Source organism: Kogia breviceps, chromosome 3 (assembly GCF_026419965.1).
Source record: "Kogia breviceps isolate mKogBre1 chromosome 3, mKogBre1 haplotype 1, whole genome shotgun sequence".
NCBI classification, from domain to species: domain Eukaryota; kingdom Metazoa; phylum Chordata; class Mammalia; order Artiodactyla; family Physeteridae; genus Kogia; species Kogia breviceps.
The window spans coordinates 64,912,072-65,185,881 of record NC_081312.1 but is presented as its reverse complement, the minus strand read 5'-3'; the positions used below and the strand labels follow the sequence as shown (position 1 = coordinate 65,185,881).

General features: G+C 41.7%; 1 long non-coding RNA gene and 1 pseudogene across 1 annotated transcript; both read right to left on the bottom strand.

Annotated features, from left to right (window-relative positions):
- Positions 1–72,177: 72,177 nt before the first annotated feature.
- LOC136793797 (uncharacterized) lies at positions 72,178–254,352 on the bottom strand. Its single transcript, XR_010839579.1, has 4 exons — positions 254,309–254,352; positions 195,039–195,137; positions 154,336–154,435; positions 72,178–72,242 (listed from the first exon to the last, which is right to left on the bottom strand). It is a non-coding gene; the product is annotated as an uncharacterized lncRNA (long non-coding RNA).
- On the bottom strand, positions 164,058–164,632 carry LOC131752304 (WW domain binding protein VOPP1-like; annotated as a pseudogene).
- Positions 254,353–273,810: the final 19,458 nt, after the last annotated feature.

Genomic DNA, 273,810 nt, shown 5'->3' with positions numbered 1-273,810 from the left:
GTCCAGCCATCCTACTCCTTTCCAAGTCTAAGGGGATGGCAAAGAATGTGACTTGATTGGTTCTTAATTATTTCTAAGCATATGAACAAGTTTAAGCCTTTCTCAATTGCTCTTTGATAATTCTGCTGTGTGCAGGTTCTAGGAAGTGTGACATACCAGGAATATTCATTATTATTTTCCAATTCAACTTTTGTTTAAGCTGAAAACGTCTAAAAAGCATTCTCTCTGGCTAAAAGCATGGCACCGATCATAAAAATACAGCAGTGTCAAATTTATATTAATATGGAATATTTTAAAGAACTTTTTTTGCTTAATTTTATAAAGCTTTTTCCAAAGGTGTTTTCATTCATTAGAATTTCACATCTCAATGTGCTGTATTTAAAGTAACCTTATTTTAGAATAGTTTTAGATTTATAGGAAAGTTGTGAAGATTTATACATAGTCTCCACATGCCGCATACCCAGTTTCCCCTATTGACATCAGATATTATTAGTATGGTTACATTTGTCACAATTTATGAACCAATATTGTGACATTATTGTTAACTAAAGTCGTTATCGTGTTCAGATTTCTTTTGTTTTTACTGAATGGCCTTCCCCCCGCCCCCAACGATCCTGTTGAAATTGTACAGTAGTTGAAATTAGTTCAAAGGGTTTTCAGGAAAGTATATACCAGGCCTGTCTTTTCAGCCCTTTAGCACCTACAGAAACTTCCAGGTTCCCCAGGGTAGGAAAGAATGGATACCTACAGCACGTGCTTTCTTCCATCTTAGCTTGGCCCACTGCTAAGCCTGCTGCTGTGGCTGAGGCTTGGTGGCACAGTTGGGAGGCCTCTCTGTACAGCTAGGGGTCCTGGGGTTCACCGTTCTAACAGACCTCGATTTTGTTCTCGTATTTATCTCCTCCCAAGCTCCAGAGAGGAGCCTGATTGATCTCAGGCCGTGGGTCTCAAACATTAGTATCCATCAGAATCACATGGCAAGCTTGTTAAAACACAAACTTCCGGGTCCCACCCCTGGAGTTTCTGAGTCCATAGTCCTGGGTGAGGCCCGAGAATCTGCATCTCTGACAGGGTCCTGGGAGCTGTTTCTGCTGGTCGAGACCGGGGCCGGGGGCGGGGGGGCTGTGTGTCACACTTGGAGGTCCACTTTTCTAAGCCAATCAGTTCATGGCATTACACTGGTGACTGTTAGTCTAGGGGTGGGCAGGTGACCTAAACCACCCTAAACCAGTGGTTCTCTGCCCTGGCTGTACATGAGAATCAGCTGGGAGCTTCTAAAAATGACCTCCAGCTGGGCCCTACCCCAGAATAATATTTCTAGAGAAAAGGCCTAGGTATTGCAGTTAAAAAAATAAAATGGCAAATAAAATATCATCATCATCAATTAATAAATAATAAAGTACAAGTGAAATAATCACAATAAATAAAGAAATGATATAGTACTCCTGGTGATTTTAATGTGCAGCAGTACTGGGAACCACTGGTCTGCTTGAAAAGAATTTGTATTGAAGGGAAGGATCTAATTTTCTTGCTGAACATGGAGAAGGGCAGGCAGCTCTGTGGCCTCTGGCAGCCATCTAGTCACCATGAAGGGAGGCAGTCTCAGGAGGAAGGCAGAACAGAGTGTGGCAAGAACTTGGGACCTTGGTGACATCACTGAGCAGCTCATCTTACTATTCTGGTAGCCTGTCCTACCTCTGGACTTCCAGTTATGAGATAATGCATTTCCTCATTTTTAAAGCCAATTTAAGTCACGGTTTTCTGCTACTAGCTGTCAAAAGGATTGTAACAGATAACACCAGAGAAATGGTCACCCTGTAGCCATAATAATTAGCACCCACCCTTAAAGCCACCTTGTCTCCGTGTCACCCCTTCTGCACACTTCAGAGGACCAGCTTCCTCAAGAAGTCTGACCATAGAGACCAGGCAGATGTGCAGCAGGAGAGTTCTAGTGTATTCTGTAGCTAAAGCTCCTCTCCATCTCCAGCTCTGAAATTCTACTGTGTTTTCTTCTTCCCCAAAAAGGAAATGAACAGGATAAAGAAAGACCTGACATTCTACCTTATATTTAAAAGAATTAGTGTTCTCTTTCTACCTAAGCAAATAATCTCCTAATACTCAAATTAGAGTTTACTACTGTATACTTCATGAACTGTTTTCTTAAACTACAAATGTGTCTTCAGGCAATAATTCCTTTTTTACATTTATAATTGGAAAACGTTTATAGAACATAAATATTCAACCCTGAGAGCTAGTTGTAACGAAGTAAATGTCCAGCAAATGTTTGACTGCAAAAATTTAGTGCAGTGGGTTACAAAACTGAATGTAGAGTTAGAGTCCCTTTTTGAGAGAGATTGAGATCAAGATGTTATTAATGATTGTTTTTGGGTAGGTAGGAATATGGAAGTTTTTACGTTCTATTGTTTTCCTTATTTATTTATTTATTTATTTAATGGTTGCACTGGGTCTTCACTCTGTGTGTGGTCTTTAGTTGCAGAGAGTGGGGGTTACTCTTCATTGCGGTGTGTGGGCTTCTCATTGCAGTGGCTTCTCTTGTTGCAGAGCACAGGCTCTAGGCACGTGCGCTTCAGTAGTTGTGGCACATGGGCTCAGTAGTTGTGGCTCACAGGCTCTACAGTGCAGGCTTAGTATTTGCGCCACACGGGCTTAGTTTCTCCGCGGCATATGGGATCTTCCCAGACCAGGGCTCGAACCCATGTCCCCTGCAGTGGCAGGTGGATTCTTAAGCACTGCACCATCAGGGAAGTCCCTCCTGTATTTTCTAATGGGTACATATTGCTTTCGTTAAAAAAAAAAAGATATAGGGCTTCCCTGGTGGCGCAGTGGTTGAGAATCCGCCTGCCGATGCAGGGGACACGGGTTCGTGCCCCAGTCTGGGAAGATCCCACATGCCTCGGAGCGGCTGGGCCCGTGAGCCATGGCCGCTGAGCCTGCGCGTCTGGAGTCTGTGCTCCGCAATGGGAGAGGCCACAACAGTGAGAGGCCCGTGTACCACACACACACACACACACACAAAAAAAAAAAAAAAAAAAAAGATATAATATATATTTTTTATAAAATATAGATTGTCTTTGCTACTTAAAACAAACCTTTAGTTCTTCCATGTGCTGGCCATTGGCTTGCTCATGCTAAGTACAGGCCCTGCCATTCTGTGCGCTGTTCTGTTAGCGGTGGCTGAGATCCTGTGAACTGCATCTCCCAGACTCCCTTGCCACCCGGCCGAGTTACATGCTGCCAGTGGGAAGCACTGGTGGGAAACTGGATAAAATGAGGGAGGGAGAGACACCCCCCTTTAAAAACAAGCTTCTGACAGTGGTTTTGGCAGTGGCCTTCAGCAGCTCCAGCAACAGCATCCATGGTTGGGGCAGTGGCCAGTGCCAACATCACTGGCAGCCTCCCGTGGTGTCAGATGCCAGGTACTCCTGGGCTCTGAAAACACCAGCACTTCTCTATTTTATCTCCAGCCTTAGGAGTGGTCCAAGACTTCTTGAAGATACTTATCTCTAGGTCACTGCATCCTCCCCGTTTGGTTCCTCCAACCTTTCCCACACTTTTGTAACTGATTCCTTAGGTTAAATTCCCTCCACTTGAAATACCTGGAATGATTTCTGTTCTCCCAACTGGACACTGACTGACATGCCTACTCTCGGTTCCTACGTTGGACTCACCAACAGCGCCTCTCAATTCAACCGCCGAGCTGTACCTCCAACTTCTCCTCCTTCCCAGTCTCACTGCCACAACCATTCCAGATTGCCATCACCTGCAACAGCCTTCTCTCGGGGCTCCCCACTTATACACTTGCCCCACATCAATCTGTTCTCTACCTGGAAGCCAGAGCAATCTTCCTTAGACTTAAATAAGCTGGCATCACTGTGCTTTGTGAAACCAATGCACTTAAAATCCAAACTCATTACCGTGGCCCGGGAAGCCCCAGTGGCCAGTTCATTGTGCCTCATCTTCCTTACCTACCGTGATCCAGTCGCACCCCTTTTTGTTGTTGTTCTTGAAATAAGCCAAGCTCTCTTTCCTACCTTAGTAATGCTGCATAATGTGGTATCGTCACCTTGCAATACACTTTTCCCTACCCTCCATAAAGGCAGCTTCTCATCATTTCCTCCATGTTACTTCTTCCGTAAGGTCTTCCTCATCACCCGAACAAGAGGAGGCATCGCCCATCTTAGCTCCCTGTTTATTTCCTTTTTAGTGCCTATCAAAACTTGACTTTTTTTTGGTTTGAATCTGTTTTACATCTATTCCTCCCAGGAGTCTGAAGGCAGAATGGGTTCATCACAGCAACCCTAGTGCCCAAAACAATGCCTGACACAAGTCAGATGTTCACCATACACTCAATATTTAACTGTTATATATGCACTGCATATTTAACTGTTTCTATATTCATGCACAGAACTCAAGGAAATCTGATTTTCTCAATAAAATTTTTACTGTTGGATGTTTAAATTATGTCTCCCTAGTGAATAAGCCAAAATTTCATTAAAATCTAAGAAGTAGGAAGTAAAAAGCAAACATTTTGGAAAAACAGACCAAATGGATAAAAGATAAAGAACTGAAAAATCTTCCCATGATATAGTAGCAAAATGTTCTACCAAATCTCATTTGGTCCAAATTCTTCTGTTGACAAATTGGCTTTTGCCTAGATTGATTTAAGTCCATTAGCTAAAGCTGATTCGGTTATCCAAGCTGGGTCCCAAGTCACATTTAAGGTTCTATGATGCACAAGCAGAGAATTTCACCTAGGATCAGACCTCATACGTAAAACGCTTTGAGCTCTTTCATTCAGTCACTGAGTCAGTCAACAAATATTTTCTTGCATGCCTTCCACGTGCCAGACACTGTACTAGGTGCAGGATGCAGAGTAAACAAGGCAGACAGGATTCCTGGGCTTCTGAGGCCCACATGGGAAAGGGAAACAGACAGTCAAAAAGGAAGCACATAAAAAAGCACAATAGGGGCTTCCCTGGTGGCGCAGTGGTTGGGAATCCGCCTGCCAATGCAGGGGACACGGGTTCAAGCCCTAGTCTGGGAAGATCCCACAGGCCACGGAGCACCTAAGCCCATGTGCCACAACTACTGAGCCTGTGCTCTAAAGCCCACAAGCCACAACTACTGAGCCTGCGCTCTAAAGCCCACAAGCCACAACTACTGAGCCCGTGCTCCTAGAGCTCGTGCTTCACAAGAAGAGAAGCCATCATAGTGAGAAGCCCGCACACCACAGCAAGGAGTGGCCCCCGCTCTCCACAATCAGAGAAAAGCCTGTGTGCAGCAGCAAAGACCCAACACAGGTAAAAACAATAAATAAATAAAATAAAATTAATTAATTAAAGGAAAAAAAGCACAATAATTGCAGTGAGTGATTATGTGATGTGAGAAAACACAACAGCAGAATGTAATAGGTAGTGAAGGGGCACCAGCAAGTCACTGGTTGGAGAAAACTTCCCTGAGAAGGCAACACTTGACCTGAGGCCACAGTGACCAAAAGGAGCCAGCAGGGGCACACTGAGACTTTAGAGGCTTTAAACATGACAAGATTAGGGTGGCCTCCCTCCTTCCCAGCCCCCGCCCTCCCCCAGGCAACTAAAAATATAAAAAGCCAATCAAGGCTTAAAGTAAGTGCAAAGAATGTCAATGAAGTTCTGCTTCCCTCACCCCTATAAGAGCTACTTGAATACTTTGGGGGAAATATCTAAAATCAAATTCATTCCAAAATATTTTCTCACTTTTAGAGCTCTTTCTTCACTGATTTTCCAAATATACACTTAATCTGTTTACTGAGTCAGCTAGCACTTGGAGCCATCTAGGCAAAAATCTGAGAAAGGATTCCAGGAAGAGGATGAGCAAATGCAGACTCTGACCTGAGAACTTGCAGCCTGGGGGCCAAATATGGTTTTCATGGAACATGGCCATGCCAGTTCTTTATGTGATTCTGTGGCTGCTTTCACAGCCTTGAGAGTGACCATCTCCTTTAACTTTGTTTCACTGGATAACTGGCTTGCTTCACTCTAGTGCAGCCCATCGTTTGGGGGACAACAGCACAGCAGACACCATACTGGACAAAGCCTGAAATACTTACTATGTGGTCCATTCCAGAACATCTTTGCTGATCCCTGGGCTTTGTTTATTCATTTATGTTCATAAAATGATATCAAGTGCTGCTAGAGAATTCTCAGCTGTGGAGGGAGCATGGTTTCATTTTCCTTTTCATTTGAGGATTCTGGGCTTTCACTGCTGTGGCCAGGGTTCAGTCCCTGGTCGGGGGAACTGAGATCCCACAAGCCTTGAAGTACAGCCAAAAAACAAAAGATGGCTTTGGCAGTTGTGTGGAGAATGTGAGGGGAGGGCGGGCACGGGAGAGACCAGGTAGAGGCTTTGGAGATCGTTGTGGGGAGACACTGGGGCTTGGACTTGAGAGGGAGCGGTAAGCATCACGTCTCCTAAAGGGCCAACCCTTCAGCAAATACAACAACATGAGCCTATTTTTCTCTTGAAAGGACTCTCATCCTTCAGTAGAGTGTCCACCACTTTTCAGTAGAAAAAGAGGCCTTTTGAGACTTCCTGTCCAATCGATCGTCTTGAGAGGCCTTTGATGTACTTCTGCCCAGTTGCAGGTCTTCACAGGAACGTCTGGAACACTGGTGTCCCATTTTGTTCCCAGACATCAGGAAAGTGCCCCAGGGCCTCTACTAGCTGTCCGGGCCATGAGGAATGCACTGCGGAGGCTGCTGTCTTTTGCCAGTTTCTCCAGGTGACAAGCTGGTGAGCTCCCTAGGAGGCTAAAGACAGAATTCTGGTGCCGGGTCCCCTCTGTGGTCCTCAACACAGGCCCAGAATCTTTGGGGGCTTTGCTGATACACCTACCTGGCTTCCTTGCTCAAGAGCTGAGACTTTACCCAAAGCAGACCTGCGTCTCTCCCGTGTGATCCACGCAGCAGGGCCCCTCTTCTCTTCTCTCACCTGAAAGTTCTGAGTCAGCTGCAGGTCTACATCTGCTTTCTTCTGTGTGTTGGCTCCTACCAAGAAGGGAAGTGGAGTGGGTTATGGAGGGTGACGGAGGGTGGAGTTTCTGACAAAACTTCCTTGGTTGATGGAGAGTAGATGGCTTCTTCCATATCTCTGTTGTTCACTTTCAATACAACTGTATTCAAGGTTCAATTCAATTTTTTAAAAAATAAATTGCTTTCCTCAAATCATTGTAGATTTGAATTAGAATCTTCCGTGTGGGGACTGCCCAGAGTGCCTTCATTTTATAAGGCTGAAGGCAAATCAGGTGAAGATAGAGGCTGAGATACACCTCATAATCATATTAATAATGAAAAGGCTTTACAGAATGTTTTTAGCTGTTTTTAGTCATTAGAAGGATGGATGGAAGGAGAGGGGAGGGAGGAAGAGAGGGGGAGGGGAGGGGAGGAGGACATTTAGGAAAGTGAAAGGAATCATGTCCTACTAAACAGAGTGGAGCTATTTCTGAGTCTGCCCTCTATTTTTCAGAGTTCTCTGCCTCCTTCACTTTAAAAAACAACTATAGTTATCTATATATAACCACACATATATATGTATATATAACTACACATATATATGTATATACTTCACTGCTTGATTTATGTAACTGGAATCTTTCCTGCCAGCCTGGTTTACTCTCTACCTTCCTCAAAATTTCTCCAAACTTCCCGAGCAGCAGCACGTGTTTCTCTGACAACTGGCAAAAAGGAGACAAACAGAAAGTGCATAGCCAGGTGATTTTTTAGAAGATAAGAACTGTTTAGAGGCATCTTGTCTCTAGAACTGACAGACTTTGAGGATGATCTGGGAATTTTGGGTGATATGTTGCCATCTTATCGTTAAACACGAGGTGAATAGTAGCTGTGTTTCAAATCAGAGGTCAGAAGAGCCTGGGAAAGGAAGCCGCTCTGGAGTTAGGATGGCTGGTCCCAGCATCCTAGGGTCACCTCCAGGACTGAGGGAATTAGGCTGACGAAGGCAGGGAGGTCGATGAGATGGATGGAGGCCACCTGAACGTTAGCTGCATAGGTCAGTCTTCATCTGACAGTGCAAGTGGCTCTGAAGCCTTAAGGAGAAGTTAGGGGGACTTCCCTGGCGGTCCAGTGGTTAAGACTCCGCACTTCTGGGCTTCTCTGGTGGCACAGTGGTTAAGAATCCGCCTGCCAATGCAGGGGACACAGGTTTGAGCCCTGGTCCGGGAAGATCTCACATGCCACGGAGCAACTAAGCCCATGCACCACAACTACTGAGCCTGTGTTCTAGAGCCCGCGAGCCACAACCACTGAGCCCGCATGCCACAACTACCGAAGCCCACGTGCCTAGAGCTCATGCTCTGAAGCAAGAGAAGTCCCTGCAATGAGAAGCCTGTGCACTGCGACAAAGAGTAGCCCCCGCTCGCCGCAACTAGAGAAAGCCCGCAAGCAGCAACGATGACCCAATGCAGCCAAAAATAAATAAATAAAATAGATTAAAAAAAAAAAAAAAAAGACTGTGCTTCCAATGCAGGGGGCACGGGTTCGATCCCTGGTCAGGGAACTAAGATCCTGCATGCCACATGGCTCAGCCAAAAACCAAAACTTTTTTTTTTAATTTTAAAAAATTAAAAGGAGAAGTTAGGGCATGGGAAGGGCTGTACAACACTGGGGACTTGCGGCTGAACACAGAGTAGGAGTGAATCTCAAAGGGGTGGAGCATAACAGAATCACCTGGGGAAGTTTTTTTTTCATTGAAGTATAGTTGATTTACAACGTTGTGTTAGTTTTAGGTGTACGGCAAAGTGATTCAGATACATATATATATATATATATTCTTTTTCAGATTCTTTGCATTATATGTTATTATAAGATATTGAATATTGTTCCCTGTGCTATCCAGTAGATCCTTGTTGTTTATCTTTTTTATATATAGTAGACACCTGTGGAACTTTTTCACACTCTGATCCATCCCCACCCACCCCTATATCCCTCTATATCCTCCTCCCCCTCCCATCACTGTGGAGCAAACCTCTGTCATTGACAGGAATGTGTCTGTCTCCCCACTGTGTTGCAGGGGTATATCCAGGTTTTGTTGGGCCTGAAGCTGATACAATTTTAGGGGCTCTCTTTAAAAAAAAAACAAAACAAAATAGCAAATAAAAAATGCCTGCAAGCCAATACAAAATATACTCAATGCACCCCAGTGCCACACATCTGCCTTATTCTTGTTAATAACTGCATACTATTTTACTGTATGAGTGCACTGTAATTTACTTATCCATTCCCCAGTTGATTGATCCACGTATTGTTTCCAGCCTCTTCCTATTACATGCAACACTGCCATGAGTACCTTTGTACCCATATCAATTTCCACACTCAGGAGCATATCTGTAGGGCAAATTTCTGGGAGTAAAAATCACTGGATGAAAGGGTTTGTGCATTTGTAACTTAGATAAATATTATCAAATCACCCTCTATAAAAATTGTTCCAGTTTACACTCTTACCAGCAGGATATGAGGGTTACTGTTGCCATAACCTTGCTGATACAATATTATTATTATCTTTGCCAATCTGATAGATAAAAAAGTATCTCTCTCTCTTTTCTTTTTTTTACCATAGGTGAGTTTGAGTACTTTTACACGTTTGAGCAGCATATGTGGGTTGTTTGTTTCGTGACCTGTTCATATCCTTTGCCCTTTTTTTCCACATTAGACCAGTAGCCCAACTGGTCTTTATCTTACTGAACTGTAGAAAGCTTTTCTATTTTAAAGGCCATGTAATAACAAATTAGCCATGTAATACCTAATATGCATATATTTTCCCAGATTTTGTGTGTGTGTGTGTGTGTGTGTGTGTGTGTGTGTGTGTGTGTGTGTTACACGGGCCTCTCACTGTTGTGGCCTCTCCCGTTGCAGAGCACAGGCTCCGGACGCGCAGGCTCAGCGGCCATGGCTCACGGGCCCAGCCGCTCCGTGGCATATGAGATCTTCCCGGACCGGGGCACGAACCCATGTCCCCTGTATCGGCAGGCGGACTCTCAACCACTGCGCCACCAGGGAAGCCCTTTCCCAGATTTTTTTTATTGGCTTTTGACTTAGCTTATAGGTGCTTTGTCATCAGGGTTTTGGGTTTTTTTTTTTAATGTCATCAAATTTAGCCTCCCAGAGGGGGCTATTTTAGCTATGCTGGTAAGGAAGGCTCCTCTAGAGAGGTGGCACTTGAGCTGAAGCCTAAATTTCATGCAGAGAGCAGGAGACAGAGCTCTGGTCAGAAGGCTGTCAGGCAGGAACGCGCTTGGTGTGTTAGAAATGAAAGGAGCCCCAGCAAACATAGCGCCGAAGAAGGAAACAGCACACAATAAAGTGGGAGAACTAGACGGGGCCCCGATGGTGAAGGCTGTGAAGCCCAGGGAAGGAAGTGTGGCTTGGCTTTAGGAGCAAGTGGGGAACCAAAACCAATGAAAAAAGTGATAGGAAGGCAATTTTAGGCTCTACATTATTAGATGGACATTCTAATAATGATCACTGTCCACTGTGGAATGGGCTCCAAGGTATTTATGGGTGATTTTCCTGTCCCTGAAATTTTTCAGGCAGAAGTGTAACACACCTGGGTGCAAACACTGTAGAGGAAACTCAGCATTATATGGGAGTTCGACTAGGAGACATTCATTGTACAGACCCCTGCTTTTCACTTTTCTCATGGTTTCTCTCCTTTTCTGTTCTTAAATCCTTCCTTTCCTTTCCTTTTCTTTCCCGCCCTCCCTCCCCTCCTTCCTTTCTTCCTTTCTCCTTTCCTTCTTTCCTTCCTTTCTTTTCCTTTCTCTTTCTTTTCCTTCCTTCCTTCCTCTTTTCTTTCTTTCCATTATCTTCTCCCATGTGATAGTACTGCCAATGGTTTATTCTTGGCTCCACTGATAGCATTAAAGGCCACAGTGACACAGTGTTTACATGGAAATAACTTTCTATTTCCAGTGGTACCTGTTTATAGCTATGCTGTGCACGTACTTGGCACTGGAACCCTCTTTGACCCAGGAGTCTTTGAGGACAAGAACCACATCTTTTCCCTCCTGTGTTGTATTCTGGTGCAGAGACATGGACCCACTAGGTGCTCAATAAACAGGTGATGTTAATATGCCTTCACAGGCTGCATCTGCAAAATGACTAAGTGCAGATGGTAGAGTTTCCTCTTTTTTTTTTTTTTAACATCTTTATTGGAGTATAATTGCTTTACAAGGGTGTGTCAGTTTCTGCTGTATAACAAAGTGAATCAGCTATATGTATACATATATCCCCATATCCCCTCCCTCTTACATCTCACTCCCACCCTCCCTCTAGGTGATCACAAAGCACGGAGCTGATCTCCCTGTGCTATGCTTGAGATCTAGGAACAGGGAGGGCAGAGCCTGGCCTGAGGAGTTGGGGCATGAAATGGATTTGAGAGCCTTCCCTATAGATGAGGTAAAGCCACAAATATGGATGGGATCACTGAGTCAGAATGTTGGGGAGCAGGTATAGAGGGACAAGGAAAGAGAGAAGACACCCCTGAGATTTTCAGCCTAGGAACATCTCCAAAGCTGGAGGCAGACAATGTCACGTGACACCGGATTTGGAGAGGGGCCAGGGTAGGAGGTGACACTGAGATGAGAAGGAAAAAAAAAGAAAAGGAGAGTGAATTAGGCTGTTCTCAGAACATGGCACCAGAACTGAAGCAACCCAGTGGGGGACTTGGGGGGAAGAGGGGTTACAGGCGTTTATACTGAGCCAGTGCCTTCGCTAGGAAGGCCAGAAACGTCTAAGGCCTGTACATATTTTGCTTCATTTAATTTCATGGCAGCTCTGCAAATTACAAATTATCATCCTTGTTTTACAGCTGTGGAAACTGAGGCTCAGAAAAGTGACTTCCCCAAAGTCACATGGTTGGTGAGTGATGGCGTAGGGATTTATACCCAGTCTGATTCCAAGGCCTCACTCCTTCCACACCATCAATAAAGAAGTGATAGGCTTCCCTGGTGGCGCAGTGGTTGGGAGTCCGCCTGCCGATGCAGGAGACACGGGTTCGTGCCACGGTCTGGGAGGATCCCACGTGCCGCGGAGCAGCTGGGCCCGTGAGCCATGGCCACTGAGCCTGCGTGTCCGGAGCCTGTGCTCCGCAACGGGAGGGGCCACAACAGTGAGAGGCCCGCGTACCATGAAAAAAAAAAAAAAAAAAGAAGTGAGTGTCCCTGCTACTGCAAGACATTGGCTGGGCAGCCCAAGAAGAGACCAGGAGGTCTCCAGGTGAGGGTAGGATGTGCCCTCAGCCAGGTGTTCACCTGTTGGGCTGGCAGATATGCTCTGCTCTTGGCAGAAGGAAAAGAAAAACGCACCTACTACCGTGTTCTCAGCTTCTCTCTATAGCCAGGTCAACAGCATGTTTGTTCTAGAGCCATGTTTTACCCAAATGACATCTTAGTGTTTCCTCAAAGGAAGACATCAATGTCCTTAGTTTAGAGGCACTGATTTCTTTCCAATTTCTTATTTCCCTGGGGACACATTCTCTGAACACATCTCTCATCCACACAGAGCAACCAGGCAAATTTGGAATTGGGATCCTACACAGAGGAAAAACACCCAATAGGAAAATAAACACTAAAATCCTTTTTTTTTTTACCCACCATGGATTTAGTTGGAGATGGGGGTTGTCCTGCTTTAAATACATTGCAGAACAATTAGATACACAAGCATAAAGCATCCTAAATTTTTAATAATTTGCTCACTTTACATTATAAAATCTAGTCTAGCCTGGTTATAAGACAATCATCTCACATATAATATTACCTAGAATTTAGTTCATGTTTTGAGTTGGCCCAATATTTTTTAGTTCTCCATTATTATTATTTGTCCTTTGACACTGATTATAATAATAGATGGTAAATTGTTCACTGAACCCAGGTTTGTGTAACCTTGGTGCTGCAGGTCCTTTCTATGAGACTTGATACTTGGTTAGGAAATGTGTGATCTCATACAAGCAGGTTTCCTCAAGACAAACCACTCTTGAAAACAAGATAGAAGTTCTTGTCTTTAATTCCTGTTTTAGACATGTTATAAACATGCAAATTTATTTCCCAGTTGATTCAATCTGCCATCTCTAAATCTTTAGGGAGAATTACAGAAATGGAGATAAAATCTTGGTAATTTATTCAATTTTATCACTTCTACTGATCCCATAAAAAGACTCCATCTGTCAAATTATCCTTTCTTTAAAAAAAAAATCCTTTTATAATTTTCTTTATATGGGTATGTTGAAAACGAGTAGTTTAAGTATCTGTGTCATGAAAACTATTGACGTTCCAATAAAATCTGTTCTTTCTAAATTATCTGTTCTTTAGCCTCTTTTGAGAGGAAGCTTCATCTTCTATCATTTGTTTATAATTTGCTTGTGCAGCTTGGGATTTATTTCTTTGGGTGAATATATTATGGCATGTTTGGGAAGCATAGAATAAAATATTCTTATGTTAATATATTCTGTGATTTGGATGCCAATCTATAATCAGCACATCTTTCTTTTTAAAATTTCTGCTGCCTTGGTTTTACTGAAAGCACAAATAGTGGGCATAAAAAGAAGAGAAAGCTAGCTGAATCCCATCTTTTATCATATACTTTATACCTCGTTTTTGTAATCATAGGCTGTATGAATACCAATGTACCCGAGCGTCGGAGCTCCGTTAGAGAAACACCTCAACCACCACCAGGAGGTTTCTGATTTCTAATCTCAATTAAGCCCTCCTTGTACTAATCTTTAGTCAGCTCGCTCATCCTCTCAATGACGATTCCACAGCTTCACTTTTCTTTTAAGGCCCCACCTAGGACTGTGAGACAAAATACAGAATGCCCAGTTAAATTGGAATTTTAGATAAACAATGAATAAAATTTAGGGTATGTCCCATGCAATATTTAACACGTCCTCTATTTTTATTTACTAAATCTGACGACCCTACCCCTAACCTCTCTTGCTCTCTCTCATAGCCAACTGACTTTGTCTCACAGTAAAATCTGAAGTCAGTAGAAGGAACTCCCCCAACTGTCTGTCATCTCCTCTTCAGATTTACCTACCTTAAGACACATCCTCACCTGGCTCTCTCCCACCCCAGTGACTAGCCTGTTCAAGACCAACCCCCTTCCCCAGCTATCTCCTGTGTCAGAGGTCCCGACGCCAAAGAGCTGAGCCAGTGGCTGTCCTGCAGGATAAAGGCATGCTACAGAGCCCAGCACTGGATGCCTGTGTTTAGTGGAGGAGAAGCAGGACTGAAATGTTTGGAGCCAGAAGCTGGGCTGGCTGAATTTTACAGCTCATATAGGAAAGAAACCTGATGGTTTTCCTAGATCTGACAACAATCTTAAACACTTACATGGCATCATCAATAATTTCTGTGATGCTGAAAAAAAACCTTTTTGAACTATCAATTTTTGAAAGTTTATACAACTATACTAAAGGAAAGATTGAGTTACCTTTCTATGTACTCTATGGAAAATGATTATTACAAAATCATTGTCGTATGAAGGGGTGATTAAAATCTATGAAGTCAGAAAATGAAGGGAAAGTGTTCTAGACGTATTTAAAGGAATTAATTTTTTAAATTATGTGACTTTATAGATTTTGTGATTTTTGTAGTATTTAACTTTCAAAAATTTGTAATTACTGTCATTTCTTGTCTCATTCCAAATAAATATTTACCTTGTAACTTATTTTGTATTTATAATTTCATATGTTATACAAAATTTATAATTTTGTAAAAATGTTCCCCACTATCGTGTGGACTTCAAGATCCCATCCAAACCTGGATCTGTCCCTGTGTGGGGGAGCCCCGGACTAGATAACCGAGTCATCATTAGTCAAGGCGAAAAATTCACGGAGCCCACAGGTGGGAAGGGGAGCAGACAGAGGATCTGGAAAATCCCTTGAGAGAAACAAGCAGCAAACCTGATCAATTCCAGAAAGGAAGAGCAAGCAGCAAGTGCCTCTGGCAGTTCTTGACACATCCCTGGAGTTCTCCTCTCTAACAAGTCTGGGTTGGTTTGGGAGAAAAGGCTCCTCTTCCTTGGCTCAGCCCTCATGTCATATTCTTCAGGATTCCTTCCCTCCTTACGCCACCCAGCTAAAACTTCATTGCCCAGTCTCGTCTATTCCCGTGTTTCTAATCGACACCTAGAATCTAACGGCTGTCAACTCTCTAAGACTCTCCTCTCCTAAGCTTCATACTCACAGGGAACTCTTCTGAGAATGTTCCCAGCTCACAGTGGCCCCTTGAGCTGTCCGTTGGGTCAGGGCAGTCGCCTGGGCCAGTCAGCATCTCCTTTTCTATCAATTTGGAACTGGGAGAGAGATGGCAAAAGAGCCATTGTCTTTCCTTCTTCCGAAAGCTGGATTGTAAAGGGTGTGGTTGAGCTTTGGGGCAATCCTCTCCCACAGCAGGGTCAGGAAAGACCAGCGTGCAGGGAAAGAGAGAATGAGCTGATATTTAAGGAGAAGCAGAGAGCATACCCAGTGCGAGTGGTCGCCCAGCTTTCCAGGTCTTTGTGTCAGAACCTCCCGAGACCCCATTGACAAGACACCTCTGTATTCCCATAACAAATTTCCCATTTTAGCTTCAGGGTGTGACTGATTTCCGATACTTGGAACCAGAAAGCTATTTCTTTTTTGCTTTTTTTTTTTTTTTGGCTGCACTGCACGGCTTGTGGGATCTTAGTTCCCCGACCAGGGATCGAACTTGCGCCCTTGGCAGTGAAAGCACCGACTGCTAACCACTGGACCACCAGGGAACTCCCCAGAAAGCTACTTCTAACTGTTATATGTAGCCTCTGGGTCATACCACAAACTCAGATTAATCAACCCAAATGCATTAACAAAGAGAATTCTCTTTTCCAAACAGAGGAAATCCTGCTATTAGAACTCATTTGAGGACATTTGAGAATTTTTTTCTAGGTAGAATTTTTGGAGCTCACTTCAATTTTTTTTTTTTTTTTTTTTTTTTTTTGCAGTACGCGGGCCTCTCACTGCTGTGGCCTCTCCTGTTGCGGAGCACAGGCTCCGGACACGCAGACTCAGCGGCCATGGCTCACGGGCCCAGCCGCTCCGCGGCATGTGGGATCTTCCCGGACCGGGGCACGAACCCATGTCCCCTGCATCGGCAGGCGGACACTCAACCACTGCGCCACCAGGGAAGCCCACTGCGCCACCAGGGAAGCCCGGCTCACTTCAATTTGATTAGAGAAAACTTTATTGTTAAATATCATATTGGCTTCATTACAGTCATTTGGATCACAGTCCAGCTGGGTTTTTTTTTTTTTTTTTTTTTTTTTTTTTTTTTTTTTGCTGCGTTGGGTCTTCGTTGCTGTGCACAGCTTTCTCTAGTTGCGGCGAGCAGGGGCTACTCTTCATTGCGGTGCACGGGCTTCTCTTGCTGCGGAGCACAGGCTCTAGGCACGCGGGCTTCAGTAGTTGTGGCTCGCAGGCTCTAGAGTACAGGCTCAGTAGTTGTGGCACACAGGCTTAGTTGCTCTGCGGCATGCGGGCTCTTCCCGGACCAGGGCTTGAACCCATGTCCCCTGCATTGGCAGGCGGATTCTTAACCACTGCAACACCAGGGAAGCCCCTCCAGCTGTTTTCTTAAGGACACATAACTTCGTGTAAATTGGATTTCCCTATAGAGATTGAGCTTATTCCAACTTTTCCTAGAGTGGCAAAATGAGCTGCAAACTGATAAAAATTACCCTTATGAGGCTTACCAACAATAATTATAGGGAATATTTTTAACATGGCATAATATATTTGAGTATATGCAAAAAAGCCTTTATTTGAATTTTTAAAGAGCTGCCATTACCTCACGATGCAACAACATGCTATTGTTTTGATAATTATCATTTTCTAAAATGACTGCACAGTGCATCTTAAAGAACTTAAGAATGTGCAGCAAAATAGATTCCCATAAGTGTAAAACGTGTGGTAAAGTGGTTAATTTCAAAAATTTTCAGGAAAGAGAAACATTCAAACATTCAACATTCAAATAACAAAACTTTTGTTACAAGATATCCGTGCTAGAATACTTACTGCAGCGTTGTCTAAAAATTGGGAACAACCTCAATATCCAGCAATAGGATGTTGGTTAGGTAAGTTACATGATTCTATGTAGCTATTAAAAATGATGATGAGGGCTTCCCTGGTGGCGCAGTGGTTGAGAGTCCGCCTGCCGATGCAGGGGACACGGGTTCGTGCCCCGGTCCGGGAAGATCCCACATGCCGCGGAGCAGCTGGGCCTGTGAGCCATGGCCGCTGAGCCTGCGCGTCCGGAGCCTGTGCTCCGCAACGGGAGAGGCCACAATAGTGAGAGGCCCACGTACCGCAAAAAAAAAAAAAAAAAATGATGATGTAGGTTTATAATTGTAATAGAAGGGACAGATGCCAGTTAGATGGTACCACATCTCTGGTGTAAATGTCTCAGCCTGGAGGTCTCACTGTACCAAGTTTATTAACTGGCTGAAGATCCTTTCAGATGTTCCAGATTTTCCTGGATCTTTGGTTCTCGGGCATCTGCCCCAATTACTGTTTGTGTCAGCTTTCTGTCTATGTGGGAATGCTCCAAAGTTTAAATGCATTTTTTTGACTCTTGGCCAAAATTTAGAAGATGCTGTGAATATCATTTTGAACTTGCGTAAATATATGAAACAGAAAAAGAAAAGGATTTTTTTTTCCAATCCCATTTTTTAAAAATTGAAGTATAGTTGATTTACAATGTTGTGTTAGTTCCTGGTGTAAAGCAAACTGTCAATCCCATTTTTGTAACATAACTATGAAAATAAATTCTGTGTGAATCTGAAACTTCAAATAAGGTACGCCAAAATATAAACAGCAGTGCTTTTCTTTGGGTGATGGAATTATGGGTAAACTATTTTAATTTCTCTATTTTTGTATTATGTCATTTTGGGTTTTTTTTGCTTTTGTTTTTTAACATCTTTATTGGAGTATAATTGCTTTATAATGGTGTGTTAGTTTCTGCTGTATAATAAAGTGAACCACTATACATATACATATATCCCCATATCCACTCCATCTTGCGTCTCTCTCCCATCCTCCCTATCCCACCCCTCTAGGTGGTCACAAAGCACCGAGCTGATCTCCCTGTGCTATGCAGCTGCTTCCCACTAGCTATCTATTATACATTTGGTAGTGTATATATGTCCATGGCACTCTCTCACTTTGTCCGAGCTTACTGTTCCCCCTCCCCACGTCCTCAAGTCCATTCTCTACATCTCTGTCTTTATTCCTGTCTTGCCCCTAGGTTCTTCAAAACCATTTTTTTTTTTTTTTTTTAGATTCCATATATATGTGTTAGCATACGGTATTTATTTTTTCTCTTTCTGACTTACTTCACTCTGTATGACAGACTCTAGGTCCATCTACCTCAGTACAAAAAACTCAATTTCATTTCTTTTTATGGCTGAGTAATAATATTCCATTGTATATATGTGCCACATCTTCTTTACCTATTCCTCTGTCAATGGACACTTAGGTTGCTTCCATGTTCTGGCTATTGTAAATAGAGCTGCAAAGAACATTGTGGTACATGACTCTTTTTGAAATATGGTTTTCTCAGGGTATATGCCCAGGAGTGGGATTGCTAGGTTGTATGGTAGTTCTATTTTTAGTTTTTGAAGGAACACCCGTACTGTTCTCCACAGTGGCTGTATCAATTTACATTCCCAACAACAGGGCAAGAAGGTTCCCTTTTCTCCACACCCTCTCCAGCATTTATTGTTTGTAGATTTTTTGATGATGGCCATTCTGACTGGTGTGAGGTGATACCTCATTGTGGTTTTGAATTGCATTTCTCTAATGATTAGTGATGTTGAGCATCCTTTCATGTGCTTGCTGGCAATCTGTATGTCTTCTTTGGAGAAATGTCTATTTAGGTCTTCTGCCCATTTTTGGATTGGGTTGTTTGGTTTTTTTTTTTTTTTTGATATTGAGCTGCATGAGCTGCTTGTATATTTTTGAGATTAATCCTTTGTCAGTTGCTTCACTTGCAAATATTTTCTTGCATTCTGAGGGTTGTCTTTTTGTCTTGTTTATGGTTTCCTTTGCTGTGCAAAAGCTTTTAAGTTTCATTAGGTCCCATTTGTTTATTTTTGTTTTTATTTCCATTTCTCTAGGAGGTGGGTCATAAAGAATCTTGCTGTGATTTATGTCATAGAGTGTTCTGCCTATGTTTTCCTCTAAGAATTTGAAAGTGTCTGGCCTTACATTTAGGTCTTTAATCCATTTTGAGTTTATTTTTGTGTATGGTGTTAGGGAGTGTTCTAATTTCATTCTTTTACATGTAGCTGTCCGGTTTTCCCAGCACCACTTATTGAAGAGGCTGTCTTTTCTCCACTGTATATTCTTGCCTCCTTTATCAAAGATAGGGTGACCATATGTGCGTGGGTTCATCTCTGGGCTTTCTATCCTGTTCCATTGATCTATATTTCTGTTCTTGTGCCAGTACCACACTGTCTTGATTACTGTAGCTTTGTAGCATAGTCGGAAGGCAGAGAGCCTGATTCCTCCAGCTCCATTTTCTTTCTCAAGATTGTTTTGGCGGGCTTCCGTGGTGGCACAGTGGTTGGGAGTTCACCTGCTGATGCAGGGGACATGGGTTCGTGCCCCGGTCTGGGAGGATCCCACATGCTGTGGAGCGGCTGGGCCCGTGGGCCGTGGCCATTGAGCCTGTGCGTCTGGAGCCTGTGCTCCGCAACGGGAGAGGCCACAACAGTGAGAGGCCTGTGTACCGCAAAAAAAAAAAAAAAAAAAAAAAAGATTGTTTTGGCTATTCGGGATCTTTTGTGTCTCCATACAAATTGTGAAATTTTTTGTTCTAGTTCTGTGAAAAATCCCATTGGTAGTTTGATAGGGATTGCATATTGAATCTGTAGATTGCTTTGGGTAGTATAGTCATTTTCAAAATGTTGATTCTTCCAATTCAAGAACATGGTATATCTCTCCTTCTGTTTGTATCATCTTTAATTTTTTCCTCAGTGTCTTATAATTTTCTGCATACAGGTCTTTTGTCTCCTTAGGTAGGTTAATTCCTAGGTATTTTATTCTTTTTGTTGCAGTGGTAAATGGGAGTGTTTCCTTAATTTCTCTTTCAGATTTTTCATCATTAGTGTATGGGAATGCAACAGATTTCTGTGCATTAATTTTATATCCTGCTACTTTACCAAATTCATTGATTAGCTCTAGTAGTTTTCTGGTAGCATCTTAAGGATTCTCTACGCATAGTATCATGTCATCTGCAAACGGTAACAGTTTTACTTCTTTTGCAACTTGGACTCCTTTTATTTCTTTTTCTTCTCTGATTGCTGTGGCTAAAACTTCTAAAACTATGTTGAATAATAGTGGTGAGAGGGGGCAGCCTTGTCGTGTTCCTGATCTTAGAGGAAATGGTTTCAGTTTTTCACCATTGAGAACAATGTTTGCTGTGGGTTTGTCATATATGGCCTTTATTATGTTGAGGTAAGTTCCCTTTATGCCACTTTCTGGAGGGTTTTTATCATAAATGGGTGTTGAATTTTGTCAAAAGCTTTTTCTGCATCTATTGAGATTATCATATAGTTTTTATCCTTCAGTTTGTTAATATGGTGTATCATGTTGATTGATTTGTGTATATTGAAGAATCCTTGCATCCCTGGGATAAACCCTACTTGATCATGTGTGTGATCCTTTTAATGTGCTGTTGGATTCTGTTTGCTAGTATTCTGTTGAGGATTTTTGCATCTATGTTCATCAGTGATATTGGCCTGTAGTTTTCTCAGTGATATTGGCCTGTAGTTTTCTTTCTTTGTGACATCTTTGTCTGGTTTTGGTATCAGGGTGATGGTGGCCTTGTAGAATGAGTTTGGGAGTGTTCCTCTCTCTGCTATATTTTGTAAGAGTTTGAGGAGGATAGGTGTTAGCTCTCTCTAAATGTTTGATAGAATTCGCCTGTGAAGCCATCTGGTCCTGGGCTTTTGTTTGTTGGAAGATTTTTAATCACAGTTTCAATTTCAGTGCTTGTGCCTGGCTGTCCATATTTTCTATTTCTTCCTGGTTCATTCTCGAAAGATTGTGCTTTTCTAAGAATTTGTCCATTTCTTCCAGTTTGTCCATTTTATTGGTATAATGCTGCTTGTAGTAAACTCTCATGATCCTTTGTATTTCTGCAGTGTCAGTTGTTACTTCTCCTTTTTTATTTCTAATTCTGTTGATTTGATTCTTCTCCCTTTTTTTCTTGATGTGTCTGGCTAATGTTTTATCAATTTTATTTATCTTCTCAAAGAACCAGCTTTTAGTTTTATTGATCTTTGCTATTGTTTCCTTCATTTCTTTTTCATTTATTTCTGATCTGATCTTTATCATTTCTTTCCTTCTGCTAATTGGGTATTTTCTGTTCTTCTTTCTCTAATTGCTTTAGATGAAAGGTTAGGTTGTATATTTGAGCTGTTTCTTGTTTCTTGAGGTAGGATTGTATTGCTATAAACTTCCCTCTTAGAACTGCTTTTGCTGCATCCCATAGGTTTTGGGTCGTCGTGTTTTCATTGTCATTTGTTTCTAGGTATTTTTTTATTTCCTCAGTGATATCTTGGTTATTCAGTAGTGTATTGTTTAGCCTCCATGTGTTTGTATTTTTTACAGTTTTTTTCCTTTAATTGACATCCAGTCTCATAGCATTGTTGTCAGAAAAGATACCTGATACGATTTCAATTTTCTCAAATTCACCAAGCTTTGGTTTGTGACCGAAGATATGATCTCTCCTGGAGAATGTTCAATAAGCAGTTGAGAAGAAAGTGTATTCTGTTGTTTTTGGATGGAATGTCCTATAAATATCAATTAAGTCCATCTTGTTTAATGTGTCATTTAAAGCTTGTGTTTCCTTATTTATTTTCATTTTGGATGATCTGTCCATTGGTGAAAGTGGGATGGTAAAGTCCCCTAGTATGATTGTTACTGTCAATTTCCCCTTTTATGGCTGTTAGCATTTGCCTTATGTATTGAGGTGCTCCTATGTTGGGTGCATAAATATTTACAATTGTTATATCTTCTTCTTGGATTGATCCCTTGATCATTATGTAGTATCCTTCTTTGTCTCTTGTAATAGTCTTTATTGTGCCCTGCCACACCCTTCTGGCTTGCAGAGTTTCTGCTGAACAATCAACTATTAACCTCAAGGGGATTCCCTGTATGTTATTTGTTGCTTTTAATATTTTTTCTTTGTATTTAATTTTTGGTAGTTTGATTAATATGTGTCTAGGTGTGTTTCTCCTTGGATTTATCCTGTGTGGGATTCTCTGCACTTCCTGGACTTGATTGACTATTTCCTTTCCCATATTAGGGAAGTTTTCAACTATAATCTCTTCAAATATTTTCTCAGTCCCTTTCTTTTTCTCTTCTTCTTCTGGGACCCCTATAATTCGAATGTTGGTTCATTTATTGCTGTCCCAGAGGTCTCTGAGACTGTCCTCAACTCTTTTTACTCTTTTTTCTTTATCCTGCTCCGTGGTAGTTATTTCCACTATTTTATCTTCCAGGTCACTTATCCGTTCTTCTGCCTCAGTTATTCTGCTGTTGATTCCTTCTAGACAATTTTTAATTTCTTTTATTCTGTTGTTCATCATTGTTTGTTGGCTCTTTAGTTCTTCTAGGTCCTTGTTAAACATTTCTTGTATTTTCTCCATTCTATTTCCAAGATTTTGGATCATCTTTGCTATCATTACTCTGAATTCTTTTTCAGGTAGACTACCTATTTCAACTGCATTTGTTTGGTCTGGTGGGTTTTTACCTTGCTCCTTCATCTGCTGCGTATTTCTCTGTCTTTTCATTTTGCGTAACTTACTGTGTTTGGGGTCTCCTTTGCTTAGGCTGCAGGTTGATAGTTCCTGTTGTTTTTGGTGTCTGCCCCCAGTGGGTAAGGCTGGTTCAGTGGGTTGTGTAGGCTTCCTCATGGAGGGGACTGTTGCCTGTGTTCTGGAGGATGAGGCTGGATCTTGTCTTTCTGGTGGGCAGGACTGCATCCAGTGGTATGTTTTGGGGTGTCTGTGATCTTATTATGATTTTAGGCAGCCCCTCTGCTAATGGGTGGGGTTGTTTTCCTGTCTTGCTAGTTGTTTGGCATGGGGTGTTCAGTACTGGAGCTTCCTGGTCGCTGAGTGGAGCTGGGTCTTAGCATTGAGATGGAGATCTCTGGGAGAGCTCTTGCCGATTGGTATTATGTGGAGCCTGGAGGTCTCCGGTGGACCAATGTCCTGAACTCGGCTCTCCCACCTCAGAGGCACAGACCTGACACCCGGCCAGAGCACCAAGACCCTGTTAGCCACACGGCAGCTGTGTGGCCTTTAGCAAGTCATTCTGTTGAGAACAAAGCAGGGTCAAAGAAAATTCTGAGTCCTTATTTTTCCTCTTTTGTAAAATGGCATTAATTCTCTATCCACCTCAAGATACATTTGGAAGGTTGAGAACTTCCGTGGCCTCTAGATATGTGGTCAAACGTGAAGCCTGCCCCTCAGGCCGAAGTTCCAGGACAAGCAACCCAGCCTCCAGTATAGAAAGACCGGGGGTGTGATTCAGTCCATTGTCCATGCAGTGCCCTGGGGGTGGCAGCCAGCCAGGAGCTATTTCTGACTTTTACAGTCTGTGGGATCCAGGAGCACAACACCCCTTGGCCATCAGAGCCAGGCCATCAAGGGGTGTCCCCTGGGCGGCAGCTGTAGAGACCGCAGCACCACACGCCTCCAAAAGCTCCCCGCTGGGAGGTCCTGGTGCTCTGGAGACAGCGCCCACCTTCCAGGATCTCCAGACACGGTGACACTCATCTCTGAGATGTGTGTTTAATTATAAGCCTGCCCCTCAGGCTACAGCTCTAATGATTAGCTTAGAGGCTGCTTTCACTAGGCCTGTGTCCCTCTGGCTGTGCCCTGGAGGTGGCAGCCCTTTAAGAACACTTTTTCTGTTGGTGATAGTTCTGTGGGACCCAGAAGCGAAAGCCCCACTGGCCACCAGAGTCAGGAGATGTCTAGGTGTCTCAGGACGGCAGCTACGTGTAAGGCCCACCCCACTGCACACGGGAGCTTTGGTGGAGAGAGCCCCGCGGAGGGACTGTCATTTTATTTTGGGTTTTTCACAATGTACATATGTCACCTTCAGAGTTAGAACAAACAGTAGTAGTATTTTCATTTTGAAAAATATCTTTACTTCTGAAGGGTAGAATCAAACAATTTTGATGTAGAAAGGACAGTAGAACCTTCCCCAGTACCCCTTCCTACCACCAGTGCTGGGATCCTTTCTGGAAGTTTCTATCAGCTGGTCACCCATTCCCTCTGTTTAGGAAGCGAATAGGATTTAGAGAAAGATGGACCCCTTTGGGTCACTAGGGTATGGTGAGACTCCAAGAGCATGGATGTATCCCCATGATAAAGTGCTCTCTATGAGGCAGGGAGAATAACATGTGTTCTTCCTAAAAGGAGTGGAGAGAAGTTTGCAGAGAAAAGTGAGGGGAGAGCGCACTTGAAAGGATGGAGAGGAGAGGCTGGGATCACTGCAGCCATCTCTGAGAGGGACTGGCGGGAGGTCCTTCTACCTAGTGCACCATGGGACCATTTTGGGGGTTACTCTCCTGTGATGTTAACAGCTCCTTCCTTGTCTCCTCTGCTTTTCTGTATCTCACTCTAATTTGTTTGTGAAAATCAAAGTTGCAATGAGTTTTATATCTGGATTGACATGCTGCAAAACAGATATAGCACAACTGAAAGCAAGCACCTAGAGTCAGCAGTAACCACGAGAAAAGAATTCACCAAACTCTTGGGCCCAGCTTGCGAGTTTCACCTGATGGAAACGGAGCACTGAGGGCAAGTCAACCTTACTTCCACTTCCACAGGCAGAGGCCCTGTGACATCTGGGTCATAGGAGGCATGATTTCACAGCTCTCTTTCTGCCTCATAGCAACTCAAAATCTGCTCCTGCATGTCACATTCCCTTGGGCCTACTCTGTACCAATACAGAGTCAGTTTGATCCCTGTTCCAAGTGAAAGATAAAGGAAAGATGATACCCTTGAAATATTAAACCAAAAATAATTTTCATTCCTCATAAGTGATGTTGTCCTATAACCCCCTCACTCATTGAATCAATGGGCTTGACTACTTCGGGGAAGGTTGAATACCCAACTAGAACAAAGTCATTACTCAGCTTAGAGTGTCAAACTAAATTTCTTAAGTGCACAGCAAGATAATTCCAGGCTTTGTTAAGAGGAAAAAAGATTTTGCCTAAATTCTAAAACTTTCCTTTTTCAACACTGTAAGAGCAAAGCTGGGGGCCTGAGCACAGAGCATTACTGGAAAGCTGTGGTCTTCACATTGGCCTGCGTGCACCCCTGGGGTGCAGAGGTGTGGGCGTGGGGTGGGGGGAGCATGGAGACTCTCTATGCAGTGCTTGGTCCCTGGGAGCTTTAAGGGAACAGTTTTTGAAACTGTCAACTTCCACGTGTACTCTTTCCTAAAATGCACCTGCCTTTAGAACTGGCAGATTAACCTGCCTTTTCAAATTGTTCTCCTCTTTTACAAAAGAAAATCATATCTCTCACCATCTAGAATCCTAAAATAATTCATTGCCCCAGGGTGCAAAACTCTCTGGGTCACTGAATGACTGGACAGTTGGAGAACACATGCCCCCGAGGGAGAGTTCTTTGAGAGCAGCACCAGGTGAGTTCACAAGAAAATACTGAGGGTCACAGAGTCTTATTTCATCCAGGCTGTAGAGACATGCACAGCTCATTGACTCATTTATTTGTTTCTATGTATTAGAATTCAGAAGTGATATGGTTGCCATGAGGACTTACATTGAAACACTGACTTAAACTGAGAAATAAAATCAAGACTTGTTCTGACAGAAAGTATGGCTGATTGGCTAGACAACGAAAACTGACTTTGCCAGTTAGGTTCTGTGTAAATGTTTTCTACATATTGAATGAGCAAAATCTAATGTACTGAGGTTTTAACAAAAATTTAGAGCATATATATGAAATACACCAGAGATTACATCTTTTGCTATTATTAAACTTATGATAAAAAATTTAAATACCAAGCTAAAAATGGGCAAGTTTTTCAGAATTCTTTTCAGGGTATGAGAGGAGAAAGTTTGCTAAAAGCCAGTGTAGAGAGGCAGGAGAGGATGGACAGCCATTTTGGACAAAAAGGTGAAGGAAGGAGAGGAGTAGTAAAGGGTAAGAGGTCAGATGTGAATTTGGAAGCTCCTCTCTACTCTGACCCCAGGCCAGACTTAAAGATCCAAGAGCCAATGGGGATAAGAAGTACTTGGAATGAGCAGATAAATTTGGGAGAACCCAGTGCTCAAGGACTTGTTTCTTGCTCTCCAGAAAAGAGTAGGTCAGGAAATTTTCAAGCATCTTAACCCCAGAGCAACATGAAATAACCACAGGGCAGTGAAAATGGTGGCAAAATACTGGTGGTTGAGAAAGCTCTGAGAGATCACCAAGCTGGACTCCCTACAGTGGTCACATGGTGTAGAAGAAACACCCACAGTCCACATGACCCATGAGGGATATACAAGGACTGGGAGTTAGGAATGGCCTGGTCTTCAGGGGAAGATGGCTGAAGTCCCCAGGTGCAGTCCTCCTCCCTTCCTCCAACCTCTTCCTGGGTCCTGATGTCATCCCGGGAGAAAAGAGGAGCCCCACACTGGAGGAAACCCTGCAGGAGGTCATTTTAAACCAGTCACAAGATGCCCATCCTGAATCTGTGAGTCAATAATTCAGACATGCAATAGCTTTCTCATCAGAGTAATATACAGAGTCATTGAGCCTAGAGCTTGACGGAACTTAAAAGATTGTTTGCTCCTCTGCTCTCATTGGACAACAGGAAATTTGCAGCCCAGGGTGATGAAGAAGCTCACATCAGAAGTGGTGGTTCCCAAAGGCTCACCTTAAGACTGGGGCTTAGGTGGTGCTTTTTGGTACTAGCCTTCTAAGACTTTTCAGAACACAAATTCTCCCCACTTGGTTTGGGTATGATGCAATGTGCTCAGAATACCTTTAGGTTGACCCCCCTCCGGGGTATCGAGGAACAGCTGATCTTTTATACTGGTAAACCATATATGAAGAGAACAACAGTGAAATAAACTTCAGAAGCATTCGTGTCAGGACTGAAATTGGTGAAAACACTTCACAGCAGGGCTGCCCAATGGAACCTTCCGCAACATTGGAAATGTTCTATAACGGCACCGCCCAGTACTGTGGCCACTGGTTCTTGAGGCTACTGAGCACCAGAATGTGGCTAGTATGACCGAGGGACTGTATTTTAAATTGTATTTCATTTTAATTACTTTTAATTTATATTTAAATAATTGTATGTGGCTAGTGGATACAGTACTAGACAGTGTAGCTCTATAACATTCATAAAAATGTTATGAATTTTCTTTTTCATCACAATTATCAGGAAATTGGTTGAAACTAGTCATTTTTGGCCTGCATACCAATGTTTTCCTCAGATCTTTTCTCCCCCAATTCATGAGGAGACAGTCCTTTACACTGTGCCAAAACAGTAGTCATTCTCTGGAAGACCAAACATGGTTCTCTGAATGCTGAAGGGTGAGAATTAATCTTAGTCTCTGGACCGAGACTTATTGGTATTGTTTATTTCTTTAGTTTCTTATTTACTTTGTGCATCTGACAGTCATTGAATAATTTCAAACTATCAAAGTTAAATTCAGTTTCATAGACACACTGTCAACTTTAATAGCTTTAACTTCTAAGTAATTTGCCCCTAATTTCCCTCCCTTTCCAAATGATGTTGGGTCTTTAGTACTACTGTATTCATTATCTATTGCTGTGGAACAAATTATCCCCAAACTTAGTGACTTAAAACATCAACATTTTTATTATCACACAGTTCCTGGGGGTTAAGAACCAGAGCACAGCTTAGAGGGGTCCCCTGGCTCAGAGTGTCCCATGAAGATACAATCAAGGTATCAGCTAGGACCTCAGTCATCTCAAGGCTCAAATGGGGAAGGATCTGCTTCCAAGCTCTCTCCTATGGTTAACTAGAGGCATCAGTTCCTTGCTATGTAGTCCTCTTTATGGGGCCACTCACAACCTGGCATCTGCCTGGTGGCTGCCATCAGTTCCTTGCCACATGGACATCTCCACAGAGCAGCTCCCAACATGGCATCTTGCTTCATCAGAGAGAAAGCAAGAAAAGCCAGAGAGAGAATGCGAACAAAGAACAAGTCTTTTGTAATCTAAGCTAAGAAGTGACATCCCTTCACTTTTGCTGCATTTTTTTGTTACAAGCAAATCCTTAGGTGTGGCCTGCACTCAAAGGGAGGGGATTAGACAAGGGGGTGCATACTAGAAGGCAGGGATCATTGAGAATCATTTGAGAACCTGCTCTCCATAGCTACTTTAAAGAGGGCTCTTTTCCTGGCTGGTCTAGTATACCTTGAATCTTATCTTCAAGGTCAGTCCTACCCAGAGTAAGAATGGGAGTGACTCCAATGTCCCCCAACTAGAGGGTGGAAGAACCAGAACTAGAATCCAAGTCTCCTAAACTCCTGATTAGTCCTCTGTTTTTCTTTGTATGTGATACTTAGTTAGGACCCTAGCACAGGCACACAGATGCCAAACAAAAGCATTTTGACCTCAGAAAACAGGTACTAAGGTTTTTAAGCAGGAGATTGCTATGACAGAGGTGATTTTAAAGAAAGATTAGTGTCAAAAGCCAAAACAATCTTGAAAAAAGAACAACAAAACTGGAGGTATCACACTGCCTGATTTCAAGCTAACTACAAAGCTATAGTAAGCAAAACAGCATGGTACTAGCACAATGACAGACACACAGGTCAATGAAATAGAACTGAGAGTCCAGAAATTAACCGCCTCACATATGTACAATTAATCTATGACAAAGGAGCAAAGAACATACAATGGAGAAAGAACAGTCTCTCCAATAAATGGTGTTGGGGAAACTGGACAGCTACATGTAGAAGAATGAAACTAGACTGCTATCTTACACCATACACAAAAATTAACTCACAATGGATTAAAATTTGAATGTAAGACCTGAAACCATAAAATTCCTAGAAGAAAACATAGGCAGTAAGAAAACATCAGTCTTACTGACATTTTTGTGGAACTGATTCAAAGGCAAGGGAAACAAAAGCAAAAATAAACAAATGGAATTACATCAAACTAAAAAGGCTCTGTACAGTGAAGGAAGCCATCATCAAAAGGAAAAGGCAACCTACTGAATGGGAGAAGATATTGCAAATCATATATTCATTAAAGGATTAATATCCAAAATATATGAAGAACTCATACAACTCAACAACAAAAAACAAACAGCTCAATTAAAAAATGGGCAGAGACTCTGAATAAACACTTTTCCAGAGAAGAAATACAGATGGCCAACAGACACATGGAAGGATGCTCAACATCACTGATCATCAGGGAAATGCAAATCAAACCACAATGAGACATCACTTCACACTTGTCAGAATGGCTATTATTAAAAAGACAACAAATAAGAAGTGTTGGAATGGATGTGCATTGTTGGTGGGAATGTAAATTGGAACAGCCACCATGGAAAACAGTATGGAGGTTCCTCAAAAAATTAAAAACAGAACTACCATTTGATCCAGCAATTCTACTCCTGGGTATTTATCTGAAGAAAAGGAAAACACTAATTTGAAAAGATATATGCACCCTGATGTTCACTGCAGCATTATTTACAATAGCCAAGATATTGAAGAAACCTAAATGTCCAATGATAAATGAATGGATAAAGAAGATAGAATAGAATAGAGTAGAATAGAATAGAATAGAATAACTGTTTGCAGATGACATGATACTATACACAGAGACTCCTAAAGATGCTACCAGAAAACTACTAGAGCTAATCAATGAATTTGGTAAAGTAGCAGGATACAAAATTAATGCACAGAAATCTCTTGCATTCCTATACACTAATGATGAAAAAATCTAAAAGTGAAATTAAGGAAATGCTCCCATTTACCACTGCAACAAAAATAATAAAATACCTAGGAATAAGCCTATCTAAGGAGACAAAAGACCTGTATGGAGAAAACTATAAGACACTGATGAAAGAAATTAGAGATGATACAAACAGATAGAGAGGTACACCATGTTCTTGGATTGGAAGAATCAACATTGATTCTTGAATCAGTGAAAATGACTATACTACCCAAAGCAATCTACAGATTCAATGCAATCCCTATCAAACTACCAATGGGATTTTTCACAGAACTAGAACAAAACATTTCACAATTTGTATGGAAACACAAAAGACCCCGAATAGCCAAAGCAATCTTGAGAAAGAAAAATGGAGCTGGATGAATCAGGCTCCCTGACTTCAGACTATGCTACAAAGCTACAGTAATCAAGACAGTATGGTACTGGTACAAAAAGAGAAATATAGGTCAATAGAACAGGATAGAAAGCCCAGAGGTGAACCCACACACATATGGTCACCCTATCTTTGATAAAGGAGGCAAGAATATACAGTGGAGAAAAGACAGCCTCTTCAATAAGTGGTGCTGGGAAAACCGGACAGCTACATGTAAAAGAATGAAATTAGAACACTCCCTAACACCATACACAAAAATAAACTCAAAATGGATTAAAGACCTAAATGTAAGGCCAGACACTATCAAACTCTTAGAGAAAAACATAGGCAGAACACTCTATGACATAAATCACAGCAAGATCCTTTTTGACCCACCTCCTAGAGAAATGGAAATAAAAACAAAAACAAACAAATGGGACCTAATGAAACTTAAAAGCTTTTGCACAGCAAAGGAAACCATAAACAAGACAAAAAGACAACCCCCACCCAGAATGCAAGAAAATATTTGCAAATGAAGCAACTGACAATGGATTAATTTCCAAAATTTACAAGCAGCTCATGCAGCTCAATATCAAAAAAACAAACAACCTAATCCAATAATGGGCAGAAGACCTAAATAGACATTTCTCCAGAGAAGATATACAGATTTCCAACAAACACATGAAAGGATGCTCAACATCATTAATCATTAGAGAAATGCAAATCAAAACTACAATGAGATATCACCTCATACCAGTCAGAATGGCCAACATCAAAAAATCTACAAACAATAAATGCTGTAGAGGGTGTGGAGAAAAGGGAACCCTCTTGCACTGTTGGTGGGAATGTAAATTGATACAGCCACTGTGGAGAACAGTATGGATGTTCCTTCAAAAACTACAGATAGAACTACCATACAACCCAGCAATCCCACTACTGGGCATATATACTGAGAAGACCATAATTCAAAAAGAGTCATGTACCATTGCAGCTCTATTTACAATAGTCAGGACATGGAAGCAACCTAAGTGTCCATCGACAGATGAATGAATAAAGAAGATGTGGCATATATATATAATGGAATATTACTCAGCCATAAAAAGAAATGAAATTGAGTTACTTGTAGTGAGGTGGATGGACCTAGAGTGTGTCATACAGAGTGAAGTAAGTTAGAAAGAGAAAAACAAATACCGTATGCTAACACATATATATGGAATCTAAAAAAAAAAAAAAAAAAAGGCCATGAAGAACCTAGGGGCAGGATGGGAATAAAGACACAGACCTACTAGAGAATGGACTTGAGGACATGGGGAGTGGGGAGGGTAAGCTGGGACAAAGTGAGAGAGTGGCATGGACATACAGACACTACCAAATGTAAAACCATAGCTAGTGGGAAGCAGCCACATAGCACAGGGAGATCAGCTTGGTGCTTTGTGACCACCTAGAGGGGTGGGATAGGGATGGCGGGAGGGAGATGCAAGAGGGAGGAGATATGGGGATATGTGTATATGTATAGCTGAATCACTTTGTTATACAGCAGAAGCTAACACACCATTATAAAGCAATCATGCTCCAATAAAGATGTTAAAAAAAAAAAAGCAACAACAAGGTCTTACTGTATAGCACAGAGAACTATATTCAATATCTTATGATAAACCATAATGGAAAAGAATATAAAAAAGAAAGTATATATATGTATAACTGAATCACTTTACTGTACAGCAGAAATTAACACAACATTGTATATCAACTATACTTCAATAAAAAATTTTGAAAAAAAAAGAACAGAATAGAATAGAATATTACTCAGCCATAAAAAAGAATGAAATCTTGCCACTTGTGAAAACATAGATGGATTTTGAGGGTATTATGGTAAGTGAATAAGTCAGACAGGGAAAGACAAATACTGTATGAGTTCAATTATATGTGGAATTTAAACAATAAAGCAAATGAACAAACATAACGAAACAGAAATAGAGTTATAGATATAGAGAGCAAACAGGTGGTTGCCAGAGGGCGGGGTTGGGGGCAGGAGGGAAATAGGTGAGGGAGATTAAGAGATAAAAACTTTCAGTTATAAGATAAATCACGGGGATATATTATATAGCTTAAGGAATATTGTCAATAATACTGTAATAACTTTTTATGGGGACAGATGGTGACCAGACAATGTGGTGATCATTTCATACTGTATTTAAATGTGGAATCACTGAAACTGTACACCTGAAACTAATATTGTATGTCAGGTATTTTTCAGTAAAGATGAAAGATTAGTGTGATGACTGTAAAACGGACTGCAGAAGGAAAGACTGGAAATAACATTAATTTCTATTTATTTACAATTAGCATGTTTATGGTCTACAGTTTTGTGCTTTACTATTGTAAAGGCATCCCATGTGTTTTCACAAGTCTTAAAATGGTCTTTGAAGGAATTATTTTGGCCAAAAATATATCAAATAAAATACATTAGAAAGTCTATCACCAAATTTTTTTAAAGTTAAATTCCTATTTATTTTTTATTTATTTATTTAATTTATTTATTTTTGGCTGCATTGGGTCTTTGTTGCAAGCATGGGATTCTCATTGCAGTGGCTTCTCTTGTGCAGCATGGGCTCTAGGTGCGTGGGCTTCAGTAGTTGTGGCACGTGGGCTCAGTAGTTGTGGCTCATGGATTCCAGAGCGCAGGCTCAGTAGTTGTGGCACATGGGCTTAGTTGCTCCACTGCATGTGGGATTTTCCTGGATCAGGGCTTGAACCCGTGTTCCCTGCATTGGCAGGTGGATTCTTAACCACTGCACCACCGGGGAAGCCCTCTATTACCAAATTTTATAACAAACAATATTTTCACATGTGTACACTGAATTAAACTCTAAAAGCTATTTCCAGTGAATTTCCAGAGATGATAATTTTTTACTAAGATAGGAAACTCCTGGGAGAGTCAGAACGTGAACACTCTGAGAAGAAACTGTAGTCAGTAAAACGTATTGCCCTGTTAAGCTTCCACCTCCAACCATGACAGCACACAAACTTGCATTTAACGGGTAGTATGAGGTGGCAAAGTCTTCTAGTTATCCATCAATATTCACCCTGCCTTCTTCTTTCAGTAGTAAATTTTGTGCTGGGCACATAGCCAAGTTAAGACTACATTTCCCAGCCTCTTTAACAATTAAGTGCACCATTAACACTAAGTTCTGCCCAATGGGGTATGAGTGGAAGTGACATAAGTCATTCCTAGTTGTGTCCTTAATGGGAAAGGTATGTGCCCCCTGTACTCCTCCCCTTCTGACTGGTTGGTATGCAGATGTGATGGCAGGAGCCAGGAGTAGTCAGAGATGAAAGCTCCCATAACAGCACTGGACCGTCTACCTCTGGAAATTTCCATGATCAAGTTCTTTCTTGCATAAGCCACTGAGCTTGGAAGTCCCTGTATTAGAACAGTTTATACCACAACTTAACTACTGCAATAACATACCCACCTTTCCTTTACCTTGGTTCTCTCCCCAAATAAATAATAGACAAGTGCCTAGGCATCAGTGATAAGGAAAAGGGATGTTATCAGCCCATATTAAATTCTTTTTATCATCTCCTATTTACCTATGAAACTGCCAGAATCCTAATGATGGCAGCAAACCCTTAAATTTTTTTTGCTATGTGACTTTACTCCCCCTCCTTATTTGCCAGGAGTTAAAGAAGCAATAGTATCATAAGCTCAGATTTGCTAATGAACCAAAGGTGATTTTAAGTTTCCCTCTCTCAGGTTTGACCAGGGTCAGGGACTAGAGATCCACTCAGTTTTGTGCTGATAAACTCAACCACTGACTCTCTAGGGGAAAACAAGTCCCGATTAGTAGGGTTTGCTGATTTCCATGGTGTAAATACTCCCACCATGGCCGATTTCAAGCTAGCAATAAGATGTCACTAAACATAAAGTCCAGAAGAAATGTTGACCATTGCACCTTGCAAGCTAATACTAGCCGGTTCCAGAACACTGGAGTCTATCCATTACCCCAGTGTGCGACTGCTTCTGATTTCCTTTCTTGGTTACACTCCAGAGGAGGATGTTACATTTATAGTGAGATGTGCAGCAGGAACAGCAAAAACAATGTTGGGAGTATAGCTCTGACGATCTTTGAAGTGCAGCTGGGGCCCTGCCTTCATCTGATCTATGATGCTCCTGCAGTAACATTTCATCCGTTTGGTTCAAGGAAGTGGTTGGTAAACATAAGTGCATACTTGGTCACAGGGGAGTTTTAGAAACTAGCAATGCCTGGGTTCCAGTCCCAGAGATTCTGATTCAGTTGATCTGGGCTGGGGGTGTTAAAAGCAGGTGATCCTAATGTGCAGCCAAGGTTGAGAACCACTGGTCTAAAGCAAGAGATCTCTTATGTATGTGATAGAGGGTTGGTATAATTATATTTGCTTTTCACATAAAGAGGGAAAAGTCAACCTACATGACCTGGCAAAAAGGGAAGAAGTCAGTGGTGAGGCCAGGACTGTTTCCTTAGTGAAGGGAAGGTTGAGGAGAAGAGGTCTGTGCTCTGACTCCTAGTGGGTCCTGGAAAGAACCTTAAATACTACTTTTCTGAACCCTTAAAAAAAAACATTAAAAACAAACAAACAGGGACTTCCCTGGCGGCACAGTGGGTAAGACTCCATGCTCCCAGTGCAGGGGGCCTGGGTTCGATCCCTGGACAGGGAACTAGAGCCCACATGCATGCTGCAGTCAAGAGTTCGCATGCCACAACTAAGGAGCCTGTGAGCCACAACTAAGGAGTCCACCTGCTGCAACTAAAAGAGACCACATGCCACAGCTAAGGAAATGGCAAGCCACAACTAAGGAGCCCTGGAGGCACAACTAAGGAGCCCACCTGCCTCAACTAAGACCCAGTGCAACCAAATAAATAAAATAAACAAATAAGTATTTAACAAAACAAAACAAAAAAACACAAGTGGGCCTTTCTTTTTAGCTGGGAATTTAAGTAAGCACAGGAATTGCTGAAATCGTAGGAAACTGTCATATAATCAGCTCTGCTATGTTTTGAATCCATGCTAACTGGTATTAGTCATTGTGAAATCAGATTCAATTTCTTTCCATCTATTTTAGATTTGCATTTATTCTTAGAAGCATATGAGAACTTTATTCAAAAATCAGCAATTAGGTCATGTATTTTTTGACCATTAAGTTAACCTCTGAAGCTGTGATTAGAATTTTACAGATTGATAAAATTGCCAGTTTACTAGTGAATCATTTTCATGCAGTACTATTTCAATTAATAATCCATACAAGTCTATATGTAAACACACAGATGATATAATCGAGACAATAAAGATGTGTTGATTCCAGCATATGCTCAGTGCAGGGGCAGCGTGAGATGGAGGATGAACCTAGGAGCAGGAAGCCTGGGTTCTAAGCTTGATGTGATGTAAGTCTGATGCAATTTCCTGATCCACAAAAATGAGGACAGAGTGAATTTGGCTCTTCACCTTTAATATTTTGATAAGGTGTCCTGAGACTGAAACCATCAGTGGTGTCAGTGAACCAAATAGGTTTGAAGAACCAAGTGGGTTTTCCCCCCACATTTCACAGACATTAATAAACTCTGAGAATGAATGTATATGTCCAGATTCCTTTTTTGTGAGTTTACATTCCTTCTAAATAAGACGTTGCAAATACACTTTGTCTCCAGGTCCAGTCCCATTTGACCAGTAGTGGCCTCCCAAAACACTGTGTTCAGGTTTCTGAAGCCAAGTCCAAGCCTGGTGGGAGTTAAGAGTGTCGTGATTGATAAATGATTGTCTTGGGTTTGAAAAGGGGGAAACGGCAATACATGTGCCCCATGTCCCATCCCTGTTTCTGGTCTTTTCATTAACACCAGTGTTTCCTTCATCTCCCATTAAGTACTTCTGAAGTGAAATGACTGCTGGGACTCTATATTCCCCCACTTTCCACCAGGAAAATTTAGTCCATTGTTAAAGTGGTAATAAATCTTAAGGTAATTCAACCAAAACATTTAGCTACTGAGTCTCTGATAAGCAGCTTCAATTTAGGCTACATCTTTTTTTTTTTTAATTGAAGTATAGTTGATTTATAATGTTTCAGGTATAAAGCAAAGTGATTCAGTTATACATATATATATATATATATTTTTTTTTCTTTTTCAGGTTATTTTCCATTATAGTTTATTACAAGATAGTCAATATAGTTCCCTGTGCTATACAGTAGATCCTTATTGTTTATTTTATATATAATAGTGTGTATCTGTTAATCCCAAATCTTTATAATGATGAAACAACCATCAGTTGACTCACTTAAACAACTAATCTATTTAAAGGGAAAAAAACCCTTGTATTTAATGTTGTTTTGGCTAAAACAAAAATGCTTTTTGATTCTTTTGCTTTTATGCCAGTTCCATTAGACACAGTCTAAAAGATAAAAGAAATCGTGACCTTTCTTCTCTTCCACCTCCTTAGGTCTGGATGGCTGTGGTTTTCTCTTTAGGCCCTGTGACACCACAGCATGATCTGAAAAGTAATTAACAACTTTAGAAGTTAATCCAGCATATACTTTGAAGCAGAAGCGATTCCATCCCTAATAGTTGCCTGGCAGACTGATTCTTCCTTCTGGCTCTTGAAACTCTATGTAGTAATTGCCCCAGAATTTAAAAATTATCCGGAGAATTCCTTGTTCCACATTTAGGGTACAAAAAGCTAATGACTTTGATATTCTGTAATGTGTGTCTGTGTGTGGGGGGGTGGGGAGGGGTAGAGAGCAGTGTCTTGAGAATTACTGTATGGATAAGAAAGCTGTCTCTTCTCACTGTAAAGACCTGAAAAACCCTTATTTGACCAGACTGTAGAGCTGAATTTCAAAATTAGTAAACTGATAATGTGTCTGAATGTGTGTCTGCCAAGAGGCATCTCTACAGGATACATCTTTTCAGAGTGAACGCTCTTACACTCAGGAGCTCCAGGTACAGATTTGCCTACTTCCGTGTTGGTTTTGGTAGTGCTGTTATTGTTTGTAAAACAGTGTTCTGACAACCCTCTTCAGAGCAACAACTTGGCTTATAAATTATCTACCTATTTTCTTGATCAAAAGAGTGTCCTTTTACACTGTTCTACTATGCCTTCCTTCAATTGCTGTTATCTTGATTTGATCATTAGACCATGTTTTGCACACCACCCTTCCTAAACTTGCTAAATTCCCTGAGATTGAAGGGGTGGGTCAGGTCCTCTTTCAATTTCTTCCATCTTCTCCAACTTTATAGTCTTGCACTGCACTTGACACACAAAGAAGCCCTCACTGAATAGTCTATGAGTTATCATGATGGTCATGCATAGTTTGTGTTGGTTATTTATACTGAGTCCCTCTTCAGAAACTGGGGATGGTTCAGTTCAACTATCACCAGTTATCTATCAATATAAATCCTAGAATTAGATCCTAAAATTCAATATAAATGCTTGGATCCAAGCAGAATTCAATAACTTAATGGTCTGAAATAACTGAAAGTAAGTGAACTAAGAAATTATTCCCAAACCAGAGATATGTCTCCAGTTTGGGGATAATTAAAGGAATCAGTAAAGAAAAGACTTTATTATTTACTTATGGAAAGAAGAAAACATGACTTAGGCCTTGCTCTCGTTGGTTGCAGTTTGTTTGGAGGAGACGAGAGTAATGTGAGAGGGTGAACACATGCACGCGAGGCGTTTAGTTGCTAAGTCCTCACATGCTCTGTAAGTTAGAGGATCGTGATCCCTGAGGGTTGGTTATGAGTGAAGGTATCGGGTACGAGGCGAATTAAGTCAGGTGTTAAAGGAGAACACGTTTTGGAAAGGCAGGAGGGGGCAGGCTTTCCGGGCAAGGCATTGATGGGGGCAAACGCACGAAAAGAGTAACCAGCGTGGTCCATGAGGCAGACGCCTGTCTACAACAGGAGACTGGACAACTGTAGGAATTACATAAACTTGAGGGGGGAGGGGCTCCACTTAAGGCAGGCCTTTAAAGCTCTGTTGAGAGGCTTGTGGTTAATATGACAGAAAGTAATGAGCCACTGAAGGATTTTGACCTGGAGAGTGACATTATATCATGATGTTTTCACACTCTATTTCTGGCAGTGACATATAGGATGAAGTAAGACTAGGAACAAGGCAGCTGAATTAGCTCGGAAGGTAAAAACGGGACATTCTGGCTACGGTGGGGACTGTGGGAACAGAGGCCAGAGATATTTCAAAAGAAAATCCAACCTGTCTTGGCGTCTGGCTAGATGTGGGAAAAGGATGGAGGAAGTCAAGGGTAAATCTGAAGGTGGGTGAATGAGAGGGGAGGGAACTCTGAGACAGAACCAGGGGAGTTGGAGGAGGAATTGTCTTTGAACAACGCGTGGCATTTGAAATGACAGTGAGTAGGGTAGGCGGTAACACTGTAGGAGGCTGATTGGAGGAAGTGAGGAAGCCTTGTTTCAAAACCTGAATCCAAGTCATTTAACTTCACTAACAAGGAGAATAGTCCCTGACTCACGCGGCCCTGGAGCTGATTAACTGGTAAGAATGTGAAAGTGTTCTGTAAAGCACTATCCAATGTATGCCTTCCGCATATTCCTATGTGTGCGTCTCCTCCCCAGCTGCATGTGATGCTGAAGAGGATGTAAAATTTCTGCTCATAAACTTCACTCGGGTATGTTTTGAGATATATCGCTTCTGGTGGAAGGGAGACTGGTTGGGAGGCCTAAGCAGTGAAACAGGTGAGAGACTGTGATGAGGATCTGGTGCGGGGTAGTGATGGCACAAGATGAGCCAAGTAGACTTATAGGCTTTTTAGAAGGAAGGAATGACTGATTGGATGTGGGAAGTGAGTAAGAGGGAGGATTATACGATGATGTCTAGGCTTACCGTAGAGGCAACTGATAGACTGTGGTTTAAATCACTGAGATGGAAAAGATGGGAGGAGGAGCAAATCTGACCAGGGAGGAATATGAATTTAGTTTTGGACATTGTTGTAGGCAGAATAATGTCCTCCCAAAGATGTTCACATCCTAACTCCCTGTGAATGTGTTACCTTCCACGCAAAAGGGACTTTGCAAATGTGATTAAATTAAAGTTTTTGAGATGAGATTATCCTGGACTGTCTGGGTGGGTCCAATGTAATCACAAATCTCCTTTTAAGTGAAAGATGGAGGCAGGAAAGTGAGAGTGACAGTAATGTGATGTGAGAAAGATGGGACATTGCTGGCTTTAAAGATGGAAGAGGCTACAAGCCAAGGAATGTGGTTGGTCTCCACAAGCTGGAAAAGGCAAAAAATGGATTCTCCCCTAGAGCTTCCAGAATGAACACAGCCTCCTGAAACATTGATTTTAGCCTAGTGAAACCTGTGTTGGACCCCTGACCTCCGGACTGTAAAATAATACATTTCTGTTGTTCTAAGCCACTAAGTTTGTGGAAATGTTTTACAGTAGCAATGGGAAACCAATAGAGACACATTTGAATCTGAGGTACATAGGAATCATCCAAGTAGAGATCTGAGACAGTTTTATAGAGGGGTCTGGGATGGAATTATAGATTTGGGAGTCATTAGTGCATATATATATATATATATATATATATATATACACACATATATATATGTATGGCATGTATACTATACATATATATAGTATTCTAACATCTCTGGAATCAGGGTATTTCTTATTTATTTTTTTATTTTTTATTTTTTTTATTTTTATTTTTGGCTGTGTTGGGTCTTCGTTGCTGTTTCATGGACTTTCTCTAGTTTTTGGTGAGTGGGGACTACTCTTTGTTGCAGTGCACGGGCTTCTCATTGTTGTGCCTTGTTGTGGAGCATGGGCTTTAGGTGCGTGGGCTGCAGTAGTTGTGGCATGTGGGCTCAGTAGTTGTGGCTAGCAGGCTCTAGAGCACAGGCTCAGTAGTTGTGGAGCACGGGCTTAGTTGCTCTGCAGCATGTGGGATCTTCCTGGGCCAGGGATCGAACCCCTGTCCCCTGCACCGGCAGGCAGATTCTTAACCTCTGTGCCACCAGGGAAGCCAGGGTATTTCTTATAATTGATCATATAATTGTATTGTCAGGCAACATGCCTATGCATGTCTACGTGGCCAGACTGGACAAATGTGACCCCTGAATATTTTAGTCAACAAAACACAAGGAGGGACTTCCCTGGTAGTCCAGTGGGCAAGACTCTGCGCTCCAAATGCAGGGGGTCCGGGTTCCATCCCTGGTCAGGGAACTAGATCCTGCATGCCTGCTGCAACTAAGAGCCCACAGGCCGCAACTAAGAAGTCCCCATGCCACAACTAAAAGATCCCGTATGCTGCAACTAAAGATCCCACATGCCGCAAATGAGACCCAGTGGAGCCAAAAATAAATAATAAAAATTTTTAAAGTTATTTAAAAACCCCACAAAACACAAGTACTATTTGAGAAAGGTATGAGCCCTAGTTGTTGTCTGAAGGCTTTCTGTTAACATGTTTTAATAAGATCAAGAAAGGGCCAACATCAAAACTTTCAGAATGGGTGTCAATGACTTTGAACAAAATCTTAGAGACATTAGTAAAGAATTCTCTTAAGTAATGCTGATTTATCAATACTCTTGATGGAACGAGGGACAGCATTGTGATGGAAAACAAAGCTAAAGATGAATCTGAGTAAAAAAGTAGCTCTGAAAGAACTGGACTCTGAAAAATCTTAAGTAATACATTAAGTAATACATTGTGCTTGTATTTCCTTTTAATACATGCACAAAGGTCTAAGAGAGCTTTTTCAAAAGTTACAAAACAAAAATTTTAAGTGATAAGAAAGCATCATGTCAACCTAATTAACATGTTGTACTTCCACCATTCATAAAATAACAGTGAACCTTACAATTGAATGGTGTCTTAAACTTGACAGTCTTTATAACCATGGAGATGGGTGAGATGATAGATGATTCAGAGACAGAATATAGAACAAGAAGAGAAGATCCAGGGAAAATTTATCAGAAATATTAGTACTAAGTGGCATTATATATCTGGAGCCATAAAAATATTTATATTCCTTAATCCCATTTGGGGTAATTCCTCCCAAGAAAGTCATCTAAAGGAAGAAAAAATAATTATACTCAGTAGTGGGAGTTTAATTCCATGAGGAAGTGAGATTGGGCTGGACTACAGTCTCAGAAGCTGGACTGTGACCCTGAGTCCCAGCCCTCTGACACTGGCAAGTTCCCCACGTTTCATGCTAAATGAGAAACACAGTTTATCATTATTCGGAAAATAGTAGTAGCTTTGGTGAGCCGATGACTTTTGTGTCCGGGAACTCTTTTTCCCCTCTCCAAAAGGGTATACAGGCCATCCTGACTTCTCTGTATAATCTCACACTTAGACTTATTGAGAGAGAGGAGATAATAAAATCAGTTTGACCCCATCCAACATGGTGCCCTGCTATTGGGCAGAGTCTCTTGCAGAGCAATTTCATGGTCCTTTCTGACATGATATGACTGCCTTTTGGCCCATGTACAGACCCCTGGCCCATTATTATCTATTGGGATGGCAAAGTAACCTGGCATAGAGTGTGACAACTGAATGAAGAAAGAGTTGTCTGTGGCTACTTTCTTCACAGGCATGCCATGGCCACACAGGCACGGAGATTTCATGGACTATCCAGATCTACACAATTTGGAAAGGGAGGAAGGGATGTACCTTTTATTACAGAAAAGATAGATAGCTATATAAATATCAAAAAAAAATTGAAATGGTTATTTCATTATTTTAGTATATTCACTCAATATAATTTTATTCACACTTAGAGATGCTGATTATGAATGACAAGAATCACAAGTAGCAATATGGAAAAGAGGGAATACAACACTGAACATTAACTACCAGTGAAACTTCATAAAACATATATATTTATATGGAAAATAATCATAGCTGTTTATGGAATGGGATTATAAGTGACCATTTTCTCTGTAATTTGAATTTTGTGAGGCATTATTATTTTACAACCAGAGTAGAAGAAAACATTATTTGAACGACTACAGCTTATGAAATAAAGCCACCAATCCAACTTCATAAAAGAAACACAATTTAGAGTTGCAAACTACTAAAAAATGAAATAATTAATAGAAATTATATGAGGAGTGACCAATAAAGATCTGATCCAAGTAAATAATGCTTTGAAATGGACGCATATAAAAGACCTCAAAACAGAATGATCCCTTTACCTTCCTGTTTCTTTCATCAGAAGTAAATTTGTTACCAATACAATGGCTGTTGCAAAGACCAAGATAGATTTTTATGTAACTTCTACTTAGTAACATTTTGACTTCTTCAAAGTTCTCAAAGGATTTTCACATATAATAATCTTTTCTACCCTGATGATAGGATAGTAATTATCAGTCCCAATTTATGGAGGAGGAATTGGTGAAGACATGTCCAAGATAACCCACGGCTCAAATATTCAAGTGAAAAATATAGTTAGCTTTTGGGCTACTTAATTGATTATATCAAATACCCAGCATTCTGTGCTCATCTGGCATTGCTGAATGATATTTTTCCAGCTAACTGAAGCCTGTGTCTTTAGATATCAAGGACCCCCACTCCTACATTTAGGATTATTCACTTTCATCAGTGCATTAAAATTTTCTCTGCCTTCTTAAACAGGATATATTGAACATAATTTAGCCTTTTAAAATCAAGGATTCTGGTTATTAAAATGAATATCAATAATTATACACTTTTTTGTAGTGATGACTTTTTGGGTTATTTAAATGTATAATATTTTTTATGGAAAAATGGCCCCAGATATAGTTTTACCTTTTGCATTCCTGAATATTTGTATGTGTACACACACACACACACACACACACACACACACACACACACACACTTTCATACCTGCCTATTTTCTCACTGCCTATTCCTGATTTCCACTTCTAATTTGTCTTGGACATAGAAACTAGTAAGCAAGTCTATTTAAAATGTGTATAAAATAAGAGCTAAAAATTTTTGAGTTTTATATATGTAAAATTATAAGCTATGGTATATGGTTAATAAGAGAGTCTTTTATGGAGACATGAGATTGTTGGGTAAAGAAGCCCCAAATTAGGGGCAGGTTGCAAAATAACTATGTGCCAGGGACCTTGTGTTTTATGCCTTACTCCTTGATTTCTGGAAAATTCCCACATTTTACCTGGAAGTACCTGCCCCTCCATCCATGTGGTTTTAATGGGAAAAGCCATGGTTAGACATTCTTATCCCCTCCCCACTTAGGGCCTAAATGTTTGGCACAGCGGTGGGCACATGACTGAAGTCTGGCCATTCTACAGCTTAGTTCAGTTCCTTCCCTTGACATTTGAACTTAGAAGGAAAGGAGGGAGAGAGGGAGAAAGATCAGTCTCTCTTCAAGTGTCCAGACCCACAAATGAAAATTCTGAGAGCTGTTAAAGGTCATATATCTGACACATGAACCTGAAAGCCAAGAAGGCAGTAAGAAAGGATGGGGGGAGGCACAGATGAGACGTGGTGGGAAAAGCCTAACAGCTTCCAAGAGCCTGGGTCTAGTGCCTTCCTGAGGCCCAGCTAAACCTCGGTGCTTGGGTTTCGTGAGGCACCCATGTGTTCTAGGGGTGACCTTCAAAATATTTAACGATGGCACAGGAAAACAAAAATCAGGACAGGGACAGCCAGTCTGCTGTCATTGCAGGCATTACCTGCTTTGTTACAGAGCACAAAGTCCTGAGAAATCCCCAGGGGACAAGCTAGGGTGGCTGAGGCAGTGAGGAGGTACGTTGGGGTCTCAAGGCAACAGGAACAGAAGTATTTTACAATGTGAACAACCAACATCTCCATACAAGTACAACAAGCTGACTATCAGCCCTGTCTGTATCCTTATAAGAAATGTTGCTGTTTCAGTTCAGCTGCTTTAAGTGGTTTCTGTCACTCACAATTTTAACTCCTAGAAAGTATGATTTGTGCTGTGTCATGATTTGCCACCTATTTTGCTGACCAAACTTGATAACTTCAGGAAGTCTTAGAGGCTGGAACAAACTTTTCCATTTGTTTCGTTTTTCGAAATTTCGAAATTTCCGTTTCCCACCTAAATTTACTTTTCATCCAAATAATTTAGCACAAGTAGAAAAAAAATCTGTGCCTTTCAACTGAAAAAAAAGTACAAGAAATATAACCCAAGAATTAAATTTTTATATTGCAATGTAATAGCTGTTCACTATAGAAAAAAATTTTTAATCTAGATTTAAAAAGGCAAAAAATGGAACCTATCCAATCATTAATTTTTAAAAAAATCACTGTTAACACTTTTATTTGTATATATCCTGATTTTATGCATTTAAAGAATTCCTAGTTTTTGCAAGACTAGTTTTACCTGGAAATCATCTTTTACTTAATACAGTATGCTCCTTCTTTCCACAAAACCCAGATTTTTTTCATTGCTAGTCCTGTGTTTCACTCCCTGGGTATGTAGGCATTGGGGGAAGGGAGGAGGGCAGAGCTTCGTAGTTCTTGGAGGTACAGGTTTATGTAGCTCTTTGCTCTCAGTGCAGCTCTCAGGAGAACAAGGTTGACCTTATTTCCAGGCAGAATTATTCATGTCACCACTTTTACTTTAGAAGCTGCTTAGTGAGTCATGTCTGACTGTATGAGAAAGGATGAATTTACACGTTCAGTAGCAGGTACACCAAAGTCAACGAACTCCATTATTTAATCTCCGATAATAGCTCCCAAGTTGCAAAATAGGAGGAAGACAAATGAGTTCTAGAACCTCATTTATCATTGAGCTTCCTGACTTTCATCCATTGGGAAGTCAAGTCTTTTCAAGTAGGAAAAGCTGTTTGCATTTAATCACTTAGACTTATAACGAGAGTATTTTTAAGGTGATGCAAATTGTTGGTGTTAAAGAGGATCTGCCAGACAGAGGGAAGGGGCTGGCCACTGCGTGGAGACAAACCATCCACAGCTGAGTTGAAATGGAGATACCTGAGAATCCAAATGGAGAGGCCACAAAGGAATAGCCAGAGATGTTGGAAATAAAGAACAGAAGTTAAGCCATGTAAGGCTGGACAGTTCTGTGCTCCTAGAAGCCCAATTAAAGACCATGAAAAGAAAAACTATTGCGATTTTGGTCTGCATGTATAAAAGTGCAATGTTCAAAAATACATAACGGTTCACCTGAACTCCACATTCCTCAATCTCTGTTTGGATCAGTTGCTCAGTTCTGGGAACCTTATTTGAAGAGAGAGATTGGCAAATGAGGGAGTGTCCAACAGCAAAACAAGCCAGAGGCAAAAGGGTACATGAGGAGGTTTTAAGGTAACAGGTATGGGTCATCTGGAGAAAAGAGAGGATTTACCCTCCTTAAAATTTGAAAGCACCTAAATGTCTGTCAAAAGGAAAATATTTAGGAGTTTGGGATTAACATATACACACTACTACACATAAAATAGATAACCAACAAGGACCTACTGTGTAGCACAGGGAACTATATTCAATATTTAATACCTATAATGGAAAAGAATCTGAAAAAGAATATGTGTGTGTGTATGTGTATAACTGAATCACTTTGCTGTACACCTGAAACTAACACAACGTTGTCAATTAACTATACTTCAATTTTTTTAAATGGTTAATAAATAAATAAGGTATGTCTGTATTATGGAATACTGTACAGCCATCAAAAATCTCACATTCAGAGAACAAATAATGTGACAAAGTGAGAGCTGAAACAAGATTGCTTAAAAACACAATTTTTCTAATTTAATGTTTATGAATTTTTTGACTATAAACACATTACTTCTGTAATCATATTAAAACCCCAAAAATATATAGACAGAAGAAAGAGGAAACAAAAGTCCAGATGATGGGAGTGTGTGTGTGTGTGTGTGTGTGTGTGTGTGTGTGTGTGTGTGTATTTACATACAGAGAGATTAGTGTTTTTTTCTCTTTTCATTTTTAAACTATAAAAGCAATACATGAACACTTATGACAAATAATTCAGATACAATTTCAATCATCCAACAAATATTCATTGAATACCTATTGTGTACTTTTATTCTTCATGGTTCTAAAGGACAGAGCAAGTCACAGTGGGTGGAAGGAGCATGGAAGCAGAAGGCGGCTCAGTATAAAAGGATAATATCAGAACCACCAACAACAGAGTGGGTGGCTTTATACAGGCAAGAGCCTCCATGTCATTGGAAGTATTCAATCACGTATGTGACTGTGGAAATTCTTAAACTGAACGACAGACACATGACTTCCAAGACCACTTCTGATTCAGAGAATCTATTACTTTCTAAATTCACATTAAGGATCAGGAGATAAGTCCTCACCACTCATCCACCATATAATATTGGGAAACTCAATTCTCTTCTGATACCCCTTTCTAAAATAGGAGAAATAACATTGACTTAAACCAATGTAAACTTGACAGATGATATTTAGAGAATGTTTCTGAAGTCCTTAGATTATATCTAGTAGATAAATGAAGGCATTTGGTGTAAATTATCTAATGCAATCCTCAGGGCTACAGCATCATCTACAATATTAAAATCCTTAATGAACGTATGAAACTCAAGCCAGAATTGAAAATACTACTTTAAAAAACGCTGGTTCTACACATGGGGCTCATTGCTCACCTATTATTTCCACACTTTCACAACACAGTTATGTCACAATATGATTTTCTTTACACTGGCATTGCTCATACCACAATGATTCAGAAATAATTGTAGAGATTTGGGCTTTTTTTTTTTTTAAGTAAGAGAAAAAAGAGAATTATAAAAGCAAATCACTGCCACCATAATATACCACTTTATACCCCCTAAGATGACTATAATCAAAAAGACATGAAAAGAAATGTTGGTGAGGATGTGGAGAAACTGGACCCCTCAGGCACTGCTGGTGGGAATGTACAATGACGCAACCATTGGATCAGATATCACATGATCCAACAATTCCACTTGTAGGTACATACTCAAGAGAAAAGAAAACTTATGTCCACATAAAAACTTGTCCATGAACATTCATAGCAGCATAATTCATATAGCCAAGTATTAGAAATAATTCAAATACCCATCAACAGATAAATAAAAATGTGGTATTCATACAGTGGAATATTGTTCAGCAACAAAAAGGAATGAAGTATTGACATGTGCTACAATGTAGATGAAATTTGAAAACATAATTCTAAGTGAAAGAAGTCAATCACAAGAGAGTACATGTTGCATGATTCCATTTATGTGATGTGCTCAGAAGAGGCAAATTTATAGAAACGGAAAGTAGATTAATGGTTGCCTAGGGCTGGGAGTCTGTGGGAGGGAACATGAGAGTGATTGCTAGTGGGAACACGGCTTCTTTCGGGGATTGTGCAATGTTCTAAAATTAATTGCGGTGATGGTTACACAACTCTGAACATACTAAAATCCACTGCACTGTACACTTTAAATGGGTGAGTTATATGTTATATAAATTATATTTCAATAACACTGTTTTTAAAAAAGAAAGTTAAACTTTCACAACTCCATTTCCACTTCCTGAATTTCTCTGGCTGAAATCTAGCATGTTGTAATATTTCCTAGATATAGCTTCATAACCAAGATACCACTACAGAAATAGTGTGTGGTCTTCCAGTCCAATGTTCAGCTGTGCATCACAGCTTTAAAACAAAGGCCAGAAGGTGGAACAAACTAGCAAACCAAATTTAGACCTTGTGAAAAAATACTGCAAAAGTGAAACATTAGCTTTAGGGCCTCATGAACTATTGGGACCCAGTTAAATTCACTGTAGATCAGAGCTTTGTGGCATAGGCCAAAATCTAACCCGAAAACAAAGCAGATGTTCCAATGTTTCAAGGTGTGCACAGATGAAAAGCCTCTCCAATTTGAGTCAAAGTCTTCTAAAGATCAGAAGGGGATGCAAGAGTAAATAAGTCACCAAGTAACTAAGAAAGAAACAAGCAAAAACCACAAATTAAGATGTTCACCATGGGACTTTCCTGGTGGCACAGTGGTTAAGAATCCTCCTGCTAATGCAGGGGACACGGGTTGGATCCCTGGTCTGGAAAGATCCCACATGCCACGGAGCAGCTAAGCCCGTGTGCCACAACTACTGAGCCCGCCCTCTAGAGCCTACGAGCCATAACTACTGAGCCCGCGTGCCACAACTACTGAGCCCGTGAGCCACAACTACTGAAGCCCACGTGCCTAGAGCCCATGCTCCGCAACAAGAGAGGCCACCGCAATGAGAAGCCCACGCACTGCAACAAAGAGTAGCTCCCGCTCGCCACAACTAGAGAAAGCCCGTGTGCAGCAATGAAGACCCAACACAGCCCTAAATAAATAAATAAATGTATATAGATATTTTAAAAAGATGTTCACCAGAGAAAAAGGTGTAGTGACCGAAATACATTTTTTCCTTTTTTTCCCCTGCTTGCCTTGTCTTCCTAACAGGATTGAAAACTCCCAAGGGCAGGGTCCATATGCCCTCCTTTTGAGTGTCTCCATGGCGCTTACACAGGGTTCTGCCAGAGGGAATTCCAGTGACGTAAGGCCCCATGTTACCCAGCTTCTGGCCACGCTCAGCCCCCTGTTTCCCACACCCGGCTCCCTCCATTTCTCCTATTTGCCAGGCTCCCTCCCATCTTATAGTCTGGGACCTTATAGTCTGGGACCTGCTGGTCCTTCTCTGAATGCTCTTTCATGCTCTTTTCATAACCTTCTTTCATCCTTCAGGTCTCAGCTAAAATGTTACCTCCTCAAAGAGGTCCTCCCTCACCACCCCATATTAATTAAGTGGGTTCCAGTCAGAGTCTGTCATCTCATCCAAGTTGTTTACTTCATAGTAGAAACCACTCCAAAGATATGTATTCAGTCCCTAGTTATGTACCAGGCACTGCTTTAGGTGCTGGGGATATAGCAATGTACAAAACAAATAGTAACTCAATTCATATTCGTTGTTTTTTGCACATTCTTTGTAAGCAAACTGTAACCTCTTTGTTAGCAGGGACTGGACAAAAGAGAGGCAGTATGATGTGGTGATCAAGAACATAACTCCAGAGCCTGAGAACTAGGATAGAATCCTGGCTCTTCCACTTGACCAAATTACTTAATTGCTCTGAACCTCAGTTACCCCATCTGTAAAATAGGCATAATAATAGTACCTTCTTTGGGGTGTTGTTACAAGAACTGAATACATAGTAGAATTTAGTTACTTTGGTAACTGTTGGAAAAATACTTGACCCATACTAAGCTCTATACAAATGTTTATCAAAGTAATGTTTTTTAATTACTGGGCCAATACTGTACATGACAACTCGGTGGTTTTAGTTAAATGAACTAATAAATTGTGGTGCCTGTGGTTAACTTAAACTTATGTCTGTAGTTGGGCCAAAACGTAAAGAGACAACAAAATGCTCCCTTTCACGCTTGAACTCTCTGTTGAAAGAAATTCTTTGATCTCAGATAGAATGTGACATTCTTGGTCAATTACAAGCCAGTGGAAGCATTCTCTTTTAAATCTGCTAGAAATATTGTGGTTGGTTTCTACCGGGGGAGGTTCTGGGACTTTCCAGGAAGGAAGGGCTATCAGCATCCGGCTTTGTCCACAATCTGGCTTCCAGGGTCACATGAAACAAACCACCTGTCTCCAGGAGCTGGTGACGGGATCACAGAGATACCTCTGTATTTGTCATCTGCTTCTCCTATCCTATTCTCCTTACATATAGCCACAATTTCTAATTTGATGTTTCCATCCATATAAAACCAAAACAAAGTTGTGAAGAGGCTAACTACTAACCATTCTGGATGGCATTCCCAATAACTCCTTCCAGTAAACATTAGCCAACAAATGTATAAATGCAGTGCATCAGCTCTGAGTATTCCATATGTACATACTTCCAGGAAAGAAATTTTAAAAATGGAAGAAGGTGGACTAAAGTAATCAAAGCAATTGGGAGCTGCTGGCAGGTATTTACCATGATCCTGCTAAGTTCTGGCACTTTTCAAGATGCTTATGGGGATGACCCAAAATACAGAAAAGCAAAGTAGTTTGTCACAGATTTGCCTTCAAGCAGCCCACAGTCTATTTAGATCAATATCTCCATACATCAAAACAGGAAAACCTTTATAAAGGAATACAATATATGGTAGGCAGAATAATGAGCCCCACCCCCAAAGATGTCCACATCCTAATTCCAGGACCTGTGAATGTACTAGGTTACATGGCAAAGGGGAATTAAAGTCGCAGACATAATTGAAATTGCTCATCTTCTGACCTTCAAATAGGGAGAGTATCCTAGATTATCCAGGTGGGTCCAATGTAATCACAAGGGTACTTAAAAGTGGAAGAGGGAAGCAAAAGGGTGTTGGAGAAAGATACATGGTGACGAAAGTAGGGTCAGAGAGACGCTGTGTTGCTGGCTTTGAAAATGAAGGCAAGGGAACATGAACCAAGGAATGCAGGCAGCTGCTAGACGCTGGGAGAAGTAAGGAAACAGATTCTCCTTGATAGAAGAAATTTTCACATATTGAGGTGTGGGGAAGTCATTCTGGCTTACACATGATTTGACTTGAACTTTGTGCTAACTAGAACAACTTGTCTTATGGACTGTCAAACATGCATCATACATCTGTTTTAACCATTAAAGAAAAGAATGCATTTAAAAATCAGAATGAAGTTAACTGTGATTCAGGCTTCAAAACGGGGGGAGCCATTGTGGATGTGGCTTCAGACATGTTCCTGCATCACTGAGAAACTGAATTTTCTGAACTGTATCAGACTCGAGGACAGACTCAAAACCACATCTGCTAGTAGCATCCAGCATCTTCTGGTCTTGAGGTCTCCCCTTGTAACTATGCAACCATTTTGGACGCCAACCAATCCTTGCTTAACAAGCACTCTTACTTCTTGCCAGCTTCAACTCTAATTCTTGACAAACAACTTATGTAACTTTGTGGTTTTTGCCTATATAAGCCTCCCCCTACTTTGTAGTCCAGCAGAACACAATTTATGTGCTTCTTGAATCTGTGTCTCCTGGGCTATAGTCCTCAGTTTGGCTCAAATAAAACTCTGTTCTATTCCTATTAATAGATTGTTTATTATTTCCATCGACATCCTCTAGAGCTTTTGGGAGGAATGAAGCCCTGCCAACGTCTCAATTTTAGCCCAGTGAGACCCTGTTGTACGTCTAACCTACAGAACGGCAAGATACTAAATGTGTGTTGTTTTAAGCCACTAAGTTGGTGGTAATTCATTACAGCAGCAATAGGAAACTAATACAACACATAATAAAATTCTAAATTACTATTATCAGAAAATAAAATAGAAAGGGGAGAGAGAGGAATGCTGACTAAAGTTATTAGGAAAAATGACTTTGAGTGAGTGGGATTTGAGAATGCTCTTTTCAGAGTTTATAGGATGAATGTAAAACACAAAAGCTGAGAAGGGATCTATGTCACATCTATAAAAGCCAAAAAGGAGCATTGATTTGTTTATCAAATCTCAGATTACCAGAACCAGAAAGCAACTTGAAACCTGAAAGAGGTAGCTTTAGGATGGAAGGATTGATGGACAGATAGATAGACAGATGGATAGATGGAGACAGAGAGAAAGAGACAGAAACAGAAAGAGAAACTGCTGCTTTATGCAATATGAGACTCATTCTTAGAGGAAACAGGGGCTGAAAATATAAAAAGCTTTAAAATTTTCAAATAAAACGAGGTCAGAGAAACCAAGATGTTGGGGTGAAATTCAAGCCTTTGTCATATAGATAATTTGCTTTCCCCAGGCCGGAATTACCAAATCCTGCCAGAGATAGTCTCAGCTTCCAGACACTCTGAGCTCACACAGTATGGCAATTTCTGTTCTTATCCCTGGTGAGGATTCCCAGGAAAATAACAAAGTTGGCTTAAGTGTTCCTCTCCCTTCACACTATTCCTTAAGTGTTCCTCTCCCTAACACACTAAAATATTGTCTGTTTTTCTGGTCTAAAAACAACAAAAAAGAAGGGTCCTCATGTGCTCTTTCAGACAAACTTGAAAGTTTAGGCCTCGAGCATCTGGAAGCATCGTTTCTAACTATGGGGGCATACACAGTTGTCTTCTTGACAGACACACAATCACTCTCCTCCTACAGGAATTCTCCCCTTTTCAGATTCTATTCGCTATTTCCTACTGGAAGGCATTTCTCTGAGCTACTGAATAGCACTCCACTCCTCCGGCGAGCTACCAGACAATGGGGAGTGAAGTAACACAAGTGAAATCTGCCAGGTCTAGCTGGCTCTTGCATCCTCCAGAACTACAGCCCACATTTGCATGGACGGGGTACACTGGATCCATGGGGACCCGCTGCAGGAGGAAACTGACCCTACCAGCCATGAGGCCTGACACTGGGGCATTGAGGAAGACAGGCTTGGTGAAGGCATCACTTCATCTGCTCTTACACTTAAGGGATGAGACTCAGAGACCAGATGCTGAGCATTCCTCACCAGTTCAGACTGCTGGGCGGACATGTGTTCATCTGCTAAAAGCCTGCAAATTCACTTAGGTCTTTTAACCAGTAAGATTTGGGAACTGGATATGGTGGATGCCTTCTGATCTGGAGTCCATCGAGACTCAAAGAGAGCTTAAGCCACCAACCTCATCCATTTGCCTTCCTGTAGAAACTGTCAGAGGGACTCCAAAACAGTTGTAACTCATTTCAAACCCAGACATGTACCTGTCATGCTTCGTTTCAAGGAATGACAGACTTAGAAATGTTTTAGGTTCCCAGCAGTTGTTCAAAAGCAGATAAGGAATACAAATCAACACACATGGCACTGAAATAAAACCATTTGACCTTCACATGACTGTCTTATAAGGCAGGTGTGCCTTTTTCCCTCAAAGATGTCACTGGGGGCTTCCCTGGTGGTGCACTGGTTAAGAATCCACCTGCCAATGCAGGGGACACGGGTTCGATCCCTGGTCCGGGAAGATCCCACATGCCATGGAGCAGCTAAGTCCGTGCGCCACAACTACTGAGCCTGCGCTCCAGAGCCTGTGCCACAACTCCTGAAGCCAGGGCGCCTAGAGCCCGTGCTCTGCAACAAGAGAAGCCACCGCAGTGAGAAGCCCACACACCACAATGAAGAGTAGCCCCCCCTCACCGCAATTAGAGAAAGCCCATGCGCAGCAACAAAGACCCAACACAGCCAAAAATAAATAAAATAAATAAATATTTTAATAATACCTTAAAGAAAAAAGATGTCACTGGACATTTATAAAATTGGCAAGTGGGGTGGGTGGAGGGCTTCTCTGCCCAACATGATGGGCTGTCACTCTTTCAGGAGGTAGACCTTATCAGCACCAGAGGAAAATCTTGGAGCTAATTCAGGAGACGTTTTAAGTGGACTATTTTACCAACTGAAGGCCAAAAGGGAAATAGGAAACAAATGATCATAAAATGAATTTTCTGCTGCTGGAATACAAAAGTTCCCTGGAAATGAACAACTCTGCCCTGCTGTTCCACTAGTTGGGATTTCCAGTGGTATTCAAAGAACTTTGCTCTTCTATCTCTGTCACACCTCTTATTCTTTCCAATGTTTACTTCTATTATCATACACCAATACACAAAGCAATTTTGCACATAAGGCCTTTCCTAAAGCTTGGCTCAGTTCTATTAACCCTTATGCAGTAATTTATAGTTAAGGTCTAAATGGCACTGGCACATGTAAATAGTGTCTGTGGGCCCTGCCATCATGAGGAGAGTATCATGCTTAAGTGGCTCCAACACATTTGCTCACAACATTACGGAAGGAACTGCTGAGATCTTTGCAGGAAATTACTTAGTGAAATTCTACAGAAGATTAACATTGCTTTGTAACAGGCTTTTCACTGTGTTAAGCCTAGAATTATTCAAGGAAATCTGTGGAATCCAAGGCTTTGTCTTTCTTTAACATCAGTTTCTAAGCTGCTCATCTAGAAAGAAAAATGTCTGGAAGCCAGAAATCTCAGAGACTTTCCAATTTCCTTGTAAGAACTCTCATCAAGGATGAGTGGATTTGAGAACTCTCTCTACATCTCAGGAATGAGTGCAAAGAACGGAGAGACACCCTTGACCAAGTTGATGCCATGCAACAAACTTCTCAAATTTCTCTACAACTTTCCTTTCACCTTCTCTCATTCGAAAGCAGTCTGTCTATCTCTGATCATTCTCCAGGATACCCCTCCAGATTCACAGGAGCCCCTAGAGTATCCAATTGGCCCAGCCAATCTGCTGCTAAAGCCCCCCAGAAACTTGAAGAGTTGCCTATCTGTTTCCATCCATCCACCCATCTACTCATTAACATTCTATTGATCGCCTGTGTTTGTGAGGCCCTCCTAGATTCTGGGATGTAACTGTGGGCAAGATGACTACAGCTCTTTTCCTCATAGGGTTTTATTTTTTTAAAATATATTTACTTTATTTATTTATTTTTGGCTGTGTTTGGTCTTCATTGCTGTGCGTGGGCTTTCTCTAGTTGCAGCGAGCGGGGGCTACTCTTCGTTGTGGTGCCCGGGCTTCTCATTGATCTGGCTTCTCTTTGTTGGGGAGCACGGGCTCTAGGCGCACGGGCTTCAGTAGTTGTGGCACATGGGCTCAGTAGTTGTGGCTTGTGGGCTCTAGAGCACAGGCTCAGTAGTGGTGGCACATGGGCTTAGTTGCTCCACGGCATGTGGGATCTTCCCTGACCAGGGCTCGAACCTGTGTCCCCTGCATTGGCAGGCGGATTCTTAACCACTGTGACACCAGGGAAGTCCCCTCATAGGGTTTTAAATCCAGAATAGAAAGAGACACATTCAAAAGGTAATTCCACAAATAATTATTTAATTGCAACTGGATAACGGCTTTAGAAGAAAAGTACGGTACAATGAGAGACTTTAACAGAGGTTTCTGGCCTAGTCTGGATGTGGAGATGGGGGAGGCCAAGAAAGCTTCTCTGAGGCAGTAACATTTGTGCCGATTCTTAAAGGATGAGCAGGAATTCATCGAGCAAAAGGTGTGTGGGGGAACGTGGGCAGGAGGGGGGTGTGGGGGGGAAATCTAGGCAGCCAGATAAGCAAATAGGAGGGCCCTGATGTATGAAGGCCCTCAGTGAGGCCCTACAGTGAGCAGGTTGCTGTGTTTGGAGCATGGCCAGCAGGGGAAGGGGAGCAGATCAGGCCAGATTCTACCTTTGGAAGAGCTTAGGAAGAAATAGTTGTCATCTTAGCTCGTCCTCAGAGCAGTCAAAGTTCTGAACTCACGCCTTCTTGGGGTTCTCAAGTTGGGTGTGCCCTAAACTCATCAGACCAGCATCCCTGAGGCCAGGCTAACTGACACTGGGCCAAAGGCACGAGTGATGAACAGCCAGCCAAGGGCATAAACATCAAACACAGTGTGTGGACCTGGTTTGAATTCTGATTCAACTAAATCAACTGTAAATAGACATTTGGGGACATTGAGGAAATATACAGTTGACCCTTGAATAACATGGGTTGGAACTGTGCAGGTCCACTTATATGCAGATTTTTTCAATAAATATACAAAAATACACATGTAGAGCATCGTGCGCAAGACTTGTATTGAAGTGGATAGCCTATCCTTACATAGGCATAAGATGAGTGATATTTAATATAAAATTAATAATGTGTTAGTTTTTTAAAATGTTTTATAACTTTGCTTCTAAAGAATTACATTACCATACAGTACGCCGCTCCCCACACCTCTCTCTCCCTCTCCCTCCCTCTCTCTCTTTTCCTCCCTCCCTCCCTCCTTCCCTCCCTCCCTGTCTCTCTCTCTCCTTATTGGAGAAACTGTGTATCAGCCTATCATTACAGGTAAGTATTTTTTTTCAGTAACAATGTTTCCAATACTGTATTACAAGTATGACTGTAGTATTGTAGTCATAAAAATTTTATAATGATTCATTCTTAGCTTATAGGCTAGGCTATAGTGAAACAATTGTATCAATTATACTAGTTTACCATAAAGCAATCATTTTGTAATCAATGTATGTAATAATACCTGTAAATAAATATGAATTTCTTGTTCACATTATCTTTTCATTTTTAATGTCTAGTGTTAGTAATACATATAACATCTACAGTGTTTTGTATCATACAAGACAATGTTGATGTAGGTACTGTCAGATGATTCATCTTGTAAACAGACTATGTAAACTTATGGTATCAATAAATACAGTACAATACTATAAATGTATTTCCTATTCCTTTTCTTAATAACGTTTTCTTTTCTCTAGCTTACTATATTGTGAGAATACAGTATATAATACATATAACATACAAAATATCTGTTAATCAACTATTTATGTCATCAGTAAGCCTCCCAGTTAACAGTAGGCTATAAGTAGTTAAGTTTCAGGGGAGTCAAAAGTTATACTTGGATTTTCCACTGCATGGGATGGGGGTGAGGGTTGGTGCCCCTAACCCCTGCATTGTTGAAGGGTCAACTATAGTGCAGATTAATTATTAGATGACATAAAGGAATTATTGTTAATTTGAAGGTACAAAAATGGTATTGTGGTTGAGTAAGAAAATGTCCCCTTTTTCTTAGCATATTTAAGAGTGAAATATCATGATGTCTATGATTTAAATTAAATTACTTCAGCGAAATTTTCAGGAGGTATATATGGCAAAATATTAGTAGTTACTCTGCCGGGTGATGCATATATGGGAGTCAGTTATAGTATTCTCTTTTAGTTTGCTTGAAAATGTTCATAATAAAAAGTTAAAAACATGAAAAGGAAAAAAAGGTACCATTGGTCATCAAGCTGGATCAGTCATATTGTCCTGGGGAAAAGTAAGCCGAGAACTAACCATCTTGCCAAAGGCAAAGGACGTGAATAAAGAACATGCATTTTCCTTTTAAATTTCTTTTTTATGTCTCTTGTTTATTGGTCTGTGAAAATTCAGTTTATACTAATAAAGCTCTTGAAAGTGAGAATAAGTGCTTATTTATTCAACCACATAATTGAGCACCTACCACACATCTGTGATGACCCCTTTCCTTGCACAACCTGCTTGTGCTGGGTGAGGGTTCATTACCTAGAGACTCTATTCAGCACAGAGAATTTAAAAGTTGACTTGCGCCAATTATTAGACAAATTCAAATCAAAACTACAATGAGGTACCACCTCACACTGGTCAGAATGGCCATCATCAAAAAGCCTACAAATAACAAATGCTGGAAAGGGTGTGGAGAAAAGGGAACCCTCCTACACTGTTAGTGGGAATGTAAATTAGTGCAACCACTATGGAAAACAGTGTTGAGGTTCCTCAAAAAACTAAAAATAGAGTTGCCATATGATCCAGCAATCCCACTCCTGGGCATATATCCAGACAAAATTACAATTCAAAAAGATACACGCACCTATATTCATAGCAGCACTATTCACAATAGCCAAGACATGGAAGCAACCTAAATGTCCTGACAGATGAATGGATAAAGAAGATGGGGTAAATATATACAATGGAATACTACTCAGCCATAAAAAAGAATGAAATAATGCCATTTGCAGCAACATGGATGGACCTAGAGATTATTATACTAAGTAAAGTAAGTCAGAAAGAGAAAGACAAATACCGTGTGATATCACTTATCTGTGGAATCGAAAATATGACACAAATGAATCTATCTACAAAACAGAAACAGACTCGCAGATGTGTAGAGAACAGACTTGTGGTTGCCAGGGGGGTGGGGGTAGGGGAGGGAAGGATTGGGAGTTTGGAGTTAGCAGATGCAAACCAGTATGTACAGAATGGATAAACAACAAGGTCCCACTGTATAGCACAGGGAACTATATTCAATATCTTGTGATAAACCATAAGAGAAAAGAATCTAAGAAAGAATATATATCCGAATCACTTTGCGGTGCAGCAGAAATTAACACAACATTGTAAATAAACTATATTTCAATAAAATAAATAAATAAAAATAAAAAGTTGATTGGTTTCCACCCTTGAAAACTAGTATTTGTATTGACTCTCCATATTAGTAATTGTATCAATTTTACTGGGGCATTCCCATACCTCAGAGAACTAAAGCCAGGGGAGAGGATATTTGATTTGTACTCTCTGGTGATCTTGATGTCAACTGATTCTTTATTCCAAGACTGGCAAACAATTCACTCACAGTGGAAGAGGCTTGGATGGGGCAGAACAGTAACCAAGCACGAAGCGCCCACAAGCTCTAAAGATGAGGTCACTGTTCTGCAAACACAGACAGGGGAGCCTGAGAGCCCCAGAGCATTCAGGCCACAGGAATGGGGCTGTCAGATAAAACACATGATGCCCAGGTACATTTGAACTTCAGATAAACAAAGAATAATTTTTTAGCGTTAAGTATGCCTCATGCAATATTTAGGACATACTTAAACTAAAAAAATGGTTGTTTATCTGAAATTCAAATTTACCTGGGCATCCCATAAAGGATGCCCAGGGCTTCCTTCCTTCCTCCCCTCCCTCCCGCCCTTTCCTTCCTTCTTTCCTTCCTTCCTCCCTTGCTCCCTCCCTTCTTCCCTTTCTTTTCTTCCTTTCTTTTTCTTTTTTTCTTTCCTTCCTCTCTCCTCTCTTTCTCCCCAACCCCCTGCTCTCGCTCTCTCTCTCTTTCCCCCTCTTTCCCTCTCTCTCTGTTTTCTCAACCTAACAATGCTACACAGGAATGAATGAAAGACAAATGGACAGATGGGAAAAGCCAGATCGCAGGAAAGGAGAAAACAGTGCACTCAAATTACTCATTCCCCAAATGTCTCTGACCCAAGAGGCAGGACACTGGGTTAACAAATTTGACGAGAGCCTTTGGGCCACGGAGGAATGACTGAGGATTTGTGACCAAAGAAGTAAGTACGTGAGATTGTTATCTGAGGACAGTCCTCAATGGAGAAGCTTTCCCTTATCACTTTCTGCCTGAACCCCTGGCTTCTCTTCATTAATTTTTTAAGCATTAGTCAGAACCCACTGAGTGTGGGTCCCTATGGGAGATACAAAGATGACTTGCCCTGCATGTCATCTGCCCCACAGGTATCCAAGGACCACCAAAAGTGAGCAAGAGAGAAGCACGGATGTTGGGAGAGGATTATGCCGCTGTGTATGTTACAGAGGAGCCTGGAGGCTGGGGACTTGATATAATAAAGAATGTCTGTGTTCAAAGCCAGTATCAGACATTGTGAGCAAAAAGGTCCCTGCCCTCATGGAGGCTGCAGTCTAGCAGAGGACCAAGATGTTATATAAGTAACCACACAAGAGTTAAAAAGGAAAAGTACAGGGTTTTCTGACAGCTCGTAGGGATCCTAAGGTAGTGGAGGGGTGAGAACACGGACGTGAAGGGTGGATATCCAGCTGAGATGTACAGATGCACAGGAATCGGCCAAGCCGGGGTGCAGGAGAGAAGAGCTTGCCAGGCAGAGAAGCAGGACAAGCAGGGCTCTGAGAGGAGAGGGAAGGGCCCTCCAGACCTTCCGGAGAAGGCCAATGGAGGCAGAGCGCTGCAGGGGGGTGGGAAATGGAGCTCGAAATAAGGAGCGTTAGGCAGGGTCAAGTCACCCCGCAACTAGGCCACAACTGGCTGAGTCAGAAACCAACATCTGACCAAAAGAAAGCCTCTGCCAGGCCCTCTAGCCCCCTATGAGGTGGCCTGGAGTGAGGTCAGACATCAAGTACCTGAGTCAATTAGAGCTCCTCTCTGGCAGAGTTTGAACTTGGGAGGGAGAGAGAGAGAAAGACCCAGAAAGAGAGAAAAGCTGACTGAGAGATAAATAGAATGCAGTTAAGTGGCAGCACAGAAACAAAGACATGGGCCAGGTAGACCTTATTAAGGACCATGGTCTTCATCTTTAGAACAAACACTGGTGAGGAGTGACAGGAGCCTGACCTAGGACTGTGAAGAAGAGATGAATTGGGGCGGGGTGGGGTGGGGGTGGAGGCGGAGCTTTAGAAATATGTCCACAAATCCTTTGGCATTTCTCGCTCAATTCCCTTCCTGATGGGTGTGGGCCGTACTTAGTGATTTGCTTCTAACACATAGAATATGGCAAAACTAAGAGTGTACGACTTCCCAGATCGGGTTATAAAGAGACTTCAGCTTCCATCCTGACTCTCCCCTCTCCCTCTTTCTCTCTTCTTCTCTTCCCCCTCCCCTCTTCCCTCTCCCTTTCCCCCACCTACACCCTCCCCCATCCCTCTCTCTGCCTTTGGAGAGAAGTAAGCTGTTGTTGTCAGCAACCCTATGAAAAGACCTACAGGATGAGGAACTGAAGACTTCAGCCCACAGCCAGCAAGGAATGGAGACTGGCTAAGCACCACATGAGTGCTACTAGATGTGGATTCTGCAGCCCTCATCAAGCCTTCCGATGACTGCAGCCCTGGTCCACAGCTGCCAGCAACCTCAGGAGAGACCAGCTTATCTAGGCCACCTAACCCTCAGAAACTGTGTGAAGTAATAAATGGGTTGTTTTCTTTGCCCCAACCAGGGTTTGAACCCAGGCCGCAGCAATAAAAGCGCCGAGTCCTAACCACTAGACCGCCGGGGAATTTATTTATTTTTAAAATTTTTATTTATTTATTTATTTATTCAATTTATTTTTGGCGGTGTTGGGTCTTCGTTGCTGCACGCGGGCTTTTACTAGTTGTGGCGAGCAGGGGCTACTCTTCGTTACGCTGTGCAGGCGTCTCATTGTGGTGGCTTCTCTTGTTGTGGAGCACGGGCTCTAGGCTCATGGCCTCAGTAGTTGTGGCTCGCAGGCTCAGTAGTTGTGGCACACAGGCTTAGTTGCTCTGCGGCATGTGGGATCTTCCTGGACCAGGGCTCGAACCCGTATCCCCTGCATTGGCAGGAGGGTTCTTAACCACTGTACCACCAGGGAAGCCCTTTTTTTTTTTTTTTTTTTTAAGTAAATTTATTTATTTACTTTTGGCTGCTTTGGCTCTTCGTTGCTGTGCACGGCTTTCTCTAATTGCAGCAAGCTGGGGCTACTTTCGTTGCGGTGCGAACTGTTAGGACTTTTAGGACTTTGCAATGATAGCTGTTGGGCATCAGGGAAGAAAAGAAGTAAAAGGGATTCTGAGCTTTGGGCCTGGCTCACTGAAGTTCCATTTTAGAGAAGGGGAAGGAACATGGGAGGAAGAATTTTGAAGGGAAAAGAAAATAATTTCCATTTTGAACTCAGTGAATTTGAGATGCTGGTGAGATTTCCAGGTGCCAGAGTCCCACAGAGATGTGGAAATATGGGAAGGTGGTTGAGTGGTGAGGGCTCCATTGATGGAAGTCATCTGGGCAGAGGAGGGCCTTGGCAGTGGAAGGCATTTCCATGGAGGGCAAGGAGAGACAATAAAGACGGATGAAAGGCAAACCACAGGAAGCGTATACATTTACGGACCCAAAAGAGGAAAAAGAGAAGTAATGCCCAGGGTAAAAGCTGAAGACACCAAAGAGAGATTTGATAAGGAGAAGACATTCAACAGTGCCAAAGACCAGAAAAATCGATCCCAATCCCTGGAAATTCTAACTCACATTGTAAATCTGCTCATTGGATTACCCAAATCCTAGGTGGCATAAGTCAACACTGGCTGCACAGACAAAATTAAACGTCTAGATCTACAGTATGGAAAACAAGACCTTGTGTTGTTTACATGGCAAAGCACCTTCCACCATGTAAAGTTCTCCCCCAGGCATCTATTATCTCTCTCAAGCTGCAGCAGAAGAATGTTCATGATGATTACATCCAAACCTACTCTTTTTACAAATGGGAATTTTTCAAGTTGCAAAATACGGAGGCCTCCTCCTTTGCAGAAGAACGTTCATGATGATTACATCCAAACCTACTCTTTTTACAAATGGGAATTTTTCAAGTTTGCAAAATATAGAGGCCCCCTCCTCTCAGGGTAAGAGTTTCCACTGCAAGGATACTTGGGAGGGTTGAGGAAGCAAGAGGAGATGGTTTCCAGAACACATATCAGGCCTCCTGGAGAACTAGAACATGGCTCGGAATGAAACAGCAGTTTCTCCAGCAGCCTTTTATTTCGGAAGCATCTCCTGCATGCTCTGCCTTTCTCTACTTGCTGCTTCTTGTTAATCCACTAACTGATGGCTTTCTATGCCTTCTTTCACAGCCTCTATTTACTAAAGTTGTCTATTGTCTCATAGTTTCTGCTTACTGCCTTCTCTTTCCACATCTCTAGCTTTCTGTGCTGACACTGGGCTACCTTGTTTGTTCATCAGTCTCTTTTCTCTCTTTTCTTTCTGGGTCTCTCTCTCCGCTTGTCTCAAGTTCAGACTTTCCAAGAGAGAGGCTTTGATTGGTTCAGTCACAATCCAGTGCCACTTCAGGCCACCTCACTGGGGCTGGAGAGCCTAAAGCAGGCTGTCTTTTGTTCAGGTGTTGGCTCCTGGTTCAACCAGCTGTGGCCAAGGTAGTGGGGGAGATGGGCACTAAGGCTAGAGAATTCCCTGTGGTCTCTTTTTCCCAAAAGGAGGCAGTGGACCCAGAAGCTTACTTTGAGTCTTAATGACCTTTGGAGTGCAAATCTCCCAAAGAGTTAATGATAAAAATGGTTCAGTAAATGCACTACTACTTAGAGAACAGTTTTGCACAGGGTACCTTCTCCCATGACTGATATTGTGTTAAATATTTGAACTTTATTCAGATTTTATAAGGAATTTCTCAATCAGAAAGTTACTTAAACAGTTGTTCTATTAATAAACATTGGATTTTTAAGGAGCACTTTTCAAATAAAATCTTTATATTTAGAGTTTAAAAAATGATAAAAATGGTTCAAAAACTTCCTCTTCCAAGTATGGATTTGTTCCAAACAGGTTTTTATCTTTACTATTAGTTCAATTTAGCAGCAACTACCTGTAGTACCCAACCTCAAAGTAGCACCTACTGGCTGCTTACAGATGAAAAACCCAAGGTAGAGATGTAAAATTCAAGCAAGAAAGCCTTTGATAGACTGCAAAGGCCTAAATTACTTCAATAGCCTCTGCTTAACCTTAGCCAGTTAGTTCCTGCTCTTCGTTCTTATTCATTCTTCAGCACCACTACCCAGTAGGCATTTTCCTAGTCTGATAAGGTTATAAAGATGGTTACGACAGAAACTCTACCCTCAAGGAGCTGCCTCTTTCTTCTCATCTCTCCTTGGTCTAGTTCATGCTCTCTTTCCTCCCTTCCCCTTTACTTTGTGCATCTTTGGGAAGCAGGCTCGTTGACACTCAGTTCCTTCTTTCTCCGTATTTCTGTACTGCCTTTGCCAAGGCTTCACAGAAACCCTAATGGACTCTGGCTCTATGAACAGGTAAAAACTGAATGTGGCTGGAAGGAATGGGACTGGGGGAAGGAGCATGTGTTTTCATTTATATGCCTTAACATTGTTCAAATTGTTATAAGCTTTTATTATAAATTGCTTTTTATAATAGAAAAATAAATCAAAGAAGTTCAAAAAGAAGTTTTTACATATAAAGAAGGAGAAGAAATGAGAAGAGATGGGCAACTGTGAACAAATGGAGTTGGTAAAATTTTCCATGACCCTACTGGCAAGAATATTTTGTTTCCATTATTTTTTTTTTAAAAAGCCATCTCAAAGGAAGCATTGTGGAGTGAAGGAGGAACACACTATAGTCTGCAAATGACTGGAAAAAAAATCTCTTTTGTCCTTTAGATTTGGTTGATTCATGTAGCTTGCTTTCTTATTCTTGAAATTCAAGTGACTTGTTCCTCCTTCACTATAGAAAAGTAATTGACGTGATAAAATAAGCAAGCCTTCGGGAAGCTGAGAGTTTAGAGGCAGAGAATGGAAAATTTGGTGGTGAGGGGCCATCAGGGCATGGTCTCTTAGATGTGTGAGCTTCCTGTAATGTGGAATGCGTACGTGTAAAATCACCAGTCACTACATTTGCAATAACTTAATAACATGATTGTTCCTCCACCCCATCCTCTTTCCCCACACCAAGTTCTAGTTTCACTCTGGGTTACTTACTGTGAAGCTTTACAAAGAAAGAAGGAAGTAAACCAACCAAGAAGGCAGCAACATTCTTAACCTGATGAAAGTTTCTTTTATCATATTTATTAGTAATGCTACATGGTTCAGAGTGGATGGTCCAAATCTTATATCTAATCATCTCTCTGTGCCCTGGACCTTCCAAAGTTATTAATAATTATTTTAAATCTCATTGGGGTAGGGTTAACAGACAAAAATGACCCTGGCCAGGGCCAGCTTCATTCTGCCCCAAGATTGCACCTGCTCCCTCACCTGAACTAAAAGGGAAGTAAAATAGGTGATATTTAAGTGGCCAGGTCCTTTCGTCTGATGTCAGGAAAGCAATGAGAGCTCCTGCTTCTGCACTGCTGTTCCTGCGAGAGGGTCTCCATGTGTATAACAGTTAGTGGAATCAGTTCCCTGCTTCCTAAAAGCAAACAGAGCTGCAGGGGAGAGGCAGCAGCTGGCCAGTGGGACTCACTAATCCCCAGCAGAACACCAGGGGCTAACAGGGGAGATGACTGTGTTTGAGGAGACTGATAGGATCTAGAGAGAAACCGAAGCTTAATACCTTGTCTGTTGTTCCTCTGAAAAATTAGGAAACAGCAGAAGTAAGCAAATTGCTGCTTGAGTAGTGACTAAGGAAAAAAAGAAACTTGGGGCCTACTGCGTTGTTCTAAGGCAGCCCTTGGATCCCAAGCTGGGCTTGGTACCAAGCCAGACAGAGGCAGATAGGTCTGTGGAAATGGCTAATTTAGTAATAATTCAGAATAATGTTACACCCTTAGACAGATTCAAAGTGGCATTTTAAATACCTATTCAGTTAGCAGAGCCTGCCAGCTGACAAACGTAACCCTAAGAGAAGGCAGACCATAACCATGTAAATATTTTAATTAAAGTTGAATATGGAACTCTGTGTTTAATATTGAATTTGGGACTACTATCACCCACTGCTTTAATCTTAAGCTATGACACTGGTAAACACGAGCAGCTAGTGAGAATGTGATGGTTTGCTTTAAAACAAAAAAGAAGCATTTTTGAAATCACCTGAGGCTAAGATTATTAACAATTCTAAGAGCAGTAACAAAAGTTATGAATGTTGGTTCACAATTCTAGAAAAATATTGTTTGTATGTCCTTTGATATATTTTTTTTTTTTGTCCTTTGATTTTATGAGACAAATTTGAAAAGCATCAATCAAAGACCTGCACTGAATCTCCAGGTGTGAAAACAGGTATGACGGGAAATCCAGATGGTCAAACCATCGGCTGAGTTTTATATTTGTGATTGGTAGAGAGAAAGAGGCCTGTGTTTGAAGTACAACAGATGGGAAATGCCAACTTCATCACTTAAAGTATTATCCTCACTCCCACCCCACAATCTGGAAGAGTGATGATGTTGCTGTTTAAAGACAGCAGTCCTTTTCTAGATGAGGGGCGACTTAACAGACCCCTTTAATTATCCTTACACACCTCTCTGGGTTAAGATGTAACCATCACTATCTCCATTAGTTAATAAGAGGAGTGACTGCCAATCATTAAAAAATAGCAATCTTATTAGAAATTTGAAAAATTATGTACACATTTGACAATTCTGAAAGGCAAAATGGAGAAAATATTTTTCAATGATGAGTGATCAGGCAACACAACGTTTGTGCAAACTAACAGACGTGAGTGAGTGCGTGCACACCTGGCGTATTTACATTTTTAGTAGCAGGAAAAAATTGATACTTTGAAATGATTAAGCACCTTAATTTTGGAAAATACTGCATGCTTAAGCCATCTCATTGGTGGCTAGATCATCCCCGCCCACCCCCTTGCCTCAGGCAGGTAGAGGCAAAGACGAGGGTTATTTAAGGTCATGCAGCCAATTAGGGAGAGAGAGAGGAACACAATATCATCAAACATCTTCAATTCTCTTTAAGAATCCAGTCCAGGGCTTCCATGGTGGCGCAGTGGTTGAGAGTCCGCCTGCCAATGCAGGGAACATGGGTTCGTGCCCCGGTCTGGGAGGATCCCACATGCCGCCAAGCGGCTGGGCCCGTGAGCCATGGCCGCTGGGCCTGCGTGTCCGGAGCACAGTGTCCGGAGCCTGTGCTCCGCAATGGGAGAGGCCACAGCAGTGAGAGGCCCGCGAACCACACACACACACACACACACAAAGAATCCAGTCCAAGACATCAGCCAATCTTAGAAGTTCCTTTTGTCTATCCTGAAGTTCTGACCCATGTTTGTCCCCACTTAGATTACTCCTAAAATAGAGAAAAAAACTACCCCACCCATGAAGCAGCTGAATTAAAAGAAAACATAAATTGACCTTTAAAAATACTTCGAATTAAAATTCTTTGGAAATGGATGATATAAATATAAGATTGGCTAATGCTCAAAATTGTTTATAATTTTTCTTTGCTTCACTTCAAATAATAATTTATGTATCTCAAAATGAAACCACAGTTATTTGTAAAGATGATGCTTTCTGGCTCTTGATTTGGGAGTACTCGCCAGAAAACAACTGAGGTATATACACTAAGTTAACAAACCCATCCACATACCCGGTGAATGTAGTCAGGAGTAGGCTGTGTCTCTACAATGGATTTCAGCTAAACTGCTCTTTTTCTAAGGAAAAACCTGCACCACTTTCATTTCAGTAGAGTTTGTTTTTTTAACTTAAATCAAAGGATGACAAAGAATTAATAGCCTCATTAGATTGTTTGAAAAATCTTACAAAATAACAAAATGATAAACAATATATGAAAAATGATTTTAAATTATAAATAAGTGATTTTTAAATGACCAATAGTTATACAAAAGAATGTTTAACTTCATTTAGAACCTAAGGAGTCAAAATTACAAGTATAAGATAACATTTTTCACTTGTCAAACAGGAAAAAAATTTAAATAATATCTAATGTTGGGGAATGTATATAAAAATAAGTACAATGGCATACACTGCTAGTATAAATTGATTCAACTTTTCTGAAGGAATATATGTGTACGTGTGGGCTTTAAAGCCTTAAAAGAGTACGTTTTCTTAGAGCAACTAGATATCTAGAAATTTATCTAAGAAATCATCATAGATGTGCCCAAAGATATAGCTACAAGGATGTTCATTACGGAGCTACACACACTGTCAAAAACTTGGATTCAGGGGCTTCCCTGGTGGCACAGTGGTTGAGAGTCCGCCTGCCAATGCAGGGGACACGGGTTCGTGTCCCGGTCTGGGAAGATCCCACATGCCGTGGAGCGGCTGGGCCCGTGAGCCATGGCCGCTGAGCCTGCGCGTCCGGAGCCTGTGCTCCACAACAGGAGAGGCCACAGCAGTGAGAGGCCCGTGTACTGCAAATAATTTTTAAAAAATTTTTTAAAAACCCAAAAACAAAACAACTTGGATTCAGCCCAGATGTCCGACAATAGAGAACTGCTTCTAATTTTATAAAACAGTCAAATGACAGAACAGTGTGCAGAGAGAGAAGAATATTTAATGTTCATAACACATTAAAAGATTTCAACATTACTTATTACACTATTTCACAGTTTTGTCTTCACATACCAAAAATAATAGAAAACATATCATGCTCTCTGTGGTTATCTCTGGGAACTGGAATTATTGGTATTTTTATTTTATTCTCATTGTTTACCTGTCTCTTCTATAACGTTCTTGTTACTACTTTTTAAAAACAGTTGTTTGAGATATAATTCACATATCATACAAATATGATTTTACTTCTATAATTAAGAAAAAAGCCATAAAATTATTCTTACCAACTGAGTTAAAGCTTTGGCAGGCAAATATTTCATTAATATTCCATCTCAATTATTTCGACATTGAGTTCCTGTCCCACATTTGTACAGCACATTGTATCTTAGTGCATCTTTACCTTCACACAGGGTCTTCTGGCCAAGTGGACCTCACTACAGATCGACAGCTAATAACCCATTCCTGTCACAGTGCAAGTAATTAAATCTTGTTGGGGTCTTTGCTCCCTCTTACGAGAAATTACACTGTGAATAAGACAGCAGAAACAGCCTTATTCTGAAGCCCTAGATATACGTCATGTCACTCTTTCTGACATGCTGTGGGTCTTCATAGAATGCCCAGCATGACTTGTACCAAGAGAGACAGAATACAACATCCATTGTCCTCCATTACTCTTCTCATTACCATCAAGGATTAACAACCACGCAAGAGATGCAAAACTCGGGCAGCCACGGACACATGTGAATAATGTGATTTCTAATGTTTATTTCATCTTCCATTAACACACAAAACTACCTTTGCAAATGTAAATAAAATCTGCATTCACAGACACCTAAGATATTGGTCAATTCCTCACTGAAAGGACCTAAGTGATGCTGGGAACATTGAAGAGGGGAGTTTGGGGCAGTTTGCAAGCTTTTGGTTGCCAGGGGACACTTACCATCTGTGGGTCAAGGACATTGCATGCTCCCGGATGGACCACAGAAGAAGCCAAAGTGCTGAAAAACAAAGGTCAGTACAAGGGTTAAATGAAAGTGAACTCACGCTGACCCAGAAATGTAAATCAATGTGCTTTAGGTCTCTCTAGAACTCGTGGTGCCAGAACACCCTATTCTTCCTTCAGATTACCTAGAGTCCCAAGAGAGGCTGCAGCGATTTAGAGAAAAGAGATGAAATGCGGAGGGAAGCAGCAGGCAGCGGTGGAATCTAATTTTATTTGAGAAGCATCTCCACAATTTATAGTGGACTTCTCACAGGAAAAAAAAAAGGCCAGTTTTGAAGTTTATTTCCCTTTCTTTATATTGTTTTTACTACCTTTAGTAGTTTAGATTCAAAGCTCAAAATCAGAGGTGATTTTAAAATTGAACCTTAACCAATCATAAAAGTAAGAGGACACCGGCTTACACATTTACAATTCTCAACTGCATTGTGTTCTACCAAGTTGCAAAGTGTGCAAGAAGCATCTGGCTGCTGGTAGAAAGCTTTCCGAAATATAAATTTCAGGTAAATAACGTCGTGGTTCTCATATCTAATGGAATTAGGAGGGAGAGAGGAAGGGAAGGTGGAGGAATGGAGAAAAGAAGTCGGGGAAGAGAAGAGATATGGATGATAAGTTAAAGAAGAAATAAGTGCAGATTTACAAGAAAAAGAACAGAAACCAAGAGCAGAGAGGGACTCACAGTGAGGGGGAAAACATGGAACAAGGTAAGGCAAGGACAGATAGCAAAGGGGTTACAAACATGGGTCGATAGCCAAATGGCCTAGGCTTGAACCTAGACTCCATACTTGATTTCTGGGTGACTTGGCAAGTTACTTAACCTCCTGAAGGCTTGTTGAGAGAGATTAATTTCGGGAATGTACGCAAAGTACCTGGTATGGGGCTGGAGCTCAGGGAATCCTCAGTGACCACAAGCTCAATCGACAGCCCCTTCCTGTCCCAGAGGGAGGAGTGAGCCGGACTCCCAACTTCGACCTTCCTCCGTCCCCACACCTGAGGTCATTCAGTCATCACCATTTGGGGCTCTGGCCACACCCTAAACACAGGAGATACTGAACTATTTTTTTTCTTTTTTTCTTTTTGGCTGTGCCAGGCAGCATGCGGGAACGTAGTTCCCCAACCAGGGATCGAACCAGTGCCCCCTGCAGTGGAAGCATGGAGTCTTAACCACTGGATCGCCAGGGAAGTCCCGGGGGACACTGAACTTTTAAGTTCAAATCTCCCTTCTGTCACTTGCCAGTGGTTAGTGCATTTATGCAACAAGTATTTGTTTATGCAACAAATACTCATCAACTGTTTGCTCCTTCAGGTTCTGGACTAAGATCTGGTGAATGAAAACAGACATGGTCCCTGCCCTCATGCAGCTTACGGACTCATGAGAGAGCCAGACAGTAATCCAATAATAAAGCAAGTAAGTATAAAAAATAAACACTATGAAGGAGAAGCACATGATGCCAAAAAAGTACATAGAAGTCCCTTGAGGAAGACACTGTTGAGCTGAGCTCCGTCAGCTGAGTGGGCATCAACCTAGACTCTGAAAGGGACAGAAAGAACATTCCAGGCTGAGGGACCAGCTGATTGGGTGGAGGCCCAGGAAATGAGAGACTGGGCGGTCACACGGGCCAGGCCAGGAGGGCACGGTGAGCCTGGCTAAGGACTCTGGTCTCTAAGAGTGAACAGAAAAATCGCTGGAGGATTTTTTTTTTTTTTTTTTTTTTTTTTTTTTTGCGGTATGCGGGCCTCTCACTGTTGTGGCCTCTCCCATTGTGGAGCACAGGCTCCGGACGCACAGGCCCAGCGGCCATGGCTCACGGGCTTAGTTGCTCCGCGGCATGTGGGATCTTCCCGGACCAGGGCACGAACCCGTGTCTCCTGCATCGGCAGGCGGATTCTCAACCACTGCGCCACCAGGGAAGCCCCGCTGGAGGATTTTTAATCAGGAAAATCATGTGGCCATATGTGACTTTTGAGAAGACCACTTAAGCTTAGTATTGGGACTAGATTTGAGGAGGGCAAGGGAGACTACTGCAGAGGCTACTGTGCTGTCCACGGAAGGCAGATGGCAGCTGGGCTGGAACGGAAGCCGGGCAGGGAGTCTACAGATGGCTGGATGCTACCTCTGCAGGACTCAGAAGTTGGATATAGAAGGAGGATTTCTTGCTGGAGGAAGTGGATGCTAAAATTTTCACTCACCAAGACAGGGAGTGCTGGGAGAACGCCAACTTGGGGGAGGTTTGCTCATAGGTTTGGCTTCCGACATGTTTACCTGTGGGGCTTTGGGGAAGCCATTTAACTCCTGTAAGCCTCGGAATCCTTGTGAGGATTAAATGAGATCATATGCTTGAATGCCTGGCACAGGGCAGATGCTCAGGAAATGGTAGCTAGTGTGTAACTGGGACTTCAGATGAGAAATACTGAAGCAGCTCTGCCTCAGCCCTTCCACAGAGGGAAGGCCTTTCACTTCACAGTTCAGATGGCATCTTTCTTGAGACAATATATGATCCACACATACAAGATCTTAAAGCAAAGTGTCTCATTTGAGCACAAAGTAAATCAGGATCCTTGGATCACGCTGGGGAGGAATTCACATTTATTTAAAAGGAGATTCCTTTATCTGCCCTTTAAAAAAAAAGTTATTGGGCTTCCCTGGTGACGCAGTGGTTGAGAGTCCGCCTGCCGATGCAGGAGACACGGGTTCGTGCCCTGGTCCGGGAAGATCCCACATGCCGCGGAGCAACTAAGCCCGTGAGCCATGGCCGCTAGGCCTGTGCGTCCGGAGCCTGTGCTCCACAACGGGAGAGGCCACAACAGTGAGAGGTCCGCATACCGAAAAAAAAAAAAAAAAAAAAAAGTTATTAAGAGAAGTCAAGTTCTGACACTTGTATACGTGGTACTTTCTCTTTTTCACCTCTTGTCCAGGGAAACCTGCATCTGATGGTCCAATTTATGAACTTTTAGGATAAATGTATAATATATGTTTAACAAATTATTTATTAAGCACCACCTTTATGTAATAAGTTATGGAATATAAAGACAAATGAAACCCATTCCTTTTTCTTAAGGAGTTTGAGGTTTGGTAGGAGTCACACGTACCCACTGCAATGCCAAGGGGAAGTGTATGATTTGTACAGCCAGGGAAGTGATGGATATCATGTCACATGGTTGACACCCATGGTTTTTCCTTGTAAAAGGAACTTGAAAAAACTCCACAAAATTCTGCCCAGCACTAGGTCTGCTACCCACCTTCCAGTGTCAGCTCTCTAAAGAACAGCAAACTCCAGCAGCCAGCTTACCTGATATGTTCATGCACTTTGTAAAATGTCTTCTGAAATTTACATCAAAACTCGTTCTTCAGTAGCAATCTTTCTTTTCACCTGTACAGTAATTTAAACATGTCATTTATTTTCTGTCTGCCATGAAATTGGGAAACTAGGCATCATTAAACATAAAGCAAAGCTAACTCCAGGAGTTTCCAAAATCAACACTATCCCTAGAACATCTTAACAATAGGAAACTTGAGAGTAAGTTCTAGAGAGTCCACTTTCCAGATGGTCTCATCCTCCAGTAACTGAATTAAAGCCTGAACATTCACTGAATTGCTGGACATCAGAGTCTAGCCTTTAGCTAATAGGTTTGGTCAGCTAGTCTTCTGAGTTAATCCAAAATAAGTTATTGGTTTATACTTCCCCTTCTAGCAGGCTGGTTGCCATTAAGCAGAAAAAGTAATTCCATTAATGGAAAAATCAGTGTCCAGCACATTGTCTAACACCTGACTCAAATGTCACCTCCATCACTACCTCCCTGGTCTTTATACACGGCTTGTTTGGAGTCTCCGTCACATTGGATGAAAAATTTTTTCTAGTGCCCATCTGCTCTTCAACGTGAGGAGATTTCCTCAAGGGGAAGGACAGGGGCATACATGTTTTTTTAAAAATTTTTCTTTATTTATTTTTATTATTTATTTTTGGCTGTGTTGGGTCTTTGTTGCTGCATGTGGCTTTCTCTCTAGTTGCAGCAAGCGGGGGCTACTCTTTGTTGCGATGCGTGGGCTTCTCATTGCGGTGGCTTCTCCTGTTGTGGAGCAGGGGCTCTAGGCGCACGGGCTTCGGTAGTTGTGGCACGCGGGCTCAGTAGTTGTGGCTCACGGGCTCTAGAGCACAGGCTCAGTAGTTGTGGCGCACAGGCTTAGTTGCTCCGTGGCATGTCGGATCTTCCTGGACCAGGGCTTGGACGCATGTCCCCGGCATTGGCAGGCAGACTCTTAACCACTGAGCCACCAGGGAAGTCCTGGGGCATATGCATTTTTGTGACATAATGCCTGGCACATAGTAGTCATAGTCAAACAGGGAGAAAAACTCGAAAATACATTCAGAGAGACAAGTGGCCCAGAGAAATAATGAAATCACACCCTCCCTGGTCATACACAGAGAGGTAATGAAAGCCACTGGAGTTATGGTGTCACGTCCTGGAGGCTGTGGGAGAAGCTGGGTGCCAACCAAGGACCCAGGCATGAGAGCCTGTCCTTGCTGCCCACAGCCCGTCGCCTCTCCTTGAAGGGGATTCTGCCTTTCTATTTCCCCTTGGGTCTGGCTCACTGATCAAGAGGATGGAACAATTCCAGAAGCTTGGTGTGTTGTCTGAGGCAAGCCCTGGGCTCCCACCCAAGTAATACCTACATGGCTGGGGCTTGAGGACATTGCTGTTGGTTTTTGTTTGTTGAGTTTTAATGGAGAGTGGAAGGGAAGGGTCTTAACGGCAAAGGCGCCTGTGAATGAACAATTCAGTCTCTGCGCGGGCCACATGTTCAGCAGTAAATCTAGTTGCACAACCCCCTGGAGATACACCATGAAGCCGCACCACCCCCATTAGAAAAGCCTTTATCAAAGTGGGAAGGGGGGGCTGTAAATTCTATACTCAAACAGGAGTTCCGATGAAAATCTTATATCTTTCAACTTAGAGGCTTTTCAAAGGAAATGTGCATCTTTGTAAACTCTCCTGAGAGTTGTTTTTATAAACATGATTTTTAAAGCAATCTTTTAGATTAGGCATGGATAAATAGCACCAGAAATGTTACATACAATGTTTTGATGTCCAACTTTAGTCTTCATGTTAGTAAACTTAAATTCTTAATTCTATGAGCAGATACTCTTGAGACACTTTTCTTCATTTTTAAAATCAGGAATCATCGAATTTTAGAGCTCAAAGGGACCTCATCAGTCATGTGGTCCAATATACACACCTGGACTCTCAGTCTGCTATGGAAGAGCAGAAAGAATCACATTTTACCCTGTCAAGAGCCATCTTTTGTGCTGACACGAATCCAATAAACAGGATTAGGTTACAGATTACTAAAGACAGTATTCCCCAAACGTGTTTCATATAAAATTAGAGACTTCTGAGATAATTTTAAAAAAAGATTCTGTGATCAAATAAGTTTTACAAGTACAGGGCTAAACACAGTTTTAAAAGTTCTTTTTGTTTTGATTCTAAACTGTCAGACTTCTCAGAGCCTTTAAGATACCAATACATACATCATGAATTTCCAAGAAGGAGGTAAGGTATGCAATGTGAACGACCCCAAAACTCCTCTTCCTCCCAGGAAATATGCATAGTGTCAGAGGATGCCAGTGATCAGTAGAACACAGCTTAGAAAAACTGCCTACAAAGTTTTCAGCTGTAATGAACATCTGTAATTTGTAGTAGCTATTGGCTTTTACTCACAGAGATAGAATGTAAATTTGTTCTTGAGCTTCCTAGTGGCCAATGCAAAAAGCATTGATCACAGGATCAATGATCACATAAAAAGTTCAGGGCATTCATCAGATGAAAACAATTGTCTCGTAAGCACCAGCTATTCCCAGTACTTAGAACTGAAAGATACGGCCCCTCAAGTGTCCTCATAAAAAGGATCAGGATGACATCCTCAGCAACACCCCCTTCAGTGCATAAAAGAAGTTTTACAAGCAATCTTACAACATCCTTTTCTGGAGACTGATGGCATATTGCCACAGCACAGTTCAGTAGAAGCAGCTTTATAAGAAGTCATACCATGTTCATTTATTGACTAATTTAACCCAAGAGTCTAGACCCACTCTGTCACTAACCAACTATGCCTGTCTCCAAGGGTGAATCATTTGCCTACTCTGGGCTTGAACTTGATGGCCCCTCCAGTCCAGCTTTAAAGTTCTGGAAGTCTATAGAGTTTATTACTGCATCTTTCAGAAAAGCATCAAGCTTTCAGTCTCCTCTGAAAGCATGAATTCATCCTTGTAGGTATTTGTACCTTAAGTAGCTTACACTCATAGGGGATATGTTTAACACATCTCTAAAACCTTAAACCATGATAATGGTTTAAGTCAGGCAGACATGCTGCCTGACTGCAAGGTGGCATCGCTCTAGCTATGTCCTGGATAGTAGACAGAGCTTCTTCCTCTCAAAATAAGACTTCGTTGAAGAAAAGATGATCGAAGAAAAGCAGATCCATAAATGCGGAGAATAATAAAGGTTTTAATGACTGACGATTGTTAACCAGATATCAATACAACAGAAAACAATGCTGTAATTCTCCTGAAAATCAGAAGGTGGTTTCCACTGGGACAAGACAGTGATCATTAAATCCTTTGGGAAAACTTGACCAAACAGACCACCCTAAAAAGCAACAGAGTTCAGATTGCAAGGGGGAGTGGAGGGTGGGGGCAAACTCCCCTGGGGAAGGAAGGCAGGCCCTGGTCCCACTCAGACATGCAGCTTCAGCGCAGACCCCAGGTCCCCAGGCTGTCTCCCTCCCGGTTAATATGAAATACTGCGGGCTTTGCCTGACACCTCCGCTTCCTGCCAGCCCTGCCCTCCCCGCACCCATTTTCCTGTTTGGCGGAGATGGAGGAGAGGAGTGCATTCTACATAGTCTAGCGCCACTCCAAAAGATAATCACAGGCTGTCATCACACATCCAGGGCTCACATCTCTGACTTCTAATTACCTTTCATCAGAGGATCTCAAAGCACTTTTCAAATAGTAATGAATCATCTCTTCTTATGTATTTTCCCCCTAAGAGCTGAAAGTAGAAACAACAATTCTGTCTTACTCTGTAAACTACCACCACCATTTCTCTTGAAACTCTTCACACACACACACACACACACACACACGCACATGCAAATGCAGCAAGAGAGACATTTTTAAATGGTGACAAAACCGTGGAATTCTTCACATCCTGCCCTGTGCTCAGAGCAGGGCAGGGCCCATTTTATCTGTATACTATAAGCGTTAATAATGACGTCAAGTTTTCCTGCACATCATTAATCAAAGGAGAGTCCATTTCTTTCTGTGAAGTTGCCTGTCTCCTTTTATTAACCTATCTCCTCTGAGACACGCCATATCCTGACTTCACAGAAGCACCCTTTTCTCATCTCCTAAGCCCATTTTGTGGTCCTGAAGTGCAGCACTGCTTCCATAAAGAACGATTCATTTTAGAATTGGATGAATTGGTTCTTCAAAGTTGGCTACTTTCAAAATCAGTGCAACTTGCTTGGCCCTGGAGAGTGAACTACAAGCTCATGGTCACGGTCTTAATGGTTATGGACAATCTAAGAGGCTAAGTTTTAAATGAACTTTTGCTTAGCTTGTGCTACCTCTCTGATTTCTCTCCCACTTGGAGTGTTGAGTCAAAACAAGACCTTAGAGAAACCAGGGGCTGCTCCTGTCTCAATATTTGCTGTGGCTTCTTTCTAGGAGCCACACCCCCAAATCCAATATCTAGCCCCAGAGGCTCCAGCCGGCCTGAAGGGCAGCTCCCGTCCATTTCAAGATGGTCCCTGAGAGATGGAGCTGTGTTTCCTATGGGGCAGACCAAGGGCCAGGAAAGCCCCTTGAGGCCCATGACTTCACATCACCCTTCTCAAGAAACTGTTATATAGCTTGTTGTCCTTACAGTGAGCAGAATATTCTGGAAAGCAGATTTTAACTCCTTCAGGTGTGATCTGTACGATTTAAAATCTCATCTGTATTTCACAATTCCCTTTCTAGGAAAGTCATGGTTGAATGTTATTCCTACCCTGTTTTCGGCATCATATTAGAATCCCTCCCTTCAACTTTTCAGGGAAGGGGAGTGTGACTTTGAGACCTTGCCCAGCCTGAGTTCATTCTTCTGGATATCCCTCCACCTATCTGGATATGCATTATGTCTCATTGGTTTTCCTTCATTCATTCATCCTACTAACATAGTACTAACCTAGTGCGTACCAGGCTTCAGGTTGGAGACAAAAGTAATGAACAAAGTAAACACAGGCCCTGCCCTCTTGAAGCTACAGTCTGGAGGGCAGACAAATAGTAAACCATCAGGCAAATAGCTGCATTATTGCAGAGTTGTGATACGTGATTTCTGGAAAAGTACAGGATGCCATGAAGGAGCATTACAGGCAGATCTAGTGGAGGATATTGTGCAAGAGTATTTGTCAGCCCACCTGCTGTGAGCAGTAGCCCCCATGGGTGTGGGCCACAGCCAGAGTGTGCTTCTCCTCACCTTCCCTGTCTGGTGAGGAGTCCTTAAAAGAAAAGCAGCTGTCATTCAGGGTTTGCCTCAGAGAGAAGTCTGACTTGGCATCCTAGTTTGCTTTGAGACGCAAAGAGCTAGAGGAGTCTGCCAAGAAGCAGGATCACCTGTCACACAACTCCTGGGCTGCACACACAGCTAGTTAATGACAGATCCCGAATCTTCTAAGTAAGATTTCTAATTTGGTGGAAGAAAAGGCGAGCAACTGTGGATCTTCCAGAGCACCTGTCACCACTTCTCTCCCATTTCTGCGATATAGGGGTGGGGAGTGGAGGTACAAACTACTGGCTGTAAGACAGGCGCAAGGATGTATCATATCATAGAACACAGGCAATGTAGCCAATATTTTGTAATAACTGTAAATGGAGTGTAACCTTTAAACCTGTATAAAAAATAAAAATTTTAAAAAGAAAAAAGGACACTGGCAGATGGATTTCATCTCTCCCCAAGAACTCTCCTCAGGAAGCATAAATTCCCCTAATTAATCCCAGACTTTCTAGTTTTGCCTTGTGATAATGGGCGCTGGCCCGAATGGGAACCCTAGGCCTGCGTACGATGCCTGGGTATGGCTCACAGGACTTCACCGGGGGTTCCTAGAGGCCTTCACTGGGACAGGGGTCCTAAAGAAGACCCACTGCACTGTCCGTAAGGAAGCTGTGCAGGGGTTTGATGCCCAAAACGTATACAACATGAGGTTTAAAGGGCAGGCTCTAGAAACAGACAGGCTTTAGTATGTATCCCAACTCCACCACTCATTAGCTGTGTGACTCTGGGAATGTTATTTAACCTCTTTGGGCGTCAGTTTCCTCATTCATAAACCTCATGTTCTAAGTGTATAGGTTAAATGAGATAATGTATATAAAATGATTAGCAAAGTGCCCAACACAAAGCAAACACTCAATATTTACTAGCAAATATATATGTAATACGTATGTGTGTATACATATTATATATACATGTATATATTATATATTAGCCAAAAAGTATACATATATAAAATAGCAATGACTTATATGTCAGGTACTGCGTCATATGGTTATTAAGTGACAGAGCAATTTGCTACTTGGAACCTATATGGTCTGGCTCTGGCAGCTTAAAGATTCTGCTACAAATAGCAAAAAAAGGAGAGGGGATGGCAGAGGAAAAAGAGAAAGGGAAGAATAAAAAGGAGGAGGAGGAAGAGAGGGAATAAAGATAATATAAAATCTAGGGACCTCTCTGGCGGTCCAGTGGTTAAGACTCCACGCTTCCACTGCAGGGAGCACGGATTCAATCCCTGGTCAGGGAACTAAGATCCCGCAGGCCACGTGGCACAGCCAAAAACATAAATAAATAAAATAAATCGAATGCAATATTTTTTCAAAGTCAAAATTAAGGCAAAACATCCATGATGAGCAAGATTTCAAACTGTTAAGTGAAGACATGATTAGTGTCACTGATTCTTCCTTTTGCCTAAGGCGCCAATGTGGTTTGACACAACTCTGAAAGCCACACTCCTTCTCAGGGAAGTGTGCTGGTTTGCTTGTTCTTTCTGAGGTTTGAGAATCGTCGGGCCCCGAGTGAGTGAATGGAGCTGGCTTGCGGTGTCTAGTTCCTCCCTACTGGAACTAGCCCGGAGTTTCCTGGCTCTCGGGTGGAGGTTTGTCATGCTCTTTGGGACCTGAGCTCTGTGCAGCTCTTCCCAACTCCACGTTAAGGACACCATCTTGGTTGGGTGATATCCAATATGGTGAGAACATTTACAGCAGGGAAATTGGCAAAGTTGATGGTTGTTTACCAGCATCTACCTACTGGAAGTCTTGTCAACTCTCTGTTTGGGAACGAACATCATTGGGGAGGGTACAGTTTTAGAGTTGGCTGTGCTGCAGGGTACAACTGACATTTGGAACCAGATGACTCTTTGCCGTGGGGGGCGGCTGTCACGTGCATTGTGGGATGTTTAGCAGCATCACTGATCTTAGAAGTCACTAGCATCATCCCTCCCCTCAATGGTGACAACCCAAAGTGACCAACCATTGTCAAATGTCCAGGGAGTAGGGGGGCCATTGCTTTTTTGAGAACCAACAGGGACCAAAGGGCACAGCCACAGGCTGAAGAAGCCCAGATACTGGGGAAGGGTTCCTTCCAGTCCTTTCCCAGCAGAAGAGGCAGCAGTTAGAAAGAGCCTACTAGCTGGGAGTTTCCTGGCTCTGGGTGGGGAAGTCTGTCATGCTCTTTGGGACCTGAGGAATGGCCTCCTCAGACAAACAAACATCTGGTTAGTATGAGGGGTAATCCAAATTATGATTAGAAACAGATTACTTTTGTTTGGCCAAGAACAAAACCACACACACAAATCCTTAATCGCTTTCCAGGAAGAGGCCTCTCTTCCACTGGGACTGGGGACAACAGCCTTTTCTTGAACTTTTAAATCTTTTCACGTATTTCTAGATCCCTGTGCTTTCTCCCTGAGGCATCAGCCTGGAGGCAGTTTCCAGACAAACTCAGACTCTCTGAACACCCTCCACTGATACTGTGGCCAGGGTGTGTCAGCAAAAGCTGGTCACCAGCAACCGGGGGACCCTGAAAGGTTCTAGTCACCAGGATTTGGAATAAAATATGAAGTGAAATCATCTTTGGTACAAAATTAAAACTTTTAAAAAACTAATTTACCACCTTTTAAAAGGTTGGCCAGTGCTGCTTCTAGAAGACCCCAAATGGTGGGTGATGCTGCAGGAGGGCCTGGAGGTCCCTGGAGACCCCGGGGACCCTGGAATGGGTGGCCAAGGCAGCTGCCTCTGATGCCGTCCCTAAGACCCACAGCTGTCTCGCCCTTGACCTCTGGAAAGAGACCACATTCACCAACTCTCCCCATCAGGAATTCACTGACCATCTTGTAAAGACCCATACCAGAGCCTCTGCAGACTCCACAGAGTTTTATACAAGAAAAATAAAGTCAATTAAGCCTGTTATTTTTTGTGGGTTTTTTTTAGCTGGCCACCAATTTTTACCCACTCCCTGCTATGAGTTTCTCTCTCCCTTTCTCTCTCTCTCTCTCTCTCCCTCTCTCTCTCTCTCTCACACACACACACACACATACATACACACACACACACGCACACACACACACACACACACACACACACACTCTCATCTCAGCAGCAGCTGTAGCGAGACAGTATCTTCATCCTGGATGCCTTCTTGGTTTCCAGCGCACAGCTGTTGAATTGGCCCTCACTCACCCTCTCCAGCTGTTGTTTGCAGAACGAGAAGCTGGACAACTGAGGGAGAAGAGGCAAAGCTATGCTACATAAAGGAGGACAGGGTTAACCTATTGCTTTCTTGGAATCTCAGGGATCCAAGGACTGTGTTGTGGGGATCAGGACCAGCCATTCAAGCCCCAGAAAACACCCATCCACCTGTCTTCAACCATGCAGCCGGAAACCCAAGCCCTTCTTTAGGTGACGGAAGAAGCTAAACAATGTGTCATTTCAACTACGACACTGTGATGACAACTCCCAAATCTTCACCTTCAGCCCTGACTACATTCTTGAGCTCCAGATCTGAAGTTCCAGTGTCAGGTCCCAGCGAACATCCTGCCAGCCCCTCAAATGCACTGTGATCTCCATGAGGAGCCCCATTCCTAGCCCAGTGGACCCTCCTCCTGGGTCCCTCCTTCCCCATCTCAGTGGCATCCTCTCCCCAACCCCCTGTCCCCAGTATGCACAGGCTGGAAACCTCGGGTCACCTTCAAAGCCCTCTTCTTCTCCATCCCTGCATCCCTTCTATCTCTCAGATCTGCCCCTTACGTTCATTTCTACAGAAACGATTATCTCTCACCTAAGTCACTCCACTACTCTGGCCGCTGCTCACCCTGTCTCATTTCTGTCCTTAACTAGACACTGTTTTCTAAAAACAGCTCAAACTTTGTCCCCTGCTTATAAAACACCAGTGGCTCTCCCTGACCTATGATGCTCCTGAACAAGTTTTTCAAGGATCACCATGGTTTACCTACCACCCCACTTTTCTCATCTGTCCTTGGGTAATAGGGAAGAACCTTTTGTATTCTATTACAAGTTAATCACTAAAGGGATGTTGCCTATAAGCTTAAAATATACATGATGGCCCATCTCTGGGAACCCTGCTTCCCAGGTAATGAGCATTACCTTTGTTTAGCTCACAGGAAACATCCTGACCAGGCCCACCTGTGAATGACTGCAGGGAGGAAGAAATTAACACATCCCCTCCAGAGGCTGATGGGAACCAGGAAGTGTCTGACTTTACTCCCTCCCCTTTTAGTATAAAAGGAGCCTGAATTCTAACTCAGCAAGATGGTTCTTTGGGGCATGAGTCCACCATCTTCTTGGTCTGCCGGCTTTCCGAATAAAGTCGTTATTCCTGGCCCAACAACTCGTCTCTCAATTATTGACCTGTCGTACAGCGAGCAGTGTGAGCTTAGACTCAGTAACACTTGAATCCCTCCCAGCCTTCCAGCCATTACAAACTCCTTGTCTCCCCAGAGCATGGCAAACACACCTGCTGTTGCTTGTACTACTTCCCCAGCATGGAATCTCTTTCACCCCTTTCTCTGATGATTCACCTTGAGCCCCGGATCAAAGGTTGCCTTCTCACCTGGAAAACCTGTTTCCTCTTCATTCCCATGATTCTTTGAGATACAGATATAAATATAGATATAGATTTTTTAAAAAGTAGTTTATGTTTCATGTCATTATTATGCCTTAGCCAGTCTACCTTCCCATCATTCTATACATCAGAATACTGAGGCACAATATCTGCATTTACTAGTAAATTGCTCAGGGAATAGTGGTTGAATTAAAACCAGTTCCTAGAAAGAACAGGCCAGCTCATTGGGGGAAACTAGGATAAGATTAGCTTCACAAGGCAACATTGAAGGGGGGGAAGTGTACGGAAAGAGTAATACCAGAGAAAAGTGTTGCAGGTGGGAGTCTTCATCTACAGAAAGAACCCTGACCAAGCAATGTCCCAATGCCTGTGCTGTAACAAAGAACAAACTGAACATGGCCTTGGGGTTAAGAGGTAAGAAACCAACCCTGGCAGTGAGCTCACTGGGCCAAGCATACACCACTGAGCCTTCCCCCTGAGATGTCCGTAAATGTGGTAAATCTTCCCTTGATGCAGATCGCACTTTTAAACTGAGGTTCTTTTACTTGAAATATGTTTAAAGAAAAAGCCTCAGGGGACTGTTGATGAGCATAATTACAAGGAAAGCACACATGCTAAGCCAAAAGTTTCTTCGAAAACTTAAAAAAACATCAGCTCAACGGAAGTGACTAGAGAAGCTGAAACAATGGGGAAGACAACGAATTGTTATTTTTTAAACTCATATTCAAATCTTATTGTTGAGCACCTACCCTATTCACGGAAGCCACTGGATCTAATCGTTACATGTCACACAAGGTAGGAGGAGTTATCTTCATTTTAGAACTGAGGACACTGAGGTTCAGGAGAATGCACGTGAGTTTACTTATCTCTTAGCTAGCTGATAAGCTTCTGGAGGAGAGACCATGTCTAGTTGATCCGACAGTGTCTTCCACAGTGTCAAAGAATAGTATGAGTTCAATAAATACTTGCTGAGCCTCAGAACTAAGATTTCCAGCCCTTCTGAGGAAGACATGCCTTTGGTAATTTTAATACTCTCTGTAAACCAGAAATCATCTCCTCTCACCTCTGAACTGCCACGTGGAGCCCCCAGACGCCTACCTCCCAGGAGTTTAACATACGAGCGCCACAGCGGCCTCGATCCGAACTGCACTCTGCTGCTGCCAGGCCACGCCTCCTACGGCGTTCCCAGCCAATGAGAGAGTGTGCTGTCCCGGGAGACCGGGTATTCCTCTGACCAATGATCTCCTCCACGGCCTGGCTGAACCTTACCCAGGCTGCAGGCACTGGAACGTATAGAATAGTCCTCCCCATCCTCCTTACATCCCTTCTTCTCTCTACGATCAGACTTGCATCACAGTCTGATGAGTCTCTAGGCTTCCTCCAGCTCCCTCCCCATTTTTTTTCATATGCCTTCCTCCTAATAAAACCTGGCACGTTTAATCCTGTCTTGATGTCTGCTTCTTGGAGGACTGGAGACTAATATACCCCAGATTTTGCTTTAATAAATAACTGATCATCTTCATTCACTTCAGAATATTTAGTGAGTACCTATTGTATGCCAGGAATACAGTGGTGAACAAGAACAGCATTACTCATGCCCTTAAGGAGCTGGTGGATGAATCAAATAATTACAAAAATTAAGAGCACAGGGAACTATGATGAGATGTAACAGGGAGAACCTGACCTAATCTATGGGATTTAGAGAGACTCCCAAAGAAGAGTGACCTAAGATGAGACCTGAAGAATGAGGAAGAGTCGACAAGGCAAAGTGTGGAGTATTTCAGGCTGATGGAACAGAAGGTGCAAAGGCCCTGAGGTGGTAGGAAGCTCAACAAACCAAAGGACACAGAGGCAGGGAATGCAGAGCAATGAGACTGAAGAGGAACGCAGCGCCCACCTCAGAAGGCCCTGTGGGACATCTTGGGAATTTGGGAGGATTATTTATCTTTCTAGAGTGAAAATTCTTTGAAAGCAAGTACCCTGTAGTGGCCCTCTTTGCCAGGTCTAGTATAACGCCTGGCACAAAGTAAATGTTCACTAAATATTTATTGAATCAAAGTACTAGATATCAATGAGGAAATAATTCAACGTTTATATTATTATCCCTAACATCAAGGATGCAGCAAGTTAGCCAAAAGCATCAACCAGGAGAAGCTTCTGTGCCCCGTAAGCTGATAAGACCGATGATAATGATGAGGCTGATCATTATCAGGCATTGGTCTAATCCTTGGAGAGGATTAGAGAGACACCAAAGCAGCAGGCACTACAGTGGGTAGAAGTGTGCCCTGGATCAGGTTGCCTGGTTCAAATACTGGTGTTACCACCTACCTGGGTGGCCTTGAGCAAGTTTCCTAATGTCAACACATTTCAGTGTCCTCAGGGTTATGCAGAGCTAATCATACCACTCCATTGGAGTGCTGGTGGTGGGACAGTGAGAAATCACTATGTAAAGCCCTTAGAAGGCTGACTGGGGCGTAGCATGTGTTCAATAAATGATACCAATTTTTAGTACTCAAACATGGTTCTCTCTGAGATAAGAAAACATTAGCAAGGAGATTTCCCAAACCGGGGTGAGTTGTCATAAACCTTCAGTCAGCAGAACTGCGTGGGATCACTTCTGACGCAAGAGGCCAGCTTTGGTGACCAGCTGGGTGGGCTGAAGACCCTGGGGCCTGGCCAAGGGACAGGCCCAGGCATGCATTTTACTCAAACTCTGAATCCCACGCTAGTATTTAAATCTGGATCTGAACATCAGACCAGATAGCACACCACTAATGTGTAGGTATATGCAATAATACACTCACAGGGCAGGCAGCACTGGAGAAAGGACACACAGCTTCCAGGCTTCCTGTTCTGGAGGGCTAGAGGCTGTGCCTTTTGGCTTCATTTCAGAACAGCAAAAGGCAGCCCTACAAGCAGATGCAGCTCAGTTCCTGCCTTTCGGGTTTGTTTTCCCACGTTGGACATTACAATTAGAGCCCAAGCTTAAAAGAAAATACTTTTGGAATCAACAGACGAAAAGAGGAAAAATACCTGGCCGCCACCCCAAGCATGGTGTCCCAGCTGGCTCCGGCTGTGTTGGAATATGGGACAGGGTGGGTGGGATGTAATTGCCTGGGCAGAGATATGAGGTATGCTGGCCTACGTGCGCTGCAGCACACACCAGCGGGCCGGGAGGGACTCTGTTTAGTGAGTGTCCATCTGATAACAACCTGGATCCTTAAGATGCCAGCTGCCTGCCAAGCTGGACATGTCTGTACAGTGGCACCCAGAGGTCCAGGAGACAGAACAAAGGACCTGTTATTGACTAGTCCTGTGTAAGCATGTCATCCGCACCCAAACAAGTCTTGAACCAGGCTGGCAGAGAGGCTGTATCCAGGCATCCCAGAGTCTAGAATGGAGTCAAATTCTAAAAGGGCTCTCTGATGGCCATTTCAATGTCAATGGTTGAACCTGGGCCGTCTCATTAGGATTTGGCACTTGGGCTTATAACTTCCTAAGAGTACTCTTTTCTATGCCGCCCATTGTCACCAGGCCCTGGGACTGCTGGCTCTCTTTGTATGCTCTTCTTTTTTTTTTTAACATCTTTATTGGAGTATAACTGTTTTACAATAGTGTGTTAGTTTCTCCTTTACAACAAAATGAATCAGTTATACATATACATATGTTCCCATATCTCTTCCCTCTTGCTTCACCCTCCCTCCCACCCTCCCTATCCCACCCCTCTAGGTGGTCACAAAGCACCAAGCTCATCTCCCTGTACTATGCAGCTGCTTCCCACTAGCTACCTATTTTACATTTGGTAGTGTGTATATGTCCCTGCCACTCTCTCACATCATCACATCTTACCCTTCCCCCTCCCCATATCCTCAAGGCCATGCTCTAATAGGTCTGTGTTTTATTCTCATCCTATCACTAATCTCTTCATGACATTTTTTTTTTTTCTTAGAGTCCATATATATGTGTTAGCATACGGTATTTGTTTTTCTCCTTCTGACTTACTTCACTCTGTATGACAGACTCCAGGTCTATCCACCTCATTACAAATAACTCAGTTTCATTTCTTTTTATGGCTGAGTAATATTCCATTGTATATAGGTGCCACATCCTCTTTATCCATTCATCTGTTGATGGACACTTAGGTTGCTTCCATGTCCTGGCTATCGTAAATAGAGCTGCAATTGTATGCTCTTCTTTAGGGCACAGCATCCCTCAAGGTCTGAAACCTTCCCTCTCCCCATTTCCCTAGGACATAATATTAATTATGGCCAACACATATTTACTGCTTACACTGGCCACTTACTGCTTGACATATATTTTACTCATCGCAGCAACCCTACGAGATATGTACAATTATTTCCCCATTTAACCGATGAGTAAACTATGGCACATAATGGTTAAATAATTTACCCAAAGTCACATAGCTAGAAAAATGGCAGAGCGGGGAAGCAAGTCCAGGTAGTTTGGATGCAGAGTCCCTGCTCCTATCCATTATGCTATATATTCTCCCTCTCCATGACCAATTTCTTACTGATAAAAAAATTTTTAAAGACATCCTATTCCATGGCCTGTTTTTCCAGAACGAACTGCACTGCAGTGCAGAGCTAGGATTTTATAACTTCCTATTTTGTGTATAGTAAAATTGGGAAATGCTGACAAATTAGGAGAGGCTAGGAAGGGAAGCTGAACTGCTCAAGAACTTGATAGCAGCATTCATACTAAGAACTCTAGTGTTTTAGCCAAGTGAGTACTTGGGGAAAGTATCTCTCTTGTTACAAGCTATGTCTTGGAGTGTCTGGTTTAAGAGAGACATAACTTAGCCCAGTCAGGGAAACTGGGTGCATAGTTAGGAAAAGCAGCTACTGACTCATGGTTTGTTTATACTACTGCTTCCCCACAGGGAGAAATGGCAGCCTTGCAAATCTTAGTTCTGTGTCCAAATTGGTGAGCCATTCCCAGGTATTAATCCCAGAAGGAACTCCTTGCAGCCATGAAAATGAAGGAAGGGATCAAACACTGTGAGCATTTACTCAGTGCTCCCAGAAAGCCTAGGATGTGGTTGTTATTTTTCCCATCTTGTAGGTGAGGATACCGGGGCCCAGAGATCTTACATACTTTTCCAACACTAGTCCTGGTAAATCCAGGACTCAAACCTTATCTGATTCCAAGGGAGGGAAGGACTCAGTGCCAGTCCAAGCCTCATTTTTCCAGGAGACTTCCCTGATTCCTCAGACCCACATCAGTCCCTCTTTCTGAAACACCTGTATTACCTATGATCTTTGCCATAATCTAGTGCTGTTTCATACTAGGCCAGTTTTGTTAGTCAACCAAGTTACAAGTTTGGGGGGGGGCGTGGATGATGGGCAGTGACTACGGGTTGAATTTTACTTTAGGCTGTTTCTGGGTATTTCAGGGCAGGAAAACCGGGAGAGGTAAAGACCTAGAACCACAGCCGGGCCTCCTGGGTCAGGGGAGTCAATCACTTCATCCCCAGAAGGTACCATGTGGCTTATGAGTTTCTGAAGCATAAGCTGGGAAAGGCATTCATGTTACTCTTGCCCTCCTTTGTCAGTCTCTTTAAAACTCCTTGCAATTGGGTCCAGACTTTGCAAAGCATCCCCCAAAGCAGGCAACGATGACTACATTGGCATTAACTTGGGTTTCGCCCAAGAGGAAAGGTAACTGTGTTTTTGATCCTGCCTCTGCTTTACTATAGCCCACCAGGCTGCACGCCGCACCTCCCGGTGTGGCTCCCACCTACAGGAGACCCCGGGTCTAACTACAACCCTTCCGGAACCTCCAGTCCGTCAGATGAGAAATAATGCCACATGGCAGCCACACTCAGGCACGCATGCGCCATCACCCAGTCAAAGCCAAGATATATTCCAGGAGAATTTGTAAGGCCGAAAGCACCCTCTAATTTAACAAAAAAGCAAGAGGGCTGGATATTCCTTTCTTTCTCACAGCCAAGACACAAACGCTCTTCTCATATGAAAGAGCCTGAACACACCCAAGCTGACTGTCTCCTCTCGGTCAAGTACTTCAATGTCAACAATGGCAACTAGGGCATACTGAGTCACCTCAGAAAGGCAACGAGAGGAAGGTGTCATCCTGTCCCGCCACCTCTCTGGAATATGGGACAGCAAGGGGGCTGTCTGCTGACTGCTTCAAAGGCAAGCAGGGCAGAAGGTTCTTCCATGTCCCCTGGGAACTGGAATATCACCGCACACCATGATTTACAACAAAAATAGAGCTGGGACAGCAGAGACAGCTCTAAAATGCGGTGGCAAAGACTTCAGTTATAGGTCCTTCCTGATGCCTCTCAGCTACTTGATCTCCCTATTTTAAGATAGATAATGAGGCCGTCTTATGTTCAGCCCTTCTCTATGCTTCCTAGAGGGACAGTTCCTCCAGTCAGTGACTCTGTAGGAATATGCAGTGTGTTCTCATGTATTACAGGGCAATGATTGCCAGTCTCTCCCCTCCTCCTCCTAGGTTATATGAGCATCTTTTGTGTAGGTGATTGTCTTCAGTGGGACTCACAACTCCAGCTTCATTCCAGCTGTGGTTCCCCTCAAATCCTTATTTGTCAGCTCCTCCTCCACCTGCTCCTAAGGTCCACTGTGAAGGACATTTGCCGACGTCAGGAGTTGTGTGTGATAACCACAAGTTTCTCCTGCCATTCCCAGCCTCTCCTCTAAGTGCAGTCCCCTCCGATTTTGTCTCTACTCTGGTTACTCTTGCTGTGTCACTCCCCTAGGGATGTGTGTGTTCTTGGGTCAAAAAAGAAAAAGGAACTAGAGGCAAAGGGGAGTCCCCTTGCCCTCCCCCTCCCTGGCTCTGTCCCCATGTCTCCACAGGTCACGCGCCATCTCTGTGGGAAGGAAGGTGCCCAGAATCGCCCTTCAGAGGCTGTGAAAAATAGCTTGGCGCTTTTCAAATGATCTGTGATAAGGCCACTTTATTTATTTTTTTTTTTATAATTTCCAATCCATTATGAACCAAACCATTTGTAAAATAAAAATGAACTACTAAAAAACAAATTTTAAGTAAAAGGAATATAAAATACAAGCTTAACTTTTCTTGTTAATAGATTCACGAGTCCTAACACGAATCTAGTATTTTGCTATAAAAGTTTCTAAACCATTGCTCTCAATTTCTTACCTGATTCCTAGGCCAGCACAGGTTGGAGTAGCCCTGCTCTAATGGCCTTTGCTATTTACCTAACCACTTAGAGCATGGAGCCCTTGTAAGATGGGAGAACAGGCAACATCTCAGCAGGTCCCACATCTGTATATTCCAGAGACTCATTCCTGATTCTTCCTGAGGTTTTAGAGTTTTTTTTAAACAAAAATCTTTATTGGAGTATAATTGCTTTACAATGTTGTGTTAGTTTCTGCTGTATAACAAAAGGAATCAGCTATAAGTATACATATATCCGCATAACCCCTCCCTCTGGAGTCTCCCTCCTACCCTCCATATCCCACCCCTCCCACCGAGCTGATCTCCCTGGGCTATGAGGCTGCTTCCCACTTCCTATATCTCAAAAGAGCTACCTAGGGCTTCCCTGGTGGCGCAGTGGTTGAGAGTCCGCCTGCCGATGCAGGGGACGCCCGTTCGTGCCCCGGTCCGGGAAGATCCCACATGCCGCGGCGCGGCTGGGCCCGTGAGCCATGGTCGCTGAGCCTGCGCATCCGGAGCCTGTGCTCTGCAACTGGAGAGGCCACAACAGTGGGAGGCCCGCGTACCGCAAAAAAAGGAAAAAAAAAAAAAGCTACCTATTTTACATTTGGTAGTGTATATATATCAGTGCTACTCTCTCACTTCATCATTAGAATAACTCTGACTTCCGGAGAAGGGGATTTGTCTGCACTTCGTACGGCTGATCTAGAGCTAGGCAACTCTAAAGCTCCTTGGAGAACAATGAAAGAAATGTCTGAGAGAGGACTGGGCAAACACTGGCAGGTCACTGTCTCAGCCTTTCCTGTGTGGAAGCAATGGGTATTTTGAAAAGCATCCTGAAAACATGTCAAAGGTCTAAGAATTGTGATCACTGGGGCTGGTGAGTCACGGCTCAGCCTGGCAATAATGCAAATGCCAGCTACACTAAGGGTGGCTGTCTATTCAAACACCTGCCACTGGAACCATGAGGGGGTCATCCCCTAAATGGCTAAGGACAGGAAAAGAGGGCAAGCTTGTCCACAGTACTCGAGAGCATCTAGCAATTAACTGAGAGGGAATGGCCCAGTTAAAATACTTTCTTTGTTTCCAGAAGAAGGAAAGAAAGCTCAGGATCTCCCATACCAAAGGACTGGTTGCATTGCAGACACAAGATTGGGTGTGATCGTCCTTTAGTCCTTTAGTAGGAGAAGCTGGAAAGTGAGGTAGGACATAGAGCCTGGGGGATAGGACTCCATTTCCTAGAAACAATTTCAAAAGCAGCTTTATTGGTATATAATTGGCATCCAGTACACTTCACATACTTACAGTGCACAATTTGACAAGCTTTGACACACATATAAAGCTGTGCAACTACCACCAAGTTCACAATAAGGAGCGTATCCATCATGACCCAAAGTTTCCTGGTGCCTTTTGTAATCCCTGCTTCTCACTGCTTCCCACCCCACCTACCAGGCAACACTTTCTGTCACTACAGATTAGTTTGCATTTTCTAGACTTTTATGTAAATGAAAGCATACAGGATATACTCATGCTTGGTCTGACTTCTTTCATGCAGCAAAACTATTTTGAAAAAAAAATTATTTTGAGATGTGTTGATGTTCTATCTATCATTGTTAATTATTTTTACAGTTGAGTAATCCTCCACTTAGAAGCAATTTTATATCTCAAGCAAGATTATCTTGGGACTAAGATTCTGAGGTGTTAAGGGAAGTTTAGGATGATTTGGGCTTTCCTTAGAGTGGAGATTGTGACTACTATCTTGGAAAGTAAACCTTTTTTGCCTCAAAATTAAGGAGAGAACAAAAACATCAGCCACTTAAGATTCTTAAATGACAAAAAGGATTATGCAATATCCAAGGTCTGGGGGCTGTAAGGAGAAAGGGACCTGAGAGATCAGGGACATTGTTTTTGCTCAAGATAATGCTCAGACCACCCTGACTCTCCATTTCCTATTTGGTTTGTTTCTTCCCTTGTGGTGGGAAATGCTCTGAAGAGAATGTTCCCACCACAGTTATGATTTTGCATTTGGAACTGCTATAAAGGAAGACTATTCATAAAGCAACTATACTCCAATAAAAATTTTTAAAAAGAAAAAAAAATGAAAGACTACTCGGCAACCACAAATGCATCCACAATTAGAGTTACTCGCATTTGTTCATTCGTTCACTCGCTTACCATACATGTACAAGGTGTCATCTGTAGGCTGGGCATCATGCTGGGGATACAGAGAAACACCAAAGACGTATAGAAAGACTTGGTTTCTGCTTTCACAGAGTTATAGGGTGTGCAGGCTTCATGCCTAGCTAGTTTTACAACAGTCTCCTTCACAATAAATGAGAGATCAGAGATGGCACACAGGTCAACATGGTGGTTGGGGCCAAGCTGATACCATCGTGGAGACTAGAATACAGGACTGAATGTGGATGTGACGGTAGAAGCAGGGTTCTGGTTCACAGACTATCAGGAAGCACAGTGCCCCACTGACAGTGACAGAGAATGCAAACCCAACTCCCCCATATGGGGCAGAGGCGGAAGACGTGGCATGTCTCCTGTCTCCAAAAACCAGCCCTGGATGTGCACATCGTTGTTTGCCCCACCAAAAAGTAGAGCAATCTGGACTCTAAGAAAAAAAAATGTCATGAAGAGATTAGTGGTAGGATGGGAATAAAACACAGACCTACTAGAGCATGGCCTTGAGGATATGGGGAGGGGGAAGGGTAAGCTGTGATGAAGTGAGAGAGTGGCAGGGACATATATACACTACCAAATGTAAATTAGATAGCTAGTGGGAAGCTGCCGCATAGCACAGGGAGATCACCTCTGTGCTTTGTGACCACCTAGATGGGTGGGATAGGGAGGGTGGGAGGGAGGGTGACGCAAGAGGGAAGAGATATGGGAACATATGTATATGTATAACTGATTCATTTTGTTGTAAAGGAAAAACTAACACACTATTGTAAAACAGTTATACTCCAATAAAGACGTTAAAAAAAAAAAAAAGAAAGAAAGTGGATTTCTTCCTATTAACCAGGAACGATAAATTGGTAATCATTTCTCTGAAATTTTGCTTTTTTCTGTAATGTAATGCACTATTTTATAATAGCTTAGGTTAATGAAAATATCACAAATTACATCTATTAACTAGAAAAAATAAAGTAGAGCAATCTATTTTTCTAACTAGGCGATGTGGTGTTCTAACAGATTTCTTTAAAAAGCAGACCAGTATTTGTTCCCAATCCTTCTGTCGTAAAGTTACATTAAAGGAGCACAAGTGGAAAATAGCAGGATACAAAACTGAATGAGTAAGATTATGACGGTAATAAATCAAATAAGCAACCTAGTCCTTGGAAAGGAAGTATAGTAGGGAAATGTCCAAAGAAAACACCAAAAATGTGAAAAAACCACTTGTTTGTGTCTTCATCAAATTTCCTTTAGTGAGTATTTTGCTATTCAAGTTTTGAAGAATTGCTCTGAAACACAGTCTTTGGGGGAAGTCATGGATTCTCAGCCAAAGGAAACCAAAGTCAATGGTCTGAGTTTGCCTGCAGTCTGGAGCAGAGCCTGGGACCAGGGAGGGACTTTGGGGAAACCAGTGACAGAGGAAGGGTGAGACCTTGCAAAGGGGCTTAGCCAGCTTGAGGGTTCCACCCTGAGGTGCAGAGCGTGATGAGGGGATTCAGATGGAGGTGGGGACTGGAGCCCAGCCGGAGAGCAGTGCAGAGCCAGGCATAGACAGCCTTCAAAGGAACAGGACCTGGCTGGGTGACCATGAGAAAGTATTTGGGCCTCAGGATTCTTGTCTGTAAGTGGAAAAGCAAGACTGGATAAGCTTTAAGGTCCCTTCTAACTCTAAACGTGTAGGAATCTGAATTGTCTGATTCATTTCAACGTCTATCCACTGAAGACCTTCTATGTCTGAAGCACTGTGCGTGGACAACCACAAATATCTCTTCAATTTAGCTCACATCAATCAGAAACAACTGAACACCTATTAATAAATGTATAGTGATGTGTTTTTCTAGAAAAAGAGTTGTGCAAAGCAGTCTCTGACTAGAGCAAAGGCTAAGAGAGCAAATCTACCTCTTGTATAACGTGATAATTCATTCTGGTTAGGGACATGGGAAAAAGGATTCTGCAGGAGTCATGGAACAGAAATTGACACACATCTCAGAGGGGAGACGCCAAGGTATTGAGCAAAGGCCTGCTTCCCTCATAGGCATCGTTCTAGGAAGAGGTGTCCCATTGTCACTCCTAGAACCATCTCCAGTTCTATTGACTAAAGTCAGAGGTAAGCTGCTGTCTGTTGGTGAGGAATGTGAGAACTCACGCACAGATGGGTGAGGCAGGAAGCTGAGGGAAGGTCAGAGAGAAAACAAACAGGGTTTCCTGTGATGAGTCACTGCCTTCTTAGAAACAACTTCAGAGGCCACCACAAAGTCCCCAGCATGTGCCTGTTCAAGGCTTGCACTTTGTACAGAAGAAAATGTAGCAAACAAAGTACCGAGCCACATCTGAGAGCCCACAGGCCACGCGCAGGGCAGAGGCCTGAGAAGGAGCCAGGCTGAGCCAGCGACATGTGACAATTTGCACATCGCCTGCCTGTGTCTCCAGGGCACACCTGTGGGTGGGCTGAAGATTCTGCGTTCAAGTTCTTCTTTTCTTTAAAAGGAGCAAATTTGGGGCTGTTGTTTTCTTCAATAGTCATAGCTTGAATTTCAGATAAAGTTTTTTTTTCCTTCTTCTCTTTTCTATTGTCCTGTGATTAAGGTCAGTGTAAATCAGATAAAGTTTTTAAGTGTAAAAAGCTTACCAAATCTAGAAAAAAAACAAATTTGACCATCATTCTGGGTCTATTAAGCAAAATGAGACTCGTTGGATACCATGTGGGATGAATTTTGTTTTTTTTTTTTTTTTTTTTTTTTTTTTTTTTTTGGCAGTGCACGGGACTCTAACTGTTGTGGCCTCTCCCGTTGCGGAGCACAGACTCCGGACGCGCAGGCTCAGCGACCACGGCTCACGGGCCCAGCCGCTCCGCGGCATGTGGGATCTTCCCAGACCGGGGCACGAACCCGTGTCCCCTGCATCGACAGGCGGACTCTCAACTACTGCGCCACCAAGGAAGCCCGAGATGAATTCTTTTTCTTGGTTTATACTGATCTGAAAACAAGACCAGCATTTATTTCATCCCCCATTAAAAGAGTATGGTTTATACACAGTGGAGTAAAAAGCCCATAGGTGGTCTCAGGTCACTACTACATGATACATACAACAAAACTAGGAGAGTAAACCAAGATATAAGAAGACATAAGAGCCAGAATTCAGGGGATCCAACTCTGGAGAGTGGTGGAAGGAAATTCCAGGATGATGATGAGGAAAACATGCAGCAGCCCTGGAGAAACACCAGTCCTGATAGGGGAAGTGGGACAAGAGCCTCTATGAGGCTCTCTCTCTCAGGAAAAAACTAACCATATTGTTTGTGTATAGATCAGGATGTGATTTACAGATCTGTAAGAGAGCGCTGTATAGAAAACTAAGCAACGAAGCAAATTAAAACAAAAATAAATCAAATAACTCCAGGAGTAAAGAGTTAAATAAGAAAGGAAGAACAATCCTGGTACCCTATATGGCTCTGCTTTAATGATATTTACATGCTTGTAGAAATGTGATCACTAAACATTGATTTAATACACATCACGAACACTGTTATAACCATATTTAGAGAAAGGAAGGGAATGAGAGAAATGGGAAATATAAACGTGAGAAACTAAACCCTCATCTTACACAGTAGAAAGTCAATGCATAATATCTAAACCTGAAAAAAATCAATGAATAGCAGTATAACCATGTAATTTAGAAAGTTTTAAAATTTAGAAGTGGTTGCCTCTTTGGGGTGAAAGCAAGTGTGGGGTACAGTGAGCATGGCAAGTATTTCTTGATGTAAGACTTATATAGTATACTATCAATACTCTGACTTTTTCAACTATGTACATGTATTACTTTGGTTTAAAAAAAGTTTAAAGAATGTAGTCTAAAGGGTCTTTTTTTTTTCCCTCTTTGGATCAGTGGAAAAAAAGAAAGAAAAACATGTTCGAAAAATTGAGTAGTACCATCGACAGAGGAATGAATAAAAAAGATGTGGTACATATATACAATGGAATATTACTCAGCCATTAAAATAATGAAATAATGCCATTTGCAGCAACATCGATAGACCTGGAGATTATCATACTAAGTGAAGTAAGTCAGACAGAGAAAGACAAATATCATATGATATCACTTATATGTGGAATCTTAAAAAAATGACACAAATGAACTTATTTACAAAACAGAAACAGACTCACAGACTAAGAGAATGAATGTATGGTTACCAGGGGGAAGGGTTGGGGGGAGGGATAGATTGGGAGTTTGGGATTGACATGTACACACTGCTATATTTAAAATAGATAAGCAACAAAGACCTACTGTAAAAAAAAAAAAAAAAGAAAGAAAGAAAAAAATAAGACATATACTAAAAACACACAAAAAAGAAAATAGAAAAAAAGACCATATTTATAATTATTTCTATTGTATGCATAGAAAAGAATCTAAGATGACATACATCAAGGTATTAACTGTAATAATCTCTAAGTAGTAGAATTATAAGCTTTTTCTTCTTTTTAAATTTTATTTTATTTATCTGTATTTTATTCTATCTTAATATATTTAATGACATTTAACAGGGATCATATATTGCCTCCATAAAATTTTTTTTTAAATAAAGCTTTTAAAGTAAAAAAGAGAAGGAAAAGAGAAAGAACACAAGAAAGGGGGAAAAGTAGATCCTAGTTCAGAAATCAGGCCCTGCCACTTCCTAGGTATTTTATATTAGATATGTTTTCATCCTTTGGGGCTTTAGATTCCTCAGTCATAAGATGGGGATACTGCTACCAGTCTGTCTCTCTAGAGGAGTTAGTGTGAGAGGTTATTGCAATAGTTGCACAGACCTGCCCAGATGTAAAGCCTGCTATTACACACACAAGGTGTGGTCAGGGCCATGGGAAGAACGTGCAAAATGAGGGAGTCCTTGTACCTTACCCAACCCCTGATGGCATCACTGCCCTTCTTCCCTAGAGATGTCCACTAACTCAGAGCTCCTTCAGTCCACCTCAGGACAATCTCTCTAAAGCTCCTTACCGCGAGAGCTGGATGGAGCTTGAAATTCAAGAACACCTCCTTTGTGCCTCTCCTCGTTTCTTTAGGGGCAGCCTTGCTAAATCAGATCTTCTATATCCCCCTTATTCAGGGAATTTCCATTTTCCAGGATGCACTGACTCGTCCCTCTTGCCTCACTAGGCCCACTCCCCCAGCTGCAATTGCCCCCCAACCACTCTTCCTCCTACTCCCATCCTGACCTATCCCAGCTGAATGCTGCCATGTTGGGATTTTGCCTCAAAGGTGTGTTCCTCCTAAGACTTCCACCAGAATAAGAGACTTAGTCCTGACGACATTCCCCTTAGAAGAAGGTTGCTCTGAAAGGCCCAGCATTCAAGACCAGAATCCAGGAGAGATGTAAAAGTCTGCAGCAAGGAGGTGAGTAGTATTTAAAAGTTAAACAACTTCCATCCAAAGCTTTGGAAGTCAGGCAGTGCCCCACCGGCCAAATCGTAAAACCTGAACCACCAACTCATGCTCTGCTTTCATCCTCACCATCAAAGCCATTTGCCCTGCATCTGATACAAAGAAATGCTCTAAAAAGAATCCTGAACCAGGAGTTGTTAGAGGATCCAATCCCCAGTCACATCTCCACCTCTGACTAGCCATGAGATCTTGGCAAGGCATGTAAGCTCTTTGCATCTCAGTTTCCTCACCTGTACAATGAGACAATAACCACACTGGTTTCATGCTAAAGTAGCAATCCTCTCCTGAAGGCATGCTCACAGCTTCCACCATCTTTGGTTCCTCTGTTGGTTTCCAGAGTTTCCTCTTACTCTATTCTTGCATTTTGCTTCCTCCCAGTTCTTTACCCAATCTCCTGGCACACGATCAACTTGCCTTTGAGCAAAGAGAGTCCAGCTGCCTCTGCCTCCTTAGCTCCTAGACACCAAGGATCTCCTCTTCCCTCATGGGGGCCTCCAAGAGCTGTCCTCCAAAAGGATAATGTCCTCCAAGACACTTGGAAGTAGGAACCACTGAACACAGAGGGACAAGACACCTAGGAGCTGCCACAGCCCTTGATAGAGTATCAGGGCTTTCTGGCCATATCAAGGACACGTATCTGCACAAAAATGATTATGTAGAAAGCTACTTTGAGTTGTAAAACTTAATTCTCAATCTGTTAAAGTTACAAACATAAAAATCTAGGTCTTCCTTAAACTTTTAAGTTCAATGTAGAGAGATTATTCCTCTTTATTTAGGAAATGTTAATCACCTTTAAGGGAGCTTTTAATCAATGTTTGATTCCATTCACAAATTTAGTTTATGAAACTCAAACATTTAAAATCATGTTTATATATTTAATCACTCATAAGTATGTCAACTGACTAAAAAAGCCTCTTATAGATCCAATAAATTAAACTTTAAAATGTAACAAATCTTACATTCTCTCAAGTATCCCAATTTTTAAAAAATTAATTATTTATTTTTGGCTGTGCTGGGTCTTTGTTGCTGCACGCGGGCTTTCTCTAGTTGCGGCGAGCGGGGGCTACTCTTCATTGGGGTGCAGTGGCTTCTCTTGTTGTGGAGCATGGGCTCTAGGATGCGTGGGCTCAGTAGTTGTGGCACGCAGGCTCAGCAGTTGCGGTGCATGGGCTTAGTTGCTCCGTGGCATGTGGGATCTTCCCAGACCAGGAATCAAAACCATGTCCCCTGCATTGGCAGGCAGATTCTTAACCACTGAGCCACTAGGGAAGTCCCGTATTCCAATATTGATTGATTGTAATTCTTGAATGTCTTTAAATTTAAAATCACAATACTAAATCCTTGTTTTTTTTTTGGCCACACCGCATGGCATGTGGAATCATAGTTCCCCAACCAGGGATTGAACTGGTGTCGCCTGCTGTGGAAGCATGGAATCTTCCACTGTACTGCCAGGGAAGTCCCGAAATCAATTTCTTGATTGGTATTTTAAACTGGTATCAAAAGGGTGATCATTACTCTAATAGGTCAATTTCCCTTAACTATGGCAAAGACTTAAAATGCCAAATGTGTACAAATTAACACAAATATTATGAGTCTGGTGATTCTCTTAAATGTTTCTACATGTATTTATAAATCCTTACAGGATTAAAAATACTTACCCAATTGCACAGTTTACATTACAATTCACTCTTGGTGTTGTACATTCTGTGGGTTTGGACAAATGTATAATGACATTGTAATGTAAACCATGAACTTTGGGTATTTATGATGTGTCCATGCAGGTTCATCAATTGTAACAAACGTACCACTCTGATGGGGGATGTTGATAATGGCGGAGGCTATGTATGTGTTGGGATGGGGTATATGGGAAATCTCTGTACCTACCTCTTTAGTTTTGCTGCCTAAAACTAAACCTAATACTGCTCTAAAAATATAAAGTCATAATCTTTTTAAAAAATGTTTACTGTCTATGGAAACAACACCATCTTAAGTAGTCTTGTGTTCCCCTCCCAGGCCATTTCAAGGGTACCATCTCAGCTGGACTGGGTTTGTTAACAACCAGAGAGGCCCCTGGTGGTGACACCACAGATTCCTGCCTCCATTTGACTGTGGTGTTGAGGACTATTTCTGAGTTGCCTTGTCTCACAGCCTGCCTCCCATAGATTCTGGACACTCCTTACCTGATTCTTTTCTCTCCCAGTTCACCACTTGGTTAGTTTCAACCAATCTATCTTCTGCTCCATTCCAGTCTGAAGTTTTTCTTGGTCATCCTTTGAGCACCACAGCTCTTACAGATATTTCAGTGCCATGCCATGGACTTTCTCACAGTCTCGTCCAACTCTGTTTCACAGGTTCATGCCATTGATGGGTAGAGGAAGGTGAGGTGAGAAGATGGTGTAGGCAAAGCATATTGTGTAGGCAAAGCATATTTAGACTTCTGAATGGCTTCTCCCATGGCACCCTCCTCTCTATGAGGATCAGGGAACAAGCAGGGATGTACCGCTGCCCTTGCACTCTTTCTCCCTAGTGGGGTCACCTCATTCACCGCTCATCTGCCTGACCTCAGAATTCTCCCCGCAGAGTCCTGAAGGTGTACTAGGGTCCAGGCATCCCAAGGTCAGTTCACAGAGCCAAAGGGCTAATCAGATCGGTAAGTAATTTTGCTCATATCTCTGTCTCTCTCTCTCTCTCACACACACACGTGCACGCGCACACACACACACACACACACACACACACACACACACACACACACACACCCTTCTAAACATCTGATCCTCTGTTGCTTGGAACTCAGGCTCAAAATTATTCCCCTATCAACTATCATGAGGCCAGGCACTTACAAACTGAAACCCCTAAGCAGGTTACATTAATTCTATCATCTCCTTCAGCTATTGACAAAGGAGCTGCCTAACCTATTTCCTTTTTGGTCTTCTTTTACAGCACTCTCACCTGAATATCAAATAGGTTTTTGTACTGAGGCACACAAGTTGAATGACTAGTTGAAAACAGATCATTTTGGTGGGAGGGGAATAACTAAACAAAATAGACATGTCAGGTCTCCCTCTTCACATCAAGGCAGTGAAAGAACACTGGGCACAGAGTCAAAGGGCTTATTCACCATGCTGATTTCTCCTACAAACTGCATCTCGGGACCAACTTCTGTGAGTGTTAGTTCCTTCACCTGTGGCATCACTGACATGGACATAGGAGCAAGTGATAAGGGTGTTTCCAAGATTAAATGTAAGAGCACGGAAAACACTTGAAGTCTTTTCTTCAGTTGGCTACCAGGATCTGACATGCTCCTGGTTTTCCTCCACCCTCACTGACTGGCCTTAGTATCTTTACTGGTTCCTCTTCATCTCCCCAGCCTCTACTGATTGGGTTCAATACTTGGACTTCTGCTTTCCATCTCTACTTATTTACTTGATGATATTATCCAGTCACATGGCCTTTAATATCATCTGTAGGCTGATGACTCCCACACTCCAACCTGCAGCCCAGAACTCTCCCTTGATGTCCAGACTTGTATTTCCACCTGCCTACTTATCATCTCAGCTTGGGTGACAAATAGGCATCTCAAATAATCCATTCCGACCCTACTTTCCTGCTGTCTTTCCTTGTTCAGTAGATGGCAATTCCATCCTTCCAAGTGATTGGATCCAAAACTGTTCAGTCATCCATTACTCATCTCTTTCATGCCTCCTGTCTATTCCATCAGCAAATCCTTTGAGTCCTATCTTCAAAAGCTGTCCTGAATCAGATGGTTTTTTACCACCCCCATTGCCACCACCCTGATGCAAGTCAACATTATATCTCACCTGGATTCTTGTTCTAGTTTCCTAAGTGGTCTTCCTGGTTCTGACCTTGCCCCCTTCCGCCCTCCATGGTCTGTTTTCAACACAGTTGACATCTTGATCTTGTTAAAATATAAATTAGATCATGTCATTCCTCTCCACAAAACTTTCCAATTTCTCCCCATCACATTCAGAAAAATTACTATTATACATCACTTACTATAAAGTGGGAATCATAACAGTGCCTAATTCATAGGGTTGTTGTGAGGATTAAAAGAGTCAATACATGCAAAGCACTTGAAGTAATACTCAATGAGTGTTTACTATGTATCAAGCACTGCCCTACATACTTTATACATATTAACTCATTAATTCTCATAAGTATTCTGAGGTATATACTGTTATTATAGCCATTTTACAGCTGAGGAAACTGCATTACAGAGAGGTTAAATAACCATCCCAAGGACACACAGCTAGTGAGTAGCAGTTGGCCTCCAAAGCCTGTGCTTTCACTACCCTCACTAGTCAGTAAGGATTCTTCTGTGACATACTCTGTAGATGTTGAATAATATCCCATCATATGGACGGACTATTCCTTTACTTACCCAGTTCCTCACTAAGTCATCTGATCATTCCAGAGGTTCTCACTAAAGCCAATAAATCCATTTATTCAGTAAATATTGAGTGACAATATTCTAGGCACTGGGGACACAGCAGTGAACAACCAAAAAATGGGCACAAAACTGTCCTCATGGAGCTTACATTCTTTTAGAAGTACTTTTTTCTAAAGGAAGTGTCACTAGAGGCCTGACTTATGTGCATGTTGACTAATGGTTCTTCTGTCCTTAGGCGATCAGGCTCAGCTTTATTCGTTTGGCACATCTCTTGGGCAAGGCACTTGGCTAACTTCTGTGGGAGGAACATGAATGACTCAAATGCAGACCTTGCTCTTGAGAAGGCTGTACATTAACGTGGGCCTGGGTATCTCTAGGAAGCAGTTCTTGTTGAACTTGTTTCTGGGTCTGCCCCATGCCTTTTTCATTTGCATACCCCTCATTAGACATCGAAGGTGTCTAAAGGGGAAGAACATTCATGTTGTTTTCTTTTTCTCCTCCTACAGAGCCTAGAAGAGTGCTTCGACTACAGTGGCTTCTCAGTTTTATATTCTTTCTTGGGTACCAATTCTAGAAGGAGTCCTCAAAAAATTATTTGGCCACAGTTGTATTCCCCATTTTTCTGCCCTTATTAAGGCCACAGTAATTTAGTTCATCTGCAGACAGAAGAAGGAAAGTACTAAGGCTATGAGCTACCTTTTATAATTATGAATATTTTAACAGTCCTCTCCCTGACTATTTTTAACCATTTGGCCACTAGGATGGAGGAACGTTGATAATCTACCATATCCTCCCTTAAAAATACAAAAGACTAATTCTCTCTCTCTCTCTCTCTCTCTCTCTCTCTCTCTCTCTCTCTCTCTCTCTCTCTCACACACACACACACACACACACACACACACACACACACACACACACACACACATCCTTCTTAAAGTCCTTCAACGATTTCCCATTTTAGGGAAAAAATAGCCAATTCCTCAGCCAGGTATCCAATTGCCAAAAGCACTGAGGGTCCTGGCTGCTCTTGCCTCTCCAGTCTGGCCTCACTGTGTACCATGAGTCCCCTTGCTTTCTGCACTCCAACCATAGGGCCTGATAGTGGTTCCCCAAACCAGCCCACTCCATTCTGCCACAGGGCTTTTGCATGTGCAGTTCCCTCTTCCTGGACAGCACTTTTTCTCCAACCTTCAGATTCAACTCAGTCATCACTTCCTTGGGCCAGCCTTCCCTGGCCCTGGGCCCCAGGCTCCACCCAGCATCACACCTTCCCAAAGCACCAGTACCTCTCCTTTGGGCCCCCAGTCATCTGTGTACTCATAACAGTTGTAATTTTACTTAAGTGAAAATATGTCATTACTGTCTCTCCTCTCCACTAAACTCTATGCATCATGAGTGCAAGGACTATTTCTGGTTTCACTCACTGCTCTATATCCAGAGCTGAGCACAGTGCTGGAAACTTTTAAAAGTGCTCATTCATCCAATGAATGTTTAATGAGCCCCTTCTTGTGCCCAGCCTTATTCTATATGGTGGGAATATAGCAGCAAACAAGCCAAAGTCCCTGTCTCCCTGGAGCTTACATTCTAGTTTTGAAGAAGAGATAATAAACAGATAAGCAAGATGATTTCAGGGAATGAGTGTCCTCAGGATAAGGGGGTAGGATGTGACTAGTGGGGATGGGGTGGGATGCTATTTTAGAAAATGGTCAGGGACGGCCTCTCTCGGGAGATGGCATGGGAGCAGAGTACTGAGTCCTCTGAAAGGGAGGCTGGATTATCAGTGCAAGAATTAGGATAGTCCCAGGCAGAACAGGACAGTTGATCACCCAGCACAGAATGCTGCCGGGAGCCTTGCTTCCTGTCTTCAGCCACTTACACAGGAAAATGCTGCTCCCACACCTTCTAAATCTCTTTTCAAGAAACACTCACATTTTGGGAAATTAATACAACTTAGAGCTTAATAAATGCTTTGTAATGATGAGGAGGCTTCCCAGGCATCCACAGGCACTCAGCCCAGGAACGATGTTGGCTTGGGGATTCCCACTCACACCAGGCTCCCTCTGTGATCATGGGGCTCTTGGAGGCCCATATTTGGATTTCCACTGGGTGGAATCCACCCACCAGGAAAAGCTCATTTCCTCCCTCTCTCTGGCTCACACTCCCAGCCTGGAAACTTCCCCCACAATACCCCTTAGCAGACGCCTTCTGTGCTCCCTCCCGGCTGGCTATGTTTCCAGCGAGTTCCACTCAACAAGAAACTGACTGTAATCAACTACAGAGTGGCAGATCCCTGCCCAGTGGTATTGCCACTCCTTGGGGAACACGTTTAAGCAGACCCTGCCTGAACAATTGGTGGAGGCCCCTTGGCACAGGTGCTAATTCTTCCCACTTTAATTGCTCTAAACTCCCTCTTTAATGGACTTCAAAACAGTTCGGATACAGAGTGAAGTAAGTCAGAAAGAGAAAAACTAATACCGTATGCTAACACATATATATATAAGGAATCAAAAAAAAAAAAAAGAAAGAAAGAAAAGAAAATGGTCAGAAGAACCTAGGGGCAAGATGGGAATAAAGATGCAGACCTACTAGAGAATGGACTTGAGGATACGGGGAGGGGGAAGGGTAAGCTGGGAAAGTGAGAGAGTGGCAATGACATATATACACTACCAAACATAAAATAGATAGCTAGTGGGAAGCAGCCGCATAGCACAGAGAGATCAGCTTGGTGCTTTGTGACCACCTAGATGGGTGGGATAGGGAGGGTGGGAGGGAGGGAGATGCAAGAGGGAAGAGATAGGGGGACATATGTATATGTATAACTGATTCACTTTGTTATAAAGCAGAAACTGACACACCATTGTAAAGCAATTATACTCTAATGAAGATGTTTAAAAAAAAACAGTTCAGTTCAAGGACTAATCTTATTTTCTGTTTCATCTTCAGTCAAATTCCTAAGCCACTGTTAAAAGATTCTTTTTTTCAAATAGATATGTATATGTATGTATGACTGAATCACTTTGCTGTACACCTGAAACTAACACAACATTGTAAATCAACTGTACCTCAATGAAAAAAAATTACAAGAAAACCTACAGAGTGGGAGAAAATATTTGCAAACAATGGACCGACAAGCACTTAATTTCCAAAATATACAAACATCTCATACAACTCAACAACAACAAAAAACAAACAACCCAATCAAAAGCTGGGCAGAAGACCTAAATAGACATTTCTCCAAAGAAGACATATGAATGGTCAACAGGCACATGAAAAGATGCTCAACATCGCTAATTATTAAAGAAATGCAAATCAAAACTATAATGAGGTACCACCTCACACTGGTCAGAATGGCCATCATTAAAAAGTCTACAGGGCTTCCCTGGTGGCGCAGTGATTCAGAGTCCACCTGCTGATGCAGGGGACGCAGGTTCGTGCCCTGGTCGGGGAAGATCCCACTTGCCACGGAGTGGCTAGGCCTGTGAGCCATGGCTGCTAAGCCTGCGCATCTGGAGCCTGTGCTCCTCAACAGGAGAGGCTGCAACAGAAAGAGGCCCGCGTACCACAAAAAAAAAAAAAAAAAAAAAAAAAAGAAGTCTACAAATAACAAATGCTGGAGAGGGTGTGGAGAAAAGGGAACCCTTCTTTGCTGTTGGCGGAAATGTAAATTGGTGCAGCCACTATGGAGAACAGTATGAAGGTTCCTCAAAAAACTAAAAATAGAGTTGCCATATGATCCAGCAATTCCACTCCTGGGCACATATCCAGACAAAACTATAGTTCAAAAAGATACATGCACCCCTATGTTCACAGCATCACTAGTCACAATAGCCAAGACACAGAAACAACCTAAATGTCCATCAACAGATGAGTGGATAAAGAAGATGTGGTACATATACATACAATGGAATATTACTCAGCCATTAAAAAGAATGAGATAATGCCATTTGCAGCAACATGGATGGACCTGAAGATTATCATACTAAGAGAAAAAGTCAGACAGAGAAAGACAAATATCACATGATATCGCATATATGCAGAATCTAAAAAAAATGATACAAATGAACTTATTTACAGAACAGAAACAGACTCACAGACTTAGAGAATGAATTTATGGTTATCGGGGGGAAAGTCTGGGGAGAGGGATAAATTGGGGGTTGGGATTGACATTGCACACTGCTATATTTAAAATAGACAACCAACAAGGACCTACTGTATAGCACAGGAAGCCCTGCTCAATATTTTGTAGTAACCTAAATGGGAAAAGTATTTGAAAAAGAATAGATACATGTATATGTATAACTGAATCATTTTTCGGTATACCTGAAACTAACACAAGGTTGTTAATCAACTGTACTCCAATATAAAATTTAAAAAATAAAAAGGGAAATAAGTATTAACATATATTTTAAAAAATATGACACAAATGAACCTATCTATGAAACAGAAACAAACTCACAGACATAGAGAACAGACTTGTGGTTGCCAAGGGGGAGAGGGGGTGGGGAAGGGATGGAGTGGGATTTTGGGGTGAGCAGATGCAAACTATTATATGGAGAATGGATAAACAACAAGGTCCTACTGTATAGCACACGGAACTATACTCAATATCGTGGGATAAACCATAATGGAAAAGAATCTAATAAAGAATGTATATACAAGTATGACTGAAACACTTTGATGTACAGCAGAAATTAATACAACATTGTAAATCAACTATAGTTCAATTTTTAAAAATTTACAGAACCTGGCCCACAATGTGGGAGTTAATTAATGAAAAACATACTATAGACAATTTATGTTCTCTTAAAGAAACAGCTTCTCTTTTTCTCTTGCCCTCTTTTCCACCTTCCTGTCTCCCTTGCCTTCTTCTCCCACTGCTCTGAGTGTCCTGGGGCTCTAGGGTGAAATCTGGAGAGTTCTAATGTCAACTCTCCTCTCACCAACTGTACGGGCAACATTAGCACCTACCTCATTGGGATGTGAGGAGGATGGAGAGTTAATATACGTTAAGCAGTGAGAACAGTAGTACAGGTAGGCCTTCAAGTGGATTTATTGAACAAATGAAATGTTAGTTCTTATTCTTGTCCCTGAGATCAGAGGGTCCTTTGTGGCCTGCTCAGAGAGTAAGTGACGGCCTCCTATGGTTTTATTTGAAGAGACAAAATATCCTTTTGTCCAAATGCCTCCCTGCCAACTTTAAAATCCCTACAACTAGCATCTGTATTTAACAGAGCACATGAGGAGGAGGGGAAACATTATAACAATTGTCCCATTCTTTTTCCAGAAGAATTTATCAGATTAAATGGAAGGGGAATACTAGAGCTGGGGCAGGAAAGAGGATGTGGCTTGTTCACAAGAGAAGGTCAGAAGGGGGCGGGGGTATCATGAAAGCACTGGGCTCTTGAGCGAGTGAGGAGAGCTGAGCTAGAAGGCATGGAGAAGGAGACGGAAAGGCTGTGGAAAGGAGAGATTCTAAGACAAAATTCATCTAAGATGTTGGAAGCAAGTCCTTTCTAAATCAACACACTTTCCCCCACACGTCCCCACTCTACCCCAGTCCAGCTGGGCTGCTTACTGCAGTCAGCCTCGTCAACAGAAAAGAGCCTGGATTTTCAAGCCAGCATGAACTCGGAGCAAATTCCAGTTCTGCCATTTACTCATTGACAAAGTAAACTGACCTCTCTAAACCATAGTATCCTCCTCTGTAAAAAATAAAAACCAAAACACCCTGGAAGAGTAGTTGTGAGGATTAAATAAAGTAACGCAGGCGATGTGCCAGTTTAGCTCCCAGCTCCTAGTAGGTGCACAAATCGTTTTACTTCCTCCTAACCGTGACCCAACATGTGCCCAAAATGCACTCAGCCAGCTTTCCCAACACATGCCAAATCCATAACCTCTTGCACATTTTCATGTCTAGCTTTTACATGTAATTCATTACATTTAAGTGCAATTCAACAAAGACTTTATAGAACGCCAAAAGTTTACAGATTTCATAGAATATAAACTAAGTGCTTCAACAAAGACTTTATAGAATGCCAAAATTTTATAGATTTCATAGACTATAAACTAAGTGCTAGGGATGTAACAGGATCAAGTCTTATTTGTTCCCTTCCCCCCCAAAATTTGTAATCTATAGGGAAGACTGCCAACTAAATATGCAGTTACAATGGTAATGAGCATTCCAGTAAGGGAAATACAAGAGCTGTCAGAACACATATGGCTCTCAGATTATATAATAAATGCATACGTGAGAGCTATGTCATTTCGGCTGTGTCAGGACTCAGCAATCAAGTACAACCACAATAGAAATCCACACAGACATCCCAGCGAAGCTGATTTTTATGTTGGAGGTAGTTCCAAAGTTGGCACGTAACTGAAGACCTCATAAGCAGTCACCTTTTAAAAAAAATTCCCTAAATTACCCATCAAATACAGTACACATGGTTTTTATCCACAATCATGCATAGTGAAGTAAATGTAAACATGTAATAATGTATAATAATAAAGAATATTTATTAAAGAATATGTAAAATATGTTTATAGATTTTTATTACATAGAAGAGAACAAAAGTTGAATTAGAAAAAGGTTGCAAAATCAACGTTCTTCACATAAAAACTTTCTGTAGAAATGCATGTTTAAAGTCCTAAAAAGTCCAGGGCACAGTTGCAATGCAAAGCACATTCACACTCTTGTATCACTCTGGCTTTTTCTCAAAAAAGTGTAAATAAAGGAAATAGACTCAGGAAATCATCCTTTGGTTCTTATAGGATCCAGTTGATCTTACAGAGTAATAGAAAGAAAACTAGCCACCAAAACCTTCTTAGCCTTACATTCTTGGACAAGTGATGAAATAATAAAATCTCAAGGTTTTAAGGGAACCTAAAGATCAGTAGTCCAACCTCTCATTAGATGTGTCAGTCCCTCCGAAGGGACCATACAGCTTCTACTTAGATAATTCCAGTGGCTGGAAACCACCCAATCCACCTAAGAACACCTCCCGCAATAAGTGATTTAAACATACAATTACTTCAAAAATTTAATGCATCAAAATAATGTGTTGCCGGCCTTCGCTGGTGGCGCAGTGGTTGAGAGTCCGCCTGCCGATGCAGGGGAAACAGGTTCATGCCCCGGTCCGGGAAGATCTCACATGTCGTGGAGCGGCTGGGCCCGTGAGCCATGGCTGCTGAGCCTGTGCGTCTGGAGCCTGTGCTCCGCAATGGGAGAGGCCACAACAGTGAGAGACCCACATACCGCAAAAAAATAAATAAATAAATAATAAATAATGCAGAGAAAGCTTTCGACAAAATTCAACACCCATTTATGATAAAAACCCTGCAGAAAGTAGGCATAGAGGGAACTTTCCTCAACATAATGAAGGCCATATATGACAAACCCACAGCCAGCATCGTTCTCAATGGTGAAATACTGAAACCATTTCCTCTAAGATCAGGAAAAAGACAAGGTTGCCCACTCTCACCACTCTTATTCAACATAGTTTTGGAAGTTCTAGCCACAGCAATCAGAGAAGAAAAAGAAATAAAAGGAATCCAAATAGGAAAAGAAGAAGTAAAGCTGTTACTGTTTGCAGATGACATGATACTATACATAGAGAATCCTAAGGATGCTACCAGAAAACTACTAGAGCTAATCAATGAATTTGGTAAAGTAGCAGGATACAAAATTAATGCACAGAAATCTCTTGCATTCTTATACACTAATGATGAAAAATCTGAGAGTGAAATTAAGAAAACACTCCCATTTACCATTGCAACAAAAAGAATAAAATATCTAGGAATAAACCTAACTAAGGAGACAAAAGACCTGTATGCAGAAAATTACAAGACACTGATGAAAGAAATTAAAGATGATACAAATAGATGGAGAGATATACCATGTTCTTGGATTGGAAGAATCAACATTGTGAAAATGACTCTACTACCCAAAGCAATCTACAGATTCAATGTAATCCCTATCAAACTACCACTGGCACTTTTTACAGAACTAGAACAAAAAATTTCACAATTTGCATGGAAACACAAAAGACCCCAAATAGCCAAAGCAATCTTGTGAACAAAAAATGGAGCTGGAGGAATCAGACTCCCTGACTTCAGACTATACTACAAAGCTACAGTAATCAAGACAGTATGGTACTGACAAAAACAGAAATATAGATCAATGGAACAGGAGAGAAAGTCCAGATATAAACCCACACACATATAGTCACCTTATCTTTGATAAAGGAGACAAGAATATACAGTGGAGAAAAGACAGCCTCTTCAATAAGTGGTGCTGGGAAAACTGGACAGCCTCATGTAAAAGTATGAAATTAGAACACTCCCTAACACCATACACAAAAATAAACTTAAATGGGTTAAAGCCCTAAATGTAAGGCCAGACACTATAAAACTCTTAGAGGAAAACATAGGCAGAACACTCTATGACATAAATCACAGCAAGATCCTTTTTGACCCATCTCCTAGAGAAATGGAAATAAAAACAAAAATAAACAAATGGGACCTAATGAAACTTAAAAGCTTTTGCACAGCAAAGGATACCATAAACAAGACCAAAAGACAACCCTCAGAATGGGAGAAAATAGTTGCATATGAAGCAAATGACAAAGGCTTAATCTCCAATATTTATAAGCAACTCATGCAGCTCAATAACAAAAAAACAAACAACCCAATCCAAAAATGGGCAGAAGAACTAAATAGACATTTCTCCAAAGAAGATATACAGATTGCCAACAAACACATGAAAGAATGCTCAACATCATTAATCATTAGAGAAATGCAAATCAAGACTACCATGAGATATCACCTCAGACCAGTCAGAATGGCCATCATCAAAAAATCTAGAAACAATAAATGCTGGAGAGGGTGTGGAGAAAAGGGAACACTCTTGCACTGCTGGTGGGAATGTAAATTGATACAGCCACTATGGAGAACAATATGGAGGTTCCTTAAATAACTACAGATAGAACTACCATACGACCCAGCAATCTCACTACTGGGCATATACCCTGAGAAAATCATAATTCAAAAAGAATCATGCACCAAAATGTTCACTGCAGCTCTATTTACAATAGCCAGGACATGGAAGCAACCTAAATGTCCACCAACAGATGAATGGATAAAGACGATGTGGCACATATATAGAATGGAATATTACTCAGCCATAAAAAGAAATGAAATTGAGTTATTTGTAGTGAGGTGGATGGACCTGGAGTCTGTCATACAGAGTGAAATAAGTCAGAAGGAGAGAAACAAATACCCTATGCTAACACATATGTATGGAATCTAAGAAAATAAAAAATGTCATGAAGAGAGTAGGGGTAGGATGGGAATACAACACAGACCTACTAGAGCATGGCCTTGAGGATATGGGGAGGGGGAAGGGTAAGCTGTTACAAAGTGAGAGAGTGGCATGGGCATATATACACTACCAAACGTAGAAGAGGTAGCTAGTGGGAAGCAGCCACATGGCACACAGAGATCAGCTAGGTGGTTTGTGACCACCTAGAGGGGTGGGATAGGGAGGGTGGGAGGAAGGGAGATACAAGAGGGAAGAGATAGGGGGACATATGTATATGTATAACTGATTCACTTTGTTGTAAAGCAGAAACTAACACACCATTGTAAAGAAATTATACTCCAATAAAGATTTTTTTAAAATAAAGAATGAAATAATGCCATTTGCAGCAACATGGATGGACCTAAAAATTATCATATTAAGTGAAGTAAGTCAGATAAAGACAAATATCATATGCCCATATATAGTATATGTCTAAATGTAAAATCCATATTATATGTAGAATCTAAAAAAAAATGATACAAATGAACTTATTTACAAAACAGAAATAGACTCACAGACATAGAAAACAAACATGCTTACCAAAGGAGATAGCAGGGGGCAGGGGGTGGGCGTGGGAGTTATTAGGAATTTGGGATTAACATATACACACTACTATATATAAAATAGGTAAACAAGAAGGACCTGCTGTATAGCACAGGGAACTATACTCAGTATCTTGCAATAATCTATAATGGAAAAAAATCTGCAAGAATATATATGTATGTATAACTGAATCACTTTGCTGTACAATTGAAACTAACACAACATTGTAAATTAACTATACTTCAATTTAAAAAATAAAGGGAAAAAATAATGTGTTGCATCAGGATCTTTCTGGCATTGTTTCACTTTAAAACTATTACGAAGAATTTACTCTGTAATATCCTTAGGTGTATAAAAGGTTCATACAAACTGATTTTTTAAATCACTAAGATCTGAAATGATAAATAACAATATAAATCGATAATCACAACATCTGTATTAAAAATTTCAGTCTAGCTCATTTAATAGGCAAAAAGAATCTCACATCACACTCCATTAAATAACAAAGGTTATGAAAATGGTAATATGCAACGTTAGCAAAGGAGCAATGAAGCACACTTAGGAACTGTGGTAGAATGTAGACTTCTACGCATTCTATGTATTTCAATTTGGCAATACTCATCTGTCAAAGAATAAAGACCAAGATCACCAGAGGTTCATTTGTCTGTTTGTTTGTTTTAAATCACAGCTGAGCCTACTAATTTACCAGTCAAGCCAATACACACCAATGGAGAAATTAGCAGAGTAGTTCCCTGAAGGGAAAAAAGTACGTGTGGCGGGGCAGATTGGTTTGTGTTTTTGGTTTTGAAGTGCTAGGAAGGAGGAGTTCCTGGTGGTTATTCTAACTAAGCACTGAAAACTAGCACTCTGAGTAGGCAGTTGGTTTAAACAAGCCCCATTTCTCACTGGTGAGAAAATTCTTCAGTCAGGTCTGGGGCAGGGGTGGGGAGGTCCCCTTAAAGTTCATGGTCCTTTATTAGCCTCAGCACATTAGAACAAGTTGGGATGAAACATAACCTTTAGCTTTGATATTTCCTAGGCAAGTTTTGCTGTAAGTGACAATTTTTCTTTCTATTCATTGATTCAACAATGAGCATTAAGAACAAACGCCATGCTGGACACTGGTAATGCAGTAGTAAGGAAGGTGGATAAAGTCCCTGCACTCATGGAAACTGTCACTTAGCAATGTGATCTCGTCACAAAAATGTTTATGTTATTTGACCTAAAAATTCCACTTCAGGAAACCCATGCTAAGGAGATAATACATAAAATGGTCAAATATTTATACACAAAGATATTCACTGGAGTATTGCTTAGCAAAAAAAAAAAAAAAAGAAAGAAAATGGCAACAACCTAAACTTCCAACAATAGGGATACAGTTGAAAAAAATATATTCATAAAATTGACTATAAAAGGCTTAATAACATGGGAAAACATAATATAACTTTAAGCAAGGTAAATATGAAATAACACAGATGTGGTCTCAATTATATTAAATGAATATTTAAAATACCTAGACAGAAATATACCTGAAGTGCTAATATTATTGGTATATGAATGTTATGAATTTTCATATGAATGAAAGTTTTTTTCTCTTTATATTTTGGTTTATTTGTTTTTGTGACAGCATGTATTAATTTTATAATCTAGAAAGTTTGGCAAGCCCCTGATCCCCTCCCCCAAAAAGAAGAAACCATAACAAAAACAACCCCCAAACTAGGCAAAACTGAAAAGTGCTCTACAAATGGCTTAGCTGTGTGTTTGCAGTTAAGATCCTGTAACCTAGGACTCTGTGTCTAAAGGCAGAATTTCCATGAGAATTAATCTCATTTTTGCTCCTACTGACTCTATAGAAACTGCTCTCTCCATGGTTTACCCCAAGAGGAGCAAACAAGAGTGACACAGACTTTTCAGAGGTAGACAGTGTCTCTCACTCCTTACCCCTGGTATTCTATGACCAAGGAAAAAAATCCCACGTCTCATTTCTACAGGCCACGGTAGTTAAGGAGACTCCTTCACATACATTCTTATCTTGAGCCTCACAGCAACCCTGAGACGTTAGAAGAAGCTGGGAGATGTCAGTGACCCTGCCCCGAGTCTCTCACTGGCAGTAACCAGGGGCATCAGGACTCAGATGCAGGCCTAGGGGCTCCAGGCCCTGTCATCTCCATGGCACTGACAGGACCCTGGTCCATGGCAGGCATCCAAGGACCCACTTGATGGAGTTGAGGAGGACTGGCCAGTTATTCCACAAACACTAGTCTTACTGTAAGCTCAGCTGTGTCCAGTTAAATCTACCAAAAGGCACCATAGCTGTAGAGACAGTGAGATTTCACACCTATTAATACAAACTCTTCTTCCTTCCCCCTTTCCCCTCTTTGTCTTTCCAGTGAACACAGGAGAATGGAGATGTCACTAAAGTAGACTATGCCAACACTAACATTTGTTATCCTAGAGCTAAGTACTTCTATATATAAAAGTTATGGTAAATCGTTCTCTTGTCAACAGATAAAATACCTAAACACAAGCTTTGATTTCCTTATCTGTCAACTGGATTGACGGGCACCTGCCCTTCCCATCCTTTCCATGTCACAGGGTTGTTTAGGGGTCAACTGAGATAAAAACGGTGCGAGAGAGCACGTGGACTAAGAGATGGCTCCTTCCTTAAGTAAAAGATGCTATTAAATGCAAACCCAGAGACCGGGGTCCCGTGGAGCCCCCCAGGAACAAGGAGAGGCCCGAAGCGCCCGTGCGCCAGTGCAGACCTAACGTGACTCTGGCTGCCCCTGCCTAGCAGAAATCCCCGGTACTATCGCAGGGGATCAAAGATCACAGCCCCTCAGCAGCCATCAAGTCGTAAAGATGCTCAAAATCGCCAGCGAGCTGCCGGGCGGGGGATGAAGTCCTCTACGACTGGGCTGACTCGGGGCGCACGGCGCCTGCGCGCGCAGCTGCCCCCCGCCCCCGAATAAATAAATAAATAACCGCGCGGGCGGGCTGCAGCTCCCGCCTGGCGCTCTACCCTGCCTGGCCCGGCTCGCCGCTCACGTAGCGAGAGCGTGAGTCAGCGCGTTCGACCGCAGCCCAAACCCGGGTGAGTGCCCCGGCCCGCGCCGCCCGCCTGCACGTACCGCCGGCTCAGGACGCCCGGCGCTCCTCGCCGTGGGCACCCGGTGTGGGCTGGCGGGAGGGGCACCTGGGCTTGAAAGCCATGCGGGAGTGGGCTCGCCTTTCCCTGGACGGGTCCTCCACGGGAACTCGACTTTGCCCTTTTCCCTGTGTGCTTTCCCACTTGGAGCCGCACGTTTGGCCCGACCCGGTGGTCCCTCGCCCTCGCCCAGCGGTCAGGAGGTAGATGGAGAAGGGGGCTCTGGGTTCCAGCTGCAGGGGTCGAGTCCAGGGCAGACAGGGGAGGCTGAAGCCAATAAATTAAGGGAGAGAAGTCCCTTATCAATTTAATGTCACATGCAGCGGGGACTTACTCGAGTCGGCCTGCATTTCCTCACATCTGCACCTGTTTAGTTACAACAACTGACTTTATAAGAGGAAGTTGCCTACGTGCCTGCCGGCTGAAGGACGGAATTAGAAGTACTCTCGACTGAACGTGTGAACAGAGCAGGGCCTCCTGTTCCGCTGTAGACCTACAGAGTCGCAAGATTGGGCCCCCTGAGGGCAGAAAAAATTCCAAGTCCTTCTTTGCCCTTTGGCAAAAGAGCCTTTCCCAAATGAAGGCTCGTTATAAAGCTCTCCTCTTCATGCAGCTGGGACGTGCCTCTGTCACTTTTTCAAAGCCTGTGCAAGGGGGTAGGCATGTTATGGGGAGGGAGACAGGAGAAGCATGCTCACCAAGGGAAAGAGATAGATGAGGAAGGGAAGAGGAAACGTTAATTAGGAAAGGAGCACTGAAGAATGAAGTGATTAACAGAACATTATTGCGCCCCTAATGGGGGTCAGCACATCTGGGAACTGGAGATGCAAAGTGGCTCCCATGGTCCCTGCCGTCAAGGGTTTACAGTTGAGAGGGGAACACCAATTAAGCAGCGAGTTAAACATAAGGGAGACTTAACGCAATGGTTCAGCACCCAGGCTCAGGAGCAAGGCTGTCACCATGCCAGTTCTGCAGCTTACAGCTTACATGTGACCTTACCCAGCTGATTGACTGTCCCCACTCCCCCACTTCATTTTCCTCGTTGGAAAAATGAGAATGGTGAAAACAGTACTTTTTAGGACTTTTCAGAGAACTGAATACATTAATACAAGCAAAGTCCTTGAACAATGCTGTGCATTCACTAGGCGCTCAATAAATATTGTCAACACAATGAATGAAGGAGACCCAGGCAGGGCCAAGTACAGCAAGGCAGAATGTGTACTGCACAACTCCAGAAGTCACATACACATAGATGTGAATGGAACTTTCCAGAGCTGTGTGGCGTGGTAGTCCTGAATACAAGGGTCTATTTTAATATCATTCATAATAGCAAAATATTAAAAATTCAAATGCATTTATTCATGATTAAAATGTGGTACATTCATAAAATGGAGTACTACTAAAGCCATTAAAAGGAATACATTACATCTATGTGTATCAAAATGGATGTCTCCAAAATATATTGAATGAGAAACAGTAAGTTGCAAAATCATACACACAACATGATGCCATTTATATAAAGAAAGCAGACACACAAAAAATTCTGTATATTTTATATACGTGTGTGTTTTTTTAATGCTGGATGAATACCCACAAACTTAAAGGTACCTCTGGATGGAGGTATAGAGGGATTAGGATTTGAAATGGTGGTCATTAGGGATTTAGTCTATTCCATATTGTACGAATTGTCTCAGAGAACAATGTGCTTATATATCCTGTAGGTTTGTGCTTTTTTAAGCTATGGATATGTAAAATAAAACCACAGGCAAATATGTCAACACTGGCTAATTCTGGGTTGCAGGAATGTGGGTGATCATTACTTTTTTTTTTAATAGATTCAAAAAATATATCTGATAACTTTTGATCATTACTTTTTCATTTGTATTTTCTGCATAGTCAAATTTAAAATAGAGGGGTGGGATAGGGAGGGTTGGGAGGGAGGCACAAGAGGGAGGAGATATGGGGATATATATATATGTATAGCTGATTCAGTTTGTTATACAGCAGAAACTAACACGCCATTGTAAAGCAATTATACTCCAATAAAGATGTAAAAAAAAAAAAAGTCACTTAACCTTTTGGTGCCTTGTTTCCCTCATGTATCAAAAGAGAAATCATAACTAGATTTGTTGTGAGACAAAATTCAATAATGAGAAAGTGCTTTGAAAAATATGAAACTGTACCAGTGTGAGGCAATTTTGTTATTATATAGCCTAAGTTGCTTTGGTCTTCTAATTTTTGTTGAAATTAAATATTTGAACACAAAATATCGATACTGTAAAGAGACTATAGCAAAATAAACAGTAGTAAAAAGAAAACAATAAAAAATAAAATAGTTAACAACCTTGCAGCGGAAGTGGTATGAAAGTTATGGAAGGGGGTGGGCCTGGAGGGCATGTCTTGGGTAAAGCTAGGCTTGCTTGCCCAGAACCTTTGGTCCCAACAGAGGACAGAACTGGTTTCCCAAGCCCCCTCTATTCTAACTGCACCCTACGGCAGGAGTGGGTGCCTCTGGCACATCAGGGCTGCCAGCGGTCTGGGCCGGGGCTTCCCTGAGTGTGGTGTTGCTGGGGCCTGTGCTTTGCAAGTTCCTCTTTCAATCTTTAGCCTCCCTAAAATATGGCAGGCTGCTGCCTGCTGGGGAAACACCAGATGACCGGAGAACCCCAGAGAGAGGGTGCCGTGCTCCACAAGAGTGCCACATACGATAACCGAACATTTCAGTAAGCTACTGAATGTCACACAGCAAGTGAATGGTAAAGGTGGCCATGGAAAACGAATCCAACTCCCATCTGCGAGGGCCTGCTCTCCCCAGCCTCTGCGGAGGCCACTTTGATGGGTGTTGCCCTCTTTGGAAGCAGCTCAATGCTGTGGTTAAGATTGCAGGCTTTGCAGTCACTCACACCTAGGCTCAAGTTGCCAAGGACTATGATTTGGGGCAAGTTACTCAACTCCCCTGAGCCTCTGTTTCCTCTTTATCAAGTGGGGATAACTGCCATATGCTGGGAGGACAGAATGGGAGCCCTGGGTCAGGGTGGCTAGGTGTGTAGCATCAGGAAGAGAAGAAGCCTTTTGATAACAGAGCCTGTTTGAAAGTGGCGATTATTTATCCTATGGCTGGGTTTAACCCTAATAAAGGGTTAAATAGCTGTGTAGGCAAGGATGAAGCCCGTGACACTGATCTTGATAGTGACATTCTAAGAGAGTTTTAGGCCTAGGGACAGTTGTTTTAAGAACGCCACTCCCACCCTCCCTTAAAGAACCAGTTGTAGTTTTGTTCCTTAATAGCCAAAATGATCCACTGAAAGCACCATCTCCAAACAGGATGCTCTTACATTAAAAAAAACGTATCACTCAGATACCAGTGACTTCTGAAGAAAGCAGACGAAACTTCTGATTTAAGTGAAACACATCAAGAATTCCTTTTTTCCTCCCTGGGTTGCTTGTTCTCCCTGACACCCATAAACGAAAGTGTCTATGGGACTTTTAACTCAGTTGTGCTGAAAAGTCACAATTTAAACCCGATTCCCAGCTGTTCCTTTAGAACAAGTTGCACGAGATGCTGTTCAGTCCAGCTAGCCCTGGGGAGGGGTAAACACTTACAGCTGGATGGTGGGACGTGCAGAACGTCAGGGGAACATAACCAAGCAGAGGGAAGCATGTGCTGTGACTAATAAAGAATGACCTGGGGCGTGGCTGTCATGAGAGAAATCACCTCCCCACAGGTTCCAGCACCTAAGAAAGTTGGGGAAAACAATGTCTGACTCCCAGGCAGTGTTTACCCAGCCAGGGTGAATGTGGCTTCAGTTATCACATTCGTGCTTTTCCAAGCTGCCCTGTGTTTTTTCAGGAAGGGGATGCTGCTGCAGGGAGTGTAAATGATCTCCTTGGGTAAGCCCCATGTCTGAGAAGCCAGCAGCCCAGCCCACAGCAAGACAGAAAAGCCCCCGCCCTCGCCCTCGGCCCAGGCCTGAGCAGAGATGCCCAGACATTTTCCCTGGGCCTCCCTGGCCCGACACTCCTCCCTGCCCTCTCACCAGGGTTTGGCTGGGTATGTAGGGAGGCACAGGCCACCACCATCAGCTCCTCCCTCTCCTTTTCTTTCTACTCCAACCATCCTCCCCAAATCTAAGTAAATGTCAAGTTTTGAAAACCCTCCCTGTGTAACATTTCATAAATCCATCCTCCTTCTCCAGCTACCCTAGCTGAGGCTCCAGATCAAGGTCAACATCAACAGTGATAAATCATGTTGATAGTATGTGCCCTTGATCTGATGTAATGAAAATGACAGTTAACTTCTGTGATCTTCCTCCTCAGAACTATAACCCCAGTCTAATTGTGAGGAAGACATCAGACAGATCCAAGTTGAGGGACATTTTACGAAATATCCAACCAGCACTCCTTGAAACGGTTAAGGTCATCAAAACCAAGAGAAGTCTGAGAAAATGTCACAGCCAAAGGGAGACTAAGGAGATGTGATGACTAAATTGTAATGTGGTATCCTGGATAGAATCCTGGAACAGGAAAAAGGACATTATATAAACACTAATGAAACCTAAATAGAGTATGGTCTTTAGTAGTTAATAACAGTGTATCAACATTGGCTTATTAATTTTGACAAATGTGCCATACAAATATAAGATGTTAATAATAGGGGAAACTGGGTGTGGTGGTATATGGGAACTCTCTGTACTATCTTTGCAGTTTTTCTGTGAGTCTAAAACCATGCTGTCAATGATGAAATCAAATAATAAATTTAAAAATACCTTGAGGCAAATGACAATGAAAACACAGAGATACAAAATCTGTGGGATGAAGCAAAAGCAGTTCTTAAAGGGAAGTTCATAGTGACACAGGCCTTCTTTAAGAAACAAAAAAATCTCAAACAAACAACCTAACCCACCACCTAAAAGAATTAGAAAAAGAAGAACAAACAAAACCTAAAGTCAGCAGGAGGAAGGAGATAATAAATATCAGAGAGGAAATAAGTAAAATAGAGATTAAAAAACAATAGAAAAAAACCAATAAAACCAAGAGCTGTTTCTTTGAAAGGGTAAACAAAATTGACAAATCTCGGGCCAGGCTCACCAAGAAGAAAAGAGAGAAGACCCAAATAAACAAAATAAGAAATGAAAGAGGAGAAATCACAACTGATACTGCAGAAATACAAAAAAAAAAAATAAATAAAAGAATACTATAAACAATTATATGCCAACAAATTCTACAACCTAGAAGAATGAACAACTTTCTAGAATCATACAGCCCACCAAAACTGAATCAAGAAGAAATAGATAACTTGAATAGATGGATTACTAGAAGTAAAATAGAATCTGTAATTTAAAAAAAAAAACAACTTCCCTACAAACAGAAGTCCAGGGCCTGATAGCTTTACAGGTGAATTCTACCAAACATACAAAGATGAACTTATACTGACCCTTCTCAAACTCTTCCAAAAGATTGAAGAGGAAGGAATACTCCCAAAGACATTCTATGAAGCTACCATCACCCTGATACCAAAACCAGACAAAGTCACTACCAAAAAAGAAAATTACAGGGCAATATCTGTAATCAATATAGATGTAAAAATTCTCAACAAAATATTAGCAAACTGAATCCAACAACTCATAAAAAAGATTATACACCACGACCAAGTTGGATTCATCCCAGGATCACAAGGATGGTTCAACATATGCAAATCAATGTAATACACCACATCAACAAAAGAAAAGACAAAAGCCACATGATCATTTCAATAGATGCAGAAAAAGCATTCTGTAAAATTCAACATCCATTCATGATAAAAACTTACCAAAGTGGGTATAGAGGGAACATATCTCAGCATAATAAAAGCTATTTATGACAAACCCACAGCCAATATAAAACTCAACAGTGAAAAGATGAAAGCCTTCCCGCTAAAATCTGGAATAAGACAAGAATGCCCACTCTCACTACTTCTCTTAACATAGTATTAGAAGTCCTAGCCACAGCAATTAGACAAAAAAAAGTATTCAAATTGGTAAAAGGTTTTCAAAGAGGTAAAATTTTCATTATATGCAGATGACATGATAATATATATATATATATATATATATATATATATATATATATATATATACACACACACATATAGAAAACCCTAAAGACTCCACACAAAAACTACTAGAACAGATAAACAAATTCAGCAAGGTAGTGGGCTACAAGATTAACATACAGAAATTGGTTGCATTTCTTTACAGTAACAATGAAATATCAGGAAGGGAATGTAAACAAACAATCCCTTTTAAAATTGCAGCAAAAATTAATAAATAAAATACTTAGGAATAAACCTCACCAAGGTGAAAGACTTATATGCTGAGAACTACAAAACATTAATAAACGAAACTGAAGATGATTCAAAGAAATAGAAACATATCCCATGCTCTTGTAATGGAGAATTAATATTGTTAAAATGGCCATACTACTCAGAACCCTCTTACACTCTCAGTGGGAAATGTAAATTGGTGCAGCCATCATGGAAGACAGTACGGAGTTTCCTAAAAAACTAAAAATACAATTGCCATATAATCCAGCAATCCCACTCCTGGGTATATACCCAGACAAAACTATCATTCAAAAAGATACATGCACCTCAGTGTTCATAGTGGCATTATTTACAATAGCCAAGATATGGAAACAACCTAAATGTCCATCGACAGGTGAATGGATAAAGAAGATATGGTATACATACACAATGAAATATTACTCAGCCATGAAAAAGAATGAAATAATGCCATCTGCAGCAACTTGGATGGACCTAGAGATTATCAGACTAAGCAAAGTAGGTCAGAAAGAGAAAGACAAATACCAAGCGATATCACTATGTGTGGAATCTAAAATACAAAACAAATGAACCTATCTGCAAAACAGAAACAGACTCATGGACATAGAGAACAGACTTGTGGTTGCCAAGGGAGAGAGGGGGATGGGGAGGGAAGGATTGGGAATTGGGGATTAGCAGATGCAACTAGTATGCACAGGATGGATAAACAACAAGGTCCTACTGTATAGCACAGGGAACTATATTCAATATCCTGTGATAAACCATAATGGAAAAGAGTATGATAAAGAATATATATATCTATAACTGAATCACTTTGCTGTACAGCAGAAATTAACACATTGTAAATCAACTATATATTTTAGTAAAATTTAAAAATTTTAAAAAAACATGATAAAATGTAAGGTTATTAAAAATAATAATGGGAATTCCCTGGTGGTCCAGTGGTTAGGACTCAGCACTTTCACTGCCGTGGCCCGGGTTCAGTCCCTGGTTGAGGAACTAAGATCCTGCAACCCATGCAGTGTGGCCAAAAATAAAAATTTTTTTTAAATAACTGTGTGTTTATAGGGCAAGGAGCTGGTTGTGGATGAGGGTAAGGATGGGGATAAATTAGGAACGTCCTTAGGGTGGCACATCCCCTCCTGGCCTGAAAAATCCTTAAAAAATCCTAAATCCTAATACCATCAACTCCACCCACTCCTACCTCCCAAGAGACACCAACAAGGGTGTCTCTTCAAATGTCTCTTCCAACAAGAGGAAGACATTTTCTTTCGTTTCTTGATTATATTTCAGAGAAGTAAAAACAAACCAACAACACACAGGGTACTCACTACATTAACATTTAATATATTGCCCTGTCACGATAATGCAGTCCTAAATTTCCCGTACCACTTTATTTACCACTACCTACCCTGCGTAAATCCCATGTTTTAATCAAATTATTCTAGAGTAGTGGCTCTCAAACTTCGCTGTGCATCAAAATCACCTGGCAAGCTTGTTAAACAGATTTCTGAGTTCTTCCCTCATTAGGTCTGGAGTGGGGCCTGAGCATCTGCATTTATAACGAGTTCCCAGGTGATGTTGATGCTGCTGGTCTGGGGACTATACTCTGAGAGTGACCGGTCTAGGATTTTCTTCCTTACCTACTCACTTTTCTTCCTTCTTATCCCTGTACCTTTGCACATTTAGAGTCCCATCTGGAATGCAGTCAACATATTTCATACCAGACATGCCAACAGATTTTTAGGCTACAAGAGTGAACAAAAGAACTAAGGTTCCTATTCTCATGGAACTTATATTCCAGTAGTCAGACAATAAATAAATAAATATACAAGAGAATTACAGATGATGGAAAGTGCTCTGAAGGAAATAGGGTGACAGAACAACAACTAATTAAGAATAGGAGGGATATGGACATTTCTTGGGTACCTGGTCACCATCCATTTTCCCCATTTCCCATTTTACACGATCATGAATTTCTCAGCACTGTCTGGTGGGTGGGATTGGCTCCACCCATAGCTCCAAAGGCTACCTGTCTTAGCCAGTTCGCACGGCAATCTTCCTGGCCCCAGTGGTGTGGTGGATACTGTGGTTCCCAGTTCAGGTGTCTGTTACTGGGCAGCACACATGCACCCAGCTGCTGTGAGTATAGACTGCTAAGGCACACAGCTGCCCCTTTCCTCCAGAGAATCGCCCTGGCTGACAGGAGCTGCCTAACCTAGGGGCAACCCTCAGCCAGTAACTGACTGATATGTAGGCACAAAAAGCCACATGGCCTCCAAGGCCACATTGCCTCTGTGTTGTAGTTTATGTTCCCTTTGTGGGTCAGATCAACGATAGAGTTGACCTGAGATTTTGTAACTGCTCAACATCTTCCCTTTCCTTATCTTGCTCCACTCTCCCCCTCACAGGTGTGTCTAACAGCCTTCCTCCCTTCCTTCTTTCCTTCCTTCCTTCCGTCACCATGCTGCACATAGGGTCTCCAGAACTTATTCATCTTGTAAATGACAGTTTGAACACTTTGATCAACATCTCCCCATTTATCCCAGCTCCCAGCCCCTAGGATTACCACCACTGTACTCTGTTTCTTTCTTTTTTTTTTAACATCTTTATTGGAGTATAATTGCTTTACAAAGTTTCTGCTTTATAACAAAGTGAATCAGTTATACATATACACATGTTCCCATATCTCTTCCCTCTTGTGTCTCCCTCCCTCCCATCCTCCCTATCCGACCCCTCTAGGTGGTCACAAAGCACGGAGCTGATCTCCCTGTGCTATGCGACTGCTTCCCACTAGCTATCTATTTTACATTTGGTAGTATATATAAGTCCATGCCATTCTCTCACTTCGTCCCAGCTTACCCCTTCCCCTCCCTGTGTCCGCAAGTCCATTCTGTCTGCGTCTTTATTCCTGCCCTGCCCCTAGGACATAGAATTTTTTTTTTTTTTTTAGATTCCATATATATGTGTTAGCATACAGTATTTGTTTTCTCTTTCTGACTTACTTCACTTTGTATGACAGACCCTAGGTCCATCCACCTCACTACAAATAACTCAATTTCGTTTCATTATATGGCTGAGTAATATTCCATTGTATATATGTGCCAGGTTATTTGGTTTTTGTTTGGTTGGGTTTTTTGGGTTTTGTTTTCTGTTGTTGTTACTGAGCTGTATTAATTCCTTATATATTTTGTATATTAACCCATTATTAGATATATGATTTGCAAATATTTTCTCCCATTCTTAAGTTGCTTTTTCATTTTGTTGATTGTTTCCTTTGCTCTGCAGTTTGATGTAGTCCCACTTATGGATTTTTTGCTTTTGCTGCCTGTACTTTTGGTGTCAAATCCAAAAAATCATTGCCAAAATCAATACCAAGGGGCTTTCCCGTCATGTTTTATCCTAGAAGTTTTATGGTTTCAGATCTTAGATTTAAATCTTTAATCTGTTTTCAGTTGATTTTTGTGTATGGTGTAAGAAAGGGTCCAATTTCATTCTTTTGCAGGTGCATATCCAGTTTTCCCAACACTATTATTTGAAGAATCTATCCTTTCCCCATCATGTATTCTTGGAACCTTTGTTGAAGATGAATTGATTGTACATGGATATGTTTATTTCTGGGCTCTCTATTCTGTTCCATTGACCTATGTGTTTCTTTTTATGCCAGTAGCTACTATTTTGATTACTGTAACTCTGTAATATAATTTGAAACCTCCAACTTTGGAAGTGTGATACCTCCAAATTTGTTTTCCCTGCCCAAGATTGCTTTGGCTATTCAGGTTCTCTTGTGGTTCCATGCAAATTTTAGGATTGTTTTTTCTATTTCTGTGAAAAATGCCATTAAATTTTTGATAGGGATTGCACTGAATCTGTAGGTCACTTTGGGAAATACAGACATTTAAAAAATATTAATTCTTCCAATCCATGAACATTGAATATCTTTTCCATTTGTGTCTTCTTCAATTTCTTTCATCAATATTTTATAGTTTTTAATGTACAGATCTTTCACCTTGTTGGTTACAATTACTCCTAAGTAATTTATTCTTTTTTGATACTAATATAAATAGTATTGTTTTCTTAATGTCTTTTTCAGATAGTTTATTGTTAGTGTATAGAAATGCAACTGATTTGTGTATGTTGATTTTGTATACTAAAACTTTACTGAATTTGTTTATTAGTTTATTAGTCTAGGGTTTTCTATATACAAGATCATGTCATCTGCAAACAGAGACAATTTTACTTCTTCCTATCTGATGTGGATGCCTTTTTTTTTCTTTTGCTTGTCTAAATGCTCTGACTAGGACTTCCAGTACTATGTTAAATAGAAGTAACGAGATGGGCATCCTTCTCTTCCTAATTTTAGAGGAAAAGCTTTCAGCCTTCCACTGCTAAGTATGATGTTAGCTGTTGGCTTGTCATATATGGCCTTTATTTTGTTCAGGTACACACCGTTATACCCAATTTGAGATTTTTATCATGAGAGTATGTTGAATTTTGTTAAATGCTTTTTCTGTATCTATTGAGATAATCATATGATTTTTATCCTTCATTCTGTTAATGTGGTGTATCACATTTATTGATTTGCATAAGTTGAATCATCCTTGCATCTCATGGATAAATCCTACTTGATCATGGTGTATGATCCCTTTAATGTGCTGCTGATTTGGTTTGCTAGTATTTTATTAAGGATTTTTGCATCTCTGTTCATAAGGGATAGTGGCCTGTAGCTTTTTTCTCTTGTACTGTCCTTTTCTGGTTTTGGTATCAGGGTAACACTGTCCTTGTAAAATGTTTGGAAATGTTTCCTCCTCTTCAGTTTTTTGGAAGAGTTTGAGAAGGACTGGTATTAATTCTTCTTTAAATGTTTGGTAGAATTCATCAGTAAAGCCATGTGATCTTGGGTTTTTCTTTGTTGAGGAATTTTTGATTACTGATTCAGTCTCTTTTACTTGTTATTGGTCTGTTCAGATTTTCTATTTCTTCATGATTCAGTCTTGGTAGGTTGTATGTTTTTAGGAATGCATCCACCTTTTCTAGGTTGTCCAGTTTGTTGATGTATAACTGTTCTTAGTAGTCTCTAATGATCCTTTGTATTTCTGTGGCATCAATTGTAATGTCTCCTCTTTCTTTTCTGATTTTATTTGAGTCTTCTTTTCTTTTTTTCTTATTTAGTCTACCTAAAGGTTTGTCAGTTTATTTTTTCAAAAAACCAACTCTAGTTTTGCTGATCTCTTCTATTGTTTTTCTAGTCACTATTTCATTTATTTCTAGCCTGATCTTTGTTATTTCTTTCCTTCTGTTAACTTTGGGCTTTGTTTATTCTTCTTTTCCTAGTTCCTTGAGGTATAAAGTTAGATTTTTTACTTAAGATCTTTCATTTTTCTTAATGTAGGTGTTTTATCACTATAAACTCACCTCTTAGAACTGCTTTTGCTGCATCCCACAAGTTTTGGTATGTTGTGTTTCCAATTTCCTTTGGTTCAAGATATTTTTAAATTTTTCTTTTTGATTTCTTCTTTGACTCATTGGTTGTTTAGGAATGTGTTGTTTAATTTCCACACATTTATGAATTTTTCAGTATTTCTCCTGCTACTGATTTCTAGTTTATATCACTGTGGCCAGAAAAGGTACTTGATACCTCACAGGTATTTCTCAAAGAGCACTTACCACCTGAATCCCTAACTCAGGTTCTGCTTCTGCAAAAACGACCTAAGATAAAGAGCACAAGACCCATATCCAGATTATCACGGCCAATGTGTATTTGACTCAATAACCACACTTTGGATGAGCTGTTGACAGCCTCTGGGGAGAAGAGAAGAATCAGGCAGGAAGTAGAGGAAGGAAGCAGAGTGAAAAATGGAAAACAGATCTTCATCATTTTGTTTAAACTGTGGCCAAATCTATGACTAGTTTCTTAGTTATGTGAGACAATAAATTTCTTTCTTATAAATAAATTCAAACTAGAATTTCTGTTACTTGCAAGGAAAATTATCCTACCTGATATAGGAGGGTCACCAGAGGTAACACTGAAGTGACATTTAGATTGAAATTGAAAACAAGAAGAGACATCCATTATATATCTGAAAAAAAAACCCAAAACTCAGTAATTTGAAAAGATACATGCACCTCAATTTTCATAGTAGCCTTATTTACAATCGCCAAGATATGGAAGCAGCCTAAGTGTCCATCAACAGATGAATGAATAAAGAAGTTGTGGTATATATGTACAATGGAATACTACTCAGACCTAAAAAAGAATGAAATTTTGCCATTTGCAACAACATGGATGGACTTGGAGGATATTACACAAAGTGAAATGAGTCAGACAGAGAAAGACAAATACTGGATGATATCACTTGTATGTGGAATCTAAAAACTACAACAAAGCAGTGAATATAACAAAAAGGAAACAGACTCAGAGATACACAGAACAAACTAGTAGTTACCAGTTAGGAGAGGGAAGGCGGGAGGGGAAATATAGGGATAGGGGATTAAGACGTACAAATTATTATGTATAAAATAAATTATAAGGATATATTGTACAACAAAATATATATTTTATAATATATATTTTATAGTATAAAATATAAGCAATATTTTATAATAACTATAAATGGAGTATAACCTTTAAAAATTGTGACTCACTCTATTGTATACCTGTAACTTATATAATATTGTCCATCAACTCTACTTCAATAAAAAACAAATTAGTTAATTAATTAATTTTTTAAAAAAGAAAAAAGCCATCAATGTAAAGAGGCAGGAAAAGGAAAGACAGAATAACTAGTGCAGAGGCTGTGTGGTGGGAAAAAGTTTAGCACCTGGAGCAACAGAGAGGAAGCCAGTGTGAGCAAGGTAGACAAGATTGCGAAGGTAAGCAGAGACACTGTAGGTGTGGCTTATGCAAAAAAGGTGAGTAGAACTCTATTCAGCAAACTCTTATTCAAAGAAGGCTTGTCTTGAATGGATATAGAAGATGTGGTACATATATACAATGGAGTATTATTCAGCCATAAAAAGGAACGAAATTGGGTCATTTGTAGAGACATGGATGGACCTAGAGATGGTCATACAGAGTGAGGTAAGTCAGAAAGAGAAAAACAAGTATTGTATATTAATGCATATTTGTGGAATCTAGAAAAATGGTACAGAGGAACTGGTTTGCAAGGCAGAAATAGACACAGATGTAGAAAACAAACGTATGGACACCAAGGGGGAAAAGGGCGGATGGGATGAATTGGGAGATTGGGACTAACATATACACACTAATATGTAGAAAATATGTAACTCATGAGAACTTGCTGTATAGCACAGGGAACTCCACTTCTCTGTACAGTAGAAACTAACACAACATTGTAAAACAACTATACCCCAATAAAAAATAAATAAATATATTTTTTTAAAAGTTTTAAAGAAGAAGCCTTGTCTTAGCAAAAGATTAATGAATAATTCAAATTTAGATAGTTTCAGTAAAAATTTTGCTTAAGGTATACATGTATCAAGTTTTATGACTCCCCACTGAAAAAATTTCAGTTAAGTAACTACCCATCACAGATCTCATCAGATCAGAGCATCCTACCATATGAATACACTATAATCTATTTAACCTTATTGATTATTGTCAGTGTTTCATATAATTAACAGTGCTGCAGTGAATGACCTTGTACATATACCTTTACACAGTTATTTGAGTAAACCTGTAATTTTATAAACATAACATTCTGAATCACAGAGAACCCACATTTCCATTTTAAACAGATGTTGCCAAGTTGTTCCTGAAAGTATATACCAATTTATACTCCATTTACAGAAAATCTTACTGGGCATTTTACCAATTAAAAAAATATATTTTTCAACCAAATAGGCAAAAAGAAAGCTTTAATTTGCATTTCTTTTATTATTGAAGTATATTTTTTATTTGCCTATTGGCCATTTATATCAATAATTCTTCTGTTATGAATTCCTAATTCATGTCTCTTTTTATCCTTCTACTGAGTTCTTTACCTTTCTATTGACTTGTAAGAGTTCTTTGGATATTATGAATGTCAGCCCTTTATTTGTCATATGTAATCCAAATATTTTACCCATTGTCATTGGTCTTTGACTTTGTTTACGGTGTATTTTAGATTTTTATGAAGTGAAAAATCACCCTTTTAAAAAAGTTGCTAGGAAATCAAATCTACAAAGAGGCATCACCTCACACTGGTCAGAATGGCCATCATCAAAAAATCTACAAACAATAAATGCTGGAGAGGGTGTGGAGAAAAGGGAACACTCTTGCACTGTTGGTGGGAATGTAAATTGATACAGCCACTATGGAGAACAGTATGGAGGTTCCTTAAAAAACTAAAAATAGAACTACCATATGACCTAGCAATCCCACTACTGGGCATATACCCTGAGAAAACCATAATTCAAACAGTCATGTACCACAATGTTCATTGCAGCACTATTTACAATAGCCAGGAAGCAACCTAAGTGTCCATCGACAGATGAATGGATAAAGAAGATATGGCTCATATATACAATGGAATATTACTCAGCCATAAAACGAAACGAAATTGAGTTATTTGTAGTGAGGTGGATGGACCTAGAGTCTGTCATACAGAGTGAAGTAAGTAAGAAAGAGAAAAATAAATACTGTATGCTAACACAAATATATGGAATCAAAAAAAAAAAAAAAAGGTTCTGAAGAACCTAGAGGCAGGACAGGTAGAACCTAGATGCAGACATAGAGAATGGACTTGACATGGTGAGGAGGAAGGGTAAGCTGGGACGCAGTGAGAGAGTGGCATGGACATATATGCACTATCAAATGTAAAATAGCTAGTGGGAAGCAGCCACATAGCACAGGGAGATCAGCTGGTGGTTTGTGACCACCTGGAGCAGTGGGATAGGGAGGGTGGGAGGGAGACACAAGAGGGAGTGTATATGGGGATATATGTATATGTATAGCTGATTCACTTTGTTATACAGCAGCAACTAACACAACAATGTAAAGCAATTATACTCCAATAACGATGATTAAAAATAAATAAAATTTAAAAATTAAAAGGTTGCTAGGGGTTTTTTATGCTTAGAAGAGCCTGTATATTTAAAAATTAGAAAGCCTTTTGCCTGTGTTTTCTCTAATACATTTACGGTTTAATTTTTTACATTTATATCCATTTGGAACTAATTTGGTGTAAGGAGTGAGGTAAGGATTCAGCTTAATTTATTTTCCAGAAGCCTTGACAGGTGTCTCACTGTAATTTATTGAGTAATCAGTATTTTCCTCACCAATTTGAAATAAGGCTATTATCAAATATTAACTATTTTTAAATGTTTAGGACTATTTCTATGCCCACTATTCAGTTTCACTAATATATCTATTCCTAAATCAGTACGAAACTGTTTTAATTACTGCAACAGAAATGCTTGCTTTATATCTGCCTTTCCTTGGCTATTCTCATTGCCAAGTTTTAAGATTTATTTATTTGTTTTACCCCCCTAGTGAACTTAAGTTCCTTTAGAGCAGGAACTGTTGCTTAAGCATTTTTACAGCCTCAACAACTTGTTTGAGTAACTATTTATTTTTCTTAGTAGCTTTCCATCCTGCTCCACCATACCACAATGCCTTGCTCAAAGTAATCATTCACTTTAATAATCACGTTTATTAAATTTTAAGTGTTAAAGGAGGAAGGGCAAGATGTTCCAAGAGACGGAAATCAAAAGAGTGAATTCAAGAGAGGCTAAAGCAGACAGTCCTCATGGTAGGAATGGAAGGCAACTGGGTTGATAAGCAGCCCCAGCCGGGATGTCAGTTTGTTCAGAACAGCACTGGAATTGTTGGTATCACTGAATCAGCCCTGGTGCTTGATCAAGTGCTCTGGTCAACAGATCTTGATGACTGAAGGACTGACTGCCTTTGTCATCCAACTCTGAAATGGCGGCATGGAGAACCTACCACCCATGGCCTCCTGTATTTCCTGAAGAATGGCTGTCACTATAAAGTACTGTGACTTGGCACACACACACCTAATCATCCTGAGGTGCCCTCTCCCTTTCAAAGTAGACACCCGCATGTTGATGAATTGCCAGTGTTAGGAAGCTGTATATTTATTCCAATGATTCAGCCATAGACCAAGAGGTTGTATTGGCATTGCCCTCAGAGCCTAGGGATAATCCACATGTAAGAGGATTTGGGATGAAGCTGCCAGCAGAAATTTAAACTCCCAAAACTAACAGAGAATCATCACTTTCCAAAATTTGCATCCCTGTTAAATTGCTAAAATTTTGGATTTCCAGTCATGTGGAGAGTCTGGTTTGGGAGGCCGGGGTGTGTTTGAATATGTATATCTAACAAGTGCCCTCAGTGATTATCAGTTTCGGAAACACTAACATAATAGATTGGATTAATCTGGGTAGAAATGGGTGCTCGAGGAGGTTTAGGAAACACAGGAGTCCAATTAAACTAATTAGGGTGTATCCTTCAAACCAGAATGTAGCTAAAGAAAATCCAGCCTACTTACTTACTTACTTACTTATTTACTTATTTATTTATTTATTTTTGGCTGCGTTGGGTCTTCACTGCTGTGTGCGGGCTTTCTCTAGTTGCAGAGAGCGGTGGCTACTTTTCGTTGCAGTGCACAGGCTTCTCATTGTGGTGGCTTCTCTTATTGCAGAGCACGGGCTCTAGGCACATGGGTTTCAGTAGTTGCGGCACATGGGCTCAGTAGTTGTGGCTCGCGGGCTCTAGAGAGCAGGCTCAGTAGTTGTGGTGCACGGGCTTAGTTGCTCCGCAGCCTGTGGGATCTTCCCAGACCAGGGCCTGAACCCATGTCCCCCACATTGGCAGGTGTATTCTTAACCACTACGCAACCAGGGAAGTCCCCAGCCTAATTATTTATACAGAGATCTATTTAAAAAAAAAAAAAAAAAAAGCAAACTGTGCTGATAAAAGAGTATGTGTAGGACTCAAGTCTAAAAAAAAAATCATAAAAATATGTCAGTATTTTTAAAAGGAAAGAATGAATGAATACACAGACCAGCTAAAGCAGATTTTCAACTCCCCTTTGATAAGAGAATTTCAGAAAAGTTCTAGCATTGGCATTTGGTAGAATTAGGTAGACAACTAGCCAGGATGACACCCATCTCAATGCATGTGTTTCAACATTGCTTACTTTTGAAAGACTTATTACTTTTAAAGTCACATTATATAGGACTGATGGTAACTATGTCTGTGACTTTGGGCAAATTGCTTACCTCTGTGGGCCTGCTTCCTGCCTATACAATGAAGTTAGACTGTTTCTTAGTCTAATTAATCTGTAAGTTCTCCCACAGGCCTTAGATTCTTTGGTTGGTTCTATGGCATAACCATCCCTCCCCCGATGCACACACAGGAGACCCTGCTGCTGTAAGTGGCCTGGAATCTCATGGCCTCACTTCCTCCAGTCCTTCCCTAAGACAAGACCTGTGACTCAAGCTGAGGGTGTAGACAGAGGAGGCAAACCACTACAGAACACAGAGGCTCCTCTACCCATCATTCTCTGGTCTCTGAAGGGGGTTCTGAAGGTCCATAAATTAGATAAGAAGTCAATTTCAAAATGTTCTGCTTTGATAATTGAACTGTGGTAAAATGAAAAGAGAGAAAGAGAGAGAGAGGTAGGGAGGGAGGGAAAGATGAGAGGGAGGGAGGGAGGGAGGAAAAAGATCACCTGGGCATCCCCGTAGCCAACTGTCGAAACTGTCAGATATTGTTCTTGGCTTTTGTGTGGAGCTTGAGAATTACTGGTTGGGTAACAGGAAAGCCCTGAGACCTAAAGGAAACCTCAGGCAAGAGCCTGTCCTAAAGAATTCTAGTCTCTGACCTTGAAGCCCTCAGGCCTCAATCTATGAGGTCACCAGTTGGCCCACTAATATATGATCTCTCACAGAAGGGAAGAGCAAGTGTCAAATGCCCAACTCATAGCCACAACCCCAAACCTTTCATGACTGTTTTGTTACAAAAAGTAGGAAAAACAATTTTTTAAAGACAACTCCATATATCTGACAAAAAAAACCCAACCCACTAATTCAAAAAGATACATGCACCCTAATGTTCATAGTAGCATTATTTACAACTGCCAAGACATGGAAACAACCTAAGTGTCCATCAACAGATGAATGGATAAAGAAGATGTGGTACATATATGCAATGGAATACTACTCAGCCATAAAAAAAAGAATGAAATGTATCCATTTGTGGTAACATGGATGGACTTGGAGGGCATTATGCTAACTGAAGTCAGACAGAGAAAGAAAAATACTGTATGATATCACTTATATGTAGAATCCACAAATGACAACAAACTACTGAATATAACAAAAAAGAAACAGACTCACAGATATAGAGAACAAACTAGTGGTTATCAGTGGGGAGAGGGGAGGGAGGGGGTCAATGTAGGGGTAGGGGGCGTAGAAGGTACGAATTATTAGGTGTAAGATAGGCTTAAGGATGTACTGTACAACACAAGGAACATAGCCAATATTTTGTAATAAGTGTAAATGGAAAGTAACCTTTAAAATTAGCTTCTTTTCTAGCTAGAAATCTCAGGGGGCTTACATGAAGTTCCCCAGAGAGTATGGCCTGTGGGTTACAGTGCCATGACTAGGCTTGTATCCTTGCTCTAAAACTTAATACCTACTTAATTTTCTGAGCCTCAGTTTCCTCATCTGTCAAATGGACACCATTATGCCTACATCATATAATTGTGAAAAAGAGTATATAAAATAATATATATACATATATACTGACATCTGTATAGCAAATAAATTATGCTCAGTATTTTTTTTTCTTTTCCTTTCCCACAAATGACAAAAATGCACCTGATAGTATAAATATTTTAGGATTGTGGCCAATATTCAAACATGAAAAGTAAATGGGAAAAAATTCAGATTAACCAGTGGTAAACAGATTAACTCCAATCAGGAGGTAAACTAGCCAGAGCTGCAGGCTCAAATCAGAAGAAAGAATTGAATGATGGTCTAATTTAAAACCAGAAGGTCAGCTGTGAAAATAACCCCATTTGTAGGACATGAACAAGGAGTCCCTTGTTATCACTTTGACTATTTAAAAGGTGCTCAGCATCTCTTTCAGTGCACAGATGGGGCATCCTGGCATTCAGACCTTACAACTGTATCCCAGACAAAACTCTTGGCCAAAAGCAACCTCAACTTTCTTGAGATGGTAAAAACTATCTGTCAACTCTGGAATGTTTAGAATTAAATATAGAGATGATGAAATAAACCAAACCATTGCTATTCATGGTTTTTTCATAGTTAGGAATGATCTCTGTATATTTTATATTTTAAGTATTTGGTGTTTTTAAGAGATTTTAGGAAATTTGATAGATTTGGGCTTTAATTCTAACATAAAATGTACAAGTGAGTAATTTTATACTTAGCTCTTTAGCTGAAAGATAAAGAGAATTATGCAAAGTTTGTAAACAAAATTGGAGTGTATATGATTAACTTGAGATGGACCACATTCATTTATTTAATTAGGTTTATCAGAATGGGAAGGTTTGGGTAGGTAGGTTAGGCAGTAGAAGTGCTTTAAAAAATCAGATATAGTCAATTATAACTGCAGTCTAAGACGTTCAAGGGAATTTCATAAGATGTAAGCAGGACAAATTGTTTAAGGGAAATTGGTCTGTTTAGCTACTCAATCAAACAATAATCAAATAACCCCCCAGATTTATTATATTTATTTTTAAAATAAGAATTGTAATTTGAACTTGAAAGCTTCAGGAAAACTTTTTATTTTTTAATAATAAATTTTAAATCTCAAGGTTTAAATTCTATTCTGTATCCAGAAAAACATATCACACAGACATGAAATAACTCACTTTGACAGTGCCAATTTTTAGGTTGCTGACCATGTAGATTTCTATCGTACTTTGGGAAACAAAGTAGATATAGAAAATGGAATTTACTCAATTTTGAATGAAATACTTTAAAACTATTTTAACCCTCAGAAGAAGGGGGAAAGGAAATAGAAAAAAGATTCATGAAAGGATAATAATAATAATGAAACTTATTTTGTGCTTAGTATGTTCCTAGCACAGCTCAAAGAGCTTCACATGTATTACTCATTTAAGCCTGCTAAAACCCCATGAAACCTTAGAAGAACAACGTAGAAAAAGAAAGGAAGTGCTGTGTGGGTTGCCACAATCTAGGAAAAATTCTTATCTTAGCCCATCAGTGCTTTCTAAGGTAGCCCGGTTACCACATGCAGCACCCTGTAATATACCTGTTCATTTATTCTTTCACTCTTACAGCCAACATTTATTAACTTCTTACTATGTGTCAGGCTACTGAGTGGCGCATAGCTTTTTGGAGAGCAAGCCTGGAGACCAGTTAGGAGGCTGATGCCATGATTGAGGTGGACCTCATGGTGTCCGATTTAGGGCCGTGGCAATGGAGATGCTGAGGGAAGGACAGATTGAAGAGTTACTTAGAAGTTAGAATTGATATGACTTAATTGGAAACAGGACATTAGGGGAAAGGTGGTATCTTTTCCCAGGCCCTCAAAATGCAAGGCCTGAGGCCAGAGTTAAGGTCATAACAATTGATTTGGTAGAAGCAAACCCAATGAAGTGAGAATGAGGAAAAGGGGAAGTGAGCAGGGACAGCTGTACACTGACAGTGTGCTGCATGGCCACCCTGGCTCCTGGTTCACGACAGGAGAACATACAAAGAGAGACAGTGGATCACTCAGTAGTATGTTTTTTCAGCACACAGGACTCCTTAGAAAGGCTGCAATGAACAACATATCCTGAAGCAATCCACAGAAAGAGAAAGAAGGGGGACTTCATCTCACAAGTTACCTCCTATCTTCTATGTACCAAGAAAAAAAAAAAAACCCTAAGGAAGGAGTGAGTCGAGAGGTAGGAGGTGATGAGAGTTCCATTTTGAATATGTTTCATTGCCTCTTATTAGATGTCCAGATGGAAATCTCCAATAGGCAGTTGAATGTAGACAGAGCCTGGAGCTCAAGAGAGAGAAAGACAGGTTGGAGAAGACTGGGTAGTGAGCACACAGTGTGTGCTAGGCTGTGCCCCCCAGAAGCCCCCTCTGGGAAATGAAGCACTCATTCCCCCAGCTGCCAGAACTGTTGCCTGCTGGTGGCAATGGCCAAATCCCTCTCCAGGAATGACCCTTTATCAAAGGAAGCTGCCTTGCCCAAGTCTATGCACCTACCATGTGCATGCAATGACAGGTTGATGTGGGGTTACAAAGACCTGTCCTCTTTGCCTCAGTTCAGGTCATTACTGCAAGGCCTTCTCAGCTCTAGAGTTCCCGAGAACTGGATGATGCCACTGTTGACTCTACATTGCCAGTCCTGCTTCCTTCATCTCCCTCCCACGGTGGTTTCTAACAGTGCCCCTTAGTACACGACCTGCATTCAAATCTCTGTTTCAGAGACTCCCAGAGAACCTGAGCCAACACAGAGTGGAAGCTGAGGAAGGGAGAATTCTACGTGAACACTCTTTCAAGAAGCTTGTCTGTGACAAGGAAGGAAGATTCCTGAAGAAGGGTACTGTCAAAGGAGGACTTTTTAAAGTATAGTTGATTTATAATATTGTGTTAGTTTCAGGTGTACAGGAAAATGATCAGTTATATATATATAAAAGATCATTTTCCATTATAGGTTATTATAAGATATTGAATATAGTTCCCTATGTGATACAGTAAATCCTTGTTTTTTATCTATTTTATGTATGGTAGTTTATATCTGTTAATCCCATATTCCTAATTTATTCCTCCTCCCCCACTTTCCCCTTTAGTAACTATAAGTTTATTTTCTATGTCTGTGAGTCTGTTTCTGTTTTGCATATAGTTTCATTTGTGTTAATTTTTATATTCCACATATAAGTGATATTGTATATTTGTCTTTCTGTCTGACTTACTTCACTAAGTATAATATTCTCTAGGTTTATCCATGTTGCTGGAAATGGCAATATTTCAATTATTTTTATGGCTGAGTAATATTCCATTGTGTGTGTGTGTGTGTGTGTGTGTATATATATATATATATATATATATATACACACTATATATATATATATACACACTATATATATATTTATATATATATATATATATATATATATATACAGTACATTTTCTTAAGCCAATTGTCTATTGATGGGCACTTGGGTTGTTTCCATATCTTGGTTATTATAAATAGTGCTGCTATGAACATTGGGGTGCATGTATCTTTTTAAATTAGAGTTTTCATCTCTTCTGGATATATACCCAGGAGTGGGATTGCTGGATCATAAGGCAGCTCTATTTTTAGTTTTTTAAGGAAACTCCATACTGTTTTACATAGTGGCTGCACCAATTTTACATTCCCACCACAGTGTAGGAGGGTTTCCTTTTCTCCACACCCTCTCCAGCATTTATTATTTGTAGATTTTTGACAATAGCTGTTCTGACCAGTGTGAGGTGATACCTCATTGTGGGTTTTAATTTGCATTTCTCTAATACAGTAAGTCCCCTACATATGAACAAGTTCCGTTCTAAGAGCATGTTCGTTAAGTCCAATTTGTCCATAAGTCCAACAAAGTTACCCTAGGTACCAACTAACACAATTGGCTATCTAATACTGTACTGTAATAGGCTTATAATATTTTTCACACCAATAATATATGGAAAACAAACACAAAAAATAAAGAAAACTTTCTTAATCTTACAGTACAGTACCTTGAAAAGTACAGTAGTACAGTACAACATATGGTGTACAAGGGTTGGCATTGAGTGAACAGGCAAGAAGAGTTACTGACTGGAGGAGGAAGAGGAGGTGGGAGATAGTAGAGCTGAAGGATTTTCAGCAATAGGAGATGGAGGGCAAGCTGCAATCTCACTCATGCCTGATGTTGATGCACAGGTTCTGGTTCCTTGCTGGATTCAGTTCTATCTACCCACTTGAAAAAACAATCCAGGGATGTCTGCGGAGAAGCTCTTTTATTCTTGTCATAGATGACACATGGGAGCACTGGATTGCATTCTGAACGGCTGCTGCAACCTTTGTGTACTGTTCTGTGTTCAGGTCCTGTGCCTCAAAAACTAACTGTGCCTCCTCAAATAAAGAAAATCCCCTTGCCATTTCCTGCATCATGAATCTCTTCGGTTCTTCGGTTACTTCTTCCTCCTCTTGTCTCTCTCTGTCCTTTCTCTGGGCCTCCAATTCCATCAGGTCTTCATTAGTAAGTTCATAGTGTTGTACAGCAAGGAGTTCAACGAGGTCGTCCTCTTGCAGATCTAGCTCCAGCTTCTTGCTGAGGGTCACTTAGTTGTTGAAGACCTCTTTGGACTCCTCATCCACTTTCCCAAATCCACGAAAATCATGAACAAACTGTGGGCAAAGTTTCCAACAAACCCCATTCATGGTGATGGCTGTAACCTCGTGCCAAGTAAGTCAATGTTTTTATGGCCTTGTAGATGTTACAGTCCTTCCAAAATGGTCGCAAGGTTGTTCCTGATTTGTCACTCACCTTTACTGCCTGCCAAAAAGTGTAATGTAAATAATATTTGAATTTATTTTTGTATATGGTGTGAGGGAGTATTCTAATCTCATTGATTTACATGTAGCTGTTCAGCTTTCCCATCACCACTTGTTGAAGAGACTATCTTTTCTCTATTGTATATTCTTGCCTCCTTTGTCAGAGATTAATTGACCATAAGTGTGTGGGTTTATTTCTAAGCTCTTTATTCTGTTTCATTGATCTGTATTTGTGCCAATACCATGCTGTTTTGATTACTGTAGCTTTGTGGTATAGCCTGAGGTCTGGAAGGGTTATGCTTCCAGCTTTGTGCTTTTTCCTTGGGAATGCTTTGGCAATTCTGGGTCTTTTGTGTTCCATATAAATTTTAGGATTATTTGTTCTAGTTCTGTGAAAAATGTCACCAGTATTTTGATAGGGATTGCATTAAACCTGTAGATTGCTTTGGGTAATGTAACCATTTTAACAATGGTTAAAAGAGTATGGAATTATTTTTCCATTTCTTTGAATCATCTTCAATTTCCTTTATCTGTGTTTTAGAGTTTTCAGCATATAGATCTGTCACCTCCTTTATTCCTAGATATTTTCTTTTTTTGATGTAATTTTAAATGGGACTGCTTTTTCTTACTTTCTCTTTCTGATATTTCATCATTAGTGTAAGGAAATGCAACTGATTTCTGTATATTAATCTTGTATCCTGCTACCTTGCTGAATTCATTAATTAGTTCTAATCGTTTTTGGGTGGAAACTTTAAGGTTCTCTACATAGAGTATCATGTCATCTGCAAATAGTGACTGTTTTACCTCTTCTCTTCCAATTTGGATACCTTTTCTTTTTCTTATCTGATTGCTGTGGCTAGGACGTCCATTACTTTGTTGAATAGAAGTGGTGGGAGTGGGTATCTTTTTCTTGTTCTGAATTTAGCAGCAAGGCTTTCAGCTTGTCACTGTTGAGTATTAAGTTGGCTATGGGTATGTCATAAATGACTTTTATTATGTTGAGATACATTCTCTCTGTACCCATTTTGGTGAGAGTTTTTATTGTGAATGGATGTTGAATTCTGTCAGATGCTTTTTCTGCATCTATTGAGAGGATCATGTGTTTTTTGTCTTTCCTTTTGTTAATGTGATGTATCACATTGATTGATTTGTGTATGTATTTTTAAATAAATTTTATTTATTTATTTATTTATTTTGGTACATGGGCCTCTCACTGTTGTGGCCTCTCCCGTTGCTGAGCACAGGCTCCACATGTGCAGGCTCAGCAGCCATGGCTCACGGGCCCAGCCACTCCGCAGCATGTGGGATCCTCCTGGACCGGGGCACGAGCCCGCGTCCCCTGCATCGGCAGGCAGACTCTCAACCACTGCGCCACCAGGGAAGCCCCATTTATTATTTATTTATTTATTTTTGGCTGCATTGGGTCTTCGCTGGTGTGTGTGGGCTTTCTCTAGTTGCGGTGAGCAGGGGTTACTTTTCGTTGTGGTGCACAGGCTTCTCATTGTGGTGGCTTCTCTTGTTGTGGAGCACAGGCTCTAGGTGTGTGGGCTTCAGAAGTTGTGGCATGTGGGCTCAGTAATTGTGGCTCACAGATTTAGTTGTTCTGTGGCATGTGGGATTTTCCTGAAGCAGGGATTGAAACCATGTCCCCCTGCATTGGCAGGCAGATTCTTAACCACTGCACCACCAGGGAAGTGCCTGATTTGCGTATGTTGAACCATCCTTGTGATCCTAGAATTAATCCAACTCGATCATATTGTATGATCCTTTTTATGCATTGTTGGACTTGGTTTCCTAATATTCTGTTGAGGATTTTTGCAGCTATACTCATCAAAGATATTGGCCTATAATCTTTTTTGGTAGTGTCTTTGTCTGGTTTTGGTATCAGGGTGGGGGGGGTAGCTTCATAGAATGAATTTGGGAGTGTTCCCCCTTCTTCAATTTTTTGGAAGAATTTGAGAAGGATAGGTGTAAGTTCTTCTTCATATGTTTGGTAAAATTCTCCAGTAAAGCTGTTCGGTCCTAGACTTTTGTCTGCAGGGAGTTTTTTATTACAGTTTAGATTTCACTCCTAGTGACTGGTTTATTCAAATTATCTGTTTCTTCTTGACTCAGTTTTGGCAGGCTATGTTTCCAGGAACTTGTCCATTTCTTCTAGGTTGTCCAATTTGTTGGCATATAACTGTTGATAGTGTTCTCTTATGATCTTTTGTATTTCTTCAGTATCAGTTGTTATTTCTCCTCTTTTGTTTCTTATTTTGTTTATTTTGGTCCTCTCTCTGTTCTTCTTGGTGAGTCTGGCTAGAGGTTTGTTGATTTTGTTTAACTTTTCAAAACACCAGCTCTTGGTTTTCTTGATTTTTCCTATTGTCATTTTTTTGGGGGGGGATCTCTATTTTATTTTTTCCTCTCTGATCTTTAGTATTTTCTTTCTTCTCCTGACTTTGGGTTTTGTTTGTTCTTATTTTTCTAATTATTGCAGGTAGTAGGTTAGGCAGTTTACTTGATGTTTTTCTTGTTTCTTGAGGAAGGCCTGTGTTGCTATGAACTTCCCTCTTAGAACTGCTTTTGCTGCATCCCACAGATTTTGTAAGGTTGTGTTTTCATTTTCATTTGGCTCAAGGTATTCTCTGATTTCTTCTTTTATTTTATTGTTGACTCATTGGATTTTTAGTAGCATGTGGCTTAGTCTTCATGTGTTTGTTCTTTTCCCGTTTTTCTTTCTGTGGTTGATTTCTAGTTTCATACCATTGTGGTCAGAAAAGATGCTTGAAATAATTCCTATCCTCTTAAATTTGTTGAGACTTGTTTTGTAACCTAGTATGTGGTCTATCCTAGAGAACATTCCATGCACACTTGAAAAGAATGTGTATTCTGAGATTTTTTTGGATGTAGTGTCTTGTAGATATCAATTAAGTCTGTTCTATTGCATCATTTAGAAGCTCTGTTGCCTTATTGATTTTCTCTCTGGAAGATGTGTCCATTGATGTCAGTGAGGTGTTAAAGGCTCCCACTATTGTTGTATTCCTATCAATTCCTCCCTTTATTTCTGTTAGCATTTGTTTTATATATTTAGGTGCTCCCATATTGGGTGCATAGATGTTAACAAGTCTAATATCCTCTTCTTGTATTGACCCATTTATTATTATATACTGTCTTTCTTTATCTTATAACCTGTCCTTCATTATCTTTTTTTCTTTTTAACATCTTTATTGGAGTATAATTGCTTTACAATGGTGTGTTAGTTTCTGCTTTATAACAAATTGAATCAGCTATACATATACATATATCCCCCATCTCCTCCCTCTTGCATCTCCCTCCCACCCCTCTAGGTGGTCACAAAGTACGGAGCTGATCTCCCTGTGCTATGCGGCTGCTTCCCACTAGCTATCTATTTTACATTTGGTAGTATATATAAGTCCATACCACTCTCTCACTTCTTCCCAGCTTACCCTTCCCCCTTCCTGTGTCCTCAATTCCATTCTCTATGTCTGCATCCTTATTCCTGTCCTGCCACTAGGTTCTTCAGAACCATTTTTATTTTTAATTTTTTTAGATTCCATATATATGTGTTAGCATACAGTATTTGTTTTTCTTTCTGACTTACTTCACACTGTATGACTGTCTCTAGGTCCATCCACCTCACTACAAATAACTCAATTTTGTTTCCTTTTATGGCTGAGTAATATTCCACTGTATATATGTGCCACATCTTCTTTATCTATTCATCTGTCAATGGACACTTAGGTTGCTTCCATGTCCTGGCTATTGTAAATAGAGCTGCAATGAACATTGTGGTACATGACTCTTTTTGAATTACGGTTTTCATTATCTTGCTTTATGGCCTTTGTTTTAAAGCCTATTTTATTATATGAGTATTGCTAGCCCCACTTTCTTGTTGTTTCCATTTGTGTGAAATATCTTTTTCCATCCCCTCACTTTCAGTCCCCTCACCTTGTTTTCCAGTTGATTCTGTAGTTCTTCAAAGGAAGATTTTCTAAATTTCAAAAGACTAAGCATTTTTATATGCTGATGAGAAAGAGCTAGTTGAGAGGGAAGAATGGAAGATTCTGGATGATAAAGAGACCTTGAGAAGAAATGGAATCCAAATCACAGGTAGAACAATTGTCTGTTATAAGAGGAAAGACATTACCTGTGATGAGAATGAGGGAGAAGGAGAGAATGAGTGTGAATGTAGGTAAAATTTATTTTCACTGTAGGGAAGGTTAGATCATCTACTGAGAGTAAGAGGAACTGGAAGCTGAGAGTCAGAAGCTTGAAGACAGTGGGGAATGTTAGAAATAGGCAGTGGGGACAGTGGCTGGGAGAACCACCCAGTGAAATGCTATAGAATTGCTGAGCAGTGATGAAGTCCAGGTTGAGAATGTGGTCACCAGGAATTTATAGCGGCAATCATCATAGTACTAAACATGGCATGTTATAATTATTCACAGGCCTCTCTCAGCACATGTGCCTGACAAGCTGGTGTATCCACTAAATGTTGTATAAATGAATGGACCCAGTTTAAGTGAGCCCTCCAATTAAAGGGCCACATTTCCTCCACCAACAGAGTTTCATCAACTAAAACCATTAGAAAACTATCTTGGGTCTATCTCTCTCTGATATTTTTAGTCTAAAGACATGTTGAGATGGAAAATGAGCTTTCCTCTGCTTTTGTGCAAGTTTGTTATATGTTATATATGTATGCTTTGTAATGCATGTTTGCTGTGTAATGCATGTATGCATTCAGTACTTTTCCAAAGATCACTAGGAAGGGCAGAGCAGAACTCAGGCTAACTCAGGTCACCTGACTTGCATTCCATATACTGGGATATACGATATGCCACGTGAAACCGCCAAGGAGTTCCAGGTGATATGCTAAGCCTTCATTGTTCCCTTCCTTCCTTCCTTCCTTCCAGCCTCCCTCCATCTTTCCTCCCTGAGCATGGTAGACCTCTTGGAATCAATTCTGATCTCCCTACCAAGCTGTCCCCCAGCTTCATTATGTTCAGCCCTCATTTGCACATGCTCTTGACACCTGGTGTTTGGTGGCAGAAATGGCTGATAAAATTCCACACTGATTAATTTCATGTTTAATCTAACTGATACTTCTGTAGCCTTTGCAAATAACCTCTTTGAACAAAAACTGCAACGGCTAATTCCAAACCCGATCAAAGAGGTATGCATGACTCACAGCCACTAAATAAACATTGATGCCTGATGGCAGTAATATGGCTATTTATATTCAGAGCCTGATTTAACCAGTGGCATTCCTGTAATAAGATAATAAGCATGAGCTGTTTACTACAAAAACAGGAGAGTCTATGGTGCTGGTGTTCAATAAAATCTCTTAACAGGCAAATGAGTCTCTGAAATTGGTTGGCAAATACATCCAGAATGAGATGTGCTAATTAGTTGCTGTTACTGATTTTCTAAAATAAAGAGTTTAGACTTAAATTAGCCCTGAAATTTAGTACAATAAAAAATACTGGATATATGATATCATGTTGAGAGTCTTACAGATTATATCTAATATATGTATAGCAATACAATTAAGAAAAAAGAACTCTGCACATAAATCACTAGATTTTAAACAGAGACTGTCTAGAAGAGGTTTTAAATGTGGAGAGTTAGATATTTGAATCTCAGGTTCAAGTTTTTTTTCTATTCAGAAAGCATTTGTAGATGATCCTCTTGGCTATACGGGCAGAGATATCTATTACTATAAGCACTTTAATTTTTAAATAGAAAGAGCAAAAGAACGCAAGAATTATCTTAATCACATTTGGATACCCTTTAAAAATAGATTAAGCCATTCAGAACCAAGATCACAGAGGGTTTAGGTAAAAATGTAGCAGACAGCTGTCTGGATTCAGAAAAAAATGATGAAAGTATCAAGCTTGTGAAGCCTCTCCCAACACCATCCAGCACTGGTTTTCCTCAACTGAGGTAAAAGCAGCAGGCATGTTGTGCCTGCTCCCTTTCTCCTCCTGCCATCACTCCAGGAAGCCCCCTTCCAGCTGCTAAAGATGCATCTTCAAAGTTCCATTTTCACTGCTTCCTTCACCAAGCTTGAAGGAGCTGCCTCTATCAGGACTTGCAATTTCAAATAGTGAGATGGTCTCAGAAGACATCCAAATATTATTTCTTTTAAAAAATCAAATATTATATCTAAAAAGTTATGGCCAAGTCATAAGAGGATTCAGCTTGTGTCTCCATCATATTTTTCTCCCTGAAACCAAGCTGAATTCAAGAACCTGTTGTTTGAATTTAGCTGGTTGAGATGCTTGTTTTCCCAGAGCAAATGGTCTTTCTTCTTTTAAAGCCAACTAGATGGCAGATAGTGCTGTAGCCCTAAAATAGTAATGTTTCTAATGTTAGCAATGAGTAGATTCATTCATTTGGGTTCTATTCATCTACAGTTAAATGGACAAAGGTTTATTATTTATCTGCTTTAATTTAGATGTTCAGTCTGTATCAGAGTCTTTAGTTACCAGGGGTAATTGACGATGTACATCTTTGTCTCCACGTCGAAGTGGGCCCCAACTCAGGTACCAATGTTTTCAGCTAATACTGAGACCTAGAATTGTTAGGGACACTCTCATATAATCTAGCAAATAATTGATATTATAAACAGAATCTTGAGTCATGAACATGTGGTCTTCCCTATATTCTTCAACAGTATTTCTTAAGTTCTCTCAAAACCAATTCTGGACTAGCTTAAGACAAAAGGGAATTTACTTGAAAGGATATTAGCAATTTTATAAAAGGTAGGGATGACTTGAATAGCTGTGCCTCAGAAGCGCAAGAACAACAACAATTCCGGAGATGTGAAAACAAGAGCTTCTGGGCTTATTCTGCTATTTTTGTAGCTCTGAGACTAACATCTCCTGGTTCCTTTGTTTCCCTTTTAAGATTCCATGTTCTTAGACAAGAAAATCTGGTTGGTCCAGCTGCGCTCAAACAAATGACCTGAACAAATCAGTTATGACTAACAAAAAGGGGGAGTCGGGGTCACATGGCATAGACATGGCTTCTGTGCAAGTCCCCAGAGACTGGAGGATAGTTGTCAAATGGGCAGCAAACCCAAGGGTCCTCTATACCAGTGCTCCTCCAAGTGCTGGTCCCCAAAAATGTCTGATGTCAATCCAGGAGGGTACTGTATAAGGAGCTGGCACCAGAATCTAAATCAACAACTTGCTTACTTCATTGAGAAAATCTTGCTATTAAAAAATCATCAGCTGAACTAAAGAGTGTGCTAGTGACACAGCTGGGTTATATCCTGGTGCAGCATGTCTCACCTCCTCATGGACCAGTAGTGAACAATTTGTGGAACACCCTTGAATAGGAGTCTCTTCTCTCTAGCCCTTGCCTGACTTTATGGGACTCGTACCAGAGCAATCAAGAACATTGACTTTGGGCTTCCCTGGTGGCGCAGTGGTTAAGAATCCACCTGCCAATGCAGGGGACACGGGTTTGAACCCTGGCCCAGGAAGATCCCACATGCCATGGAGCAACTAAGCCCATGTGCCACAACTACTGAGCCTGCAAGCCACAACTACTGAAGCCCATGCTCCTAGAGCCTGTGCTCTGCAACATGAGAAGCCACTGCAATGAGAAGCCCACGCACCGCAGCAAAGAGTAGCCCCGCTCGCCGCAACTAGAGAGAGCCCGTGCACAGCAACAAAGACCCAACACAGCCAAAAATAAATAAAATAAAATAAATTAATTTTTTAAAAAAAGTTTTTAAAAAAAGAACATAGACTTTGAAGCTACCTGGGTTTCAGTTCTCACTATCCTGAGTAGCTGAATGACCTTGGGCTAATGAATACTCCAAGCCTCACTTTCCTCATCTAAGTTGGAGGTAACAATACCACCATATTTGTCAGGACTCCTTCAATTGCAGGCAGCAGAAAATCAAGTCATTAAATTAAACCAGATGAAATTGTTGACATCCAATCTGCAAAAATGGCAATTTTATTGTGGTTCAAACTAACAGCTTAAGCCAAAAACGATTTTATTGACTTATGAAGCTGGCAACTATAACAGTGGAATAGGTAGCACACACATCTGAATCTAAGGCTCAAATGAATAAAGAGAAGCCCTCTCTTTTTCAGCAACCAGAATTGGATCATGTGGCATAGAATGATGCTAACTGGCCCTACTTGGGTCATGCTTCCAACCCTCCAGCCCAATCACTGTCAAAAAAGACACAAAGTTCCTTGATGGGCCAGGCTTAGGTCATGTGCTTGGGAGTAAGCAGGGCACTATGATTAGTAGATTGACAGGTCTGTCAGATAAATCCTTTCTGTTTTGTTTGGCCATATCCCTAGGGCCTAGCACATAATAGGTGTCCCCCAAATTAGGTAAATAAATGATTGTGGGGGGCGTATTGTGCCACCTCTTCAGTCAAAAGAGGGGGCAGACGAAAGCAGTAGAATCACATGATAAATGCCTACACCATATGGTTGTTGTGAAGATCAGACAAGAATATTATACATATGGGACAGGGCCTAGCACATGGGGGCACTTTTATTGGCCACATAGATCAGGTCAGCGTGGGAGCCCACCTCTTCCGTGCAGTGACTTGCATATAGCAGGCACCCAGGTTTTTTGATTGACTGGATGAGCTAATAAGTGAACTCATGAATAGACAATGAGCAATCTGGATCCTGTATCTTCCTTTGGAAAAGTTCTTTATCCTATGACAATTTTGATTTTGCCTGGTTTTCCTACGAACAAGCAGACACGAACCACACAATCAACAAGGCAAGAGCAAACGGGCAATAAATTACAACTGGAGACATTTTAGGTAAAGACCTACATTAGGAAAACTTACTAGGGTCCACAAGACAAGCCTTCTTCAGTGAAACTTAAAGAAAACAGGCTGGTTTCTATTATGATTCTTTCTGGTAGAAGAAAAGGGACAGATGACTTCTAAGAGTTCTTGCCCAGTTGGCAGCACTGGTTATGTCACATTCCAATCCAAGTGAGGACGAAGGAAGGGGATAGGAACAGAAGACACAACATCAGTGTTTGACTTGGAAGTGTCCACAGAGCTCATCTAGTGCAATCCCCTCTTTCCTGAAGGGGGAACTGAGGCCTGGAGAATGAAGCGGCCTAAGGGGCAGAGCTGAATCCAGCTCTTCTTCATCCAGGTGCAGTATTTGTCCTCCACATCACACCACAGGCACTGGTGGCTTCCTGTGCACCCATCGTGCCCCTGTCACCCATGTAAGGTGGACATGGAAGCAGGTGGGTGATGGTAATGCCTCAGTGAGAAACTGGTAGAGACCCTCGTGTGGTCAAGGGTCAAAGGGTGGGGATAAGCATGCCCTGAAGGATAATCTGACTCCCACTCTTGGTCACAAACCCCACATATTACTAACCTACCCCTTCCCACCTGCCACCTGAAGAGAATCGAAAACATGTCCAGTATATATTTTAAAACATTACATGTGTCAAGCAATTTGACCAAACGACAAATCAGGTCATTTTATTTATTAGGTTATTTCATTTTCTAAATTAACTCAGGACACATGAACCTAACAAAGGATATTTGAGGCTTTTCTGAATAGGAAAAACATACATTTAGGTGCTGAAGTATTGACTTTGTAGGCAGATTGTTTGCAATCAGGACAAACCAGGCTATGTGCGCACTAGAGGTTACGGGCATCATATTTGTGGCAGATTCCCCACCCAATAGAGATTCTCCCCTTCCTCACTGGCAGAGCTCCTATATTGCTGGGAGTGACAGGATTCCCAGCCTAAATTTGTTTTATGAATTACTTGAGATGTAAGTAGAAGTTATTGAGGCTTTACAGAAAGCCCCCTTTACAGGGACTGACTCGGCTGACAGGACCGTTCTGTCTTTCCCCTTTCTACATCTTCCAGATGCTAGATGGCTGGAGCTCCAGAAGCCATACTATAAACATGAGATGAGGATCCATCCTAGGGATTGTGGGATGGCGAGTTGCCAGGAGCTTGGGTCCCCCAAAGCCTCATGCACTGCCACATCAGCCCTACACTGCCTGCTTCTTGTTAGATGAGAGGAAAAGAAGGCCCTATCTTATTTAAACCAATTTTCAGATCAGCTGAGTACAGTTCCTGACTGATTCAAACTCATGGCATGATCTTGGCAAAGTAAGTTCTTTAGTCCCTTTGTGCCTCAGTTTCTTTCCTTTTAAAAGTGAGTAAGAGCACCAACCAGCATTAAAAAACACATAATACACTGTTTTAAAATTCTAGAAAAATTTTAGACGTAGTCAAAGGAGTAAGGGGGTGAATACATGGCTATCTGAACTTAACCACTAGTCAATCAGAACAGTTCCTTTTCTATTTAATTTTTATATGGAGTTTCCAAGTAAGATTTCATTTGGAACAGAAGAAAAAGAATTTACAGGCTAAGATAATTTGAAAATCACTGGCATAGAAAAATGTTTAGTCCATCATATGTGAAAAGGACAGTTGGTGCATACCACTGCTCCTGAGATGATAGTTTTCCAACATTGCTGATGGATCTAGTGATGCCCATTGGATCCTTCTTGGAATCAATAGCCCACACTTGTAGACCAGCCTAGGGAAACAGTCTGGAGCCAACAAGCAGTGACAGTGCCCTGATCCCTGCAGGAATAAAACCAGTCGCTCCGCTGTCTTCATGCTGTCCTCTAACCCCCTGAAGAATAACTAACGAGCCTGAGAGTCACGCAGCAGCTGCTCTCTGGGGTGTTAAAAAGAGACTGAAGGGAGCTGAGGAGTCATGTCCATTAGGAAGGTGTCTTGTCACTAAGTGGCTCCTGTCACTGCCCATAGCCCTGGACTCTCAGATCCATCAGACTCAGTGTACTTACTAACCCAAGGGTTCAGTAGTCTTCCACATGGGAAAAAAGATACCATCTGAGAGGAAGGAAGGAAGGAAGGAAGGAAGGAAGGAAGAGAGGGAGGGAGGGAGGGAGGGAGGGAGGGAAGAAAGAAAGAAAGGAAGAAAGAAAAGAAAGAAAGAAAGGAAGGAAGAAAGGAAGAAAGAAAGAAAGAGGAAGGAAGAGAGAGAAAGAAAGGAAAGAAAGAGAGAGAGAAGAAGGAAGGGAGGGAGGGAGGGAGGGGGTGAAAGAAAGAAAGAGAGAGAGAGAGAGAAAAGAAGGAAGAGAGAGAAAGAAAGGAAAGAAAGAAAGAAAGAACGAAAGAACGAAAGAAAGAAAGAAAGAAAAAAGAAGAGAGGGAGGGGGAGAAAGAAAGAGAGAGAGAGAAAGAAAGGAGGAGAGAGAAAGAAAGAAAGGAAAGAAAGAAAGAAGAAAAGGAAGGAAGGAAGGAAGGACAGAAGGAAGGAAGGAAAGAAAGAGGGGAAAGGAAGGGAACCAAGGGAGAGAGGGAGGAAGGAAGGGAGAGAGAATGAGAGAGAGAGGAGAAAGAAAAGTCCTGAGCCGTTCATACAACTTTGACTCCTAATCAAGCTGTCTCTCAGCAGAACATCTCACCTGAGCCCTGGGGAAAGAGCCAAACCACAAAGTTCTTGAGACCTTGGAAATAAGCCTTTGTCTGATTGAACCCTATACGCATCCACAGAAGGAGCTTCAGAACCCAAGAAAATGATACAAGAAGGGCCCTCTGATTATAAATGTCTCCCCTGTACACTCTGCAACCTCAAATCAGAAATAGCTGAGGGCTGGCTCTCACACAGTCAGAGTCCCAGGAGCAACCCCAGACCCTGACTCCAAATTCTCTTTCCCAACCGACTTGATTTCAACTTTGACTTGCCAATCAAGCTGCAGCTTATTCCGCTCAAGTCCCCAGCTGTTTCTCTGAACGTGACTGCATCTGTCTTCCTCTCACTTTGTGGGGTCACATCGCATCCCTGAGCCGCAGATCCCTCATGAGCCCTTGTCTTTAACCCTTGCTCACTCTGCACCCGATCTCCAACCCACATGTGCCCACTTCAACCACACCCAGCTGCCAAAATCCAGACTCTTCTCGGGATAGTTGGGCTCTGTCTGCCTTCCTTTCTCATATTCTCAAACATTACATGAACACAACTCATTCAAATAGATCATTAAAATAGAATATATTTGATTTGCTGCATCTTACTGCTTTCTTTCTCCACTCTACTCTCTCACCCCAGTTAGACTTCTGCAAATACATCCTTCTGAGTGGGTTTTTGAATGGTGATGGGAGAAATAAAAGAGGAAAGATGACATTAAAAATTAAGAGAGAGAATTAAGAGAGAGTAATTGTGAAGAGACGATGGAAGGTCTCTGGCTTCTATCAGATTCAGTGAGGCAGAGAGGAGGGCTAGATACTGCCCCTTGGTCCTCAGCTTCTATTTCCACCTTATTCTATGCTCCCCCCTGGATCACAGGGGCTGAAGAGGCATAAAACCCTATTTTCCCAATTCCCTTTCTGCTAGGGTTCTAGATTAGATTTAGCTTCTGCTGATAAAATGCACTCATGTGCAGAAAAGAAGTAGGGTCATTCTCTCTGGACAGTGGTGACTGGTGAGCATGCTCCCACAAACACAAGCTTTTGCAGTGGCCACCCTCTACGGTACACTGTCTGATGACCAACCTAATGGGTATTGGGCAGCTGTCATGCTGGCAGCATTTTCCTGACCTCTGGGTGATAGTAGAGAATAGAGAGAAGGAAGGCACTGCATTCAGTGAGGTGTACTGAGTTGCACACCCTTGGCTGGAAGAGCTCCAGTTTCTTACCCCCACATTTTCTCCCCCCAAAAATAGGGTCACATGATTGAGACACTATTCCTTATAAATAACTTTAAAATGAGATTGTATTAGAATGACTGCTGTTCACAAATCAATCAATGTAACCCATCATACTAATAAACTCAAGAGGAAAAGTCACCTGTTTGTATCAACTGATATAGAAAAAGCATTTGATCAAAATTCAATGCCCATTCATGACAAAAACTCCCAGAAAAGTATCTCAATTTGATAAAGAACATTTAAAAAAACTTACAGCTAACTTTATATTTAATTGTAAAGGACTGAATGCTTTCCTCCTAAGATCAGGTCCAAGATAAGGATGTCTGCAAAGATGTCTGCTCCCTCCACTACTATTCAGCCATGATCTAGCCAACTCAATAAGGCAAGAAAAAGAAATAAAAGGCACACAGATACAAAAGGAAGAATTAAAACTGCCCGTATCTGCAGATGCCATTATGGTCTACATAGAAATCCCAAGGAATCTTAAAAAAAAAAATCCTTGAACTAATAAGTGCATTCAGCAAGTTCACTGATAACAAGATCAACATAAAAAATCAATTGTAACAATGGAAAAATTAATTGTATTTCTATATCCTAACAGTGAATACATGGGAACAAATTAAAAACACAAAACCATTTATTATCACTCAAAAAATACAGTAATGGAGTGACTGCTGTTCACAGGTCTCTCGGCTACTAGAGAGCTCTCCACCCTGCCTCTAGTAAAGAGGTCAGGAAACCTTGAGTAAGGTTGGAGGTATTAATTTGGGGCAGTTAATTACATTCTTTCAGCATCCATCTCCCTGAAGTTTTCACTGGGCAAATCCTTCAGGAGGACATCCCCATTAGCTATTCATTTTTCTTCCTCACTGACTGGAGAATGAAGTAACTATTGGCTGTGTCACACAACTCGTTGAAATTCACCCCTGGGTGAAGTGATCCTCAAATAATTACCAAATGTAGTTCAGGTAACTGAATTAGTGAATTACCTTGGTTCCTTTGAGATGAAAGACTCTTTAGGAATGTGAAATACTTCCGCTCTTTGTTATTTATAACCTGAACAATGAGAGAACCCAAAGTAGTATTCAATATGCTCCAGGAATGGAATGACTAAAATTAAAGAATGCAATTGGTTTTCATTTTCCATATTTTTCATTTTCTCTCCTTTTCATTTCAATAGTCAGGACTGAATATGACAAGGCATCAAATCCCCTCTGATGTTAATAAGGCATCAACTATGGAGCTCTGGGAAGAGAAAAATTCAGCCGAAGTGTGACAAGTACATGGTTCTCCTCCTTTCTGTGATTTATTACCATTTCCTCTCACCCACCCTATTACACTACTCTACAGGTGAAAACCTCCTCCCTTGCTTTGTTTTCTTCTGCCTTAGTCTAATTTGCCAAATTTAAGAGTCTCAACTATTCTTCCACCCTTCAGACAAATAATTGCTCCCATCAGTGGTCTCCCATCAGAGAAATGCAGGATGCCCTCGGCTTAGTGCTCTGCCCTGGATGTGAAGAAGACAGAAGCCTAGAGGCGAATCCCAGGCAGACAACTTGACCTGGGGTGGGAGGAGTGGGAAGTGGTGGAGATGGGGCTGAGGGTGGCAAATCATGGCCCAGTCTACCTGAGGTTGGTAGAGGGCTGAAGATAGTGGCAGAGATGCTAGGCTCTACTCATCCTGGATATGAGTGTACTGCATTTACTGAATCCAATTTACAGTTATTCATTTTTAGTTTTCATTTTTTAAAGCATTAAGGGTTTTCTATTTCTCTTTTCAAATATCTTTTTAACTGTAATTTATTTATTTTGGAACAGGAATAGGTAATACATTCACATAGTTCACAACTCAAAAAGCATTCAGTAATATACAGTGAAGACTCCCTCCCACCTACATGCTCCAGCCACTCAGTTCTCCTTTCAGAGGCACCAGCATCATCAACTTCCTACTTTTCCTTGCAGAAATATATAAGCAAATTTGTATAAGGCATCCCCTCACCATCTTTTATTTACACACATGATAACTCACTATTCTGTTCTGTACTGTGCTTTTCTCACATATCTTAGAGATCATTCCACACTCGTACACAAAGACCTCTTCAACCTTTTTTTATGATAAATAGCAATCCATTATGTTAACGTATCTTCATTTGTCTAACAACTCTCCCATTAATGATCATTTCCATTATTTCCAATTTTTTGATACTACAAACAGTGCTGTAATGATTAACCTGTCAATAAGTGGTTTCCACATATAGGAGTATGTCTGTAATTTAATAGAATTGCTACTAATAGAATTATTATAAATCATTCCTGTAAATAGAATTGCTAAATCAAAGATTATGTATTTGTAATTTTGATAGATATTGCCAAATTGCAAATACATGTCACATGACGCAACATCCTTTGCCCATTTTTCTATTGCATTATTGTTTTTTTTCTTATTGATTGTGTAGCAATGACTTAAAATATGTTTCCTAATTTGTCCGTTGACTTTTGACTCAGCTATGATTGTTTTTGCATGGATACATTTTTAAAAACACGGTTGAGTTTTTCAATCTTTTATTTTATGACTGCTATAATTTGTGTCATATATTTAAAGGTTTTCTTCAGTCATAAATTACAACAAGAAAATCTTTTATGGTTTTTTCCTATTTTTATGGTTTCATATTTTTCTATTTAAAATCTGTAACCCATCTGGAATTTATTTGGTAAGATTTGAGGTACGGCTCCAATTTTAATTACGTATTTATTGTTACAGCTAACTACCCTGTTGTCCAAACATCACTGATAAAAATCCAGTGTTCCCAGTTATTTGTAATGAGACCTTAATCATATGCTAAATTCCTATATGTTTTTGGGTCTACTTCTTGATTTTCTGTCCTGTTTTATCTCTCTATTCATGTGCCAGTGGCACCTTAGTTTGATTTTTTAAAACGTTAACTAAAAGGAATTATACTTCAATTTTTTAAACTTTATGTATCTCCTTAAAGTAACTCTTCCTTTGGGTCAGTGATCCATGGAAACAAGGTTTCCTGCCTGTGTCTTACAATATTGTTTACTTTCCCTCAGATAGCTCAGGACTAGATTTTTCTTAATCTTCCAGGAAATGAAGTTTAGCCTCTACCATCTGAGTGGCATAGTCAAATGAATGGCATAACTTTGGGCTTATGAGATGACCACAGGAATAGCATATTTTACTTTTCCAAATCCTGGTGCATAACAGGGTCACAAGGAACAGGCTCTTTTATTCCTGTGGTCATCGCTTTAAAATAAAGTTGTATACTTAATGAATATTTACTATACAGCAAGTTGCATTGGTGAGGATGCTTTTGGCTTCAAGTCATAGAAACAGATTCAAACAGCCTTTCACAATAAGGAAATGCATGAACTGCGGTAACTAGTTCTCAAGGAGTAGGGGGTTGGACAGGCAGTGTCAGTAGCCTGGCCATGTCATTACAGATCCAGCCTCTTACCATTTTGTGTTCCTCCATCCTCAGTCATTGGGTCCATTCTCAGGCTGATGGCAAGATGGCTTTGGCATTTCCAGGTATCCTCTCCAGACATGAAAACACCCTGAGAAAGAGACAGCAGCTCATTTTGTTCTCTTTCTTAGGAGCAAGGGAACATTTCCCTGAAGTCTGCCGTGTGTGATTGGCCAAAATTGGGTGACATTCCCATTCCCAAATCAATCACTGACAACAGGAATGTGATTAGCTTAAGGCCAATCAGACCCACCCCTGGGCTGGGCAAGAGTGAGTGGCCTGGCATGCTCAGGTTACTATATGTGTTCTTTATGTCAAGGTATTAAGTGAACATAGCAGTGAGGCACTGTTTTACCCAAGGAATGAAGGTGCCTGGGGGGACTTCAGAGGCCTGGTTTGCAACTTTGGTTTTTACTGTTTAAGAGACATCATCAGTGGATACCATCCCTAAGAAGTTCTGAGAGAGGTTAAAGCTAATTGCAGCATTCAAACACAAACAGCAGATTATTAATCAACTTTCTGAGGTGACAGACCACCTCTCAGAGACCCCTAAATCTTTCTTTCACTTCACAATCAAGCTTCTTGCAAACGATATCCATACTAGCAATCTTCTTACCTCCATTCATTCCTTAACCTCAACCCACTGAGGTTAGCAATATGATGGTTGTTCCTGCTAAGGTCACCAGAGGCCTCAATAAATTGTAAGACACAAAATAGAATAAAACCACCACTACCAACAACAATAAACCCTCTTACATCCTACCTTCCAATCACATGAACTATTTATAATTCACAAATTACATTGGTTAATACATTTAGAGACCCCAGGCACTGAAAGTATGAATTCTTTCTCCCACTGCAGTATAAAATTAAAATTAAAAGCAATCCTAGGGGTTTCCCTGGTGATGCAGTGTTTGGGAATCCACCTGCCAATGTAGGGGACACAGGTTTGAGCCCTGGTCCAGGAAGATCCCACATGCTGCAGAGCGACTAAGCCTGCAAGCCACAACTACTGAAGCCTGCGCACCTGGAGCCTGTGCACTGCAACAAGAAAGGCCACCATACTGAGAGGCGCGCGCACTGCAACAAAGAGTAGCCCCGCTTGCTGCAACTAGAGAAAGCCCGCGTGCAGCAACAAAGACCCAACACAGCCAAAAATAAATTAAAAAAAAAAAAAAAAAAGCAATCCTAAATCATAGTTTTTTCCATAAGGGCTTCATTTTTTTAATAAATCATATTCTTTCAAAAAAATCTTTCTCTGGACCCCTGCTTTGTTGCTTATTTAAGCACATGCCCACCAGTTGAGCAATCCAGCAATAAAGATATTCATACCTTGTTTGTAGTAGGTTAAATGACGTCCCCCCCACAAAAGATATATTCACCCAGAACCTCAGAAGGTGACCTTATTTGGAATAAGAGCCTTTGCAGATGTAATCAAGGTGAAGATCTCTAGACAGATGATCCTGGATTAGGGTGGGCCTTAAATCCAATGATTTGGATTTAAGAGAGAGAAACAGAGAATCACAGAGACATGTGGGGAGAACACCAAATGAAGATGAAGACAGAGATTGGATCTACAAGCCAAGGAATGCCAAGAATTACTGAAATCCCCAAAGCTAGGAGAGAAACATGGAACAGATTCTCCCTCAGAGCCTCCAGAAGGAACCAACCATGCTGACACCTTGATCTGAGACTTCTGGCCTCCAGAACTGTGAGAGAATAAATTTATGTTGCTTTAAGTCACTCAGTTGTAGTAATTTGTTATGGCAGTCCTAGGCAATGAATACATTACTCCATAACAATTTGAATTAAAATCAGGTAACTTTTGATTATAAGAAACTCAGGAAGAGAGGAATTTATTTTAAAGAACTGCAATCTCACAGGACACAGAGATGAGAAATTAAGCCTCCTGCATTTGGAGCTGGGAACCAGGGCGGGGAAGGAAAGTGACTGTCCATCACTCAAAGTCATCTAATAAACTCTCTCGTATTGCTCCATCTGTAAGTCATCCCATGCTGTCCCCTGGCTGTCTTCCTTTGCTTCATCACTCTCTGGGTGCGTGTGGCTCTTCGAGGTGACTTTAGCCCCAGTCTCTGTAAATTTCAAGTTTGCTCCCCACATCTAACTGACTTTGTCTCTCAGCAGCCCAATTACAAATTGTCATGTGAGAAACTGGGTTGGCTCAACTTAGAGTTACGTAAGAGCTAGACCCCCAACAAGCCATCCAGTGCCCATCTCTGGCCCAGTTATAGCACATGAGAGGTGGAGTCTCATGGCATGAGTGCTGTGCATTCCAGCCTTTGGGCCAGAACTCCCACTGCAGAGGTCACAGCGGTGCAGGCAAAACTTGGCCCCTCTGGTGCAATCTGGTCATTTTTCTCTATCCCTCGCTAGACTATGAACCCTTAGAGGTCAAGAATATAGGTCGCAGTGCCTGGGACATGGTAGATTTTCAAGATGAGTCGGTTAAATACAAAGGAATTAGTTGAGCTTTGTAGAACTGCAAGAAAAAGGTAAATGTTTATACCACTCTCTCTGTTCTTTCTTGACAAAGTGGTCATTTTAAAGCTGACTTCCTTTCCTTATCTCATTCTCAGAAATAGCAAAGAGACTATCTCTGGATATTTGATAAAATGGCACTCACAAAGCCACACAACCTCACTGCGGTCCCGATCCGTGGATCTAAGGTAAACAGTTCCCTTACCTCTTTCTCTCTCTCCATTGGTGTCCAAACTCCCTAATCTTTTGGCTGGTGCTATGATCCTTCTTGACAGAGAGCTCAGGGAAAGAGGTTGTTTGAGCCATCTTTTGCCTCTTTTTCCTTTTCTTTTCTTCCTTTTAAAAAAAATGGATTTTTCCCCACAGAGATCTTTTTTCCCAAATTTTTTAAAATTTAAGTATAGTGATTTACAATGTTGTATTCATTTGAAGTGTACAGCAAAGTGAGTCAGCTATATATATATGTGCGTATATATATATATAGATAGATAGATAGATACATAGAGAGAGAGAGAGAGAGAGAGAGAGAATCTTATTTTGACAACACAATCTGGTGTAACATTCTTTCAGGAGACTGCCTAGTTTCTAGAAACTTTTCCTTTGCTTTAGCTACAGCTAGTTTGTTGAGATCCTTTCCGAATAGCCTCTCCCTTGGGTCTAAACTTCCCCAAGTACACAGTGCTGGGGTGCTGGGCCAGGGCCTGGTGAATATCAGAAATAAAAAAGGACCAGAAGACATAACCTCAGTCACTGCAGATCTCACAAAGTGTGGGGCACCCAGCTGGGCCAATCCAGAGAGGGCCAGGAATCCTCAGGGCTTCATCTGCATAAGATTTGCAAACCAAAAGGATCATCATCCTGGAACCCATACTTCTCATTCGGGTGGGGAAAAGCTGATCATTATTGTGTTAATCAGATGGACAGGTTTAGCTGAGGCAGGAAAGGAGAGAGGGGATAATTCCTGAAAGCATTCTCTTTCTTCCAAGTCCAGCAGCCCTCCTGGCTCAACTGAAGGCCCCTCAAATTGTCATTAAAGCTGCCACAAAGGAGAAATATGGAAAGGGAGCATATGTAGGTACCTTTTAAAACCCCGCAAGGCATTGACATCATGATTCCTTCTGTGATGAATCAGAAGTACAGAAAACTAAGTAAAATAATTTGTTCCCAAACTGGAGCCATTTCTAAAGTTAACTGTCAATCATCTCTTCTCTTCCATGTATGTACCAGCAAGAGGTAGCCATGGGTGCTGTCAAAAGACTGCGTAGAGATTGGTTCAACATGGCAGAGTAAAAGGACATGCACTCACTCCCTTTTGTGAGAGCACCAGAATCACAACAAACCATAACCACTGGGTGGGTGACTCACAAACTGGAAAACAATTATACCACAAAAGTCCACCCACTGGAATGAAGGTTCTGAGCCCCACATCAGGTTTCCCAACCTGGGGGTCTGGCAACAGGAGGAGGAATTCCCAGAGAATCAGACTTTGAAGGCTAGCGGGATTTTGACAGCAGGACTTCAACAGGTGTGGGGGAAACAGAGACTCCACTCTTGGAGGGCACACACAAAGTAGTGTGTGCATCACGACGCAGGGGGAAGGAGCAGTGACCCCATAGGAGACTGAACCAGACCTACCTGCTAGTATTGGAGGGCCTCCTGCAGAGGTGGGGGGTGGCTGTGGCTCACTCGTAGTCTAAGTACACTGGCAGCAGAAGTTCTAGGAAGTACTCCTTGGTGTGACCCCTCCCAGAGTCCATTAGCCCCACCAAAGGGCCTGTAGGCTCCAGTGCTGGATCGTCTCAGGCCAAACAACCAAAAGGGATGAACTCAGCCCCATCCATCAGCAGACAAGTGGATTACAGTTTTCCTGAGCTCTGCCCACCAGAGCAACACCCAGCCCTACCCACCACTAGGACCTCCCATCAGAAAGTTTGCACAAGCCTCTTAGACAGCCTCTTACCTCACCCACCAGAGGGCACATAGCAGAAGCAAGAACTACCATCCTGTAGCCTGTGGAATGAAAACCACATTTGCAGAAAGACAGACAAAATGGAAAGGCAGAGGACTATATACCAGATGAAGGAACAAGATAAAACCCCAGAAAAAAAACTGAATGAAGTGGAGATATGCAACCTACCAGAAAAGGAATTCAGAATAATGATAGTGAAGATGATCCAGGACCTCAGAAAAAGAATGGAGGCAAAGATTGAGAAGATGCAAGAAATGTTTAACAAAGACCTAGAAGAATTAAAGAACAAACAAACAGAGATGAACAATACAATAACTGAAATGAAAACTACACTAGAAGGAATCAATAGCGGAATAACTGAGGCAGAAGAACGGATAAGTGACCTGGAAGGCAGAATGGTGGAATTTACTGTTGCGGAACAGAATAAAGAAAAAATAATGAAAACAAATGAAGACAGCCTAAGAGACCACTGGGACAACATTAAATGCACCAACATTCACATTATAGGGGTCCCAGAAGGAGAAGAGACAGAGAAAGGACCCAAGAAAATATCTGAAGAGATTACAGTCACAAACTTCCCTAACATGGGAAAGGAAATAGCCACCCAAGTCCAGGAAGCACAGAGTCCCAGGCAGGATAAACCTGAGGAAAAACAGGCTGAGAAACATAGTAATCAAACTGACAAGAATTAAAGACAAAGAAACATTATGAAAAGCAACAAGGGAAGAACAACAAATAACATACAAGGGAACTCCAAAAAGGTTAACAGCTGATTTCTCAGCAGAAACTCTACAGACCAGAAGGGAGTGGCATGATATACTTAAAGTGATAAAAGGGAAGAACCTACAACCAAGATTACTCTACCCAGCAAGGATCTCATTCAGATTCTATAGAGAAATCAAAAGCTTTACAGACAAGCAAAAGCTAAGAGAATTCAGCACCACCAAGCCAGCTCTACGACAAATGCTAAAGGAACTTATCTAAGTGGGAAACTCAAGAGAAGAAAAAGACCTACAAAAACAAACCCAAACAATTAAGAAAATCATAATAGGAACATACATATCAATAATTACCTTAACTGTGAATGGATTAAATGCTCCAACCAAAAGACACAGGCTCACTGAATGGATACAAAAACAAGACCTGTATATATGCTGTCTACAAGAGACCCACTTCAGAGCTAGGGACACATACAGACTGAAAGTGAGGGGATGGAAAAAAATATTCCATGCAAATGGAAATCAAAGAAAGCTGGAGTAGCAATACTCATATCAGATAAACTTGAGTTTAAAATAAAGAATGTTACAAGAGACAAGGAATGACAATGCATAATGATCAAGGGATCAATCCAAGAAGAAGATAAAACAATTTAAAATATATATGCACCCAACATAGGAGTACCTCAATACATAAGGCAAATGCTAACAGCTATAAAAGAGGAAATTGACATAACACAATAATAGTGGGGGACTTTAACACCTCACTTACACCAATGGACAGAAAATTAATAAGGAAACACAAGCTTTAAATGACCCAAAAGACCAGATAGACTTAATTGATATTTACAGGACATTCCACCCCAAAACAGCAGATTACACTGTCTTCTCAAGTGCACATGGAACATTCTCCAGGATAGATCACATCTTGGGTCACAAATCAAGCCTCAGTAATTTTAAGAAAACTGAAATCATATCAAACATCTTTTCTGACCACAACACTATGAGATTAGAAATCAATTACAGGGAAAAACACGTAAAAAACACAAACACAATGAGGCTAAACAATACGTTACTAAATAACCAAGAGATCACAGAAGAAATCAAAGAGGAAATCAAAAAATACCTAGATAAAAATGACAAAATGAAAACACAATGATCCAAAACCTACGGGATGCAGCAAAAGCAGTTCTAAGAGGGAAGTTTATAGCAATACAATCCTACCTCAAGAAATGAAAAATCTCAAATAAACAATCTAACCTTACACCTAAAGGAACTAGAGAAAGAAGAACAAACAAAACCCAAAGTTAGTAGAAGGAAAGAGATCTTAAAGATCAGAGCAGAAATAAATGAAATAGAGACAAAGAAAACAATAGCAAAGATCAATAAAACTAAAAGCTGGTTCTTTGAGAAGATAAACACAACTGATAAACCTTTAGCCAGACTCATCAAGAAAAAAAGGCAGAGGACTCAAATCAATAAAACTAGAAATGAAGAAGGAGAAGTTACAATGGACACTGCAGAAATACCAACCATCCTCAGAGACTACTGCAAGCAACTCTATGCCAATAAAATGGACAACATGGAAGAAATGGACAAATTCATAGAAAGGTATAACCTTCCAAGACTGAACCGGGAAGAAATAGAAAATATGAACAGACCAATCACAAGTAATGAAATTGAAACTGTGATTAAAAATCTTCCAACAAACAAAAGTCCAGGACCAGATGGCTTCACAGGTGAATTCTATCAAACATTTAGAGAAGAGCTAACACCCATCCTTCTCAAACTCTTCCAAAAAACTGCAGAGGAAGGAACACTCCCATACTCATTCTACAAGGCCACCATCACCCAGATGCCATAACCAGAAATAGATACTACAAAAAACGAAAATTACAGACAAATATCACTGAAGAATATAGATGCAAAAGTCCTCAACAAAATACAAGCAAACAGAATCCAAGAACACATTAAAAGGATCATGATCAAGTGGGATTTATCCCAGGGATGCAAGGATTCTTCAATATATGCAAATCAATCAAAGTGATACACCATATTAACAAATTGAGGAATAAAAACCATATGGCCATCTCAATAGATGCAGAAAAAGCTTTTTTTTTTTCACACCCAAATTTATTTTTATTTTGCCTACATAGGAAACATGACCCTATCAAAAGAACAATAAAGAGAAATGAGCCAAGTGTTACAAGAGGAAAAGCATGCACCAATCTGCTCCCAGTTCACTCTTAGCCACACACTCAACGGAACTCTATGGAACTTCACACACTAGGAGCTGGACTGGCTCCAAGTGGTGGGCACTGTCCACCGACAGCACCGGGGGAAACAGAGTGGGCAGGAAATGTCACTGTGGAATTTCCACACACAGTGTCAGTGACCACAGTAGTGGATTCTCACCCTGGTTCAAGGGAAAACAAAATTTATCTCACACAAACATGAATGTAAAACTGTTGAGCACTACCTAAATCATTCAGTCTCAAGATCATTTGCTATCAAAAAGATAAAATTTTGTGATGGACATCTGGTTGCCTACTCAGCTGCACCCAATCCAAGTCCAGGGGCAGCTCTCGGGTGCTTCCTCATCACAACAGTAAAGGGAGAAACTGGACCTGAAAATGCAAAACGAACGACCTGGAGGAAGAGGAAATTTTGGACCCATGTATTTGCCCTGGGTTGTGAACAGCAAATGTTGCACCTTGTTATCTCATTTGAATCAAGGACTTGAGTGCGGGAGGTACTGAAGTTGGGGACAGGAGTTCAGAGGTCACACTCGGTGGTCAAAGACACCGGCATCAGCATCTGTGTTCACAGACTGTTTCCATGGTGTTCATCTGGCTCCAAGATCATCCCGTGGAATTCCTGGGGAGGCTTCCAGACTTTCCATCCTTAGAAAAGGTAAGTCACCAGGGCCCCATCCTGATTCCTCACTCCTACTCGATAGACGTGTCCCAGTAGAGCAGGGACAGGGTGACTAGGACTAGGGAATGAAAACCCTCAGTATCCATGCCAGTGGAGATGCCCTGATGCTCAAGTTCAATGAGTGACAACTTCTCAAGAGGCTCTGTTTAGTTCATTGCAAAAATAAGCTCCCTACCCCCACCCCCCACCACTACACATACAGAGACCTACATGTCTCGGCTACACATCTTTGCCCTTCCTATACATGACCTGTCAGGTCTCAGTCTGGATTTAAATACACGATCATGATCATGGTTATTATCACTATGCAGAGGAGCAGGACTCCGCCCCCTAAGAACCCCAGGACTATCTGTGATTCCAGAGCCAGAGAGGTTTCTGAGCCAGGGTTTGCATTTCCAACCAGATCTTCTTTATTCTAATTTTGATTAACTCCTCAGTGAAATCTATTCAGTCCTTTTTGAAGAGCTCTCTCTGCAGTTCTGGGGTTTTGCGTTCCCGTCTTTTTCTTAGCAAGCTCCTCCTCTTCAGAGCCCTGCATACACCTGCTGAGATCAATCAGCCAGGGCTCAGGCCTGCCCAACCCAGGCTTAAGCCACTGACTGCACCCTGCTGGGACACCTCTCTCCAGAGGCTAATGTGGCTTCCCAGCCGGATGTGCCTCTCTGCTTTGAAAGCATCCATCACAACCCACCATCAGAGCTACCTCAGGGGAGGGCGCAGAGGTGCCTGGCCGTGATCACAGGCCAGAGAGCTGCTGACATCCAGGAAGGACTCTGAGTCTGACCTCAGGACAGGACTCCACACCACCTTCCAGAGGACACACTAAAAAGGGCTCAAACTTTTTTTTCCCCAAGTCAGACCAAGAGCTCATCAAATGCAATGTCAGGTTTGAGGCAGGGGGCAATTTCCCAAGAATTTAAATAACTTTCCTTAGTGATTTTCAGATAACTATAGACATCACTTTGACCTCATTCCGGATCCCCATCTCCTTGAGGTGCAAGCCGTACCCAGGGGTCTCCCAGCCCCGGCTGTGCAGAGGGCAGCTCTGGTCTTTAGGAAGTGGATGGAGAAGAGAGCGCTCAGAGGCTGCGCCGCCAACGCCTGTTTCTCTGACAGCTTTTTGAAGAGGAAGACTGTCGGGCATGGGGCTCACACAGCTGGCCCTGTGGGGCCTCGTTTCAGAGGGGCCGCCTGCCGTGTGCGGGGCCTTCCGGGCGGCCAGGGCCCCTCCTCACATTCACGCGTACTCACCTGCACGTGCCCTGCCTCACCTTCTGCCGGGGTCTCTCCCCTGAGGGTCTGGGCATACCACCCTAGGGGGTCAACCCTCGGGACTCTCCAGTCGGCCAGAGCACAGATTACATTGGAAACAGAAGCAACAGAGGAGACACGGGGTGAATTCAAATATTCGTCCTCCAAGTAAAACTTGAAAGGAAGCTGTGCTTGCTTTGAAGATATCAAAAAGGAATTTGCCTTTAGTGGCTCATAAGACCATTCCTGGAAGTGAACAGTGATGGGGACAGGGAGGGCGAGTGACAGCCTCTCCCGGCCTCCCCAGCCAGTTGCACGGGCAGGTGCCAGGCAGCTCCCAGCTACTTGGCCTTCACCACCTGTTCATATGGGGGCAGTGGTGTTTTGCAGTAGAAAGGGGGTGGTGGGTAGGCTGTGCTTCCCTGAGGTGAGTTGGGTTGGACCTGGAAAGCCATCGCCACAGGGTTCCCAACAGGATCAGTGTAAAACGGCAGCCCCAGCTACTGGGCTCCTGGAGTGGGGTTCGGGGGCTGCCTGGTGTAAGACACATTGAATGCCAGCTCCTCGATCAGAGGCGGGGGTTACATGCACCTCTGGATGAAGAAGCCGGCACCACAGCAGAAGAGCACGCCCATCATCAGGAGGAACCAAAAGTACCATGGCCTCTATATGGAGCGGGCCTGCACACAGCACCTGGAGCCACAGCAGTCCTCGTAAGGGCGGCATCTGTTTGCTACACATCCTGTGGGCAGAATTACAGTGGTTTCCTTCTGGGGAGGCCCTGTAACCCCATGACCAAAGACATATAATATGTTGGATAGAGTCCTTCAAAATACCAGCAATGCTTTTGGACCTCTGTGCAGTCCACGGGCAGCCCAAGCAGCAGCGCAGCCACACTCCCGACCAGGCAGCCCATGGCTGCGCAACCTCCTGGTCGCAGGCACGGGTCAGCAGCAGGACCCCTGTGAGGGGGCCAGCCAGCTGGCAGGTGGGATCCCAGCTGGGGTCGCAAGGGCTCGGGCAGGTGGGCGGGGAGCCGGGCTGAGTCACGCAGCCTCTCTGGCTCGCGGGTCAGAAAAAGCTTTTGACAAAATTCAACACCCATCTATGATAAAAAAACTCTCTAGAAAGTGAGCATAGAGGGAACCTACCTCAAAATAATAAAGGCCATATACAACAAACCCACAGCAAACATTATTCTCAACAGTGAAAAACTGAAAGCATTTCCAACTAAGATCAGGAACAATACAAGGATGTCTACTCTCGACACTATTATTCAACATAGTTTTGGCAGTCCTAGCCACGGCAATCAGAGAAGAAAAAGAAATAAAAGGAATCCAAATTGGAAAAGAAGTAAAGCAGTTACTGTCTGCAGATGACATGATACTATACATAGATGATCCTAAAGATGCCACCAGAAAACTTCTAGAGCTAAGCAATGAATTTGGTAAAGTTGTAGGATACAAAATTAATGCACAGAAACCTCTTGCATTCCTATATACTAACAATGAAAGATCAGAAAGAGAAGTTAAGGAAACAATCCCATTCACCATTGCAACAAAAAATAAAATACCTAGGAATAAACCTACCTAAGGAGGTAAAAGACCTATACTCAGAAAACTATAAGACACTGGTGAAAGAAATCAAAGATGATCCAAACAGATGGAGAGATATACCATTTCTTGGATTGGAAGACTCAGTATTGTGAAAATGACTATACTACCCGAAGCATCTACAGATTCAATGCAATCCCTATCAAATTACCAATGGCATTTTTTACAGAACTAGAGCAAAAAATCTTAAAATTTGTATGGAGACACAAAAAACTCTGAACAGACAAAGCAATCTTGAGGGGAAAAAAAAGGAGCTGGAGGAATCAGACTCCCTGACTTCAGATGATACTACAAAGCTTCAGTAATCAAGACAATATGGTACTGGCACAAAAACAGAAATAGAGATCAATGGAACAGGATAGAAAGCCCAGAGATAAACCCACGCACCTATGGTCAACTAATCTATGACAAAGGAGGCAAGGATATACAGTGGAGAAAAGAGTCTCTTCAAATAAGTGGTGCTGGGAAAACTGGACAGCTACATGTAAAAGAATGAAATTAGAACACTCCCTAACACCATACCAAAAATAAACTGAAAATGGATTAAAGATCTAAATGTAAGACCAGACACTACAAAACTCTTAGAGGAAAACATAGGAAGAACACTCTATGACATAAATCACAACAAGATCTTTTTTTTTTTTTTTTTTTTTTTTTGCGGTATGCGGGCCTCTCACTGTTGTGGCCTCTCCCGTTGCGGAGCACAGGCTCCGGACGCGCAGGCTCAGCGGCCATGGCTCACGGGCTTCGTTGCTCCGCGGCATGTGGGATCTTCCCGCACCAGGGCACGAACCCGTGTCTCCTGCATCGGCAGGCGGATTCTCAACCACTGCGCCACCAAGGAAGCCCCACAAGATCTTTTTTGACCCACCTCCTAGAGTAACGGAAATAAAAACAAAAATAAACATATGGGACTCAATGAAACTTAAAAGCTTTTGCACCGCAAAGGAAACTATAAACAAGACGAAAAGACAACCCTCAGAATGGAAGAAAATATTTGCAAACAAATCAATGGACAAAGGGTTAATCTTCAAAATATATAAACAGCTCATGCAGCTCAATAGCAAAAAAACAAACAACCCAATCAAAAAATGGGTGGAAGACCTAAATAGACTTTTCTCCAAAGAAGACATACAGGTGGCCAAGAGGCATGTGAAAAGATGCTCAATATCACTAATTATTAGAGAAATGCAAATCAAAACTACAATGAGGTATTACCTCACACTGGTTAGAATGGGCATCATCAGAAAATCTATAAACAAAGGGAACCCTCTTGCACTGTTGGTGGGAATGTAAATTGATACAACCACTATGGAGAACAGTATGAAGATTCCTTAAAAAACTAAAAATAGAATTACCATTAAACCCAGCAATCCCACTACTGGGCATATACCCAGAGAAAACCATAATTCAAAATGACACATGCACCCCAATGTTCATTGCAGCACTATTTACGATAGACAGGTCATGGAAGCAACCTAAATGCCCATCAACAGACAAATGGATAAAGAAGATGTGGTACATATATACAATGATATATTACTCAGCCATAAAAAGGAACAAAATTGAGTCATTTGTAGAGCTGTGGATGGACCTAGAGATGGTCTTACAGAGTGAAGTTAAGTCAGAAAGAGAAAAACAAATATATATTAACACATATATGTGGAATCTAGAAAAATTGTACAGATGAACCGGTGTGCAAGGCAGAAATAAGACAGACAGATGTAGAGAACAAATGTATGGACACCAAGGGGGGGAAGCGGGGGGCAAGGGGGTAGAGGTGGTGGGATGAATTGTGAGATTGGGATTGACATGTATACACCAACATGTATAGAATAGATAACTAATAAGAACCTGCCCTATAAAAAATAAATTAAAATTTTTTAAAGGCTGTGTAGATGGTAGACCCCACACATGCAAGGCATTATGGCACTAATACTCTCATATTCACACACACACACACACACACACAAACACAAAATGCCTGCAGCTGTCCAGAGAGATGAATGGCCCAATTGCCCCGCAACCAGTACCCAATTCCATGACGACTGGATTTCCAGAAAGCCAAAGCTGAGGGATGCTGGGGTCCCCGGCGTGGGAATAACTGCCAGGGTCCCCATCAGGTACCCAGTAACTGTGAATGAGTGGACCTTATGAACAAATGGGGCCACTGGGCAGTTTGACCAGCATTAAGACAAAGCCAAAGCACCTCATCTGGAGTCTTATATATCCACAGAAATGGTCTAGCCAGAGGCAACCAACATTGAACATGGGATCTCTTCTCCCTGGAAAATTACCCTTCCACCAACACCCACCCCTTTCCCAATTCTCCCCTCACCCCGGTGAAAGCTCACAGGCAGTGTCCCACCCACCCTAGCTCACTTCCCATTCACTCACTCGTTCAGCAAACATTAACAGGCACCCACTGTGTGTCAGTCAATGTGCCAGGCCCTGGAGAGACAGGGAGGCCAGACACAGCCTGCTTCTCAGCCCTGCTGGGGACTCAGAGGGAGCCGTCCCTCTGCTCCTTTCATTCCAGGCACGCTCCACACTAGGTCAGCTCTTCAGAGAAATGGCTTCTCCATTTCTTCTTCCTGAGGCCTCACCCTCGTGCAGGAGCAGCAGCTCAGAAAATCTCTGTCTTTTCACTTGCATTATAGGATTTTTAAAAAAATAGCAGCAGCAGCCTTACCTTCCAAGAAGCCCGTGGCTTTGGCTAATATTTACATCTATTTGCATTTCCTTTGTACACACGGCTGGGGAAAAAAAGGGTGGGGAAGGGAGTTTTGCCAGGGAATGAAAATGCACCCTGGGCCAATCCTCAAAGTGCTATTGCAATTGCCAACTTAAAATCAAGATGCAACTTGTTTAGCTAAATTTCAGGTAATTTCTGTCACTCCTACTCTGGCCCTTCTTCCCCTGCAAACTCGCAGCTCCTTAGCTGGCCTGTGCATCGGTCCCATTCATGTGTGAGGGAGCTGTAGTTGGTCTTGGGCTTATATGCACTGGAAATTTTCTTTTTCTAATTCTGCAGGTTTGGGTCATTTTCAGAGAGCTCTGTGGGCACCCTCTGGTGGCTGACCGAAAATTTTACCTGCAAAAATTATAGTTGAACTGGGAAGGCTTTATTTGGCAGTCAGGCTCTGTGGCTGGATGGTGGACACTGTGAGTTTATTCGCTGTATTTTGTACCACCTCTTTCATCACACGATACATGGCTGGAACCGTGGCTCTGCCCTCTCAGAAGGACTGGCACCTTACAGAAAGGGCAGAGCTAAGACACAGGGCCTCCTTGTGGGGGCAGTTTTTCCAGATCAGCCTGGGTGAAGACGATGAGGGCAGCACTTCCTTGGGCTCTCAGAGGACTCACCCCTGAAGGAGAAGCCACTGCATTCCTGGAGCAGGCCAGGCTTGGGGAAGGGCAGGGATGAGAGAGAGCGTGGAGGAAGAGAGGCAGGAAGGAAAACTCTCCACCTGAGGATGACGCCTCAGGCCCTCAAATCAGGGGATCTGATCAGCATAACTGTTCTGTCAACACGATAAATGCCCACACATGATTTTCCTTAGCTCGTTCTCCAAGGATTTTATTAATCTCAGGAGAGTCCCCAAAGTCAGCTCAGGTTGCCTTCATTTTGCAAGAAGAGGTCCCAGGAGGTTAAGGACAAATGTGACGTCACCCAGCCTGCCAGCGCAGGCCAAGCCTGGAGTTTTCTCACCTGCCTGGTTATGATGCTTTGATGTTTACCTGCAGCCCCTGTGGTCTCAGTCACCTCCGTCCCACACTCTATCAGAGCAAACCACTCAACCAGCAAACCGTGACGAGAGCTCTGAAGAGCAAGATCTTAAGGAAGGGTACACTTTGAGGCACAGGGAAGTGCTGTGTCACAAGTGGGTTACAGAAGCTGGAAAGAGAACCAGGTGGCTCAGATTCCAGATTCTGCAATCTTAGGCCCAAACCCTATCATTTACCTGGAAACAAAGAGGTGTTGTCTACCAGGAGCAGCCTTCTTTATTGCCACCATTTTTCATTTGCTTTCTTTCAAAACCAGGCCCCAGGGCACAAGGGAAGCCCAGCTCCCAATCAGTCACCCCAAACTGGTGGTGGCAGCCCCGTTCTGCCCGGCTGGGTCTGAGAGCACCACAGGGAGGTGGGAAAATGTCCTCGGTGGGCAGCCCAGAAGCTAAGATGTGACTGGAGCAGAGCAAGAAAAACAAACAGAACAAAACAAATCCCAGTGTGACCACACCTGTGGGAACAGACCATTCAACTACACTCAGAGCCATTACCCCGGAGGCAGGGCAGTCTGGGCAACTCCTGTTGAATCTGAACTGAGCGTGTGGGTTTCTCCATCTAACCTGTGCTTCCAGCAGAATGAAAATACTATTGCGAGAGGTCACTATGTGCCAAACACGCAGGATGGAGCAGGTATCGCGCTCACTGCAGCTAAAGGAGAGCCGCCGCCCACTCTAAACCCTTCATACGGGTTACCTCATTAGTCCTCGTGACAACCAAATGAAGGAGGTACAGCTAATCCCCCATAAAAGAGGACACGGAGACAGAGAAATTAAATAATCTGCATCGTGCGTATTGCCAGTGGTGGAGTCAGGATCCAACCCTGGCCATCTGGCTTCAGAGCTGGTGCTCTTAAACCACTTCACCCTGTGGTTTCCTCCAGTGTGTGCTAAGAGCTCATTGAGCCTTCATAAAAGCTGCACATGGTATGTACTAGCACCCCCATTTTACTGATGAGAAAACAGAATCATAGAGGAGCTAAAGAAGGTTATACAGCTAGCAAGAGGCAGAGCCAGAATTTGAATCCAGGTAGCTAGACTCCTGTATCCCAGTTCTAATCATCACATTCTACCACCTCCCTTTAAGCCCAGGGCAGTTTTCCAATGCTCCCACTCACTAGGTTTTGCGAAATTCCTGCTGGATGTTGGCAAGCGCCACTCTGGCTTTGCAGCTCACCCCAGAGCCCAGGGAGAGGCCCTCCTGCCCTCCCAGAGGCAGATGTGAAGGGGCACCTGGGCCTCCGCACACTGCTCCAGGGGACTAGCTAAGTAACCTGAGTCTTGATTCTGCCCCCATCGCCTGGGTTTGTCTATGTGGGGCTTCAGACCTGGGAAGGTGTCCCTCTCTCCTTAGCCAGATTATTCCTATTTCCTTGGAAGCACAAATGTTTATTTTATGGGAGCCAGTTCCTTCGCTGGGTATCAGGCTCCCCCTGGATGGCCACTCAGGAAATTGGGAAGGCTGGCTCAAACCCAGCGCTGCTCTGAGGGGCCAGCATCCACAGGGTGTTACTGCATTTTCCATTTGAATTAATGTTGATTAAATGTTGATTAAATCAAACATTTAGCTGTTTGATTAAGAAATATCTCAGGCAGATTTTTCTCCTTTCTGGCTTATTGATCACATAGCTGGCTACCTTCCAAAAGAGATTCTGGCCTTTGTCTTTCAAGGTTCATGTTCTGCTAGGTTGAGTTGTATCAAATGGGATCGACACCATGACACCAACTTTAAATCGCCTGGTGCCTGTGCTGGCTGTCTCCCATCTGTCACTCCAGAGCACCCTTCACACTTCTCCAGCCTGCTCTGTGTGTGTGCCAGGGGGCTGGCCTACAAGGACACATCAATGGGTTCCTTATCCTCTGGCTTTCGTTGGGTCCGTTCGATGGAGGTCACTGGCAGTAAATAAGGAGGCAGGAGGTGAGAGAAGCCAAGGGGCTTGATCCCTGGCTCTCTTCCTGCCAGGCTACCGTGGATTATCTGTGTCCCACCACTGAGGCCACAACCCATATATTCTAGTAACCACTGGTGGTTATAAACTACCCCTAACACTTAATAGCTTAAAACAACCGCAAACATTTATTTTACTGATGAAGCTATAATTTGGACAGGGCTTGGTGGGGCAACTCATCTCTGCTCCACATGGCATAAGCTGGGGCAGCTTGACTAGGGTTGGAGAATCCAGTTCCAAGATGGCTAGCAAGTTGGTGTAGGTTGTGGTCTGGGCAAGCTTAGTCAGGAGTGTTAGCAGAGGCCTCAGTTCTCTAGGTGGGCCTTTACTTGGGGCCGTTAGACTTCCTCCCAGCAAGGTGTCCATGTTCCAAGAGCAAATGTCCAAAGGAAAGGAAATGGAAGTTTCCAGTCTCTTAAGACCTGGGCCTGGAAACAGATACAACATCACTTCTGCCATGTTCTATTGGTCAAAGCAGTTGCAGAGGCCCCTGTGATTCAAGGGGAAAGAACACAGACCCCACTCTTGATGAAAGGGTATCAGAGAATTTTATCTATCTTTACTACACCACATTTTATAAGTGCCCCTCCTATGGTTGTTCCCTCCAAGTTCCAGTAACTGGTCTCCTCCCTTGCTCCATCAGGCCGGGGGTGGAGCAGCTCGCTCCCTGATAGTGCTTGCCCAAGGTGCTACACCACCCCTGGTTTCTCAAACCCTGATCACACATCTGTAACAGTCTCTTTACTAAACTTCCCCTCAAAATATCCAGTTGGAGCGTACCCAGGTATTTGCTGGGACCCTGGCAACGTTTCTGTGTCAAGTTCTTCTTTGCCCACACAGGAATATCCCATGAGACCACTCTCCTCAGGACCTTTCCGCCCAACCGCCACCAGGCCCTATACTCCCCACACGCGCCAATCTCCTTTCAACTTTACTTAGTGCTTTCCTTCTGGCCCTTGGAAGACCTCTGCTCAGTCATTAACTGCGGGTAATTTATCAAAATAATTCATGCTTCCATGCTGCTCAAGGCTTCATGCCCACCTCACCCAGGAAAATGGTTACACAGTTATAGAACTCTATAGTTAAATCTAAATCCAAAGAGAAATGCCTAAAGACAGAAATTTGTGACCTTCCAATTAAGCTAATAAGGGCGTCCTTTTGGTCAAGCTAACCTTTCAGATCCCCTCAGACCACACAGACAACCTCTAAACCTTCCTGCTCTTAGCCTCCCCTAGACATTTACCTTGACCTTGGATCCCCAGGCAGAGATTGACGATCTATTTTCCTTTCTTTGGCTTCTCCCTGATGACTCTCATGTCTTCAATGTGGGAACTGTAACTGATAAATTCAGGACTAGGGCAAAAGGGCATATTTACTGCCCCAATGCCTCATTTCAATCAAAGACAAGTGTATTTCCAGTCATTGAGAAGGAACAAAGGTTGTATTTCTATGACACTGTAAAAGATAGCATTTTCTGGATTCTTATCTGGAACTCTGATAGTTATGGTATCTGTCATGTACTTAATCAGCAGAGAGGAGAAAGGCAGCACTAAGCTATCTCTGAAGCACTTTCTTATCTTCTATTACTTCCAGAACTTCTTTTCATTAATTAATTCATTGAAGAAATAGTTATTTGAACATTTGCTGTATGTGGCAGGCACTGTATGAAGCACTGGGAACAATGATGAGCAAAAACAGATGGACTAAAAGATACATGACACAAAGAATTACACAAATAAATGTGATATAACACACTGTGATACCAGTTTCCTTGTAATATGAGGGTGTATAATAGGGAGATAGTGGTAATCAGTGAGGTCAGGGATAGGTTTCTGTCACCCTTAAGTTCCACTAATGCTCCCGCCCTGCCCTGGGATACTGTAGAACAGATAAAATGAAAGTGTTAGCCCTGTTGCTTGTAGCCCTGAGCTGCTGAGTGCTAGGGACCTCCACCTACAGTAGCCTTGTCAGGTCCCTAGTCAAACCCACCCACCCTTTGAGATATTAGGAGAACCACTCCCATCAGTGGCAGGTATGTGGAGTCTGTCTAGGGCTTCTTCTAAAGCACAGTGAACCTTGTTTCACAGTGACACATCCAGGTCTTCCATGATGTCTACCTGTTGCCATGTCAAGTTGTCCAAGGTCTCTCTACCAAGCAGTCCCAGCCCCATTTACTAGGATGCCTCAGAGGTAATGTTGCCAGAGATGTCAGTGGCATGTCTGGCTCAACTCTTTTGTCTAAGTCTTTTTTTTTTTAATTGAAGTATAGTTGATTTACAATGTTGTGTTAGTTTCAGGTATACAGGAAAGTGATTCAGTTATACATACGTATAGATGTTCTTTTTCAGAGTCTTTTCCTATATAGGTTATTACAAAATACTGACTATAATTCCTTGTGCTATGTAGTAGGTCTTTGTTGGTTATCTATTTTATATATAGTAGTGTGTATGTGTTAATCCCAAACTCCTAATTTATCCCTCCTCACCCCCTTTCCCCTTTAGTAACCATAAATTTGTTTTCTATGTCTGTGCATCTATTTCTGGTTTGTAAATAAGTTCATTTGTATCATTTTTTTAGATTCCACATATAAGTGATATCATGATATTTGTCTTTGTCTGACTTACTTCACTTAGTATGATAATCTCTAAGTCCATCTATGTTGCTGTAAATGGCATTACTTCATTCTTTTTTATGGCTGAGTAATATTCCATTGTCTATAAATAACACATCTTCTTTTTTTTTTTTTTGCGGCACATGGGCCTCTCACTGTTGTGGCCTCTCCTGTTGCGGAGCACAGGCTCCAGATGCACAGGCTCAGCAACCATGGCTCACAGGCCCAGCTGCTCTGCAGCATGTGGGATCTTCCCAGACCGGGGCACGAACCCACATCCCCTGCTTCGACAGGCGGACTCTCAACCACTGCGCCACCAGGGAAGCCCCTACCACATCTTTTTTACCCATTCATCTGTAGATGGATATTTAGGTTGCTTCCATGTCTTGGCTATTGTAAATAGTGCTGCAATGAACATTGGGGTGCATGCATCTTTTCGAATTAGAGTTTTCTCTGGATATATGCCCAAGTTCAGGTCTTTAAAGAGCTGGGTTTTATATCTCCCCTGAGTCCATGTGCTATAGGATCCTATGGAAGTCTTTCTGCCATGAAGCTGGGTATTACTATCCTGATATTTACTTTTAGTTGCTCCTCTCCTTATAGCTAATCATGGGGGAAACTACACATTTAGGCAGCATCCAAGGTTCTCTAGGCCCCATGTTCACTGTCTTCTAAGGAGAGCCAGGTGCAGTGGGCAGCCCCCTGAGGATTCTGTGTCCTCCAGATGCTGCCCATGTTACTAGAGCAGACACCCCATCAAGCCCTGCCCTGCTCTGCTCCTCCCTGCCTGTGTGTGCAGAATGTGTGTCTGCCTCGCAGCTGAGGCCCACGTATTAGGATGAGTGTTCCCATCTGAGGATGCTAGTCTGGTGAGGCAGCAAACAGTTGCTGAGAGAAACATGAATCAGAACTGGATATAAATGCTGGTGCTGCCACGTACCAGCTATGTGCAATTGGGCACCATGCTGAAACAGCCTCAGTTTCTTCATCGGCCGAAACAATGAGATAATCATTTCCACCTTCCAAGAATAAATAACAGCAGCCCTACACAATGCTGGAAACCCAGAAGGCTATACTCAGCCACCTGCTCCAAGACTAAAGCAAAGGTGCAGATCATGAAAAACACACTCCATTTGCTGAAATAAAACACTCTACCCCGGAGAGGAGGACTGCATCCTGAACACTTTGGTCGCAGAGAAGTCAGTTCCTGCAAAGAGCACCAGGGTAGGGGTTGAGTTAGGCTTTCACGTGCAGTGGAAGTTCAAGGGGTGCAGCAGGAGGAGGCCTGCCAGATCTAAGAGGTTCTGTCAGTCCGAGGGAACAAGTGTGGATATGGGCAAGGTTTCAGACAGAGCGGGCTCACTGCCCTAAAACGCTGCACTGACCTTGACTCAGGCCAGCCTGTGCATGCCCACCCGATCCTGTGGGGAAAAGGAGGGAGTAACACCGACAAGTGCCCCACGCTCCCCTAGAAAGAGCGAGCTAGTGCCTCCCCACTTCTGAGACCACCTACAGAATCTGCGAAGGGGTCTAACACCACCACCACCACCAGCAAATGGACCTTGACGACCCCTCCAAGCTGAGTCCAGAGAGGAAGAGCCTCTCGGAAAGAGGCTGCAAGAGGCAACAGCCACTGGGGCTCAGCACAGCGGGCCAGCTTTCAGAGTTCCTGAATAAATGCATGTTGTGCTGCACGCCCGCCCAGAGGACAAGACTGCCTCTCCTTGGGTGACCTTGCTGCCAGCAGCGCTTTTGTTAGCGCGTGGACTTTCATCATATTCAAAAGAGTCTACATTTGAAAGAAGTTAAGCTGAAGGAAGCTGGGAAAAAAGGAGTCAGAAGAAACCCGCTGGGACAGCGTAACCCTTCAGCCAATTTGTCACCCGGGGCCTAAGTGCGTAGTGGGCAGTACACAGAGGGGGGCTTTCTCTCTCACACACACTTTGCCAAAAGCAAGGCTTACCCGAATCCTGTGATCATCATCGCCGTTACTGAGAGTTGACCGTGTGCCTGGAACCTTACTGAGCACTCCCCACCCATCGTGGAATTCAACCCTCACAACCACTCCGTGAGGTAAGTGTATCTCCGTTATACAAACAAGGAAACCGAAGCTCAGAGATGACAGAGCAACGGCCCTGGGTCATCACTGTTGATAAGTGGTACAGCTGCAAGATTACTCTTTGTGAAGAGTAACGAAGAAAAGTAAAGCATCTTCGAATTAGAGTCCCCTCGGGATAAGGGCTTCAAAGTTACAGACCCTCAAGATGAGAAGGGATTTTAAAGTCACCCCAGTCACTCACTCCAGGCTTCTCTGTCTCCTGTTCACCAAGGGCAGGAAGGACGGATCACTGGCCCCTCGGTGAAACATCAGCTCACCCCTGTGTTCTTCCCCAGACGGCACACACTGTAAATTGTGCCCCGGAGGATTCAGGTACTTCCTTTTTTTTTTTTTTTAACATCTTTATTGGAGTATAATTGCTTTACAATGGTATATTAGTTTCTGCCTTATAACAAAGTGAATCAGTTATACATATACATATGTTCCCATATCTCTTCCCTCTTGCGTCTCCCTCCCTCCCACCCTCCCTATCCCACCCCTCTAGGTGGTCACAAACCACCGAGCTGATCTCCCTGTGCCATGCGGCTGCTTCCCACTAGCTATCCACCCTACGTTTGGTAGTGTATATATGTCCATGCCACTCTCTCACTTTGTCACGGCTTACCCTTCCCCCTCCCTGTATCCTCAAGTCCATGCTCTAGTAGGTCTGTGTCTGTTTTCCCGTCTTGCCCCTAGGTTCTTCATGACCTTTCTTTTTTTTTTTCTTAGATTCCATATATATGTGTTAGCATACGGTATTTGCTTTCCTCCTTCTGACTTACTTCACTCTGTATGACAGACTCCAGGTCCATCCACCTCACTACATATACCTCAATTTCAGTTTTTTTTATGGCTGAGTAATATTCCATTGTATATATGTGCCACATCTTCTTTATCCATTCATCTGTTGATGGACACTTAGGTTGCTTCCACATCCTGGCTATTGTAAATAGAGCTGCAACGAACATTTTGGTACATGATTCTTTTGGAATTATGGTTTTCTCAGGGTATATGCCCAGTAGTGGGATTGCTGGGTCGTATGGTAATTCTATTTTTAGTTTTTTAAGGAACCTCCATACTGTTCTCCATAGTGGCTGTATCAGTTTACATTCCCACCAACAGTGCAAGAGGGTTCCATTTTCTCCACACCCTCTCCAGCATTTACTGTTTCTACACATGAAAGAATGCTCAACATCATTAATCATTAGAGAAATGCAAATCAAAACTACAATGAGATATCACCTCACACTGGTCAGAATGGCCATCATAAAAAATCGGGTACTTTCTTCGTATCTCATCTTCTTATTTAGGAAGATCAGAGCAAGATTTGGCTTCGCGGGCCTGAGTCACACAGCGCCCCTTGCTTAGAAGGGTACCATGCTGGATTTACTGCTTTGCTGTCACTGCCTTGAAATTGTTAATAAAAATTTTAACAAGGGATCCTGTATTTTCATTTTGCAATGAGCCCCGCAAATGTCACATCTGATTGTGGACAGAGCTTTAGGTTTAGGGCAGGGAGAGGCAGCCATTCAAACTATAGTTAGCGTCTTTTGCCTGTACCCTCTTCTCATAGAAGTGGGCTGCCTGGTGATACCACCACAAGTAATGAAGCCCAAAGGGCACTGATGTACCCCTTTCTAACAAATGCAGATAAAACAGATACTTTGAATGTGTCAATATGGGAGAAATTGTTTTCTCAAAAATTTAACTGTAGGGCTTCTCTGGTGGCGCAGTGGTTGAGAATCCGCCTGCCGATGCAGAGGACACGGGTTCGTGCCCCAGTCCGGGAAGATCCCACATGCCGCGGAGCGGCTGGGCCCGTGAGCCATGGCCGCTGAGCCTGCGCGTCCGGAGCCTGTGCTCCACAACAGGAGAGGCCACAACAGTGAGAGGCCCGCGTACCACAAAAAAAAAAAAAAAATTTACTGTATTGTACCTGGTATGGATACCAACCACTAAAGCCAGCCACTGTCTCTCTCAGGTTTTACTTGATTTCATAAAAACCACAACGAGCTTGCCACCCTTTCCTCATCACTGCTGAGTTCGGGAATTTCAAGTGTACAATCACAGCAATCGTCCTAATTTTGCACAGATTTCTACAGCAATACAGACGGTCAAAAGGAAGAAAAGGAGCATTGTTTGCTGTCCAATTATGGGGAGCATGCAGGAACAGGACTGGAAGTCCTGATGTCAAAAACTCCTGTGTTGATCATAACCTATGCTTCCGGACATGCTTTAACAGTGTTTAAAAGCCAGAGGCCTAGATAAAGAGCAAACAAGCCTTAATCATTTTCCTAGGACTGTGATCCCCTGAAATAGCATTTGCTTTCACCTAAAGACAAAAGGGAAAATACGAGTAGAGAATCTGTGTTTGTGGAGAATTAGGCTCCTCCAAATGTTGATTTCATGGCACTTAAAAGTATGTCGTGATATGAGCACAGGCAGATGTAAACGACCAAACCACATCAAAATTAAGCAGGTTTCCAAGGTTTTTTTTAAAGAGAGGAGCCACTATTTAGGTCTATTACCCTTACACACACACACACACACACACACACACACACACACACACACACACACAATTTTACCTCTTTAACTCAAAGCCCAGGGATTTTTCTCTTCTAGGTCTGCTGCTAGAATAGCTGACACTAGTGATATTTATTCCAAGGCACCATTCATTCATTCCTTCCTTCTTTCACTGACAAGGTCAGTTCAAACATGTGGGTCACCTGAATAGGCTAAGAGTTCAGCACCCCTTCCACCAATATGCTTTTACTATTTGTTCAGCGTCTGCTTAATGGAGGTGGGGAAAGCTGATTTGATATTAATAAAAAATGAAAATGTCTTTGTTTATAACCCACATGTCAACTATCCTTCTCATCCTCTTCTGGGTATTTTCAAAGCACAATTCCACTCGCAGAAGAGCATTGGTGAGCGATGTAATTTACTGACATGTTCGACATGGTGATGTAGAAAGGCATTTACATTGCACAGCAGACAGTGCTGTGCTCGAAAGTTCCCGATACCATATGTGTAGGACAAGGATATATGTTCCAGGTAGACAAAAGAAAAATGTGTGTAAAATAAACCTGCTCCTTTATCCTCACCTTTTTATTATTACTCTTGCCCTCACTCATCTTCTTGTCTTCAGAGTCTGACATGTCAGTGGAATCAGTGCATCCCTGGTTAATCCAGGCAGTATGACCAGGAAGCAGAACAAAGGCAGCAAACTCTTCTAGTGCTTGTAGTGAGCAAAGACGGGCCATCCCAGGGTGGCCACTGAACCCGTATTCCCCTCGCCTCTCCCAAACATCTCCTCTACCCCACATCCACCTACACAGTCACGCTCACACAGTCTTTGAGAAAACCCACCTCCCCAACGGCCTACATTCACCAGAAAAGCCAGACTCTGACTCAGTCTGTTAGTGTAACTCAAAGGGCCTGCTGCCCGTCTCGTACTTGCCTGGACCTCCCCCATCGGGGTCCAAGGACCCAGGGCCCACTCTGAAATTGCTTCTGTAAGCTCGATGTATGATCCTCTCTGAAGGGTCACCCTTATCTGGGATCTCTTCAGTAGAAGGCCTCCTGGGAAAGAAGACCGTAAAATCTGGAAACAGACAATGAGAACCTAGAAACCACCAGGACTCTGGGGACCAGGGAGAAAAGGCCCCAAATGCCTGCAGGAGTGGGACAGAGAGGAGAGGGGCGTATAAGAAGCTAAGGGGAACGCCTCCTGCTAACAGACCCATGGCAGGTAAACAGCAGGAGCTGTCAGAGTTGGCTACTCCTCCCTCCTCCTTTCCATTCTAGAACTCTCCTGAAGGCCCTCCTGGCACGTGCAGAAGTGCGTAGTGATAGCTTCCTGCTCCCATTTACTTCTTGCACAGTCTCCTCTCCTATCCATAGAGAAGGCTACTCTTTGAATAGTTTTGACTGGGAACCAATAGTGATGACTAAAAAAAAAATCATTAACTGAGCCTCAGAAGGGAGGAATATCTTCAGAATGAGACCCGCAAAATCCTCCTCTCATGTCATTTATATTGAACGGGTGTTACCCCCACACTTTAAGTTATTTTAATATGCCTTTCAAGTCACTTTCCTCTCTCCATAAGCTCCCTGCTGAACCATTCCTGTCTGTGCTGTTGCCACCATTGCTGGTGCCCCTAAACAGTACCCGCTCTCCCCACCCTCATATTCTAGGTGAAGAAACAGGGAATACAGTAAAACAGCAACAACAACAAACTCAAAGAGGGTCAAGGGTAAAAATGTCCAAAGAGTGTTGCAGAAAGAAAGTGCTAGAGGAATCAAGAGGGCAGAGAGAGTTTTGACCAGAGGCAAGCAGAACAGGAGTAGCATTAGAAGTAGAGGTTAGTGGCAAGGATTTTGAGACAAAAGGCAGTTCTACTCAGGCAAAAGTGAATTCCTCAGTCCAAACTAGTCCATTCATTCCAAATGGAAGGGCTCAAGACAGTGGTGCACTGTTACATGTTGGACAACTAGCACTGACTTGTAGACTTTGCTGGTTTCCATGGTGTCAGTACTCCCTCCAAGACCCATTTCATGCTACCAGCTAGCTTATGACCAAACACAGAGTCAGAAGACACACACAAAATTGACTCTCCCCAAGCACATGCAAGTTAGCTCAAGCACACCATTGGGGCAAAACCTCTGATACCTATTGCTTAAATTTAGCCAGATTTCACTAGCTCCCAAACAGCGCTTTTCAAGATGGCGATGGGGTGACACAAAGCACAAAGCAGCTACATCAATACTGGATGTGCTGCCTTCGTACACAGCACAGGGAACTTGGCTTATTTTTAGCATTGCAATTCCCTGCATACTGTTTGCAATTCTCTGGCCCACCTCTAGTCTTAGTATTCCCTTCCATAAAGGAAAGGACATCTTATCAGCCTCTGCTCAGCCTTTTGGGCTCAAGAGAATATGTACCAGCCCCATCTACACTGTTTACCACCATGGTTGGTCAACCTGATAGCACCTCCCCAACTTCTCTTTGGATCTGCCTGGAAGCACAGGTGGTCACATATTCTGACTCTATCCATTCGTAGTGCTAAAATGGTGACCTTAAGCCTCTAACCTGGTAACCTGTACTAATATAACTCTTAGAAGTAAAAATACCTCAAGACCCTCTAAACTCAAAACTGCTTTTGTGCTGCAAAGAGAAACTGGAAACAACGGAAAGCAAGAGTTAGGGCTCCGGAGCAAACCTCTTATAGAAATCTCAACTTTCCCTGGGGGCCCTTCCAACATTACTCCACTTCCACTTTATAGCCACTCAACAAAACAGACTCTACTATAAGGGTCAGGCCAAAGCAACACTTTAGGACCTATTGCCAGTGCAAGTAGGGTGGTGGGAAGCAATTGGCTGAGGTTAAAACGGAGCCTGTCAGAGGCAGGTGAGGCAGTGTCTAGTCTACGAGTCTATACAAAGGACTTTTCTTCTATACTGCAAGTGTCTCAGAGGCAGAGCAGTTTCAAGTGTAAGGAACGAAAAAACATTTTCCAAGTCCTCCCTCACCCTCTCTTCCAGTTGGAGATAAACACAGCCTTTCTCAGAGAACAAGATAAGCCAGAAATAAGTGAAGAGACAAAAAGATGTCCTGAAAAAAATGAATATAAATATATATGTGAGAGGTTTTTTTTCTTTTACATCTAAATACTCCTGCCAATTATTTTTGAAGAAGTTGGTTATGGTTCAATTGGAAGGAACTATTCTAGGTAACTGTTCTGAAACATAGTCAATAAGTCCATTTATCATTTCTTGGAGTGATCTGAGCTTTACAACCATTCACTCTTTCTCTTGGCCTCTACCCTTTGCTTTCCAAGTGAATTGCACTAAATTCATTACGAGAGATTTTATTGTCTCATATTCCCCCTTGCTAAATACCTGGCTGATTTCATTGTTTTCATGAACCTAAAAACCTAATTGACAGAGGGATGTGCAGTCCCTTCAAATTGCACATTCATCTGCCAGAGGAGTCTCTGAGTGTATACTAGCTAGCTTTCCAGAGTCCCTGGGTATTGATCCTGATTTTGCACAATTTTCCAATAAAGACCTGAATCACACAGACATAAATTAGCAGTACTGAAAATCTGCCTGAAGATTCACTGGGTAAGAGATGCAGGTGGATTCTTTGACTTGAAAAGCCTACAGGCAATTATATGCCATGTTGGGAAGGGGAAGAGATTTCCACTGGGAGAGCTTATCATTCCTTAAATGTTTATGTTTGTTTTCTCAGTTATAAAATTACCACCAAATATGTCTATTGTCTGAAGGGACTGATTTTTTTTTTCTTTTATTACAGCCTTCAAGATAGCACATACATGACTTTTTAGAACATACTTTGATAAGTCAGGGGACTCTCTTTTGTTGGAGAGATGTGCGGCCTCACCAATTTCTTTAACATTTCTCTTTTTCCTACCTGCACAGAAACACCACCCTGCACATTCTCAACACTATCCCAGGAAGCACAGCTTATGACAAGAGAGAACCTAATATGGGACACACCTAGCACCTGACATTTATAACCCTTTTCCTTCCTGCAGTGAAATGTTAAAATTTCAGAGTCAGATAAATTTATCTGAAGTGACCTTTACAATTTAATTAGCTTCACTTTTGCTATCAGCAAAATGGGGAGAAACATATCTGCTACCACCACACAATGAAGAAAGAATGGATAGCTTGACTTCCCTGGGGAAAGTGGCATTCTATAGAGCACAGAGTAAGTGCTGGTGGAGATGGGAGACAGTCTTCCCACGTAACTTATGATCCAGGAGCCCAAGACAGGCCACAGTCTGTAACAGAAGCCCAGAGACAACTCCATTCACTTATACTCCAGGATAAGACCTTCATCTTCCTTCCTTAATTTCCCAAGGTGCCCAGCACATTTTTATGTCCAATAAATGTGGCTAACTAACTAAATGAAAGATGACTAGTCAGGCCAATTAGTGTCTTATCTTTGGTTAACAGCTATACAATATTTATTCCTTCAAAAACTGAAATGGAGGCGATTGGCTCAAGATGGCGGAGAAGAAGGAGGTGCTCTCACTCCCTCTTGCAAGAGCACCGGAATCACAACTAACTGCTGAACAGTCATTGACAGGAAGACACTGGAACTCACCAAAAAAGATACCCCACATCAAAGACAAAGGAGAAGCCACAGTGACACGGTAGGAGGGGCACAATCACAATAGAATCAAATCCCATAACCGTTGGGTGGGTGACTCACGAACTGGAGAACAATTATACCACAAAAGTCCACCTACTGAAGTGAAGGTTCTGAGCCCCACATCAGGCTTCCCAACCTGGGGGTCTGGCAAGGGGAGAAGGAATTCCTAGAGAATCAGTTTGAAGTCTAGCAGGATTTGATTGCAGGACTTCTACAGGACTGGCGAAAACAGAGACTCGATTCTTGGAGGGAACACACAAAGTAGTGTGTGCATCGGGACCCAGGGGAAGGAGCAGTGACCCCACAGGAGACAGAACCAGACCTACCTGCTAGTGTTGGAGGGTCTCCTGCAGAGGTGGGTGGTGGCTGTGACTCACCATGAGGACAAGGACATGGGCAGCAGAAGTTCTGAGAAGTACTCCATGGCGTGAGCCCTCTCAGAGCCCACCATTAGCCACACCAAAGAGCCCAGGTAGGCTCCAGTGTTGGGTCATCTCAAGCCAAAAAACCAACATGGAGGGAACCCAGCCCCACCCCCAACAGCAAAAAAAGGGGATTAAAGTTTTACTGAGCTCTGCCCACCAGAGCAACACCCAGCTCTACCCACCACCAGTCCCTCCCATCAGGAAACTTGCACAAGCCTCTTAGATAGCCTCATCCACCAGAGGGCAGACAGCAGAAGCAAGAAGAACTACAACCCTGCAGCCTGTGCAACAAAAACCACATTCACAGAAAGACAGACAAGATGAAAAGGCAGAGGACTACGTACCAAATGAGGAACAACATAAAACCCCAGACTCACAACTAAATGAAGTAGAGATGGGCAACCTTCCAGAAAAAGAATTCAGAATAATGATAGTGAAGATGATCCAGGACCTTGGAAAAAGAATGGAGGCAAAGATTGAGAAGATGCAAGAAATGTTTAACAAAGACCTAGAAGAATTAAAGAACAAACAAACAGAGATGAACAATACAATAACGGAAATGAAAACTACACTAGAAGGAATCGATAGCAGAATAACTGAGGCAGAAGAATGGATAAGTGAACTGGAAGGCAGAATGGTGGAATTCACTGTTGCGGAACAGAATAAAGAACAAAGAATGAAAAGAAATGAAGACAGCCTAAGAGACCTCTTAGGTCTCTTAGGGACAACATCCCAGAAGAAGAAGAGAGAGAAAGGACCAGAGAAAATATCTGAAGAGATTATAGTCAAAAAGTTCCCTAACATGGACAAGGAAATAGCCACCCAAATCCAGGAAGGGCAGAGAGTCCCAGGCAGGATAAACCCAAGAAGAAACACACTGAGACACATAGTAATCAAATTGGCAAAAATTAAAGACAAAGAAAAATTATTGAAAGCAGCAAGGGAAAAATGACAAATAACATACAAGGGAACTCTCATAAAGTTAACAGCTGATTTCTCAGCAGAAACTCTACAAGCCAGAAGGGAGTGGCATGACATATTTAAAGTGATAAAAGAGAAGAACCTACAACCAAGATTACTCTACCCAGCAAGGATCTCATTCAGATTCGATGGAGAAATCAAAAGCTTTACAGACAAGCAAAAGCTAAGAGAATTCACCACCACCAAACCAGCTCTACAACAAATGCTAAAGGAACTTCTCTAACAAGAGAAGAAAAGGACCTACAAAAACAAACCCAAAACAATTAAGAAAATGGTAAAGGGAACATACATATCAATAATTACCTTAAACGTGAATGGATAACATGCTCCAACCAAAAGACATGGGTTGCTGAATGGACACAAAAACAAGACCTGTTTATATGCTGTCTACAAGAGACCCACTTCAGACCTAGGGACACATACAGACTGAAAGTGAGGGGATGGAAAAAGATATTCCATGCAAATGGAAATCAAAGAAAGCTGGAGTAGCAAATCTCATATCAGATAAAATAGACTTTAAAATAAAGAATGTTACAAGAGACAAGGAATGACAATGCATAATGATCAAGGGATCAGTCCAAGAAGAAGATATAACAATTATAAATATATATGCACCCAACATAGGAGCACCTCAATACAAAAGGCAACTGCTAACAGCTATAAAAGAGGAAATTGACAGTAACACAATAATAGTGGGGGACTTTAACACCTCACTTACATCAATGGACAGATCATCCAGACAGAAAGTTAATAAGGAAACACAGCGTTAAATGACACAATAGACCAGAGAGATTTAATTGATATTTATAGGACATTCCATCCGAAACCAGCAGATTACACTTTCTTCTCAAGTGTACAAGGAACATTCTCCAGGATAGATCACAACTTGGGTCACAAATCAAGCCTCAGTAAATTTAAGAAAATTGAAATCATATCAAACATCTTTTCTGGTCACAACACTATGAGATTAGAAATCAATTGCAGGGGAAAAAAAGTAAACAACACATAACATGTAGGTTAAACAATATGTTCTAAATAACCAAGAGATCACTGAAGAAATCAAAGAGGAAATCAAAAAATAGCTAGAGACAAATGACAATGAAAACACAATGACCCCAAAGCTATGGGATGCAGCAAAAGCAGTTCTAAGAGGGAATTTTATAGCAGTATAAGCCTACCTCAAGAAACAAGAAAAATCTCAAATAAATCTAACCTTACACCTAAAGGAACTAGAGAAAGAAGAACAAACAAAACCCAAAGTTAGCAGAAGGAAAGTAATCATCAAGATCAGAGCAGAAATAAATGAAATAGAAACAAAGAAACAATAGAAAAGATCAATAAAACTAAAAGCTGGTTCTTTGAGAAGATAAACAAAATTGATAGACCTTTAGCCAGACCTATCAAGTAAAAGAGGGAAGAGGACTCAAATTAGTAAAATTAGAAATGAAAAAGGAGACGTTACAATGGACACCGCAGAAATACAAACCATCCTAAGAGACTACTACAAGCAACTCTATGCCAATAAAATGGACAATCTGGAAGAAATGGACAAATTCTTAGAAAGGTATAAGCTTACAAGACTGAACCAGGAAGAAATAGAAAATATGAACAGCCCAACAGCAGGTAATGAAGTTGAAACTGTGATTAAAGATCTTCCAACAAACAAAAGTCCAGGACCAGATGGTTTCACAGGTGAATTCTACCAAACATTTAGGGAAGAGCTAACACCTATCCTTCTCAAACTCTTCCAAAAAATTTCAGAGGAAGGAACACTCCCAAACTCATTCTATGAGGCCACCATAGATATCACCACCCTGATACCAAAACCAAAGGTACTACAAAAAAAGTAAATTACAGACCAATATCACTGATGAATATAGATGCAAAAATCCTCAACAAAGTACTAGCAAACAGAACCCAACAACACATTAAAAGGATCATACACCATGATCAAGTGGGATTTATCCCAGGGATGCAAGGATTCTTCAATATATACAAATCAATCAATGTGATACACCATATAAACAAATTGAAGAATAAAAACCATATGATCATCTCAATAGATGCAGAAAAAGCTTTCGACAAAATTCAACACTCATTTATGCTAAGAACTCTCCAGAAAGTGGGCATAGAGGGAACCTACCTCAACAAAATAAAGGCCATATATGACAAACCCACAGCAAACACTATTCTCAATGGTGAAAAACTGAAATCATTTCCTCTAAGATCAAGAACAAGACAAGGATGTCCACTCTTGCCACTATTATTCAACATAGTTTTGCAAGTTCGAGCCATAGTAACCAGAGAAGAAAAAGCAATAAAAAAAATCCAAATTGGAAAAGAAGTAAAGCTGTCACTGTTTGCAGATGACATGATACTATACATAGAGAATCCTAAAGATGCCACCAGAAAACTACTAGAGCTAAAAAAAAAAAGAAAAAAAAACGACTAGAGCTTTTTTGGTAAAGTTGCAGGATACAAAATTAATGCACAGAAATCTCTTGCATTCCTATACACAAATGATGGAAAATCTGAAAGAGAAATTAAGGAAGCACTCCCATTTACCATTACAACAAAAAGAATAAAATACCTAGGAATAAACCTATCTAGGGAGACAAAAGACCTGTACACAGAAAACTGTAAGACCCTGATGAAAGAAGTTAAAGATGATACAAACAGATGGAGAGATATACCATGTTCTTGGATTGGAAGAATCAATATTGCAAAAATGACCATACTACCCAAAGCAATCTATAGATTCAATGCAATCCCTATCAAATTACCAATGGAATTTTTTATAGAACTAGAACAAAAAAATCTTAAAATTTGTATGGAGACACAAAAGACCCTGAATAGCCAAAGGAGTCTTCAGGGGAAAAAAAAGGAGCTGGAGGATTCAGACTCCCTGACTTCAGATGATACTACAAAGCCACAGTAATCAAAACAATATGGTACTGGCACAAAAACAGAAATAAAGATCAATGGAATAGGATAGAAAGCCCAGAGATAAACCCACGCACCTATGGTCAACTAATCTATGACAAAGGAAGCAAGGATATACAGTGGAGAAAAGAGTCTCTTCAATAAGTGGTGCTGGAAAAACTGGACAGCCTCATGTTAAAGAATGAAATTAGAACACTCCCTAACACCATACACAAAAATAAACTCATAATGGATGAGAGACCTAAATGTAAGAGCAGACACTATAAAACTCTTAGAGAAAAACATAGGCAGAACACTCTTTGACATAAATCACAGCAAGATCTTTTTTGATCCACCTCCTAGAGTAATGGAAATAAAAACAAAAATAAACAAATGGGCCCTAATGAAACTTCAAAGCTTTTGCACCCAAAGGAAACCATAAACAAGATGAAAAGACAAACCTCAGAATGGAAGAAAATATTTGCAAACGAATCAAGGGACAAAGGAATAATCTCCAAAATATATAAACAGCTCTGCAGCTCAATATTAAAAAAACAAACAACCCAATCCAAAAATGGGCTGAAGACCTAAATAGACATTTCTCCAAAGAAGACATACAGACGGCCAAGAAGCATATGAAGAGCTGCTCAACATCACTGATTATTAGAGAAATGCAAATCAAGACTACAATGAGGTATCATCTCACACCAGTCATAATGGCCATCATCAGAAAATCTACAAACAACAAATGCTGGAGAGGGTGTGGATAAAAGGGAACCCTCTTGCACTGCCGGTGGGAATATAAATTGATACAGACACTATGGAGAGCAGTATGGAGGTTCCTTAATAAACTAAAAACAGAACTACCATATGACCCAGCAATCCCACTACTGGGCATATACCCAGAGAAAACCATAATTCAAAAAGACACATGCACCCCAATGTTCATTGCAGCACTATTACAATAGCCAGGTCATGGAAGCAACCTAAATGCCCATAAACAGATGAATGGATAAAAAAGATGTGGTATATATATACAATGGAATATTACTCAACCATAAAAAGGAATGAAACTGGGTCATTTGTAGAGACATAGATGCATCTAGAGACTGTCAAAGAGAGTGAAGTAAGTCCGAAAGAGAAAAACAAATGTTGTATATTAACGCATAAATGTGGAACCTAGAAAAATGGTACAGATGAACCAGTTTGCAGGGCAGAAATTGAGACACAGATGTAGAGAACAAATGCATGGACACCAGGGGGGGAAAGTCGCTGGGGGGTGGGGGTGGGCATGGGATGAATGGGGAGATTGGGATTGACACACATACACTGATGTGTATAAAATGGATGACTAATAAGAAACTGCTGTATAAAAAACTAAATAAAATAAAATTCAAAAAAATAAAGAAATAAAATAAATCTGAGTCCAAAAGAGACAAATAAACAAAACAAAAAAAAAACCGAAATGGAAAAACTGATAACCCTTTTTTTATTTTTTTTAAGTTTTTGGAAGCACCACAAGGCATGTAGGATCTTAGTTCCCCAACCAGGGATCAAACCCACGGCCCCTGCAGTAGAAGTGCAGAGTCTTAACCACTGGACCACCAGGGAAGCCCCAAGACTGGTAACTCCTGCTTTGAATTATAAAACGTCCAAATATCCAAATGAAAAGTGTCTTTTTGTTACCATTAGTGTCACTTTGTTATCATATCTCAATTTTATCCCATTTCACAAATTCCTAGGATACAAAGTAAAGTGATAGCATCTTACAGATATCTCCTGAAAAAGCCAAGAGATTATCTCATCCCATCTTTCACTTTTTGGAATTCCTTCGGTATTCTGTTTGACACCAGTCAAAACATCATCAGTATGTTTTAATGTGACTTGTTAATTTGCAGAGAGGATGGTATGAATTCTAGGCTGAATTCAATGGTCAGAGAATGTCTCAGCTGGATAAAGAGCAATTGGAGTGATTTTTAGTGTGTGCTATAGCATATCTCTACCTGATTTCTCTGAAATGTTACCTGGGCAGTTAACTGTTGAAAGTGAGCTTCTAGTGTAAATTTTATCATTCTTCTTGTAAAGTTTTCTTTTAACCAACTAATTGCACTGCCACATTCAGAAGAAAACCATCACAGCTGATTAGCTTATTTTACAAGTGAGTCCTTAATAAGTATCTCCCAGTGATAACCAAGACAGTAGTGGCAAAGATAAGCTTTTAATGGAAGCTGAAAGCCTTTGAGCATCATGGTATTGGACTTCCTATACTGCTACTTTCCTGCTGAAAATTACTCTTTGATCACCGTAATAATGCTTAAAGTATAAAATGTCCCCGATTCTTGAATAGCGATCATCAAAAAGAACACAAATAACAAAATTTGGTGCAGATGTGGAGAAAAGGGAACCCCTGTGCACTGTTAGTGGGAATGTAAATTGGTGCAGCCACTGTGGAAAATAATATGGAGGTTTATCAAAAAGCTAAAAATAGAACTACCACATAATTCAGCAATTCCACTCCCAGGTATATATATTAAAAAAAAAAAACCACAAAAACACTAATTCGAAAAGATACATGCACCCCAATGTTTATAGCAGCATTATATACAATCACCAAGATATGGAAGCAACCTAAGTGTCCATCAACAAATGAATGGATAAAGAAGACGTGGTGTATGTATACAATGGAAACTACTCAGCCAGAAAAGTGTCATGAAATTTTATCATTTGCAGCAACATGGATGGACTTGGAGGGCATTATGCTAAGTGAAATAAGTCAGACAGAGAAAGACAAATGCTGTATGATATCACTTATATGTGGAATCTAAAAAATACAAAAACTATTGAAAAATAACAAAAAAGAAGCAGACTCACAGATATAGAGAACAGACTAGTGGTTACCAGTAGGGAGAGAGAAGTGGGGAGGAGCCATATAGGGGTGGGGAGACAGAGGACAGTGAACAGTATAAGCTATTGCATGGTGCTACCACCAAGCCACCAATGGTTGGTTTACTTTCAGCACCATTAGCTTCTTTGTTTGTACAACATTAATTTGAATAGTTTATTGCATTATAATCTTATTTTTTAAGAAGAAGAAAACAAAAAACAAAGTGCAGGTGCCAGTGATGCAAAGAACATATTTTATAAACATATTCTAATTGAGTTCAAGATAGAAATCATTAATAGTGCCAAGTAATTCATTTAACATTGACCTAAAATAAACTCCTGAGCGCTTGAGAAAACACTATTTCTAATCCCCTGCATTCTAGACAGAGGAACAGCCAGTCAAGTTCAGACTAACCAAATTCTCCACCTCAACAACATTCACAGTCTTTCCGAAGCCTGTGGGCCCCTCCAGAAGGACCCCCAACCCCAGAAACTGGAGGGAAGGCAAAGGGACTCTAAGAAGGACAGACTGTGTAAACAGTAAAACAACTCCAAGACTTTCTTCGAGCCAAAATTTTCTAGGTTGTCCTCTTTCAAAACCCAAATTAACTGCAGGAATTGCCACACCTTCCCTCTGCAGACATAGGCTTTTTGAACTCTTTGGAAGCAGAGCACCTGATAAATAAACCATAGCGCAATAAATTAAATTTGGATCACTGCATCTATCTCCTAGTATGAAAGAACTTCCTGGTCTTATTCTTTCAAGGTTTATATTTCAAGGCAAAACTTCATCATAATTTAGAAAGTTTCCTTTTCTACTGAGTCAATTTTCTGTTTTTGAAATATTGTACAAATAACACATATACTGCATTGGGTGGGTGAATCATCTATCTTTTGATGAAAAGCATAAGTTCTCTTTAGAAGGAATCATTTATTTCTTAACATCCCCAAGGCAAAACCCTCCCAAGATAAAGCTAGGACTCTTACCCTCTCTGGCCTGGCACCATATTTATAAAATAAATTCTCTAAATCGAATGATCTTCAATATATGACTTTGGAGGTATGTGCTCTTTACCTCCTAAAAATGCTATTCAGAAATGTTCGCTTATTCATTCAATCCTTCATTTACTAGACATTCATTGAGCACACAGGGTTTGCAGGGCACTGTGCCAGGTGTTAGCACTAAGGATGAAGATGGATAAAATTATAGATGACTAAGAAAGGATCCCTGTGCATCTGGAGCTCAAAAGTTTACAATGCATGAGCTAGGCACAAAATACAAGGAGGAATTAGGAGGAACCAATACGCTTCCTAAATCTGGTTGCACACCAAGATCACGTGAGAAACCAATTAAAAATAAAGATTCTTGGCACCCATCTACTGAACCCAGATCTACTGAATCAGAGGGGCCTGGAAGAACCTGAGAATTCGTGTTTTAATAACAGCCCAGTTAATTCTGAGATTTCAGCCAGATTTGGGAATCACTAAGCATTAAAACATATTCCAGTGGCTAGAAAATCCCACACAGACCCTACTACAACGATCAAAAGCATTTTGCTTCATGCCCATGTTCAAGATCAGGGTCACTGCGATCTTCATTTACAAAGCCAGAAAGCTAGACTACAAAGAAATGACCTCACTTGCCCAAAGAGAATCTCCAGGGAGAGATGCATATTTGACTGGGAAGTCAAAGCTTTCTACTTGTCATGATGTTATTAGGAATTCAACTACCCATTTCAGCAGTATGCAAGATGATTCACACAGAATCACAGCTCATCAGAGCTGGGCAGAACCTCAGAGATCGGAGTTCACAAACTCAAATGGTGACAGAGCTCAGGTGGTGACATAAATGGCTGAAGTAGGCTGGAGGGGACAGAGGTTAAAGGGGGCACCTGCTACTCCACTCTAGCTGGAACTTGCCATGAAGAGTATGGGCCCAAATGTGCCAGGTCCTCCAAATTTTCAAGAGAAGCCAGAAATCTGGATTTGAAAAACTAGCCATGCAAATAAAACAGACTTTTCAGTCAGATTTGACATGTGGGCCACCAGTTTGTAATTCCTGGTCTAGTCCAAAGTCTTCATTTGACGTATGAGAAAATAGACTTGTCCTGTTTCTCGTATCATTTCAGTTTGGCCTGCCACAGCGAGGGGGGAGAGTTGTTGCTGAATTTAGTTTTCCTTTTTTTTTTTCCCTGGGTTTGAATTTTTCAATGGTATCTATTGGGTCCAGATGTTCAAAGGCAAGTTTGCTAACAGCCTCATGCAGCATTCACTATGTGGCGCCGCCCAGATCCCTATTACCATGGTTGGCCAGCCTCAGCTCCAAGCCCTCTCCTGGAGTTGCCTTCAGCTGCCTCACTCAAGGGTGTGTCCCCTCCCTGTGCATCCGGCATCCAGTGACTACAGGATGGTCATGTATAAAGTCCCGCCCTCTGAGACCAACTCAGGACAACTCTGCAATGCCATGCCAGCTTCAGAGCTCCGTATGGAATTGGCTCAAGGCTTCCTGTGGCTGCATCACAGCTCAGCTCCTCTCTGTGCCCAGTCCTACCTCCCCTGCAGGTGTGGATCTCAGACTGGTTCCCAAGTACACTTCCAGCACCATAGCTCTGCCTTTGAGTCTGCTTCCCAAGAACCTGGTCTACAACACCAAGCACATCAGGATCTCATTGAAGATAACCTCATCTGTGAAAGTCCAGATTTGTGAACTCAAATCAGAGAACAATTTTTTGCTTCATGAAAATGTCTTCTGTTGTTTATCTTTTTTAATGGTTTTATTAGTGTTTGAAAATCATACCATAGCATATGCCTCCCATTTTATGTCCCCCACCTCCGATCTTAGCTCAGCTGTGGTGGGCAGTTCTGGAAGCTCAGACTCACCTGGTGCTCACAGGGCCCCACCTCAAGTGTGGGCCACACCTCTTTCTGCCTTCAGGCTTGGGGCCTTTTCTGATCTGCAGAGGTTCATTGGGCCCTTGAAAGTAGAGTCTGGAAAGGTGGGGAAGTTCCTGTCAACAAGGACTGGGAGCTAGGAGATTACTGTTCCCATCTCCTGGCCTTCAAGCAAGTCCCCATAGCGAGAACCTCCCCACAGCCCTTAAACACCCAAATGTGGGCTTTCCCCCTCCCCCTCTCCAACTCCTTGCTCCCTCACCCCTCTGCCTGGGATCATGTTCTATATAAACTACACAAAGTCCTTCTTCATGAGGCTCTTCTTCAAGTGGGACCCAGACTAAGACCAATGTATCCCCAGTTTCTAAAACTTAACAATACAGAAGAGTACAAGAAGAAAGTGAAAGTCCATTTTTGAAACATCCCACCAGTCTTATTTCTATAAATTATTGTCTATTTATAGTGGGTTTAGAAACTTTAATAAACCTGATCAACCTAGATACTCTGTTCAGTAACTCTGCAGGTCACTTCAATCACTGGTCTTGGGCTTCCCTGGTGGCACAGTGGTTGAGAGTCTGCCTGCCGATGCAGGGGGCACGGGTTTGTGCCCCAATCCGGGAAGATCCCATGTGCCACAGAGCGGCTGGGCCTGTGAGCCATGGCCGCTGGGCCTGTGCGTCTGGAGCCTGTGCTCCACAACGGGAGAGGCCACAACAGTGAGAGGCCTGCGTACCGCAAAAAAAAAAAAAAACAACACACTGGTCTTATCAAGTACGTTTACTACAGTAAATTGACTTCTACAACTGTTTCATTCATTCACCTATTCATTTAACAAATGTTCATTTCAGGTCTTATCTGTGCAAGGCACAGTGCTAAATACTGCAGATGTTACAAAGACATGTCCCATGCTCTGAGGATGCTTATATGTACTTTTTCTATTCAATTTTTCAGGGCCATATTGATTGAACAAATTAAGGCATGCTTATTTTCAAAAACCATATTAGGATTCCCTGAAATCTAGTGCCATAAGCTTTAATTAAACAGAGTTTTCACCCAGATGGTATGTACAAGATGAATGGATTCCTGGGTTCAAATCTTTTTTTTTTTTTTTTTTTTTTTTTTTTCTTTCTTTTTTTTTTTTTTTTTTGCGGTACGCGGGCCTCTTACTGTTGTGGCCTCTCCCGTTGTGGGACACAGGCTCCGAACGCTCAGGCTCAGCGGCCATGGCTCACGGGCCCAGCCGCTCCGCGGCATGTGGGATCTTCCCGGACCGGGGCACGAACCCGCATCCTCTGCATCGGCAGGCGGACTCGCAACCACTGCGCCACCAGGGAAGCCCTCAAATCTTTTTTTTTTTTTTTTTTTTTTTTTTGTGATACACGGGCCTCTCACTATTGTGGCCTCTCCCGTTGCAGAGCACAGGCTCCGGACGCACAGGCTCAGCGGCCATGGCTCACAGGCCCAGCTGCTCTGCGGCATGTGGGATCTTCCCGGACCGGGGCACGAACCCGCATCCCCTGCATCGGCAGGCGGATTCTCAACCACTGAGCCACCAGGGAAGCCCTGGGTTCAAATCTTGACTCTGATACTAAGCAGAAGTGTGACTTGAAGCTCATTTTTCTTGTTTGTAAAATGGGGGATAAAAATAATAACTATCATAAGCAGTTGTGAAAATAAAATGAGAGAATCAATATAAATAACTTGACGTAGTGCCTGACACAAAGTACTCAATGCATATTCCCTATAATAACAATTATTATTTTCCTCTAACATTAACCTCAGGTCCATATGCATGTAGCATGGATCCAGGCACCATGGGAACTGAGCAGAACAGACTGGAAATGAAAATACAGACACCGTCCAATGCTGTTACACTCAGCACAGTTTCACCAGTTTGGGAACCTAAGGCACCATGAAAAGTATAGCACCCACCTGGTCAGTCCACATAACCACAGAGAGGGTGGGCTCACCTGTCGAGTTGATGCCAGTGCACAGGTGCAGGTGGGGATTTGGCCACAACTGGAGTTCGCTCCAGTCCCTCAGAGTCCTGCACGTAGTGTTTACCGGTCCTGCAGGGTAAACACAAACCAGAAGAATGCAAAAGAGATGTAAACACCAGATTTGCTCAGCTGTCTGGACAAATACCTTGCTGACATGGAGATTCACATTGTGTCTCAGGCCCCCAAGAAGTATCAGGTCAGACAGTCGCTGCCTAAGACGTGCGGTCCCCTCAGTAGGAGGGGCACGTTCTCACGGAGCTGCTGTCTTCTATCGTGTGCAGTCCTCCCAGCACCCACCACAGTCTCTTCCTCTGAGATGCTCAGTAAATATTTGTTTGACTAATGGATCGAGTGCTTGTAGAGCTCCTTGAATATTGTCCTTGTGAGGAGAATGTCTTTGGCAGTACATCACTTTGGAAAACCTGACTTTTCAAAGACTTCCAGCTTTTGCTTTGTAAATTGCATGGCCATCATCAAAAAATCTAGAAACAATAAATGCTGGAGAGGGTGTGGAGAAAAGGGAACCCTCTTGCACTGTTGCTGGGAATGTAAATTGATACAGCCACTATGGAGAACAGTATGGAACTTCCTTAAAAAACTACAAATAGAACTACCATACGACCCAGCAATCCCACTACTGGGCATATACCCTGAGAAAACCATAATTCAAAAAGAGTCATGTACCAAAATGTTCATTGCAGCTCTATTTACAATAGCCAGGATATGGAAGCAACCTAAGTGTCCATCAACAGGTGAATGGATAAAGAAGATGTGGCACATATATACAATGGAATATTACTCAGCCATAAAAAGAAACAAAATTGAGGCATATGTAGTGAGGTGGATGGACCTGAAGTCTGTCATACAGAGTGAAGTAAGTCAGAAGGAGAAAAACAAATAACGTATGCTAACACATATATATGGAATCTAAGAAAAAAAATGTCACAAAGAGACTAGGGGTAGGATGGGAATAAAACACAGACCTACTAGACCATGGACTTGAGGATATGGGAAGGGGGAAGGGTAAGCTGGGACAAAGTGAGAGAGTGGCATGGACATATATACACTACCAAATGTAGAATAGATAGCTAGTGGGAAGCAGTCGCATCGCACAGGGAGATCAGCTGGTGGTTTGTGACCACCTAAAGGGGTGGGATAGGGAGGGTGGGAGGGAGGGAGACGCAAGAGGGAAGAGATATGGGAACATGTGTATATGTATAACTGATTCACTTTGTAAAGCAGAAACTAACACACTATTGTAAAGCAATTATACTCCAATAAAGATGTAAAAAAAAAAAAGAGAGAGAGAGAGACAGAGCAGATGAAATCTCATCATTCTCCTGATGCAACCATGTGTGTCGGGTGGGAGTAGAACAAGGGTGGACACAAGTACAGAACATTTGCCACTCCATGCACAAAAGATTGCAAAACCAAAGGAAAGAAAAACATACATTGGAAAACATATCTAAGGTGGTGACAAGAACAGGTGAGAAATGCGATTGTTGAGGACAGCAAGCCGCTGCCTTAAGATAGAGTTTGTTTAAACTGTTTTTTGTAAGACAACCCAAAAAACTGTATCCGAGTTAAATTAGAAATGCTGGAAACATCAGATCCAAATTCTACGAGGTAACAATTGGCTTCAGCAGATCCACATTCAGCAGCTCATTCACTGTCCAGTTCACCAGTCATTCCCTTTCCATCTTTCCCTCCCCTTTCCACCTGCCGTAAAGTTACGTGTAAGTTGCCATTTATCACCATGCTTCTACTCCTGTTTTTCTTACAGATAAAATGAGGAGGAAAATTACACATTTTTGCATGCCTCTCTCTATCAAAATGGGAAAAATGAAAGATAGGCTGAAAGGACCACACATTTCATTAAAATGTTTTTGCATTTTTACATACAGCCCACTTTACTCATTTGTGGTACATTCTGGACCTTATAAGCATTGTAATTTGCACCCTGTATAAGTTTCTTAATGTTACTGTAACAAGTTACTACAAATTTAGTGGCTTTAAAACAACACAAATTTATTATCTCACAGTTCTGCAGGTCAGAAGTCCAAATGGGTTTTACTGGGTGAAACGCAAGGGGTCAGCTGGGCTTGCATTGCTTCTGGAGGCTCTAGGGAAGAACCCGTTTCCTGGTCTTTTCTAGCTCTAGAGGCCACCCACATCCCTCGGCTCATGGCCCCAGCCAGCAATAGCATCACTCCAACCTCTGCTTCAGTCATCACATGTCTCTGACTTCCACTTACCTGCCTCCCTCCTTCCCTTCTAAGAACCTCGTGATATATCAGGCCCATCCAGATAATCCAGGACACTCTCCCATCTTAAGACACTTAAGTTGATCACATTTACAAAGTCCCTTTGGCCATGTAAGGTAATTCCCAGATTCCAACGATTAGGATGTAGACATCTTTGAAAGGCCATTATTCTACCTACCATACACCCTGTTTATAGAGGCCAGGAATTAATATGTCACTGCTTTGAAAGGAATTTCTAAAGAGAAAAAAGGGCCAAAGGGAGAACCAAATATTTCAAAACTTTTGAAAATAATCCAGTTAAAATTCAACTTGCTCAAAAAAATAAAAACGAAAATAAACTCAAATAAATTCAACTTGCTCAAATGTTTGAAAGTAAAATGAGGGCAGTAAGGAAATAGAATGGTGAGGTGCTATGGTGTCAGCATTGAATTCCCTTTCCAAGTCTGGAGAATTGCCACTTTGTGAGTTTTGGGTGGGAATGAGGACAGCTTCCCATCATAGGGTACAGATATGCTGGATGCTGGCTTCCCAACCTCCCCTTGCTTCTGGAGCCTGGGAACTGGATACATGATCAGAAAGAGCCACATGGGCTTGGAATAGAGAGCTGGTGGTGCAGGAAGCAAGGGACAGGCAGCTTTCTCTTTGGCTAGGGTAAAGGCATCATCTCACCAAAACCATTAGTTCAGAGGGGAACTAGAGCATCCTGCCTGTTTGCTTTGAGCCTGGTGTTCCATCCTCACAATCATTCTGTGAACCATCCAATATTTTAATAAACTTTTTCCTGTTCAATTCCATCACAGCCAGCTTCTGTTGCTTACAATTAAGAGCGATGGTCAACGCAGAAAGTATCGGCTACAAGCAGTGCACAAGTTAAGAGCTCTGGTGTCACCCAGCTCTGAGTTTGAGTCCTAGATCTGCCACTTTCCAGCAGTATAACCTTGGCAAGGTTACTTAACCTTGGCCAGGTTACTTAACCTCATGAAATTTCAATGTAGTAATAGCACTGACCCTAACTCATCAGCACGTGGGCATGAAACAGGATAACACATAGGAAGGACTTAGCCCAGTGCTTAGTAATGGTGATAGCTCAGTAAATAGCAGCAATTATTATTAATTTTTAAAACTCTGAGTTTAAAATGTCAGCAGGGAATGACATTTTTCATTTTCTGAAGTTGGCTGAAGCCCCAGGCAGATGTCAAGAGAGGCTGGAAACATTGGCCTGGAGCTGACGGTTAGAAACACAATCTCATGCAAATAGCTAGAGTGTGGATGAGAATATCAAGGCTATGGGGGAGGTGTAGGGGTGGAATGGGGGGTGGCGAGGAGAAGAGGGCCAGAGGTAGATTTGGGGGTGGAGGGGGGACATCTGCCTTTAGAAGAGTAAGAGAAAAAGCAAGCAGAACAGAAAACAGGAAATTAAGGAAGGTAAGGGGAGATTTCCTTAAAATAAGAATGTATTACTTTTTAAATTTAAAATAATGATGTGAAGATTTAAGTGAGGAAGAACAGTTTCAAGCACATGAGGCAACTCAGCAGTAGATAGGTGATTATGGATGAGGTCATTGGTAAATTCTGAGAGGAGCTGAGCAGTGAGAGTGGACACAAGATTACTCGGGATTGAGGAACAGGTGAGTGGTGAGAGAGTGAACCAGCGAGCATGTTCCCCATATTAGTTAGAATGGGCCAAACCATGCCGCCATCCCAGACTAAACCCCCGCGTCCCAGGGGTCAACACAATAAAGGGATGTCTCAGTTACATAAAGCCCAGTGCAAGTCAAACCCCTGTCTTATAGCTGTGCCCTCCCTCCACACAAGGCAGAGGAAGTAGAGAATGATGGAAGGGAGACCCTAGCTCTTTTTTTCCTCCAGTTTTATTGTTATAATTGACAGATAAAATTGTATGTGAAATGATTACCACAATCAGGTTAATTAATACATCTATCGTCTTACATAATTACGTTTTGTGTAACTATAGATATAGATATAGACCACATCTTTATCCATTCGTCTGTTGATGAACACTTAAGTTGTTTCCATGTCTTGGTTACTGTGAGTAATGCTGCAATGAACATGGGAGGGCAGGTATCTCTTTGAGATACTGATTTCATTTCCTTCAGATATATACCCAGCAGTGGGATTGCTGGATCATATGGTAGTTCTATTTTTCATTTCTTAAAGAGTTTCCATACTGTTTCCCAGAGTAACGACACCAATTTATATTCCTACCATCAGATCCTGGCTCTTTATTACCTCAATGTGGAAGCCACCCGTGTCACTTCTGCTCACGGGGCATTGGCCTCAACCTAACGAGACAAGACAAAGGACATATAGTGAGCACTGAGTGTCTGCCACAGTGCCTTGTTCAAGAGGAAAAGAAGAGGAGCAGGAAAGGTAGCAGAGAGGAGAGGCTGTGCTCATACGGAATTCAGAGACTTGAGCAAGCTTGAGGGGGAAGAGGACAAAAGCAGGAAGGATTTCAGTTATAAAGGCCCAGAGGAAGCTTGAGCTTACCCCTAATGTAGTAGTTGGTCCTGACAGCCTTAATCTTCTGCCCCTTGAAAAGCCTGCTTCCTAGGCCCACCTCCAAGCCTTGGATAGCACATAAATCAACACCAGAAAACTATTAATCCAAAAAAGGCTATTTGAACGGATTCAAGACCTTCCTCAAAGTAAGACAACCATGCCTCATGCTTACACTTTGCAGAAGACTTTAAACTGCATGATTTCAGTTGATTTTTTTAAACATCTTTATTGGAGTATAATTGCTTTACAATGGTGTGTTAGTTTCTGCTTTACAACAAAGTGAATCAGTTATACGTATACATATGTTCCCACATCTCTTCCCTCTTGCATCTCCCTCCCTCCCACCCAACCTATCCCACCACTCTAGGTGGTCACAAACCACCTAGCTGACCTCCTTGTGCTATGCAGCTGCTTCCCAATAGCTATCCACCCCACGTTTGGTAGTGTATATATGTCCATGCCACTGTCTCACTTCGTCACAGCTTACCCTTCCCCCTTCCCATATCCTCAAGTCCATGCTCTAGTAGGTCTGTGTTTTATTCCCGTCCTACCCCTAGTCTCTTCGTGACATTTTTTTTTCTTAGATTCCATATATATGTGTTAGCATACATTATTTGTTTTTCTCCTTCTGACTTACTTCACTCTGTATGACAGACTCCAGGTCCATCCACCTCACTACATATACCTCAATTTCATTTCTTTTTATGGCTGAGTAATATTCCATTGTATATATGTGCCACATCTTCTTTATCATTCATCTGTTGATGGACACTTAGGTTGCTTCCATGTCCTGGCTATGGTAAATAGAGCTGCAATGAACATTTTGGTACATGATTCTTTTTGAATTATGGTTTTCTCAGGGTATATGCCCAGTACTGAGATTGCTAGGTCATATGGTATTTCTATTTGTAGTTTTTTGGTTTTTTGTTTGTTTGTTTGTTTTATGGTATGTGGGTCTCTCACCATTGTGGCCTCTCCCGTTGCGGAGCACAGGCTCCGGACACACAGGCTCAGTGGTGATGGCTCACGGGCCCAGCCGCTCCGCGGCTTGTGGGATCCTCCCGGACCAGGGCACGAACCCGTGTCCCCTGCATCAGCAGGGGGACTCTCAACCACTGCACCACCAGGGAAGCCATATTTGTAGTTTTTTAAGGAACCTCCATACTGTTCTCCATAGTGGCTGTATCAATTTACATTCCCACCAACAGTGCAAGAGGGTTCCCTTTTCTCCACACCCTTTCCAGCATTTATTGTTTCTAGATTTTTTTGATGATGGCCATTCTGACTGGTCTGAGATGATATCTCATAGTAGTTTTCATTTGCATTTCTCTAACGATTAATGATGTTGAGCATTCTTTCATGTGTTTGTTGGCAATCTGTATATCTTCTTTGGAGAAATGTCTATTTAGTTCTTCTGCCCATTTTTGGATTGGGTTGTATTTTTGTTATTGAGCTTCATGAATTGCTTATAAATATTGGAGATTAATCCTTTGTCAGTTGCTTCATTTGCAAATATTTTCTCCCATTCTGAGGGTTGTCTTTTGGTCTTGTTTATGGTATCCTTTGCTGTGCAAACGCTTTTAAGTTTCATTAGGTCCCATTTGTTTATTTTTGTTTTTATTTCCATTTCTCTAGGAGGTGGGTCAAAAAGGATCTTGCTGTGATGTATGTCATAGAGTGTTCTGCCTATGTTTTCCTCTAAGAGTTTGATAGTGTCTGGCCTTACATTTATGTCTTTAACCCATTTAAGTTTATTTTTGTGTATGGTGTTAGGGAGTGTTCTAATTTCATACTTTTACATGAGGCTGTCCAGTTTTCCCAGCACCACTTATTGAAGAGGCTGTCTTTTCTCCACTGTATATTCTTGCCTCCTTTATCAAAGATAAGGTGACTATATGTGTGTGAGTTTATCTCTGGACTTTCTCTCCTGTTCCATTGATCTATATTTCTGGCTTTGTGCCAGTACCATACTGTCTTGATTACTGTGGCCTTGTAGTATAGTCTGAAGTCAGGGGGCCTGATTCTTCCAGCCCCATTTTTCGTTCTCAAGATTGCTTTGGCTATTCAGGGTCTTTTGTGTTTCCATACAAATTGTGAAATTCTTTGTTCTAGTTCTGTAAAAAATGCCAGTGGTAATTTGATAGGGATTGCACTGAATCTGTAGATTGCTTTGGGTAGTAGAATCATTTTCACAATGTTGATTCTTCCAATCCAAGAACATGGTATATCTCTCCATCTATTTGTATCATCTTTAATTTCTTTCATCAGTGTCTTATAGTTTTCTGTATACAAGTCTTTTGTCTCCTTAGGTAGGTTTATTCCTAGATATTTTATTCTTTTTATTGCAGTGGTAAATGGGAGTGTTTTCTTAATTTCACTCTCAGATTTTTCATCATTAGTATATAAGAATGCCAGAGATTTCTGTGCATTAATTTTGTATCCTGCAACTTTACCAATTCATTGATTAGCTCTAGGAGTTTTCTGGTAGCATCTTTAGGATTCTCTCTATATAGTATCATGTCATCTGCAAACAGTGACAGCTGTACTTCTTTTCCAATTTGGATTCTTTTTATTTCTTTTTCTTCTCTGACTGCTGTGGCTAGAACTTCCAAAACTATGTTGAATAAGAGTGGTGAGAGTGGGCAACCTTGTCTTGTTCCTGATCTTAGAGGAAATGGTTTCAGTTTTTCACCACTGAAGACAATGTAGGCTGTGGGTTTGTCATATATGGCCTTTATTATGTTGAGGAAAGTTCCCTCTATGCCTACTTTCTGCAGGGTTTTTATCATAAATGGGTGTTGATTTTTGTCAAAAGCTTTCTCTGCATCTATTGAGATGATCATATGGTTTTTCTCCTTCACTTTGTTGATAGGGTGTATTACATTGATTGATTTGCATATATTGAAGAATCCTTGCATTCCTGGAATAAACCTCACTTGATCATGATGTATGATCCTTTTAATGTGCTGTTGGATTCTGTTTGCTAGTATTTTGTTGAGGATTTTTGCATCCATGTTCATCAGTGATATTGGCCTGTAGTTTTCTTTCTTTGTGACGTCTTTGTCTGGTTTGGGTATCAGGGTGATGGTGGCCTCATAGAATGAGTTTGGGAGTGTTCCTCCCTCTGCTATCTTTTGGAAGAGTTTGAGAAGGATAGGTGTTAGCTCTTCTCTAAATGTTTGATAGAATTCGCCTGTGAAGCCATCTGGTCCTGGACTTTTGTTTGTTGGAAGATTTTTAACCACAGTTTCAATTTCAGTGCTTGTGACTGGTCTGTTCATATTTTCTATTTCTTCCTGGTTCAGTCTCGGCAGCTTGTGCATTTCTAAGAATTTGTCCATTTCTTCCAGGTTGTCCATTTTATTGGCACACAGTTGCTTGTAGTAATCTCTCATAATCTTTTGTATTTCTGCAGTGCCCGTTGTTACTTCTCCTTTTTCATTTCTAATTCTATTGATTTGAGTCTTCTCCCTTTTTTCACTTGATGAGTCTGGCTAATGGTTTATCAATTTTGTTTATCTTTTCAAAGAACCAGCTTTTAGTTTTACTGATCTTCGCTATCGTTTCCTTCATTTCTTTTTCATTTATTTCTGATCTGATCTTTATGATTTCTTTCCTTCTGCTAAATTTGGGGGTTTTTGTTCTTCTTTCTCTACTTGCTTTAGGTGCAAGGTTAGGTTGTTTATTCGATTCAGTTGATTTTTATTACAACATTGTGAGACAGATGTGGCCTATAGAAATAGCATTCTCATCAAAATCCTTACCTTACAGATAAGGGAACTAAAGTGCAGAGAAAGAAAATGACCTACCCAAGGCCATCTGCTAAGGCTTAAACCTGGGTCTCCAGGCTCCTGGTCAGTCTCTCTCTTCCACGAGACTCCATCTGCTTCTTTTTGTACATTTGGCTGATCCTCCCTGAAGACAGAGTGGACAATGAGCTTGTCATGTCTTTTGAATAGTTTGTTAAATTTATTTTATTTACAACATTTGGCAGAAACATTAAAGAAATTGTTTCAGGAACTTCCACTCTAACTGTGGACTCCAGCAGTCCCAATTCTCTCTGGGAGCAGATTTAAACTGGCCTAAGAAGGGAACGGCACCACATCCAGCTCCCTCCCCCATGCACCTTGATTCGGGGACACTTTGCTAGTGACCCAAGGTCAAACTGGTGGGGCACAATGTGCTGCTGGTGTGTGCTGTGCCTGGGCCAGTCCTTCCTCTGCACCTCCACAGTGTTTGCTTTTCATCAGGAGTCCCGAAAACACTATGTGATACTCAATGAACTCAATCACCATTCACTGGGTGCTAATAGCTTCCTGGGGTTTTGAATAGACTGTCCCACTGAACCCTCATAGAAACCCTGCAAAGTAGGTATTATTCTCAGTTTCTAGGGGCCAGAAAATTATTGAAGGCAAATTATCTAAGGTTCTACAGTTGCAAATAGCATGCCTGGGATTCAGAGAAAGCTAAGCCCATCTCTCTCCAAGGTCTGAGCACTTCCTACTGGTCCACTAAGCCTCCTGGCTGAGAGACATGATGGGGAAAAATGAAAAGAGATCAACAATAATCTTCTTAGAGCATTGCACAGTGACCTTTCTAGTAGAGGATATTTTCTCAAGGAAAGAAAATAGGAGGGGAGAAGGAGAGAGAGAGGAGAGAGAGACTATAGATACTGTTTGGAACACTCTATACATAGTTTAGATATCTGAAGATATGTTGTCCTATGTTTTAACAGCCACTGGTTAATGCCCAGGCTGAGCAGAGGATGGGGCCCTGAGAAACAGCAGCCAAGAAGTGAGAGGAAAATTGGGAGTGAGGGGCCATGGGCACCATGGGCAGAGAGGAGAGCCCACATCTTTCCATGTCAACATCACCAACCTAGTTAACAGACTGCCTTCAGGGTTTTCTTTTCCTGTAATGATTGAAACAGTTTAAAGATTAGCATTTGGAGCTAAAGGGAGGACATTGAGGGTTTTGCTGAAAACAAAAATAATACACGCTTTTTCCTCTTCCTCCTAAAGCTGGTCCCAGGCTGCAAGCACAGAGACGCTTGATCACTGAGGCTCAGGTGGCTCCTTTCACCCTCTGTTTGCAGGAAGGAAGTGACAGCCCCATATCAGAGCTTACATCCAGCTCTACCTCACAGTCACTTGCAAACTCAGCCCTGCTGCCCGGAACTGCCTCTGAGCCCACATTTGCACATCAGGGTGTGTGTACGTGAGTCCCTTCTCGTGCTGCGATTAAAACTCGAAGCAGCTACTATTTTCAGCCTGAGCAGCTGCCCAGTCTTCACAGCCAGGTTGGGGGAAGCAGCTCTACATGCCTAAGCTGCCCAGTGTGAAACATGAAGAAAGCATCTGAGGAGGTCAAAACCTTCAAGCTTTCTGGAAATATGAACTTCAGACACTCTTTTCAGCAATATCCCTATACAAATAGACACCTTTCCTTATTGTCAAAGCCCATTGGAAGAAGCCACAATGGCAGGTCATGTCTTGCACGGGTTTCCTGAAGTACCAGCATGATGCAGGGGCAGGGGTTAGGGTGTTCCCATCCCAGGCTTCCAAAGTATACAGGATGCTAAGGAATATGTCAGCATGCAGGATAGGGTGGGCACGAGCCCAGGGCCACCCCTAGGCAAGAACCACAGCTCTCAGAGCAGGACCGGAGAGAGGGGACAGCTCTGATTTTAAGACATGACTCAAATATTGAAGGACCAGACCTTATTTTCCCTTTGCCCTAAAATGGCCACAAAGGAAAGAGTGAATGTCATCAAGTTCAGAGAGGCTCCTCAGAAACAAGCATGGGCTCAACTACAAGGCACAGGCCAATGGGTCCCCTGGTTTATCTATGAATAGGGTCAAGTGCCTCAAATGCTTCACCTGGGATGATCCAGTCCACACCTGGGCATGCAAGGTTGTGTGCATCCCATCAAAGGGTGTGAGGTACAGCACTTTAGGGAAGGGATGGTCTAAGCCAAGCCATGATGTACCTGCAGAAGGAACTCAGGTTCCACCCCAAAACCAAAGATGAGTTCATGCTACTCCCAGGGGTGTTCTCCTCCCAGCAGACACCTGGGAGTCAATTTGACAAAACAGAAACCCAGTCTGGCTGTGCATAAAAGGGAAGGCAAGCCATGGGTGTGGATAGGAGGCAGGAGAGGGGAAGGAGGGTTCACTTGGGGCTCCCATGGAAGAGAAAGCTGGCCTCTTTGTGTCTTGGTCACACCCTCCACGTGGCCCCCAGCACATTCCATTGTCTCAGCCTGGCCCCTGCAGTTGGCCAGTGTCCTATCTTGGGCTACAGGCCTTGGTCTGGCTCAACTGAAGGAGATCACGAGAGGTTAAGAAACCCACAAAAGCAACCTGACAGCGCTGGCTCAGAGCCTGGGTTGCCTGACTTCTAGCCCAGTGGTCTTTCCCACCAGAACAGGGATGACTCACCTTGTCTCTTCAGCCACAAAGAGCAGTCTTAACAAAACTATCACCAGGACCTCTGCAATTGCATTCAGTCATGTGATCATTCTTTGAGTAGCCTGAGATCCAACTCCCAGGACACCTGGGGAGGGACAGCCATCTGACTCCTTTCCCCTTTCTAAGTGAAATCCAGGGGAAAGAGCAGCTTCCCACTTTGGCAAAGAAGGCTGAAGCAAGAGGTCTGAAGTGACTGGGCCAAGGTCACACAAGTAGTTGAGGCTGGAGGTGAAGGCAGACAGACGATGACTGCACCACCCAGATCACAGCAAGGCTCACCTCTCACCCAGAACCCTGCAGACAGTGGGCCTGCACCTGCAGGCTGCTCTTCCCTGACACTCTGAGCCCCCAGCCAAATGGCCTGTCCACTCCCACTCACACAATGTACAAAAATACCATCCCACCCCGGCTAGGGGACTAGACGGCTGATGCATTAAGTTGATTCTAAGGGTGGGAATCCGATTTTTATCTTCTTGTCTCAGGTAATGTTATGTAACCTCAATTTTTTTGTTTATTTATTTATTTTTGGCTGCGTTGAGCCTTCGTTGCTGTGCACGGGCTTTCTCTAGTTGCAGCGAGTGGGGTCTACTCTTCATTGCGGTGCACGGGCTTCTCATTGTGGTGGCTTCTATTGTTGCAGGGCACAGCGTCTAGGTGTGAGGGCTTTAGTAGTTGAGGCTCACAGACTCAGTAGTTGTGGTGCACGGACTTGGTTGCTCCATGGCATGTGGGATCTTCCCAAACCAGGCATCAAACACGTGTCCCCTGCATTGGCAGGCGGATTCTCAACCACTGCGCCACCAGGGAAGTCCCTAACCTCAAAGTTTTAACCCAAATAAATGTCTCCAAGGCTGAGGAATTTCAGGGTAGGTAGGATAGGAGGGCTTAGCCTCAGGAACTCACAGCTGCCCAGAGGGCTTTGTCCACAGCCCCAGGTCTCACCTGGGTGTTTCTGATTAGCAGTGAGTGCCTCTGTGCCTAAGCGTGGGAGGTCACTGGAAGCCTCTTGAAATGCAGAGTGAAATCTGCAGCCCAATACGTTCGTTCACCCTGGCTGTTTGGCTGCTTTGCATGCCTATGGGGCAAGCAGGCTATTTTGAGCAGATTTCATAACTCTCTTTGTAGCTGCTGCGGCTGCTGATTGCACATGTGTTTCCAGCTCCGTTCTTGTGGTGAGAATGTTTACAGAGATGGCACATTGTCAGAGAATGTAAAGAAAGCGAGATTAGGAGATGAGGAGGACAATTTCCATGTCTAGACAGAGTTCGCACAGCCGGCGGGTGCTGCAGTCGGGGTCCCTGGAATTCGGCACCTTGTGCTGATCACCCTCTGAACCCTTCATCCCATCCCAAGGACTTGACTGTGAAATCTCCCAGGGGGCGGCAAGAGGCAGAAGAGAGCTCTCTGGCATCCTTTCTGAGAATAAATCCAGGGTGGATTTCTGAATGTTGTGGGAGGGAAACAAAGTATCAGAAAAATCTGCGAACGTCTGCATACATTTTCTTTTGGTAACCTCAAATCTCAAGCCGGCTTCTAGCCTCGGCTCCGGCTGCCTCTCTGTTTTTGGCCGGTGGGGTCGTCTTCATCACTGTGTTGCTTGCTTATTTATTTATCCCAGTCTGTTTACCTCCCCTCAGCCGGATAACAAGTCTGCTCACCTATTTTGTTTTTAATTTATCCCTTTGCTCCTATTTTCCACCTTTGCCGACTGTGCTCAGGCTCTGCAAGAAAGCACTGCTCCTCAGCTGTATTCAGCTTTCATTTTTGAGCCTCACCATGTTTGAACAACTGGCTCCATCGATTCCCCTCTTGAACCTTTGATGCCATTTGTTACATGCCCCTTTCGCCCTGTTCTTCCCTCCTGGCTCCTGTCACGTCCTGTGTCATGACTGCCCATCATAAGCTACCTCAGGGAAGGATCTGTGTCAATTTACCCTTATTACCACCATCACAGGCTTCTGGGATTGTGTTTACAAGAAAAATAGTACTAGCCCACATTGAGACCACATAGCAGACACTGGACTAGTGCTCTACATGCGTTCTTTTATTTTCACTTAATCCTCATAACAATCTTCCAAGAAGGTTGCTGTTATTTTCCCAACTTTACACATAAAGAACCTGGGGCTCTGAGAGGTAAAGTCATTTGCCCAAGTACAGGCAGCTACCTAGTGGCAGAACAGGTTTCAAATGTAGGTCTACTTAACTCTGGAGCCTGAACGCTTAAGGTCTCTTGAAAGAATTTAGGGATGAACAAATTAATATTCCAGATCCCCGGACTTCTGGTCATTTTGCTTCTCATATTTGATTCTGGTTCTTTTCTGACTTTCAAGATGGTAGAACAGTCTGCAAAGAGTTCTATGGTCTAAATCCAGAATGCAACCTGCATTCTTCCAACAACTGCTGGGGACTTAATGCACCTTCCCTCATGCAGCCTGGCAGAGCCCTCGAGGACTCACTCGCCGTGAGGTCCCGGGATCGACACCGCTGCCCTCTGCAGGGGTCTCCCCACCCAAGCGTGCAGCAGGATGTGCCAGGCTCCACTCCATAGAGCATGCACGCCAGCCACAGCTGAAACGGGATAAACTGCAGCAAGACCACGATTTACCTAGAAAATCAGAAGGGAGGCCAAGGAAACCACCAAAGAGAGAAACAAACAAGGTCCTGACAGAGCCAAAACAATAAGTCAATTTTCTGGCAAAGTGACAGCAGAAATCTAAGTTTCTCTGAAACGCTTTCATACATCTGACTTCCCTGAGCTAAAAGGGCCAAAGGAAGCAGCTTCTCATGGTCAAGCTACTAGCCTGAGAGGACAAGAGCTTAAGTCCTAATCTTACCTTGACCCCTGCCTCCTGCCAGTTTATAATCCTGGGACCGGTTACCCAAGATGACAGAGTTTTCATGCTTTGACAGGGGAATGTCACACCAGTCCTTCTTTGGAGGCCATCACTGGGGAGGGGAGGGGGATAGTGTGGAAAGGTATCAAGGACAACTCAGGGACAATCACTGCCGTGTCCTTCTACCCCTCCTGCCAGCCTGAACAGGGACCTGTGTGTGAAACATGCCTTCGTGACCCTGACTCTGCTTTGTGTCTGGCTGGATTCCTCAGGGTGGATTCCATTTAGCAGGCGTTCCCCCAGCTTCTCCCAGGTGCCCCGTGCCAGTAACTTCAGGGGACTGAGAGGCAAGATACTGGAAGGGCTCTAAAGATCAAGTACTCAGTGCTCCCCTGAGATTTAAGAAGAATCCTGAATTCCTACAGGTTTTCCCTTCCTCCCTCCTCTTAAAGAGGAAGCATTCTTACTTTCTAGAAAAGGGGCTAAGTGATCCCCATAATAAAAGGAAGGAGAGAGGGGAGGGAAGAGAATGGAGATAGATGTGGGGTTGGTGTAAGAGATGGTCCGGAGCAACCTCCAGAGGCTGGAAGACTGGAAAGAGGTGATAATTAAGTTACATCCATGTGGCTTATGAACTGGATCTTGTTTAGGCTCTTAGAGAGACCCTGGCAAATAATGAATTCTTTTAAAAAAATGTATTTTCAGTGGCATATCTGCAGAACTGTGTTGCTTTAGATGTGGTTCCATGCAAAAACTAAGTAATGTGTCTCTGCTTTCAAAAACTATGAAAGGAAGATTTTGAATTCCTTGATAGCTTTAAAGATGCTATCAGTTTGAAGTCCTGGTGCACAAGGTTGCTATCTTGATTCTTAGATTCCTGGCTTCTTTCCTTTCCTCCTCCCCATATAGACCAAAAGTGGAGGAGGATGTGGCTCCTTGAGGACAGGGAAGATTTCTGATCCACAGCAGAGAGCCCAAAATAGGTGCACAATTAATGCTTATTGAATTAAATTAAGAATTCAAGCACCAACAGTTTCATGTCATGAAAGGATGCCCATAAGATTATATCATGTGAGCAAAGAATTTATGCCATATAATCACAATGTATACCATATATCATACTTATATAATCTCAATTTATCTCATATCATATTTATATCATATAATTTCAATTTTCAAAAACTATACACACCCACACATACATATAAAAAATAAAATCACCAAAATGTTAACAGTAGAGCTCTGAGTGGGGTTTTTTGTGTGTGTGGGGGGGGGGTTATGTATTATCCAAATTTTCTTCAATAAATACATAGTTTCCCTCCAGAAAATACTTTTTTAAAAGGCAAGAAAATGAAGGTCTGGTGCATTCGAATGACAGGATAGGTCTTTTGAGGAGAGGGGCATAGTCTAAACATAGACCTGAGATCCTGAGAAGGTCTCAGCCAGGGAGAAAATATTGAAGAAACCACTCCCCAGTTCACCATGGCAACCTTCCTGGCAACAATAGACCATTTTGTGATGGTAGGTAGGTTGGCTTACAAGAGAGAAGAGATGCATTCTTCCTTCAGTTAGGAAAACCTATTTGTTGTCAATCCCATGGACTTATAAACTTCTCCAAACCTGTAGAAATATTCCCCTTCAGAACAACCATACCAGTTTTTGGTACCTTTCTTGACATTTATCACTCTCCACTTCGCACTGCATCAACTCATGGGAAAGACAAGAGGACGGAATTGAAATCAAAAGATACAAATTCAGGACCTGACTGTACCACTTACTATCTCAGGGACATCAAGCAAGTCATTTATCCTTTTCAAATCTCTCTTTACTTGCCGTTCAAGGAATGTTGTACTGTAAGAATAATAAAATGGAAAGGAAGGACACAAAAGCCAGAACCAAAAAAAGGCAAGAAGAACAAATAAGCTCCCTATAGGGGTTGATAGTGCTTCTGTTTTGGAGCATCATTTTGGTCTGTTTCCTGACACCCGTTTTTGTGGCTATCCAGCAAGCAACCATCCTTTCTATCAGCCCGCTAACCTTCCTTTTGGAGACTTCATTAAACTTTTCTTTTAATTGAAGTATAGCTGATTTACAATATCGTGTTAGTTTCAAGTGTACACCACAATGATTCAAAATATATATTATTTTTCAGATTCTTTTCCCTTATAGGTTATTACAAAATATTAAGTATAGTTCTCTGTGCTATACAATAGGTTCTTGTTGATTATCTATTTTATGCATATTGGTTTGGCCAAAATGTTCGTTCGGGGTTTTCTGTAACATCTTACAGAAAACCCTAAATGAACGTTTTGGCCAACCCAATAGTAGTATGTATATGTTAATCCCAACCTCCTAATCTATCCCTCCCCCCAACCTTTCCCCTTTGGTAGCCATAAGTTTGTTTTCTATGTCTGTGAGTCTGTTTCTGTTTTGTAAAGAAGTTTATTTGTATCGTTTTATTTATTTATTTTTGGCTGCCTTGGGTCTTCGGTGCTGTGCACGGGCTTTCTCTACTTGTGGCGAGTGGGGGATACTCTTCATTGTGGTGCACAGGCTTCTCATTGCAGTGGCTTCTCTTGTTGAGGAGCACAGGCTCTAGGCGCGTGGGTTTCAGTAGTTGTGGTGCACGGGCTTAGTTGCTCCACAGCATGTGAGATATTCCCAGACCAGGGATCGAACCCATGTCCGCTGCATTGGCAGGCAGATTATTATCCACTGTGCCACCAGGGAAGTCCCTGTATCTTATTTCTTTTTTAGATTCCACATATAAGTAATGTCATATGATAGTTGTCTCTCTCAGTCTGGCTTACTTCACTTAATATGATAATCTCTAGGTCCATCCATGTTGCTGCAAATGGCATTATTTCATTCTTTTTTTTTTTTTTTTTTTTTTTGCAGTACATGGGCCTCTCACTGTTGTGGCCTCTCCCGGTGCGGAGCACAGGCTCTGGACGCGCAGGCTCAGCGGCATGGCTCACAGGCCAGCCGCTCCCCGGCATGTGGGATCTTCCCAGACCGGGGCACGAACCCGTGTCCCCTGCATCAGCAGGCAGACTCTCAACCACTGCACCACCAGGGAAGCCCTATCTCATTCTTTTTAATGGTTGAGTAATATTCCATTGATAGATATAGATATCTATATATCTACATATAGATATCTATATCTATATATATCACGTCTTCTTTATCCATTCATCTGTCAGTGGACATCTAGGTTGCTTCCATGTCCTGGCTATTGTAAATAGTGCTGCAATGAACACTGGGGTGCATGTATCTTTTAGAATTAGAGTTTTCTCCAGATATATGCCCAGGAGTGGGATTGCTGGATCATATGTTAGCTCTATTTTTAGCTTTTTAAGGAAACTCCATACTGTTCTCCATAGTGGCTGTACCAATTTACATTCCCATCAACAGTGTAGGAGGGTTCCTTTTTCTCTACACCCTCTCCAGCATTTATTATTTGTAACCTTCCTGATGATGGCCATTCTGACCAGAGTGAGGTGATACCTCATAGTTTTGATTTGCATTTCTCTTATATTTAGCGATGTTGAACATCTTTTCATGTGCCTGTTGGCCATCTGTACGTCTTCTTTGGAAATTGCCTCATTAATCTTGAGACTGGCTGTCCCTCCCACTGCAGACACCAAAGGGACTAGCTCCCCAAACTGAAGCTGGGCCAATCAGAAGGTTCTCTCAGGACTTGATCTTGAGTGAGTGACCTACCGTCACAGAGGCAGTTGGACATCTTACTCACCTTAGCCCAGCAGCATGAGAACCAGTTTCTGTGGCCTCACTTTTCAGAGCACCTTTGGTTCTTACTGTTTTCCAAACCTGGTCTTTGAGCATCCCATCTATTTGGGGAGTTCCACTGTGATTGTACAATATTCCTCGAATGGCAAATCAATTGATATTTGAAAAGAATAAATGACTTTGTCTGGTGCCCCTGAGCAAGTCAGAGGGATAGCAAGGTCCTGAATGTGTATGTTTTGATTTAAATATACTTTCAACAAATTCCTTTTTTCTGCCTAAGATAGCTAGAAATAATTTCTGTGGTTTGCAACCTAGAACCCCAGCTTATTCATAGAAAAGAAAAAGAAACATTGTAAGTTATGAAATTCTCATATCTAAAAAGAAGATGTCGACCATTTCCTCATTTAGTTTAGGGACTAAATTCAAAATGTGATTTCTCAAGGGGGAATACATATTGGGGGGTGGCATTAAGTAACATTAAAAAAAATTATGTCCCTTTGAGACCAGATGCTCTTTGAGAGCCAAGAACTTGATGTTTTATATCCTGTTCACCTACAGCACCTTGTTCATAATAATACCCAGTATATTTCTGCTGAATGAAAGAATAAATGAATGAGGTCACTTTCTAGAAACTTTTCTTAGCCGCTCTCCTCAATTATCATTTTCTACCTTTGTCTAGGAGAGACACAGACCATAAAAATGCCTCAGACCCTCTTGTTCTTCAAACTCCACATGTACCCACAAGCATTAGCAGGCCCTACATGATTGCCTACACGATGGGTATTTTCCATATCTCCTGACTCTTCACTCTCCCTCTCTACCAGCAAGAATACAACCTGTCGGGCTTCCCTGGTGGTGCAGTGGTTGAGAATCCGCCTGCCAATGCAGGGGACACGGGTTTGTGCCCCGGTCCAGGAAGATCCCACATGCCGCGGAGCGGCTGGGCCCGTGAGCCATGGCCACTGAGCCTGCGCGTCCGGAGCCTGTGCTCCGCAACAGGAGAGGCCACAACAGTGGGAGGCCCGCATACCACACACACACAAAAAAGAATACAACCTGTCAAAATTTATTCTTTGTGCTTCTGTCCTTTCTATTCACCTAGTCCAAAACTAAAGGTCAAAGGTGACCTAGGATAGCAGAAGATCATGGACCTCACCCCTGATAACTGCACAGAGCAAAAGAGCCGGAGCGCCGGGTCCTCTGCCCCCTCAGCCCTGGAGCCCTTCCCCTACATCCTGGGCTGGTTTAATAACAAGATAGAACAAACAGGATTTTGAATGCCACCCATACAACTTTACATGGTTAGAATGATGAGCCAGACTTCAGGTACAGAAGACTGGAGACTACTGCTCAGTGGGGCCTGTCGGCTCCATCTGCAGGAGACACATGCCCAGGTTACCATTCCGCTAAGAACTTGCCTTTTCCAACCTCATTGGTTAAGGACATTTTCTGCTTCTGTATTGAGTCACGTTGATAATAAGATACCCATTTTCTTAAATTTCTCATTTAAACTGGAGACATTGTGAATCTTAAAAAGTTGACCAATAATATTTTTCAGAAAAGTATTCTCCTCAGGAAGGTTGGGAACGACCAGGAATAGCAGCTTCCGTTCACCCTACACAAGCCATTGCCTGGAGTCCCCCTGACATAAGTTGCATTTCCTCCGATACCAAGAAACACCAGAATGTGGAAATAGCACTCTGGAAGGCAGAAGTATTTCCACCCTCTCTCCCTCTTGCCCTGAGCTTCCTGGGCAAGATGTGTGCAAACTGGAAGAATAACTTCCTCAAATACGAAACCAGAGCAAGGAACATGGTGTCCTAACAGGGCTGCAACCTGCCACAATACAGTGCCTGCTTTGCACTGAAAAAAGCAACTCCTACTTTGGCCTGAGGCCGATCCCCATGATAGAGTCAAACTGTTTCCAACACCCCTGATGTAAAGCATCATGGTCCCTGCAGAGTGTCCAGAGAAGCAGTTCAGCTTGGTAGGATCTGCATTTCACCATCTCCCCAGTAGCGAGTAATGTAAAATTATGTTCCAACAGCATCAGGAAAGCAAAGTACTACAGAAGATCTGAATTAAAAGCCCAGGGCCATCTCAACTCATTAGCATTTCCATGGATGGCTGGGCAGCTTCCTTCCCCCTTCCCACAGCAAGAGTCTCACTGCCAGTGCTTGAGCCTTGCTCACCAAGTCAAGGCAAGTCTCCAGGAAAATAGGTCAGCTGATGCAAAAAGGGAGGCGGCAAACCAGAGCTGAGGCCACCAGTGGCATTCAGTGGAGCCTCAAGGGTTTACCCCTTTGCTTTTCCTATTAAGCACTTATTTAAACTGAAATTTACATGTTTGGCTTCAGTCCAGGGACTAGCATTTTGTGAAAGAACTTGAGCCCAGCCCATTTAAGGCACATAATAATGAAAACCAGAGCTGTTTTTTTGCCTAGCATCTCTCAATTTCCCAGGAAGGGAAAAAACGTACTCTTGCTTTGTGGCCTGAGAATGCAAACTTACCTACTAGGCCCCCTAGGCTATTACTTTCACAGATTTCCAGGCATCCCTCTCAGTAACATCTTTGAGAAAGCAGAGCTTTGAATAAGTAAGGAAAAAAACTTGAGTGAACATGTGGCAATTTTAGAAATGTTGAGTTCTCTGAGCTCTCAGGTGTCTGCGAAGTTGGGTAAACATGGATCAATGGTCAACAGTCATGTCGCCGTGGTTTTTCTGTTTGAGCCAGAAGATGACAGATGTCTCTGGGCAGCATCTGTGGTCACTCGATTGCTTCTCACAAAGCAATCAATGAAACGGAAAAATGGCATTTTAAGTGCGATGTTGGACAGGGTTGAGGGAGATAGAGTGTGAGTAGGAGGGTGGGAAAGAGGAAGGAACAGAATTATAACCTGAACACAGAGTCAGGAAGCACTTGTCACTGAGGTCACCTTTCCTCGTGCCCACATGTATCACTATAATAACCACTCAGTGATTCAAGACAAAACACAAACCAAAAAAGTGGTGTCCAAAGGGACTTTTGGCCTGAAATACTTCACGTATGAATCTACTTCTTTAGAAGCTTTATCAGACTGCTGCCATCTTCAAAGAACGTTGGCATTATTGTCACAATCCTAAAATAAATTCACATCAGGCACTTGAAGCTCTCCCAGGGATGAGAAGTGTGTGGTTTGCTCGTCCGTCCCTGTTGACCAAGTCTTGACTTTCTAAAATACTCCCCTACCTTGAAGGTAGATTTCAAAAAGTGCTCCAGCTACAATTCTTTTCAGTTCTGATCCTCTCCCTGATATATATAACTTCCTGTGGATGGCCAACAGGATTATGGCCTGGAAGTTATGGGACAGGGAGGGGGGAGCCTCTCTTTGGGGACCTCTTTGCTATACCTTACCCTGTGTCCATGATATCCTGAAAGTCACAGGGGACTCACTGTCAGTTTTCCCAAACTCACACTTTTAAGACAAAGATTCAAAAATCATTTTGAGGAATATCCTATAGAACCAATGCTCTGTATCTTTGCATCTCAGATTGAGTACTTCCAAAAATAAGCGTTAATAATACAGGTGGTAAATGTCCACTGACAGATGAATGGATTAAGAAGATGTGGTGCATATACAATGGAATACTACTCAGCCATAAAAATGAATAAAATGATGCCATTTGCAGCAACTGTATGGACCTAGAGATTATCGTACTAAGTGAATTAAGTCAGAGAAAGACAAATATCATATGATATGACTTATATGTGGAATCTAAAAAAAATGATACAAATGAACTTATTTACAAAACAGAAATAGACCCACAGACATAGAAAATAAACATATGGTTACCAAAGGACAAAGGTGGGGGATGGAATAAATTAGGAGTCTGGGATTAACATATACACACTACTATATATAAAATAACCAACAAGGATCTACTGTATAGTACAGGGAACTCTACTCAATATTCTGTAACAACCTAATTGGGAAAAGAATTTGAAAAAGAATAGATACATGTATATGTATAACTAAAATACTTTGCTGTACACCTGAAACTAACACAACACTGTAAATCAACTATACTCCAATATCAAATAAAAATTTTAAAATAAAAAATAAAACAATACAGGTGGCACTTCCACTTTTATTAACTCACATAATTCTCACATCCTCACTGGAAGTGGGTACCATTGTGCCCAATCAAAAGATCATGAAACTAAAGCTGGGAGAGGTCGACAGTTTTAACTGAGGTCATACAACTGATATACAGCAGAGCTGGGCTTGAATCCTCTGCCCCTTTCTACCGCGTCATAACTGTCTCTCAATTTAGTAATAGAATACTCCCATCTAAGGACTGGTGAAGTGCAATATTTATCACATTCCCTTACAGGACCCCCATCTGAATCAAGGGATGCAGTGCACTCAAAGCCTACAGGCAGGAGCCATGCCCTATGGAGCCCTGCTGAACTGCAGGGAACCTGCCCCACTTAAAGAGGTATATTCATTTATTTGCCTTATTTTTTAGATTCTGCATATAAGTGAAAACGTACAGTATTTGTCAGACTTATTTCACTAAGATTAATACCCTCCAGGTCCATCCATATTGTTGCAACTGACAGGATTTCATTCTATTTATGACTGAGTAGTCCACTGTGTGTGTGGGAGGGATATGCCACATCTTCTTTATCCATTCATCTGTCAGTGGACACTTGGGTTGTTTCCATATCTTGGCTATTGTAAATAATGCTGCTCTGAACATTGGGGTGTGTGTATCTTTTTGAGTTAGTGTTTTTGTCTTCTTCAGATACAAACCCACGAGTAGAACTGCTGGATCATATGGTAGTTCTATTTTTAAGTTTTTGAGGAACCTCCATACTATTTTCCATAGTGGCTGCACCAATTTACATTCCCACCAACAGAAACAGAATCACATTGGGGAGAGGCGTTGGGAGAGGAGTAGGTAAGTGAAGGGGATGAGGTACAAATTACTAGGTATAAAATAAATAAGCTACAAGGATGTAATGTACAGCACAGGGAATACAGCCAATATTTTATAATAACTGTATATACTTAATATATATAATATATAATAACTTTATATATGTAGATATATGGAGTGTAATCTATAAAAATATCTAATCACTGTTATATAGCTGAAATTAATATGGTATCATAAGTCAACTATACTTCAATTTAAATTTTTTCTTAATTAAAATGAAAAAATAAAGAGTCTGTTGCTACACAGTTCCAGCTCAAAGTTGCCATAAGAATGGGGATTCAGTGTCACCAGGGATTCCAAGTTTCAAGAGAAGCTAGCAATCTGAGTGTGTGTTTGTGTGTGTATAAGAGAAATCGCCTCATTTTTTAACATAGGTAATTAATGCACATATTTGAAACCACTGTGCAGACTAAACAAACATGTCTTTAGGATAAATCTGGCCCCTGGGCCACCAATTTAAGAGGATGGCAGGTGTAATGTAATGTAATAGCAGGTCAATAGCTATCCTTGCTTGGGCCAGCTACCTCCCTAATGGAGAACCACATATCCACTTTCAAGATTCTTCAGATTCGATTCCCTGTTTGGGGTGGTCTGGCTACTAGAGTTTCTCCTCCAGCTCACTCTCAGTCACCTTCTTCCAGGGGAGGCCTCTCCAGTGCAAAGAGCTCTAGTCCTGTGATCAGGAGCCCTGGGCTCACTGCTTCGGTGGGACATGGCTCAACCTCAGTTTCCTCAGCTAGAACACTAATGACTATGACATTAAATGCAGCAATGTGTTTCGTAAACTTTACAGGTCATGCAAATGGAAGGTGATGACCACAGCTGAATTCCACTCATATCAGGATTCATTTGGGTCCCACAGGAAACTCTCCCCCACTCTCCTAAACTGCTTAATATTCAATATCCAATCCGTTTCCTAGACATTTAGCCAACCTGCCTTGTATCATTTGGTATTGATCATTTGGTATTGGTTTTAACTCTCCTATTTTCTTTATTTTTTTTTTTGTGGTATGCGGGCCTCTCACTGTTGTGGCCTCTCCCGTTGCGGAGCACGGGCTCCGGACGCGCAGGCCTGGCGGCCATGGCTCACGGGCTTAGTTGCTCCGCGGCATGTGGGATCTTCCCGGACCAGGGCACGAACCCGTGTCTCCTGCATCGGCAGGCGGATTCTCAACCACTGCGCCACCAGGGAAGCCCAACTCTCCTATTTTCAACTCTTGACTCAAAAGGTTTTTAGTTCCCCAGTTAGACTGCAAGCTCTCGAAAGCACAGATTATTCACTATATTTCCCAATGTCCACGTTAGCACTTGCCCATTGCGATACTCACCAAAAATATGCTGACTAAATTAAGAAGACAAAAAATTAATTAATTAATTAATTAAGAAGACAGTTCGCAGATTCTTAGATGGTCTGCATTCACTTTTTGCCCCTTTCCAGTCCCAGAGAGGGAATTAGGTTTGTTGAGAGTAAAATGGGGGGCGACTTATAGGGAAACTGAGGCAAGTTTGATGCAGAGAAAACCAAGAATGAAAAGAAGTTCTCAGCCTGAAAAGGCCTCTAACCTGATGTTGGGAAGTGACCTCAGGGTACATAGCAAAAGGTAAGGTGATGGAGACATAGAGATGAACTGGGAATTCTGGATCCAAATAAGCACAGGAAGGAAGGAATGCCTTGTGTTTCTACCCAGTCTTGCCCTCCCCTCCCACTATTTCCTCTTGTAAAGCAAGGGAACAAAAAAAACAAACCCACACCAAACCCAACCCAAAAACACAAAAAAGAAGATTAAATAGGAAATTCCAGCCAGAAGCAAGCTTGGGTTGAAGGGAAGAGGAAAGGAAGAATCCTGACCTTCCTTGGTGTCTGGGTGTCTGGCAATCCTGTTACCCTCATTCCCGAAACCTGAGTTTTCTAGTGTGCAGATGAGACAGCCCTGGTGTGTTGATATGATGCTCAGTGTGACGTGGGAAAGGGAAGACTGGCCACACACACACACACCCATGATTACCATGACACCCTGTACCAGCACCAGTTCGAAGCATCTTCACACGCGTGCTGTGACAACTTCAGATTACATGTCAGATAGAATTGGCCACTTCCTGTTTTAACTTTATGATCTGGATAATTACCAGGACTCGTTAAGTTCTTTCTTGCTGCTTGGAGTCTTGGGCTTTACCAACTGTATCTTAGTTTTACCAACAGTATAAAAAAAACTCTGATGAAGCTAAGTCTTTCAGGAGCTCAACCATTCTTTCCCAACCTCAAGTTTGAGAACTGTTTAGTCTAACATTTACTGCACTGTGTACACCTCTTCCCCATCTTCCTCTTCAGCTGCAGCTTCGTTCCTTGTACTCGTTTCCTCTCATTCTTACCTCTCTTCCTGAGTCTACAAGAGGAGATTTTGATGTAGGAATCTACAGTACAAAATGTGATATTTTACTTGTCTGTGGTTTAATATGGATAGGAAAACATTATTGTAAGGCTCTCCTTTTACAGCTTAAATAAATAAAATACAAGGTCCAGGGTGAGTAAATGGCTTCTCCAAGCTTACATTAGCTTCAATCCTTGGATGAAACTCATGTCTCCCAAATTCTAAGCCATTGTGCTTTCCCCTACTCCACACTGGACTCTTATAAAGTACCATCACATCCATGTTTATGTCTGGTCCACTCAGAATAGACACTTCCAACTGCAGTTCTGTAAGGAAAAGTGAACAGGGGACTCCTAACACTCACGGGCTGTTCTGCCCTTGCTTGTACTGACCGCTGGCTGTGAGCATGTCCACCCATCCATCCTCTGCCCCCAGTGGCTGATGACTCCTTGCAGTGGGGTTAGCGTGGCAGACCCAACACACAGGAGAGCAAGTGCTGCCTATCGCTTCATAAAGGGCAAGTGAATTTCAACAGATTCTTTCCCCACAAAGAAAAGCAGAACATCCTGGACTTGTCCTGGGATCCTCCTTCCTCAACCCTACACACCCTTCCTTCCTCCCTTCTCAGCTGCCTTTCTGGTCTTTCAGATTTTTGTTTTTATTTTTTTTTAAATATATTCCCCAAATAGTTTTTACTTGTTATTGTTTTCATAATTTTAATTTTTACCTTTTTATTCCATATTTCCTATTTTTAATCTTTAATCTCTTTCAGTATTTTAACTTTCTAGTTCATGGAATATTTGTATTTAGTCTTAGATTTTATCTTCTTTGCTTTTTATGTTTTTAACCTTTTACCTCATTGGTTCATAACCTGTCTTCTGTTTTAAATCTCATCCACTTTATTATTTTAAAAAGTGTAACCTTTTACCTTTATTGGACCTGTAAGTTTATTTTTAACTTCTCTTTTACTCTTTTTTTCTCTTACCTTACACTCTATTTTTTTAATGTCTTCCTAAGTTTCTACTCTACCTTCATTTAAAAGTTTTCATTGATTTTAATATCAATATTAGTAAGCAAGAAACATGGTAGGAGAGAGTTAATACCATAAATACATTTTGAAGGTCTTTTTCCTTTGGCTTTCTACCACCACCTCTGATTTTCCCTTAAAATTACCCTAATTTTAGGAATGGATTTTAAAACACAACTCACGGAAAGGAACCCTCCTACACCACTGCTGGGAGTGTAAATTGGTACAGTCACTATGGAGAACAGTATGGAGGTTCCTTAAAAAATTAAAAATAGAATTACCATATGACCCAGCAATCCCACTACTGGGCATATATCCAGAGAAAACAATAATTTGAAAAGATACATGCATCCCAATGTTCATTGCAGCACTATTTACAATAGCCAAGACATGGAAGCAACCTAACTGTCCATTGACAGATGAATGGATAAAGAAGATGTGGTATATATGTACAATGGAATACAACTCAACCATAAAAAAGAATGAAATAATGCCATTTGAAGCAATATAGATGGAACTAGAGATTATCATACTAAATGGAGTAAGCCAGACAGAGAAAAACAAATATCATACGATATTGCTTACATGTAGAACCTAAAAAAAAAAAAAAAAAAGATACAAATGAACTTATTTACAAAACAGAAATAGACCCACAGACATATAAAACAAACTTATGGTTACCAAAGGGGAAAGGGGTGGGGGAGAGATAAATTAGGAGGTTGGGGTCAACATATACACAGTACTATATACAAAATAGATAACCAACAAAGACCTACTATATAGCACAGGGAACTATACTAAATATATTGTAATATGCTATAAGGGAAAAGAATCTGAAAAAGAATATATATATATTCAGGTATACATATATATATATATATACACCTGAATCACTTTGCTGTACACCTGAAACTAACATAACATTATAAATCACCTATACTTCAATAAAAAATATACATATATATTAAAAAAAATAGAGCTCTCATGAAGGGAGTTATAAATATGGCAAGGGGAGCCTAGACTAAACCCCAGAATGTCGGATTAGAACCAGAGGTATTAGTATGAACTCATAGCATATATATGCGTACACATACATTTACATATATACACACATGAAATATGTACATACATATGTGAAATATATCATATACACATACATCACACACATATATTTATTTCATAACTCTGCTGGCAAAGCAATAATACCCCAGTAGCAACAACCATATCTACTGCCCAGAGCTTGGTTTCTAAATACTACCCTCTATTAAAAGAACCAGGATTCCTTGAAGAAATGACAGCTTCTAGGGCTGAGGCAAGAAAAGTTCAAGGTGAACCTGAAATATTTTGTTGTGTCCAAGAAATCTCAAATAATGATGCAGAATGTTGAAACAACAACATTGGACCCAATTTGGAGGAGTCCCTATTGGTTAAATCTGGGACATTTTGACCATCAAAATAAATAATGATAGTAATCAATTTTAACCCAATGAATAAATGAACCCATGAATCCATATAGGAATAAATAAATGCATATATACATGATGGAAAGTTCTTCCTTATGGTAAAATGCCAACTAATAAATGTTGAAAGAATGATAGAATTAGAAACTCACCATTTTGTACCTATCTTAGTAATAACTGACTCAGGCAAGAACCATTAACAAGTGCTAAAACTAGTGGGTAAACATTTGATGAGAAGAGGATACATACATAGCTTCAAAATACCTCTCTACAAATAACTTATTAGTTTCAAAGGGAAAAATAGTAATTTTACAACAGAGAAATCTGAAGGATACCAACTTAAACCATTTGCCTTCTGCCATGAGGCACTGTGAAGAATACAATATCAATTCTGTACATTCCTACTGAAAATACATAATCTGAATCTAACCATGAGGTAACATTAACTAAACTCAAATTAAAGGACTTTCTGCAAAATAACTGGCTTTATTCTCCCAAATATGCCAAGGCCATTGAAGATAAGGAAAGGCTAAGGAACTCTTCCATGTTAAAAGAGATTTCAGAGATATGATAGTTCTTCCTGCCAAAGAAGGAGACATCACACATCCTGTTTCCTATTTTCTGAGTTGGTCTTTGCCCTCCCTGGCTTCTGTAGGGCTTCATGGGATAATGATCACTGGATAACAGGATTTACTGGAGGAGAGGAATGAAAAAAGACAACAGTTTATCCTTGCAAAATTACATCTATGTTTAAAATCTGCACACCATGTGGCTGACAGGGTCTTCTGCTCTAACCAGGTGTCAGGCCAGTGCTTCTGAGGTGGGAGAGCCGAGTGCAGGACATTGGTCCATCAGAGACCTCCTGGCTCCATGTAATATCAAACGGCGAAAGCTCTCCCAGAGATCTCCACCTCAACACTAAGACCCAGCTCCACACAACAACCAGCAAACTACAGTGCTGGACACCCTATGCCAAACAACTAGCAAGACAGGAACACACAGCACCCATTAGCAGAGAGGCTGCCTAAAATCATAATAAGGTCACAGACACCCCTAAACACACCACCTGATGAAGTCCTGCCCACCAGAAAGACAAGATCCAGCCTCTTCCACCAGAACACAGGCACCAGTCCCCTCCACCAGGAAGCTTACACAACCCACTGAACCAACCTTAGCCACTGGGGGAAGACACGAAAAACAACGGAAACTACGAACCTGCAGCCTGCAAAAAGGAGACCTTAAATACAGTAAGTTAAGCAAAATGAGAAAACAGAGAACACATAGCAGATGAACGAGCAAGGTAAAAACCCACCAGACCAAACAAATGAAGAGGAAATAGGCAGTCTATCTGAAAAACAATTCAGAGTAATGATAGTAAAGATGAACCAAAATCCTGGAAATAGAATGGAGAAAATACAAAAAATGTTTAACAAGGAACTAGAAGAAGTAAAGAGCAAACAAACAATGATTAACAACAAATAAAAGAAATTTAAAATTCTCTAGAAGGAATCAGTAACAGAATAACTGAGGCAGAAGAATGGATATGTGACCTGAAAGATAAAATAGTGGAAATAACTACTGCAGAGCAGAATGAAGAAAAAATACTGAGAAGAATTGAGGACAGTCTTAGAGACCCTGGGACAACGTTAATTGCACCAACATTCGAATTACAGGGGTCCCAGAAGAAGAAGAGAAAAAGAAAGTGACTGAGAAAATATTTAAAGAGATTATAGTTGAAAACTTCCCTAATATGGGCAAGGAAATAATCAATCAAGTGCAGGAAGAACAGGGAGTCCCATACAGGATAAATCCAGGGAGAAACACATAAAGACACATATTAGTCAAACTATCAAAAATTAAACACAAGGAAAAAATATTAAAAGGAGCAAGGGAAAAACAACAAATAACATACAAGGGAATCCCCATAAGGTTAACAGCTGATCTTTCAGCAGAAACTCTGCAAGCCAGAAGGAAGTGGCAAGACATATTTGAAGTGATGAAAGAAACAAACCTACAACCAAGATTACTCTACCCAGCAAGGATCTCATTCAGATTTGATGGAGAAATTAAAACCTTTACAGACAAGCAAAAGCTAAGAGAATTCAGCACCACCAAAGCAGCTTTACAACAAATTCTGAAGGAACTCCTCTAGGCAGAAAACATAAGAGAAGGAAAAGACCTACAATAACAAACCCAAAACAATTAAGAAAATGGTAAAAGTACATACATATCGATAATTACCTTAAAAGTTAATGGATTAAATGCTCCCACCAGAAGACATAGGCTCACTGAATGGATACAAAAACAAGACCCATATATATGCTGTCTACAACAGACCCACTTCAGACCTAGGGACACATACAGACTGAAAGTGAGGGGATGGAAAAAGATATTCCATGCAAATGGAAATCAAAAGAAAGCTGGAGGAGTAATTCTCATATCAGACAAAATAGACTTTAAAATAAAGAATATTAAAAGAGACAAAGACACTACATAATGATCGAGGGATGAATCCAAGAAGAAGAAATAAAAATTGTAAATATTTATGCACCCAACATAGGAGCACCTCAATACATAAGGCAAATGCTAACAGCTATAAAAGAGGAAATCGACGGTAACACAATCATAGAAGGGGACTTTAACACCCCACTTTCACCAATGGACAGCTCATACAAAATGAAAATAAATAAGGAAAAACAAGCTTTAAATGATACATTAAAAAAGATGGACTTAATTGGTATTACAGGACATTCCAACCAAAAACAACAGAATACACTTTCTTCTCAAGTGCTCATGAACACTCTCCAGGATAGATCATATCTTGGGTACCAAATCATGCTTCAGTAAAGTTAAGAAAATTGGAATCATATCAAGCATCTTTTCTGACCACAATGCTATGGGATTAGATATCAATTACAAGGAAAAAAATGTAAAAAACACAAAGACATGGAAGCTAAACAATAGATTACTAAATAACCAAGAGATAACTGAAGAAATCAAAGAGGAAATCAAACAATACCTAAAGACAAATTACAATGAAAACACGATCATCTAAAACCTATGGAATGAAGCAAAAGCAGTTCTAAGAGGGAAGTTTATAGCAATATAAGCCTACCTCAAGGAACAAGGAAAATCACAAATAAAAAATCTAACTTTACACCTAAAGGAACTAGAGAAAGAAGAACAAACAAAACCCAAACTTAGTAGAAGTAAAGAAATCATAAAGATCAAAGCAGAAATAAAGAAAAACAGAAAAAGCAGAAAAAGAAACAAAGAAAACAACAGAAAAGATCAATAAAACTAAAAGCTGGTTCTTTGAGAAGATAAACAAAATTGATAAACCACTAGCCAGACTCATCAAGAAAAAAAAAAGAGGACTCAAGTCAATAAAATTAAAAATGAAAAAGGAGAAGTTACAACAAACACGACAGAAAGTAGGCATAGAGGGAACTATCCTCAACATAATAAAGGCCATATATGACAAACCCACAGCCAACATCATTCTCAATGGTGAAAAACTGAAACCATTTCCTCTAAGATCAGGAACAAGACAAGGTTGCCCACTCTCACCACTATTATTCAACATTGTTTTGGAAGTTCTAGCCACAGCAATCAGAGAAGAAAAAGAAATAAAAGGAATCCAAACTGGAAAAGAAGTAAAGCTGTCACTGTTTGCAGATGACATGATACTATACATAGAGAATCCTAAAGATGCTACCAGAAAACTACTACAGCTAATCAATGAATTGGCAAAGTAGCAGGATACAAAATTAATGCACAGAAATCTCTTGCATTCCTATACACTAATGATGAAAAATATGAAAGAGAAATTAAGGAAACACTCCCATTTACCATTGCAACAAAAAGAATAAAATACCTAGGAATAAACCTACCTAGGGAGACAAAAGACCTGTATGCAGAAAACTATAAGACACTGATGAAAGAAATTAAAGATGATATCAACAGATGGAGAGATAGACCATGTTCTTGGATTGGAAGAATCAACATTGTGAAAATGACTATACTACCCAAAGCAGTCTACAGATTTAATGCAATCACTATCCAACTACCAATGGCATTTTTCACAGAACTAGAACAAAAAATTTCACAATTTGTATGGAAACACAAAAGACCCCGAATAGCCAAACCAATCTTGAGAAAGAAAAACGGAGCTGGAGGAAGCAGGCTCCCAGACTTCAGACTATACTACAGAGCTACAGTAATCAAGACAGTATGGTACTGGCACAAAAACAGAAATATAGATCAATGAAACAGGATAGAAAGCCCAGAGATAAACCCATGCACATATGGTCACCTTATTTTTGATAAAGGAGGCAAGAATATACAATGGAGAAAAAAGAGCCTCTTCAATAAGTGTTGCTGGGAAAACTGGACAGCCCCATGTAAAAGAATGAAATTAGAACACTCCCTAACACCATACACAAAAATAAACTCAAAATGGATTAAAGACCTAAATGTAAGGCCAGACACTATCAAACTCTTAGAGGAAAACAGGCAGAACACTCTATGACATACATCACAGCAAGATCCTTTTTGAGCCACCTCCTAGAGAAATGGAAATAAAAACAAAAGTAAACAAATGGGACCTAATGAAACTTAAAACCTTTTGCATAGCAAAGGAAACCATAAACAAGATGAATAGACAACCCTCAGCATCGGAGAAAATATTTGCAGATGAAGCAACTGACAAAGAATTAATCTCCAAAATTTACAAATAGCTCATGCAGCTCAATATCAAAAAAACAAACAACCCAATCCAAAAATCAACAGAAGACTTTAACAGACATTTCTACAAAGAAGATATACAGATTGCCAACAAACACATGAAAGGATGCTCAACATCACAAATCATTAGAGAAATGTAAATCAAAACTACAATGAGGTATCACCTCATACCAGTCAGAATGGCCATCATCAAAAAATCTAGAAACAATAAATGCTGGAGAGGGTGTGGAGAAAAGGGAACCCTTTTGCACTGCTGGTGGGAATGTAAATTGATACAGCCACTATGGAGAACAGTATGGGGGTTCCTTAAAAAACTACAAATAGAACTACCATACGACCCAGCAATCCCACTACTGGGCATATACCCTGAGAAAACCATAATTCAAAAAGAGTCATGTACCAAAATGTTCATTGCAGCTCTATTTACAATAGCCAGGACATGGAAGCAACCTAAGTGTCCATCAACAGATGAATGGATAAAGAAGATGTGGCACATATATACAATGGAATATTACTCAGCCATAAAAAGAAACAAAATTGAGTTATTTATAGTGAGGTGGATGGACCTAGAGTCTGTCATACAGAGTGAAGTAAGTCAGAAAGAGAAAAATAAATACCATATGCTATGGTACCATATATATGGAATCTAAAAAAAAAAAAAATTGTTCTGGTGAACCTAGGGGCAGGACAGGAGTAAAGACACAGATGTAGAGAATGCACTTGAGGACACAGGGAGGGGGAAGGGTAAGCTGGGACGAAGTGACAGAGTGGCATGGACTTATATATACTACCAAATGCAAAATAGGTAGCTAGTGAGAAGCAGCCGCATAGCACAGGGAGATCAGCTCGGTGCTTTGTGACCCCTACAGGTGTGGGATAGGGAGGGTGGGTTGGAAACGCAAGAAGGAGGAGATATGGGTATATATGTTTATGTATAACTGATTCACTTTGTTATAAAACAGAAACTAACACACCATTGTAAAGCAATTATACTCCAATAAGATGTTAAGAAAGAAAAAAATAAATAAAAGACATTCACATAAATAAATAAGTAAATAAATAAATAAATAAATATTGTTGGCATCCCTAAATAAAGAAAGAGAGAGACATGATAGCTAAAGGCAATGTGTGATCCTGGTTTGGAACCTGGGAGGGTGGGGGTGGGGGAAGGGCTATAAAGTACATTTGGGGACAATTGACAAATTTTAACCTGGGATGTGAATTAGATAATAATAATATATGAACATTAAATGTTCTGATTTTGATTATTGTGTTGAGATTATGTAAAAGAATGACTTTGTTTCTAGGAAGTCACACTGAAGTATTCAAGGATAAAAGTCTATTATATCTTACTAGCTACATCAGGGACATTTGGGGCATCAAAATAGATAATGATAGTAATGAATTGTAACAAAGTAAATAGAAAGAGGAACCCATGAGTCCCTATAGATATAAATACATACATAAAAGGAAATGGAAGGCTCTTTCGTAGAGAATTATTCTCCAATTTTTCAGAGAGTATGTGTGAGTGAGAGCACACACACAAATGACAAAACAAGTAGGGAAATTGTAAAAACTGGTGAATCTCAGTAAGGGAGAGTTTGAAAGCAGTGTGCCAACAGCTGGCACTCAGATGGGAAGGAAGGCAGGCTGATTGTGGGAAGGTGCTAGATGGATTGAATCTTCACTTCATTTCACTCTACTCTTATGGGAGAAAAACAGTAGAGGATTCTTTTCTGTACTCCATACTCGAGCTACCCTCTAATACATTTCTTTTCAGATTGTTTCATGTCCCTCCTCAGCAAGGTCAAAGGAGCAGAAGTCAAACCCTTGGAGAGTTCACTGCCTTATTCATAAGAGTTATGCTGGCCAGACTGGGGACTATTTCAATAGTTTGAAAAAACATCAACACACATGGACAATTAGTCTCCGATAAAGGAGGCAAGAATATACAATGGAGAAAAGACAGTCTCTCCAGCAAGTGGTGCTGGGAAATTTGGATAGCTGCATGTAAATCAATGAAGTTAGAATAAACCTTACACCATACAGAAAAATAAATTCAAAATGGCTTGAAGACTTAAATATAAGACAAGAGACCATAAAACTCCTAAAAGAACATATAGGCAAAACATTCTCTGACATAAATTGTACAAATGTTTTCTTAGGTCAGTCTCCCAAGGCAATAGAAACAAAAGCAAAACTAAACAAATGGGACCTAATGGAGCTTATCAGCTTTTGCACAGCAAAGGAAACCATAAACAAAACGAAAAGACAACCTACGGACTGAAAGAAAATATTTGCAAATGATGTGACTTAATTTCCAAAATATACAAACAGCTCATACAATTCAATAACAAAATAACCAACAGCCCAATCAAAAAATGAGCTGATGTAAACAGACATTTCTCCACAGAAGACATACAGATGGCCAGTAGGCACATGAAAAGATGCTCATTATTGCTAATTATTAGAGAAATGCAAATCAAAACTGCAGTGAGGTACCACCTCACACCGGTCAGAATGGCCACCATTAAAAAGTCCACAAATTATAAATGCAGGAGAGGGTGTGGAGAAAGGGAACCCTCTTACACTTTGATGGAAATGTAAGTTGGTGCAGCCACCATGGAAAACAGTATGGCAGTTCCTCAAAAATCTAAAAATAGAGTTGCCATATGATGCAGCAATTCCACTCCTGGGCATATGCCCAAACAAAACTATAAGTCAAAAAGATACATGCACCCCTATGTTCAAAGTAGCACTATTTACAATAGCCAAGACATGGAAACAACATAAATGTCCATCAACAGATGAATAGATAAAGAAGATGTGGTATACACACACACACACACACACACACACACACACACACACATGTATACAGTGGAATATTACTCAGTCATTAAAAAGAATGAAATAATGTCACTTGCATCAACATGGGTGGACCTAGAGATTATCATACTAAGCGAAGTAAGTCAGACAGAGAAGGACAAATACCATATGATATCACTTATATGTGGAATCTAAAATATGACACAAATGAACATATCTGTGAAACAGAAACAAACTCACAGACTAGAGAACAGAGTTGTGGTTGCCAAGAGGAGGCGGATGGGGAAGGGAACACCCTCAGGAGTTTGGGATTAGCAGTTGCAAACCACTATATACAGAATGGATAAACAACTAGGTCCTACTGTATAGCACAGGAAACTGTATACAGTATCCTGTGATAAACCATAATGGAAAAGAATATGAAAAAAATACATATATGTATAAATTAGTCACTTTGCTGTATGGCAAAAATTAACACAGCATTGTAAGTCAACTGTACTTCAATAAAAATTTTTTTTAAAATCACCAACCCTGCCTTTTCTGGTCAGTTGCATTAGGTAACACAGGTCCATACAGGAAATCAGGAAAGCCTGTTTCAATCCAGATCACAGGCCAATGTAATCCCTTGGAATATTTCCCAGTATACAAGACGGTGGCTGACACAGGCTGTCTTATATCTACTGTCTGGCTCCTTCAAGGAGAAGATGTTACAGAATGAATGTGTCCTGAAGGACAAGTCAGTCAAAGTTGAGAACCTTGGTTTTAGTGACAGTGTACCTTTCTGCCCCATATCTCTTGCTAGATCCTCTTGTAGAATTCCAGTGAGGGTCATTGTACCACCTTTCACACCCAATTCCAGGAAGTAATTTTCCCCTTGACTGAAGAATGAGACCCTCGGGCCACCCAAGCCCACTGCTATCAGACACCAACCACACTCTCTGGGGAAATTCTTGACTCCTTGAGTAAATGACTCAGCACTGAGCCCCACTCTGGTACCAGTGCCCTGACTCAGAAAATTCCAAGCGCTCCCTAATTCCAGGAATTGGTTGATGCTCTACCTTGGACTGGACGAGCTTGACTTGCCAGATATGGGAAAAGCCAGCTCACCTGAGAAAAGAATTTTACTGGGTGATATGCACTAAGTCTTCAGTTGTTTCTCTTTGGGCTTGGCAAGGTTCCTAGTGTTTGCTCCTTAATGAATAAGTCTTCTCCTGGAAACATAGTAGTGTGGCAAAAGTAAGGAATTCAATGTGTTGGTTTTTTAAAATGCTCGTAAGAAATCTCAGTTTTAAGACATTAATCTCTCCATATTAGTAATCTAAAGTTGAACAACTGTTAGAGGAGAAAAGAGGAACAAGATATATATAGCCTCAAAATATTGCTCCACACATAATATTTATTAGTTACAAAGGGGAAAGCAGTAAGTTTACAATGGAGACATCTGAATAACACCAACTCAAACACACGCTTCCTGACACGATGCACTAAGGAGAATGTAGCAACAGTTAGCGAGAATGAATGAAAGACTCCTTCCTCTTACCTCTGGCCTGCTCCTAAGCTCCATCACTCATATGGCTGGAACCTCTTCTTTCCAGCCCTCATTAATTCCTTTGGAAGCTGGACACGATTTCTTTTAACACCTTTCCTACACCCACCCTACCAACCTCCAAAGTTCACACTGTTTGCTCTCCATACGGTCTTGGTCTTTTTGTGATGTTGTTTAAAGCTCAAATTACTCTGTGTCTTCCATGGCAGAGGAGCTTATCTCTAAGATGCTGAACACCAGACCTTGGAGTAAGAGCAAGGAGACTGCCAGGAATCATTTAGAAGTGGATGGGTTAATTTCCTATGGGGTAAGGGCATTCCTTTAAAGGCTCACTAAAATTCATTACAAATAGAATTTGGTGGTACTAAGAGGTAGCTCATGGGAGTCATTAGAGAAAAAATTTTTTATCTGTCTGCCCCCAAAGTTATTATATTAGAGTTCGGTCTTGCCTAATTACTATCCTTGAAGTTAACATTTAGGACCAAGTGGAAAGAGCCAGCTTTCCCAAAGTTTTAAATCTAAGTATATCCATCCTGGAGTCAGTCTACACTCATATTTTTCTGGGCTCGTTAGGAAGACTGGGGATGAAGAATAAGTTAAGGGACTTTCACCTTCTACTGGTGGTCTGCTGCCACCTTATGACCTTTCAGGACTTTGCCTCAAAGCCTGAAGGAAGAAATCTCTTTGCTCCCCTCCTTCCAGTTGGTTGCTAATCACTTCAAACCTGCTTCATCCACACTGGGTCTCAACTACATGGGACTTTCCCTCCCAGTGCCTATTAGATACAAACTAAAGAGAGCTAGGGATTGCAGGCCAGGAAAACCAAAACCAGATGAAACAAAACTGTAAAACTTACATCATGATAATCAGAAGAATTATCTGGGAATTTCTGAAACCTAAATAGTACTATAAGCTTCTTATCACATTAAAAAGTACTTTATAATCAATCTATGTTGTAAGATCTGTTTGACCATTAGATGTGGAAATGAGGGCAGATTCTGAGACATTGTTATTAGAGCTATGAATTTGACGAATGAGGTTGTGGAAGTCCAGGTCTTTGTTAACTGCTGAGAAGTCTGTCTTCCCAATTCTATAAACCCAGGTGACTTAATCTTTCTTGTTGGGTCTAGGTGATGCTCCCTTGTATTGAACAACTGATTTGTGAAAATAAATCTAACCAAATAAAGTACCTAGGAAATTTTCTGGCCCCAAACTATTAATGAACTGCTTGGAAGGGTGTGCTCAGGTCCCTACTTGTATATATCTTTATTATTTCTACTACTATACTACCACCCAGCTAAAACCATTGTGAACTCCATCACAGTTTTTAAAAAGGCAAATTTACTATTCCAAAATTACAGAATCAGAGTGTTAGCAAAGCTAGTCCCCAAGAGCAATCACCCAAAGGTGGTGGTATCCTCCAGGTACACATGTCCCAGGATCAAGGAGGAGACCATTTTCTTGAGCATCATTGCTGAGACCCTGGAAAGCCATATGGGCACTGACTGCTGGAAGGGTGCCACTTTGCAGCAGGACTACCCCAACCCTGACTGCCAAGAAACCAAGGAGAAGCAAGAAATGCTTCTAGGCTTTCCACTGCTCTCCAACTTCTACTCCCACCCAAACAATCTATGTAAGCTTCCTATTAGACAGCTGTAGCTAAATATTATGCTTCTGCAGTATCAAAAGCTAAGGTCACAGAGAACTGGCATGCTGAAAGAACCCAGCTAAAGAGAGCTGCAAGTTATGATCACAGAAGAGGATGCTACCAATAGCAGTATGCCTATTTCCTTCTTGATAAATTCCCAGCAAGCCAATATCTTATGCAGAAGGAGGTGGCCTTTGAGCATAATTATTCCACTATTGATCATTGACAAACTCTGTATTAACTTGTAAGGAAATATCTTTAGAGTTACCCAGGATTGTATGTGTTCTTTTAAGATTTTTTTATATTTCAGTAGACAGGAACTGATTATGGATGGAGATCACAAGATCAATACACTATTGACCCTCATTACTGATGCTTAATGAGAACCTGCTCCTTAACCCACTGTCAGGAGTTAGGATCTATAACTGATCAAGTGGAAATTGCATGAAAGATGCCAGTTTTGTTTTTACTTTGTATATTCATACCATTCTCCACTGGGCTGGATATGTGCCTTGTCATGGAATAAAGAAGGAATAACATTCTCACATACAGACCCTGTTCTGTCATCATTTGGAATATAGTGGCCTGTTATAAAATTCCTGCCACAAAGAAGGGCTACATACAGGTCAATTATTCTAAAATAAAGTCATAATTTTGGGTAGGCATCTCCATAACATTCGAATTCAGGAGCCAATCTACCTGGGTTAGAATCCCAGCTCTGCCACTAGTTTCATTACTAGTTGCATGACTTACCTATAAGGTGGGGATGGTAACAGCATCTGCCTCGTGTGATTGTTCTGAAGGTTAAGTAAGTTAGTTACGTGAAGTGCTTCAAACAGAACATACAAAACATAGTAAACTCCTTGTAAGCGTTAGTTGTGAACATTGTTATTTGACTGGAAAGCAGTACAGTCATTTATCTGGTACAGTAAGTTAATTCATTCAGGTAACTATACCTAGACATCTTTTAATAACCCATTTATGTCCAAGGTGATAGTTTACAATATCTGATTTAATTTTTTCCCCAAACTAAAATTTGCGCAGCCATTGGGACATTGACCACCCTTTTGATTAGGCACTGCTACGCACCCAAAGCTACTCAAAGAGAGATGCTTGGTCATGTCCTCAGGTACTTTTTGGCCCATGTGGAAGCAAAGTGCTCTTCTTTTTACTCTCGAGTTTTAAAAATACTTAAGTATGTGGCTGTATTCCAGTTACTGCTTATAGAGCATCACCTCATATTCAGTGCTCTCAAAATTTATCAAAAAATCAACTGTAAAAGCATTACTTATAAAAGTTTGCCTGGAGGATATGCATTCCTCAAAATGATAAATCATCATCATCATCATCATCCTGTAAGAATCTCATTAGGTTTATTGTTCTTTTCATTAAGAGTATCCTCTCAAAAAGGATTCAGGGAGAAATTTCTTTCTGGTCTCAGAATCAGAAATGATAATAAATGTTAATGTTTATTGAGTGTCACCAAGAACCCATTACTTTTCAAAGTACTTTGTGTGTATTAACTCATTAAATCTGTGAAACACTTCTATGAGTAGATACATAATTATCTTTTCTTACAGGTGAGAAAACTGAAAAACAAAGAGATTAAGTAACTCATCCAAATTTACATAGCTAGTAAATTGTAGAGTTTAGAATTCAGGTATTCCACCTCCAAGAAATAAGTCTCTAAACCTCCACCCTATACAGCCTCTTGGAAAATTTGTTCTGGTCCAGAACAGCTAGTTTGATCTTGTCTCATTGATTTTTCTGAATTAAATCGATTTGAATTCATTGTTAGGAACTTCAGAGCTAAATTTCTAGCCACATAAGAGATCTTATGGCATAAATTTTACATCACAATCTAAATTCTAACTTTTATCTTTTATTTATTTATATTCTTCCTTTGTCCCACCATCCTTATCCACTTACAAAAATCATGTGTGCCTGATATCAAAATCTGTCCAGAACAGTGAGGAAAGGAACATTGCAAGCCAGTCTTACTCATGAACATAGATGCAAAAATATTTAAAAAACATTGGCAAACTGATTTAAGCAATGTAAAAAAAACATATAATAACCAGATTGGTTTTATCTCAGGAACACAAGAATGATTTATCATTAAAAAACATGCGAACAGGGACTTCCCTGGTGGAGCAGTGCTTAAGACTCCACGCTCCCAATGCAAGGGGTCTGGGTTCAATCCCTGGTCAGGGAACTAGATTCCACATGCATGCCGCAACTAGGAGTTTGCACGCCAAAGCTAAGGAGCAGGCAAGCCACAACTAAGTAGCCTGTGAGCCTCAACTAAGGAGCCCACTGGCTGCAACTAAGACCTGGCACAACCAAATAAATAAATAAATATACATATATAATGTGAATAATGAAATTCATCATACAAATTAAATGAGAAAAATCACATAATTACCTGAATCCATGCAAGGAAAAAATGTATAATAAAATATAGCATCCATTCATAATTTTTTTAAAATCTTAACAAGCTTGGAATAGAACGGAACTTCTTTCCCTTCTATTAATAAAGGGATTTTAAAGATACACCTACAGCATACAACACATTAATGTTGAAATATTGAAAATATTCCCTTTAAGATCAAGACAAGTGTTACCATTATCTCTCTTTCTATTCAACACTGTACTGGACCTGGCCAACAGAGAAATACAAGATAGAGAAGTTAAACCATCATTATCTGGTGATGATATGACTATGTATATAGAAAGTAAAGCTCTACAGGTAAATTACTAGAATTAATATGAATCAATATGCAAAAATCAATTGCATTATATATATCAATAAAATATATAAGAATCAACGTGTTTAAAAGATACCATTTAAAAATATTTATGGAGAAAAATTATAAACCATACTTAAACCCATTTTTAAAAGCCTAAATAAAAGTAGAGATATACCAGGTTCATGGGTTGAAAAACTCAATAATTCAAAGATGTTGATGTTTCCCAAATTGAGGTCATCTCAATCAAGATCTCAATCTTTTGTCTGTGATACTTCACAAGAGGATTCTAAAATTTATATGGAAATACAAAAGGCCAAGAAGAGACAAAATCCTATTGATAAAGAGCACAGTGAGGTAACCTGTTCTACCAAATATTAAGACTTTTTATAAACTATAGACTCGGGACAGTGTAGTATTTGTGCAGGAACAGACAGATCAATCAAATTAAATAATGATTCCCAAAACGGTCCCATACACATATTGATGTTTGATGTCTGACATAGCTGGCCGTGTAAAGCAGTTAAGAAAAAAAAGGACTTTTTATTACTGGTGCTGGGACAATTACCCACATGGAAAAATGTAAAAATTGGACTCCTACCACACACAAATACTCCAGAATTTAACTCCAGAATTAAAGTCCCAAAAGCAAATGGTAAAATATAACACTTTAGATGAAAATATAGGAAAATATTTTAATTACCCATGGATAGAAAAAACATTTGTAAATAAGGTCAAAAGCATAAACTATAAAGTTAAAGCTCAATAAATTTGACTGCATTAAAATTAAGGACTTCTGGGACTTCCCTGGTGGTACAGCGGTTAAGAATTCACCTGCCAAGACCTAAATAGACATTTCTCCAAAGAAGATATACAGATTGCCAACAAACACATGAAAGAATGCTCAACATCATTAATCATTAGAGAAATGCAAATCAAAACTACAATGAGATACCATCTCACACCAGTCAGAATGGCCATCATCAAAAAATCTAGAAACAATAAATGCTGGAAAGGGTGTGGAGAAAAGGGAACCCTCTTGCACTGTTGGTGGGAATGTAAATTGATACAGCCACTATGGAGAACAGTATAGAGGTTTCTTAAAAAACTGCAAATAGGGGCTTCCCTGGTGGCACAGTTGTTGGGAGTCCGCCTGCCAATGCAGGGGACACGGGTTCGTGCCCTGGTCTGGGAGGATCCCACAAGCCGCGGAGCGGCTGGGCCCGTGAGCCGTGGCCGCTGAGTCTGTGCGTCTGGAGCCTGTGCTCCGCAACGGGAGAGGCCACAGCAGTGAGAGGCCCGCGTATCCAAAAACAAAAAAACAAAAAAACTGCAAATAGAACTACCATACGACCCAGCAATCCCACTACTGGGCATATACCCTGAGAAAACCATAATTCAAAAAGAGTCATGTACCAAAATGTTCACTACAGCTCTATTTACAAGCCAGGACATGCAAGCAACCTAAGTGTCCATCAACAGATGAATGGATAAAGAAGATGTGGCACATATATACAATGGAATATTACTCAGCCATAAAAAGAAACGAAATTGAGTTATTTGTGGTGAGGTGGATGGACCTAGAGTCTGTCATACAGAGCGAAGTAAGTCAGAAAGAGAAAAACAAATACCATATTCTAACACATATATATGGAATCTAAGAAAAAGGAAAAAAAATAAAAGGTCAAGAAGAACCTAGGGGTAAAATGGGAATAAAGACACAGACCTACTAGAGCATGGACTTGAGGATATGGGGAGGGGGAGGAGTAGGCTGTGACGAGGTGAGAGAGTGGCATGGACATATATATACTACCAAGCATAAAGTGGATAGCTAGTGGGAAGCAGCCATGTAGCACAGGGAGATCAGCTAGGTGGTTTGTGACCGCCTAGAGGGGTGGGATAGGGAGGGTGGAAGGGAGGGAGATGCAGGAGGGAAGAGATATGGGAACATGTGTATATGTATAACTGATTCACTTTGTTACAAAGCAGAAACTAACACACCATTGTAAAGCAATTATACTCCAATAAAGATGTTAAAAATAATAATAATAATTCAGCTGCCAATGCAGGAGACTCGGGCTCAAGCCCTGGTCTGGGAAGATTCCACATGCCATGTAACAACTAAGCCCGTGTGCCACAACTACTGAAGCCCGCATGCCTAGAGCCCATGCTCCGCAGCAAAGAGAAGCCACTGCAATGAGAAGCCCATGCACCACAATGAAGAGTAGCCCTGGCTCACCACAACTAGAGAAAGCCCGCACACAGCAACAAAGACCCAGTGCAGCCAACAAATAAATAAATAATAAAATTAAGGACTTCTATTTATAAAAAATCCTATAATAAAGAAGAAAAGATGTCATAAAATTGGAGAAAATTGGGGCAATTCATATAAGCCACAAAAGAATCATGACCAGAACATATAAATAACTCATATGAATTCATTTTTTAAAAGTCAAACAACTCAGGGCTTCCCTGGTGGCGCAGTGGTTGAGAGTCCGCCTGCCGATGTAGGAGACGCGGGTTCGTGCCCCGGTCCGGGGGGGTCCCACGTGCCGCGGAGCGGCTGGGCCCGTGGGCCGTGGCCGCTGGGCCTGCGCGTCCGGAGCCTGTGCTCCGCAACGGGAGAGGCCGCAGCAGTGAGAGGCCCGCATACCGCAAAAAAAAAAAAAAAAAAAAAGTCAAACAACTCAGAAAAGAGTTTGACTAGGCACTTCCACAAAAGAGGAAATCTGGGTTTCTTCCCTGGTGGCACAGTGGTTGATAATCTGCCTGCTAATGCAGGGGACACGGGTTCGAGCCCTGGTCTAGGAGGATCCCACATGCCGCAGAGCAACTAGGCCCGTGAGCCACAACTACTGACCTTGCGCGTCTGGAGCCTGTGCTCCGCAACAAGAGAGGCTGCGATAGTGAGAGGCCCACGCACTGCGAGGAAGAGTGGTCCCCACTCGCCGCAACTAGAGAAAGCCCTCGCACAGAAACGAAGATCCAACACAGCCAAAAATAAATTAATTAATTAATAAACTCCTACCCCCAACATCTTCTTTAAAAAAAAAAAAAGAGGAAATCTGAATGACCCACAAACGTATGAAAGGATACTCAGTTTCATTAGCAATCAAGGAAACACAAATTACTACAATGAATTATAATTTTATACCTATAAGACTGGCAAAAAATGTAAAAGTCTTTAAATTTAAATTTTCAAATAATATGCATTGGTGAGAATATAGAGCAAAAGGACTCCTCACCCACTGCAGGTGAGAGGGAAATTGGAGCAGTCACTTTGGAAAATGATTTAACATAATCTAGTATGGAAAGGTGGTGACGTCAAACACCACAAGATTCTTATACATAGGCACACAACTGGCTTTGTTGGGGAAATTTAAAGCAGACAGTCAGCAAAGCATGCTTGGTTCACTGCTAGCTCAGTCTCCCACAAAGAAGTATGAAGGGCCAGGGTACCACTAGATGCAAAAGGAAGCTCTACTCCAGAGGCAGGACCCCATGAGAATGGCCTTGCTAATGGGTGGAACCAGGGGTGGGTGTGGGGTTTGGTCAGTGTCAAGTAATCTGAATTTTTTTTTCTTTAAATTGTGTACACAATTTTAAAGGTTACTTTTCATTTACAATTATTATGAAATAGTCTATGTTCCGTGTTGTATAATACATCCTTGACAAATGTTACACCCAATAGTTTGTATCTCCCACTCCCCTATCCCTAAATTGCCCCTTCCCCTCTCCCCACTGGTAACCACTAGTTTGTTCTCTATATCTGTGAGTCAAGAAATCTGAATTTCTTTTTTTTAATTTAGTTTTTGGCTGCATTGGGTCTTCGTTGCTGCACGCGGGTCTTCTCTGGTTGTGTTGAGCGGGGGCTACTCTTTGTTGTGGTGCGCGGGCTTCTCACTGCGGTGGCTTCTCTAGTTGCAGAGCATGGGCTCTAGGCGCGCGGGCTTCAGTAGTCGCAGCACGCAGGCTCAGTAGTTGTGGCTCGCAGGCTCTAGAGCACAGACTCAGTCATTGTGGCTCATGGGTTTAGGTGTGCTGTTGCATGTGGGATCTTCCCGGACCAGGGCTCAAACCCGTGTCCCCTGCACTGGCAGGCAGATTCTTAACCACTGTGCCACAAGCAATCTGAATTTTAGAGGCCAGCTATTCAGTGAGTTATCTGGCAATATCACTGCCACGTTTCCCATGACCTTATGGGAAACTGGGTGAAAGCACAGCCCCTCCTTCTGGGTTAAGGGGGAGCTTCTGATTCTAGCTCCCTCGAGGCTGGGCAACCTGATCCCCAAGCATATTTATCAGACAATCACACTTGTCTCTTCCCAACTAGTAAAGTTGACCATGTGCTCTACAACCCATTAATTTCACTCCTAAGTATATAACCTAGGGAATCTCTTATACACATACAATAATACTCATAGCTGCATTGCTTATAACAGCAAAAAATGAAAATAACCCAAATATCAATAGTAGACTGGATAAATAAATCATGGTATATTCAAATATGGGAATACTACAGAACAGAGAAAATGAATAAAATTCAGTTATATGTATCAATATTTTAAAATCTCAATACCATAATATTTAGAATAAGAAATCAATTACAGAATTCAAAAAAGGCAAAATAAATGTATATATTATTTAGGGATTTACTTATAAACGGTAAAATGATAAAGAAAAGCAATGGAATAATCATCACAAAATGATAGTTTTAATATTATTACATTATAATTATAATATTATTAATAATATGAATATTATTAATGTATAAGAGATTTGGTGGAGAAGCGGGGTGGGGATACAGCTGTAGAAGGACCCAAAGGGCACTTCTAAAACACTGTCAGTGCTCTTTATCTTAACATGAGTGATGGATGCACAAGTGTTTGCTTCATTATTTTTCTTTTAACAGTACATATACATTTTACACTCTTCTATTCATTAAGATACTTCACAATTTAAAAAGCAGAGAAAAGAAGTTACAAGTACATGAAAAACAAAGATAAAACTTTGAGCAGACTTCAAGTATTATCCTTGGGATAAAGTTCTCAGAACATTATTGCTAAGTCAAAAGGCATGAACACTTTGGAAAGGTCAACATTTATACACACTTCAGCAGTACCCCTTACTTTAAGCTTTATTTTATTATATATGCATTTATGTAAATTGCCATCACTCTTCTGCATCAATATGAAGTCTGAATAAACCAATATTAAGTTGAGGTGCGAGTAGATGCAGGGAACAGAGCCCTGTTGCCTGTGTGGTGTTTTTCCCAGCAGAAACACAGATTTCCAAGGAGACATGCAAATGTGATGGAGGTGTTATCCCAGGATCACGGATCTGGAACCTTCTTCATTACTCTATGTAAGGGACCAGAAACTCTTTTCACCTTCAGCCTGTGAATACCCTTCTGGGCTTTCCTGCCTGTCCATAGCTGGAGGCCATTTCAGGCCACCTAATATCAGCTTTCCTATCCACCTGGAACTCACTGCAGCCTTTTCCTATTTGTGTGTGTTGCGGAGCACAGGCTCTGGACGCGCAGGCTCAGCGGCCATGGCTCACGTGCCTAGCCACTCCGCGGCATGTGGGATCTTCCCGGACCGGGGCACGAACCCATGTCCCCTGCATCAGCAGGTGGATTTTCAACCACTGCACCACCAGGGAAGCCCTGTGTGTGAGATTCTTTATCTGCTCAACTTGACAGAAGTGCCAAGTGACTTCAAAACCACCCGTAGCTCTCAGCAAAAAGCCTAACATAAACATCCTAAGAAATGCTTCCTTTTTTTCAGAGGCTTTGCAGGGTGTGAAAATAAATATTGACTGGGCCTGGGGAGAAATCAATAATCTCCCCTGCTACAAACACCACGGGGAAAGCAGAAGCCTCTGCAGCTCCCATGTCCTCGGTTTATGTTGTCCCAGAGACCGCACTGCTGATGCCCCATTGCACTCTTGCCATCTCTAGCAGAGCCCTTCCCAGGCAGAGGGAAATACTTGTCTCTATGCCTGTCTCCCTCCTTCCCCATTTGGCTGTGTCTTGCGCATCTTTTATCCTCAGCACCAGCATGGACTATAATGGACTCTACTGCTGAAAGAAATCACCCTCAAAGACCAGTAGCACCCCACTCTTTTTACCCAAGGGAACACGTGGGTCCAGATTGGCAAAGAAACATGTCCAAAGCCACAGAGAGGGTGGTAAGAGGTAGAATTGTTAGTCTTCTGAATCCCATTCCCATTTATTGCCAAGGCATGAAGGTTTCAGTAACAGCTGTATTATATACTAGTTCTTAGACTCCTCAAGTCTTCATCTCTGCACTGGCAGAAACAAAATGAGCTAATTCAATGCTTGCCACCAGCTTATTTTGGAAACTTCATGGAGTGTGGGAAAGCCTGAATGAATTTCAGGCCACTCGATTATTTCAAATGTGGAGGAAATTATCCAAGCATGGGAAGAAGGTGAGGAAGCTAAACCGTGGCTGAGGGTTATTAATATTGTAATGCTTTTGCTTATTGGTGCAGAAAAGCAACCCTTGGCTATATAAGGGACTAAAGCTTTAAGGCTATCATGGAGGAGAGTAAATAGAATCCTTCAAGGTTGAAGAAGAGTCCAACCAAATACTCTATGTAATTGCTTTGGAATAACCAAGAGCACCCTGCTTACTGTGAGAGAAAGAAAATCAATGGATTGTATTTAGAGGAAACTAAAGGCACAATTGGGTCATTCTCTGTGGGGCTAGTCGAGAGTGGAACCTTGGTGCAGACCCCTAGAGGGGAGGCAGTTAAGTGAAAAGAAGTCCATGCTGCCTAAAACTATCTAACTCATAAATATAAAATAGTTCATTGCAAAAATTAAAGGCTTCCAGAGGATCTGCAGAACTCCTCATTGTTGAGAGCCTTTATGAGCTCTGTGAACCTTCCCTGACCCTTCCCTCCAGCATATACCCCATTAAGGTGTGATTTAATCTAGTGCTAACACTGATAAGGCTTCAGGGTCAGAGCATTAGTCTCAGTCACAGAGATTTCTGGGAGCCAAATTAAATCTCTCCTATTTCTCATGAAGAAAGTCCTCTTAGGCTTTCAGTCCAGAGCTTTGCATGCCCAGCTTTTGAACGTTCCTATCCAAAATTACTGACATGGTAATTTCCATCACATGGTGAAATCACTTCCAAGAACAAAAGATGCTTTGGACAAATACGTGTCTTTCTTCAATAGCTGGAATGACCCAGACCAATCAGACTTAGAAACACCTGGCCTTGAGCTATGGTTGTTCCAACCCATCACCTCTCTGTATGTACCTTTTAGTGGTAATATTTAGGAAATCATTAATATCTGTGAGAGCCTCAAGCTGGGATTCAGGTGGACATTTAAACAAGGCAAATTATATGTTACAAAATAAGTTATGGATCAAGTGATTTCCAATACAGTGTCAAACTAAATGATTCCAAAACACTTTAAAATTAAGTAAAGTAGAGCTCTTTTGCAATACAGATTTTCAGTAGCCAGTATTAATTCATTCTGTGTTAGCAAAAAAAAAGGGAGGGGGAAAGTATAATTCATTCTCTGTTAGCAAAAGAAACTGTAACTCGATTTGTGGATTATTCTAAAGTCTGCCAAAACATGGCTCATCCTTCCCTTGGAACTCTTCATTCAGTCCACTGGCCATCAAACCCAGAAACTCCTGCTCTATAATCTATTGGATCTTCTCCCTCCTCATGTCCTTCCAGCTGCCAGCAGGAGCCTCTGTCTGGTGCCCTTGCTCCACCTCAGGCCTCCGCACACCTCCTGACTTTACATCTTCTCAAACTCTCTGCTGCCTAGAGACAAAGTCCAAACTCTTCAGCAGCACCTATGACCCCTCTCAAGACCCCTCGTCTACCCTCCAGCCTCACCTCTGTCTGCCCTCCAGCATCCAATGCTCTGGCTGAGCTAGAGTCCCCTTTCCTCAAACAGGTCTGGCATTTTATGTCTCTGTCTTTTTTCTACAAGACTCTGCCTAAAGTAACTTTTCCTTGCTCCTTTACCAGAAAAAATTCTACTTATTCAACACCCTGCTCCTCACTACTTCTTGACACTTCCTCCTTCCCTCTCTTCTGCACTTCCACTGTTTTCTAGAACAATATCAGTTACATGTTTATCATCCCAGGTGTTGGGTTGGCCAAAAGGTTCATCTGGTTTTCCCATAAGATGGCTCTAGTAGTACTTAGTTGTCTTTAACTTCATTCGAAACAATTTTGTTAGATTGTACTGTGATAGCTGTCATATCAGCGTGCATTTAAAAAAACTTACCAAAATTGGTGAATTTTTGTGTAGTCATTTTAATATTGAAGATGGAAGAAAAAAGCAACATTTTCGGCATATTATGCTTCATTATTCCAAGAAAGGTAAAAATGCAACAGAAACGCAGAGATTTGTGCAGTGTATGGAGAAGGTGCTGTGACTGATTTAACTTGTCAAAAGCGGTTTACAAAGTTTCGTGCTGGAGATTTCTCACTGGATGATGTTCCACGGTCAGGTAGACCAGTTGAAGTTAATAGTGATCAAATCAAGACACTGAGAACAACCAACATTAAACCACACGGGAGATAGCCAACATACTCAAAATATCCAAATCAGGCGTTGAAAATCATTCTCACCAGCTTGGTTATGTTAATTGCTTTGATGTTTGGGTTCCACATAAGCTGAGCAAAAAAAACCTTCCTGACCGTATTTCCGCACATGATTCTCTACTTAAACAGAACGAAAAGTTCCACTTTTAAAATAAATTGTGACGGGCAATGAAAAGTGGATACTGTACAGTAATGAGGAACGGAAGAGATCGTGGGGCAAGTGAAATGAACCACCACCAACCACATCAAAAGCTGGTCTTCATCCAAAGAAGGTGATGTATATATGGTAGGATGGAAGGGAGTCCTCTATTATGAGCTCCTTCTGGAAAACCAAACTATTAATTCCAACAAGTACTGCTCCCAATTACACCAACTGAAGGCAGTGCTCGATGAAAGGCATCTGGAGTTAGTCAACAGAAAATGCATAATCTTCCATAAGGATAACGCAAGACCGCATGTTTCTTTGATGACCAGGCAAAAACTGTTACAGCTTGGCTGGGAAGTTCTGATTCATCTGCCATATTCACCAGACATTGTAACTTTGGGCTTCCATTTATTTCAGTCTTTACAAAATTCTCTTAATGGAAAAAGATTTCAATTCCCTGGAAGACTATAAAAGGCACCTGACACAGTTCTTTGCTCAAAAAGATAAAAAGTTTTGGGAAGGTGGAATTAAGAAGTTGCCTGAAAAATGGCAGAAGGTAGTGGACAAAACAGTGAATACGTTGTTCAACAAAGCTCTTGGTGAAAATGAAAAATGTGTCTTTTATTTTTACTTAAAAACCAAAGGAACTTTTTGGCCAACCCAATACCTGACCTTCTGGGCAGGGCCTTGCTGGCCTTATCTGTGTATCTCTGCCGCTTTTAGTGTCCAGTGTATGGAAGTCACAGTACAACTTTGCTGAAAGAATATATTCTATTGGATTTCCAGAGAAACGGTATTTTCCCCAAGAGTTGAAATCGGGGACGTATCATATACTTTACAAGGAGGAACCGCTCGGTGAGGTGACACCCACACCCAGTTATTTCACAAAAGCACTTGTTTTATCACCAGGTTTGGATATGTAATGCTGATACTGCTGTGTTGACAACATTACATCTTTCTGTTGTCACAATTTTCCCAGGAGATGCTTCTTTTTTATCTCTATCCAAGAAAGGCACTCTTGAAAATGTCTTCTCCAATCTTGAAGATTGGAGCTGCTTCCGACTCGGGAACTGTAATGCTACCTACTGTACGTCTCCTTTGGTTTTTTAACTTTATCATAAAAAGTAGCACCACTCACCCTGTGGATTTATCTATCCAGTAGAGTTCTGGGAGGTGGGGACAGTATAGCTCAGCCCTGGCTGGCACCTACTAGGCACTTGGGAAGTGATCGCTGAATTATAACTGTTGGCCTGATTTTTAAAAAAATACTTAGGGGATACTGCTCCTCAGTCTTAGCAACTTCCCTCTTCGCTCCTGGGTCTAGTTGATCATTTACTTATATACTCCACTTTCAACTCCAAGAAGGAACATATTCACCCTCACCAGGACATGCCTTTTAATATGGTTTTGGTTTGTTGCAAATTGTGTTATTTTAAAAATTTTTGTATTGCTAATTTATATATAATCACATGGTGCAAAATTTGAAAGGAATTATACATATATTAAATATAATATGTAATAGATTAAATGTAATAGATCACATGACACAAAATTCTAAAGGAACCAAGATTGAAAGGGAAAATTCCTCCCCCTCCCGTCTCTCTCTTCCCTTCTTTGAAGGCAGTCAACGGTGCCTGTTTTCTGTCCTTCCAGAATAGTCTGCTCCTATACAAGCAATCCATAGTTCTTCCTTATTACACAATTGCCAACATTTCATATACACTGTTCCACACTTGCTCTTTTCACTTAATGTACCTTGAAAGTTGTTTCGTATCTGTTCATAAGAGAATTCTCGTTTTTTTTCTACAGAGGCACAGTCTTCCACTGTGGCTCTAAATTACTCCTGAAGTATGGCAGGTGGAGTGCCCAGACCCTGAGACATTCAGGCCACCTCTTGGTGGCTGCTGTAGCACAAATGTTGTGGATCAACCACAAAGCAGCCTAGATCGCTTGAAAAAGAATATTGCCCCATATGTATCTGGCACTTCTATGGACTAGAGCCATGTTTTGAGCTCTGTTGTACCATATCTAGCTGAGCCAACTGGCACAAAAGACGATGAAAATAGAAAAGTATACTTGTGACCTCTAGTGCAGCCACAGGGCTATAAATTCTGAATACAACCTTTGGTTGATGGATCAGGATGAACATATGGTTTCCTTCGGAATTGCTCAGCAAATCTCTTTTTAATTTGTAGTAGAAGATCCAATGAAATTATTTATTGGTGAGATATACTTGTTCAGCTTTATCATCTTTGTACCATTTAGACTTTATATTATATACAATTATATATATACATATATATAATTATTATAGCTACATTCATCTATATCATCACCCTTATATGATTTATGATTGGAGTAAGGATCAATACAACTTTGGAAGATACATTTAAGGCACTTTCTCCCCTCCTCCTCCTCCTCCTTCTCTCTCTCTCTCTCTCTTTCATTCTCTGCATTGTACAATACATTAGCTATCAGCCACATGTGACATGAATTCTTGAAATGTAACTAGTGTTAAAAGTGTAAATCATAATCAGATTTTGCAGACAATATGAGTTTATATATATATGTATATATACACATTATCTCAGTAACAATTTTATATTGGTTATATGTTGAAATGATATTTTGAATGTATTGGGTTAAATAAAATATATCATTAAAATTAATTTCACCTATTACTTTTCATTGTGGCTACTAGAAAATTTTAAATTGCAGATGTAGCTCACATCATGCTGATATTTCTATTGGACAGTCTTGGGCTATGGCATGCTTTTATTTCCTACCCTACATGAAGGCAGACTAGCGTGATAAAAGTACTTCCTGTTTTAGCTCCTAGAATCCAAGTTTTGTCTTTCCTCTTGTTTAATAAATTTAAAGAATTTTAAAATTCAGAACCCAAAACATGATTTATCAAAAGGTAACAAAGAGAGGAACCAAAAAATGAGTTATTGAAAGTACAATTGGTATTGAGGGCTAGGAATTTCAGGAGCATCAAGGAAGACGTCACATTCACCAGCACGTAACATTTGGAAAGGCTTGGAGGGACTCCTAACTCACTGGGAACGGCTTAATGAAGCGTGGCTAGGAGGAATAGCATCTGAAAAGTCAATTCCTGACTTCACCAGGTCTAAGCCTTACAACAATGATGCTGCTCTCCAGACATCCTCTGATGCTCTCTTCATCCAGTTTCTTTTTTCCTCTGGCTGATTTCAACTTGAAAACTCAAAAGCAGAGTGTTAATCAGACTCAGGGGGAAAATCTCCAGGATCTCAGACTGCCAAAATAAAAATGTCATATTTTCATGATTTCTTGTATAAAGAATATGAATGATCAGACCTATATTTTCATTATCAAAACCAAATCTTTTCCAAGTTTTGATCATAGGCAGAACATTTTTCCAGGCACCAGGAATGCAAAGTACACAGCCCCTGTCCTTCGGAGGCATAGAGTCTACTGGGGACAGACAGAGCAATCGCTCTCTCGGTTCTCTTTCCTCAATATCCTCTTCTCCCTCTGCTCTTTTCATCCTCATTCCTTCCCCATCAGGAAAGGAATATTTTTGTTCTACGTGTCTGGTCTCCTTGGACTGACTCAGGGGGGTTCCTTTGCTACCACCAAGTAGTGAAATCCCTGTGGGTGCCGATGCTGAAGCATGTCTGTGGGAGTTGCTAGTGGGAGAAGCAGCTCAGTCCCAAACTGCCTGCAGTCCAGAGTGTGGACCCTTGTGACACTGGGTTTGTGGCTCACATGTGAATCACCCCGGATGTCTTCTGTCCTCCGCCTCTGATTGAGTATGGCTGGCTGCTCCTGAACAGAATTGATGCAGGCCTCTCTCTGGATAGTTTAGCTGCCCGGCCTGAGAAACTTCCCCCTGATGAAGTACATTTTATTCACACAATATGGCCTATATTTTGAGTCAGACTATTCTACCCACAGCCTCCAAATTTCAGGAAAACCCAGTGAGCCAGTCCTGAATGATGCAGAAACAATGGAAGAAAACTTCATTACGTTTGTATAGACTGCTGAGGGATTTTTTTGGCCCCAAAGGGGGCGGACAGGCAAGGGGAAGAAGATTGTTGTTGGATGGTGTCTGTCCCCTTTCAAAGTCACATCCCGGCATTTGGCGTTTTATGCTATTTCTTCTCCTTGGCTAGATCCAGTCTGTTAGTTCCTTGGCTCACACCCCTCCTTGACTTCCAGTTACTCCACGTTCTTTTCTCCGTGTTAATGGGTATCAGAGCATGCATTGTAAATTAGCATTTATAAAAATCAATTACACTGCTTCATAAGACACAGCAGAAACTCAGATTGTCTTCACCAGATCATTTGTATTTATCTGTTAATTATAAACCCTAATTGTCTCTTTCTATCATATTAATTTGCACAAATTGTACAACTTCAGAGTTTAGCAGTTTTCAAGCCCTTGAAATACAATTATTCTCTCAACATTCTTTTCAGAAACATGGTATTCATTAATGATTAGGTTGGTAAAAATTAGCAGTTCTGATCATCGGCCTTGGCTTCTCCTTGGCTTTTTTTTTTTTTTTTTTTCCTTCCCCACTAAAATCCTCACTCTCACAGTTATGCATGGTTGTTATAGCCTCTGACTGTGCCCAGCTCTGATTTAACTGGACTTTGTAGCCCATGAGACTTCACAGGGTTTGGGCTCTAGTCAAAGTAGAATACAGTGCTAAGCCAGTGAACTTCCTCCAAGTAGATCTGAGGTCTGCCCCCTCCCCAGCAGAACCTGGACTTCTGTCCCTTGGGGTTAGTCTACTTACCCTATAACCCTTGCTACAGAAAGGCTTATGCTGAAGGGAGGAAGAAGGCTTTCCAAACTCCAGTCCCAGTTGTGAAACTGTTGCAGACTCTTACCCTTTGCAAGTTGGTGAGCGAACATGATGAAGAAGGAACTCTCCAGGCTCTCCCAGCCACCTCTCGACTGTGGTTCTCTTTCTACTCAGCGTGGCAGCCGCGTAGGAGGAGTCATATGTCACACAGCATGTATTGAAAGGCCAAAACAAGTTTTCTTCTCTCAAGAGGCTGCACAAATCTGGGCCATGTGCAGGAAGTGATTCAGACTGAAGGACAGGCATCCTGACTGCCTAAGAACCAGGTGGCTTCCTGCCTAGGGCCCTGCGGGCACGTTCTAGAGGACTTGGCATCCAACTCCGATGACACTGGCAGACAAGCTGCAGGCTCTGTCCCAAAGGAGCAATGAGGAGGGAGACCCCCTGTCCCCTGCTGATCCACATAAGGGAACAAATCCTCCACATGAGGGTTCTGTCCTGTCTCACTTGGGAAACCCAGTTGTGTTCCCCCAAGTAATGGGGTGAACCAAGCATGGGATGGTCATTCAAGATTATAGGAGCAAGCATCCGATACAGCTAGAATCCTTTGAGCTCTCTTACTGGGTATCTAGAAATGGTTAACTTGCCATGATTCTTGCCCCTTCATAAGCAACAGTTCAGAAGTTAGGCCAAATTTCCTCATATATATTATCTGAGATAGGAGCCCAGCCAGGTTCAAATTTGCAAGTCAAGACCTAAATCTGTGACCTGTGGTTCTCCAGGGATTTTGTTCAGTTTATTGGTTGAGGGGGAGGTGCTGTGGGAAAGCTGGCTGGCCGCAAGACATACAGGAGAACAGCTCTCCTATGTACTGGATGGAGTATGGGGTTATTTGCTCCATTAAAAATGGAAAGGTCTCTCTGTATGTTCTAGAATCAGTAACTCTCTGTGATACTCTTCAGATCAGGTTACTTTTAAGAAAAGGCACGTTTTCCCACATACAAACCACTCACCGGCAAGATCTGTCAACAGTCAGATCTGGTTTCCTCCCATGCTGGCTTGAAACCAGCTTATGCCACAGAAATGTGTTCCGAATGCCTCTTAACAATCTCTCCCCATCCCACAGTTTCCATCAAATGGGGCATTTCATGCTCTCAATCCAGAGCCTTGCCTCAGGGATGAGATCCGCTGACAAGGTGGGAAGTTATTCCTGGAAATTGACAAATTTTGTCTGAAAAGAAGGTATTTACTCAAGACATGTGGGTCTAAACTGCCCCTTCTGTGAACTAGAAGGCAGGGGGACAAGCAATGGCCAGAGGGGTGAGAACACCTCTGCCTGGTTAGCACCTTGAGAAAAGGGTGGGAGGTAGAAGCAGGGCTTTCCACAGCAAAGAGCCCCTTTCCAGCATCCAGGTATTTTTGGTCATCTTGTGCTAACTGTGACAGTGTCTTTCTTTGCCTGTTAGTTTTCCACCTCAAGGCCCAGTGTGAATCAACAACAGTGTGCTAGACATGCAGAGCTACCCTTGCCAGCTGCTCGCCTTTGCTTCCCTCTCACCCACCCTCCTGGAGAGGCACCTCCACGCTTCCTCCTGTAGCTCAGGCATCACCGTCCTCAGACCTTGTACGGCACAGATCCTCAGATGACTCAGCTAACAGGTCATCTGCCGATGCCAGACTAAGTAGAAGCCATGGGCTTGATGAAAATTCAGCCACTGGTTGTCACTGAGTTCCAGAACAGGTGAAAAGAGAAAGGCTATGCCAGCTTGCTGGAACCACAGTTCCAAACTAATGAAGGCAACAAAAGCAATCTGAACTCTGCCTCAGGCAGGTCTGCTGCTAACACACACCGCACCTTTGTAAGAATTAGGAAATCAAGAAAGATATAAACCAAGGAGTTAGGGGGTGGCCATCTTGCACCTACAAGACAAACCAATTAGCAGAGAAGACCAGTCTGCAAACAAGAAAGGACGAAGCCAAAATGTGGTGAGAAATGGCCTGGTTCTGACACCTTTTCAGTTTCTGGTTCCAATCTCTCCCTGAGGTGCAGCTGCATCTCCGCCCTTGGATTTTGTGATATCCCTGTAGCCTGGCTCCTCATAATAAAGGCTTGTTTTCAGTTTAAGAAGCTCAAGTTGAATTGGGGAACTTGCCAGCAAAGACTCCTCAACAATACACCCACCCCTACTCATTTCAGTGTGTAGGGGGTGTGTCCATTTCAGTCATCTCTGCTACCCTTCCTTTCCCTTCCCATCTCCTCTCTTCCCTTTTACTCCTCTTCCTCCTCCTTTTCTTTCCCTCTTCCCCCCTCCCTTCCTTCCTCTCTCCATCCTCTGCCCCTCCCCCTCCTTTGCTTTACTGATCTGCTGTCAAAATCCAAATGCAGCGGCAGCAGCCTCCTTCATGTCCTCCCAGAAACAAAGCTACCATTCTGCTGCTCTCACTTCTAGATTCCCCCCAAAATTTAATGACCTAGCCATTGTGCCATCTCCCCTAAGACTTGGTCTGACCTAGGAAATCCAGAATCACATGCAAACATAGGTGCAGAGCCCATAGCCACTATGCGGGGGCAGGGACTGAACCATCCTGAATACCAGTGTGCCCTGGTAAGGGCTTCCATGTCTCCCAGTCAGGTTTTCTGCTGCGCCGTCTATTTCCCACCATGTGTTGCTTGTACCTCTAATGACCCTACCGTTTTCCATTCTATTAAATCTTATTTATATATATGACCCTACAGCAAAACCTTCTTGAGTGTGTTGTGGCCACATCATAGGCACTAAAACCATTAACCATCTGACTGGTGTACATGAATAGGGGGAGGTAATCCTTGCAGTTTGATTTCTGATGGCTGATTCAAGAGATGATATGCATTTAGGAATGGAGAACCCTCCCAAAATATTTTTTCTTCTATTTTTCTAATTATTCTGTCTTCTCTGATCCATAGTACTTTATATACATATATATATATATTTATTAAACACTCATCACACTGAGTTGTCCTCATTTATCTAAATATCTAACGCCTCAAGTGGACTATGAGCCCTCTGAGGGGAGGGGCCACGTCTTTGTTATCTTTCTATCCCTAACCTAGTACAAGCCTGACACAAAGAAAATGTCTACTAAGATTGTTTGTTGGATTGAACTGAATCCCAGTCCATCTGAGATTTGGGCTGAGGACATCTCACCTGTGGGCAGTCATTTACCTGATTTTCTGAGCCCTCTTCAAGGCCAAGTGTGGTGAAACTTTTCTGGAAAACCACAATTTTGGCAAGACTATAACCTTCCTTCTCTGGAAGTGCTCACTTTGTTTATTACAATAGAAGAGCATGATAAATAACTTTTCGTATAAGAAACATGCTTCCGCCTTTTGACAGCTTTGACAGCCTATTGTTTAAGTTTGAAAAAGGAGCCCAGAAATAATTTCCAGAGGAAACATGGCTCAGGTGTCTTCCCCTGATGCAACTGGTATTTTGAAACTATCCAGAAAGGTAATTTACACACACATATGAATACACAACAGAATTGAAGTGCTCTTTGTGTTCCCACAGGGTGTCCAAATGCTAACATTTGCCATCTGGCCTGCTCAGATGGCTGATTCTGACATCTTCCCCAAAGTCTGGATCTGCCTTTGTTTACGAGTCAAACATTTATGGAATCTGAGCACTGTGCTCTTTGTGCTAGGCACAAAGGTACCAAAGATGGAAGCTGCATTCTGCTCTCAAAAAGTAAGTTTAGATCATGAAAAATAATTGCACAATTATGTTGTAAAGAGAAAAAAACAAAAACTGTCATGTGCTAAAGTAAATCTGACAATGGGATGTAATGTGAGTGTGGGAGAAGGATCCATTAAGTCTGCGTAGGCATGACAAGGAAAGATCTTATAGAAGTCAACTCTTGAGATCAACCATGGAGAGCAAAATGATCAGAAGGGAAAGGATGGAACCTGAGGAGACACGAACATTAAAGGAAAAGATCAGGAGGACTCTGTGGGGGAGACTGAGGAGGCACACTTAGAAATGTAGGAGGAGAATTCAGAGAGAGTAAATCCATGAAAAGCAAAGGAAAGAGAAAGAGCATGGACATTCAACCTATGATGAGTGCACAAAGTAACCTTAGGATTTGGCTTTTTAGAAGTCATACTGATCTTTAAATACACAGTCTCTGGAGTACCTGCATAGAAACCTGCCAAAAACATCTAAAATTTTACTTTGAAGTTTGGTCAGCAGCATCTACATCACTTGGACACTTGTCCAAGGTCCACCCAGGAGATTCATGCGCACATTAAAATTTGTGAAGCAACCACACCTTTTCCCAGACAAGTGGCAGTTTGGGATGAATGATGAGATGGGTGACTTGCAAGGAACTGGTTTCACAAGGTTTCAAATTAAAAAATCAACTTGACAGCTCAACATAACAAAAAGTAATACATACAGAGCATTTCTTTCCGTAACCTTGATTTAAACATTGTGAATCATATAGAAGATATTACTCCCATTTACTTACCATAAAACAGGAGCGTGAAGAGGTTAAATGCCTTGTCGATGACCACAGTGATAATAATAACAGAGACTGGACTTGAACCCAGATCTTCAGATTTACTGGCAGGGAGGACAGTTCTGTTCACCAAAAAGAGGGGGAAGTCAGAAATGGGTCTGAATGAAATATCATTTAAGACAATTCAATTTCCTTTGCTCTAATGCTGGGCTTGTCAAGCAGCCTTCTGATGACTGCTCTTCCTTTGAGTTCTAATTCTGAGATGGGTGTCCTGGAACAAAGAGAAATGACAAGGAAACAGACAAAACTGTATATGAATAAGCTGACATTACTTTGTTCTGAGATGGTTAGAATTGACCAGTTTTTCCAAAAATGACTTGCCTCACTTGAGCTGATAAATTGAGTTTCTGAATCATCAAAGTTCAGACTCTGCCATAATCCATGTGAGCTTTACAGTGAGAAATGCTACAGCAAAGCATCGGGGAGAGAGTACATTGGGAATGGATGGCTCTGGGAATCAACCCGGCATGGTTCTGGCTTCCTCAAGATGACCAACTCTTCAAAAGGCAATGTCTAAAGAAGCTGGGTCTGATCTGGGCCAACGATGTTACCCAAGAGGTTTAATCTGGTGGGTGAGATGTGGCATCAGATGCTTCTGGGTTAATGTAATCATTTCTCTAATTAATTAGTGGACAAATTATGGTTCTATGGAGGTCAGTCTAGTATGAAAGAGTATTTGACCAATAATGGTATCCTCTTCTTGGGAAAGGAGTTGGTAAGAGTTAAGTAGGGCTCTGACCAAATGGTCTTGGGTTCAGAGCAAATGGTCAGCCTCGAATGGGAAGTGGAGTAAAGTTAAGAGAGCAAAACACCCAACAATATATCATGGTGTTTACAAGCATGGATTTGGGGATCAGGCAGGCCTGGTTTCAGGTCCCAGCACTTCTACTTATGGTATAACCTGGGGGAAATCACTTACTTCTCTAAACCTCATCTGTAAGACTGGATTAATAATAATAACTGCCTCACAAAGTTGCTACAGATTAAATGACAACAAATTATATAACACACAACATAGTGTTATAACTCAGAGGAGACATTCCAAAACTAGAAGGTATTAACATCATCATTATGATCTGGTCTGGGCATTCCCAATGGAGTTGAGGGTAAAGGCTTCAGTGGGTAGACCCCTGAAGTGGGTCTGGGGTGGGATAGGCCCCAGGAACATCAGAAATGAAGCAGAAGACTTTACCTTCTAGTGGAGATGTGGCTTTGGAAATACTACCAGGCCTGGACTGGGCTGGGTTCATGCCTGGTCTGGGCTGAACCCCTTAGTGGAAGGTCTTAAGTACTACATCTACAGGGGCCTAAAGGGCTGGACAAAAATAAACAAGTTTCTAGACAGAAATTTATTCCTAAGGCCCAGCTCTAGCTGCTAGTCAGTTAGCTCTTTTCTCTTTCTAACAATGATAAAAGCTTTGATAAAGAAATACCTTAAAAAAAAAGAAATACCTTAAAACTGTTGACTAAAACAATCTATCTCATTCCAGTCAGCCTTGTCTTTCACAATCTTCATTCCACCCTACCTCTCTGCTAATCTGAAAAAATACTGAAAAGCGTATTGGAAATGTCTTGTAAGTTATTCTGTGATGGAACGATTTCCCTAGAATATAAACAAAGGGAAAGGTCTTTAGGTGACATTCACTCAAGCTGGTAGGAGAAGATATAAATATTGCCTCTAGCCCTTGGGCAAATTGGAGAAGATCACTCCTAGGATTTCCTGATAAGATTAATACCCAAGATTTCCTGGTGGGCGTTGTTATACTTTTGGAGGTGTAGAAAACTGTTTCCAGGGCTCCCAAAAGAGACCCATTGTGACCCAAGATGGCTAGTTAACCTCTGGTGCCAGGCAAATAAAACTTCCATCTTATACTACTTCATCTGGGCTGCCAGGGCTGAATTCCCACAGGTCTGCTGTCTGTCCTCCAGGCCCAGGGCCGGGCTCTCTTTCTGCAGACTACAGAATTGCAAATCATTCTTAGTCAGTAGGGAAATAAAGAATTCTTCTCCTGTTTTCTATCTTCACTCTGTAGTGTACAGATGATCCTACCTCTGCAGAATTACTCTCCCCTTTCTCTTTTTCTGTTCTGGGGTCAAAGTTTAGCTTCACGCACCAGCGTTTGAGTCCCTTCTTTCTTAGTTTAGAGACTTCTCAGAGAAATGCTAGAACTCAGAGGCCAAAACCATGAACGTGGTCAAGGATGCCTTTTCCAGCCTGAGAGCTAGGGCCAGAGCTGCTCAAAGCATTCAGCAACGGCTGGCAAGAGAGGCTGCTGTTACTTCGACCTCTGTTTCTCCAGCTCACAACATGAACAGGTTTTATTTAATTACGCATAAATCATACAAAAATGTTTGCTAAAGTTGAAGACAAAGTTAATAGAATACAACTGGCAGAGGGGGTGGGTAAAGATAGGAGCCAGGCAGATCAAAGACAGCCTCTTCAATAAGTGGTGCTGGGAAAACTGGACAGCTACATGTAAAAGAATGAAATTAGAATACTCCCTAACACCATACACCAAAATAAACTCCAAATGGATTAAAGACTTAAATGTAAGACCAGACACTATAAAACTTTTAGAGGAAAAACATTCTTTGACATAAACCACAAGATCTTTCTTGACCCACCTCCTACAGTAACAGAAATAAAAACAAAAATAAACAAATGGGACTTAATTAAACTTAAAAGCTTTTGCACAGCAAAGGAAACTATAAACAAGACAAAAAGACAACCCTCAGAATGGGAGAAAATATTTGCAAATGAAACAACAGACAAAGGGTTAATTTCCAAAATATACAAACAGCTCATGGAGCTCAATATCAAAAAAACAAACAATCCAGTTAAAAAATGGGTGGAAGACCTAAATAGACATTTCACCAAGGAAGACATACAGATGGCCAAGAGGCACATGAAAAGATGCTCAGCATCACTAATTATTAGAGAAATGCAAATCAAAACTACAATGAGATATCATCTCACACCGGTCAGATTGGCCATCATCAAAAACTCTAGAAACAATAAATGCTGGAGAGGGTGTGGTGAAAAAACCCTCCTACACTGTTGATGGGAATGTAAATTGATACAACCACATGGAAAACAGTTATGGAGGGTACTTAAAAAACTAAAAATAGAACTACCATATGACCCAGCAATCCCACTACTGGGCATATACCCTGAGAAAACCATAATGCAAAAAGAGACATGCACCACAATGTTCATTGCAGCTCTATTTACGATAGCCAGGCCATGGAACCAACCTAAATGTCTATCAACAGATGAATGGATAAAGAAGATGTGGCACATATATACAATGGAATATTACTCAGCCATAAAAAGAAATGAAATTGAGTTATTTGTAGTGAGGTGGATGGACCTAGAGTCTGTCATACAGAATGAAGTAAGTCAGAAAGAGAAAAACAAATACCACATGCTAACACATATATATGGAAGCTTAAAAAAATAGTACTGATTAACCTAGTTGCAGGGCAAGAATAAAGAGGTAGACATAGAGAATGGACCTGATGACATGGGGTGGGAGGGGGAAGCTGGGGAGAAGTGAGAGTAGCATCAACATACATACACTATCAAATGTAAAATAGTTGGCTGGTGGGAAGCAGCAGCATAGCACAGGGAGATTGGCTCAGGGCTTTGGGATGACCTAGAAGGGTGGGATAAGGAGGATGGGAGGGAGGCTCAAGAGGGAGAGGATATGGGGACATGTGTATGCATATGGCTGATTCACTTTGTTGTGCAACAGAAACTAACACAGTATTGTGAAGCAGTTATACTCCAATAAGGATCTCTTAAAAAATAATAATAATAAGTTATATAATGAGAAGAACGCAAGCACTGTTTAAACTCTTCATAAATATTTTACAAAGAAATAAAACTTTAAAACTCTAAAAAAAAAAGAGAGAGAAAATGTCTTTCAGCTACAACCCTCAGGTTAGATCATAACCATAATCTATCTCATCCCACGCCCCAAAAAATCCACCCTGCCTTCTTAAAGGAATTGCTGGAAATGTTAGCCTATTTTAATTATGCCAACTGAGAATGTCTCCGTTTACTCTTTTCTTGTGTTTGTCATTAGAAAAACGAAAACAAAAACCTTCAATTTAAGCCATTTCATACTGCTTCCTTCTATAAGTCTCAAGTCTTTTTTGGAGTTGAGCTATGTTTTCCTTTAGGGAGATGTTATCCTGCTGAAAAAAGGAAGCAACAGGCTTGTTTGAGTCTTGGAAGCCTCCCAGACCATCAGGAAATCCTGGGGGCCTGGATATCAGTGTCTTTCAAACTTAATTCCCCTAAAATAAAAAGAAGGCCGCAAGGGACCTCTATGAGCCCCAAATTTCCAGGGCCGGTTCTCCGGGACCAGTGATTTGTAGCCACTGTAGCCATGAACAGGGTTAAGCCTCTTCCTTATGGAGCCCTTTGTCTGTCCTCTCAAATGTCAAATGGTTATGAGGGCAGGAAACCCAAGGTCAGCTTCCACTTGGAGCACGCCTAGGAACTGAGGTACTCTGCTGGAGGGTGCTCCCGTGTATATTTTCATTTACACTTGACCTGGCCTTCTACTCCCATGGATTTTCTTTATTCTCTTTCCCCTCTGCTATCCCAAAGGGAGAGCGCTCAAGGTTTCAACAGCCCAGCACCTTAAAAATAATAATAATAATAAATTTTTTAAAAACAAGAGCAAACTCAGATGACCACAGACCTTTGGCATCCCTCCAGTTGCTACAGCTTGAGGTAATCATGGTCAGTATCAGGGCATGAGGGTTATTTGCAAAATTTCAATCTGTCAACAGGCACAAAGTTTTAACTGCCTGTTAAATAGCAAAGGGACCCATGCAAGACTGTGTGAAACAAGTTCCAAGTTCTAAAAGCAAAGCCTTACATATGCAAGGTTATGCTCTTTCAAATGAAAACAATAATAAATAATCTGGCAATGCTGACCACCAAGATCTTGAAAACAATGGTATTATCTAGGTTTCTAGATCCCTCCAGTTTTTTGTTTTTTGTTTTTTTTCCCCCGGGTACGCGGGCCTCTCACTGTTGTGGCCTCTCCCTTTGCGGAGCGCAGGCTCAGCGGCCATGGCTCACGGGCCCAGCCGCTCCGTGGTATGTGGGATCTTCCCAGACCGGGGCACAAACCCATGTCCCCTGCATTGGCAGGCGGATTCTCAACCACTGCGCCACCAGGGAAGCCCTCCAGTTTTTTTTTGAAGGCCTAATCTGTGCAAAGTCTGATGGGCAGTGACAGTCCCCCTGTCTGTTAGCCCTGAAACCTTGGCTTGATCAGTTCAGGGGGTTGAAATAGAGCATCTGACCCAATGGAGATACACGTTAAGGATAGCTACTTAGAATGGTAGAATTTCAGAGCTTATAGGGGACTTCAGAAAAGACCAAAGACCAGAGAGATGCAGTGACTTGTTCAAGTCAGTCACACTACTCCAAAGCCAGGACTAATGCACAGATTAGGTCCATTCCAGGGCTCTTTGCCTTGTAGTCACCTCTTTAGTTTAGCAGAGTCTTGTCAACCTAAAAGTCACAAGGAGGAAGACAGACACTTTGGCAGCAGGGGTGGGTGGTACAGATAGCACTGGGAATATCATGTCTGGGGTTTGCTAGTAGGGAAAATTGCCTGTAGCTACTGCTCAAGGCACCAGAAAAGGTTGGAGAAAAACCAATATCAAAAGGGCCTGTCTGACTCTGAAACATGGCACAATGCGAAGAACAGAACAACTATTCACTCTTGTGGCAGCCAGTCTTCCCCAATGAAGCACAGCTCTCAGTATTTGCTCACTTGTGAAGCCCACTCACATCACTCAAGTGCAATGGAAGTCATGCTAGCCTTTCGTCTTTCACCTTCGAATGCTTACTCTTAGCATTCATCTTCTCAGAACCTGGCTACCCAAGCTTTGAAAAGCCCAAGTTGTCACATGGAGATACCAGGTGTAGTTGCTTCAATGGGAGAACTCCAGCTGAGCCTTCAGCCAGCAGCCAGCATCAACTCCCAGCCACACGAGTGAGCTTGATGGTTGACCAGCCCCTTCAAGCCTCCAGATGACCACAGCCCTACCCGACATCTGACCATAACTGCAGGAGAAACCTCTGGTGAAAACTGACCAACGCCCAGCCAACCCAAAAACCCATGAGAGATAATGACTGTGTTCTAAACCACTCAGATTTGAGTGGTTTGTTACACAGCAATAGGTACTTGGAGATACACAAAATGGAACAGACAAGGAAATCCTAGAAATCACTGGAAAGGCATCATTTTTAACTAAGGACTTCCATGAGGTTTAAAAAAAAAAAAAAAATCACACAACCTGAAAGAGAGGTATGAATTTTTGTGGAGCAAATGCTGGCAAACTGTGAGGTCTACATGAGCGAGTAACCAAAAGTTCCAGACATCAAGGACACTGATGGGAAACAGAAACTGTTCAAATCTAACCTTAATGAACACCTAAGGGCATTCATTACGCACATTACCCCAGCAATAAATACTCCAGAAATAAATCAAATGGAGGACAATGCAGAAGAGCGAAGGAATGCAAAGAGTAACCAAGGGAAGAAAGAGGCCTATGCTCTGCATGGTACAAAACCATCTGGAAGGATCCAGAGGAGAGTGAAGCCACGAGGGATGAACAGAATGTCATGCTTTGGTGACTGCAAGAGATCGCCCAAGTCGTGCAGTGGAATAACAAGCAAAGTTAAGAGGGATAACAAGAAATGTTCCAAATGTGCATGGAGAGAAAGGTCAGGGCAGGAGACAAGAGGTCTGGAAGTGACAAGGAAGAGCTTTTATGAACAACAGCAGCAACACGAGCTAATGGAACAATTATCACACAGTAATCAGGCTTCAGTGCTAAATGTTAACAGTCACTGCCCAGGGTGGGCCTTGGAGTAATTCAGCCAGTTACAAGATCTTAACAGAGACCATCAAGATCTCTCCCTGGGTCCCAAAGTTCACAAAGGTGGCTGCTAGAGACCTGCTTAAAAAGAAGCTTTGGATTTTATTCCTTCCTTCAATGATCACAAAGATTAAGGAGGAAGTACCTGAATCAGACTCACTTGTTCCAGGAGGAGACATTTGATGGAAATCAAGACTGGCTGAAAATGGGGTTCTAATGACCTCGGGGAACAAAGACCTCGCTGTAGAGCAGAGACACTGCTTTGGAGACGATTTCAGTTCTGTGCACCCCATCAATGTCATAATGCAGCCTGGTATTACCTCCTCATTTACGTCTCCTGCAAGACCTCGAACATAGCAAGTTAAATCAGGTGGAGGTAATTAATCATATACTAATATCAAATATCCTTAAGAGAGCTTCTACTATATACCAGAAACTGGGCTGGAAATTTTGCATACATTAATTGCAAGAACCATGTGACATTATTTTTACTACTTTGGTTTTATAGGTGATGAAACTCAGGTTTAGAGAAGTTAACTTAATAGCCCAAGATGACAGAGCCAGGAATAATGAGATTAGTAACAATAGCAAATATTGTACTGAGTCAGGCCCCATTCCAAATGCTGTAACATATATTAACTCATTTCACTCCCATAACAGCACTGTGAAGGAGACACTATTACTAACTAATTTTAGATACCAAGTACATGGTAGAACTGGGATTCAGTCCCACCGGGAGTCACTGTATGGACTTGCGAGCCAGATGTCCACGTCTGGCTGACTCTAAAAGCCTGTATCCTTTTCTTTGTATTCCACGTCCCCCATGACTTCTTTGGTATGCTTCCAACATCTAGGAATCCTAAATTAAATCTTCATAACACGACAAATTCCTAAAAATCATCCTGAACACCATCCAGGGACCTGCAATTGGCTACATAGATGATGGTGCAGGAAAATGAATGGTACCCATTCAGACCCTAAACTATGTCCAATGGCCTTATTACTGTCCCTTGCTAAAGGGAAAAGGGATGCTGACTAGGGCCAATTGTTAGAATTTGGAGCTGCTGTTGGGATTTTTCCCTATGAAAGTCAGAACTGAGAACGGCTCATTGAACTATGGGTGAAGGAAACAAGGAAGAGCTCACTGACAAAGTCTATATCCTGATATGAGATATACCTACAAGATTAGAAAGTTAGTAACATTATTTTATTGCAAAAGAAGAAACCACTAAGAAAGCGGAGAGAGGACCAAGCTGCAAATATAGGCACAAATGATCAGCTGCTAAAAGAACAGAGAGATTCAGGCTGAGGAAAAGGCAGGAGGGACGAGGACATAGGTGCAGTGTGAGATGTGCCTCTCCTGCCCATGGAGTCTTTTCTCCTTTTATCCGTGCATGCTGTCTGAAAGCTAGCAGCCTTCAAACTTTTATTAAGAATTCCTTCCGGGAAGATCCCACATGCCGCGGAGCGGCTGGACCCGTGAGCCATGGCCGCTGAGCCTGCGCGTCCGGAGCCTGTGCTCCACAACGGGAGAGGCCACAACAGTGAGAGGCCCGCGTACCGCAAAAAAAAAAAAAAAAGTTTGTACCTTGGGCTTCCCTGGTGGCGCAGTGGTTGAGAGTCCGCCTGCCAATGCAGGGGACACGCGTTCGTGTCCCAGTCCGGGAGGATCCCACATGCCACGGAGCGGCTGGGACCGTGAGCCATGGCCGCTGCGCCTGCGCGTCCGGAGCCTGTGCTCCGCAACGCGAGAGACCACAACAGTGAGAGGCCCGCGTACCGCAAAAAAAAAAAAAAAAGTTTGTACCTTGGGCTTCCCTGGTGGCGCAGTGGTTGAGAGTCCGCCTACCGGTGCACGGGCCGCGGGTTCGTGCCCGGGTCCCGGAGGATCCCACATGCCGCGGAGCGGCTGGGCCCGTGAGCCATGGCCGCTGAGCCTGCGCGTCCGGAGCCTGTGCTCCACAACGGGAGAGGCCACAACAGTGAGAGGCCCGCGTACCGCAAAAAAAAAAAAAAAAGTTTGTACCTTGGGCTTCCCTGGTGGCGCAGTGGTTGAGAGTCCGCCTGCCAATGCAGGGGACACGCGTTCGTGCCCCGGTCCGGGAGGATCCCACATGCCACGGAGCGGCTGGGCCCGTGAGCCATGGCCGCTGCGCCTGCGCGTCCGGAGCCTGTGCTCCGCAACGCGAGAGACCACAACAGTGAGAGGCCCGCGTACCGAAAAAAAAAAAAAAAAAAAAGGAATTCCTTTTTTGTCTTTTCCAAAAACAAGAGAAATGACTTAGATCCTGAGTTATTGGAAGCAAACACCCTAATACCTAAAGTAAATTTCAAAGCCTAGAGAGCCCAGCAACCCTAAATCTTATATAACCGACTTCACCATGGGGTCCCTATACCAACAGCCAGGTCCAAGGGAGGTAGGCGAGTTTACAACGAAAATCCTAAGCAAGTATCATTTAGTTCCTCCCTACGTGCGTTTCTTCACAGGCAGAGCCCGTTTCGCATGCAGCTCTCGCTTGCTACCTGCCAAAGAATGTGTTTTCAATACACACAACCCAGAAGACTCAGCACGAAAACAAACACAATTTCAGAGTTCTCCAAACTCTATTTCAGAGTCAGTGCAAAGTCTTTGTAGAATCTATAAAGAGAGGAATATCTCTGAGAATCAACCAGAAGAACGGATGAAAAACTGAAGAGGTATCACAGCTAAAGTAGGGTTTATAGTCACCCTGAGGACAGAGGGCACAGCAAAAAGGCCCTTTTGTTCCTTCAGGAGGGCACAAGGGAAACACACTGACTCACACACCCATATACACACGACTCATGCGTGTGCACATGCACATACACACAAACACACCAATCTCAGACTGCGCCATCCCTCCTCAGCTGTACACTCTGAGGACCTTTAGGCTGAAGGCTGATCACACCCTCAGCTGATCAAAGTGAACACATGAGTGGGAATCCTATCCCCACCTACAAATGTTGCCAGAGTAGCTATCAAGGCCCCCTGTGGTGTGTGAGACCCAGGATGCATAGGCCTTTGTATCAGTTATCCATACAAGAAATTACCCCAAAACTTAGCTGCCTAAAACAAGCATTTATTATTTCTTCTGGTTTCTAACCACACGGTCACCCTGAAACAATTGGGTTGTTCTGGCTCAGGGTCTGTCGCCAAGGTTGCTGTCAAGATGTTCCCTGAGGCTGCAGTTGTCTGAAGGCTTGACTAGGACTAGAAGATCTGCTTCCAAGATGACTCACTCAATAGCTGTTGCCTGGAGACTCCAGTTCTTTGCCACATGGAGCTCCACATGGGGCTGCTTGAGTGTCCTCACAATATGGTAGCTGGCTTCCCCCAGAGCACATGATCAAGAAAGAGCAAGGCAGAAGTTATAATGTCCTTTATGACCTAGCCTCACATTATTTCCACACCTAGTAATGTCACACATTATTTCCACAGTATCCTGTTGGTTCACCCATGTCAGTCCTAGTCAGTGTGGGAGGAAGCTTCACAAGGGTATGAATTCCAGGAGGCCAGTATCACTGAGTCCCTTCTTGGACACTGATTCCTACAGTTTTACAACTGTGCTTCTGCCTGGTTCCTAGTATCCCACCAGTTCTTGCTGGTTCCTTGGCCGGCATCCTAGTTCTGCTTGGTAAACCTCAAACTGCCAACTGAACTGTGATCACTTGTGACTTCAAATACTTTTCTATTGTTTGAAACATTTACAGTAAGAATATATTTTATAATTTAAAATGTTTTCAAAATAAAATACTGCCAAATTGATCAAGTTTCCCAAATTTTTCTGGTCTTTCCACTGTTCGTTTGTTGTTATTATGAAATTTAAGGCTATAATTTTCTGGATTACTTACCAACTAAAAAAAATTTGTGGTATATATGCGATTATTCAGATTCTCTAGATTTCTCCATTTTAATTGAATTTAACTACTTGGTGACCACAATTGTAGTTATCCTTGCATGAATATATCTTAAGAACATGGTTACAATTTCTGAGTTGCACCAACCTCTAATTATAAAGAGGTCATATTTCATTAAATACTTAAGAGTATTAGTTGGCTACACAGAGTAGAAAATCCAATGAAAAGTGGCTTAAACAGTAAGGAGATTTTATTCTCTTACAGCTCATGAAGCTCCACATCTGTTCTACATCTGCGTGATTCAGTAGCTCTACAGTGCCACCAAGGGCTCATGTTCTTTCCATATTCTGCTCTGTCACCCTCAGCAGGTTGGCAACTCCCTCTTGTAGTTGCAAATGAGGCTCTTTCAGCTTGTGTGGGTATCACATCCCCTCACAGCCACATCCAAAGCAGGAAAAGAACCTCTTTCTCTTCTGCTTTTCCTTTTGAAGAACAAGGAAACCTTTCCTCACAAGTGATCCAGAAAACTTCCCTTTGCTTCTCATTGGCCAGAATGATATCCATTTTTTCAATCAGCAAAAGGGATGGAATTACCATGATGGACTTATTCATCCTTAACCCTGGGCCTTGGTGGGGGTGGGGGTGGGGGGGACATCCTCCCCTGAAGATGGTCACTCAATACCTGAACTAATCATGGTGCTGTTAACAAGGAAAAGGAGAGCATTAGCTATTGGATAGGCCATCGATAGTGTTGAGTCAATGGTCTGAGCCTTCATCAGTATACTGCCAGACATCATCCTCCTCTTCCCAACGCCCCCTGGCACTCAGATATTTCTGAGAGGTCCCACAGGATGCTGTCTCATGAATGCCCAGGAAGAAGCGATGACAAAATCACCTCCGCAAAAGAAGTGCTCTTGGGCCTTCCTGCTCTCCCCAGAATTCACACCTAACCTCCACAATGAAGTGAAATTGCAGAGGAAGTTTCCTCTTCCCCTCAGTCGAAGGTGTGCTTCTTCAGTCTCCTCTTTCTACCCCAGAGTTGTCCTTTTCCCAGGATGACAGACAGTGAGAAAATTCATTCCCTTTAAGGAAATCCCACTGTCAGCCACCCACATGGCATTGAGTGAAGCATGGTCCTGTGGCTCTCATTACAATCACATCAGAAAATAATAGGTTGGGACTTCCCTGGTAGTCCAGTGGTTAAGAATCTACCTTCCAATGCAGGGAACATGGGTTCAATCCCTGGTCAGGGAACTAAGATCCCACGTGCCGCAGGGCAACTAAGCCCGCGTGCCACGACTACTGAGCCCACGTGTTCTGGAGCCCGCACACCACAATTAGAGAGAAGCCTGCGCGCCACAACTAGAGAGAAGCCCCGCATGCTGCAACTAAGAGCCCACGCGCCACAACTAAGACCCGATGCAGCCAAAAATAAATAAATAAATATTTTTTTAAAGAAAGAAGGAAAATAATAGCGTTAATACTAGTAAAGTCAGGGTTATTCAGCCTGGAATAACATCAGGCGCAGGACATCAACAGTACGGTGGGTATGACTTAGGCCCTTAGGCCAAGGCCAAGCTCAGGTAATTTTCAAAGTCTATTCACAAGTATGACATCAAGCTCAGGTCTTCATATCTTTCCTGTCATTTTGTGATCTCTGGTTCCAATATCTGTAAGCAACTGTTTAAGTCAGAACACATACATAAGAATAAGCAATAACAGAATGCAGGGGGTGGCAAACTTTTTTCAGTAAAGGGCTAGATGGTCAATATTTAGGCTTTGAGGGCCATATAGTCTCTTTCACAACTACTTGCTGTTGTAGCAGGAAGGTAATATGTAAAAGAAAGAGCATGACTGTGTTCCAATAAAACTTTATCTACAAATCAGGCAGAGGGCCAAATTTGTACCACAGCCCATGGTTTGCCAGCCCATGATACAAGGCATAGGGCAGCTTAAATCCAAATAGAGAATAGTTTTCCCACAAAGAAATAAAGATGTCTAGAAATCTTTACTTTGATAAAATATACACATAATTTACATTAATAGTATTTAAACATTTACTGTCAGAAAAATCTTGAGTTCACAGTTTTCCCCTCCAAACAATGGATAGATACTCAAGATATTTTTACAGAACAAAAGTCCCAACGCTAAGTTTAAGCTTTCATCTCTTAGGAGACAAACACCGTTTTAAGATTTTTATAAATTTATTAAAGTATAATTGATTTACAATGTTGTGTTACTTGTTTCATATATATATATTCTTTTTCATATTCTTTTCCATTATGGTTTATCACAGGATAGAGAATATAGTTCCCTGTGCTATACAGTAGGACCTTGTTGTTTACTGTTTTAAGTTTTAAGTGACAGTCTTTCTAGCTTCTGATAATAAATCAAGTTTAGAAAAAAGTTAGGTTTCAAGTTTCAGCCAAGACACCTATTGCATTAGTGCAGCTCACTACTGCAGAGAGTGAAGTTCACTCCAGAGTCATCGGGAGGCTAAAAGTCCCAGCACCAACCTCCACCAAACGTTTGATGCCATCACGTATGTCATAAAATGGAGAAGCCGTGACAATGCCCAAGAATGTTATAGGAAGAGATAAAGCTGCATCGCTACCAATCTGTAGATATTTGCTGCCCAGAATCACCTTCTCCCACTTCATATCCCACAAACACATATTTTGTCAGAGAATTGAGTTCCCAGCTGAACAGATTTCTAAACTGCTTATTTTACTACACACTTTTACTCGAAAGGCACAGATGCTCTTCTCACTACGTCCCTGGAGAAAATAGTAACTCATCCTCTGCCTCCAATGCTGCTCTAGCAGGAGGATTAAGTCCAGGAAATTTTAATCTCCTTTAAAATAATGCCCATTGATTGTACATAGTAAGCACTTACTGTCCTGATCCACTCTTGTGTGTACTTACGGAAATTTATTTACTCTCTCCCATCATCAATCACGGAATCCCTGCTCAGAAAGGCACTGGAGCAGTGTCGGCAAGCTTGTTGTTCCAAAGTTTGGACAAGCCCTGACTTCACACGCGGGGCCAGGACTTCTGCAGGTGTGTTCTCCTAGGTGGGGAGTGGGTGTCAAACACCCTAAAATGTGTAGAGAAGACACAAACTAGCAAACAGTAGGAACTAACTGAAGCTCAATGCCAGGAAGATCCGTTAGTGGGTAGATGGGTTTTTTATATTTAGATCACTGAACTATGTAAAAGGAAAACATTATTAAATTTAATAACTGCCTCATATGTTATAAGAATAAGGCAAGTCATGGCTTTCAGCCTCAGTCAACTTCCTCATATAGACCTTCTGAAAAGTGTGGTGATTGCCACTATTTTATCATAAGGGCCTGTCAAGCAGCTACAGGGGAGATAAGGTAGACTGTAACAAAAAGAGACCTGGGGTATTTAAACCAAAATATCTGTGTGTGAATCTAGCCTTCTGTAGCTTTCAAGAACACTGACATCAGATTCTTTCCTACCTGCCACTCTCATATAACTGTTTTCTTTGCAAGTTTTTCATTACAGACATCCAAATCAGTTTCTTCACAACTCCATGATACAGGGTCAGGGGTTGGGCAGTGTGATTTCTCACATTTCTCCCTTCCATTTCCTATTCCCAATGAGTTCGCTATGGTGGAGGAACCCACTACTTGGATGGCATAGCAACCCATGATAGAAACACACCTTCGTGCTCTTCTTTTCCTGGATTTAAGCACACTCAACAAGAGCCCAAGCAAAGACTTGAGCCTACCAGACTTCCTCCGACCATGACCCTGGGGCAGTGTTCTCAAATTTCAGTGTCATCAAAATCACCTTGAAAGCTTGTTAAAACTCAGATTCCTGGGTCCCACTCCCAGGGTTTCTGGTCTGAAATTTTGCATTTTTAACCAGTTCCCAGGTGATACTGATACTGCTGGTCCAGGGACCTCACTTGGAGAACCACTGCACTGGGTCATTAGACCAGGATGTGGAGTGATAGAATCACCTGGGATAATAATAAAATACTAAATAATTCTGTGAAGATCACCAGGTACACCTGCCTTCACCTCCGGCAGAAGCAAGATTCACTGGCTACCAGATCCATGGTTTGGAAGCAAAGGCAAGTTGAGTCAGGGAGGGCCGGGCCTGGGAATAGAAGTAGATTCTGAAGTTCAAACACAGACTGCGGGAGACGGCAAGCCTTGTAATCACAGCCCAGGGCTGGAAACAGATGACCTGTTTGAATTCCTCCTGCCCCACTCTCATACTCTGACCATGGACAAATCCCTTCCTATCATTAAAATAGTTCTTCATCTATAAAATGCTGTTGGTAATCATAGCTACAACCTCAGGGAGTTGAGGTAATCCATGTAAACCATGCAAAATACAGTGTTTGGAGGATTCCAAATAAGTTGATTGTAAATGCTCAATAAATTCCTAGCATGAGAATAAGGCCAAGACTTGGGCCTTACTGGACTAAGGGGTCTAACGGGAAAAAATCTGGGTACAAAGCCTAGTCTGAGGCTGGATGATCAGTCTACATGGGGAAAAGGAAGGTAAGATACAAATAATACATTGGCCAGAGATGAAAGTAAGGTCTATGACACAGATTTTCTGCCCAGCCGGGAACAAGGTATCTTCAGGTGCTGTGGACATACCATGTGGTTGGCCTTTAGGTGATCAGGCATCAGAATATTCATGGCAGGCTGGGGCTCAGAGCAAAGCACCCAATTATAGGAAAATTGAGATACAAGACAGGATCCAGTTGTGTTGCCAACATCAAAGGGTGACCAGATATTATGCCAAGTTAGGATTGGGCCCAGATTCTGGAGCAGGGCTATGCATACAGATAAAGGTGAAGGAATCCAGCTGTAATGGTCAAAGAGACGAAGAACAGAGGGCAGAGATCAGAGTATCTACAGGCCTCCACCCCTCTTTGGCTCCAAACGACAATCAATATGAAATAGTCCACGAGGCCTGAATCTCCTTCCCTTAGGAACAGAGTAGAGGTGCACCCTCTGGTATCACTCTTCCTGTCTCTGACCTCCCAGCCTTTGGATTCCACCTGCCCAGATCTCTAGCACTAACCCAGGTGATCCCTCTGGAATTGACCCCTCCCCTGCCTAGACCTGAATTCTACTCCTTCTTTGCTAGAATGACAGTCCTTTCCCCTGTGACCTGTCCTGTCACCTCGCTGCCCACAATAAAAAGACCAAACTCTGCTGAAGCTTGTGCCCTGCACACCTTGCTGTAACAGGCAGAAAAGTGAGAATTAGTCCAACTCCACAAGGCTTTTTTTAAAAATAAGCAATGCTCTAATAATACTCATAAAAATGATTTTCCTACCCTCACAGTTTCATGTTGACCAAATAAGCACGACTTCGCTGTTTGCCAATTCCAATTACTTAGTAATGGCTGCCTGGGGTGTATGCATATTTCTTAATTATTAATTAATTTTCTTTTTATTGTTTTTTTAATTTCTGAATGAGATAAACATGCATGTTTAAAGTTAATAGTCAAATAACTCTATAAGGTTTACTACAAAAAGATGGTGTTTTCTTATCTCCCTTAGCCCCATTTCCCCCTTTCATGAGGTAATTACTTTCCCATGTTTCCACCAATTAAATGAAATTGGTCTCTGGGTCTCTGAATAACATTTTTGTATTCTGCTACTTGATTGTTTTTTCCCCCAGTCTTACACAGGATTTGTTAACCTTCTGCTGTAAATTTTAAAGTTTTTATTCTTTTTCTTTTATCCATCCTACTGTACTCATGTACCTTTACCATCTTTTCATCTTCCCATCATAATTATAATTCCATGATTTTAGATAGACCAGTATTTGGAATTTATAATATTATCACTGGGACTTCCCCAGTAGTCCAGTGGTAAAGAATCCACCTTCCCATTCAGGGGATGCGGGTTCAATCCCTGGTCGGGGAATTAAGATCCCACGTGCCGAGGGGCAGCTAAGCCCATGTGCCACAACTACTGAGCCCACATGCCTCAACTAAAGAGCCCACGTGATGCAAAACTACAGAGCCCACACACTCTGGAGCCTGTGCACCACAACTAGAGAAGAGAAAAACCTGCATGGCACAACTAGACAGAAGCCCATGCACCGCAATGAAAGATCCCACATGCCACAATGAAGATCCCACATGCCGCAACTAAGACCCGACACAGCCAATAAATAAATAAATAAATATCACTATATGAATGTTATTCACAGATGAGCCATGTAATAACTATAAATACTTTTCCTTTTCTGCATGACTTTTCATTTTCCCTGGAATTAATAACTGCCTTGTCTTCATTTACCTAGTTTTCTATGTATTTATCACTAATTTAAAGCCTATCTTTGACAGTTGTCTAACTCTTTTCTCAAGACTTTCAACACATGGGATATTCTACTGATCTCATCTTCCTAAAGAAGGGTGTTCTAGAGCTTTCCTATCTGCTCCAATACCTCTATGCCTGGTACACTCACTGTCTTCCTGGTGTCTCCCTTCACTGTCCTTCTGGGAATTCCTTTTTCTCCCAGTTTCCTGTATCTCGTATCTACCCCTTTCTTGGTTTACACCTTTACTTTCATGGAACACAAGGTATGTGGGAAGGAAATGGTTTTGAGAATTTGTATGTCTGAAGATGGATTTATTCTCACCTCATATCAAACTGATACTTTGAATGGGTATCAAATTCAAGATCGGCAATCATTTCCCTTAGACTTTGAAGGCATATTTTCTGTTGTCTCCTAGATTCTAATTCAGCTTTGGAGAAGTCCCAAGCCATTCTGATCCTGATCTTTTACTTTTTCTCTTTCTAAAAACTTTTAGGATCTTCTTTGTCCTCAATATTCTGAAATCTTATGAGGAACTCTTGGTGTGAGTCAATTTTATTCCATTTTGAAGGTTTTTAATGAACCTTTCAGTCTGGAAACTTAGGACTTTCTCTAGAAAATTGTCTTGAATTGTCTGGTTGGTGACTTTCTCCTTTGTTTTCTTCTTCAGCAACTTTTATTATTTGGATGTTAGACCTCTTGAACTGGTTGTAAAGTTTATTTTTATTTACCTCTCATCCTTATTCTCCATCTCCTTTTATGTTTGCTTTATTTCAGGGATAGTCACTCAACCTTATCTTCAATCTTTCTATTGAGTTTTTCATTTTTGTTATTATTATATTTTTAAATTCTAAGAGTATATTTTTTATCCATTTAATTTTTCTTTTTAAATGTTCATCTCCTGGTTTAGTCTCTGCTTCTTTCAAGTTGCTTTGTTTCTGTTCTCTTTCTCTCTTTCTCTCTCATTAGAGGCTCTCCTCTGATGTTTTATAATCTTTGGTTACCTGCTCACATTTGAATAGGGACTGAAAACCTGATTGTAATACAGGCACACTCCCAAATATCATAGCATGTTTATTCTAAAGAATGATCAAGATTGTTTCTTTATCTTATTAATTGCTTACAACATAGCCATCAAGAAGGATTCTTGAGTGTCACATTGAAAAGTGGATTGGTTACTATTAAAGCTGGGAAAGAAGAAATAAATGGGCAAAGTCCACAGCACACTAGATATAGGAGAAATCATCAGATGTCTCTTCCAAGTTTCTGAAAATACTGAATGTCTTTCCACTGAAATGTTTAAAGAATGAAGCAGATAAACCTCTTTTCCAAATGACTTAAAGACAAGTCCCTCTAACCTGGCATTTGAGTCAGACGTTCTTCACAAAATTGACTTGCTATATATACTATGTAGAGATGCCAACAACTGCCCCCAACCACATGCCTTTCTTGGAGGACTTGTTCACATCCTTGGGAAGGACATTCCTGTGTACCCCTTGTCCTCCACCACAGCTGAATGGGCCATAAGCAGACCTAACTCAAACTAGGCTACTCGAATTTTCTCTCCCAGGAAAGTGGAAATAGGACACTGAGAAACAGTTAAACAGTAGGGATTCCTTGAACTGAAAGGTTAAATACGGTCAAAGGCAGAGTTTGTGCCATGACCAAACTAAGTCAGAAAATCCATGAGACAGAGAATGCCAATATGCAGAAAGCAGCAGAAGAGAGCAGACGTAAAAGAGCAGAGATAAGAGAAGACAGGATGCCACCAGCAACTGAAGAAATCGTTTCAGGTACTGACTTTCCAGATGGCTTGGTGTATGGCCTTTACCTGCCCTGTGTCCTTTCAGAAAATTCACTTTGTACTCAAGCTAGTATGTGTGAGCTTCTGTTCTCTGTCATCAGATGAGAAGCTATTCACCAAGTATAATAGTCAGGATCCAACAGGATAAAGATGCCATACCCAAACATGGTAACAGAGGAAAGTCTAATAAAAAGAGATAATTTTCAAAGAGGGGCAGAGCCAAACATGGTAACAGAGGAAAGTCTAATAAAAAGAGATAATTTTCAAAGAGGGGCAGAGTATAAGGAAACCAACCTTGGGTGTGGCCACAGCAAAGCCATGGTAAATAAATGGTGTCTATTGCTATAGTCACTCATGGTATTTTTTTTCTTTTTTAAAATTTATTTATTTTATCTATTTATTTTTGGCTGTGTTGGGTCTTTGTTGCTGTGCACGGGCTTTCTCTAGTTGCGGCGAGTGGGGGCTACTCTTCATTGCACTGCACAGGCTTCTCATTGCAGTGGCTTCTCTTGTTGCAGAACACAGGCTCTAGGTGC